The sequence below is a fragment of the Adiantum capillus-veneris genome, chromosome 8 (genome assembly GCF_014529385.1).
Source record: "Adiantum capillus-veneris isolate H3 chromosome 8, ASM1452938v2, whole genome shotgun sequence".
Taxonomy (NCBI): Eukaryota; Viridiplantae; Streptophyta; class Polypodiopsida; order Polypodiales; family Pteridaceae; genus Adiantum; species Adiantum capillus-veneris.
Window position 1 is genome coordinate 95084033 of NC_140938.1, and position 205569 is coordinate 95289601.

A 205569-nucleotide genomic window follows, 5' to 3' on the forward strand; every position below is an offset into this window, starting at 1 on the left:
ATGCATGAGTTTCTCTCTCTCTCTCTCTCTCATCCCTCAAAGTGAAAGGATATGTTCACATACTACATTGTTTTTTACAAAGGAAGACACATAGTTGCATAAAGTGCTGTCAAGAATTTTCTTACAATAATTTTAAGTAATTGGCCTTAAATAGTGAACCTAGCTCTTTGTTCACCTACGTGCTCGGTTAGGTAGTGGTCATATTTAATGCACCATGTGTGTGCATTGTAAGGGCTCTGTTAATGCCATAGATAGGCTCTCTAGTTTTATTATGTGTGTGTGTGTATATGTGTGTGTGTGTGTGTATATGTGTGTATATGTGTGTGTGTGTATATGTGTGTGTGTGTATATGTGTGTGTGTGTGTGTGTGTGTGTGTGTGTGTGTGTGTGAGAGAGAGAGAGAGAGAGAGAGAGAGAGAGAGAGGGGGAGGGAGGGAGGGAAGGAGGAAGAGAGAGGCAAGGTAGTGCAAACTTCTAGAAGTTGTGTAATGAGAGATAGAATTGTAAATTGGTGGGTGGTATTAAATTTACAAAATTTAAGGATAAAAGTGCTTGCAAGAAAATTGGAGCGGTCCCATCATCATCTTATCGCTCCAACACAATAATATAAAGTAGGAGATCCATGTCTTTGAGCATAAATTTTCATCCTAAGAGATCATTCTTTGAAAGTGATACCCCATCCTACATCATCATCTCCATATCCTTACTAATGCTATGATAATTAATGATGATCTGAGAATGACATTGAATCATGAAGGCATTAATCATAATATGGTGATGATTGAAGAGTTCAAACAATAAGATTGTAATGGAAATGGCCTAAGAGCTTTGGGAATGACGGAATCAATAGAATTAGAGTGAGCATTTTCATGAGACTACTTTGAGAACATAGATGGTGAACTTAGTTAGGGTAGCAACATAACCATAATGTTTAATTAACTTGGCATGAACAATACTTTTGCAAGAGCGAGAGAGAACTTGACAACAGTTGAGGACCAGATTTATGTGGAGCCGGTCCCCCCTCCAATAGGTTGTTGTATTATAGTGAAGGAGTACGAGCGGAAGTGCGACGCGAGAGAGAGTGCGAGAAGAAGAGCACGACGATATGGTGAACTCGCTCTACTGTAATGTGTTGAGCATAGTGAGTTCTTATTAGGTTTTTACAAAAGAATATGTGTACATACCTGGCGGCCCGCCCACTTACCTGGGCGACCACATTGGGCTTTATACCCCAACAACCTCCCACTTAAAGTCCAATGTGGTACTTTAAGTGTGAGAGAAGCTACTATACAAGCTAATATACAAGAGATGTAGAGAAGTGATGTACTACCCTACACCTAACTGCTTGCGAAAATGCGCAAAGCTCTCTGAGGGAAGTCCTTTTGTAAGTAGATCGCAGGATTTTCTGTGGTGTGAACTTTGACAAGCTGAAGTTGCTTATCCTCGAGCATTTCCCTGATGAAATGATACTTCACATCCACATGCTTTGTCTTTGAGTGATAAACTGGATTGCGAGCCAATTGTATAGCACTTTGACTATCACAATATAACACATGCATCTCTTCTTTGATTCCCAAATCTGTTACTAGTCGATTAAGCCAAATTGATTCTTTGCATGCCTCTGATGCTGCAACATATTCAGCCTCTGTAGTAGACTGAGTAACACAATCTTGTAATCTAGAACGCCATGATACTGCTCCACCAGCCAATGTAAAGACATACCCTGACGTAGACCTTCGGTTGTCTAAGTCACCTGCATAATCTGAGTCTGTAAAACCCTTTACACTTAGCTCCCGACTCCCATAGCATATACGCATACTCTTTGTAGCTTTCAGGTATCTCAATATTCCTTTCACTGCCTCCCAATGTTTCTTGCCTGGGTTTGACATGTATCGACTTACTACTCCCACTGCAAATGCAATGTCTGGGCGAGTAGCAATCATTGCATACATCAAACAACCCACTGCAGACGCATATGGAATCTTATCCATTTTAGCATGTTCTTCCTCAGACACAGGACAATCTTGTTTGCTAAGTTTCACATATGGTGGCAATGGAACACTCAATGCCTTTCCCTTCTCCATATTGAAACGTTGCAAAACCTTGTCAATATACTCTGTTTGAGATAACCAAATCAACTTCTTTGATCTGTCTCTCTCAATGCGCATACCAAGTATATGACTTGCCTCACCCATGTCTTTCATGTCAAACGATTTTGCCATCTTTGACTTCAAAGCTGAAATTTCTTCCAAGTGCTTGCCAGCGATCAACATGTCATCCACATACAAAATAAGGATCAGCCAACTGCCATCCTTAGCCTTCTTTGTATATAGACAGTGATCGAACTCACTACGTTTGTAGCCTTGAGAAAGCATAAACTTGTGGAATTTATGGTACCATGCCCTCGGTGATTGTTTTAAGCCATAAAGACTCTTTAACAACTGGCATACCCAATCTTCCTTGCCTTTCTCAACAAACCCTTCTGGCTGCTGCATGTAAATTTCCACATCTAAATCACCATGCAAGAACGCTGTCTTGACATCCATTTGGTGCAACACCAAATCTAATATGGCAACCAATGCAAGAAAGCATCTCAATGTAGTCATTTTGACCACCGGAGAGAAGACTTCATCAAAGTCAATGCCTTGTTCTTGCTTAAAGCCCTTGGCAACAAGCCTTGCTTTGTACTTTGGCTGACTATCATGAGCGGTGATCTTATACCTGTAAACCCATTTACAGGGTAGAGCCTTTTTGCCCCGTGGTAATTTAACTAGCTTCCATGTCTGGTTTTTATGCAGAGTTGTCATCTCTGACTGCATGGCCAATTGCCAATTCCCGGAGTACTTCATTTGCACTGCTTCCTTGTAACATGAAGGCTCATTGCAATCAGTCAACATGACATAGTTCATAGATGGAACAAACCTATCAGGAGGTCGCGTGACACGTCCAGATCTACGCACAATAGGTGGCTCAGGCTCAGCCACAACCTGTGGTTCCACTCTATCCTGTCCTTGCTCCTCTTGAGCCCTGACATTTTGTCTTGCACGTGCAGGTCCATCTTCTTGGAAGACAACTCTTCTAATCTCCTCAACCCTCTCTGGTTTAGAATGATATTTGGATTCATTAAAGTGAACATCATTGCTGCGGACAACCTTTCTGGATTCGGGATCCCAAAGTCTGTACCCCATCTCACCAGAATTACCATAGCCTAGAAAGATGCACTTTCTACTCTTTGGCTCAAGTTTGTTCCTAAATTCCTTTGGAACGTGAGTATATGCCTCATAGCCAAAGACTCTGAGATGCTTGTATGAGGGCATTTTGCCTGACCATACCATCTTTGGCACTGAATCCTTCTGCAAAACCTTGCTAGGAGATCTATTTACAAGATGAACAGCTGTTGATACAGCTTCAGCCCAAAACCCATTTGGCAGCTGTGCATTAGAAAACATACTTCTGACCTTTTCTTGTATGGTCCTATTCATCCTCTCAGCAACACCATTTTGAGGAGGATTGTAAGGAGCAGTAAGTTCACGTTTTATACCTTTTGACTCACAAAAGTCCCGAAAGGCCTTTGAAACATACTCTCCACCATTGTCAGTGCGTAAGCATTTAAGCTTCTTGCCACTCTGATTCTCCACAAGTGTCACAAACGTTTTGAAAACACTAAACGCTTCATCCTTGTGCTTGAGAAAGTAAACCCATACTTTCCTCGAGTAATCATCTATAAATTTCATAAAGTAAGAAGCTCCCCCTAGAGATAGGTTAGGCATAGGTCCACACAAATCACTATGAACAAGTGCCAACTGTGTATCTCTTCTAGTGCTTCTATGCTTATGTGGCTGCTGTGTTTGCTTACCATACAGACAATGTTCACAGAATTCAAAATCATTAAATGAAAAGCCAGGCAAATAACCAGAATGAGACAAGATTTCCATTCCCTTCTTGGACATATGTCCTAACCGGCTATGCCACAAAGAAACGTTCGGCTGCTCGATTACATTGATTACATTTTTTGAGACATTTGATACATAAATCATGTAAAGTCCTCCAGACTTTACTCCATGTGCTACTGTCATAGAACCCTTGGATATCTTTCACATGTTTTGTCCAAAAGTGGTGACGTAGCCAGCATCATCAAGTAAACCTGTGCTGATCAAGCTCTTTGTAATTGCGGGAACATGTCTCACATTCTTCAGCGTGAAAGAAGAGCCATTCTGAAACTTCAATTGAACATCTCCAACACCTAAGATCTCACATGTCTGCCCATTGCCTAGCCGAACATGATCTTTAGTGGTCACATAAGAGGTAAACCACTCCTTGTTTGGAGACACATGAAGTGATGCCCCTGAGTCTATAATCCAGTCACTCAGTGCATTTCCATCAGATGCTGTAAGAAGAGCTGAGTCCATTGTATTCTTCAAGAAGTAGATGTCTCCTGACACTAGACTGTCATCCTCTGCAACAGTGTTTGTCACATTTATTTCTTGAATCTTCACTGAGGACTTGTTCTTCTCACCATGGTCTTCAGCTTTCTCTTTGCCTTTTTCTGCTTTCCATTCTCTGCAGTCTCTTTTCATGTGACCCTTCTTGCCACAATGGTAGCATTCTATATCACTCTTGCCTTTAGCACTGCGGGACTTGCTATGAGACTGATTTCTCTTTCCACCTTTGTACTTTTCTTTGGTCCTTCCCCTGACAACTAAGGCTGTTCCTTTGCCTTTGTCCATTGTCTTTCTATTGGTTTCTTTAGTAAGCAGATTTCCTTCTACACCTGCTATGTTCAAACCATCTGGAGGTGCAGAATTACTCAAAGCTGTGCGAAAAGTGTCCCAACTTTCCGGCAATGTGATCAACAGGAACATAGATCTAACAGGTTCATCAAACTTGACACCTTGAGCTGACAACTGACTATAGATTGTGTTGAATTCATTCAGATGATTGGACATAGGTGTCCCTTCTTTCATCTTCAAGTCAACAAGCTTCTTAAGCCAGTATACATGTGAAGCTGCACTCTGCTTCTCATAAAGATCACTCAGCTTTAACCATGCTTGATAAGCCGACATCTCGTCTGCTACATTGAAGTAAACGCTTTCTGCCAAAGTCAGCATAATGGTAGAAAGTGCCAATTCATCCATTTCGTTCCATTCATCTTCGTCCATATCTTCTGGTTTTATCCCCTTGAGCTTTATAGGTTTTATCTGCTTCTTTTGTACCAACACGTGCCAAATCTTCTTCTTCCACAATGGGAAATTGGTTCCATCCAGCTTCTTGATATTGTAAAGAGCAGTGTCCTGTGATCCAGCCATAGCTACGCTTCACAGTGGTTTACTTTCCTGGGAAAAATTCGGCAGAGTTTCCCCTGTAAACTGACCTCTGAACCAATATCAACCTGTCAAATGAACCAAGAAAGCTTCAGATTCTGTAGAAATTTTGGCAGAGTCTCCTTTGTAAAATGGCTTTGGTGTACTAAAAACAGACCAAAAAACAGCTCAAAAAACACTGTCTCTCTGACACTGTAAGCTATGGGTAAACCTATCCTGCACCTGTACTGTCTCTGACTGTCCTGTCACTATCTTGTAAGCATAGACTGCGACAATGCCTCAACGGCAGTAAAGCAAAGATGCAATCCCAACTGTCTAACTCACAGTCAATACATCCTAGCTGCCTATCTAAGGGTGCTCGAGGGATCGCTCCAAGACCTGTATCACCGAAAGGATCTCAACATTCGAGAATCCCCCAGCTCAATAAAACCTCACTCGACCCTCAACAAAGGCTGCAGTAAATCTGACAGTACATAGACTTCCCACAAAGTCATACATCCACAAATTTCCCACTGTATGTTGTAATCGTTGCGGCAGTTGTTTGCTGCGTGACTCACAGCCAGCAAACCCTCAACAGACATACATCATCTCTGACAATACATCGCATGTGGAAGTACCTGCAATGTCAGGATGAAATCTGGAATATCAAGCAGCAAACACAAGCTACCTGATGAACTAGTGGATGTCGCCTACAGTCTGTGTGTAGATGCGTCCGTGTCATATGTGACACGCCTCCAAGAACTGTGAGCCGTCCTTCGATGTGTAGACAACCACAAATCAACACTCTGGGAGTGTCGATATCCTCAGCACCTGCAGTCGTAGGCCGAAAACCCCAAATTTGCAAAGTCGGATCTGCACCCGCCGAGACCACGTAGTCGAAAATGGCCTGCGCAGACCTTTGTCGAAGCTGAACGGTGGCCGAGATGACCTCAGAATGAAATTCTGAGAACACCGAGGCCTTCGGGCCCGCCCACAGGATTTGGGGCCGTGTCTTCGCCTGTCGAATTTCACTCCAATCTGAGTTGATGACTCTAGCCTCCTGCAGTGCTGCCCCGAGCCTCGATCTGAGCTCTGATACCAGTTGAAGGAGTACGAGCGGAAGTGCGACGCGAGAGAGAGTGCGAGAAGAGGAGCACGACGATATGGTGAACTCGCTCTATTGTAATGTGTTGAGCATAGTGAGTTCTTATTAGGTTTTTACAAAAGAATATGTGTACATACCTGGCGGCCCGCCCACTTACCTGGGCGACCACATTGGGCTTTATACCCCAACATATAGATTCTCCCATCAAGAGAGACTTGGTACAATACTCTGTTTGTGTTTCTTGTGACGTAGGTGATGCAATGAATATGGAAAGATTCATGCATCACCAACATAACATAAACTTTGTAAAAGCATTAACCATTCTCGGCCTCAGCCCCAAGGCCTCAAACACCTTCAAAGGTGGAGAGAGCTAGCGGGGAATGAGGGTAGGGAAGAGGAAGAAGAAGTAACATACGAGAGGGATAGTTCCTCACTTATCATCACTCTTCTTGCTTAGCATAGCATAATAGTCCCGAGGCGTCCAATAGGAAATATGTAAGCATGTGCGAACAAAATAAGGGATTTATAATTAGGAAAATTTATAGAAAAATGTACTTACATAAATGGTATTTTAATGAGAATGTGAAATTTTTCATACATGAGGGCTAGTTTTTAATAAAAAATGCATACATAAGGGTACATATAATACTTGAAAATATAAAGGTAAGGGATTATTTAAATAACTCTTGTTTGCACGTGCTATATGCAATTTTTACATAGTGGACTCCCCAGGATAATAGCATAGTAATGAGGATGGAGAAGATGGCAAGCTTTAGCATTGAAGCATGGCTCTCGGTTGGATTTTCATTCCATAGCCAAGAGTGTTGGTGTAGGCTCCCAACTTCTCAACAAGTTTGGAGGAGGAGATGGAGCTCTTGCACTTTGCACCTCACACAATGAGTGCATGTGTGTGTGTGTGTGCGTGCGTGCGTGTGTGTGTGTGTGTGTGAGAGAGAGAGAGAGAGAGAGAGAGAGAGAGAGAGAGAGAGAGAGAGAGAGAGAGTATATCTTGCAAGCAAGCCCCCTCCTTGCTTGGGTCGACCCCCTCTTCTAGCTCATGGTGAAAGCTCATTGGCCTTCCCAAGCCTAGCCAATCACAAGCTTGATCACTACTTAGCAATAGAGGTAGTCCTTGGACTAGTGTCCTCCTTTCCTCTTAGAGAGAGAGGGCTTGATAAATGCTTAAACAATTAATCCAATTAACTAATTTATCATTGGACCTCTCTAAGGGTCAATCAATAGGCTTTAGAACACCTTGAGGGCAACCTAGCTAGGGGCTTGACATGTGTCCATTATGTCTCAAGGGGTACCCCTTGGGTGAGGGAAAGATCATTCGTGCATATCCCCTCCTTGTAGGGCTTGCCCCCTTCTTTGTAGGCATAGGATTTGACTTTCTACCCCTAAGCACCTTGGTCCCCTAGTTGCTTAATCACCTTAGTCATCATGTATACAAATAGCAAGATCATGGCCTCTCTATCTACCATCCCCCTAGCCTCAAGGGCTCGCCCCCTCCTCATAGGGATTGATTTGAATTTTCAAGCTCATGCCTAGTTTAAGCATGCACCTTAGTTATCGATCATCTCATGCACTTTGATTGTCAAGCACCTCAAGCATAGGCCTAGCTTAACCTAAGGTCTAAGGACTTTTACACAAACCTTTGGAGGTCTTTTTAATGAAGCTATACCTAAGGTCTTTTAAGCCCCATTAACTGACATTGCTCTTTTATAGACCACCTTCCATTTGGACACATTACCTTTGGTCCCGTGTTGAGATAGATCCATAAGCACATGTCTATATTCTAACCCTTGTTCCCGTTTATTCACCCACATTAAATGATCATTTTAATATGAAAAAATCAATTGGGTTGGTTAGATATTAGATTTTATGACATTACCTCTCTCTTGAAATCATAGTCGTCCTCGACTATGAGGTAGAAAAGATAAAGCCTTAGTCATTAGTCAATGTTTCTCAGTGGGTAGAGGATCCCTTTTTACCCTATGAAACAATTCCTCAACAATTCCAAGATGATGATTAATCCATTTGGGCCTTGGGAGACTTAGTTGTCGCAAGCATGTCTGCTCTTGAGTTTATTTCATTCTCCCAAAGTAGAGTGAAAAATTCCACTTGGTGTTTGAGAGACGTCGTCATCACAAACATGATTCTAAGCATGCATACTACTTATATTTGTGCACAATAAAAAGAGAATTGGTCTTATAAGACAAAAATATTGATCATTTAAAAGAAACATTTACGTGTGCTTACTCTAATGTAGCATTGTAAGCATCGACAAGGTTCATAATATCCTTAAGTTGCATTCCTTGCATCCATCTAGCATCTTCAAAAGGATAATTTTTGAACTTAAAAAGATACCGTCGGATAATCTTACCATGTCGTAGTACCTTGTCCTCATGCCGAAGGATAGCTTCGGGTTGTAGCACCTCTTCTTGGTCTTTGATTTTTGGAGGGTCTTCAATAATTGGTTCTCTTGTTGGCTCTCCTTTATAGGGCTTAATTAGGCTTACATAAAAAGCATTCTGTATGAGCCAATGATTGGGAAACTTGAATTGATAAGCCATGTCATTGATTGGATTCAAGATTTGAAAAGGGCCATAGTAGTATCTTTTGCTAGTTTAGCATAATACTTTTGATGGCCCATAGGATTTTTACCCGTCATTTGCCTCAATCGAACCTTGAGAAACTTAAGTAAGATCCAATCATTTTCTTTGAACGTTAAGGCACTTTTGTGCTTATCAGCAAACAGCCTTTTGCCTTTGTTGAGAGATGATATAGCCTTCTTAATCTTTTGAAAAGATTCTTGTAGGTCATGGCTATAGTCATGAGCAGTGAAGATCTTCCCATGTACTTTGAGTAGCAAGGGACTTTTAGGTCTTCCCTCTATAATCTCAAAACGTGCTTTTCCCGTAGCAGTATGGACAGTACTATTGTATGCATACTCTACAAGGGGTAAGTACTTCTCCCATTGTGAGCGTTGATTCACTTTTGTAACATAAGTCTTTAGTAGACCGAGTATCGTAAGATTGGCTATCTCACTTTTGCCATCCGTTTGTGGGTGATAGGCTAGAGAGAAATTCAAACCTGTACCTAGATTTTCAAAGAGACCTTTCCAAAAATTAGTGGTCATTTTAGGAACCCTATCTGTGACACGATGGATGTTGGCAATCCATAATGTTTGAAAATCTGAGATATAAAGAGGGTGGCCATTTGGTGTGCCTTAATAGTCTTTTTGCCAGGAATAAAAGTGTGCTTGCTTGCTAAACCTGTCGACTATTGTCCAATTCCCATATTCCCATGGATAGACTTGGTTAATCCAAAGATAAAATCCATGGACATACTCTCCCATGGTGAATCAGGGATTGGCAATGGCTAGAGTAATCTAGGTTGCTTCCCTCTATCATACTTGGTCTTTTGGCATACCACACTTTTTGAAACATACTCTTGTATGTCTACTTTCATGGTAGGCCAATAGAAGTACGTCTCTACTCCTCGAAGAGTAGGTTGAATGCCTCTATGCCCCGCATAGGGAGGAGCATGGATTCATACATGACTTTCTTTCATGAAGGGAGTGTGTAGCACATAGCCTATTACCATGTAGAAGATAACCATCCTGCAAGGTGAACGGTTCTTCTTTCTTCCCCAATGCAAGGGCTGACATTATTTCTTTAAATTTAGGGTCAGTAGCACCTTAATGGAAATGGCGTATGAACTTTGAGAATAGTGAAATTAAGAGAATTATAGTGAGCATTTTTGTGAGATTACTTTGAGAACATAGAGGGTGAACTTAATTGATGGTAGCATCATAAACATAGTACACTTAATTAACTTGGCATGAACAATAATTTTGTAAGAGAAAGAGAGTATTAGAGAACATGACAATAGTTGAGGATTGGATTTACTTAGAGTCAGTTCCCCCCGTAAATCCGGTCCCCCCTCCAAAAGGCGTTTGTATTATAGATTCTCCCATCAAGAGAGACTTGATACAATAGAACCTTTGTGTTGCTTATGACCTAGGTGATGCAATGAATATGAAAAGTGTCATGCATCACAAACATACCATAAACTTTGCAAAAAGGATTAACTATCCCAAGCCTTAGGCCTAAGGCCTCAAACACCTTCGAAGGTGGAGAGAGCTAGCGGGGAATGCGGGTAGGGAAGAACAAGAAGAATCATCCATAGGAGAAAGAAATAGTTCCTCATTTATCATCACTCTTCTTGCTTAGCATAGCATAATAGAATAGTAAAGAAGATGAAGAAGATGGCAAGATTAAGCATTGAAGCATGGCTCTTGGTTGGATTTGCATTCCATAGCCAAGAGTGTGGTGTAGGATCTCCACTTCTCAGCAAGCTTGGAGAAGGAGATGGAGCTCTTGCACTTTGCACTCCATACAATGAGAGAATGTGTGTGTGTGTGTATGTGTGGGAGAGTATACCTCTCTCTCTCTCTCTCTCTCGTATTATCTAATTATTTCATTTGGACACGTGTCCTCTTTTTCCTCTTTGAGAGAAAGAACTTAATTATTTACTTTTATGCATCTAACTTTTCAATGGACCCCTTTAAAGCCTATCCAATAGGATTCAAGCACATCATGAGGGCCACATGTGCAGGATTTTGACATGTGTCTTGTATGCTTCTTAAGTCATTTGGTTTGAATTGAACACTTCAAGCACTTAGTCAATTAAGCATGGAAACCATTTATGCCTCTTGAGAGTTTATCTTTGAATTGAACACTTCAAGAACCTTAGTCATTTAAGCATGAGAACCACCTCAAGCTTGGGCAAGGTTCCCATAAACACTTTAAGCACTTTAGTTAGCAAGCCAACAAGCACCTCATGCCTGGGTAGGATTCCCACCTCAAGGTCAGCCCTAGCTTGCCTAAGGACTTTTTAACACTAGCTTTTGGAGGTCTTTAATGAAGCTAACTCTGAGGTCTTTAAGCACCATTAGGTAGCATTTGTCTTTAACATACCATCTCTCATTTAGACCCCTTTAACCTTGGCCCTGCGTTGAGACAGATCCATAAGCACATGTCTATATTCTAACCCTTGTTCCCGTTTATTCTCCCACATTAAATAATCATATTAATACAAGAGAATCATTTGGGCTGGTTAGATATCTTGAAATCATAGTCGTCCTCGACTATGAGGTAGAAGAGATAAAGTGTTAGTCATAAGTCTACGTTTCTTAGCGGGTAGAGGATCCGTTTTCACCCTACGATATCATTCCAGAATGGATGACTAGTCCATTTGGTGCTTGGGAGACGTAGCTACCGCAAGCATGTATGCTCTTTAGTCCATATCATACTCCCAAAGTAGAGTGATGTTAACCCTTATGGCTCACGGACACCATATCACCTACGACGGACGTTGTATTATTTACTTGGTAGAGTCAGGTACCGGGCTTGTCGGTCCAATAGGAAAAGGGTAAGAGTGATCGCCGATGAGAGACGCACTCTAACTGGAACATTCAAGGGATTAGTTGGCTAAGCATGGGTGCCCAAGTGTGAATGGGGCGAGCTCATATAAAAGTTAACTAAACCTAAAATTCACTTATTCTCTCATTTGTGCAATTGAAGAGTGCTTTTGCTCCATCTCCATCTTCTTCTTCTTCATCTCCTTGTTTGTGTGTGTGCGTGAGGGGGAGGGGGGGGGGGGGGGGGGGGGGGGGGGGGGGGGAGAGAGAGAGAGAGAGAGAGAGAGAGAGAGAGAGAGAGAGAGAGAGAGAGCGACGGCGGCGAGGCGGTTGAGCGTGGCGTAGCGGCGTCTCCCTCTTCTTCGCGGCGAGAAATCCTCCACGACAGCAAGCGTAGAGCGGTGAGTGACACACCATCGCCATCTTTGAGCTTACTACTTTAGGCTTGTTGTGTGCTTGGAGCCATTTGTGGCTCGCACACAGTGTATCGGCAAGTTCCTTGCATTGACATGTGCAACAGACGCGCACATTTTTGGCACCGCTGCCGGGGAATGCCATACACTAAGCTTGAATGGCACTTTGTGCTTCTTTTGTGGTGCAATTTCAACTGTAGGAAAGGTAGGAAAGGAAGGTGTGTGTGTTGAGAAGAAGGATTTTGTGTTGCTACTGTGTATTTCTTTGTTAATGAAGTTTTGAAAGGTTACTATGTTTTCTCTGTCATAAGGAATTAGTATTAAGATTTTTAGTTCTATGTAATGCAAAGTACAGTAAGTAGGAAGTAGATCTGTGAGAGCTAATGAAGTGTGTTAGTGTGTAACAGTAGGTTTCTTTGTTAATGAAGTTTTGAAAGGTTACTATGTTTTCTCTGTCATAAGGAATTAGTATTAAGATTTTTAGTTCTATGTAATGCAAAGTACAGTAAGTAGGAAGTAGATCTGTGAGAGCTAATGAAGTGTGTTAGTGTGTAACAGTAGGTGTAGTAGTTGTAAGTAGGTAGGTAGAGTGTGTGTGTGCTCTCGCGTAGGCCGCGGCGACCTTATTCTTTTTTTTTTAAAGGTAGGACTGGGATCGGGAATATCTCCCAGACCCAAGCCCAAAGCTCACACTCAGGCTTAGGCCTCAGTCGTCCTTTAAAATTATGTATTTTAGCTGCATATGTAGCTAAAAATCGGTTTTTTTGAGGACCAACGGAGCTTCAGGTAACCGAACGTTGTGCTGTAAAGCACACCGTGACCCTCTAAGTGATACACTCATTTTGAGCTATCACATACTTTAATAAAAAAACCGATCATTCAAAAATATTAAAAAAAAAGAGAGTGAAAACGGACACCTAAAAAAGTAAGCGGTTAACCTTCTAGGTTATTCGCCGATGCTTGTAGGGTGCCAAAGGCACATGCATCTGCGCTCTGGTCGTGTGCTAGAGACGGAGCAACTAGAGAGAATTTCGACTTACGCGAGTTATCAATATCCACCTACCTTAGGTTCCGGGCCCTCAGCGGGGACCCAAGTTAGTACAAACCAAGACCCGAACATAGCGGCTAGTGACTCTTCCTCTGACTACGACGTCATGGAGGGTTTCCCAATGCCTAATCCCAATAGCTTAAGCCAAGACATGCATGCCATGGGCCCACAGTCCGGGCCGAGCGTGCTTAGCCGCTTGAAGGAAACCTGTAGTAGAGCCACTCGCTCCGAACATGGAGCTAATGATGTAAATGAGGGGGGTGGGGAAGTAAATTCTCCATTCATGACCAACATAGACCCTATGCCCTTAGAGAATGTGCATGTGAATACTTCATTCACTGCACCTCCTCAATCTTCAGAGCTATTCCCCTCCGAGGTCATATTACCCGATGGTAGAAGCCTTGCCGAAGTGCAAGAGGTTGAGGGATATATCATTGCGGCTAGGAAAAAGAAAGTCGAGAGCTTATGCAAGGCAGAGCAACGAAGAGATTTAAAAGCGAAAGCCCCTATGTCAATATCCTTGCTAAGAGAGCAACTGAGTGCTCCTGACTTAGCAACCACTAAGGGCCAACCCCTAGAAAGCAACATTGCATCTAGCTCAAAGGACACCCCTAGCACCTCAATCCTAGATGGAGTGTTCTTAAATGAGAACTGGGAGTACGAACTACAAACGGAAACTCTAACCGACTTATACACAGGCCACACCTATCACGTGGGTTGGTTAGATTTCCTACAATCCATGATGGGTGCTACTAGTGTGGAGGATCAACAACAAAGAGTTTGTGAGGTCATCCATAGGGTCATTGAGTTAGAGAGACAGAACAAGGGAATCAACATGCCTTCAACGGGTCTCATGAGATTCTTGGATACAGGAAAGGCTAAACAACCGACCTTATCGCAAATGGAGACTCCCTCGGTAAGTCCGATGGATCCTCCATATGCTGTTTCGCCAGGGGTCTCAGTGCAATCCGAGCCCACAAGTGCTAGCTTTACCTTTCCAAGTGTAGCTCATCTTTCCCTTGATGACACCACGGCTACCATGCCTACCCCAATGATGGGCATGCCGAGAAACACGCCATGGACCTCATTTTTTAGTAAAGCACCACTACATGGTAGCTCAATGCCTGCAACAGTACCTACAAGTGTGTACCAATCGTATGCACCTATGGGTCATCGCACTCATGTAGTCCCTACCCCTCTCATTGTTTCAACAACCTATGCTCCACAACCACAACACCCAAGTTCTTATTTTCATGGGACTATACCGGCTAGCATTAGCATGTCACATCCGACGTCTGCTATGCCTAGGGCCACATATATGAACTATGGACCACCACAAGGCACAACATCGTACCCAATGTGGAATCCAAGGGCTTCCTATTCACCAAGTCCAATGCCAATACCTACTCCACATGTAGTCTCGGAAGCACCTTCACCCACGGTGCCTGCTCACTTAGGTGACTTGGCAACATTTGCTCAAGCTATTGGTCGATCTATTGATGAGAATATGCGTAACACGCCTGATAGAGAGCCTAGAAGTAAGGCAGTACAAATAGCCAAGCTCACACAAAAATTTAGTGGAGACGGGGATGTGAGAAAGCATATCAAATTTTTTGAACAAATATGCGATTCTCTAGGAGAACACAATGACCTGCATAAGAGTAATGCTTTAAGCCTAACCTTAAGTGGGAAGGCTGGGGATTGGTATAGAACCCTAAGGGTGGAAGAAAAAACGATTTACCCTACTCTTAGGAGACTGTTCTTGAAAGAATACATACGAGAGGGAGTGCTTTGGGGTGTAGCCTCTCAGCTCTAGAAAGCCCAACGAGAAGAAGGAGAGTCGGTGAGAGACTTTATTAGTCGCTTGAAGCATTTGAATTCTCGTTGCAATCCAAATGAACGCTTCAACAATAACCAACTGCTTGATAGATTCATTAGGGGATTACGACATGAGGATATCTACAATGGCCTAGTCATTAGAGGTATCACCACTTGGGAAGCAGTCACCACCAATGCGATCAATTGGAGGATAATTTAATGATTCAAGGAGAAGGAGTGTCTGTTGAGCCTAAATCTATTAGCTCGCAAGCATCAGGGCATCAGCCAATGACCTTAAAGCCTATTGCTAAGGAGCCAAAGATATCTGAGATGACTTTAGCAGATCTCACCAAGGCTATTCAAGAGATTCTTAGAGATAATCGTGCTCCACAAAACAATCATATGTATCCAAGAAGGGAGAGGTATGGACCGCATAGTACCAGTGAATGCCCTACTTTTAGAGTAAAATTCAATGGGAATTGCAATGCCTATGGAAGGTATGGTCATCAAGCTAAGGATTGCATAGTATTTAAGCGCACGATGGCCAATAGACCAACCTTAGCATGTACAGACACACCTCGAGTGCCTGCATTGATGCCGGCCCCACCTCTTGAACAAACAGCACAACACATGGTCCCTAGGGCCCAAAATGTTGTCCAAACAACACCCTTACCACCTCCAGTGCTAGGACCGCAACCACCACATCCGAGAATCCCTTCTGTGAATCAAGTGGGTTGTGAGTCATCTATTGCTTGTTTGGAAGGCTGTGAGGAAGATATAGACCCTAATATTGCCTATGGGATGGATGTGCTTGAAGAAAGTCCACAATACTACATGGAGGACTATTGGGGATAAGTCAAACCTGTTTATCAAGTAGCTGCTCTTGCGGCAAGAGGCCAAAATATCAATTACACTGCTGAGAGACCACCTCTTCAATGCTATGAGTGTGGAGGTCCACATCGTGTAGCCGAGTGTCCTATTAGGCTACAAAAGAACGCCACACTAATGCAAACCAATCAAGCGAGCACGTCTACTCATGTGTAATCGATGTGGCATAGATCATTTGATTGCCCAATGTCCAAATAATCCAAGTGCACCGAAGATCACGCCATTAAACTTGATTGAAGTTACCAAGGAGCCATCACAAAGTACACGTGTGGTATCAGTAAACGTACTCACACGATCGATGCTCCAAAAACAAAATTATATTCTTGAGGAAAGAGACACAACATCAATTGCCCAATCTCAGAAAAAGAAGAAAACACGAAGGAAGAGATCGCAAAAAGCAGCGAAGTCAGACCCCAGTTCAAAGACCAACATAGGGACTGGTGACGACCCTGTATATATGAACGATGCTGAAGAGGATTCGAATTCAGGTGAAACCATGGAGACCAAAACAACCACTAAGATAGAAACCAACAAGGAAGATCTTCATGAATCACAATGGCCAGGATCCAAGAAAAAGATAGGAACTTATCCAAACCCTACAGAGGAGATTGAGTGAGTCAAGCAATTAAGGAGTTTGGTAGAAGATACCCAAAGGGATCTAGAACCAGCACCTAGGCAGATCCAGATTACAGACACCGTGTTCCCTACGCAACAACAACCTCACCAAGTCCATAGACCCTTAGCCATACCTAGTGTCATCCAGGAAGAAAGTGACTTAAAGTCATGGGAAAGTGGGCGTACTCACTTCTTGATGGAAAGAATGTTTATAGAGGGACTACTTGATCCTATCGAAGAAATGGAGATCCCCTCTTCCCCACGTCAAGGGACTGAAGCCCAAAAGGTGCCGTTAAACATTGCCAAATTGATGGATTTCATGTCTTCAGAAGTTAGAACCACCATCATGTCCAAACTATATAAAGACCCTGAGCTAGTCTCAGCTCTTCGAGCCTTCCTCAATGGAGAAGTAAAGTTTGGGCTACCACAATTTGCACAGATGGATGGATCTGGGGAGATGCCAACAGAGGAGGAACACTTAGATCCACAACCCAACCTAGATGAGAACCTTGTTATAGAAATACTTGTTAACAAGTTGGGACAATACTTTGATTGTGATGAATCCAATGCGACCATACCAATCACTACTAAGGGATTAACTGTGAAGGGAATCCTTGATGGTGGCGCTGGGGTTAGCATTGTGACAAAAAATTGTTGAGAATCTATGGGAAGACCTCACCTTGCGACCACAACCATAGTAGTGAAGATGGCCAATGGGTCTATTGTTAAACCTATTGGGATGCTAGAAGATCTCAAGATCAAGGTCTTTGGACATAAAATAAGAGTTACCTTCATTGTTATGGATTTCTCCAAGCACACTATGTGTTGACCGTTGGGTCAACAACACAACATAACTCAAGTTTCGTACCAAAGTCTTATCTTTTGAGAGTTATGAAATGCTGCAGATTATGGCTATAAACGTCATTTGTAATGAGTAGTTATTCTAGTTTCAGAAGCCGGGGTGCAATGGCACTTCCAGATTGTAAATACAAAGCCATTTGACCCTTTCAACCCCATTTTTGGTTAAACCTAAGGTAGCCTTAGTATATAAGGTACCTAGGTCATTTTGTAAAAGAAGACTTTAATCATAATCAAAAACTTTAGCGCTGCCGTCTACTGTGTGTGAGAGAGAAAGAGAGTGAGCGTGAGCTTCATCCTCTCGCTACGCCCGACTCGCTCAACATATTGGAGATCCGACTGCACCATTGCTGTAGGCTCGAGGAGAGCTATGCGACAACGCCAAGCATTCCACGCGAGATGAAGCGCACATGCCGACGCATCTACGAGCTATTTGTGGCCATAAGTGTATCAAACGATGTCTGTTTTCTACTTGCTAGTAGTCTATAGAATCGTGGCGACATAAGCTACGCATAGGTACTCATAAATTTCAGTTTAGGGCACTTTCAAAATTCAGCTCTGTCATCCTACGCGTTTTCCGCAGATGGGTTTAGAGTGAGGGTTTTGAGTGTAGAAGCTTAGGGACATGTGTATCCTAGTAAGGGGATGGTGTTCCTTAAGTTTAGTACGAATCTGGCATGATTAGGTGAGTTACCTACCGTATGTGTGTATGTGGCTAGGTGGTGTAGTTGAGAGCAGTGAGGTTCTTGATTGTGGTATAGTTGGCCTTCCGGAGTGTTGTATGTGTAGGATGGTCTCAGCCTGACAAGCTAAAGAGATTTCCTCCGTGTGCCTATCGTGTCATCTGTGTCCTCGATTGACATTATGTTGATCTAGGTAGTGTTTTCATGCACTTCATGGGTGTGTGAGTCGCTCCTGCAACATTGGCGCCGTTGTCGGGGACACAAGGACCTAAGTAGGTTTCCTACTAACACTCGTGTGATGGTTGCTTGATTTAGTTTCGGCTAAAGAAAATGTGTTTCTTAAGTGGATCCGGAAGAGGATATTCCGCGATCAAGTGGATAGCTAGGAAGCGTGTGTCTTGCCGAGGGTCTGCGACTAGATAGGTTTAGTTAGGATCTGAGGATTAGAGTAGTTGTTGGTGGTCGAGTGATTTGTGAGGTGATAAAAGCGTTTACTAGTCCGTGTGTGGCAGTGAAGTGTTTTTCTACTCATAGCAAAACCCCATATGATTTGTAGGAGTAGCTTTAGGTAAGTGATCCGATTCTGATCTAGAGCTATTCAACACTGAATTGTTGCTAAAGTGCTTGATTGCATTTGAAATCACGAAAAAGTGTGCTTTTGAGGGTAAAAATGCATTAAACAAGCTTTTGTGGATATTTTTGTATGACTGATTGATGCTGTGCATATAAAAGAGCATTTACAAGGGTTCTGTGAAGAAAACCTGCAATTCTGTAAACATAGACATCCTACGCGTAGGATGTCTCAAGGGGGTTCTGGAGACCAAATTTGAAAATTATGACTGCACCAATGGGTTCAGAGGGTAGGTTTTACCCTAGTAACATATTGACTTGGGTGTTTTCCCCTATTTTTGTTGACCAAAAGCCAAAAAGCGGAGTCAGAAAACGTAAAATTTCAGAAAAGGCTTAAATTGAGTGATTATTGCATTTTTTTGCAAATGTGAAGTATACTTGCACTTGCTGAGAGCATAAGGAAGCATTAGGGACACTTCAGTCTCAAAAAATCAGGAGTAGACATCCTACACGTAGGATGTCTACAGGGTGATCTGGGCATTTTTTTGAAAATCTGAGGCTACCAATGTGTTTAGAAGGTAGGTTTTACCCTATTTTCACCTGGAAAGTGGAAATTTGACCAAATTTTGACAGATCAAAGCCAAAAGACGAGAAATTGCCAGACATCCAACCCAAATTGTGTCCAAGGCCTAATTTTGAGACCAAACCATAGGATGACTCCATAGGCATGTTCTAAAGGTTGTATAGAGTGCATGTGATAAATTTCATCTCATTTGGGTTAGTGAAAGGAAGATTGAACAGACTTTAGCATTTTTTACTGAAAAAGGCAAGGATAGCTAGTTTTGGGGTCTTTTGAGATCCAAATTAAAATCTAAGCATAGCATTGGGTTGCTGACATCAAGGGGAAGCTGTGGCTCAAGTTTGGGGCAATTCTAAGCACTTAGACATCCTACGCGTACGATGTCTTCACCATGATTTAGCACTCCAAATCAACCTCTGAGCATACCACAGTGATTAGCACCTTAAGGAGAGTCTGTGGTTCAAATTTGGGGCAATTGTGAGCAGTTAGACATCCTACGTGTAGGATGTCTAACGCATGATTTAGAGACCAAATTCAAACTGTGGACATAGCAGGGTGTTATATAGCCTTAGATAAGCCTCCTAGGAAAATTTGGTCCAATTTGGAGTTGATTTGACTTGGGAATTCATCAGAATAGACATCAGGCTTCTGGAGCAGATTCTGGATCATTTGACCAACCTATAGGTGTCAGAATCAAAAAGCAAAAATAGCTGTGAGTTAAGTACATCAAGGGGAAGCTACAGTGCAAGTTTGAGCTGAAACAGAGTAAAAAGACATCCTACGCGTAGGATGTCTCCAGGGTCATAAAGTGGTCAAAATTCTACTTTGGCCTTATAGGGAGCTTCCCAATGTCTCAAGGATTCCAGAACTTTTTTCAAAAGTGAATTTGGACCTTGTTTGGCCTATTTACCAAGCAAAGACAAGAATTGCCAGACATCCTACTCTTGAAGCTTATGCAGCCCAAATCTTGACCTATTGGCATCCAAATTCAATTTTGAGCATACCATTGGGTTGCTGAGCCCTAGGAGAATCTTGGGATCAAGTATGGACAAAATCTGAGTAGTTAGACATCCTACGCGTAGGATGTCTCCAGCTTGATTTAGGACTCCAAACCAACTTATGAGCACACCACTTTGATTAGCATATCAAGGAGAAGCTGGGGTGAAAATTTCAAGTCATTCTGAGCAAAAAGACATCCTACGCGTAGGATGTCTCAAGGACATTTTTAGGTCCAAATAAAATTCTGAGCATACCATTGTGTTGCTGGATTTAAGGGGAGTCTCTAGACCAAATTTTGTTAAATTCTGAGCATATAGACATCCTACGTGTAGGATGTCTCTAGGCCAGTTTTAGGGTCCAACTGTAATTTTGACCATACAGAAGTGTTCACAGTGTCACAGAGATCCCAAATCTTCTTTTAAAAATGAATTTGGACTCATTTTGACCAGTCTAAACTGCATTTCACTGTTTTGACCATAGCTTTCACAAACGGTATCGGATCGAAAAAGTTTTTATATCAAAACGTAGCCTGAGAGCGGCTCTACTGATCTAAGAGAAAAACTTGAACTAAATGTATGCCCATGGCGACCATTTAGTTCAACTTTGAAAAAAACGTCGTTTGAGGCCTCAAAATCCATCCGCAAGTTAGGGGTGTCTGAAAGCGACAATTTGCGAGAATTGTGACGAAACGGTTGCGGTTTTGGACATAGTTTCGACTTTTCCCTAACCAAAGCACTTGAACAGAGTGGACTAAGTATACTTGAACCAAGCAAAAGATCTTAAGACAAGAAATCATGTCTACCCTAGATTCAAACGCAGCTTACACAAGCTTGGAGAGCCCGACGATAAAGGAATATCCTCCCACAATGGATCTTCCAAACTTGCAATTGATAAAGATCCATCTTGTTGAGAGAGTTTGGATGATTGGTCATGAGAGTGAAGGACTATATAGATACATTGACGACAATGAGGTCAATCTTTATAGGTGCTCAGATCCATACCTAGAAGAGATAACGGATTACAAGAACTTATATGTCTACACATACGGAGTCGACTGTCAAGGAGATCTATAGTTGTCGACAAGTATGGACGAGAATACACAGTTGTAGAAAGCACAAATCCACAAACTGTACTAGAAAGAGGTGGATATTTGGTCAATGAAGGACCACAAATGCCTCCACCAAACACGAAAATTCCTATAGGAATTCCAAGAAGAGAGCCACCAGGATTCCCTTCAAGAGCGATAACGAGAGAAGGATTGGGAGAGTCTCTGGTTAGACTTGTAGACAATCGGCGAGTTAGACCATCCCAAGTCCAGAAATGGGTAAACAAAAAATACTCCGGAGATAAAGATCTTAGAGATCACGTAACGGCTTTTAGAAGAGTGATTAGAGCAGAGGAAGTTTCAGATTTTGCGACACAGTTTGCGGGATTTGGATTGACTCTAGAAGATGATGCAGCTACATGGTTCGACTCGGTGGAAAAATGGGATTTTGAGACCCTAGATGAGTTGTTTGAGGAGTTTATTGAAGAATTCTTGCCAATAGGCATTGCTCACAACACGGTCTCGCAAATCCATAGATTCAAACAGAAAGAGAATGAATCAGTACGCAAAGCATCATTACGGCTCAAGAGATATGTTAAGCTCTGCCCGAGAGCGGAATTACCTACGCAAGCACGACTGATGCTGATCTTTATTCAGAGAATGAGACATGCGGGCCTTCAGAAGAATCTGCATATGATAAGGAGGATGACGCTAAATGAGTTGATCAAAGAAGCTCTTTATCTAGTGGAGAACTGTGAGGCATACAAAGAAAAGGACTTAAAGAGTCAAGGAGATGACACATCCTCTCAGCACAGTGTTTCACAGATAAGTGAGTCCATTGCCAAGCCAACGGCACCTATTGATCAAGAAAAGCTTATCAACGACTTGGTCAAGAGGTTGATTCCTCTTGTAAGGTCTGATTCGGGAGAGCCGAAGTGGTGTGAAATTGAGAGAAAATGGACGAACCATACGGGGGAAGAGTGCTATTATAGCATGGAAAATGCTAGGCGAGTCAAAGTGAATTTCAGATCATGGAGCACCAATTTCAGATCATAGCATACTTCTCCTCAATGGCGAGTCGAAGAATGTCCTATAATGACAAAGCTGCAGACAACACTAAGAACATGATTGCACAGGAACAAAGAAGTCCACAATGAAGAAGAGCAGACATAAAAGTAATCAGAGGATCTCAAAAGATGAATGGTTATGATGATAGATGTCCGCTCTAATGGATCATAGTTCTTGTTGTGGTTCGACAAAGTTACAAGCAATGCAGCAGATGAAGCCAAAACGACAGCAAAGACCACATCGCCATCGACAATCAGGTCATGTCGGGGAAGACATGAACGCGGAAGGGGGGAGTGTTGACCGTTGGTTCAACAACACAACATAACTCAAGTTTCGTACCAAAGTCTTATCTTTTGAGAGTTATGAAATGCTGTAGATTATGGCTATAAACGTCATTTGTAATGAGTAGTTATTCTAGTTTCAGAAGCCGGAGTGCAATGGTACTTCCAAATTGTAAATACAAAGCCATTTGACCCTTTCAACCCCATTTTTGGTTAAACCTAAGGTAGCCTTAGTATATAAGGTACCTAGGTCATTTTGTAAAAAAAGACTTTAATCATAATAAAAAACTTTAGCGCTGCCGTCTACTGTGTGTGAGAGAGAAAGATAGTGAGCGTGAGCTTCATTCTCTCGCTACATCCGACTCGCTCAACATATTGGAGATCCGACTGCACATTGCTGTAGGCTCGAGGAGAGCTACGCGACAACGCCAAGCATTCCATGCAAGATGAAGCACACACGCCGACGCATCTATGAGCTGTTTGTGGTGGTAAGTGTATCAAACGATGTCTGTTTTCTGCGTGCTAGTAGTCTATAAAATCGTGGCGACATAAGCTACGCATAGGTACTCATAAATTTCAGTTTTGGGCACTTTCAAAATTCAGCTCTGTCATCCTACGCGTTTTCCGCAGATGGGTTTAGAGTGAGGGTTTTGAGTGTAGAAGCTTAGGGACAGGTGTATCCTAGTAAGGGGATGTTGTAGGAGCGACTCACATTAGCTTGTCAGGCTGAGACCATCCTACACATTCAAGACTCTAGAAGGCCAACTATACCACAATCAAGAACCTCACTGCTCTCAACTACACCACCTAGCCACATACACACATACGGTAGGTAACTCACCTAATCATGCCAGATTCGTACGAAACCTAAGGAACACCATCCCCTTACTAGGATACACCTGTCCCTAAGCTGAACTACACTCAAAACCCTCACTCTAAACCCATCTACGGAAAACGCGAAGGATGACAGAGCTGAATTTTGAAAGTGCCCAAAACTGAAATTTATGAGTACCTATACGTAGCTTATGTCTCCATGATTCTATAGACTACTAGCACGCAGAAAACAGACATTGTTTGATACACTTATGGCCACAAATAGCTCGTAGATGCGTCGACGTGTGCACTTCGTCTCGCGTGGAATGCTTGGCGTTGTCGCGTAGCTCTCCTCGAGCCTACAGCAATGTGCAGTCGGATCTCCAATATGTTGAGCGAGTCGGGCGTAGCGAGAGGATGAAGCTCACGCTCACTCTCTTTCTCTCTCACACACAGTAGACGGCAGTGCTAAAGTTTTTGATTATGATTAAAGTCTTCTTTTACAAAATGACCTAGGTACCTTATATACTAAGGCTACCTTAGGTTTAAACCAAAAATGGGGTTGAAAGGGTCAAATGGCTTTGTATTTACAATCTGGAAGTGCCATTGCACCCCGGCTTCTGAAACTAGAATAACTACTCATTACAAATGACGTTTATAGCCATAATCTGCAGCATTTCATAACTCCCAAAAGATAAGACTTTGGTACGAAACTTGAGTTATGTTGTGTTGTTGACCCAACGGTCAACACTATGGCATCGGAGATGATCTTAGGACATCCTTTCATGAGGGAAGCAAAAATGGTGCATGACTGGTCTAAAAACCATGTCTACTTGCAGTTCCAAGATTCTGTCATTCGAGTGGATCTGGTAAATGGTCGAGACCTATTAGGATGCTAGAAGATCTCAAGATCAAGGTCTTTGGACATAAAATAAGAGTTACCTTCATTGTTATGGATTTCTCCAAGCACACTATGGCATCAGAGATGATCTTAGGACGTCCTTTCATGAGGGAAGCAAAAATGGTGCATGACTGGTCTAAAAACCATGTCTACTTGCAGTTCCAAGGTTCTGTCATTCGAGTGGATCTGGTAACTCATCGAGCACATCCTCTAGGAAACAGATTTATAATCGATCATAGATTTGACACCACAATTCACTCGGCCCCATTGCAGTATTGTTACACGTGTAAAGCGGACACTGATGTCGGGGAAGATTCTCCTTATATGGATGTACTACCTGGGATGACTGAATCAGACAATGTGGATTGGATCCACCTAGTAGCAACCATAGACACTTGGGAAAATAGGGGGACGACCTGGGTAACACCTGAGGGGGATGAAATGCCCGTACCCTTAAATATGCTACAAGCAATGCATATAGCTTTTGACAAGACTCATCCTAATATAACAAAGAAAATATACAAGTGGGTCCCTAAAGCTTCTTTAGCAACCATAGCTAGTGCTAAAAAACAGAAGCCTTGTAAGAAACATCCCACTTGCTCCAAGAAAAGTAAGAAAACGTGGCGTTGGATTCCTAAACGACTATTGGAAGCCCAAGGCTACTATCGAGGAAATGATCAAATCTGGGTGCCAAAACGTAGATTGCGTTCTTACTTGTCACCTGACCCATGTGAGCCCAATCCCGTAGCTCCAAAACGATTCAACGATCACGGAAAGAAAAAAATCACAAAATGCTACACACCCGCTCTAGAGCTAGTTTGGGTACCGAAGAAAGAACAATTTGTTCCACCTAGCTCAGGAAGGGGGGAGTCCCATGAAGCTTCTAGCTCCTCATGTAATGCACCCATAGAGGTAACAACTTCTCCACAGCCTCCACCTACAATAGTGGACCTCCATAAAGCTACAAAGGAATCCACACCTCCTAGTGTTCAAGAATCACCTGATAAACCACTTCAAGTTCGATCCCGGGAGAGTACCTTACCACCCTTGCAACTCGACAAGGCACCTAAGGTAATAGAAAACTACTGGCAAAAATCCTCACCTATTACCAACTGGAACAATTGGTTTCAAAGGGTGACGAGCACATTTCAAACGGTATGATGTACCCAAGGAAGGGGGGAGTGTTTGCTGACATTCAACATTCACTCACTCCCCTCTTAACCTTCCTCCCTGGCCTCTCAATCTCCCAATCTTAGGGAATGTATATATATAGCCTTATATTCACAAAAAACAAAAATAATAAAGAGCAAGAGCAATTAGCAAACAAGTATGCACAACAAAAGTCAAAACATTGACCCAGACCTACACATTCACATCTGGTACATTGAAACAAAAACCTATGTCATAAAACACCTTTGATCCTCATCACTCAAGTGATGGAGGGTAGGTAGGATTAATACAATAGGAGTGTCTCTATTTTAGAATTTAGTGATTAGCAAAGCTCTTTCTTCCCACTGATGTGTCTCCTAGAGGTATTCTTTGTGTTTCCTAGTGTGTACAGGAACGTGTTGCTGTTATTAGGATTTGGTGGAATATTTCTCTAGTTCACACTTCAAATCAAGCGCGACCATCAACACAAACAGGTGTTTCTTGTCCATTAGCATTGCCCCTTACTTTTTTGCATCCATGTTTGTCTGCTTTAATTGTGATTGATAGCATAATATCCAACACAATTGCTTAGTATCAAACATTAAATTCAATGTAATTTTTTGTCATAATCACTTGCCTAAATTTAAAAATCAAGTAGTTTGACTAAGCTAGTTTGACCAAGCTAGGTGTTAGAAATCTTCCTCTTAATACCATGGGGAATGCCTTCCTAATTATCAACGGTTATGTAGGTTCTTAATTTGATTTAGGCAGCATTGTGTGAAATGTACTAGGGCTTTCTAGTGGGCTTAGTCCTTATTGACCTTTAGCTTAAGTATTATAAAGGGAGTTTACTAGTGTGATGAGCGTGGGGAGGGTAACAGTGTTATATGACCCCCCAAAGTTACAAAATTAAAATGCTGAAAACGAACAAACAAAAAATCAAAGTGCCACAATGTAAAATCTTAAGCTGGAAGAGAAATCTCAGCTTGATTTGGTGCTCCACTCACATGTATTGCCTATGGTACTAGAGCCCTAGAGGTTCCCAGTGTGGGCGTTTTTCCTTGAAAAGCAAAAAACCCAAGGCATACAAAATAAGCACACACATCAAAATTGAATCACTGTGAAAAGACTTGGGGGGTCAAAGAAAAGGTAATCAGTCAGGCGATGATTTCATGAGAAACTCCTTTTATGGTAGTTTAACTACAAGGTCTTCTAGGTATAGCCTCTAGTTAGCCCTCGGACATGAAATACTTGGCTCTCGCGATTAAACAACTTAATTGACCAGAGAAAATTGAGAATCTTTCCCATGGTATTAATAGTCGATCTTTAGTGCCTTCCAATCATTAAATTAGAGACCCCAGACTTGTTTAAATTTTTACCTTTACAACTGTTTATGCGTTTGATTATATTACAATTTAATGTTTAGTGCTGACAAATGGTTTAAAATTATGTTACCAATCACATTGTTTGCCTACAATTGCATATGCTTTTTAATTGTATATGAGAATGCAATTACTGTGCCAATGTTGTTTGATTTTGCAGTGACTGAAGAAGTCTAAGGACATTCATCTCAAATGCTCTTTCACCTCGACGAACGAGCTTCAACTCAATAGCTTCCGAGGACGGAATCTAGATCAGAAAGGGGGGCATGTTAACCCTCACGGCTCATGGACACCATATCACCTACGACGGACGTTGTATTATTTACTTGGTAGAGTCAGGTACCGGGCTTGTTGGTCCAATAGGAAAAGGGTAAGAGTGATCGCCGATGAGAGGCGCACTCTAACTGGAACATTCAAGGGATTAGTTGGCTAAGCATGGGTTCCCAAGTGTGAATGTGGCGAGCTCATATAAAAGCCAACTAAACTAAAATTCACTTATTCTCTCATTTGTGCAATTGAAGAGTGCTCTTGCTCCATCTCCATCTTCTTCTTCTTCATCTCCTTGTGTGTGTGTGTATGCATGAGAGAGAGAGAGAGAGAGAGAGAGAGAGAGAGAGAGAGAGAGAGAGAGAGAGAGAGAGAGAGAGAGAGAGCATTGCAACGGCACGACGGCGGCGAGGCGGCTGAACGTGGCGTAGCGGCGTCTCCCTCTTCTTCGTGGCAAGGAATCCTCCACGACAACAAGCGTAGAGCGGTGAGTGACACACCATCACCATCTTTGAGCTTACTAGTTTAGGCTTGTTGTGTGCTTGGAGCCATTTGTGGCTCACATACAGTGTATCGGCAAGTTCCTTGCATTGACACGTGCAACATATGCGCACAAGTGACAAATTCTACTTGGTGTCTGAGTGATGTCGTCATCACAAACATGATTCTAAGCATGTATACTATTCAAATTTGTGCACAAAAGAGGATTAGTCTTATAAGACAAAAACATTGTTTATTTAAGGAGCATTTACATTTCTTACTCTAGAGCAACATTGTAAGCATTGACAAGGTTCATACCATCCTTAAGCTGTATTGCTTGCATCCATCTAGTATCTTCAAAAGGATAGTTTTTGAACTTAATAAGATACCATCGGATAACCTTACCATGTCGTAGTACCTTGTCTTCATGCCGAAGGATAGCTTCGGGTTGTAGCACCTCTTCTTGGTCTTCGATTTCTAGAGAGTCTTCAATAATTGGTTCTCTTGATGGATCTCCTTTGTAGGGCTTAAGTAGGCTCACATGAAAAGAATTGTGTATGAGCCAATGGTTGGGCAACTTGAGTTGATAAGCCATGCCATTGATTGGCTTCAAGATTTGAAAAGGAACATAGTATCTTTTTGCTAATTTAGCACAATACTTTTGATGGCGTGTAGGATTTTTGCTCGTCATTTGCCTCAATCGAGCCTTGGGAAACTTAAGTAAGACCCAATCATTTTGTTTGAACGTTAAGGCCCTTCTGTGCTTGTCAGCAACAACTTTTTGCCTTTGTTGAGAGATGGATATAGCCTCCTTAACCTTTTGAAAAGATTCTTGTAGGTCATGACTATACTCATCAGTAGCGAATATCTTCCCATGTACTTTAAGTAGCAAGGTACTTTTAGGTCTTCCCTCTATTATCTCAAAAGATGCTTTTACTGTAGTAGTATGAACAGTATTATTGTATGCATACTCTACAACGGGTAAGTACTTCTCCCATTGTGATTGTTGATCTACTTCTGTAACATAAGTCTTTAGTAGATTGAGTATCGTAAGATTGGCTATCTCACTTTGGCCATCCGTTTGTGGGTGGTATTCCAAAGAGAAATTCAATCTTGTACCTAGATTTTCAAAGAGACCTTTCCAAAAATTACTGGTCATTCTAGGATCTCTATCTGTGACACGATGGATGTTGGTAATCCATGGTGTTTAAAAGTCTGAGATATGAAGATGGTTGCCATTTGGTGTGCCTTAATAGTTTTTTTGATAGGAATAAAGTATGCTTACTTGCTAAACCTGTCGACTATTGTCCCTATTCCCGTATTCCCATGGATAGACTTGGGTAATCCAAAGATAAAATCCATGGATATACTCTTCCATGGTGAATTAGGGATTGGCAATGGCTGGGGTAATCTAGGTTTCCTCCCTCTATCATACTTAGTCTTTTGGCATACCACACATTTTGAAACATAGTCTTGTATGTCTACTTTCATGGTAGGCCAATAGAAGTACGTCTCTACTCCTCGAAGAGTAGGTTGAATGCCTCTATGCTCCGCATAGGAAGGAGCATGGGATTCATACATGACTTTCTCACGGAGGGAGTGGGTAACACATAGCCTATTGCCATGGTGAAGATAACCATCCTACAAGGTGAATGGTTCCTCTTTCTTCCCCAAAGCAAGGGTTGAAATTACAAATTTAAAGTCAGGATCAATAGCATACTCATCTATCATAGAAGATAGATCATTGTGAGTTGCTATAGACACCACATTGACTTTTGGTTGTGGTGAAAGTGCATTGGCCACTTGATTGTGCTTACCAGCAATATGAGCAATATGAAAATAAAAGTGCAAAGGAAAATTGTCCAACCTCATTTGTTTGGTTTGCGTCATGAAGTACTTGAGACTTTGGTGGTGTGTTCGTAAAATGAATGGAGTCCCCAATAAATAGTGCTTCCATGTGTCTAGGGTATGTAGAACAGCTAAAAGATCTTTCTCATAAATGCCCAAGACCCGTTCATGTGTATTGAGCCTTTGGCTCTCATATGCTATGGCATGTCCTTCTTGAAGCAAGACTGCTCCAAGGCAATCACCACAAGCATCACATTGGACCTCAAATGGCTTTGAGAGATCTAGAAGTATGAGGACTGGTTGAGAGGTAAGCTTCTCTTTGAGCTTGTCAAAAGCATTTTCCTCCTTAGCAGTCCATGAATACTTAACATTCTTCTTTGTTAAGTCATTTAATGGTCCTGCTATTCGAGAAAATTTTGCTATGAAGCGTCTATAGTATGCACACATACCAATAAAGCTTCTTAGCTCATGTAGATTCCTTGGATTAGGCCATGTTTTTATTACCTCTAACTTTGATGGATCCATATGGATACCATCTTGAGAGATAATATGACCAAAGTATTGAATCTCTTGAAGGAAAAATTTTCTTTTCTTTTGGTTGAGAAAAAGCTTGTTCTCAATGCTTGAAAAATCACTTGGAGATGTTTCTTGTGTTCCTCCAAGGACTTGGAGTAGATGATGAAATCATCAAAGAACACTCCAGTGAACTTGCGGTAGGGTTTAAATATTTTCTCCATCAAACGATTGAATGTGGCTGGTGCATTGGTTAAGCCAAAAGGCATGACTAGATATTCATAAAGACCAAACGTTGTACGAAACACGGTCTTTAGGATATCTTCATCCACTATCCTTATTTGATGATAGCCACTTTTAAGGTCAATCCTACTAAAGTAAGTAGAGCCTTGTAGCTTATAAAAAAGATCTTCTATCCGAGGCACGGGAAATTGTTTTTGATAGTGATATAGTTTAGTGCTCGATAATCCACACACGTATGGTATGTACCATCTTTCTTTTGCACCAAAAGGACTAGAGAACAAAAGGGAGTGGATATAGACCTCACAATCACTTTGTCTACCAATTCTTGTACTTGCCCCATGATCTCCTCTTGTTGAGCTTGGGAAACTTGATAAGGAGGCTTGTTAGGTGGTGAGCTTCCTGGTAGGAGCTCAATTTGATGGTCATCATCCCATCGTTTTGGAGGTAAGTCCATAGGGATATCATTGATGAAAACATCTTGGAATCCATTTAAAAAAGTAGACAAATGTAACTCTTCTTGATTCCTACCATTTTCATTTGATAAATCATTAGCGCGTCATTAGTGGATTCTTTGCTATAATCAAAGCTCGACAAGCTGGGAAGGAGCGAGATGTTGAGGGCTTTTCTAGGTACAAGGTGGAATGGCATATCTATTGCATGGGTGTAGCAAAGGAGCTGAATCTTGCTAACTCAAACAAAGCCCTAGATAGACACTCTAAAGATCCAAACTTTCAAGTTGTTTTATATATTCCCCTTTCAAATGTCCACCTTTGCATAGTGCATGCACTTTGTGGAATCATTGAGAATATTGTGCATCTCTACATAGGGTTTTCATGAAAACTACAACCTTTATCAGCCAAAGAAACTGCAATAAAAAGTACTGAGAGTGTATTGTCTGATATTGGACTTCATGGGGGGAATGTTGTGATTAAGTCAAACCCCAAGAGGTCATCTAGTGGAAATAATCTCCTTATGAAATCTTCTATTGGTTGGATGAAGGCCAAAATATTCTTGGGATTTCATGGAAAGTTGGGTAGGGGTTTATCTAAAGTCCAAAACAACCAATCGAAGGCTCTTCACAATTCTATGAAGGACCATGGAGTTGATGTCAGAGCAAGAAATGAGAAGGGAGACGTGTGGGAAGCCTTGGATGCAGTATTTTGTACTGTGATAAAAGTCATTGGAGAAAGAATGGCCTCTCCAACTTTAAGAAAGACTTGAATAGATTCAAGAAAGCTATGACAAGTGCTTGGAGCTCAGAGCACTTCACACACTACGTGGTGTTGGGGTGGTAAAACCCAATGTGCTGTGCCTAAGTGTTCGGCGGCCGGAGACTAACCGAGAACTAACACTGACCATTCATTCTACATAAAAGAATAAGGACTCATAACCCTAACACTATTGTGTTTGGAGTGCACCCAAACCTGTGTCTCCTCTCTTCTTCTATCTTGTCCATTGCTGCACACACACACACACGCACACGCACACGCACACGCACACGCACACGCACACGCACACGCACACGCACACGCACACGCACACGCACACGCGCACGCACGCACGCACGCACGCACACACGCTTTCGCATGCGTACTTCAATTGGTATTAGAGCTCAGAGATTGGGTGCACCAGTGCAGTTCAGTGGAGAGGCAGGCGGAGAAGCAACAAAAACTGCATCACGTTTTTGCAGACCTATTTTGGCCTATCAAAACGTCTTCATTCAACTTTGCAGAAGAAAGTTTTCTCAAAATCTTCACCAATTTGAGATATGTCACTCAAAATGCATGTAGGTCGTGAAGTACAAGCTGCAGATTTTTACAGGTCTGTTTTGACTTGTAAAAACAACTTATTTCATGTCCATGCCCACAATTCCCAACCGTTTTTGTGTAGTCTACAACTTTGCATAATCAATTTTATGTAAACATTGCACGGTTTGAGAGACATTCAGTTCAAACAACAAGGTGGTCTACCTTCATCCGTTCTTCTGCGTACAGGTTTTTGTTGCAGACTCTTTCTGCAATCTCTGTCACATGCATATTTGATGTAAGATCTTGAGGGTCTATTAAATCTTACAAACCGTTGCAGCGGTTACAGAAAAGGGTTTCTGTGGTTGATGTAAGATCTTATGCGTTTTATGTATTGTGATGGAAATATGCAAAGCCTATTGTTGAGGGTTGTGGTGGTAAGGTTTTATTGAGCTGGGGGATTCTCAAATGTGGCGACCCCCAACATCCCCATAGTTTCGGCATCGACATAGGATGTATGTTTATGCCGTTAGTGAAGTATTGGTGTGCATCTGTTGACCCACCATTGTTCACATTGCTGTCATCTTTATGCGTATGCATTTGACAGTGTTCAGTTGGTCAGAGACACTATTTTAGAGTTGGAGACACTGACAGTGACAGTTCTTTGAGATTCTATCTTGCCAGTTTGGCCATTTTGATCAGTGTTTTCGTCATTATACATTTGTTTTGGGTTCAGAAGTCATTTTTGCAGGGGAGACTTTGTCGAAAATTTTCAGGTTTCTATCATCTTCTTTAGTGCAGCGGATCTATCACTTTTGTTCCTTGTTGAGTGATGGCTTCATCATCGGAGAACTCTTTGTTCAACATTGAGAAGTTAGATGGCACTAACTTCCCATTTTGGAAGGAACAAATTCACAATGTCTTAGTACAGAAGAAGCATATTCGGTCGATAAAGATGAAGGGGATAAAGCCTGAGGATATGGATGAGTATGATTGGCAGGAGTTGGATGAGCTTGCCAGGTCCACCATCATGCTGACTTTGTCAAAGAATGTGTACTTCAATGTGAACATGGAAAAGACTAGCTATGAGCTGTGGAAGAACTTATGTGACCTGTATGAGAAGCAAAGTGCAGCATCACAGGTTTATTGGCTGAAAAAGTTAGTTGATTTGAAGATGGATGAGGGCACACCCACGTGCAACCATCTCAATGAGTTCAACACAATTTTTAGTCAGCTTTTTGTGCAGGGAGTCAATTTCGACAATTCGGTCAAAGCAATGTTCTTGCTAGTTACGTTGCCAGAAAGTTGGAACACTTTTCGCAAAACCATAAGTACCTCAGCACCTCCTGATGGTTTAACATGTGTTGATGTTGAGGGCAGTTTGCTTATTGAAGAGATTAGCAGGAAGAATCTTGATGCTTCTCGTGGCACTAGCAATGCTCTCGTTGTTCGTGGTCGATCAAAAGAAAAGGGCAAGCAAAATTAGAGAGGAAAATCTCGTGGCCAAAAAGACATTGAGTGCTATCATTGTCACAAAAAGGGTCATATGAAGAAAGACTGTCAAAAGTGGAAACAAGAGAAAAGTAAAGACAAGAAGTAGGAAGAAGGCAAGACTAAGGAAGGCAGTATAAAGATTGAAGAGATCAACAATGTTCTTGTTGAAGATTCTGATGGAGACATTTATCTAACATCTGCCATGGATTCAACATTTTTGGTTTCCACTGATGGCTATGCTTTACAAGATTGGGTTATTGACTCAGGTGCATCGTTTCATGTTACTCCTCACAAAGAATGGTTAAGCACATATGATGCAGCCCGTAAAGGTCGTGTTCGTCTTGGCAATGATTTTGCTTGCAACATAGTTGGTGTTGGCGATGTGCAACTGAAATTTTAGAATGTTTCTTCATTCATGCTCAAGAATGTGAGACATGTGCCAAAGCTTACCAAAATCTTGATTAGTACAGGACAATTGGATGACGCGGGATATAACTGCACATTTGGTGATAGTTCGTGGAAGATCAACAAAGGTTCTTTAGTGGTAGCACATGGTTCAAAGTCTGGGACTTTGTACATGCTACATGTATCCAATGTTAAAAAGCATGTAATTTGTGTAACCGTGCAGCCAAGTGTTTCTTTGTGGCATCGTCGTTTAGGACATATGTCTCAAAAGGGAATGAAAATCTTGTCTCGTTTTGGTTATGTTCTTGGCTTCAAATTTTTAGACTTTTCAGTTTGTGAGCATTGTCTTTATGGTAAACAAACACAGTCACCAAACAAAAGGGGAAGCACTCAAAAAAGTGAGCCATTAAAGTTAGTGCATAGTGATGTGTGTGGACCTATGCCTAACGTATCCATGGGAGGTTCATTGTACTTTGTTACATTCATTGATGATTTCTCAAGGAAAGTGTGGGTATATCCTCTCAGGAAGAAGGATGAAGTTCTTTCAAAATTGTAGAATTTTATGGTATTAGTGGAGAATCAGTCTGGCAAGAAAGTCAAGTGCTTAAGGTCAGACAATGGTGGTGAGTATGTCACTAAAGCATTTTAGAATTTTTGTGATTCCAAAGGCATCAAAAGAGAGTTGACTGCTCCATATAATCCTCCACAAAATGGTGTTGCTGAGAGGATGAACCATACCATACAAGAGAAGTTACATAGCATGTTGTCTAATGCAGAGTTGCCTAATGGATTTTGGGTGGAAGCGTTAGCAACTGCTATCCATCTTATTAATAGATCTCCTAACAAGGCTTTAGATGAGAAGGTACCTGAAGAGCTTTGGTATGGGAAGCCACCTTCCTACAAGCATCTTAGAGTCTTTGGTTGTGAAGCGTATTGCCATGTTCCAAAGGAGTTTCAAAGCAAGTTGGCTCCTAAGTCAAAGAAATGCATATTTCCTGGCTATGGCAATCGTGGCGAGATGGGATTTCGGTTATGGGATCCTGAAGCTAAAAAGACAGTTCGCAGCAATGACGTATACTTCAATGAAGAAAAGATGCATAAGAAGCCTGTGCATACAGTGGAGGTCAGGAGAGTTATCTTCCAAGAAGATGGAGTTGTCCACAATAGGGATGAAGTGCCTAATGTTAGACAACAAGTACAGAATCCTCCTGTAGTACAAGATGTTGTTATGAGGGACAACTGGCTCAAGCAGTTATTAGAAGGTCTACAAGAGTTTTAAAGGCCTCCTGATAGATTCACTCCCTCATTGGACTACATTATGCTGGCAGATTGCGGAGAGCCTTCCTGCTATAAGGAAGCCATGTCAATGGATGACAAGGCAAAGTGGGAGAAAGCTATGCAATAAGAAATGGACTCGTTGCATAAGAATCAAACTTGGAAGTTGGTTTGGTTGCCTAAATGTAAAAGGGCATTACCATGCAAATGGGTGTATAAGCAGAAAATTACACCTCATGATAATAAACCCAAGTACAAGGCACGACTTGTTGCTAAAGGATTTAAGCAGCAACAGGGTATTGACTTTGATGAGATCTTTTATCCGGTTGTCAAGATGACTACTCTGTGGTGTGTACTTGCGTTGGTTGCTAAAGACGACATGGAACTTGACCAGATGGATGTCAAGACGGTGTTCTTGCATGGTGATCTTCAAGAAGAAGTTTATATGCAACAGCCAGAAGGTTTTGTTGACAAGGGCAATGAAGACCTGGTGTTTCAGTTGTTAGAAAAGAATCTTTACAGTCTAAAACAGTCATCAAGGGAGTGGTATCGTAAATTCTACTCGTTCATGCTCTCTCAAGGCTACAAACGTAGCAATATGGACCGTTGCCTCTACACTAAGCGAGCTAAAGATGGTAGTTTGCTGATTTTGGTCCTTTATATGGATGATATGTTAATTTCCAGGAAATGCAGGAATGAGATTTTGCCTTGAAGTCAGAGTTACATGCAAACTTTGAAATGAAAGGCATGGGTGAAGCAAGCCATATCCTTGACATGCGCATTAAGCGAGACAGATGCAAGAAATTGGTCTATTTGTCTCAATGTGAGTACATTGCTAAAGTGCTCAAGCGTTTCAATATGGAGAGGGGGAAGGTATTGAGTACTCCATTGCCTTCATATGTGAAACTTTCTAAAAATGATTGCCTCTGAAGAGGAAAAGGCTGAAATGGCACAAGTGCCTTATTCATATGCAGTTAGGAGTTTGATGTATGCCATGATTGCTACACCAACAACCATGTTTGGTGGGTGAGGGAAAAGTTGATTAGATATATGGTCAGTGACCAAATAGCACTACTCCACAGCACCCAAGCCCCCAAAGGGCCAAAGAAGCCAAAGGAAGAGGTCAGGCACCACAAAGGTCAAGGAGGATCCACTCAAAAGAGCAAAGGAAAAGGTTCTAAAGGAAGAGAAGCCAAAGAAGGAAGACAAGGCCAAAGAGGTTCCAAAGAAGGCAAAGAAGCATGGTGCCCCCAAAAAGAGACCCAAAAAAGCACAAACACATGCCAAAGAGGAGAAAAAGAAGCCCAAGGAGGAAGAGCCTAAGGAGCAGTAGAAGTAGCCCAAGGAGATAGAGCCTATGGGGGGCAAGCAGATAGAAGAAGAGCCCAAAAACCGAGGAAGAGCCCAAGGAAAACAGAGGAAGCTAGCACACAAGAAAGAGTCCTAGGACTCCAAGAACCCCCAAAAGTGTTTTGTGAAGAAGAATTTTGTAAATAGCGAAGCTAATACATATTCTATTGGACATATTCTATCGGACATATTCTACACATTATCTACTTGAAACATTACATACTCTCTACTTGAGAGCATTTTGTAAAGAGAAAACATTACGTACTCATATTTTTTGTAAAGAGAAGACATTAAAAATTCTCTCTTTGAGAGTATGATGTAAATTTTACAACTTTCATTGGCTCCATTTCTCATGTAGCTCCGCATAAAGTACTGCAGTTGTGGTAGCCCTTGCATTTGTCTTTGCATGTTTTTTATAGTCCAATTGTGCTGACAGCAACGTGTCAAGGCCCAATCCATAATCTATGCCATCCTTCAACCCTACCCGAGAAGGGCCTAGGAAATCTACCAACCATGGTGGGAGTTCTTTCAAGTAAGTTGGAGATAGTGAAAATTGGCTCAAGGTCTTCCTTTTCTTTGTAATGTTCCAATGATAACTTGAGATCATTCGAGCCTCAATTTGTATCTTCTAAGCGGTTTTTTATTGCTTTTGTCTACCCAAACAACTCGTTCATAGCTTTAGGGATAAATGTCACTTTGTAGAATTTGAAAGAGATTTTTGACCTAATCTCTAAGAAAGAGCTCTCTTCTTCTTGGAAGCAAGCTCAAGTTCCCATAGCTTGCAAGCTTGGTTTGTAGCCTATGTTGAGACAATACTCACGTGTGTGTGTGTGTGTGTGTGTGTGTGGGGGGGGGGGGGGGGGGGGTCATCACTCCAATAAAAAAAAGGCCTATCACATTGGTTTAGTAGTAGATATTATTTTATTCTATATTTTTTCACATTTCACATACAAAAGGGCCAAGGTGTTGAAAAAATGATCTTGAAAAAATAGTTATAGATTGAATTAAAAAAGGGTCCCTTTTATTGGTGAAAAACTCACAACTAAGGGGTTATATAAATAGTCCTTGAGAAACACGATATATAGGTTTTACATATAGTGACCCCCCTCCTCTTGAGAGGCAATAAAGGCATTTTCTTCTTCTCTACTCTCTTGTATTCTCTACTGATTGTGAATTCTCTGTCTTTCCACATTGCAAGTGTGCATGTGACACTATGTGCATGCTTGCATAGGCATAGAGAGAAGTTATCTCTCCAATACTTATGTGTGTGATACATTGAGTTGATGCTTGTGGTCCTTTGTGCATTCAATGCTTGATTAATTTGAGAACCAATGCTTGCCTTATTGATTATGATTCTATATTGAGTAGGGTTAATTGAGTGAGTAGGATTTAGAAGATCTATTTTCACCATAGATACACTCTTCATGAGTATGGTGGCTAGGGTAGAGTAGATTGAGCACTTGTTGCAATGTGTATGTAGTGAGACTCCCATATGCAAGTATGGTCTCCATCAACACCAATCAAGTAGGGTAGACTAAATTGAGCACTTGTTGCATTGTGTATGTAGTGAGACTCCCATAGCAAGTATGGTTGCCTTCAACACTAGGGTATTGTGGCAAGGGTAGAGTAGATTGAGAACTTGTTGCACTATTTATGTAGTGAGACTCCCATATACAAGTATGGTTTCCTTCAACACTAGGGCATTGTGGCGAGGGTAGAGTTGCACTATGTATGCTGAGTGAGACTCCCATATGCAAATATGGTTTCCATCAACACTAGTCAAGTAGCTAAATGGATTGATGATTTACAAGATTTGTGCATCAATAGCCACACACTTCAGCAATCTTTTGATAAGAATTTTCAAATCAAAGAAAATACCCTAACAAGGGAGAACATCAATGAGACAAGTTTAGATTTTTCACAAGAACCCCATATATTGTGGTTCAGATTGGCTATGGATGATGTCAACCCATTTGAAAAATTGTTCCCCATCTTACATCTTATAGTATATGACAAGTTGTCACTATCAACTACAATATTGCATCATGGCTAGAAACAAAGAAGGGACACTCTTTCATAATCATGATTGTACCAGGTTGGTATAAAGTGCTGAACATGGATGTATATATTTATCCTCTCATTAAAGAGAGACAACAATTATGGACATGCATAGAAGTGGTGGACATGAGCCGACACTATCAGCCATATGCTAAGCCTCACTATATTGATAGCGGTTTTTGCTTATACAAAATTGCCATAGTGAGCTACCTTACCCTATCAAAATCACTCAAACACTATGGCTATCCTCACACTTTCAGTGTACATAGGTGTATGTGAGTTAGGGGACTTTCCTCATATCTCCTTAAAACCCTCAGCTAGCTAGTCATCGGGCTAGTTGAGCCAGAAAAATAAATAAAAACAAAAAATAAAAATATATTATGACCCATTTGTGTGTAAATATTTCATTGAATATAGGGTCTAAATATAGAATTTTTATTATAATTATTTTGGTATTTATTTAAATATTTTTATCTAGGTGTGCATTTTTTGCCTAAGTATGTTATACTCACATTACCACATTTTTTCTTACCTGTGTGCATACTCTTTATTATAAATAAATATTTTCATGAAAGCCTCTCCAAATCTTGATGTGAACCCACTCTAAGAAAAAATCACAAAAATACATTTCACCTAGTCATTCCTTTTTACTATATTACCATTTTTCTACATGCATTTTTCCTTACTTTTTGTAAATAGTCCTTAATCAGTAAAACAAATGAGAGCCCCCTCATTTGATTTCCTATATTTATATATATATATATACTTTTTCATTTTATATTTATATAGTTGACACTATTCTAGATTCCACAAATTGTTTATACACTAACCTGTTTTTTCCCATAAGATCCATATATCATATTTGTAAATAATCCTACTCCATGCTTATTTTCAAACTATCAAGAATCTATCAGTTCATGGTCTCATGCAAGGAGGGGCTCACTCTTGGAGGATTATGCAAATTCAACAAAAGGGGGACCACCGAAGACTATTGTAGGAAAAACAACAGGTATTTTGGTGGGATTTTTGGCGTCCACCTCCACTCCAAACGTGAGGAAGTAATCAAAATAAAAAATTAAGATCACAAGCAGAATAATCACCTCAAAACGTTTTATAATTTTTGGAGCTACCACCGGTGAGATATGATTTTTTTGGTGGACCTTAGTCTGCCCACTTTTTCTCACAAGTCACTCTAGTCTTCTCTCACCTTCCTTCACACTTCCACACACACACACACACACACACACACACACACACACACACACTCAACCACTCACTCACCCACTCATTTCTCTATATCCCTCCCTTAAACGTCCACCTTCCATGGTTTCTCTCACCCTCTTCACCATTAACCTCCCCTCTCACCTCCATAGCTCTCATATGAACTCTACATATACATACACCATCTCTTTGCCTCTCTCTATTACCTCTAAATTACAATTCTTTTTAACCTCTTATCTATATACATAAAATTCAGCATGTGATACCATGCTTAATCTCTGCAAACTAAGAGATTCTCATCAACCAACATCATCACTTTCATCATGGCGTTCAACCTTTGCGGCGACGATGTAAGAAGAGAAGAAGAAGAAGAGGATCGGCAGTCATTTTTGAGAACCTACACAAGTAAGTTCAAAACTCCTTCAAAGATTCACCATCACAAGGATTACCTCACTTCATTCAACCATATTACTTAAACCATCCACCTCATTCTACCCAATGTAAATATATCATTAACTTTTTAGTGATTACTAACACTAACCACTAACATACTAACACAAAATAGCCATTGAGCTAACCATAAAAGACACTTCACCTCAAGACATGTGCATAGTAAAAACTCTCTCTCTCTCTCTCTCTTCAAGGTATCAAGCCGGAGATGATCAAATGGACGGGAGATTTTACCCATGAGTGGATGTGTGATATGTTCAACCTTGCACTTCAACATGGTATGCCTTATGATTGGAGTACTAGTTGGGTTAAGCCTTTGCATAAAGGAGGGGATGTAAAGAATGTAAACAACTACCGGACTATAATGATTGGGTCTCTTATGGCAAAGTTGTTTGGGTGTATTATGGAGATGAAATTGAGTGATTGGACTGAAGAGAATGACAAGCGTGAAAAAGGACAAGCGGGTTTTTGTCGATGCCATAGCGCCATTGATCATCTTGTCACTTTTCGTGTTCTCATGGAGGAAAGTCGGTTGAAAGGCAAGCGATTGCATTGTTGTTTTGTGGACTTTAAGAAAGCCTTTGATATGATTCCACGTAACAATTTGTGGAGAAGAATGGAAGAACTCCAAGTGCCAAGTGAGTTTATGCTTGTGATTTCTCGAATCTATGAGAAGGTGATTTGTCAATTGCGCATGGGAAGAGAAATTTTCAGAAATTTTTGTAAGCAATATTGGAGTTAAACAAGGATGCCCGTTGTCAGCAACTCTCTTTGGTCTATGCATCGATCAATTTGAACAAATGGTACATGACATTATGAAAGAAGAAGGCATTGAAGAGGTCACTATTTGCAATGCGTTAATCATGCTTTTGTTGTATGCGGATGCTGTAGTGCTTCTAGCACACACTTTAGAAGATGCACAAAAGCTTATGGTTGTCCTTGAGAACTTTTGCTTGCATAGTGGGCTGATTGTGAATGAGTCCAAAACAAAGGTTATGCTTGTGAAAACCAACCATAAGGAGAAGCCATGCATTGTGTACAACAATGAGACACTTGAAGTTGTTGAGAGCTTTAAGTACCTTGTCCTTGAGGTTCCATCCAATCACAAGTGGTATGAATGTGCTATGCGTCATTTGGAAGCGGGAAAGAGAGCATATTATGCATTTGAGAACATGTGTAATGCGGGAAACATCAAGTGTTGGGTTCTCAAGAAGTATCTTTTTGATGCATTGGTGACACTGGTTCTTCTTTATGGAGTTCAAGTGTGGGGCGGGAGCATCTCAAAGTCTACTTGGAAAGAGTTTGAGAATGTCCAAAAGCATTTTCTTACAAACTTTCTCCAAGTTAAGATACAAACACCATATACGCTCCTACTTCTTGAGTCGGGATCTCTTCCAATTGAGGTTATGGGCATGGAAAGGGTTGTGGAGTACATGATAAAGATGCGTCAAAACCCCTCACATTGACTTCCTACAATTGCATGGGAAGCAAGCAAAAAAGTTCAAAAGACGCATAAAAGCAAGATCTTGAGCAGTGGATGGATGCAAGACATAAAGAAGTGGTTTGGGGGATGGGATGCATTACACTTGCTACATGATGCTTCAATTGACTCCCAAGTGAATGAAGCTTTTATACAATGCCAATGTATTGTGGCTTGGGAGAAATCCGGTGGGTCACGATTCATACATTACACCACCCATATTGCCCCCAACTACAAAACCATGTTCTTTGCTAAAAGAGGAAACCGTACTCATACTTACATGCTTGAGCCTATCCCCTTGTCGACGATACACACTATCGCAACCATTTGGCTTAGCTCCCATTCCCTTCGATGCGAGACAGGGCGTTGGGGAAATGGAGAACAATCAAATTGAATGTGCACATTATGCTCACTGCAAGTTCAAGAGTCTGAGTATCACACACTACTAGAGTTCTCAGCTGTTGGTCACATCCGAACTTGCTTCTCTCACATTTTTAGCCATGACTTAGACCTACACACTTTCCTCTCCCAACCACGCTGTGGACTCTCCATTGCGACTCTCATCACCAAAATTTTGGAGCATCAAGTGTCACTCATCAGCCATACACATACTATATCACATGTAGCTTTGGTCCCATAGGTCATATTTGACCTCCGAGGAAGATAATAAAATCTATCATTCTCTCTCTCTCTCTCTCTCTCTCTCTCTCTCTCTCTCTCTCTCCCCCCCCTTCCTTAAAACTCTACTTTCACCTTATCTACCATCAATAATGCTCTCTTTTGAGCCCACATCTATTACTCAAGCAGACAAAAAAGGCCCGCAATGTTTTGATATTTAAAAGAAATCCTAATTTTGATTTGATTAGTGTGTAAATAAGGTTATCAATAACCTACAACCAAGTAACTCCAATTGATAAGCCACAATCTATGTCTCTTGGAAGTAAGAGTGCAAGCTTAGAATACCAAAAATCCTACAAAAACAATCCTATGTCAATTTGGAGGTAAGAATCAAAGCTCAAACACAGCCAAGCAATCCCTAAATTCACCAATGAACTTCTCTCCCCTAAGAGATAAGCTCAAACACAACTAGTGAATCCTAAAGTAAGCTAGCATCTATGCTCATATATAAGGAAGATTGTTGGCTCAAAAATAGCCAAGAAATCCCTACTATATGCATTAACTATTGATAGAGTCTACTTGGAGTTAAGAATATTATCTCATAACAAGCAACAAAAGGTTTTTTGTGATTCTCTTGTCCACTTAAAAGTAAGAATGAAGGTTTAGAATAGTGAACTCCTTACACAAAGCCAATCTTAGAAGTAAGAGAAAGTACTTATATAGCCAAGAGAGAAATTACTACATTGCTGTTATTGAAATACTCTTAAGAGGTTAAATCGTCTACCCTAATGCACAATGTTAAAACTTCTTTTCTATTTCATGACACCATAAACCTACACGATGTATTAACATCAAGCTCTAACACATGACCCTAGTGCTTTAATTATTATAAAAAACACAAGGGATTATCCATGTCACTCATTATATTACTATAGAAAAAGGCTTAAGACTCAAGACTTTCTCTGGTAATGCACATATACACTAAAGATAGCAAAGCTATTGGTTATCCAATAGCATCAACTATTTTTAGGCATTAAAATGTGATGAAGCTATACAAAATTTAGAGATCGTCTATTTTTGATGTAGTATAATCCCAAAAGACAAATTAATGTTTCCTTTATCCAACCCACATTTAAGCAACCTAATGTTAGGATTTTTTTAATTCAATTCAAAGATAAATATCTAAAAATCCTAAACCATTTTTATCTCTTGTATCTTGATTAAAAGAAATCCTAATGGAGGCTCCCTCTATCTATAAACAAGACCTTTCCTTAGAACCATCAGAGAGCAATAAGTAATCATTAGTCCACGGGGAAGGGGGGGGGGGCACCCTGTAGGTATGTAAATGTGTCATGTACACTTGACATGAGGGTATATTAAGTTCATATAAGCTATACATTTACACTCAAAAGAAGATTTTTTTTTTGAATTTTCAAAAAAAGTTATAGATTTGTGAAGAGAAAGGGGTAGTTTTATTCCAATCCACAAAATTTGGGTTTTCAATTAATCTCTTATCGCACATGATATAGAGGAATATGTAAGGTGCACCCCCAAGCCATTAGTGAAGAGAGACTCCCACTTGTACCATTGAGGCATAGAGATTCACTATGTCCCTTTTGTAGTCTATGTGGGCCCTTTAATTTTCCCCTACCTAATAAGGGTCATTAGAAGAGATGTAAATGGAAGGGTGGCATGTGTACACAATTGTTAGCTTGTGAGCCCCTTAATAAGATACTTTTGAGATACCTTGAAATAGTAAAAAAGAGGGGCAATAAAACATGAAACCACTAGTGTGTTTTTAGGTCACTTTAGTCCTATTTAAGTCCAAAGTGTAGGCATGATTACTTGGAAAGAGAATCATTCTAGAAATTCCAATAGAACATTGGATGCATTTCTAGAAGGCCACATCAAGGGCTCGGGAAAATAGATGCTCCCCTCTTTGTTCTTTCTTTTCAAAGTGGAGGTCCTTTTGTCTCTTTCCCATGGTCCCTCCCCCTTTACTTTTCTGATTTGCAAAGGATTTCCTTCTACTTGTCGCCACAAAGCCTTTACTTTCCCAATGTGGAGCCTTCACTTTCATTTATTGAATTAGGTACCACACAATCAAAGGATTCAGTTTTACTTAATTGAATGGGGGCTAGTGTATTACTTACGCCCTTGGGAAGTTCTAGAGTGTATCACATATCTAATCGCACTTGCAATCATCATTAGATATGTGTATTTTGCTCATATCAATAAAATCTTTAGATTGGTACTAATGGAGGCTTGATGGGGCAAGATGTATTGTCATTATATTTAAATTTTTTGTTTGATATTGATGTAGACTTGAGTCTTCATGCACCTTGTTTCCCATCTCAAAATGCCTCAATGTCATACTTAGATGAACATGAAGAAACTTCATTAGTTTGTAGAATAACCAAAGTGGTGAAAGCCAAAGAATCATTGATATTATAAATTTTCATTCTATAATGTCCACTAAAATCAAATGAACATTAACTTTGAGAGAATTGCTAAAGTTTGGACCTAATCTATGGAGTGAACTGCATAAAAGCCTTAAGAATTGCTAAAGCTTAAACCTACTATGTGGAGTGAGTTGCATAAAAGCCTCAAGAAGTGATAAAGCTTAGACCTATTCTATTGAATGAGTCTATCAGGAGCATATTGAGGAACTAGAACAAGAATACTCCTGAACAAATTGTAAGACCTATTCTAGTGAACAAAGTAGTAGGAGACAATCATAAAGGTAAAGAAGGAAACACCACTTTGCTTGTAGAGTATGTTGGGGTAAAACCCATGGCTATACTAGACAATGGGACTCAAATTCCTATTGCCACCAAGAAGTTTCAAGAATCTTGGGAGAAACCTGCTATTCAAAAGACACAATTAAATTTTCAACTTGCAATGGACAGGTGAAAAGATCATTGTGGTTGCTAGAAGGAGTTATAGTGAATTCCCGTGGTATTGACTATGAGTATCCTTTTGCAATTATGGATTTTGGAAAGAAATACAATTATGATGTCATATTGAGAAGACCATTTATGTGATAGTTGCAAATGATTCAAGAACATAACTATATATACCTCATACAAGTATGATCAATCACAAGGATCAAAGCTAGAAGATCATCCTTTCAGAGACGTGTCAAAAATCTTATTCAAGAATCTGCCTTGATTTCCACAATAGATACAAAGTTACTGATTAAATGTGAGATCATAATCATGGATGCATGGTGGAGCTTTAGAGCATGATAGCTTAATAAGATAAGATTGCATCTTGGATCTAAATATGGAGGATGAAGCACGTTTAAGAGCCATTCCGTGAGCGGTTATTTGAACCATTTAAATGGAATCAAATTTTGGCAATGATTGATACAGTAAATGTAAATGAATCCACACCAACTAGATTTTACAATGAAGAGATGTATGGCATTATCCCAATTTGGATGATGTCTAGAATAAGCGATAACAAGCTGGAGGACCTAAGAGAGAATCTCAAACACATAGGGATGAACACAAAAAGTAGATACTTGTACTTAAGATACAAGAACATAACTCGTCAATAAATGTTTGAGCAAGGCTAAGATGCTAAAATTTCCTTCGATTATGTTGTAGAAGAGGAGGATCCAATCACTTCTAGTGGCTCATATTTACAAAAAGAGTGATCAGTGTGCAATTATTGGCAAGAAATGAGGAAGAAAAAATTTTGAATTTTCAAACCAGGTACACATCAACAAAAACACTATAGAAAAAAACAAGAGGTTTAACAGAAAAGAATACATTCAATGCCTACCATGTACCAAGAGAGGTAAAACATTTGATGCTAGTAAAAACAGATGAATGTGTTAAAGACAAACTAATAGGATGTTATTTATCACAAGTAAGAGAACCTCAAAAGAAATCAAACAAAGCCTAAATGGACAATTGAGGTTGTAGTGAATCTAATTGTCGACGTTGAGCAAAGAGTGAAATACAAGGAGCTAAAGAAGACCTTGAGAGAGATCTAGCGTTTACACAGTTCTTTGAAAACTGCCATTGATACAAGATCTATTAGTAAATCCTAAAAAGTATATTTATGCAACATCAAGGATAAAATTTAGTGCACATAGTGTCCAAGAATGGGATTTCAACCAAAGTAGAAAAGATAAAAGCCAATAGAGAATTTGCAAGACCAAGAATTAAAAATATTCATAAGACAATATGGACACTATAGAAGATTATCTACATAATTGCTATGCTAACAAAGCCTCTTGTGGCTTTAATTACGAACTTCAAGTGGATGGGTTAAAGCTAATAGATAATTTGCAAGACCAAGAAGTAAAAATATTCGTAGGACATTATGGATACTATAGAAGATTATCTATATAATTACTATACTAACAAAGCCTCTTGAGGCTTTAATTACGAACTTCAAGTGGATGGATGAATGCGAGGAGTTGTTTAAAAGTTGAAGGGTGCATTGGTAACTACACCAATCTTAAACACGCCTGATTGGAATATGATTTTCACGTGAATAAAAAAATGCATGTATTGGTGGTACCAAAAAGTGGTGTTTTGTCTTAGAGAGTTTTGTATACTCGAGGATATCACTATGTATAAATTTTGTTTGTCTCATGCGTTCAAGGATTATTTCTAAAACTTCTTATCTGTGAGTTTTTGACAAATAAAATACATCCTTTCCCTATTCAATCTATAAATTATTTTTCCAATTCCATTTTATGGTACCCTTGTATATGTGAAAATGTGAGAGAAAAAAATTAATAACCTAATTTGTTACACTCACATGATAGTCACATAATTATGAAGTGACCCCCCCTCCCCCTCCCCCTCCCCCTCCCCCGAGTTTAGAGTTTGGATAGTCCTTTCATAACACTTTATAAACCCCATTTTCATGTTTTAACTAGTGCCTTATATATCAATGGATAGTGGATAGCTTTTCTAAAGTAGAATCTAAAATTATAAAGTCCGACAAGCTTTAAGAGTTTTTGTAAAATTTTACTAGTCTTTGCTAGAGTATGTTTGCCTCTTGTTAGACGAGTCTTGGACATTTTGTGACAATAGGAGGTAGTAAGCATCCATCCCTGAGGTAATGGATGGTTGGACTTGATTCGGGCCTCAAACAAGATCTCAACCATTTCTCTAAATTGAGGTTCAGACTTGCCTAACTAGCCAGTTCCTTCTCTGGAATTTTATAGGCCACAATTGTCAATTGTAACACCCGATTTTTGATGCGAATGAGCTGTTTGATCTAAATTTTCCACTGGCCCATTAACAAATAAAATCTATGGAGCTCATCTAGTAGCTCATTGGTCATAGTCTTCTGCACTGCATCTTGCACTACTCAATTCCATGCCATCCATTCTATGGTTGCCTCTTCATACCATGTCCGGAGCCCATCTACTACCTCCAAATATTTCTTTTGGTATGCTCGCTTAGTGTGAGGTGGGTAAAGAGCTCGAAAGAAGCGAGGCAACTTAGCTTTTTTGACCGGGATGGCATAGAGCAAAGTTGGAGAGTTAGGAACAAATTCCAAGAAGTTCAGCACCATCTGATTCTCTTGCTGCATCATTTTCCTTGTAAGTCTGACCAAGTGAAATAGACTCTTCAAATGTGCCTCCTGTTCTCTGAGATTCATTATGGTCTTGGGTCCTCTACTGCTGGCCTCATTGCGTTCTAACAAGTCCTTGACCCTAAGATCCAAAACTCCTCTAGCACTTTGCATTTGTATCAGCACCTGCTTCAATTTCCACTTGATCTCTGTTATACACTAGTATGTAGGCTTGTTGCCCATCAACATTTCCACTTGAAGCCCAAGTGTTCCAAGGTCTACTGTGGTTAAGTCTATTGCCTTTGGATGCATTGTTCCCTCATTACTAGTAAAGTCCCATTCTCAAATTATTTCTAGTAATTGAACACCAGTAGGATGTGCTGGTAGCTGACAAACTGTCTGGTCGTGGTAATTAGCTAACTTCTAGTTTGCAACCATTTGTCTTGCTCCGCTCCCACATAGAGCATCTGAAATCGTTCCAGATTTGAGTAGGCTGAATCATTATCCAAAATTTGCTCGATCTGAAGACTTTTGGCTCTTTGTAGACTCGTGTTCATGTTGGAATTAGGGTTGAAGAGAAATGCACACAGCTTGGAGAAGACGAAGGAAGCTCAAGGAACACAATAGAGAGTGTGTTACTTAGTGTGCAATGGAAAGATAGATAGCCCTAGAGTGATGGGCGTATATACAATGCTCGGGGGAGAAAACCTCCTAAAGAGGGAAAAAATGCCCCGGCGGTCCTAGTGTGTTCACACACATCACTACCACATGTATATGGTAACAAATCCCCCCTGGAGCGATGCGGTGAACGAGACCTGGCACATGAGTAAAGGGAAGTGCCATGCCCTGAGGACATGATCAGTCCACAAAGGGGAGTAAGCCCAAAGCTTTGTGAAAAGCTTCAATCTTCTCACGAGACAATGCATTTGTGAAAAGATCTGCAAGGTTGTCCTGTGTTGGCACATAAGCCAAGCTGATCTCTCCTGCTGAGAGCCTCTCCGTGACATAGTGGTAATGCACCTCAATGTGCTTTGTGTGAGCATGAAAAACTGGGTTCCTCGCAACTGCCAATGCGCTGTGACTGTCAGTGTAGATAGTGTTGACAGTGTCCTGTCCAACACTCAAATCAGCCATAAGGCGTCTGAGCCATACACACTCAACCGTAGCTGTGAAGACTGCCCTGTACTCAGCCTCACAACTGGAAGTGGCCACAGTAGGTTGCTTCTTGCTCAACCATGATATACATGAACTACCAAGCATGAAACAAAAACCACTTGTGGACACTCGTGTGTCAAAACAACCAGCCCAATTTGAGTCCAAAAAAGCATGTAAATGGCGGCAATGATCCCCCCTTGGAATAAAACAAGCCAAGATGTAAAGTGTCACAAAGGTAGCGGAAAATCCTCTTGACAGCCTGCCAATGCTTAGACACTGGGCTATGCATAAATCTACTGACCTGTGAGACTGCAAACTGAATATCTGGCCTCGTGTTGCATACATAAATGAGGCAGCCAATAGCAGTTTGGTAAAGAGTGACATCAACAGGATCGCCAACATCATGTAGACTCAACTACAAATCTGTTTCCATGGGAGTGGCAATAGGTTTTCAATCCTCAAGTCCAAACTTACATAGCAATGTCTCTATGTAACTTTTCTGACACAAGGCAATACCACCATCACACTGTTTAAAATATATACCCAAGTAATGATGCAACAGCCCCAAATCTTTCATCTTGAAAGTAGCATTCAAATCAGCCTTAAATTCAGCAATATGTCTCTCATTTGGTCCTGTGATCAGCAAATCATCGACATAAAGAACCACAATGAGAAGTACATCACCCTCACGCTTTACATACAATGTGCTTTCTGTTGGACTGTTACGAAAGCCTCGTTTAACCAAATGAGTGTCAGCTTTCTCATACCAAGCACGAGGAGATTGATTCAACCCATACAAAGCCTTCTTCCTCTGCACACTTTGTCCTCTTGTCCTTTTATGACAAAACTGCGAGGCTGCGTTACATAAACTTCCTCAAATATGTCACCATTCAAGAAAGCAGTAACAATGTCTGATTGATGTACATCCCAACCAAAATGAGCTGCCAATGCACATAGAAAACGCACAGTAGTCATACAACAAGTGGGAGAAAAAGTATTTTCATAATCGATGCCTTTTTGCTGTGCATAACCCTTTGCAACAAGTTGAGCCTTATGGCGATCGATTTCACCATCCGGCTTGTGTTTCAACTTGTAAACCCACTTCATACCAATGGCCTTTTTGCCAGAAGGCAAATCAGATAAAGTCCATGTGTCATTTCCTATAAGTGCATCATATTCTGATTGCATGGCAGCCATCCAATTTTCTGAATTCTGTGCTTCATCAAAAGACAGTGGCTCCTCAACATCATGTAAGCTAAACACAGCCAAAGCATAACAATCTGATGCATAAGATGCATGGCGAGAGCCTAAACGAGTACGACTAGACAAAGGTGCATCCAATTTACTGTCACGCAAAGTGTGCACCAGCCATTTTGGCATACCTATAGCCTACTCATTTTCAACCCTTTGCTCATCAAGTACATCATGTACATTTGCATCAATAATAGGCTGATCTGTAACATTTTCAGAAACCCCCATAGGCTGTACATTTGCCTCATTGGAAATTACATTCGTATTTCCACCACTGAAAAGAGGCAACAAAGTGTCATAATTGTCTTGTGAGCTTACATTACTGTCTCTAGTACATGACAGCAAGGGCTGAACAGAATCTTCCACAAACACTACATCCCGTGAAACCAGAATACTCTTTGTTGTGGATGATATAACCTATAACCTTTGCTTTCAGCACTATAACCAACAAAAATACATTTGACAGCCTTATCATCCAACTTTCTGCGTTGTGTTTGTGGCACCAAAGCATATGCCAAACAACCAAAAACACGCATGTGCTCAATAGAAGGCTTTCTATCATGCGATGCTTCATATGGAGTAATAGATTGCAAGGCTTTTGTAGCACACCTGTTAAGTACATAAGTGGCATACATGATGGCCTCAAGCCAAAAAGAATGCGGCAAAGCTTGACTTTTGACCATACATCGTGCCATTTCCGTCAGTGACCTGTTTTTCCTCTCAGCAACACCATTTTGCTGAGGTGTATAAGGCACTGTACATTGGTGTTTTATCCCACGACTAGCCAAAAATGCATTAAATTCATGAGACATATACTCCCTCCCTCGATCGGAACGGAGGGTGTCCATAGTACATTTTCAACCATAGCCAGAAATTGTTTGAAGCACATAAAAACTTCGGACTTCGCTTTAAGCAAAATACCCATGCATGCCTGGAGTAATCATCAATGAAAGTCACGAAGTAAAGGTATTTGCCTAAGGATGGAGTTTGCATGGGCCCACAAACATCACTATGCACAAGCTGCAACCTGCATGTGGCCCGAACTGAACCATGCTTTGGAAACTTAGAACGCTACATCTTACCCAAAATACAGCCTTCACAAACATGTTTGACAGGTGCTTCAAGAGGCGGCAAAGAAGAAACCATATCAGATTTCTACAAACGCAGCAAACTAGCAAAATTCAGATGACCAAAACGTGCATGCCAAAGTTTTGCATCTGAAATAGCCCTTGAATCTACAACAGCATTTGCAAAATTTTGTCCACACTTGTCATACAAAGTGAGCTTATACAGTCCACAACACAAAAGACCAGATGCAACAATTTCATCACCAAAACTGAGATCATGAACTGTACATCTGTCATCCACAAATTTGACTACAAGTCCAATTCTAGCAAGTGTGGATATAGACAAGAGATTCTTCTTGATCCCAGGTACATAAAGTGCATCAACAAGTGTGAAGGGACTGCCATTTGCAGCAGTAAGCACAATCTTTCCAACTCCCTGAACCGGATAAGAGGCATTGTTGGCACAAGTGACTGAATTCCCATGAGGGACAGACTCGAGAAAGGTAAACAATTCACGATGTGAGGTAATGTGCTTTGTAGCACCACTGTCGAAATACCACACATGTGAATCTGCAGCAATTGACAAGCATGCATCATGGACAGCAGGATAGTAAGTGCACTCTACGCTAAAAGCCCATTCTGCATCAACATCAGCAACACAGTCTCCTTTCACAGAAGAATCAACAATGGTTGCATTTGTAGTGGAACCAGCATTTGCAGTGGAATCACCCTCTTTCTTCTTAGCCTCTTTGGCCTTCAACTTAGGACACGACTTGATCAAAATATCATTAGCTTTACAATAATGGCAACACATCTTCTTTTTGCCATTATCACCGTAATTTCGAGACGAATTGCTGCCAGAAGAAGCATTAGGAACAGAAGTTTTTCCACTCGCAACAGAACCATAAGAAGTGGCCGCATTGCTGTTACCACCCTTTCTTTGAGAAGCAATAAAAGAATGTTCAACTGCATGTTGCCTAGTTCTATTTTTTCTGGAAAGTGACTCTTGCAACAGCAATGTGCATAATGCATCAAACTTGACAACTTCAGGATTTCCTTGGGTCATCAATCTCCAAGTACTAGCAAAAGTCTGGTAGGAATCTGGTAAGGCATCAAGAACAATCTGCACAAGGGAACTGTCTGAAATGACTTCACCTGAAGAAATAAGTTGCTCTTTGATATCCTTGACACCAGCAAGGAAAGTGTCCATATCATCTTCTTCATGCATAATCTTCGACTCCAGCTCTTTACACAACAAAGTAATTTTAGCCTCATTGCGGCTTGCATAAAGACCTGCTATAATATCCCAAGCCTGTTTTGCAGATTTTGTTGAGCGAATGTGAGGAACAATGGTGCACTTCACAGAGAATGCAATCATAATGCATGAGCATGTGCATCCTTTACATCCCAATGAGCTTGTTCTACCGTAGGCAAAACAACTCTAATAGCAGCAATCCTTGCAACAAGACCTGCAACATCCTCAACATTGCCTACATCCTCAGAACCAGGATGTACATCAATGCCCTTCACAATGTTCCAGACGCCCCTTGACACAAGAACATGTTGCATCATATAATTTCACATAGGGTAGTTGTCCCCATCCAACCTGTCCTCAGTAGCAAACATCTTGAACACATCTGTGTTGCTGTCAGCCATGGTAAATGTTGAACCTGATGTGAAACCTGCCTGAAAAGAGGAGAAACGGAGCGGGAACAACACGTGCTATATAGCATAAACCATAGAAGACTATGAGGCAACTGCTATGCAGAAAACGGCACTAATAGAAATTCTGCACAAAATAACATAATAGCTGTGCAGTACTGCTTGTAGTAGAAATGGAGGCTGAAATGATCATGAATAAAAAATATGAGCAAATTGAACTCTACGTTGACCTGCGAACGCTTGCCAAAGCTCACTGAAATCGGAGAAAGTGAGTAGGCGTGTGTTGGAGTAGCTGGCGACTAAGCTCGGAAGGATGCAGCCTGCTCTGAGACCAATTGTTGGAATTAGGGTTGCAGAGAAACGCACACAGCTTGGAGAAGATGAAGGAAGCTGAAGGCACACAATAGAGAGTGTGTTACTTAGTGTGCAATGGAAAGATAGATAGCCCTAGAGTGATGGGCGTATATACAATGCTCGGGGGAAAAAACCTCCTAAAGAGGAAAAAATGCCCCGACAGTCCTAGTGTGTTCACACACATCACTACCACATGTATATGGTAACAGTTCAGTGCTAACAACCCAATAGAATGAGTGTGGTCAAATTCAGAGTTAGTGATTAGTAGCACAGCTTTCCCTTTATTCTGACTTGAAACCGTCTTGTCCTCTTGTCCGCTAGTGTGCTAAGGCTGATCTGGGTTGTCTCCTACTGGTGGTCCATGATTATCTGCTGGATTACCTAAAGTCTGATCTGGAGGCATACTCCCAGTTGTTGTTCTCCTAGTTGCTGAACCAGTAGTATGACCATATCCTCCATTCTCATCATCATTGTTATTAGGTTTACTCTGGTACTACTGATCCTAGTCCTGATCTTTATCCTCTTCCTCGTTTTCTTCATAATAATCATCCTTAAACTTTTGGCTATCAATATATTCAATGATAGCTTCATTGATCAGCGTTGTGTTGTATTGTAGTGCTTTTTCTCTGAACTCTTCTTGGACTGTCTCAATGAAGGTCTCAAGATCAGATAAATTAAGGGTGAGGTCCCCATTCTTATCCACAATTTGTAATAAGTTGTGGTAGATGTGTTTTTGGGATATAGCATCCTTTGTTGCTTAATGTGCTTTGAATAAATCCCTAAAATCTTATCTCTTAGCCTCTAGTAGTGTTTGGTAGCGATCAATGTCCCTCATAGCATCTTCTTTTGACCTCTTGTATGATTAGATTTTCTTGGTGAAGTTTATGAATTTTCTTTTCTATTCCTTCCTTCTCCCTCTTGTGTTGTCGTTCTTTTATTTACATAGCCAAGTTTTGGCTTCCCAATCGGTCATTTCCTCCCTTAGCTTTTCAGCTCCTCCTGCGCCTGCTGAAGTTCTTGTTGAAGTGATGTACTAGCACTAGAGGTGGATGTTTGAGCCTCCATCATTTGACCAATGGCATTGACTATTGTGTTCCATCCAGACTAAATAGCTGATGCACATCTTTGAGTGATAATGTCTAGATCACTGTTATTTGTTTCATAGGCTGACAATGGGAATGGATATGGTAAAGCAGCTCTATCTGGTTGCTTTATCACCATCCCTGTCTTATGAGGTGTTGTATGCAACCTCTACAGTCCATCCAACTTAACCATTCCCATATTACTGGCTTGAGACTTGGGTGGCTTATGCAGTTCTAGTGGCTTCAATCGGTTGCTCAGTTGTGTTGTTAGGTTGATCAGTCGGTGTCTGTGTTTCTTGAGACTTAACGCTACTAGTTGAGATTTGGGTGGCTTATGCAATTCTAGTGGCTTCAATCCGTTGCTCAGTTGTGTTGTTAGGTTGATCAGTCGGTGTCTGTGTTTCTTGTGTACTTTGGTAAATAGTAGTCTATGTACTTACTAGTTTCTAAGTTTTGGTTTTAAATCCCTTGATTAAGTCCAATGTTCTAGGCTTCTTAGCGGGCAGAACTAGTGTCTGTGCTAATAGTAGGGAGTTTCTCCCCAACTAACTCTTTGCCCTTGCCCTTGTCCTCATAGGATTTTGTTGGGCTTTCCTTTCTCTGTGAATCATCCTCTATGAGTCGACTCTATCTGAACCGGCTTGGTCCTATGTTTCTTCATCAGATGAATCTAAATTGATTTGTTTTGCTCTGGAAGCAGATACTCTGTCCCAAATTGTCTGAATAGTGACAGGGACTGTAGGTAAGCTTTCCCAATAGAAAAACTGCCAGACATACCAAGATTTAAAGAGGCTCCTGGATTTTGTCTTGCTAGTCTATTGAGTGAATATTGTACAAAAACTATGTAATGTTTATATTGGCCTCTAGGTCTAACACTTTGGCTAGTAGCATTGCAAACAACTTTTCTGACAGATATGTGGGGTTATTTTTTAGGATGACTGTCCCAATAATGAACCTGTACACCGTCATGTGTTCCAATGTTGCTACTGGAATACCTTGAGCACCATCTTTTCTCTTCTTTCTCGCTTGATCATCTTCTTTCAGATATTGACTGACTTCTTCATCCCTTGTTGGTGTGGACTTTTAAACATTAGGGAGTTTGGAAATATGTGCCAGTTCCCTAGCAGTCAACTCCAACTTGTGGCCATGAATAACCACAGTACTCTTTCCTGCTTTGTATGTCGCGAGTCCCTGTTGTGTGATTTTCCCGTCAAAAGAAAGTGCTACGACTTCCACTATAACCTCTAAGCCGCATAGTTTGAGCAACTTTTGCTCACTTTCTTGGAAGACATATTTTACTATCTTACTACGTGGAATGAAACCTAAAGACTCCTTAAGGATTTCTATGTCTGCGTTCATCTTGTCCAAAGATTCTTTCATACACTGCGACTTTTTCTTTTTGCCCATACATGACTCAAACGAAGAAGTATTGGTTGTTTTTGCTGTCGTGAACAAGTCATCAAAGGAGTAGTGTGGTGTGTTGAGTATGGTTATTGTTGAAGGAGTTTGGCTTTGCAACGAAGAAGTAGGTATCGGTGGGCTTGAAGCAATCTCTATAGGTTGAGAGGCAAGTGGCACTAAAGGTTGCAAGTAAACTATGGATGGGCGAGCACATCGACTAGCTATATTTATCCTTGCCATGAATGCTCCACTAGCTGCCCTCCTTGATCTATGCGCTCTACTTGTGACATGTCAAACATGCATTGGCTTGTTCGGTTAATCATTACCTACTAGAGAGATTTGTTTTGGGATTTGGTTCATTTCCCACTTGCATGGTCGATGCTATGAATGATTCATTTGCCTCTAATTGTGTTGATCGGATGGCCAATATTGGTGTTGAATCTGATTGTAAGGCCAACATTGGTACTAGTGCTGACTCATCTACTGGTTCCATAACTGAACTGACATAGAACAAGTCCAGTGGTTCTCCTTCTGGTTGTGGTTCTGTCTCAACTGGAACCCCTTTTGTAATAATCTACTTAATCTTGGCCCTATTGTATACTCCAAGTCACAGTAGCCCAAAAAATCTCTGAGTCTCATTGGTCCATTCAAGAATACCCATTCAACCTCATAGGGCCGTGACCATGCTATTTTCAAGTTCGATTTCTTTGGTCCCAATTTGGACTGGTAGAGCAGAACTAGGTCACCTCTCTAGAACTCTCTAACCTTGATCCTATTGTCATGCCAATTCTTCCTCCTCTGTTGCACCACTTCTTGTTCCAATATAGCCCTCTATCGTATCTCATCTTGTTGTAGTAGATCATCCAATCATTGCTTCAGGTTATTATTAAAATTCATTCCATATTCAACTTCCAGTCTTAAACTTGGAATGACAAATTCCATGGGCCTACTGCTTCTGTTCCATAACCCAATTTAAATGGACTCATTCTTGTAGTGTCTTTATAAGCAATTTGGTAGGTCCATAATGTAGTATGAAGTCTGGTATCCCATTGGTTTGGCTCCTTCTAAACAATCTTCGTAAGAATGGTTTTCATGGTTTTATTACTGCTTTCAGCCTGACCATTGCATCTAGGATAGTGTGGCATTGACTTCCTATGTTTGACTGAAAACATTTCCATGAGAATTTCCATCGTATCATCAATGACATGAGTGCCATGATCTAACACTATTTCAATAGGACATCCATATCTACACATGATATTTTCATAGATAAATGAAGTAGTTGACCTAGCAGTATTATCTGGCAAGGCTTTAGCCTCCACTCATTTGCTGACATAGCATGTAGACATAATGATGTACTTGTTCTTCCTGGGAGTTACTTTCTTGAATGGTCCCATGAAGTCAACTCCCCATTTCATAAAAGCGCCTAGTGGTAGAGCTGGAGTTACGGTGGTGTCATGTCAGCTGCTATAGTTCTACCCATCCTTTGGCATATATCATAGGTCTTACCAAATGCTCTGAAATCAGCTATCATTGGCTGCCACCATAATCTATCTTGAAGGATTTTATTGTATTTGATATCAACTGAAAAATGATCCCTGCATCACCATTATGTGCTTCCATGATACCTGCATTTGTCCTTTTAATGACACACAACGCCGAAGTACACTATCAATTCCCAATCTATAAAGCACTGCAGCAACCATGGTGAACTTCAGACTTCTAATAATTAGTGCTTTTTCCTTGTTCTGAGACCAATCTTTTGGGGATTTTCCTAGCTGAAGGAAATCTTACACTTCTTGTCATTATGGGTATGGATCTTCCTCAGTTATGCTTTGAAAGAATTCAGTGTCAACAACTGGTTCATCCCTCAAAGATGTTTTGAAATAGCCTTCAATGCTTCTGGAAAGAAAATCAGCCCCCGCAATGTGACTTGCTTGGCTTGTGGAAGATTTTGAATTCAAACTCCATTAGGAACATCATCCACCTGATTAACCTTCCTTGTATGATCACTTTATCAATCAAAATTCTTTAAGCTTGGTGATCAACATGAAAGTGGAATAACTTCCCAGTAGATAATGTATGGACTTGGTCACACTAAACACCATTCCCAATGCCCCCCTTTCTATTATTGAATATCCTTGTTCTGTTGAACTAAATCTACGATTGGCAAAGTAGACTAGGTAGTATGTCTTCCCATCAGATTGAGCCAGTGTAGCCCCCATTGCCATTCTTGAAGCGTCAACATGTACATGAAATATAATATCCCAGTTGGGTTGGCAAAGGACTCGCTTCCTAATAATCACACCTTTCAAGCAATGAAAACTTCTCTCACATTCTTTAGTCCAGATGTATTTATTCCCTTTCTTTGTGAGCTCATATAGGGGTAAGGCTTTAGCTGCAAACATATGAACAAAACTTGGATAGGAATTAATACCCCAAGAATAAACTCATTTTTGAAATCGTAGTCAGTGCTCTGGCTTGTTGAATACTCTTAATCTTATCTTCAGCCATCTCAATGCCATTCCTTGAAAGAATGTGTCCTAGGAGCTGACCTTTCTAGACCATAAAAACCGACTTGAATGGATTCAAGAAGATCCTATTTTCCCTGCACCTCTTGAAGACCATTTCCAAAAACGATATGTGGATTTATTCAGTGGAAAACACAGTAAAGCCATCCACGAACATGGCTAAAAATCTGTGCAAGAACTCATTGAATATTTCCATCATACACAATTGAAAGGTTGTTGGAGAATTACAGAGTCCAAATGGCATTACCAAATACATAACCGCTCCCCACTCAGTGATGAATGTTTTTTTTGCTCTATCTTTTGGTGCAATCTTCAGCTGATTGTAGCCACTGTAGCCATCCATGAAGCTATACATCTCGTGGCCTGCAATCTCATTAACATCATATTTTTGAATGGAAATGGCAAGGGATCTTTAATGGTATGGGCGTTCAGTTTCCTATAATGGACACACACTTTGAGCTTGCAATTCTTCTTTGAGACAACCACTATAGGAAATAACGAGTCGCTGCTTGCCACCTCTGTAATGAATGCAGCCTTGAGTAAATTATATATTTCCTCCTTGACCTTCTTTGCATAATTAGGATTCATTCTGTATCTTTGCAGTCTTACTGGTCTGGCATCAGGTTTCAGTAGTATGCAGTGATGGCACACATCTAGATCTACTCCCTTCAGATCCATATGTTCCCAAGAAAACACGTCTTTGTATTTATGAAACAGTGCCTTGGCTTTTTCCTTAATCTCTAGCTTCAGATGTTTGTTGATTTTAATCATTCTAGGATTCTCCTCTAAGCCGATATTACATTCTTCTAATCCTTGGTCATCTGGAAGCAACCAATTTGGCCTCCTCCCTTTCTCTTAGCCAATGAATTTGCTTCCTTGTATGTCCTAATACCAGCAACATAATCATTAAATGGGTTACTGACTTCCAGCAAATCATTCTAAAGATCTAGTTGTAGTGCCACTATAATTTCTTCATTAGCATCTGAATCATTCATTGAATTGGGTTCTTCCCCGAAGTTAAGCTTTTCTGGTACAGTCTGGTCAGGTACCAGACTGGTGTGGTACCCGACCATCAATCTCGACTAATCTCTCCCCAGTTTTTAAAATGTAAACTAATCTGGGTATTGATGTTTCTGTTGTTCAGCTTGTTGTTTGTCCATGAGCACTGCGCTAAGGTCGATCTCTGTTAAGGGAAAGATATTCATGGAGGCTAGCATCCTCTCAATCTTCTTTGTGCCATTCTTCTTACACAGCTATTCTAGTCTTTGTGCCTTCCTCCATGATCTGGTGTTGTCTGTCTTTATCTCGATTCTTCTAATGGACCCTTGAATAGTGAATGTCTAGTTTACATAGTCATGTATAGCCCCAAAATTTTTGAGACGTGGTAATCCAAGCAACATTCCATAGGCCCCTTGAACATCTAACACCAAGAAACTGGTTTTGAATTTCTCTTTCCCCACCCTTATCTGCATGTTTTTTATGAGATCAGTGGCTTGGTCACCCTATGATTTGCCATCCTTATTCTGAACGGAGCTGGCTTCAGCTCAATTATTCCTAGTGTTTGTTGAATATGCTGGCCAAAAATATTCACCCCCGATCCTCCATCCAAAATAACACCTAATATTGGTTCCCATTGTTTTTTGAGCTTATAGTCTATTTGGATTACTGGAACCTCATCATCTCTGATGGCTGTCAAATCCACTATTATGGCCTATGCTTCAACTTTTCTCTTTTACTAATAAATTTAGCCGCCTCAAGAAATGTGCATCAAATGTCGTCTAATTGCACTATTAATTTCTAAATCCAATCAGAAACCTTAACATATATTGCATCTTGCTCATTTATCGAGCTCCCATTGTCCAAACCAAAAGACTTCTCCTCCTGAGAATCTTCACAGTTCTATTTCATTGGTTTGCCTGTAGGTGATGGTTGTCTCCGTGATGAATCCACCTGATTCTTTCCTAGGTCAGTATTTCTAGCCTCGGCCAAGTCTCCTCTAACTTGCCGTGTTTCTTCTACTAGGCTCTGCACTGCAGCAATCATAGACTCATCTAGTCCATCTGCTGTCTTCTCCAGCTTTGGTTTTGAAGAGTGAATTGGTATTTTGTGAATGGTCCGAGCTTCTAAACTTTACGGTTGTTCTGGCAGCTTACTTGATATATTTATAGTGATTTCTTAGCTTTGCTTTTGTCCTCTGGTTCATTTTTAGAAGAACTAGGACTAGAACTGGATTCATAACTTCCTTCAATAGAGGATTCATCATCACTAGAATGTCTTCTCATGTGCCCCTTCTCCTTTTTTGCCTGCTCCTCCAACTTCATTGCTCTCTGTACCAGATCATTGAATTTCTTTGTAGGTCCTCGTACCTCTTGTTCCCTCAACTTCTTACTCTTAAAGCCATTCAAGAACCAAGCTCCCATTCTTTTCTCTGAGGGAGGTTCTTGCAGTTGTCTGGTTAGTTCTTTGATCTTTTCCCCATAATTTTTGATAGACAACTTGCCTTGCTTGATCTTATCAAGCTCACAAAGAATATCTTCAACCCCCTATTATCTAAGTATTCCAACTTGAAGGCTTTAATGAGCTTGTGATACGATCGAGTCAGTAGGTTGGGTAATGGTAATACCATTCCTGGCTGCATCCTTCAATGTTTAAGGAAAATATTCCCCCATTCATCTTCATCAATATCTTTGAGCTCAGCATACTACTCAAAGGCTTGTATGTGCACATTGGGATCATCCTTCTTTCCTCCTTTGAGTATTGGAAAGGTAATTTTCATATCAGTGGAATGTTCCTTAGTCTTGTTGATTTTGGCTCTATGTACTGGCTTCTTATCACGTGACTTTTTCTTGTCATAGTGATCAGTGTCAGCCTCACAGTTCTTGGTCTGTGTTTCTGTAACTGTCTCTTCATTGTCTTCTTGGTTCCCTTGTGTGATGAGTGTCTTGTTGATTCGGGTTCTATATACTGGCTTCTAATCACGTGACTTTTTCTTGTCGTAGTGATCAGTGTCAGCCACACAGTTCTCGGTCCGTGTTTCTGTATTTGTCTCTTCTATTATCTTCTTGTTTCCCTTATGTGATGAGTGATGATTTTTTCGACTCCTATCACTCTCATCAGTTTTCTTTTGACTTTTAGATTTTTGAGACCTATTCCTTCTTGCAACCCTTTTAGCTCTCTGATGCCTGGAATGACTACAATGCTACGAATCCCTTGATTTGTCAGTAGTACCCCCTCCTAGAGTGACCTCAGCTTCATTCCCAGGGTGCGGATCAGTTTCAGAGCCTACTTGAGTCTTTTCTGGAATTGAATTGGTTGACAACCTCTAATGCTCGTTTTGGTGGCATTTTGGGCATACAATAGCTCTAATACCAGTTGGGACGTAGTTTGCCTATTTTAGAGCAACTTATCTCAAACCACCGTGATTGCCAAAATGGAATGAGCTGGATGTGTTCAAATAGCTATTCTAGGTTGGTAGTTAGAACTAAAGATGTCAAATACAAAACATTGAAAGATCGTGAAAGACAAGACACTGGAACTGAAAGACAAGACAGTGTAGTTGAGACTAGAACAGGAATTGTATTTCAGATTTCACATTACGATTAGTGAGCATCCAATATACCAATATCTGGCTTTGGAATTACAGAAGAAGGGAGAGCGCAGCAAATGATTACAAGAGCACAAGTAGCTCACGATATAGACAACTAAGAGATCTAGAGAGTCCAAAGTTATACAAAATGAATAATGGGTCCTATTTATAGGTTGTTAGATTGGTTTTTGACTGACTGTACACTCTCAGTTACTGTGGTAACTCACTGGTTACCGCTTCTGGACGCTTCCTCCACTCGCCAATCTTGCTAAGGGTAGTTCCCGCCTTCTACACTAAGGCTTGAAGAGAGGAAAAACATAGAAAGTGGAGTTTCCATGGATGGAATTAACGAGTGAAAGAAGAAAAAGTGGTGGAGGCCTATCTATTGTGGAAGAAAGGTGTGGAGCATGTCGTGAGGAGCTAAGGGCCTAAAAGGGGAATAAAAAATAGCGTTTTAGAGGAAAGAGCAGTCACTAAAAGGGAAAGAGGTAGCACTGCAAACGGAGAAGAAGGGTAGCATGCTAAGGGGAAGAGCCGCTCTCCATGTGGCAAAGAAGGAGAGGGAGTTTTTCAGCGTTGGTGAAGAAGTCAAGGTTAAAGGAATGAAGGAGGGCTGAGGATAATGTTTAGGAAGAGGAGCCAAGACGAGGAGAGAATGTGATTGGTCAATGAAGGCAGATTTCCCTCTCAAAATCTTGCTTGTTCTCAAATGTGTGCCAGGAGGATACACGAGGATGTGATATGCAAAGGATAGTGAATGGTCAAGGAAGGCGGATTTCCCTCTCAATCTCAAATGTGTGCAAAGAGGATCCATGAGGATGTGATATCTAGAGGAAAGGCAGCACTTGGAGGGCTTTGTGGAAGTGACCTACTTTTTTCAAAGAAAAATCCATTTATAATCTCTTTCGATACGTCTCAACCTTTATCTTTTTTTTCTTCTTGTCTCATGCTTGTCATCCATGATAGTAGTCTTTAGACTGTGTGTGTGTGTGTGTGTGTGTGTACACGTGTAGAGAGGAAAAGAGAGAGAGTTATTGTGTGGGTAGAGAATGTGTGAGGTTGTAGATATGACAATTGTGTGCATCATTGGGTATAGATATACATGAAGGTATGTTTGTGGGTTGGTGGTATCTAAATCTGAGTGCTTGAGTGATAATTTGTAGATTGTGAGCGTAGGCACGAGAGGATTGGGGTGCAGAGTATGCCTTGAGCTAGACGTATATTGGGTGTGTTCCGAGTATGGGTGGTGCCATTCCCCCTCTCCAACGTGTATTTTTGAAGTAGACTTATTTTGCTTGTAGCATAAGTGCTCCATCCCTTGGCTACTCCAAATGCCTAGCGATGCATACATGTCAAGGAGAAACGCACTATGTGCAAAAAGTATATGTTGGAGACAAATATAGATGACTTGAGTTCAAACCCAAAAGCAATTTGACTATAAGTGTTTTGACCACCTATGCGTGTTTCCCGTCGGGCATCAACCATTTGGCTACGAAAGTGTTGATTGCAAACTTTAAGGGGGCATCAACCATTTGAGCTACGAAAGTGTTGATTGCAAACTTTAAGGTGGAGAGCTCATCAGAGGTTAGTTTTTCCTTTTCAAGTAAACTGAATAGCTTGTCAATAAACTACCATATGCAAGCATGATTAAGTGTAAGGGTTGCTTCGTTAACAACCTTTGTAAATAATTATGTAACACACCTATTTCCATAAAATTGAAACTCAATGGGACTTTGAGAGTCAGAATAGTTGAAAAGCATACTACCACCCATATATATTTTATTGAGCCCATCTTGTGTCCTTTTTGATGCCTTCTTGTCCTTTGTTAGCTCAACCACACCGCCACGGAGATGAGAGAGAGAGAGAGAGAGAGAGAGAGAGAGAGAGAGAGAGAGAGAAGTAGAGGGATAGAGAGTGTGTATGTGTGTGTGTGTGTGTGTGTGTGTGTGTGTGTGTGTGTGTTATCATGTTTTAGAGAGAGAGTTAAGAGAGAATGTAAAAATTTGCTTTTTTGGTAGGTTCAGGGTTGAAAAGTGCTTCCTTTAATAACCTCCAAGTGAGAGAGAGAGAGAGAGTGATTTAAAAGCAAGAGAGAGAGGAGAGGGGTGAGAAAAAGAAAATTTAAAATTATCAAAACATATATTTTGAAATTAAGTTATCCATCTCCCTTTTTGGTAAAAATTGTTTGTTTTAAAAGCCAAAATATAGAAAAAAACTTTTTTTACTAAATGCCCAACATATGGCTTTTTTCCCACTCTTTTAGGCTTGCTCGAAGAAGTTTAAAGTTTAAGCATTTCCTTAAACTTCCAAATAAAGAGGCCCTCCTATACCCCATTTACTTTGTGATGAGTCTACTTTGAAAAAATGTATGTGGGATTTTGAACTTTCCACGTGGCATCCCCGAGGGTCCCCCCATTCAAGCAAAAAAAAAGTTTCTCCTTGCACTTCACAATTGTTTTTTTTTTAGCTCCTCTTTGACGACCTGCAGTTTTTTTCTGACAATCCAATGGCCAAGCCATAAAAAGTGGCCAACAATTTGCATATCAAACTTTGGGTTCAAGCCATCACCTCGCTTTTTGAGATTTGTGAGCACCTACACTTGGCCTCCAAAAGTTGAAAAGAATCACACTTTCCCTACTACTCCTATCCACTACCAATTTCAATCAATGATATCATTCTGATCAACGAGCCATAAAGCCCATCTTGAACTCCCTAGAAAGTACTACCACTCAAAACTCTGGCAAGCTGAATAGAATCTCTAATGCATGCATTCCAACATGGACCAACTTGATACAAATCTAGCCCCCATGAAAACTTTGATTACTCAATTTTTTCTTGTTTGAGCTCGAATTTGAGAGTTGTAAAGCCTAACTAAGAGAGAACGCTTGGCACTTCTAAACCATGACCTCAACTAGCCCTGGGGTTGCACATGCATTATCACCATTTCTGCACATATTTGCAAACTTCAACCTAACAAATCTTCTTGTTGGTAGCTCTTGTTGACAAGCTGTAAAGATGAGATTGTAGAGCCCATCAAGGGCTTCAAAATTCAACAATAAATGTGGTAGTTTCCAACTTTGAAACGATGAAAATGGTCCAAAACTCACATTTTACACACACACACACACACACACACACACACACACACACTCACACACACACACACACACACACACACACACACACACACACACACACACACACACACACACACACACACACACACACCCCTATGACTTTCGAATGCTATATCCCCATGTATCACAAGATAGCTATTCATGACTAAAATCTGATTCTCCAAAGTATAGTAAGTTTGGATTAAAAAAAAAAAAAGATTGGATGCCCAAATTTGAGGAGAGTCCATGAAAGATTACTTTAGAGGGTCCTTTAAAGGAGAAATGTTCCCTAACGACTTCCAAACATGGTAAAACCCATCTCCAAATACTCTCAAGAAATATTACTCAAAATGCTACAAGGTTTTCCTCAAAGGTGGTCAATGCATTCTTCAACTTAATGTACTTAATTTTGCACGTGCTTTCCACTTTGCAATGAAGATCATTCTGAGTCTCTTTTGGTAGCCATTTTCGTATGAGTAGGGTAGGGGCCCCCCAATTTCAATAAACTAAAAACTCTTTGAAAACATTTCAAATGCATAAGTGAAGGGTAAGTATAGGAAACGGAAAGCCCCATGAAAATGAAAAGTCATAGGAAATGAAAAGCCCATTAAAACGGAAAAGTCAAAAGACATTTCATCTCCATATAAAGGAAGTCATCCAGTGCATTTCTTCTTTATAACCTTTCTTTAACCAATTCCTTCTCTACAGAATTTCCTTGCACTATGTAAGTAGAGTTTCCTTGCGCTATGTAAGGTCGGTGAAATCATATCATTAGAACTTCTCTATGTAGGTTTATTGCAATACCACCATTTGAAGGTGGGAGTACACTAAACCTAGTTTTTTATTTGAATTTTTGAAATCTTTAGCTTTTGACCTTTTAATTTTTTTGAAACCATTAGGAATACCTTTTGATTAATTCCATCTAAACATAATGAATATCTCACACATGCGAAATCTTTATCAAATAATACATTAGAGTAAGGATTGGAAAGTGTGGAACTCCACCATACCCACATAAAACTACTTAGAAGTGATGCATTTATGGAGCTTCATGTTTCTCCAATAGGGGAAATCCATATTTCTTTAAACATCTAGCTAATCAAACCAACCCTAAGAAATCTCTTAGTTACTCTAGTTGACAACTAGGATTCATGTGATAGAGTTGATGGGCCAATTCAATATCATATTCAATAAAAATAATCCCCTCTTGATGAGCAAATATTGGTTCTAAAACATTTATATATGGACCAAATAGAAGTAGATTTCAAATAGTGTTAGATTGTAAATCCCCCTTCAAAAATAGGTATTGACATCATGACCCATTGATTAAGATCTCTTTGGATTGTTCCTATGATATTTTTAAAAAAATTCTTTTTTCTTATCTCTTCTCTTGAATTTAATAACCATCTTAACAACAATATTTTTTGACTTCGGGGCATTGTCGATATGTAAACTTCAAAAGCAATTGTTCTTGTTTGATGAATTTAGACTATTTGCACTCCTTGCACCATGAAACTTCCTCAAATCAGGATTTGTTTCCATTTTCAAGGTAGTCTCACATGTTGTATTTGCCTTAGTTACTTTCTTTTCAGCAAGCTAGATATCTTTTGTAAGCTAGTTGTTGGAAAGTGTGCTTCAATTTTAAGTATCCTCTTGGATGTCTCGAAAGGTTGTTCCTACAGCATTAACCTATTCACATTTTCTTCTTTCTCTACAGAGAATAATAAAAGTGGTTATTATAAGGTTAGTAGTGGGTGGTTCACTAGACTCGGGTGGTTGGAAAGCATTGGACTTTATAGTCAATAACCTTTCACAAAAAAGGCCAATGTATCTTTAAGAAAGCTACATACACATATACAAAGTATGTAGAATATGAACTCTAACCAACGCCCATAAGCTCTTGATAGCATGCACTATTCTTATAGGATAGACATAGATCAATAGGTGCCTTATCATCTATCTGAACCTTGACAAGATCAATATGCTTGTCGTCAAGCATCTTGAAAATGAAGTAACACCTCACATCAGTGTGTTTTGTCTTTTCATGAAATACTAGAGTTGGTGCTAGTTGAACTTAGAACGCCCACCTTCCAAAACTAACTCTAGCATGTGTGTTCAATAGCTATTTATAAAATCCCTTTGGTACACATAGCTCGCCATAAATAAAAGGACCCTTTCTTCTTCATAACCTAGAAAGTTTTTCAAGTTTCCATTTTTTAACCCCTCTTGTACATGTAGTTGTGTAACACTTCGAATTTTATTTATTTTTAACCCCTCTAGATGAACTCATGTCCTACACTTACATATTTCAAAAAGGGGACACCTTTTTAACGCCCTTTTTTTTTGGCCCATGGCTCATATAAGACCTTGTAGAAGATAATCTCTCTCTCTCTCTCTCTCTCTCTCTCTCTCTCTCTCTTTTATGATAGATTGAAGAAATAGAGTGTTTTTGCAAGAAATTGATTTTTTTCCTAAGTATTTGCCAAGAAGTTTATTTCTCTTCCTTCTTCTTCTTCTTCTCTCTCTCTCTCTCTCTCTCTCTCTCTCTCTCTCTCTCACTCAATTTTATGGTACATTGAAGAAATAGAGTGTTTTTGCAAGAAATTGATTTTTTTTCTAAGTAACTCTTATGTAGTCTAATTCTCTTCCTTCTTCTCTCTTTCTCTCTCTCTCTCTCTCTCTCTCTCTCTCTCTCTCTCTCTCTCAATATCATTCCATCTATACCATGTGCATTCAAATGGTATTAAGAAAACCCTTGTACTTACATGATGAGGCAATAAAATGGTCCCTTCTTCTTGAACTTATGGGATTTTCCTAATTATAAACTGAAAACCCCTTCTATAAGTAAAATAATTTAAAATATTTTCAACAAAAATAAAAAAAGGCCCCACTTGAAAGCACATGTTACAATGAAAATGCATTTCGAAGGCTTTTATCTCTCTAACAGCTTTGAATGACTCTATTGCAATCTTTAAACCTTTGTAATCACGAGCTACAATGTGTGAATCATGTGCATAGAGATCAATTACATCAAAATATGTCCTTGATGCAACCATCGCATCCATTTGAAACTAGGAGAGAGCATACACAGCATTGTCAAGGGCTGAAAAAGTGGTAATCACTCTGAAATGGTGACATCATTTTTCCACAATAAATTACTGCAATGCCTCCCTCTCTTTTCCTTGATTTTGTAGGTGTATCTATTTTTCTCTCTGAATCTTGTGGCAAGGCCACCTTTAACTCTCTCTCAATTCCAATTCTCGACACATGTATGTAAGCATTGAGAATCTCTCTCTCTCTCTCTCTCTCTTTGCTATTCTCCACACAACCACTTCCTCTTATAGGCAACTCCTTGTGGAAACTAGAGTTATTCTTATTAACACAGATGAGTAAAGTGATTGATGAGCATTTGGACTTGGCAATGACACAAAACAAAAGGTTGGCACCCTACATCCAAGTCCATGGGTACATTTACTTTCCACAGATCTTTGAAGTCTTCTTTCACATAAAGGGGTCAAAGATTGTAGAACTCTTCAACATCAAGGTCTACCCTTTCCTCACAGTCCTTTGCAAGAAATATGTCCATCAACAAATCTTTTGTCATTGGCGTCTCAATATCTTTACGTGGCACATATGAGGCACTTGTTGCTTGCAATTGATAATGGTGTCTATGTTTTGTTCCTTCAATTTGAAACCCCACTTTTGACTGGGTGATCATGTTCTCCCATATGAATAGCACATCTCGTAATGTGCTCCAATAGCAAATCACGGCTCCACATCGATTGCTCACCAATTCAAAGTCCCATTCTGATCAGTAAGTGGACCCACACATTTTCTTTGCTTTACCTTTCCACCACATTTCATTAATGTAGCCTCCTCGTTCAAGGAATAAGCAGTCCACATTATAGCATCTTAAATAACCTGCACATCGGCTATTTGAACCATTTTGGACCACTTCAGTAAGCAAGCACATTCCAAAATCAATTACAACATAGCCATTCCTTGGTGCTGCATTGAAGCATCAGCTATATTTATTTCATGCCAGCCTTGCCTAAAGTCATACAAAAGCACCAAGAAACACACAACACCGACCTCTTTTAAATCACACAGGTTTGAAACATGGCTACTCAAATGTATGAAACATCATTTACAAAAGAAGCCTCTTTTCACATCATTAACACCAAAGTTTGGATGCAAATGGAGCTTATACACTTCACTGGATCACCGCATGCGAGCGAGGCACATCATCATGCCAATAACCATGTAAGGCTTGCATTCAACTTGCCATGCTTTTGCACCAGCATTGATGCATCAGTTCCTCTCGTTTAAATACGTTCTTTCAATACAAGTGTGCGTCATTATGCTCAAGTTCTCATGCTCTCAAAGTTGCCTAACACTCCGATGATGCGTCAGCTCTTCCTGCAAGATCCAATATTTTGACAAAATGTCCAAGTCTTTAATACACGAAGATAGTGAACACCACAACACTGTCCACAAAACTGAATAGATTGCAAGGGCCTCCCACTCTGACAATAGAAGCATTCATCAACCTGCACATTCAGTAAAATGTGAGCAAACAAACCTGAAACACAGAAAGACAACTGGACTGGGCAGCACATAAATTACTTGTATTCTTGTACTCAAAGTACAGGCTTCCATTGAGAGAAGACGAAATGCTTGACCTGAGTTCCAACGAGGCCATTGGGTCTACTGCCAAGAGTTGCTTCAGTGTCTGACACAACATCAAGGATCTAAAACCAGCTTATGAAACACACTAAACGCAGAGATAACTTAGCATTGGCATATCATGCTCACCTTTTTCCTACTGGTTTTCAAACTCTCCTTCAATGTTCCTCTTCTTTAAGGCCCTGTATGTAAAAAAGGATACTTTGGAGAAGCCAAAGGCACTGAAACGAAGTATTTGTGAAAATTCCCAAAATTATCCTCAAATTTCAAAAATTCCCAAAAATACCCTTTGATGCCATGGAAGAGGTGGATCAAAAGGAGGATTCTCAAGGTATGCTCAACTCTGAAGATCTCAATGGCTCCACTCATGTTGACAAAAAGGAGAGGATTTGTCTATTAAAGAGGAGTATATCACTATGTGCGCCAAGTTTCACAAGCTTTTTGCCACTAGCTACAAGGATTTGAGAGGAGCTAAAGGGGTGAAGCACACCATAGAACTTAAGGAGGGAGCAATTCCAAAGGTACAAAGGCTTCGACATCTCTCTCCTATGCAATTAAAGGCTCTCCATGAAGAGGTAGCAAAATTTCTTTAAGCTGGTATCATCTTTCCTGTTAAAGAGCCAGAGCGGTCTCTCCTGCGCTTATTATACCTAGCAAATTTCGTGTGTATATTGATTATAAACCTGTTAACACCACTACTAAAAGGGACCATTATCCTCTACCATTTCGAGATGGAATATTGAAGCTATGAGAGGTACTCTTTCATGGATGCCATCTCGGGCTACTTCCAAATCACTATTGCAGAGGTAGATAGGCTAAAGACAATTTTTATCACTCCATGGGGATGTTTTGCTTATATTAGAATGCCTTTTGGATTAATGAATGGCTATGCTACCTTTCAAGGGTGGACCAACATCATTTCCGAGCCATACATAGGCAAGTTCATTCATGGTTTAGCTCGAGGGCTACTCATGAAGATAAGCCTGGAGCATGTCTGCAATGCCTTGATGAAGTGCGACAGTAATTTAACCCCAAGAAGTGTAAGTTGGCACAAGCAAGGGTTACCTTACTGGGCTATGTTGACTCACAAAAATGGAATTGAAGCCAACCTCAAGAAGGTGAAGTCTCTCCTCCTCATGGATCCTTGATCGAATGCTAGGGATTTGGCATCCTTTGTGCACAAAATCAGGTTATCTTTCAAGGTTCACTTGGATGCTTTGTCAAAATGTTTACCCACTCAGTAGAGGCCTATCGTTGGTCAAGTGAAGCACAAGATGCTTTTTTTACGCACTCTGCATAAGAAATCAGCTCCGCCTCTAGTACTGCTCCATAAAGCTTGGCCAGTGTGTGCCCAATCACCTACAGTTGCTCGAGTCAAGTGGATCCCCGTACTTCGAGTCAAGTGGATAGGCACAATGGAGTGCATAGTCCACTCTGAAGGCAATCCCTCCGCCAATGCTCTATTGAAGAGTGATGCAATGAAAGGGGCTACTGTATCTGCAACGTATATAAGGTGCTCACTCTGCATACCTGTGCGATCTGTGGAGAGTCTATGTTGTAGGCGGTGTATAGCTCTCTTTACCATACCTGCTGTGAAGAAAGTAGAGGTGTTCGGACATGGTCCCGCAGCTTCTGGTATAACTGGCTGTCCTGAAATCTAGTAGAGCCTTTGTGCATATTCATGTCAACTCTGTGGGTCCTCAATCGGGGCGGATGGGCAAGGTTCCCGTAATCACGGCTCATATAGCTCTCTACACTCGTCATCATCCCATCTATTCTGGGGCATGGTCGCAAAACGAGAACTGCCGCTAGTGTGTGTGTGTTACAAAAAAATGTGTGTGTGTGTGTGTGTGTGTGTGAGAGAGAAAGGTGTGAAGGTGGTCATGTAAACACTGTTGATCTTCTGCGCGAGACTTCTGTCGCCAACGAGCTCTTTTGCAGAGCCCTTCAGTCACCAGGGAGCAACCCCTTTCAGCCTGTGCGCGCGTTGCCCTTTATTGTTCGCCTGTGTGACCTGCAGATTCGCTGTCATCTGCCAGTCTGCATTTCACGCTCCTGCTTCTGCAGGTTTCGCACGCTAGCTAGGGTGTGTAGGTGTGTGTGTTGGTTGTCAGCTGCTCTGGCTGCAGTCTCTGATCATCAGTGTGCAAGGATTTAGATAGCGCAAAGTTCTACTTCGATGAAATTTTCTGCAGGGTTTTGGGTCTTTGAAGACTCTCTGAGCTTTGGTGGTACACACTTTTGTAGAGCAGAGTCTTTTTTATGTACAGTTCTAAGGTTTTGTACAGAGAATGATTGACAAAACAAAAAACTGAGTGACCATCTAGTGGATTTGATTTTTAATTGAAAAAGTAGACTTTTGTCTGTACAAAGGGCGGGCTTTGGTTGGTCATGGTAGAAGAGGCTGCATATAAGCGTAGGAAACAGGTTGACCTTTCCTCCATGGATGTTGCAAATATCATTAAAGAGTGTTTGTCGGAGGATTTTGTGTATGCTCGGGATGCCTAGGATGGTCAGCAACCCGCTACTGAAGTAGTTATGCTGGTTCATCAGTTGATGGACCCGGTTACACGGTATGCGTTGAATGCAGTTATTTTGTTTTTCCCCGGCAAGATGCCATCGGCACAAGATGTAGGTCAATGGGTTGACTTTCTGTGGAAAAGACGAGCAGTCCGAGGGGTGTATTTTGGTGCCCGCGGGTTTTATGAGGTGCTACTGGTAGACATGGATGCTCGTTCCCGTTTGTTGGAAATGTCGCCTTTGTTTTTCAACATGCAAATGACACATGTTCTACAATGGGCGCTTACTAAAGATTATCAGAGTTTGATACAACACAGGTGCCCAGTTTGGGTGGAAATAGTCGGATTTCTGTGGACTTGGAAGCATTTCTTGCCTCTTTCGGCTACGCAATTGGGCAAAGTGATTTGCCCCCCAAACTTGGATACTAATTCCAATAGATTTTGCGTGCTCTGGGATACAGACAAGCCGACGTCGTCAGGAATTACGGTTGACTCTGGTGATCCAATGGTAGGCAAAAGGCCATTTAAACTCAAATGGGGGAAGTTTGCAGGTGCATGTTTTAGTTGTGGCAAATTTGACCATATGCAATCTAAATGCCAGAGTCTTTGTTTAAATTGCCGCCATCTGTTGTTCCTATGACTGGAACTCGTGTTGCTCCTCCCTCCTATTGTACAGATGCATTCCCCCCTGAGATGTTTTACGTATAATGTGCACGGATTGTGCAACCATGACAAATGGAAGTTGATCTGGCACTATGTACATACAAATAAAGCAGATATAGTGGTATTACAGGAGCATAATCAACACGACTTTGTTGGTCAATCATCGTATTATGCAAGATTCTGGATTTCTTATGTTGGTACTCGCTCTTTTTCAGGAGTTTTAATGATGGTGCGCCATGAATTGCAACCGGTTTTGGCCCATAATGATCCGGCGGGACGTTGGATGGTTGTTCAATGTCTCATGCAAGGCAATATTCTAGGGCTTGCTGGTATTTACACTTATACTGCCTCGGCACAAAGATCTCGTCTTTGGCAAGATTTGGTCAAATATCCTTGGCGTTCACATGCTTTCTTGTGTTGGGATTTTAATAATGCGCCGGCAATATTGACAATACAACTGGCCATTTGCATATGTTAACCTTGAAACGTTCTTTCTGGGATGCTTTAGTCAGTGACACAGGTGTTTTGGATCTGTGGGCTAGTACTCACTCTTCAAAGCCAGGCTACACTTTTGCTCATAATGCTCGCTCGGAATATAGAGCAAGATTGGATCGGTGGTATGTACTGAGCTCTCCGCAATATGATATGTTTTGCATGTGATATGAGGATTGATCCCTCCTTAGGATGAGGGCTCTCTTTTTGGTGGTGTCCTTCCCTACTCTCCATGTGAGGTAACAACTAACTCAACCCCACCTCAGAATAAAGCACACACTGTCATTGAAAGATCCAAAGCTAAAGCGGAGAACTCCCACCAAGACACGAAGCCCGCCCTTCCCGCTCAATCTTGGGAAAAGAGAATAAATACCACCAAACAGAAATCTGAGACAACTTGGGAGTAAAGTTGCTTCTTTTGTAACTGAATAGCAAAACTTGAACCTCAAGGAACTCGAGACCCAAAGAGAATCACACCATTGGTAAATTCGGACTGCTAAGAATAGGAAGACCTAAAAGGTTGTCACCTGAGGATCATGTTTGCCAAAGAAGCCGTCGGGGTTTAGCAAGTACCTAGACACTCAAGAAAACTCCTTGAGATCAAACCAAATGTCTGCAACCACTCCGCATCTGTCAAGATCAGACTTGTAGGTACAATCCAATACAATGTGCCAAACTGCATACAGGCTCGGAAGAGCACATATACTCCCACTGTTGTAACTTGCTTCCTTAAAATCTTCATCATAATTGTCCTTCGTACTTGTGCTGAAGAAATATGCCCACAACTAAATTGTGCAATCAATGTCCAATACACAACATGACACCAATACTCAAAGAGAGAGTAAAGGAACTAGGTCAGGGAACAAGCCCATGAAGAACGTTGGGGCTGATTTGTAGCATGCCAAAAAGTTGGGCAAAAAATTGCAAGGGAGGAACCTGCTATACTTGCAGACCGTGGCGAGATCTGCACCCGAAAGACTACCCCCAAGGTTGGAGCTCTCCAAAGGGATGTATGGAAGAAGCATCCAAATGTTGCTCACTGCAGGAGTAGGAACTAGATGTCCCCACTAACCGTCAGCACTACGTGCAAACCTATCATCCAAAGGATCTCAACAATCTGCTATCGAACATCAAGAAAACTGCTTGTAGAAGGTTGCAACATGTCCCATAACTGGTGTTCACAAGCTCACAAGAGATTATAAACCTGTCCCACAACTGGTACTGACAAGCTCACAAAAGGGCAAGCTCACAAAAGGGCAAAGGAATGACCAAATCTGTAGGGCCACACAACCATTGGGGAAGGAGAGAACATGGCGATAGGAGAAGTCCACACTCCATCAGAACGTCCTCTCCTCCAACTGTTATCATTGTCGGCTAAGGGTTTGGCACCACATGCTCCACCTCCAAACCTCATCCAAGGAAGTCGGATGGTGAAACAAGAAGGTTTTCTACCAGTTCCCTTCCTTGACGTACCCCTCTACCTTACCCACCCCCCACGACATACTTCAGCCCACCCTGCAATGCCTCGACCTAACACCAAATTCGCTTCTGCCCACCCTGCCCATGGCGCCAACCCTCTTCTAGCATCCTTCACGCCTTACCGTCAGCAACCAGCCATGGCAGTGGACACTATGCGGTTCAATGAAGAAGCACGCAACGAAATATCCAGCCAATCAAAAATGCTCGCAACACAGGTGTTATCGGCGGATTGATTGAACCTGCACAAGCGCTAAAAGGTTCGATCAAAGATTAAGGTTCGATCAAAGATTGGGTGCAGGTGATCCTCGGCCCAGCAGAGCAACTCTTCAACATCATTCCATGGGCAAAGGCTTGTTTATCATGGTTTTTAGAACAGAAGAAGGAGCTCTCTCTCTCTCTCACGACGCATTGTCCTTTCAAAATCCAAAATCGGATTCTCTTTGGTGTTCCTTGGCATCCTGATTTTGAAATTGCCACTTTTGATGACAGACAGCAGGTGCCCATATTTCCAGTGAGACTATCTTTTCCAGAGCTACCTGCTCAATTTTGGGTTGCCTCCATGCTTCAGCAATTTGTTCTATCTTTGGCATACCCTTGTCGGGCTCCACTAATGTGGGGTCGTCTGTCCCTTCTATCAGAGTGGTGGCCACACCAACCCAGGACTTTCCAGTAGTCATATCTTATGAGTGGGACGGAGTGGTGCGGGAACAGAAAATGGAGGTTTCTGGTCACCAAACCAATGATATTCTTGTCAAGCCTTGGGGAATCTTGCGACAGATTGTCCAAAAGGCAACCCCAGGCGGGCCAGATACTGCCACCCCCCTCAGCAGAGATGGCACTTCACAAACAGAGACCAGCCTGCTCAGGATCTAGGTGGTTCTTGAGAGGGTCCCAGATAGAGATGACAGCAGTAGCAGCACTGGCAGCCGCAGTTGCAGCAGCCTCCTATGCTGGTCAATAGGAGGAGTGGTTCCTGCAGCACAGGACAAAGTGCAAGAGAGGCCTCCGGATGAGAGACAGTCACAGTTTCAACCAATTGATGTCCCACAGCAAGAGGACGTAGCAGGCTCAGCCTCGACTGATCAGTAGTCCAACGGACCAACACTTTTGTCAATAGTGGAGGAGACCCCAGCACAGCAGGATGAGGGCATCTTCTTGGTGCCTCAGATCACTCAGGAGGCACATCTACAAATTGTTGAGGCTCCACATGATATTTTGCCTCCTCCTACCCCAGATAACCTAGTTGAGTATTGCTTTGCATATGGTCCTTGGCGGTGAGGATTAGGCCGGGCCCCCGCAGCTTGATATTATGCTTCTTCAATTGTCTAGCAGACAGGGTCCCCTGTTTCTTGGCGTTGAGGTTCCCTTTTATAGATTAACTTTTCAGTCAGGAGACATTGATGTCAAGGAGGATGGGGTGCTTTCACTATATATGACGGTATCTTTTATCAGGTCCTCCACCAGTTAGAGCACTCGGTTGGAAGTGAGGCCATTGATTTTATGAGAGATTTGGATAGAGGTTTGGGGAGACTAATGTGGATTGATTCATAATCTACTTGGTATCTGCACATCACTTTTGTGATAGAGCAGAATTCGTATTCGAAGACCTCACTCATCCTGTTATCATAGAGATAGGCAGCACCTTCTTTTGGTATGGAGGTGCTCCCCCTCTATAGGTGGATGTTGGAGATGAAAGTACTCTCTCTCTCTCTCTCTGTGTCTAAAGTAAAGTAAAGAATTTCGGGTGAAAGCCAAAGCCTACCGCCCTACGAGCCGGTTTCAGAACCAGCCCACCCTTTTTGCGAGAGAGAGAGAGAGAGAGAGAGAGAGAGAGAGAGAGAGAGAGAGAGAGAGAGAAATGAAATGAAATGAAATGATATATTAACGTCTTCAAAAGGCCAAAATGACCTATGAGACCAAGCTGTTACAACATAGTGAATCTGATACCATGTCCGGAATCAAAAGAACTGAAACAAAATTACAACTACTACAAGCTGGGACAGTATGGATGTGCGAGCTAATACAAAAGGTGCCCAATACAATGTGTTATATAATGAGAGAAGGGGGGGGGGGGGGGGGGGGGGGGGGGGGGGGGGGATACATAGTAGAGATTCATCCTCATCTGCACTCTGGACGTCGAGAAAGTATGGCTCGAATCTTCTGCTGTAGTCTCCGTCGATACTGTGTAGCTCCTCTCCTGAATCGCGGTAGTCTAGATCTCCCTAGCTCCAATGCTCGGTCTATGAGAATGCCAGTAGTGGTACTATGAGTGCGGGCAGAGCTTTGCAATGGTGGCTGCTCCTTTGGGTGTCCAATATCTAGTGTAAAGAAATCTGTAATCTATCTCTGGGACTGTCTCTCTCCAACTCTCCTCAGTAAAGTGTCTCTATGTCTGTGTAACTCAAGTAGATACAGTCCAAGACACCTTTGATCCTCATAACTCATGACCCTAGATAGAGGCCCAAAACCCTCTCTGAATAGACAATGAAAACAGCCTCGTATCTCATAGTACCACACTGTGCAATGACATATGTAATGTAACTCTATTCTGGCTCTAGATGACATAAGCGGCATATCCTGCTATCTGTTGGTATCCCTTTGAATCTTCCTGTCTCAATCTCGAGCTGATGTGAGGATGTGCGTATCTGGCCAATGGCACAACGCAAACCATGAGAAAGATGTGTCCATATAGCTAGGTCGAATCACAAACCCATCCCATGTGAGGTGGAGAAGATGCTCTCTATAGAAAATCATCTTCGTGCCCAACTCCTGTACCGGCTCTACTCCATGTCCTCCTCGTGTCTAGCTGGATCAGATCCTGACGAATGAGTCTAGTAATCTCCACCCGTGTAAGAGACATCAAGGGTGCGTGTGGAGAGTACTGAAAAGAAGCCAGCCTGTCCATGGTGAAACCATGTGTCTAAAACCATGGTCATCTGTGCATACCAGCATTATGTATCCCCCTGTAGAGCTAACTGTTTGGAGGACTCTAGGGCCAACCTAGCATATCTATCTCTGGTAGTATCCCATAGGCTATGTATAAAGGAGACTGATCTGGTCAGCGCCTCAATCTCCATGGGGGGGCAGCTAACTCCGCTTGAATGATATCATGCGGTACGGAGGCATTGGCTCTAATCAGCTGAGAGATCATGGATACCAAGGGCCTCTCCATATGTCACCATCCTGGCCTACAGAAGGTCCCCAAACCTAACCCCATATAGCATAGTAGAGGCAACCAAAGTATCAAAGAGCCATAACTTTGTCCTAGGTTCTTGGAACTGAACATGCGAACACATCCTCTCCAATCCTCCCAAAGCCGCATAGGCTCTAGTCAGTCTAGTCTTTGCTGCTCTTCTCAAAGAAAATCTCGGCCCAGTAAAGACTACCCCCAAGTAAGTGTATGCATTTGTATACTCCACAATCTCCTGACCATATGTGAAAGCAGGTGCTGATCTCCTGATCCATTGTGGTGTGGTGTTAAACACCATAACCTTGGTTTTACCAAGGTTTACACACAATCCACTATCCTCTGCAAAATTGTGTAGTGCATCCAAATGTCGTTGCATACCCTCTGGTGAGTCAGATATCAACACAATATCATCAGCATATAACAACAATAGAATCCACGTCCCTGCCAACTGGGCACCTCTGTCACCCTCTCTGTCAATGTAATCAGACACCTCATCAACATACATAGCAAATAGAGTAGGAGACAATGGGCAGCCCTGTTTCACCCCAATAGTAGAGTGAACTAAATCAGATACCCCTTCGGAGTGCGTACATGTCCTATCACTGATATGTACAAAGCCATAATCCCCCAAATTAACTCTATGGGCACCCCCATCTCCTGCAACCTGCACATCAATTGAGCTCTTGGTACCATGTCAAATGCTTTGCGGAAATCCACAAAGCTACAATAAATCCGTCTCCCATGTGACCTGCCCTCCTCAATGATGGCTCTGAGTGTCAGAATATGATCAAGAGTGGAGAAACCCCTCCTGAAACCGGCCTGGCCCTTTGCTCGTACACCCTCACCTTCTGCCCAATTACTCAACTGCTGCTCAAGAATGGATGCATACAACCGTTCCAATGTGTGCCCAACCATAATAGTGCAGTAATTCCCAGGCTCTGTAGGATCACCTGCTTTCAAGATAGGCACAATAGTAAACAACCTCCAAGTCTCAGGTAACCCCTCACACATGGCACGATTGAACAACACTGCAAGAACCTCCATCAACATATCCCTAGCATGTATAAAGTGCTCCTCTACTAGACCGTCATGATTATATGCCCTCCCAGTCCTCATCCTGTCAATGGCCTCTGTACCATCCGGTGGTAAAGAAGGTGCTCATAGCTAGGCATGGCTCTGTAGGGTCTGGAAGGGGTTCCTGTCCAAGAACCGTATATAACGAGGTCGCATATTGGCCCCACACATCAGGTGAAGTAATCACTGGGGGACGGGAGTGCTCATGAAAGAGTCCCCATGCCTCTCCTGAGTCCCTGCTCAAGAACATCTGATATAAGTCTCGCTCCATCTGAGCGAGATAAGCTCGCTTCTTCCGTCGCACAAGGCGCCCGGAAGCAATCCGAGACTCTCTATAAGTGATGACTCCTAAAAGAAGATCCCTCTGAAGCTGGGGCTCTTGTCTCTTTGCACTCCTCATCATACCAACTATTCTGGGGCATGCTCCTAGAATGTCGTCTTCTGCCCGGCCAAGTGTGTGGGTATGCCACTAATACAGCACCATGCAGTGTCTCAGTCAGTAGAGTGGTGCACTCCTCCACTGAGAGGCATGTATCAGCTGTGCCAGTTGTGCCTTCCCATTGACCGTCCCAGATCTCCTCCGTATAAACGGAATCAGTCTCTAAAGTAAATGTATAGCAGGTGTGTGACTTGCCTCCTGATGTCTAGGCTGTATTATACTAAAATGAAACGGACATTGTTAAGAGAGTATGATCCACTGCTACGCCCATTGGCCTGACTCCCACTGTGAAATCCTGAATGTAAGGAACAAAGCTTGGCTGTGTCATAACATAGTCCACTGTACTGCCCCATGTCTGTGTGGAAAGCATGTGAAACCGGCTGCTCCAGGAATATAGCGATGCTATGTGCATCATCTTTGCTATAGTGCAATGGTAAGGCTTTCGACATCGGCACCACCTCTGGTGCTGCTTAGGCATGCCAACACTATCTACATAAGCCCTACATTTAGAGAGAGAGAGAGAGATAGAGAGAGAGAGAGGTGCTTGATGCCTTTCTCTCTTGTTCGCCTACTCTCTGCTAGTGTGTGTCAGAACCCATCTATCCTGACCAATTGGCAAAAGCATGGCTTCGATTCTGCTACATTAACCCAAACTGCGCCAGCAAAGCTTCACTGCTGCTTCTCTCCTCTGGTCAACCGCCTTCGGTGGCGCCAGGGCACACTTGCCAGATCGAGCTGCTTTCGCCACGTGTCCGGGGGAGGAGGTGGCGGGAGTCCCACTGTAATTATCCGCAACAGACTCCACCCATACCTTCCAATTTGAATGTAGACCTCTACCCACGTGTAGTCGTCATCTCCATGAGGTATCTCCCATACTCCGTCTGCTCTCTCTCATGTGAGCTTCTGTCAAGCCCCAACTCACCCACATCCAGCTCTCTAAGCATCTCATCTGAAGTGTTGTAGAAGACTATCTGAGAGTTGCCCGTTCAGGCATTGAAGTCCCCTAGGAGAATGATATCACCATCCCTAGAAAACTCCCATATGTCATCGTCTAGTATAGAGAAAGGCAACTGCCCTCTGGATGCAGCATATACTGACGTACTGGGAGGAAAGTAACATATGGCAATGTATAGAAATCGACCTGTGTCAGCTCTCGGTCTCACCCACATGTATCTAGCATGCTCATCTCTATGTACAATATGTAGTAGTGGTTGTAGCTCCTCTCTAAATAGCATTGCTACTCCTCTTGAACCTCTACTCCCATGCTCAGATCTCGTAGCAAACCTGTGGGTTGCCTCCCATCTATATCCCACCACATGTGGCATCACCTATCCAAGGGCCTGGTGAGTCTCAGAGAAGAATACAATGTCCCTGTCTCTGAAACTGTCCTCAAATGCACCAACGTCCAACCTCATTGACCCATTACAATTCCAAGTAGCAATCTTCAGTGTGGTCCCATAGGTCTCGCACCATCATGCAACGCGCCGCTCTACAATCACCACCCGACCATCTCTGTAGAAGGCTATCTTTTCCTTCTCCCTTTCCACTATAATCTCTGGCATTACCTCTCTCATATGTGCGAGTTGTGAAAGAGTAAGGTCATCGCCGAGGAAAATACCTGTCTTTTTGAGAGTAGGCCTCTTCCTCAAGAATTCCTTCTCTTCCAAGGAGGGGAAGCGTAGTATGAGAGCTCTCTCCTTTGAAGACTCTCCCGTGCCATCACTTTTCTTGCCTACTCTCCATGCCTTTGTGTGCAGAGGCTTCTCCACCCCCATCATGGATGTGAGGTCTGACATTGTTTATGTCCTTGAGGCCGGTCACTCTCACATATAGTGCCCGCATCCGCCTTCTTTGTTCCTCTTGGAGGGTCACGTTGATAAGCGTCGATAAGATGAGATGGAAGTGAAAAACTTAATTGACATATGCAAAAAAAGGCCAAGATACAGTCATTTGAGAAACCATAATAATGAAAAATCCTAGATCCAATAAAAACTCTACTTACCAACAAAGATAATGAGCTGACGGGTAATGGATAATTAGGACACAACCTCAGTGATACAAATAGCACTACTCGGGATAAAGGAATGGGGAGGAGATAATAATGGGAGAAAAGGAATGAGTTATCCCATGAGCACTCGCAGAGGTCGCTGCAACATAGCATCAATCTCCTCCATAGTAAATACCTTGGGAGGTTTTGCACGGTCAGAAGTGAGAATATCTTGAATCCTCCTCTACATGCTTCACCTATGCATAGATCTCACAAGAAAGGCCAAGTTAAAGTGTTTGATCAAGTAGTACACCCTGACAAGGAGGTATCTCATGGCGTCGCTCGAAAGTCTCCTCCGTGATGGTAGTGAAGAAACTTGTAAGCCGTTTTTGCACCGGCCCTTTTTGGGCTGATCTTCTCCTCAAGATTATCTCCTTGATGAGGTGTTTGGAATGGCCAAGCTAAAGTGCTTGATCAAGTAGTACACCCTCACGAGGAGGTATCTCATGGCGTCGCTCAAAATCTCATGTGTGATGCCGGTGAAGAAACCTATAAGCTGTTTTTGCACCGGCCCTTTCTGCATTGAACTGCTCCTCGAGATTCTTTCTTTGAGCCGGCGCACCTCTAGTAGAAATATGCTTGCAAGAAAATAAATTATATTTATATGCTAACTAATTTGGTACCAAAACAAGACACTATCACGTCCTTAAGACACTTTAAAGTCCTATTTGCTAGCTTTTTACCCAAGCCTACTTTAGACATTCAAAATGTCTTCTTTTGATTTGAGGCTTTCCATGGTAGAGTTCAAAGCCAGCTTTCTGGAATTGCACACCATAATATGCAAGAATAGGTCATATGAACTAATGTATTGACGATACCAACATCCAAAAGCTGAACATAGGATAGCAAGACATATTAATTGCCAAAAAGAAAAGAAAAATCCTACAAGTAATGCATGCCAATTAGAACAAGTTAGGTATATGATATAAAGAGATGTAGATTGCACATTTCATGAGACATCTAGATACTCAATGCAAGATATACATACATTCAATCTATTTAACGAAAAAGGTAAAAGATACGACAATTATCAACAAAAATTTTGTTATGTCACAAGATTGCACATGTGAGATGATCCATAATACCAAACAATGGCCTACAGAAAAGTTTGTTTTCTAAACACCCTTTACTATGGCAATCAATGGAATCTTGTATCGTTTCTTATCAATGCAAAATTATCCTTAAAATAAAACTACGTGCACATTTGAACCTCGGGGGGTACACCTTTAAGAAACTATTCATATAACGTGCGTTCAAAGGATAATAAAAAAACCACTTACTTACATGCTTAAGATAATAAAATGATCCCTTTTTCTTCAAAAACTTATGGGTTTTTCTCTAAAATCAATTAAAAACCCCTTTTGTTAATATTATCTTTTTAAAATTTTAAATTTGGACAATTAAAAAACCCATTCATTTGAACTCACGTGGTAACTTACATGTCTTAGAGGTGAACCCCCCACGATTTGAACAAGTTTGAAAGACAAAAAAATATGTATTTCCATAGAGAGATTTATTATAAATTTGAGCCAAAACATTTTTGAAACTTAGAAGCTTTTTATCATGCAAAACTACACATTAATACTCTTGAATTAACCTTTTTTGTTTTGACTTAGAGCGGTTAAGAAGTGGGGGTGAAAGCATCTATTTACATGCATCAAAATATAACATCAAGGCTATTTTGTCCTTATAAAAACAATTGCAAATAATTTTTGAAAAGAACAAATAAATTTTAAAACATAATTAAAATATCAATTTCTAGTTTAAAGTCCTCAACATTTTGAAGTGGTCAGTTAGGCCATTAACGATAAGGGTAATTGTTCTCATGCCTATTACTAAAAATATGGCTTATCAAGTGCAATTGCAAAATAGCTTGAACATGAGCTCAAACCATGTTAAAGAGTATTTGACGTAAAGACATGTATCAGTTAAGACTTGAAATTTGTGAATAAAAATGATGAAAAGGATGGAGGTGACATCAAAATGTGAAATTTGAATTAATACCAAAAAGAAACTATTCCTTTCAATATTCAAGTATATACAATGTATTTTTTACACGCTTTTAAGACTACAATCAAAACAATGTTCTCTTCTATCATGAATTAGTGTCTTCATGTTCTTTATGGTTTAGATTTCTCATAGCATTAGGTATACTTGACAAAGACATTTGAAACATCTTGTACAAAGGTGTAGGAAATGGTGTTGCGCATACAGTACAACTCGACGCAACTGCCATTCTCCAAAGCAAGCAAGCTAGATGATAATAATGCCCACATGCAAGCATGTAGGCACCACTCCAAGGATCAAAAGGTTGGCGACATGTTGGGCATGGGTTGGCTAAACTACTCAAAGCACCACTTGGTGCAATCACTGCCTCCGGATGTAAAACACGCGACTTGACATTGAGAAGAGCCGATCTTTCCGATAGTGTTTCTGTCATTTCTTCATGGGTTGGTCGATCCAGTTTAGACGTACCTTGGAAACACTTCATAATGTGTTTGTTCATTGTAGCGCTCTTTTGAGAAGAAATTGGAACTTCTATAATGTGTTGTGTTTCTTGCTCGCCTGCTAGCTTCTTCTTTAGAGCTACTCTTTGTTGAACGCTCTTTATAGTAGGACATTGAATTGCTAGTTGACTTGTTGATTTCAAAGAAATGTCTTGCGTCGTGTGGTTTACCTCCTTGGAGGAGAAATCCACAGGTTGTTTCAAAATGAAATGCATATATAACATTTTGGCGAAGTACAAGGGTACCGAGTCATTGTACCGACAATGACCAAAAACCTCCACATCTATTTTCTTTGCATAATTTTTTATCGCTTCATCCTTGCAATTCGAAATTCTCCATCGCCCTTTCTTTATTTCACTTTCCTGGCATGGCCATATTTCTTTGACCATGTTTGTGGAGACTTGGGTATTAATCACGTTCCATTGCATATGTGCTCGATTGGCCTAAATTGGTAGTATTGATGTTAATTTTGATGCCTCACTCGCTATCATTCTCGTTGAAAGAGATGTGAAATGGTCTTTTACCGGCTCTTCTTTGAATTTGAAAATTGATTGTTGATACTGCAAATAAAATGTGACTAGGCGTTAAAACATAATTTAATGCAGATGCCAAAGAACGCTTCTAATACTCAATGTCTAAGATAAGATTCTAGTCAAACAAACTTAAGATCAATATAAAATATTGAAGGAACATTTAATGCAAAGGGGTAGAAGAGGAAACGTGGAACAATCCCTAAAAGAAGCAAAGAAAGATTGATAGATAATTTAACGAATAAAAAGATATGGCAAAGGACAAGAGTAGTAGGAATCTAATATTTGCAAAAAAATTTACTAGAAGCTATGATGTGATAACTAACTTTTTGATTCTATACTCTGCACTCTCTTTTTTACCAATATCATCAAAGAGGTCATCATCAAAAGTCCATAGTTATAGCTTAACCCTAGTTTACTTATATCGGTTGTGAGGATACGAAACGTCGTGCAAAAGGAGAAACAAGGAGCAAGGGGACACTTGGACCGCCATAACAGAAAGAACTTCCCATGTTAATCCCATGGCTATTGCGGCTATGTCAATAATGTGACCAAGACTTCTTCCGCGAGTAGAGTCCACCCGAAGTGGAGTGGGCTTGTCAGGCTAGACCGTCACAATCCCATGAGATTTAGTAGATTTGTGCACGTCGCCATGCAAGAAGTAGTTGTTGGGTTAAAGGCCTAAATAACCCCTTTTTGTACATTTTTATACTTTGTCCAGGTTCATATTGAACTTGGACACATTTTTTAAAGGTCACTTATAATAAAAGTGGAAAAACCCAAATAAGTGATTTTTCCCCAAAAACGTGAGCTCTCTCTCTCTCCCTCTTCTTCTGATAGCGCTTCCTCTCCTGCTGCTCTTCGCCTCCCCTCTCTGCACACACACTGCACTTCTGCGCGTGCTCTTTCACTTGCACATACCACCGCACGCTCATCAACTGGTATCAGAGCCCGATTAGGGTTTGCCCCCAAACCTGCAAACGCTGAATTTCAGCCAAGAAGGTCAACTTTATCGCGAGATTTTGCAATTTCGTCGCCAAAGGACTTGTCCCTGGACACCAGAGAGCTCCCGACAACCCAAATTGACCTAAAATAGGCTGAAATTAGATCAAAAACAAGAAATTACAGGTTATGACATCAAAATACAGGTTTTGCAAATGATGTATTAAAGTGTGGGAATACTTTTTGCTAAGTCCCCGCTACCCGAAAACACTGAAATTGCCAAAAAAACAAGCCCTAAAACAGGTGTTTTAAGCAAATTTCAGATTTGCGCAGGTTTATGCAAGTGTTTTTTATGGTGCAATTACATTGGGGAAAGTGCAAATTGACGCAATCTACACACATTTGACAAATTTTGTCGATGTATGACCATTTGTGGCTCAATTTCATGCAATTTTGATGCTACAAATTGGGGCTTTTGTGCTTACATGCTTCTAAAGGCTGTGTATTAGCCTTATGTATGTCTTCTCAGGCTAAAAACAACTAAATTTGTTGTTTTCGAGCACAAATTCGCTCGCTGAAATTTCATACGCATAAATTTCAGAAATTGAATTTTGTGCCCAAATCGACCTATTTTGCCCCAAATTGCTCCTGTGACCATTTGGAGCTGTAGTGCACATCTCTGTGAGGCTATACTCCGATTTTTGCGCATTTTGCCCAAAAATTCAGTGTACTATCCCTCTTATTTCGCGCAACTATAGCCTGATCTTCTTCGGATGTGAAGAACCTCTTCGAGATTAGGAGGTTCGATGGTACAGGTTTTGATATTTGGAAAGATAGGATTCAGGGAATCCTATTCCTTAAGGATTGCGAAGGGGCACTTGAACAGGTGAAGCCACAAAATATGACGGATGAAGCATGGGTTAGCATGAACAGGAAGGCCGTTACATACATTAAAATGACCGATGAGACCGTCATTGATGTGAAAGGTCTCACGACTGCTTTTGATGTGTGGGAGAAGTTGAAGGGAATGTATGAAAATACAACGCCTGTCAACCAGGTGCACTTGATGCGAAAACTTGTTGGCATGCAACTAGTGAGTCCAAGAGCGCGGCAGAGCACTTGTCATTATTCGCAGGTACTTTATCGCAGTTACAGGATTCTGGCTTGCCCTCTTTTGATGATAAGCTGAAAGCTATCTTCTTGCTTACGACCTTACCTGAGTCATGGGAAACTTTGGTAGTCGTTGTCCAATAACCCCAATTTGACCTTTGATGGTGTTAGGGGTTCTATCTTGAATGAAGAAATCAGGAGGAAAGCAAGTGGAGAGGCAGGCAGCTCTGCCAACATGGTTAGAGGCAGGACAGAAAAGAAGAATGCTTATGCACAAAAGAGTAAGAGTAAGAGTAGAGAAAGGGGAAATGCAAGCGAAGGCAAGGGTGATGTGACTTGCTATCAATGTGGCAGGAAGGGTCAAAAGAAACCCGATTGTAGGTACTATAAAGCTGAGTTAGAAAGGAAAAAGAATGGTGGAGACAAAAAGAAAGAGAAGAAGGAAGTCAAGGCAGATGCAAAGGATAGCTCAAAGGACAAAGAGAAGGCCAATGTGGCTTCTAGTGTCGTGATTGAGGAGCTGTCAGATGTAGAGGACATCTTGTGTGCCACTTTGTCAGATGATGATGCTTATGACTTTGATACCTCTCTAAATGTTCATTCACAGGACATGCAGATCACCAAGAGTGATCTTATTGATGCTTTGTTGACTGTCAATGATGCATTGTCCCAGACTTGGATTGTTGATTCCGGTGCTTCATTTCATGTGACTCCTATCAAGGAGTGTTTCTCTACTTTTGATGCATACCTTGGAAACAATCATGCATGTTCCATTGAGGGTATTGGCACTGTGCATCTCTCCATAGATGGCACAAATGAGCTTGTCTTGCATGATGTTCAATATGTGCCGGGAATCAAGAAGAGTCTGCTTTCTGTTGGTCAGATGGATATGCATGGTTACAGTATCTTGTTTGAGAGAGGATCATGGAAAATGACCAAAGGCTCAAGGCTGATTGTAAAGGGCACAAAGAAAGGGACACTTTACTGCATGCATGGAAAGGCCGTGTTGGGCAAGTTTATTGCATTGGCTGAAATTAACTCTCACATGGAGTTGTGGCACAAGAGGCTTGGCCATATGAGCCAAAAGGGCTTTTCTAAGCTTTGTACTTTGAACAAGCTTGATGCTAAAGGCACAAAGCTTGACTTTTGTAATGAATGTCAATATGGCAAGCAGGTAAAGCGTTCTTATTACTATGGTGTCTCTCGTAAATCTTGTGTACTTGATCTTGTACATTCTGATGTATGTAGCATGCCTACTAAGTCTATGGGTGGTGCATGTTATTTTGTCTCCTTTGTTGCTGATCATTCTAGGAAAATTTGGGTTTATTTGCTTAAGTCTAAGGATGAAGCCTTTGCTGCGTTTAAGAGATTTCATACATTTGTGACCACCCAAACAGGTAGAAAGCTAAAATGCTTGCGTACAGACAATGGGGGGTACACAAGTGCTGAATTTAACAAGTTTTGTGAAAATTTGGACATTAAGAGGGAGCTTACTATGCCATACAGCCCCTCTTCTAATGGTGTGGCTGAAAGATTCAATAGGACACTTTGTGAGAGGGTGAGATGCATGCTGTCCACAGCTAGTCTCTCTCATGGATTTTGGGGAGAAGCTTTGAAAACTGCAGTGCATATATGCAATCGATCCCCTCACATGTCTATGAAAGGTGACATCCCTGAAGAGGTTTGGTCTGGCAAGCCTGCTTCATATGATCACTTACGCATTTTTGGTTGCGAAGCTTTTGTGTATGTTAGACCTGAGTTGAGGAGTAAACTAGATGCGAAGTCCATTAAAGGCCTCTTCATGGGATATGGTGAAGCAGGCGAAATGGGTATAGGATTTGGTTACCTCAGCTCAAAAGGGTTGTACGCAACCGGGATGTTGTTTTTAATGAGGCAAGGCTGCTTCAAAACAATTGTGCCTCAAAGCATGACCATAAAAGGGTGAAATTTCAGCATGACCAGCCGCTTGTTAGGCTTATTTTTGACCCTCACGATGCACCACAAATGGCTGAAAATGTAGATGATCCAGTGGTGTTTGAGCCAGATGATGTTGGACAGCAAATTGAGGCTCCTGAAGGGCATTTGCAGCCAAGAAACAATGCTGAAATGATGTACAGCAGCCCATTGTTGATGATTTTGTAGTGCCACCCGATGTAAACCCATTGCCGGATAATGTGGATCATTGGGTGAGGCGGTCTACTTGTCAAAGACGGCCTGTGAGTCGATATGACCCCTCTTTGCATTACATTATGTTGACAGATGAGGGAGAGCTTACGTATAAAGAGGCAAAGACATGTGAGCATAGCAACAAGTGGGAGCTTGCTATGCAGGAAGAGATTAAAGCTTTGCATGCTAATCATACTTGGGATTTGGTTGAATTGCCCAAAGCAAGGAAGGCTATTCCTAACAAATGGGTGTATAAAATCAAGACTGTTGATGCAAAACCCAAGTATAAGGCAAGGCTTGTGGCAAAGGGATATGTTCAAACCAAGGGCATAGACTTTCAGGAAGTGTTCTCTCTTGTTGTGAAGAGACCACTTTGCGTGTATTGTTTGCCATTGTGGCTGCTCTTGATTTGAAAATGGACCAAATGGATGTACATACCGCTTTCTTGCATGGTGATGTGGAAGAAGAGCTTTACATGAAGCAACCCGAGGGTTTTGCCATCCTTGGCAAGGAACATTTGGTATGTATGCTCAATATAAGCTTGTATGGGCTGAAACAATCATGTAGACAGTGGTACAAGAAGTTTGATCGCTTCATGCTTAAACATGGTTACAAAAGAAGCCATGCAGACCATTGTTTGTATACCAAATGTGATGAAGATGGCAGCCCTATCATTCTTGTGCTCTATGTAGACGATATGTTGATAGATGCAAAGGAAAGAAGCACTGTTGATGCTCTTAAAGGGCAGCTGAAATCTGCGTTTTCAATGAAAGACCTTGGGGCAGCTGAACATATACTTGGAGTGCGTGTTACACGGAAAAGAGACAAGCGCCTATTGTATTTGTCGCAAGAAAAGTACATTGAAAAGGTGCCGGACAGATTTAACATGGCTGAAGCAAAGCCTCTTGGTGTGCCATTACAGCCATATGTTAAAATCTCCAAGGATGATTGTCCCAAGTCAAAGGAAGAAGCCAATGACATGCAAAGTGTGCCTTATGCTTTAGCTTGTGGTTCACTTATGTATGCTATGGTTGCTACTAGGCCTGACATAGCCCATGCAGTGGGAGTTGTGAGCCGGTTTATGGCTAATCTAGGCAGGTTGCATTGGGATGCAGTGAAGTCCATTATGAGGTACTTGAAAGGGACTAAAAACAAATGCCTCTGCTATGGTAAAGGACCAATGGAGTTGAAGGGATTTTGTGACTCTGACATGGCTGGTGATGTGGATACACGGAAATCCACAAGTGGCTATGTATTTACTCTTGCGGGAGGTGCTGTTTCATGGTGTTCTAGATTGCAAAAGATTGTTGCATTGTCTACGATAGAGGCTGAATATATTTCAGCCACTAAGGCTTCCAAAGAAGCTATTTGGTCAGCACGCCTATGCAGTGAGTTTGGTTTGCCTGCCAAGGCACCTATGCTTGGTTGTGATAGCCAGAGTGCCATATGTCTGGCAAAGAACGCCATGTTTCATGCACGCACAAAGCATATTGATGTGCGGTATCACTTCATACGAGAAGTGCTTGAGGATGGCCTTATTACATTGGTTAAGGTCCATACATCACAAAATCCAGCCGATGCTCTCACTAAGTGCTTACCCAAAGCACAACATCATCTATGCATAGAGATGGTGGGAGTCACGTAGCTTAAAGGCGCCATTTATGCCTATGAGTGGGAGGTTGTTGGGTTAAAGGCCTAAATAACCCCTTTTTGTACATTTTTATACTTTGTCCAGGTTCATATTGAACCTGGACACATTTTTTAAAGGTCACTTATAATAAAAGTGGGAAACCCCAAAACTCACTTATTGAGTTTTCCCCAAAAACGTTTGAGCTCTCTCTCTCTCTCCCTCTTCTTCTGCTATCGCTTCCTCTCCTGCTGCTCTTCGCCTCCCCTCTCTGCACACACACTGCACTTCCTCGTGTGCTCTTTCACTTGCACATACCGCCGCGCGCTCATCAGTAGCTATGATGACAATGTTACTTCTTCCCAAGGATCCATCCTGCACACATGACATGACACAAGATAAACACACAAATGAAACAACATAAGGGATAGATATCGGACTCAAGTTCGAGCCGTAGCGCTGAACTTGCTCACCCCCAAGCCTCAAAGCCTATAGCTACTCTAGCCTAGCGCCTCCTCAAGGACTGGCATCCCATACCACCAGCCCACACAGTAGCTTGGGTGTCTAGGAAAGCACTACCAAGGGTCTATGGTCAAGTGTTGCGATCACACAAGATAGCAAACAAATAAGTCTAGGGTCCTATTTATAGGATTCCTTAACCTCCCTTCACCTAAGGATGTGTTCGCATGCAAATCCACTTCACATAAACACTGCTCACGTGCCCATCCGATGTCTACGAACGTAACATTGGACCTCATGTGGAGGGCTTGACACATTCCCCCCTAAGCCTCTGTGTAGATTGGAACGGGTCTTCAATTCATAGTTGACCTCAAAAGTGGCCGGCCACGGCAAACTAACTTTGTATAGTCCCTTGTGTTGCTTGCTTCCTCGGTGTGAGGCACCTTGCCTCGAGATTGAATCTCCCTCAAGACGCGCTAAGAGTATGAACAAAATGAGCAAAGTGTCTATCCATCCAACCATTGCTTTTAAAGGGAAAACCTTGCTATATTGGGACACAGGTCTAGGTTTTTCCCTTTAGTCTCTACTTGAGCGTCCTCCAATGGTCGTTAGCATCCACACACACCTCGTCCCAACCACGCCTAATTTCCCATCTTGTAAGCACCCCCAAGCATAAGCCAAATTCCTGGTTGCTTGCCACAATCCATGGCTAGACTTAGCACCTTTGTCATTGTGTGATGCAATCACACATGGCATGCCCTAGCCACTAAGCCTACTCTCACACTTGCCCTTTGTTTATTGTCCAGAACCACCAGCCTTGGATAAGGCACTGGGTGTACCCCTAGCTTAACCTCGTCTACATTGACCTTGTTATTGTTAATTTCCACCAAACAGATTGATGTTTAACACTCGGTTTGATGTATGGAGCCCTATTTGGCTTTGATTCTTCCCTTTGCTTGTGTTGAGTCATATCAACTCGCCTTATATTCAGTTTTGAGGCGAACCTCCGTTTTTTTGTTTTTTTTTTCGTGTTTCAATTTTTGTTCCCGATTCTGTTTCCGTTTCCACTCCCGTGACTCTCTACACTCAACAAAAACTCCCAAAAAACTTGAAATTTTCCGTTTCCGTTCACGATCCTGTTGCCATCTCCCCATTTCCCATTGTGCTTCTCACTCGCTAACCCTCCAACATAGTCTCCTCATCCTACCTCCCTTCAACTCAAGGGTGTGTCAAGAATCATACTCCGTGTTGATGAACTGCCACCCTCACATCATGCGATAAAAATCCCTCCATGTAGCGCAGAGATGACGTTAACATCTACAAAAATCCAGTACAACAATTTCCATGTTCATGTACATTATCGGTGGGAAAAAGGGATCAGATGATAGGACAAGTTTGTTAAAATTAGATGCTCCAGAGGAGGTCACAACTTTTTGATCGAGGAAGAGACTCACAACAAGTCGTGACTTGTGAGAGAAAGAAGCAAAGATTGACATTATACATTCAAAATGACCCTCACTAAATTGAAAGATTTTTTTACATTCTTTTATAGAGCTCAAGGCTCATATGAATGCTCTCATGCAATAGAGTTTCAGTCCAATGCATGCCTCCTATTATGCATGCTCTAAGGGATGTATCCATAAGGGTGGGATAGTACTTTATTTCCAACATCCCCCATATCAAGTATTATCCACTTTTGCTTTAGTAGCTTCATATCCACATTAGTGACTTACACAAGTTGTGTGTAGGTTTTCGTTTATTCAAGTTTTGGAATTTGAGATTTTCCCCCCCTTATAGTGATGTCTCTTGGATTTATCCCTCTTTTGTGAAGGCTTTACTAGATTTTGGCTGATTACACCATAAGATCAAATTTACAAACATTTATTATGTTGTCGAATGAAGGGGATCTTAGCTCATCATGGAGCCCGTCTATCCCTATTACAATAGGCCATGTCTATCCCTACTACAATAGGCTATGCATTCTAACCTGCAATAAAAAAATTAAAACCATTATTGATGTCGCATTCAGTGTCAAATACTTGCTTCATGCTTAATTGAAAATGCCATGAACTTGAGATTGTTGTGATTCCCCCAATTAACAAGTCTTCCATGGTTTAAGTCGGAACATGCATTTGTGATTGAAAGTAGTCCAAACCTCTTAGATTTGTGTTTGACCTTCAGAAGGTTCACTCAAGGTGATAGTAGCGGAAGCATTTTAAGCTTGACAAATTCTCCATGTTCAAGCACAGATATAAAAACTCCTCCATAGTTTTGTCGAGATAGTTTGAACCTTGTACGGTTTCAAACTTGTCCTCCAAACTCAAAAAGAAGTGAAAAGTCTGCAAGATCTTTGAGCTTACATTCTAAGTTTCACACTACTTCGGAAGCTCTAAATGTTTTTGAACTCAAAATATAAATTTCAAGCAATTTATATATGGTTATGGGAACATCACCTTACATATCCAAAAATTTCAGAAAACGTTTTTGAGTAGCTTTTTTTTAATGAACTCGAACTAAATGGCAAAAGCTTGTCGCAAACTTGTTATGAGCCATCCACTACATTCTCACTCAATTTGAAAGGTGTTTACGAACACGTGGTTGCAACCAAGTCGCCTTGGGGCTGATGGTTAAATTTGTAGCAGGTGTATGATGAGGTGAACAATAAAGGAGTGATACAAACCTGGCTGAAAATAACGCCACCTCTAGTGAAGGACGAGGGATGGCGACACCAACGTTTTATGCATTAATTAGCAGATGATGGTGAAAAGGGCTCTGATACCACTGTTGAAATTAGATGCCCCATAGGGGCTCGTGAGTTCAGGATCAAGAAACTCAAAGTAAGTGACAAGTGAGAGAAGCATAGATCGAGCTCATACTTTTAAGATTAACCTCTCTAAATTAAAAGATTTTTACATTCTTTTATAGAGCTCAAGGCTCATATGCTCCTATTACACATGCTCTAAGGGGCGTCTCCCATAAGGGTGGGATAGAACTTGATTGAATTAATAGATTTTTACATTGTTTAATCACGCTCAAGGCTCATATGCTCCTATTACGCATGCTCTAAGGGATGTCTCCCATAAGGGTGGCGTACCTGATTTCCCAGCAGACTTGAACTAATGCCCAAGGCCATTTCAGCAATAAAGCACCTCTTTGTTGGTCATGGATGGGATAGTACTTTTTTTTTTCCGAGAAAAAGATCCTTCTATTAGTTAATGAAACTGCCCATAGGGCTACAACCACCTCTTCGAGAGAGGGCTACAACAACCATGGTGGGGAGACTCTCCCAATGAAAAACCAGCATATGTACAATGGGGCTAAATCAAGAAATGGGGGGAGGGAAAAGCCACACAGGTGGTCGGTAGTGCCATCGGAGTACACCCTGGACCATGGTGTAGAAAGGCCCAGGACACCATAGTCGAAGGAAAGCCTCTCTGTGCTCCCGCATGCGGTCGGAGCTGTCCTGTAGTCTCTCGAGCTGTCCTCGGAGAGTGTGGATCAGCTCTAGCCAAAGATCGCGAACAGTCTCTGCTGGTGGCAGAGGGCGAGCCTCAAAGATGCAGAAGCAACGGGCCCGCCATATGAACCAGAGTGTCAGGCCACTGATGAGCTCCCAACACTCCTCTCTCTCACTGCACCACTCCTGTGGAGTAAGCTCTGTAGCAGGCTGGAGTGTAGGTCGCCCCTCCTGTATCACTATCATCCTGCTGGTGGAAGATAGCTCAAACTGAAGTGCAGGGCCCGTGAGAGTGGACCAAGCCGCTGCTCCCCAAGTGTACTGTCGAGTCGTGGAAAAAGCAGGCATCAGTCGAAGAACTTGAAGCCACATCTGCTGTGCCAAAGGACAGTCCCAAAGACAGTGACGCTGACTCTCCACAAGATGGTCACAAGCTGCACATGCGGCCGAGAGACCACTATGCACTAGCCAGCTCCCAACTGTTGTAGCTCTGTGTGCGACCAACCACTGAAACAAGCTGACTCGCCTCGGCTGTCTGGAGTCCCACAACCTCTCCCAGAAGGCTGCCAAGAACTCAGCTGTGAGACCCTCCTCCTGCCAATGAGGTGCTACAACGGGGCCGACCTCTCTCTGTGTTGCTAGTATGTGACGTCCCAGTCGAACAATGTACTAAAAGAACGGGACACCTGGGTGGTCTACGGAAGAGAAAGGGTCCCTCCAAAGTCACTCTCCAGGATCCCACTGTACTCGTGCCAATGGACAGCACTTCCAAGCCCACAATCTCCAGTGTCCACTCTCAAGAGCTGCTGGGTCAGGATCGATGACACAAGTCCTCCCACAGATGCCCACCACTCGGATCCTCTGAAAACAGCACTCTACCACTTGCGGGGCCTCTACTGCAACTCGCTGTAAGCGTCCCTCACCCTGTAGCTCGAAGAAAAGGGAAGGAACAGTCTCTGAGCAGGCCCGGATTGAGATAAGAACCTCCAGTCGTGTGAAGGCTCCCATCCACCTGGGTGCTACTGGCTCAAGAGGTGTGAGCCACTCAGCTGGAATTGCCTCTGAGATGTCTTGGCACATGCTCTGCACCCCTCTCATGCCCTGTAGAGCTGGAAACCCTACACCTCCTCAGACAAGCCTGAAAACTCTAACCAATCACCTAAAGAGCGCGCTGGACCTGCTGCCATGGGACCCCAGGAAACATGAGGCCGACTACCAACCAAGTGGCCTCTCTGAGTGCTAACCATGGGGTTCCAAACAAGGGGCTGTCGTAGGCACTCCTCCGTGCAAGTAGGCTCTCGCTGCTCCAGGCCTCACCGCAAAAGCTCCCAAGATCGAAGCAAACTCACAGCGAAGCGGTCCTCCAGTCTCCTGCTCAAACCAACTCTACGCATCTCTGTGAAGATCCATCTGGTCGCAGGTCGCCAGGGGCCCACAGCCTGAGGCACCCTAGCACGAAGCCGCTGTAGCAAGAACTCCTTCCAGGGCTCCTCACCTGGAAGAAGTTTGACTATGAACTTCCCAAGAAGGGCTCTGCTCTGCTGTGCTGGGTCAATGATCCCAAGCCCTCCCTGTGAACTGCCAAGCCACTTTGGCTCGGGCTATCTGAGTGTCACGTCCTGACCAAAGGAAGTTCCTGATCAACCTCTCTACCTGGTTGATACAAGAACTCGAGAAGATCCAGCAAGAAGTGATGTACCACATAGTCGCCAACAACACCTGGTTGGCCACTACTACTCTGTCAGCCAAAGAAAGTCGTGTTGAGCTCCAATGTAACAACTTCCTCCTGATAGACAAGAGGAGGGGAGCAATTTGCTGCTCAGGAGACAAGTCCAAACCAACCTGACAACCCAAGTACCGAACTGCAGTCCCTCGGGGAATCCACCTAAAACCCTCTCCTGGCATCCAATCGGGCACAAGAGCACTACCAACCGAGAAAGCCACTGTCTTTCTCCAGTTGATCAGTGCGCCAGATGCACAACAGAAGGTCTCCAGAGCCTGCTCACACCTGTGAAGGTTGGCCTCCTGGCCATCTAAGTACAAGGCTAAGTCGTCGGCAAACTCAGCGTCCAGAAGCTCATCTCCCCGAATAGGAAGTGCTAAGCCCTGTAGACCAACCTGCTGCGACACCAAAAACCTGATCATCGCCTCCGTATAGAACAGAAAGAGAAAGGAGGCAAGAGGACAGCCCTATCTGACCGAACGTGTGAGCATGAAGCGATCACCTCTACCTCCTGCCAAAAGTACCTGACTGTGAGCCTGTCTGTACAAAGCTGACACCACTCTGATCCAAGCATCTGAGAAGCCCATCTTGCGTAGAGTGCCCTCTAGAAAGTCCCAGTCAACTCTGTCGTATGCCTTCTCCAAAATCGAGAAGAAGAATCACCAGGTCCTCACCACGGAGCCGCGCTAGGGTAGAAGCCTCCCAAAAAGTAAAGATGTTGTCAAGGATACTGCGTTCCTTGACAAAACCTGTCTGAGTCCCATGTATAAGGCTCTCTAGTAGTGGCTGGATCCTCAAACTCTGAGAATTTTGTAGGCTGAGTTGAGGATGGTGATGGGGCGCCACTGTCGAATCTCATCCAAGGAGCCACCCTCCTTGGGAATGAGGTAGATCAAGCCCTCACTCATGCTGTCAGGCATCACTCTTGTGTGCAAGATGTACTGAAAAGCACTGCAGAGGTCTGGGCCAAGCAAGTCCCAGTACTCCAAGAAAAAACTGGGAGTCAACCCATCCTCACCTAGACAGCTACCACAGGGAAGGGCACTAAGAGCCGTGTGCAACTCCTCAAGCTGAAGTGGCAGCTCAAGCCTCTGACGCATCTCCTCGGTCACACGCCAAGGCATCTGTGCCCACACCTGCTCCATGCATGCATCACGACGCTCTGACTGAGGCTCTGCAGACAGTAACGCCCGGTAAAAGTCAGTAGCAATTGCACGCATATCCTCGGGCTCAGAAGCAACTGACCCATCGGGCCTCCTCAAGTGATTGACCTTGGCATGCGAATGCCGAGGTCCCACTGCCTCGAAGAAAGCAACAGTCACTCTGTCGCCCACCTCTGTCCACTGAGATGCCTGTCGATGGAAAGCAAACTCGTGTCGCCGCTCCTCTGTTCTAACAAGCTCCTGGCGAGCCTGCTGTAGCTGCTCCTCCAACCAAGTACATCTGGATGCTCCTCCTGCATCCTCTGCAACGAAGCAATGCCCCGTCTGAGACGTTGCTCCTCCTCTCTCCCTGCAGCTCGGCGAGCCAAAGACTCCTGGAGAAAGAAACGACTAATCTGAGCTAGTCCTGAGGCCACTCTGTCAGCAGGAGAATCCTGCCTGTCCAAGTTCTTTGTCCAGAGAGCCTCTACTCGCTCTTTGAGTGCAGAGTCCAGCAAGACCCTCTCTGGGATGCGAAGCATCGTGCTCCCTCTCCTTTGCCTGTTTGCCACTGTGAGGACCACTAGTGCATGGTCCGAGAAGGAAGTCCCTGCCAGAATGCCAACTGTCCCTCCCAAGTCACTGAAATGGTCACTAGTGTAGAAGCGATCTATCCGCGATTGATTCACTCCTCCCACTCTGCGGTCCGAGCGAGAGAAGGCAAGGCTGTCTGGGGGCCTCACAAAACTAGAGTGCTATCATATATCCGAGACCCTCAGAGTCATACAAAACCTCTCCCAAGCTACCAACTCAACTCCATGCACAATAGCATAGCTGCCAGCAATCCTGTCAGAAGGGTCCTCCAACATGTTGAAGTCCCCCCCTATGCACCAGTGTTCCGCCTGCGGCAGAGACTCAACTATCTGTGACCGAAACTCTGCTCGAGCACTCGCCACATTGGGCGCATAAATGTTCAGGAAACCCACAAGGCAACCCTGAACCTACATAGTAATCCACTGAGCCCTGCCCGACACAATAATCCCTCTGCCCACAATGGCCTGCTACAAAGAATCCGCAATAGTCATACATACCCCACCCTGGATGCCTCCAGGTCCAAAAGCAGCTGACCAAAAAGTATCATATCGTCCACGCAAGAGCTGACCACGTCGTCTAATGCGGCTCTCACACAGATGGTGCTCCTGAAGCATAAGGAGATCAATCTCTCCTCCCAGAAGGCAGCGCTGAAGCTCCTGACGCAATCGGACCCGCTGACGTTGAAACTGTCCCTGCACATTCCATGAGACGATCCTCATGGGGAGCGAGAGAGAACAGATGTTGCCGCAGCAGCTAGACGTGCTATCTTCGAGGCTGGCTTAGATGGGGAGTAATCCACATCCGAGCGTCCTCTAGATAGGCGTGAGTGCAACGAGTGCCTAGCCCAAGTCCAAGTAGATCGAGCTGTCCATAAAGCAACCTCCTCTGTCCAAGAGTCCTCATAAATGTGTACATAGCATGGCAAGCACTGCGTATTGGCAAAGAAGTAGACCACAATGTGTCTACATCCTCCTGTATCTGGAGGGGTCACCGCAAACTTGGCCAGTGGCCACAAAGTGTGAAGCATGTCTGTAACTCCTAGTTCTCCGATGTGGTGAGAGAACTCTAGGACCTGTGTGTGTAACCACCCCAACACGGAGTCAAGAGTCCACTCAGTCTGGTCCCTGCCGCAAAGGGGAAACGAGAAGCCAACCGTTGAGTCCAAGGCCTCTATCCCCCTAGCTGCAAGGAACAGAACATGGACCTTGAAGCAGGCTGCCTCATGGTCTGCTGATGGGTCGCCAAGAAAACGAGTGAAGTCGTAGTCGAAGAAGTCCCATCGGCGCCGCAAGTCAATGCTCGTCAGACCCCGAGAGATAGCTGCCAAAGGAGAGGTTTGTACGTGTAGAGGGGGTCGCAAGAAAGGTTTTCCCTCTCTCGCCAAGCGACTCGTTGCAAAGGCGCTGCCAAGAGATCTCCTAGCAGCCGAAGATGGCCCTGCCCCTTGGGTCGACTGTGGAACTGGAGCGGGAGGGGGGGGAGTAGTAGCAGAGGTAAAGAGGTGGAGAGGAGGGGCAGGGGGGAGCGGCAGAGGAAGAGGGGCAGGGACAGGAGGCGGGGGGGAGGATGATGAGGAGGGGGGGAACTCTAGGGGGGGAGGGGTTGTCGAGGGTGAAGCTGAGGTGGGGGCTGGAGCAAGGACCTCATCCTGCTCAAGAGGACCGAAACAGTTTCCCGTCGTGGGAACCCACTGCTGTTTGGCAGGTGCCTGAAGACCACTCTGAGTGTCAGGCTGTCTCTGTGGCCCCTGCCGTCGTCGACCAAGGACCTGCTGCCATCCCTCCTCCGCTGGAACCCTAGGCTCGGAGGGAGGCTCTCCATGTGTGCGCTGTGTCTCGGCATGTGGCTGCTGGCCAGCCCTTGCAAGCTGGGACTGAGTCTATGGTGTAGGCCGAGGCCTCCTCCGTGGACAGGCGTTCGCAAGATGGCCCAACTGTCGACAAATGAAGCACTGGTTCGGGAGACCCGAGTACTCCACGCTCTGTCTGAACCAACCCCCACTCACCCGAGGCAGAAGAATGACCTTTGGAAGCATGTGAGTGTCCCTAACCAAAACTGGAACTGAGGGAATGTCGGCCGCCTTGGCAGCTACTGAGGCTACCGTGCGAGGTGTCTCCAGGAAAGTCCCAATCGCTGAGCCTATCCTCAACAAAAGTGGTAAGTACTCCCTCCGCAAACCAGGAAAGCAGACGGAGATGGGGATGTCTGCCTCCTCTACCAGAACATCCGAAGCACGGTCAAAACCATGTCTCCACTGTCGAAAGTGGACTCGAGCTGCTCGGATGGTCAACAGACTCGAGCTGCTCGGATGGTCAACGGACTCATGGCGATGACCTTGGACGCCATCTCAAAGGTCTCAAACTCAATCTGATAGTAGCCTCGTTCGAGTATCTGTACGTCCAAGATCTTGCCCACCTCTGCAAGTAGGCGGGCCTCGAGAAGGTCACGCAGCTCTCCTCTGTTGGGTCGGGTATCAAGAATCTTGCAGATGACAGAAGTCGCCTGCAAGCGCTCTACCTCTGCGGCTAGGCTCGCTTGCTTTGTCGGTGAAAGAGCAAGTTGAATGGTGCGCTCAGCGGGGTCGGGTGAGGGGGCTTCGGTAGAGTCCCTCTGTGGCGAAGCTTGAGCCTCCATCTGTGTCTGCTGCTGAGCCGAAGAAGGCGAGAAGGACGCTAAGCTCCCAACAGGCCGTGGAGACAGCCTCCTGCGAACAAAAAAAGGGGGAGATGCGGGGGGGGAAGCAATGTAGACGGAAGAAAAGGGGGCGGGCGAGCGGCCGGGGGGGGGGGGGAGGGGCTAAGCTATGGGCGGGGCAACGGCAAGGGGGGGGGGGGGGGGGTCAGGCAGAGATAGGCAGCGGTAGGGAGACAACGGGGGGGGGGGGGGGGGGGGGGGTTGCGGGCAGGAGCAGCGGGGGAGGAGGGGGCTGCGCACACAGGGGACGGGCAGCAGCCCGCATGCGCAGGGAGCAGGAGGGGGGGGAAAAGCGAAGGCGGGGGGGCGGGCGCAGGCAGCAACGAGCTCGCAACATCAATCTGGATGAGATAGTACTTGATTTTCCAACAAACTTGAACTAATGCCCAAGGCCATTTCATCAATAAAGCACCTCTCCAAGGATCTCCATAAGTTATGTCACCTGCTATGGTGGTAACGAGACAACAAAAATTGGCTTCTACATCACTAGACCTCCATAAAAAATAAGCCCAAGCATCTATGATCTAGGTACTTGATCAAATCTCCCAGGGTCAAAGTTGAACCCCAATCACAAAATAGAAAGTTTCTCCTTCCAATCACAAGGTACCCACCTCTATATCACGTAATTCATATATGCTATCCTCTTTGTGTATGTCACTTCACCCACCTCAATTGCTTAACAATGTCGTGAGATCCTTAACACTCCAATAGTATGCCTCATGGAATGTGACAGAAATGTTCATATATGGCGCTCTTGCTCCACTAAGAGACAACAGTACATCTTATGGTACATGAGATTTAGTTGTTCATATACATTGGTTGCTCCACTAAGCAAGACTTTGTGAGGTACAAAAAGTCTTCATTGTACTAATACGACTTCATAGGCTATGGGTCACGTGGAGGGGTTGCAACTCTTTCCAAAAAGAACAGTGTATGTTGCTAGAACAAACCAAATCATTGTACTATACAGCAACATAATAATTAATCTATCACACGTGGTATGAGAAAGTGCACATGAAAAGGGTCAAAAGAAAGTTAGTGAATGACCAAACTTGCTTATATGAGAGAGGGAGGGAGGGCGACAAAGAGAGAAAGCAAGAAAGATCGTGTTCAAAATGTGAAAGGTGAAATTACCCTATAAGGAATGTCTAATGTGTCCATATCCGTGTGTGCATGGGAATAGGTAAACAAGTAAATAAAGAACCTTTGCCTAACAGCTAGGTGATGATGATCATTGATTACTCGTGCTAATCACTAACTCTCAAGAACAAGCATAGGTAACACCTCTCCTAATATCTACATAAGTAACACCTCTCCTAGCATTTGCATTCATAAAACCAATAGCGAACAAGGAAGAGTAAGTACCTCATTTGGTTGAAGATCTTGTGTTACTTGCATGCGTTGAAGAATCTCCTCTGTTGGCAACTCCTGAGTTATTCGTAAGACGAAGACTAAAAATTAGATTACTATGAGGAAAGTTGAATCATAGTTTCTTTGTAGAAGACATGTAAAAATAAAAATGAGAGCACGTGATATCAAAAGAACTAATATGATTTTAGTTAGGCCTTCCATGCAAAATTAAGTAATTTTCTCAACCACATAACCTTGTTATGAATAGTCTAATGAAAAAGCACTCGAGATGGTTAGAGTTAGGCACAAGGTTATAGTCAATTTCATGCTAAATCAAATAGTTTTGTCGACTACATAACTTGCTTACAAATAGTTTAACTAAAAAGTAACCAAGATGGTTAGATCTCCGCACAACCTTATAGTTAATTTGCACAAGCCTCAAAGCTAATAAGCATACTAGATAAATGGTGTGTTCTGTAAATACTACCACACCCTATTGCAAATCTTTAGAGGAGAGGAAAAAATGCATGGAGACTATTAAGGATGCTTTTGGTCATACACATTTCAATCTGCTCAAGGACACATTCGTAAAATAAATGGTTCAACGCAATGTGACAGGAGGCGCACCACGTGCCGACTGAAAGAATAGACTTTGGCAAGCGTCAAGTACTTCAAACAACAGAACTAAAAGATATATGTATGTGTGTGTGTGTGTGTGTGTATATATATATATATATATATATATATATATATATATATGTGGAGAGAGAGAGAGAGAGAAACCACACAACACGGAGTGGCGGAGTTCCACTCCTAGACTGCAATGGCCCCAAGCGTTGGCGTCCCTTTCTGTATTTCTTTACCTTCAAAAGCGATGCCATAAATGTCGAGAACAAGTCCCACCACACTTTTGGCTCTCTTAGTAGGAGGTTGCATTGGAGGCGTATCCCCTTTAGTAGGACAACTTTTTGTAAGAGTGTCTCGTCTGGAAACATTCAAAGCATCGCGCTTCTTGTAGCAGGGTGTTTTGTTGGCGTTGAGTCAAACAAGGTCGTGCCAATTGAGTCGAGTTGTCATGAGAATCCCGAGAATTTGTTCATTGTGGTGGAGGATTCTGAGTGTTGGTCGGTTGCTCTTCCAGTAACAAATTCCAAAATCCCTTTCATAAGTTTGTAACCAACCACAACATGGTCCATCAATTCTTGCATAGTAGACACTTGTTTAGCTGGACAATATTCTTGTAGAGGTGATGGCAACTCAATCGTATAGCGCTCGCAAAAGTCCTCCAAGATAATCACCTTGAACAAAGACACCAAAAGGTAAACGTCAAGGAACCTTTGGTTGTAGACTTCCATTGTTTCTGTGGCAAGCATTTTCACGTAACCCAATTCTGCCATAAGTTGTACTTCAATAAGGGACGTCATGTGGCTCTGGGAAAAGATATTCTTAAAGCTTGCCAAGTCCTTGGAGCTTGCCACTGGGTAGCTATGGAACTCCACCATTGCATAGCATTATCTTTAAGAAATCCCCGGCTTAAGAGATCTTTGATTCTTCAGTGTAGTTCCCAAGGCATAGATGTTGTCAAATTGGCTTTCTTCCTATGTTTCACGCCAGAAAACGTGAAAAATATTACTATAGATCCACCATCCTTGAAGTCCTTTGGTTGATTCGATGCAAATCTAGGATGTGGATAATAATAGGGGAAACCATAAGGACTCTTAACCATTGTATCCGAGGGGAGGTGGAGGTGTTGGTGGCAACAACATCAACAAGTGATTGAACAATGTTCCTTAAAATTTCCCGATCAAAATTGAGGAGTAAGTACGTTTTCGGTTAGAAGCCCTTGTTATTTCTTGTGTCGGAGGAGTAGGAGGAGCCTGAGGCAAGAGAGGAGGCAACATGTAATTCAAGTACTGTTGAAAGCTCTGCAGAATCGGGATGTTTTGTTGAGGATGCCTGTCGAGTGCACCGGAAGGGTTTTAAGGGTTTAGCTCAAATCCAGTACTCCGCACAAACACAAGGTTACTTTACTTCACTTGAAAGAGAAACTGAACTTAACACAATGAATGAGAGAGATGGGCACACACACACAGAGAGAGAGAGAGAGAGAGAGAGAGAGAGAGAGAGAGAGAGAGAGAGAGAGAGAGAGAGAGAGAAATGAAATGTTATATTAATGTCTTCAAAAGGCCAAAGTGACCTATGAGACCCGAAAGTTACAATGTGGTGGATCTGATACAAAGTCAGAGTAACAAAAAATGACAAAATAAAATACTATGGAATCCTAAACCACTAGGTTTTTTTTACTTTTTACTTTTTTGCGCTAGAGCCGGCAAGCCAGCAAGGAACTGCCTTTGCTTCGCGTGCACGCAAACGAGTCAAAGACAGATTACCTTGCGGACTTGCCGACAAAGGGAAAAGCGCCTCCATGCCGTATCGTGGCATGTCAACGGGGAATGGAAGCAAGTTTCCCCCTCAGGGGAGTAAAAAGTCTTTTCATGCCATGTTAGTCAGTCCATGTTCCCTTGTTAGTATTGAGCTTTTGGATCGATTCCTTAACAATCGGACGGGGAGCACCTGCTTTGATGTTTTCACTTCTAGTAAACAAGCAGCCCTAGATGTCCTCCAGGTCATCCAAGCGGAGAGTAGGCTTAGGTGGTTTGCTAAGATCTCGCTTCCTTTCGCTAGGAGAGATAGGAACCGTTTGAGGCCGGCGATGGAAGTGTTGAAATCGCCGATCTTTGCCACGCTTAACATTAATGGACTCCGGTCGATGCGGGGGGAGTTGGAGTACGTAATGTTACAAAAGACTTGGAATGTGGTGGGTCTCCAAGAGACTCGACTATTTCAGGGTGCATGGCCCCTTAGAATGGCGGGGTATTCGACATTCCAAGTGCCAGGGTCTAATAAGCCAGGGGCCAGGGGACTTGTGACCTTGGTCTCCCAGGAACTCAGAGCCTTTGAGTTGGGAATGTCGGACGTAAACTCCTTGTTTGTTCAACTCTTTCCTTTAAATATGAAGGATGGTTGGATTTATGGAAATGTTTATGTCCCGCAGAGGCAGTTAGTGGATGAACGAGCAGACGTTTTAAGCGCGTTAGCTTCGAAGCTTCGTAGGTTGGGCAGAAAGGGCCTTCCTCTCCTGATCGGAGGGGATTGGAATCTTAGACGGCACCCGATGAAGAGATGGCTGGGGAGTGAAGACCTTGATTTTAAGATTGTCCAAATGAGAGGCTCTGGACTCTCGTATCACTCTTCCCGTGGTAAAGGGCGATCAGACATTGACTTCTTTTTGGCCAATGATCTGACCCTTCAGTTCCTCGGCCATGCCAGTGTCCAGAGATCGGTGGATGTTTCGGACCATTGGCCTGTTAAGGTGAAGTTGGTGTGTGATGCGGTGTGTGCGGAGCCTCCCCCACCACCCCCCCCCTCCATTGATGCGACTAGAATTGAGCCAGCGGCTCAACTCTTTTTACACCACAACTTCTGGGATTCCCTACCAGAAGCAGCGGAGGAGGGGGAAATCACGAAGGCGGCGGTGAACCGTCAGTCGAAGAGCTTTGAGGAGGCAGCTGAAAGAGTCTCTCGAGATGTTGGTGCGTTCTCCGTAAGGCCCCCCAAGAGGCCTAATAGAGGCTTTAGGCTAGACCCGAGAGCCCGGAGATCCATCAACCGAAGACGGGAACCTTGGAAGTCTCTGCGGGATGCAGAGAGTGATTCCTCTAGTGAAGATAGGGCGTGGAGGAAGTTTGTTGAATGCCGAAAAGAGGCGCGAGCTGAAACGAAGAGAAGCGAGAGAGAGGCTCTCAAACGATTCATGCTCAAGAGCGTCGAATTGGCAAGACGCAAGGAATGGTATGCTTGGTGGAAGCATATGAAAGCCGTTCTAGGGGGGAGCAGAAAAGGAGGGCCCGCTCAACCCCTAAGAGACCAGAACGGCGAGCTGCAGGCGGACGAAGAGAAGATCCGAGACATTTGGAAGGATCATGCTTCTCGCGTCTTCGCCGATCCCTCCGGGCACAGCAAGGACCCGGAACACTGGCAAAACCATGCTGTGCGACTTTGGCCTAGAATAGAGGACATCAATGAATCTATTAAATGGACTGAAGTTCGAGAGGTGTGTCGCAAGATCAAGCGGCATAAAGCAGCTGGGATAGATGGCATTCCCCCTGAATTTTTCAAGATCCTTATGCAAGACAAGGGAACTAGATCGGATCGATTTGAACCAAATACAGACATGGGAAGAGCAGTCTTCAAACTGCTATGTACTTGGTTTGATTCAGGGAAGTTGCCGGAGGCATCATCTACCTCGGTAGTGGTGTATATCCCGAAGAAGGGTGATCTTTCTAATCTGGACAACTACAGAGGGATTTCTCTTATTCCAATCTCTCTGAAGCTCTTGACCTCACTCGTGATCAATAGGATCTCAGTGAAACTTGAGGAAAGAAACTTCTTCTTGCGTGGTCAAGCCGGATTTCAGACTCAGGAGGAGTGTGTGGCACAAGTGATTGCCTTGAAAGAGATTGTGCTCAGACGAAAGGTTGTTAAGAAACCGACGTTTGCGGCATATATTGACTTTGAAAAGGCGTACGATACAGTGCCACACGAGGCGCTCTTTTTAAAGATGGAAGCCATAGGGATTGGAGGTCGTTGCTTGAATTTCTTTCGAGCCTTGTACCAATCTTCCAAGGTCAGAGTGCGGGTGGGAGCGAAGTTGAGTGAGGAGGTCCAAATCGCCCGTGGCGTGCGTCAAGGGTGTCCCGCGTCGCCTACTCTCTTTAATATATTCATTAATGACATCTTGGATGAGAGTGCGACTGACCTTGGGGTGGCTATTCCAGGCTTACTCCTAGGTGTGAGCTAAGCAGCTGTGTGGGATGGCTAAATCACAAAGATCCAGCATCGGTCGCTAGCGGATCTCATCAATCTCCTCCATGGTCAATAGCCTGACTGGGCGTCGTGCATGTCGGGCCAAAGTGATCCGAATCCTCTGATGCAACCTCCGTCGATGCTGTGTAGTTCTCCGCAGTCATGGGCATCTGGATCTCCCTAGCTCGGTCGATCGGTGTGCCTTTGGTGTGAGGCGACAAGCTCTCCTGTGGTAGTAGCCCCTCCGGGTGCCCAGTGTCTGCTCTAAAGAAGTATGTGATCCTTCTCTGAGACTGGCTACAAGCTCCTTCTTTGGTGTGAGGCGACAAGCTCTCCTGTGGTAGTAGCCCCTCCGGGTGCCCAGTGTCTGCTCTAAAGAAGTCTGTGATCCTTCTCTGAGACTGGCTAACCTCTCCTCTCATAAAGCTCTCTCTGTGTCTGCGCAGCTCGAGCAAAAACAGACCCAAGCATCTATGATCCTCGTAGCGCATGACTCTGGAGAGTGGTCTGAAACCCTCTCTAAACAAGCAGTGGAAGCGGCCACGTATCTCGTAGTAGACGGGGCAGTGGCATGTGTAGTGCAACTGTCTCAGGCTCCATGTCACACAAGAGGCATGTCCTGGCCTCTGCCAATACTCCACTGTATCCCCCAATCTTGATCCACAGTTGGTGTGAAGATGTGCGTATCTGGCCAATAGCACATCGTATCCCATGAGACAAGTGGGTGTCCATGTATCTGGGCCTCGTCACAAAACCGTCCTCTATAAGCTGGAGAAAATGCTCTGTAGAAAGCCATCTTCGTGCCCAACTCCTGCGCTGGCTGTATCCATGTCCTCCTGGTGTCTAGCTGGGTCAGGTCCTGGCGGATGAGCCTGGTGATCTCAGACTGTGTAAGAGTCAAAGAGGGTGCATCCAGTGAGTATTGGAAGGGGGGCAATCTGTCTATGTTGAACCCATGCGCCTGGAACCATGGCGTCATCTCCCCAAACCAGCATGCTGTATCTCCCTGCATGGTTGACAGACAAACCACTTTCATGGGCGAACCTATGCAAAGATCCAAGTGACGTTGCATCCCCTCCGCAGAGTCGGAGATCAAAACAATATCATTAGCATATAACAATATTGGAATCCATGTCCTTGCCAGCTGTGCACCTCTATCACCATCTCTCTCAATGTAGTCAAAAACCTCATCCACATACATACCAAATAGAGTAGGAGAGAGCGGGCAGCCCTGCTTCACCCCAATAGTGGAGTGAACCGCTATAGATAGGCCCTCTGAGGTGCGTACATGCCCCACTACTGACCTGTATAATGCCATGACTCCCCAAATGAGCTCTGCATGTACTCCCATCTCCTGTAATCTGCGCATCAATCTAGCTCTGGGTACTGTGTCAAATGCTTTGCGGAAGTCCACAAAGCTACAATAGATCCGTCTCCGATGTGATATGTCCTCCTCAATGATGGCTCTGAGTGTCAAGATATGGTCAAGAGTAGGAAAACCTCTACTGAACCCTGCCTGCCCGGCTACGCGTATCCTCTCTCTCTCTGCCCATCTGCTCAGCTGCTGCTCAAGAATGGATGCGTACAACCGTGCCAATGTGTGTCCGATCATGATAGTGCGATAATTCCCAAGCTCCATAGGGTCTCCTGACTTGAAGATAGGTACATAGTAGATAGGCTCCAAGTATCAGGCAAGCCCTCACACATGGCACGGTTAAACATAACTGCTAGAAGCTCTACTAGTTGACCTCTGACATGCATGAAGTGCTCAGCCACTAAGTCATCATGATCATATGCTCTCCCAGTCCTCATCCTGTCAATGGCCTCCCTCACCATCTCAGCGGTGAAAAAAGCACATGTGTGGGGACATGGATCAGGGGGTCGAGAAGGGCCGATTGTCCAGGAATTGTGTATAGAGATGATGCGTACTCAGTACTAGTCCCAAGCCTCTGTAGAGGTAATGGCAGGGGGAGGGGAGTGCTCAGGAAAGAGCTCCCATGCCTCCCGTGAGTCCTGACTCAAGAATAGCTGGTATAGGTCCTGCTCTAGAAAATGCCCTCTTCTTCCGCCGCACTAGGCGCCGGAAGTCAATTTGTGACTGTCTGTGAATGATGTCCCCCAAAAGCACCTCCCTCTGAAGTCTAGCTCTAGTCTCGCGGCACTCCTCATCATACCAGCTATTTTGGGGCATGCTCCCAGAACGGCGTCTCTGCTCAAGCACTCGGGCTGGGTGTGTGGGTATGCCTCTGCTGCTGCATCATGTAATGTCTGTGACAGTATATTAGTCAGCTCCTCAAGAGGTCGCCCTGGCTCTTCTGTACACAGGCGTCTGTAGATCCCATCTATGTATACAGAGTCTGTCTCCCGCGTGAAAGTGTAGCGAGTAGGGGCTGCTTCCTGTGGCCTGTGTGCTACACTGAACTGGAAAGAGATGGTCAACGACACAAGAGCATGATCCACTGCCACACCAACAGGTCTGGGTCCAACCATGAGATCCTGAATACTAGAGATAAGAGTCGGCTGTGCCATGACATAATCCACGGTGCTGGCTCCATGTCTGTGTGGAAAGCATGTAAAACCCCCCGCATCAGGAAATCTCTGTAGGCCATTCAAGATGACCAATCCCTGTGATAGTCTGGATGGGCCCGTCTCTGCAACATCCAGCTCTCTCAGCATCTCCTCTGAAGTATCATAAAAAACTGTCTGATGATGGGCAGTCCTAGCATTGAAGTCCCCTAAAATGATGATGTCACCATCTCTAGAGAACTCCCAAATGTCATCATCCAAAATAGAATAGGGGGATTGTCCTCTGGGTGGTGCATACACTGATGTACTTGGGGGAAAGTAGCAAACAACAATGTAAAGATATATGTCCGTCTCTGCTCTCAATCTCACCCACATGTACCTAGCTTGCTCATCCCTGCGAGCTATATGTATCAATGGTTGCAATTCCTCCTTGAATAACATTGCCACTCCTCTTGAGCCCCGCCCTTTGTGCTCTGATCGTGTCTCCTGTCTACAGGCGGTCTCCCATCTGTATCCATCTCCCATCTGTATCCACTAATGTGAGGCATAGTCTGCCCAAGGGCCAGATGTGTCTCAGAGTAGAAGATGATGTCTCTCCCACTAAAATTTTAATCAAAAGCACCCACATCAAGACGCATAGATCCATTACAATTCCAGGTAGCAACTTTGAGTGTGGTCCCATAGGTCTCACACCGTCATGTGGAGCGTGGCTCCAATATCACCACTCTTCCATCTCGATAAAAAGCAATCTTATCTTTTTCCCTTGCCGCTCTAATCTCTGGCATTACCTCCTGCATATGAGTGATCTGTGAGAGGGTGAGATCATCCCCGAGAAAGATGCCCATTTTCTTCAAAGTTGGTATCTTCTTCAAAAAGTCCTTCGCTTCCATGGAGAAAAAACAAAGGATGACTGCCCTTTCTTTCGAGGTTTCCCCCTTGCTCCCATTTTTCTTGTTGCCCCCTCTCCATGCTCTTGAGTGCATCGGCTCATGAACCCCCATCAAAGCCATGAGTTCTTTTACCTCTTCGTCCACATTATCTTCGTCTCTAAGGCCGCAAATTCTCACATGTAGAGAGCGCACACGCCTTCTTTGCTCCTCTTCTAGTGTCAGGTTAATTATGTTGGGTGTGGACGTTGTTGTTTCCTTGCTTTTCCCCTTCTTGGCAACCTCAATCCATTTCTCGGCCTCATCGGCCTTCTGTTGAGTCTTTGTAATAACGTCCACCCAAGAGGTCGTCGTTTCTTTGTGCTGCTCTTCCCCCTCTTTGATGGCTCGCACTTGCTCTTTGATCGTCTTGAGCTCTTCTATTACTGAAGGTTACAGTTCTCCTCCTTCAACTGTATTTCGTGATCGTGCCTCAGCAAGCTCCCTCTTGAGTGACGCAATCTCTTCGTCTTGGGCCGTCAAACGATCTCCCAGTGCAATGATCTTGCTTTCTTGGGCCAGAACGCGATCTTCGAGCAGATTTATTGTACCTAAAAGGTGGTGGTTAATCTTGTTAATGGTCTCAACCATTTCTTCTTTGCACTTTTGCACTGCGTCTTCCACGGGGGTCGGGCTTGTCATTCTGCTTCCTCATGGTTGGTCGTTACTAACAGACGAGACGAGACGAAATGTTGTCACGCACCCGTGCTTCCACATTATGCATACATGTTCCCGCATTAAGCATACATGGCGTATCCAATTTCTGCAATTTTAAAAAAAACCTGCAATTTCTGAGTTTTGTTGTATCTGAAATCTGATATTTCCTGCTATTTTCTGAGAAATTGCACAATTTGGAAAATTGGAAATCTGCTCTGATATTTGAAAGAATCTGCCTGCTGTACTTGGAAAATTTTGACTGTTGTATTTGAACGACTACAGAATTGTAAAATTTGAAAAATCTGCGAGGGGGAGGGGGGGACTACGGGTTAGCTGGCTGGACCGGGGGGGGAGGGAGGGGATGGGCTGGCGGGACGGCGGTTCGCGACAGTGCTGCAGAGAACCTGCAGGGGGTGGGACCATCACTTTGAAAAGGGCGCGCTAGGGCTGGGGAGTGTCACATTGCATAAACCTGCAGGGGGCGGGACCAGCACGTTGAAAGGGGCGCGCTGGGACTGGGGAGTGATGCGCGCTGGGGCTGAGTGCAGCTCACGTAGCTTCAGCAGGTGCAGCAGGACACGCAGCAGAGGCTGCAGTAGGGAGAGAGAGAGAGAGAGAGAGAGAGAGAGAGAGAGAGAGAGAGAGACGACACTGCATGTCGAGTCCCAACCACCCTCAAGGGCCCCCTTGCTCTGTTGCCAGAGCAAGTACTTCAATACTTGCTTTATTTCTTGCACAAAAATGGTGATACAATGATGCAAAATGATGAGATGTTGAATGGGTACTTGATGCAGATGCTTGGTACTATTGGGAAATTGAAGGGTACTACGATAGATATTGAGGGGTACTGAGGATACTGAAGGTACTTGGGTGTTAAGGACACGGAGGTCTTGATGATCCCTACGCTGAGCTAGGCAGGAGCCAAGCCAAACGCAAGGGGTGCTAGATGTTGGGGTACTGCGTCGACGATGACGATGACGATGACAACCACGAGGGTTACTTGTATTGCGGTGTTGTTGAGGTGCTAATGGGTGCTGTTAGAGATGTCTGGCACTCTGCTGACGATGACAAGGCTGTGGGCTGATCTGCTATCGCTGAGGACGGCGATGGCTGAAAAACTGAAAACGCTGGTCCTTTCCCAGACTGCAATGGCCCCAAACGTTGGCACCCATTTCGGTATTTCTTTATATTGCTTTGACAAGGTATAACTCTGTGGCTCTGCTTTGGATCTCCCACGGGTAGACTGCTCGAGAGAGAGCCCACAACCTTTATTTATAGGCCCTTGGCCTGTACAAAAGCAATTACATAAAAAGCATGGCGTCCAAAAGCAGCAGGTCGAAAAGCATGCGCCCTATGGGCTGTCCGTACAATCTGCCTTTAATATACAGAGAATTCCATTGGGTTACTTGGCACTGACTTCTTTGGGTTGCATTTGGAGCCGCAGTGCTTTATGAGGTAAGATTACTATTGTTATGGATTCCAATGGTGTTGCCATTGGGCTGCATAACGATAGCTAGTCTTCGCTCCACTAACAGAGCAATGGTTTCATCAAAGGGGTGTTGCTTGGTGTCCAAGATGGTGGGTTATAGGATGTCTGCAAGATAGCTAAAGGACTACCTTCAGGACTTTTAATGAGAGTCTACCACTTTGAGTGAATGGAGTCTTATCACTTCACCTTGGCAAGATGCCTACGAAGGAGCATTTCATGGACTTATGAAGAGTATCTTTGATCTCTTCTTGGACAACGGTCTCCAAACTAGAGTGTGACTGCTTTGGATTCCTTTGGGGAATCTACCAACGAGATGGGGGAGATCAGGTGTGCTACAACCCTAATCCAAAGATGCCCAAAGATTGGCTTGGCTGGCAATGCAATTGCTCTTCTACCCTCCTAATTAGTTGGATTGTTATCTTCAAAGTTGTTTTCACTCACCCTGGATAACCACACAGCAGACTTATTCCCCAACCTAGGGAGAGTTTCTCTCCCAGCTCATGCAAATTGAGAGCCACACCAAGTTGCAGTTTGGTGGCATTGTTGGCGTGGATCGTGCTTTCGTTTACATTGGAGGATGGTAGGCAGGAGATGCAAGTAAGTTGGCTCAGATGGATTGATCTGACCACCCCTCTTCCCAGAGGCTTTTGACAGTGCAGACTTGTTAGCCTGACTTTCCCTCCTCTCAAAGGGTAATTACAACATAGATTTCTCCGTCCAACTTTTCCTTATCATGGACGATGTTTCCGACTACAAACTATATACTCTAGCTCTCCCTCATCTTGGAGGACTCAACTTACTAGCAAGACACCATTCGGTGGTGGTCCATGCAATCCATCTGTGACTCATACAAGATACGATACTTTCTACAGCACAGATTGGTGAGCCTAGCTTTCACTCTTGTGGAGGATAGAATACTATACTTAGTCTAGCCTTTCTCGATTTTTTTATTTTTTATTTTTGATCAACTACTTGGCCACGTTGGATTGCAGCTTCTTCCTCTTTTCTTCACATGAGTGACCACAAACACCACTCCCCTTTTGGCTTCTTTCAAGACAAAAATCCTATTGGCAATTCTTTTCAGACCGGTGCACTCATCTCAAGAGTAGTTATTACACCTTGCTCGACACATTCATCTCAGGAGTAGTTTTAACACCTTGTTTTATGGCTATCTCTTGGAGCAGTGCCTTTCCTCTGAAAAGCAGAGTACCTCAGTTTTCTACGCTACTTGTGACAGCATCTCAAGGTTGCATGAATTTTGCAAATTTATCGATCAAGATTTTCAATTCAATTCATACCACATTGATCATCCAATACTAACGTACATGTTGTTTTTACTTCAATTGCTTGACTTCTAAATGTTGCAAGAAAATTGTGACTTCTAAATTCAAAGTCTGCACTATAAAAGTGTGACAATTCTATTATGTTCCTCGGAATCTCTGATTAGCAATCGTGCATTAGACACACAAACAAAGTCACAAAGATACACACATACATATTAAACAAAAATCTTGTTCAGTACTAACATATTTTATGGTTCAAAGTTGTTAAGTAACATACAACGTTTTCTTTCGTACTTTATGTATTGCATTTAACATATCTATCTACCTTGCGGCATCTTACTACATGATTTCTTAACACTAGTGATTCCACAAAATACTGCTACACGCGTGGAGGATTTTCCTCGAATGGACATCGTAGCAAACATCTTCATTCACGGCCTTACATCTTCGGCTTCTAGCAATTTGTTCAATATCGGGTGTTGAGAAGGGGTGTGAACACTCCTGCTACTTCACCTTGGTCTAGACCATGCTTCTATGGCTAGTATGTCTCTGGAGCATTTAGGTTGTATCTTTGTCAGACCACCTACTTTTGGGCCAACCACCTATTGTATGTCCATTGCCGATATTTGCCACTTGGTTAAAGCTAGAAAGTACAAAATGCATTTCATGTGAGACTTGTAAGCCCTTTTGTGTGTAATATTCCAATTGATAAACCGAAAGGGAAACAGCCAAAGGTAGAGAAACTAGAGGAGATCTTAAATTCCTTACCAAACTTTCGCACAAAAGCAAAGATAAGTCAAAGGAAAAGTTAATAGACATTGTTTGGTTATATTTCATGTCCACCAACGGACGCAAAGTGAATGGAAGAGGTTTAGTTAGCGAAGTCACCTCATGTACCACAATTTTATCAAGAGGCTTTCAACTTGGAAGCTACATTGACTTTGGTCCAATTAGGATTTGTGGAGCAAGGATCTCGAGCATCGTTGGATGCTTAAGAGGGCGGTAGTGATGGTGCATCAAGTTCAGGCAATTTTAGTGCCAAGTCAATACAACTAGACATTGTTGAGAATAAAAGTGTCTTTTACTTGCTAATCACATGTGGTAGCACACATATGTATAGTGGGTGGTGTCATCTTGGAACGCATGTAGCTTTTTTGGCCTCAAGCAAAATGTAATTCACAAAGCATTGTTGTTACATTCTGGCTGAGAGATATACGATGTTAATATGAGTTTCTTTGTAATGATGCACTTAGATGTGACAATCCACACTAGTGTCCATTGTCATGTGTTGGCATGGATTGTTTCCACACGCATGCAATCGAGGTTGTGCGTATTCTTTCAACGAGGAGTATGCCACCAACAGGTGTGTGTTAGTTTCTAGTTCTTTTATTTGTTTTATTCTCTTTCTAATTCATTTATTTTATTTATTTTTGTTCTGTCATCTTCCTATACTAAATAGTGGCCCCTTTTTAAAAAAAATTCAATCCTCATAAGATTCCCCTCCCCCGCCATGCCCCGTCTGTCATCACTCTCCTCTCCCCGACATCTCATGCGAGTAGCTCCCGCATGCACACACACACACACACACACAAAGCCTCCTGCTTTGCCATCTGCACCGCCAAGCACCCATGCAATCTCGTAAATTCTCTCGCCAATGTCAGCTTGTGTCTCTCACCCATGTCAGCTTGCGTGCACGCGCGCACACGCACACAAACAGACTCCTCCCCAACCCTCAGCACCGCGAAGCACCCTGGCAATCTCCTCGTGAATTCTCTCACCTATGTCAGCTCGTAGAGAGAGAGAGAGAGAGAGAGAGAGAGAGAGAGAGAGAGAGAGAGAGAGAGAGAGACTCCCTCATTACCCTCAACACGGCCAAGCACCCATGCAATCTCTTGGTGAATTCTCTCACCCATGTCAGTGTCTTGCGTAAGGCCATAGGCCTTCAAGGTAAAGCATAGGCCATTGCATTCGAAAAAGGTCTTCCCTTCGCATCTGTGTGTGTGTGTGTATGTGTGTGTGTGTGTGTGTGTGTGTGTGTGAGAGAGAGAGAGAGAGAGAGAGAGAGAGAGAGAGAGAGAGAGAGTTGTTGGCACTCCATTGGGCCTCCGGAGGCACGTGCAATACCACCATGGTAGCCAATATTTGAGTCCATTCAAATGGCTCAAATAAGTGTTCAAGAAAAGGTTCAGGTACGTAATCAGCATCATCCACTTCCCAATCCAAGATAAAAGCCTCTCGCTTTAAACTACCATTTTTTGAAGCCCCACACATCCAAATACGAGTGTCTTTGTTCAACCATGATGGTAATTTAGTTTGAGCTGATTTTTCTTAATCGAATTCTTGGATAGGAGTTTTCGGGACATCCTTGTAAGAGTGATCTTTCAAGTTTACTCGTGTAATTGATCCTGTCGACATTTTCAAAAAGTGCATATATACTCTTTTTTCCCCCCGAAGCTCTTGAATCAAACAAGCAACAAGAACTTGGGTTCAAGAATACTGCATGACCAATATGAAACGGGCCCAGAAAAGTGATCCAAGGACGTGGCTTGTGCTTGAGCCAGTCGGCATTGCAATCCAGCATGTGTGAACCACTCAAAGGGCATGGACAATCTTTTCAAATGTGGACAAAATCAATTATACAGCTATGTGTAAAATGAGTTAAGGAGAGGACAACAATTGTCGTCGACATTTAAAAATAATCTGCCCAAGAGGCAGAGGCTTCATTTAAGCGGACACTAGGACACAAGGGAGTAGGAGACTTACTTGTCAATATCCAAGAAGCACGGGCAAAGCTTAAGGGGACACTTCCCGTTTTTCGCCAATTTAAGAGCTAATTTTTGTAGTTTTTGCAAGTTTGTGCACCTACAGAGTTTGCCTAAGTCATACTACACGTCTTGATAGTCATTGCAATACGCTCCCACACCCTGTTCTATGTAGCATGTTATCTTTACAGCTGCAAACTCCCTGAAACCTCATTTTCAGCTTGTATTACCCATCCGTCGAAATGGGTCTTTGCATTTGTGATGATAGTAATGCTTATGCAGTTGACTTGCTGTGAAAATCAGCAGAATATAAAACTGATACACTATTTTGCGCAGAACTCCGTTTTTATCACGTAAAACCTCACGAAATTCAAGGAGATGATGCAACACAAAATTTTGCATGTGTCCCTATAATTTTCTCTGGGATTGCCCGCCAAAAAGTGGTAAATTGCGAAGCTGATTTTCTTTTGTATTCTTAAGAGTTTGGTGGTATGAATCAAGATAAGTATCACGGTGGTAAACGAGCCACTAGTTCTCTTATGGGAGTGATGTGGAGTTGCCTGGTGACAGCTCACACGCCGATTCTATAAGGAGATTTCCAAGACTGTTCGAAGCATTTCCAAATCAAACTCTAGTTTGGCGGCTCTTCAATGTAGTAGTTTACTGTAGGTGAAACAATGAAACGATACCGAAAGGGGTGTCAATCTTTGGGGCCAATATGATGTTGTTCTCTCTCTCCCTCTCTTTTGCTCTATACATGAAGTGTTGGATTACTTTAACAAGTTACTAGGCACATGAACTTCGTGTCAATAAGCTATAGGAAAATCAAGCTGGTGCAATAGCAGCTTATGCCACACCAGCAATAAATTGCTATATGGCACAAAATGCACAAATTGAGACTCTCAACCCAACAATTAACTGGGGACCGGGATCTTGCCTGCATCTAGCCTATCAGACGGACACATTCCAAGGCTCAAGCCTAGAACAGGTGCGTCTAGCTCACATATGGCCAAGCACAGCCACAAAACATTCCTCACTCCCTAATATGCTCCTGTAAAACAGGCCATGCTCCTTAATCAGCTCCTAGGAGATACCGGAGGCATCAGCGGGCAGAAAATGAAACGCTACCATCCCTAATGTTAATTTTGTTCATCAATGGACAACAAAATTTTGTGGCAAGCTTGTGCGCAATTTAAACACACATACATCTTTCTCACATCAATTTTCTTTGGATTTTTTAAAATTTAAAATTCCTATGGAAACAAAGTCGAAGCCATAGGAGTCTTTGGCATTTGCAAAGGAGACGCTTTTTAGCAACTCCAATCACCCAATACCTCTAGTGGAGGACGACAGTCCCAACGTACAGACTTATTCCTGGCAACCAACTCCTCTACCAGCGACAGAGGAGTCACACAACAGGATGCAGAGACTGTTGGATCCCACAAGCTCTCCGAATTGTGAGTAGAAAGCGGTCCAGCTGTCTCTCGTCTCTCAACCCCCCACTCCCCCCTCCCCACACACACGCACACAGAGATGAAGTGAAATGCAATGTTTAGTTACGACCCAAAAGGCCTACAAGACCTATGAGACCAGAAAATTACATGATCGTCATATGATCCAAGTGTCCAATACAAGACTAAGATAATGCTCACAACGTCAACAAATAAGTAAAAACCAGTAGAGCCCGGCTGGTAGCATATCTCCCAAAGCCTGATCTCCTGAGTAGGCTGCCACAGTAGCAGCTAGCTACAATCACATAAACTCTCTCATGGGCCAGTGCATCATGGCATCAATCTCCTTTGTAAAGAACCTCTTTGGAGCTGCTCTACGCCTCTAATGGCCTGGATGTTGTGCTGGTAAATGTAAAGTTGGTGTGGTGTCGACTCTACGCCAGGGACAAGGGCTACAAATAGTAGCTCTATCAAGGAGAGTCCTCCGGCCCATGAACTGAAAAAAGATGTGTCATGGGGTTCCCTTGAGGGATGCTGCTCTGGAAGAAATCCATCACGTCCCTTTGAATGGGCCCTCTGCTTAAGTGTCGAAATCTTCAATAGAGCATGTCTGGTTGACAACAAAAACCCAATGCAGCTCTGATCAGCTACTCCATCACCCTCGACAGACACCCAAGGAGACAATGAAATCGTCCCCGCATCTCATAATTTACTTGGCCCAAAAAATTATAATACTCCTCTTCCTTTTGGCTCTAAGTCACGTAGATGGCATATCCGCTGCTCCGGAGGTGCCAACGAATGTCTTCCGATCTCTTATCTGCAGCTGATGGGAGGAGGTACAAAGCTGTGTAGCCCATGGTGTCAAAAATCCAATTGGGAGAGGAGGGGTTTCTTGATTTTGTGCTGCCCTACCTGACCCTATATAATACAAAATGGAATAGAGAAATGAGGCCACAGGGCATTATTTATATAATATAAAATGGAATAGACAAATGAGGCCACAAGGCATTGTCTCCATTCAATAGCCCAAAACTGATGGTAAAAAAAACCAAGAACAAACAGCAAAACTAGGCGGCCAGCTAACATGGCCCAAGACCCTCTTTACTTCCTTGCGAGCAAGGCAGAAGCATACAGAGTAAGTCTGAGTGTACCCATCCCCTTCTCAACCCTAGTCAAATGTTAACTGTGAGCACAATGCACACCTTATTTTTGCCTGGATTTAAAGCACAAAATACCAAACTAAAAGAATAGTCACAAAATCTTATCAGAAAAAAAAATGAACCAAGGATTGAAATCTTAAACCCATACTTGTGGTACAGCACAATCCGCATGACAAGGGTCCCATTCAATGGCACAAAAGCATTCCCAACGCTCAAATTGTTGAATGTTTAAAGGGGCCCTACATAAAGCATTCATTGCAAAATTACAATGAAACCCTCAGTTGAAATCTTTAAAGAAGATTGAATTATCAAATTCCTACTTTACCTTCTCCACTTGCCACATATAACATCATCATGCGTGTGGCCATCACAATCTCTGAAAGCTTTGACAAGCACACTATGGCACTTAAGCCAATTTTCAGGTGCTCCAGCACATGAGTTGTTTGCTGATTGCATTCTCCATTTTTCAGCTTTCTACATAAACAATCCAGAAGTGAGACCACCGCAAGAACCTGATGTGCATTGAGAAAATGACATCAACAAAGCAAAACAATAAGTGCCGAGTACTTACGAGATCAAATTCATTCAAAAGGCGTGCTTTTTCCTTTTCCTTTGCCTCTTCAGAAAATGGCTCTTCCATCCCAAAAAGACCTCTATTGCTGCTATTACCAAGGTTGCAAACATTACAACATGCTCAGACAGCAGTTAGCAACCATCTCAGTTCCTTTCTCATGGTCTCTTATGCACGTAAATCATAAAATATTTTCCTGAATATTTCCATACCCTTTTCAAATTACTAAGATGCAAACAGTACTAGGATAATTTATGGTAGCGAGCCTACAAATTTTTAGCCTCACAACAAAAATAGGACGAGCCACAGTTTCCTGGGACAGGTTTCCTAGAGTGAATGTCAGCAAATAAAGATGAGATAACCTAACCAAGAGTTCACCTTTCACTCGCCTCTAAATACAATGGATGGAAGCTTTAGCGTTGGGCTGGTAAGTATAAGCATGTCCAGTAATTTTGGGTGGTAGTAAGAGCGTCCCACCAATAGATAGCAAGAGCCCAATTGGACAAACTTGTGAAATCTGCTGACTTTGTCCAAATCATTGTTTTGCATGCGATACATAGAAACATGCAGTGAATGCAGAGGTTTGAAGGAAGAATTGTTTAAAATCTAACCTCCATCAGCAGAGGCATTGATACTTATATTATACTAAAGAGGTTATGAGATACGTGAGGTTGATTCAGAAGTGTAGACGGGCACTTAAAGTGGTCGCTGGCTAATACTAAAGAGACTGCATCTATGTGCTGGTTTGACAGGGTCTATCAGAGCTTCAGTCAGCCAATGATCTACATATAGCTCTGCTACGATCTTTTCCCACAATAACAACAAAATTGGCCAACATTCTTAACATTAGGATCCCAAACAATCTTTTCTCGTGATTTAAAAAAACTATTTCCTTGCTCTGGATCTCTCATCTCCCAACTGTATGTGCAGATACATTGCCAGAGTTCGGAGACGTAGAGAGAGAGAGAGAGAGAGAAAGAAAGAAAGAAAGAAAGATTTTTTAACGTCCATAGGAGGCCGAAATCGGCCTATGAGACAAATCAAAGTACATGGGGTGGGTGTCCTCTGGATATCCTGTGAAGGATGAAAAGGTACAAAGCAAAAATAGCTCTCTTGTGTAAGGACTGAGGGAAGAGGGAGGTGGTACAAGGGTGGGGTTCTAAAAAACAGGGGAGAGATGCAATCCTATATGCTGGGGTATATACAATCATGAAAGAAATGCTATCATATCTCTACCTCCATCCTGTCCCGTAATCAGGGTGTAAAGACATGATGCATGGGTGAGTGAGGTGTGAACAATCCCCGTAGGATGGCGGCTGGATCTGCAAAAGCTCGGATGCGTCTCTCCTCTAGAGATCTGTAGTAGCGCTCCTGGATCTCCTGGATCTCTCTCTGGTGAAGTCGGGATGCCCTACGCCCATGGGGACGTGGACGTCTGCGAGCTCGGACCTCCTCAGCCTGCTGTAGAGTCACTCCTCTCTGAGTAGTCTGGGATGGTGGTACTACTGTGTCCCTTTGGAAGAAATCTGTAAGCTGTGTCTGGCACTCGTCTCTCACGACTGATGATGTCTGAAGGAGAGAGTCCCTGTGCTGCTGTGCCTCTATGAGGAAGCGGCCGAAAAGTCGCTGGTCTCTGGACTGAAGAATCTCGTGTAAGGTGGGCTGATCTGCAAACAAAGTCGGATATCTGCCTCTGATCCCCTCATATGCTCTACATCTGCACACAAAATGCTCCTCACTCTCAATGTCTGCTGTGCAAAGTCTGCATATCCTCTCTGCCCTAGGGACATGTGCAGCTCTCCCTGCCTCAATCTCTAGCTGGTGTGATGATACTCTGAGCTGTCCAATGGCAACCCGTGCTCTATGTGGCATGTGGACATCCATGTATCTCGGTCTCTGGATGAAACCATCTGCTAGAATGGTCAGGAAGTGGTCTCTGTAGTATTGCCTCTTCGTAGGAAGAGGCTCTCTGGGTGTGATCCATGTCTCTCGGATGTATAGCTGCCAGAGATCCTGTCTGAGAACTCGATTCCTCTCATGGTGTGAGAGGCGTATGTATGGGGAGTCAAGATCATACTGAAAAGGGGGCAAGTCTGTGATGTCCAAGCCATGGGATGTGAACCACTCTGTGCCCTGTGAGTACCATGCTCTGGTCTCCCCCTCCTGATGTAGCTATATCGATGCCTCGAAAGCTCTGCGTGTGAGTCTGTCTGGTGGAAGCTCTCGCATGCGCTGGATGAAGCAAACTGTCTGGAAGAGGGCGTCTACTAGCATCGGGGGTGCCACTAGCTCTGCTCTGATGATGTCGTGTGGTACTGATGGTTTGCTATGGAGCAAACGAGAGATCATAATGATCTGTGGGCGCTCTATCTGTGTCCAGAGAGATGCTGAGAGTCCTGGTGCCCATACTGCGGCAGCGTACATCATGGCAGTAACTAAAGTGTCAAAAAGCCACCCTTTGGTGCGGGGCTCTTGGAAGTGGGCCTGGTGGCATCTGCGCTCTAAGGTGGCCAATGCTGCGTATCCTCCTGTAAGCCGGTCTCTGGCTGCCTGGGTCATGGAAAATCTGCCCGTGGTGCCAGTGAAAGTCACCCCCAAATATACATATGAATCAACTACCTCAACCTGTCCACCTGCTACCATGAGCACTGCTCGTACTGCTCTACTCCGGACTCTCCTGGAGGTGTGGAAGATCATGACCTTGGTCTTGCCAAGGTTCACTGTGAGCCCTCGATGTGTGCAGAAATCATCCAAGGCGTGTAGGTGGCTCTGTAGTCCCTCCTGTGTCTCAGAAACTAGAATAATATCATCTGCATAGAGCATAATATGGACTGGTGTACCTGCCAAGTCGGAGCCCGCCCCGCCTGCTCGTAGGATGTAATCTGCTATTTCGTCGATGTAGAGGCCAAATAGGGTCGGGGAGAGGGGGCATCCTTGCTTCACACCAATGGTGCTAGCAATGGGATCCGATACTCCACCTGGGCACCGCACTCTACCTATGACCTGTGCATACAAAGAATGAATGGCCCATATCATCTCAGATGGTATCTGTAGCTCCTGGAGACGCTGAAAGAGTCTCTCTCTAGGGATGGTGTCAAAAGCCTTGCGGAAATCCACAAAGCAGCAGTAGAGTCGTCTCTTCCGTGCTTTCGCTCCGTCGATCAGGCAGCGAAGCATGAAGATGTGATCGATGGTCGAGAAAGTGCGCCGAAACCCTGCCTGTCCTGGTGCACGTAGCCCTGATGCCTCTGCGTATGTGCTGAGCTCTGCCTCAAGAACTGCCCCATATAGTTTGGCCAATGTGTGGCCAATCATGATAGTCTTGTAGTTCCTTGGGTCCAAGGTGTCGCCAGATTTGTGGATCGGCACAATGGGGTGCATGGTCCACTCCTCTGGTAGTCCCTCAACCAAAGCGCGGTTGAAGAGACGTGCTATCAAGGGGGAGAGGGTGTCTGCTGCATAGATGAGGTGCTCGCTCTGTAGTCTAGTGTGGTCTGTTGAGCCGCCATGCTGGAGGCGTCGAATAGCCCTCTTCACCATACTAGATGTGAAGAAAGTCGAGGTGGTAGGACGAGGGTCGGGTGGCTCCGGGATCAGTGGCTGCCAAGGTATCTGGTATAGGCGCTTGGCGTAATCATGCCAGATCTGAGGATCCGCCAGGGGGGTGGTAGGACGTGGCTCTCTGAGAATCCTCCATGCGGTGGCGCAGTCTGTACTCATGAGAAGGTGGTATAGCTCAAGCTCATGTGCCTCTTCGAAGGCCCGCCGTTTACGGCATGTGATGGCCTTCATCTGTCGCCGGACCTCGCTCTCAGTGATCTCCTCCAAGGCTCGTCGAGCCCGTAGCTGCCTGTATAGATCTCTACACTCCTCGTTGTACCACCGGTTCTGGGGCATCATCCCAGAGGGTGGAGGGTCTACCAGTGTGGGTAGTATGTGGAAAGCAGCTGAGGGCTGAGGTGTGTAAAACTGCGGAAAGCTGGCTAGTGAGTGTAGAGAGTGGTGTATCTGGGTCGAGAGTGTAGATCCCCTCATAGACATGCGATGAGTAAACTTTGGCTAGCTCATGTGTGAAATGTATGGCGGTTTGTGGTGTGAGTGTGGGTGGTGTGTGTGAGATGGGTGAGCTAGTGAAAGAGAGGGCAAGATATGCATGGTCAGCCCCAATAGGTAGTGGTGGGATGGTGAAGGATGTGAGCACGTGAGCTGCCTCTCTGAAGCCGATGATGTAGTTCACTGTACTGCCGCCGTTGGGGACTGATGGTGGTATGCAAGTCAGGCCTCCAGATGATGGCCATTGCGCCATCCCGTTGTAGATAACGAGACGGTGCTGTGATCCCAAGCGAAGTAGATGTCGCCCGTACGGTGTCGGTGTGGTGGTGTCTCTGGAAAACCTCTCTGCCTCTGTGTTCTCCATGGTGGAGAGTAGCTCTGGGTCGTCAAAGTCGTAGATGTCACACTGTCTACTCTGTGTCCTGGCGTTGAAGTCTCCCGTGAGGAAAACTTCTCCAAGCCTGGAGTATTCCATGATCTCCTCCCTGAGACATGCATATGGTGAAAGTGTATCATCCTCCTCCTCTCCTCCCTGCGTATGAGCCTCATCTGTCTCTCCTCCGCCTGTCTGTGCAAATCTAGAACCATTGGGTGCGAAGTAGCAAATGGCAATGTAGAGAATGTGTTCATCAGAGAGCTCAATCCGCACCCACATATAGCGTGCTCCTGGGTCACGGGCTACTATCCGTATCCTGCTATGGAGTGAGCGACGGTAGAGGACTGCTACTCCGCCAGATCCTCTAGTGGTGTTGTGCCGTGTTCACTTCCTGTGTGTAGACTCCCACTGATAATCCTATACTCGGGGTAGACCTCTCTCTGAGCTCTCATGTGTCTCTGTGAGTAGAATGACGTCTCTGTCATGCATCACTTCCTCCAATCTCCCTGGGTGTGTCCACAGAGAGCCGTTGCAGTTCCAAACTGCCATGTGTATCTCCTCATATAGTGTCCCATAGGCCGCGAGTCCCTATGCTACGGTCTTGCCATCGATGATGACCCGGCCGTCGCGATAGGAGGCTCGTTTTCCTTCATTGCGTGCTTGTTGGATCCGGGGCATGCATGCTCTTCTATGCTCCACTTGCATTTTTGTGAGGTCCTCATCTAGGTAGATGGGGGGGGCCGTGAGACCTCGTAGGATTACCCTCTTTCGGATGAAAAGGGTGCGTGCTTCTTCCGATGGGAATTGGAGTATAAGAGGCCTCTTCTTGGTGAGGTCATTGCCGGCTCGCCAAGCTTTGGTGAAGGGGGTTGGGTCTTCTACTTTGTAACCAAGTGTGTTGCATAAGGTTTTACCATCTTTCTCGGGGGTGGATTCCTTCCTTTCTTCAATGCCGGTGACTCGTATGTTGAGGCGACGGGCGTTCCGCATCTTCTCCTCTTCAAGGGTGGTGTGTACAAGGAGAGCTTCTTCCTTGTGGGCGTCCTCTTTCGCTTCTTTCTTGAGGTTCTTCTTGACCACTTCTACCCATCCCTCCTTTGTGGCTTCGAGCATGTCTTCCAGGCTCTCGGTAAGGGCTTTAGTGAGTTCTTCTTTGATGGCCTCCTTTGTGTCCTTGTTGATTTCCCCTTCCTCGGGGGTAAGGGATGCAATTGAGGCCTTGAGGATGGCCATTTGCTCATGCATCTCTTCCTTCTCTTTCTTCCATCCTTCAAGCTCCTTCTTTTTGTCTTTCTTCTCCCTTGCCCATTCTTCTTTCTCTTTGTTCAAGACTTCTACTTCTTTCTCAAGCTTGGAGAGGCGGTTGATGATAGTGGTGATGGCGGAGTCGGTCAATTTCTTGTTTTCTTTGATCGTGGCGTGTAGCTTGTCCTCCATTTTGGCCATTTCATCCTTTGTGGCCCCTTTTGCCATAGCCGTTCAGGGGGTGACTCAATGGGTGAGGCCCCTTTGTATTGAAGGTTGAAAAAGGTGACGGGAGAAAACTTGACGGGCAGGGCAGTGGGAATAGACTCCAGCGCGCAGGCAGGCCCAAAACGAAACTCTAAAAAAAAAAAAGGCTGCGCGCAAGTAATTAGGCGCGCAAAACAAGCTGGGCGCGCGCAGGCAGTGCAGCAAGACATGGCGAGGGTGCAACAGGGCATGGCGTGCAGTCAACAGTCAACAGGGCATGGCGAGAGAGAGAGAGAGAGAGAGAGAGAGAGAGAGAGAGAGAGAGAGAGAGATGAAATGTTATCTAAATTAACGTCTTCTAAAGGCTTATCTATGGTCGAAACCAGGTATGCGCAGCACTTGATTCAAAGAAAGTGGCTTGTGAGAAGGAAGTGCAAGAAGGATTTGAGAAGACATGAAATTTTGACGAAATAGATTTTTTTTAATTTTTTTTTTAAATCAGTGGTTTGGGCTTGACCTTGGAGAGCTTAGGAGTTGGAAAGAAGCGATCTGGGTTAAAGTGAAGAAAAGCAAGGGATAAAGGTTGTGGTTGCAATCGGTTTAGGAGAGATATTGTGGATAATCCATGTAGCTACCAGTTCAATTTTTGAAGCTCTTAAATCCCTGTGGCTTAAGAGGAACTTGACAACAACCAATCCCTCAAAACAATATATATAAACGTAAGAGCACTCTGAAATTTCCGCACAAACTGTGTGACCACTCCCTTACACCCTCCAAGCTAAGTTCGTCGACTACCATCAAATTCTGCAGAAGCTGCATCAAACCGAGCGCCTTGGGATTTGGAGCATTTCTTCCTCCTCGCACCCTGGCCGAGACGGCCTGTCCCAGCTGTCATCTCTCCTTTCTCCTTCGCATTGTCACCATCTGAGAAGCTCGCTGCCTCATGTTTTATTTTTACCCCATGCATTCAGACCTTTTAACTTTAAAAGGTGTGGCCAACCTCACTTGACCACAAGTCCATGCAACTTTCTGTAGCGCGGATAGTGTGTCGTGCTCTCTACAGTGGGTGCTCCTCAGTGCAATGTACATGACATCTCACTCAAAACAGAATGAAAACAAAGGAAACAATAGATAACAGCTGATCAACACAGAGACACAGCAGCAGACCAGAACATATTGACTCGACTATCTCAAAGAACCGATACAAACTTTGGCGTGGCAGCACACTCAGTTCCAGCCCAGAACTAACGGGTACAATGGGGGTGTCAAGGCTCAGATATGCAAGGATGGTGCAGACGTGCTGTGTGTACAGACTCCCTACTCTGGAGGACGACGTTGGACCGTTTATAAAAGAAGATGATAATCATGATCCAACAGCTACTACTCATATGTACGACCATAAAGAGCCACCAACAGCTCATAAATGTCAGCCATCTAAGTCTATCCCCAAACTAAGTGGTGGTGGTGACCTGGCCACGATGTCCACTAGACCACCGTCCGTATCCCTGCCACGTGTCACTGCCCAGCCGAGAGAGTCCGTCCAGTGTGAACCAGACCAACAGTACTAACTGTGTGTCCTGTGAAAGTGACACTATAGCCTGCTACAGGTTGCCCGCCACAAGACCGCTCACCGTCTTGGTGAGAGAAATACTGAAAAACTGAGAAAGAAAACCAGTAGGAACTGCATATGTACAATGGTGAGCTCCTGAATCTGTCATCCAAGAGATAGAGTTGTGGCCACTGCTGCACCCGAAGTATCAGACTCTGGAGATGGAGCCATCAAATCGATGGGAAAACTCTGGACTCTATGAGTGCTCTCCACAAACTGACTCTTAGCGAGAGGAGCAGCCACCTGCTGCTCGGTGGATGGGAGCACCTGGCCTGAAGTGTACTGAGGCCGCCGACTCGCACACCCATGTCGATGTGTGCCTGCGAAGCCGTCACAAGGAGCCGTCTGTGAGGATGACATGTGTGGTAAGGAGCCAAAGGTGCTCGGCTGTTGAAGTCCCTGAGGTAGTAGTCAAACTGCTGCTGTGATGGAGCATCTCCCCCAACTGTCTATGGCTGTACTCTCCATATCCCATGGACGTATGTACTGATCTACCGAGACGAACCCACCCGTATCCCATGGTAGCCTGAGGCTACTACTGAAACCCCATGTTCCCTTCGACTAGCATGTCCCGAAATCCTTGCATTTGAGCTTTGAGGTCATCAATTATCTGGGACTTTACATGCAAAGCCTGACGCAAGGCGAAAATGGTAGTATCTCTATCAGCAATGGCACTCTCTGCAACTCGCAAGCAGCCTTCCATAGCCACATATGTAGCCGAGTGCTTCCGGTGGGTAGCTGCTAATTTCTCGGCACCAAGTTCAATCATTGCAATAGCATTTCTTGACTCCTGCAGGTTCTCTTCAGAGATTTTGAACAACGAGGTAGAGTCTGTTCCACTGGAAGAAGCAGTAATAGCACTTGGAGGTGTAGTGTGCCCAAGAGGCACTGCACTGGATGTCGGTGTGACCACGGTAACAGGTTCAGTGGATGAGCTGGAGATGGGAGAGAATGACAAGGGTACCATGACAAAATGATGGAATATAAATATTGTGAAATCCTAAGCCGGTAGTTGTGAACAAAGCAGCTAGTCGGGATAGCTAAACCACAAATCACAAGAGATCCAGCATTGGTCGCTAGCGGATCTCATCAATCTCCTCCATAGTCAGCAGTCTGACTAGGCATCGTGCATGTCGAGCCAAAGTGATCCGGATCCTCTGATGTAGCCTCCGTCGATGCTGTGTAGTCCTCCACAATCGTGGGCGTCTGGATCCCCAATTCAGTCGCTCGATCGATCAGTGTGCCTCTAGTGTGAGGCGACAAGATCTGTTGTGGTAGTAACTCCTCCGGGTGTCCAATGTTTGCTCTAAAGAAGTCTGTGATGTGTCTCTGAGATTGGATGGCCTCTCCTCTCAACAAGTTCTCTGTGTCTACGTAGCTCGAGCAGAAACAAACCCGGGCAATCTCTGATCCTCATACCCTATGACTTTGGAGAGCGGTCCAAATCCCTCTCTGAACAAGCAATGGAAGCGACCTCGTATCTCGTAGTAGACGGGGCAGTGGCATGTGTAGTGTAACTCTGTCTCACGCTCCATGTTACTGTGTTCGGAACTCATTTCTCTTATACCGAAAGGCAGAGATGCATCATCCCTCTAAAATGGAGACCAATCACTCCCATGTCTTCCGTGTATACAATACAATCTTAGTTGGCATGATTAATATGCGCTTGAAATTCTTTATGCCCGATCTCATCCATGCTTCACAAACAAGTTTTGTGCAGTATCAATGTATTTTTCCTTATGATAAGTAAGTAGATTGGGGTTTGTTGGAGAGAGTATACCGAGGATGGGTTTCCCCTTGCAGTGGATAAGAGGTTTTTCTACATTGTACTGCACTACCTCCAGTGTTGTCACGATTAGAGGCCACATTGGACGGCATTTTCCTCTCTCGTTCAATCCGACACAGACGTCCCCTAGTAGCCTACTTCTTTCTCTTTTTTGTTGAAGCCATGTCTCTCTTCTTGTGGCGCACCACCATAAGAGGTCTCACTATGCCTTTGGATGCATCACCAAATTTGTTGGATCAAGAGTATGCAGATAACATTATGCTCTTTGTACGCTATGATACACCCACTTTGGACAGTCTACGGGATGCTCTTGCTACCTTTTGCTTGGCCACTGGGGATCTCATCATTGGGAACAAGTCTTTTGGTTTTCTTGTAGGAGTGGATGAGGATTTTCAATGGGGTGCTGTAACAAACTACTGGCGTGTCAAATCCTTGAAGAAGGGGGCCAACTTGCTGATGTCGGCCGAGGGGCCTAAACCCTAAGAAGAACCAGTAACAGAAGAAGAAGTCCTACCAACTTATGGGGACCCCGTTCGATGGGGCCCCAAGTGACATAAAGGATTAAAATAAAGCAGGACCCGCACATACACAGAAACTGATGACGTGGCAGATTTCCGAAAAACACGCTGGCTGATGCCGTGGCATGCTGTACGGATTTCCGCGTTTTGTGTTGGCTGATGACGTGGCTGGCTGTGCGGATTTCCGTGATTTACGCTGGTAGCTTTTTGGCATTGCTTTTGGACCAAAAGCTTTCGAGTTTGAAGGCTTTTCATGTATGACTGCTTGTGGGGCCTAGGGCCTTTAAATATGAGGTTAGGGCTCATTCTCTGGCATGCTTCTTGGAGAAGGTGCAGAGTCTGGAGTACCGGCTTGTACAATGTTGATGCAATATAAAGAAATACCGAAAGGGGCGCCAAGGTTTGGGGCCAATACTCTCTGGGGTGGAATTCCGCCACTCCGTGTCGTGTGTCGTCTCTCTCTCTCAATTCGGTTGTAATTGAAGTGCTAAAAGTCTGTTCAATCTGTTCTTTTCTATTGGCACGTGGTGCCCGTCTTGTGACAGGTGCACAGGATGATTTCACTTGGCTACCTAGAGGACACACCTATAAATATTTGGGCTTCCATGTTGGCATTGATGTGTAGCTAGAGTAGTAGTTTGTGCCCGTATTACAGTCTATCAAGAAGGAACTTTGCCATTAGTCATCCTTGCATTTGTCTTTGGGTGGCAAGTTCTTGCGGTTCATAAGGTTCTTCTTGTGACCGCTTGGTTCACCACATCCTGCATGACGCTACACTCTGGCATCATGGCGCATTTGGAGCGCCTTGTATACAATTTTCTAAGGGGTGGCCTATATAACCGGCCTTGACACAGTAGAGGGCGGTACTAATTGAATTACCTGTTAACTTTACACAAAGCACTGAAAAGAAAAGAGAGTTCAAACGCGTCCAACGACTAGATCATCACTAGCACACGAAGACCGACACCTTATAGGCCCAAAAGAATAGACCCCTTTCGGTATTTCTTTATTCAATTGAAAAGAGACGATCCGATCACTCAGATCAAACTCTCACCAAGCTGTCCAATCCTGTCAAGGGCTGAAATCGTAGGTTTTCGACCTGATTTCGGCAACATAACGGTGCCAAAACCCCTGTACGTCAGAAGTACACCTCTAGGACAAATTCCCTTGCGTTTTAGAAGCTTCCCGGTGAATTGTAGTCAAAATTCAACATGCTGTAATTTACTGTTCGGCCATTGACACGTGCCCAAACTGCTGATGACCACCCCAAGGCCTCCCTGAGGCTCCCCTGGTGCTAATTTGCAGTTTAGGTGCGAAACCCTAAGTTCCTGTTGAAGGCTCTTGCCTTGGCAAACGTGCATAAACCCCACCTAATTGCACATGATCGTCTGAGTAGCCCAACTAGTAGGACATTACAATATGTGTAAGGGGGAGAGAGATGCACAAGAGCAAATCATCATGCTACATGAGACAAAGGAGAAGGCAAGCTTTCCATTAAAGCTGTGAACCTACACCCACTACTCACACACACACTGTAGTTCACTTATGAGCTTCAAAACAGCCCTCTCTCTCTCTCTCTTGGGCACCCGCTCTTGTTGAGGTGTCCTTCTGGAACTTCTAGATCAGCCATGTGTCCACTTTGCCCATTTTGGTTTAATTTCCTAGCCCCTACCAACTTATAAAGTTGTCAGTGACTTGATGAGTGGGCCAAATTCTATTTTGGTGCACACAAGCTTCCATACTCATCAAAATTCAATGCTAACTGACCCGACCAATTTCTGACTGAACGACCTGGATCTCCGATGTGAAAAATCCGTTCGGTCGCAACCATTTCACACTGGCCATGCAATGTCTACTTGAACCTTTTCAAGGGTTCCGGGGAAAACAAGTTTTTAAAAAAATAAAAAAAATATGTAGTGCATATTTAAAGAAGGCAACATGAAAAATACACCTCCTAGTGACATACCCCACTCTTAAAATACTGCAAGCGACCTCGCTTGCATGCCAATAATACATGCTGATATCTCCTGATATCACATTTATTCTATGATAGGGAATTAAAGATATATAAGTTTCTGGAAATGTAGTGTTGGACAATTAAACAATCCCACCAACCTAGCTACCACACATATATCAAGCATAGAAGTTTTCTGGTGTACTCTCAAGTACAAACTTCTCTAGCCAAATTCTGAATGGAAAGAAGATACAATTGCTTAACCACTCCTTTGAGCATCATGAACCATGCTCTCACCTTGCTCCATAGAGCTACATCAAGTCATTGTGGGTTCTATTTGAAGGCTTCAAGATACACTTGCGACAACTGAGGTGAATCAACCAATTCAGACTCTTCCATCCATTTGGCATCCAATGATGGATAGTTCTTGAACTTCACCAAGTAGCGTCTTGCAACCTTTCCTCTAACCTTTCTTTCCTTATGTGCCAATATTTGTTCACGATAAAGAATCTCATCCAATTCTTCCACTTCGGGCTGTTCCTCATCAAGCATATTCTCTGGCACATCACCAACAAAGGGCCTTTGAAGGCTGACATGAAATGCATTATGTATTTTCCAGCCTTCTGGCAACTTCAACCTTCGCTTATCTTTTCCAATCTAAAAAGGACCATAGTATTGCATACTGAGCTTTGGAAACAAGCGTTCCTTGCCTTTCCTTTTCCTTAACCTGGCCTTTTGAAAGCACAAAAGTAACCAATCACCAAGTGAAAATACAAGTTCGCAACGATGACGATCAGCAGCTTTCTTTTGCTTAGCTTGAGTCTTCTCAAGAGCAATCTTTATCTTCCTGTATGTTTCATCCATATCTTGCATATATTTGTCTGGCTCAAATATCTTGTCCTTAGTTTTCAAAATGGGTGGGACTTTCTTCCCTCCTTCCACTATCTCAAATGGTGCCTTGCCTATTGATGTGTGCAAAGTGTTACTGTAAGCATATTCAACCAATGGGAGGCGGTGTTCCCAAGTTGCCTTGTGCTTTGACACGTAACATTTGAGCAGATCCCTGTCATTGACAATTGACTGAGACATCCCGTGATACTCAATGATATTGCTCATGATATCTTGACCATGTGTTCCGGCTGTATCTTCTTCCTAATAGGAATGAAATGGGTATGCTTAACCTACAAATAATAGTCCAAATCCCATCATTGCCTATTTGGGTTCTTGGAAGATCAAAGATGAAGTCCATCGCTATGCTTTCCCATGGCCTATCAGGGATCGGCAATGGCTGCAACAATCTAGATTGCTTTTGCCTGTCAAATTTGACTTTTTGGCATACTAAGCATGATCTTATAAATGTGTCAACATCTTGACATAAAACTGGCCAATAGAAAAATATCTCAACCCCTTTCACTGTCGCATCAATTCCACGATGCCCAGCATATGGTGGAGCATAACTTTCCATCAAAACCTTTCGCCGTAACTATTTAGTAATGCACAACTTTCCATGCATCATAAGAAATTCATTCTTAAGAATATAGTGTTCATGATGTTGCCCATCAACAAGCTGATCATAAATCCTTGCAAAAATTGTGTTTTCATTTCGTCTAGTTCACAATGGTAAGGAATTGACACTACCCAAATTTAAGGCTTTCGTGACAGCACGTCAGCCACCACGTTCTTTTTCCCTTCAACATGCACAATTTGAAAATGGAACATTGACAAGATGTTTGCCCATCGCATGTGTTTCTCAGACAACTTGGTTTGTGTGAGAAAGAATCGCAAGGTTTGATGATCTGTTTGGACAACAAAATCAACCCCTAGCAGATAGTGTTTCCAACTAGTGAGAGAGTGAATTACTGCCAACAGTTCTTTCTCATAAACTTGCAAGTTCTTTTCAGCCTTCAAAAAGAATTCTGCTCTCATATGCGACTACTCGGCCATTCTGCATTAGAATTGCACAAAGATTGTGGCCACATGCATCACATTGAACCACAAAAGGTTTTGAAAGATCTCGCAAAATGATTACCGGATCTAAAGTTAGCTTTTCTTTCAAGTGTTTGAAGGCTAGAATTTCCTTGGCTGTCCACTTCAAAGTAACTCCTTTCCCTTGTAGTACATGGAGTGGAGAAGCAATCGTAGCAAAATTTCATATGGATCTCTTGTAGTAGGAACATAAGCCTAGAAAGCTTCGAATGTCATATACGGATTTCAAGTCTCGCCATGACCTAATTGCTTCCACTTTGACGGGATCCATACGTACCCCATCCTTTGAAACAATGCGCCCGAGGAAGTGAACCTCTTCCAAAAAGAATTCGCTCTTCTTCGCATTAATGAGTAGCTTGTTCTTGCGTAGCTCATTGAAAACTGCGATCAAGTGATCCCTATGCTCCTCTTCAGACTTTGAATAGAAAATCATGTCATCAAAGATTCTATTGAACATGGCAGGAGCATTCATGAGACCGAATGGCATGACAAGAAACTCATAGAGACCAAAAATTGTCCGTAACGCAGTCTTATGGACATCTTCTAGCCTAATGTGTATGTGGTGGTACCCACTCTTTAGATCTATCCCGGTAAACAATGACGCTCCCTCAAGCCGATCAAGGATGTCATCTATCCTCGGAATGGGGAACCTCTTTTTGATGGTATTCTTATTCAAAGCGCGGTAGTCAACGCACATGCGCCATGAACCTTTCCTTCTTCTGCACTAGGAGTACAGGCGAACAAAAAGGGGCTGAATTGGGCTGAATCATCTCCTTCTCTAAAAGCTCGTTGACCTGACTCATAATCTCTTTCTGTTGGGCTGCACTAACCCTATTCGGTGGTCTATTCGGTGCACCAGAACATGGCACAAGATCTATGGTGTGAATGTGTAAGGGGGAAAGAGAGATGCACAAGAGCAAATCATCGTGCTACATGAGACAAAGGAGAAGACAAGCTTTCCATTAAAGCTGTGAACCTGCACCCACTACTCACACACCAACTGTAGTTCGTTTATGAGCTTCAAATCAGCCCTCTCTCTCTCTCTCGAGCGCCCACGACGAGTCTGTTGAAACACAGTCATTTTGACTAGAGAGGAGGGAGGCTTCGAGATTATTGATCCCACATAATACGTGGATTGCTTTCTGGGTCTTAGCCTTGGAAACAATTTTGCACCATGCTTTGAGACTTGTCACATCCCTTTCCTCATTTTGGATCTATGGATACTACCGATGTTTGGCGCTCGACCATCATATTCATTTTCACAAACGCACCTTTGAATACATCTCATTTATCGCCATTTATCTACGGATTTGGAAGGAATTGTGTCTTGCTTTGATTCGATACCCGGCTTCTTGTGTTGAGGAGGTAGCGAGGCATCCACTTGTTTGAAATGCATATGTCATAGATTCAGAAGGGCCTTAGCTAGGTGAGTGTACTCACATTGATTGGGCTAGCTGGGATGACGGGCCAATAGGCTCTTTAGGCCGTTGGTCAGATACTTCCTTGGTTGGTGCATAGGTTATTGGTGCTACCTTTGGGATCCGCAAAGAGGTTGCTCCCTATATGAAGAGATTGATGAGGCTATTCGACTTTACTAGCACGGATACATCGAGGGATAGACTCTTTCAACTTCTCATCAAGCTTGGTGGGTGTATTTCAATCCTCGCTTGGGAGTCATGATTGTTGCACAGCAAGGAACTCTAGTATTTAGCATTGTCGAGATTGGCCATCATGGGCGTCACATTAGACTAGAGTTTCAAGGTGAGGTACCACCTAATCAATAGTTGACTACATATTGGCAACTTGTTGGAGTGGTAGGCTATTTTGGGAGGAGATCATGTGTTGGCCATGGTTTCACTACTAAGGAGGCACCACTTTGGATTTGGCAAGGAAAGCCCCTTGTTCAGTTGGACTAGGATCCTCGTGAGTGACAGTGGCCTTCGTTGCACTATGATGGAGCCCTTTTTGACTACACGGTATCCCTGGAACGAAGCTTCTATTGCATACATGACGCCCACCTCACCGTCCACACCAGCCAAAGGTATGGCTGGATCATCGCATCCTTCCGACTTTCCAACAACAGTTGCGGTCATGAGGATCAGCCGTAGGATATGTTTTGTCATGTGGATGATAACGCAATCAGGATTGCCAGTTGGCACTTGGAATGCAATCACGGGTCATGACCCGACTTGTCAGAGATACACTTTAGAGCCGGAATCATTGAGGTACTGTTTCTAGGTTGTCCATATGCACAGTAACTGTGCATGATAGTTTGTTGTTTGTTGATTAGAGTGGGCATCCATGATGGGTTCGTGACGTGGGGAATAGTTGCATGGCTTCTGCAATTCCCGGGGTCACACACCTGTTTTCAAGGCTTGCCAACAGATTCTACCTTCACACTTACTGCCTTAGGATATAGACAGGGCACTCTATAGATGATCCCAAATGGAGGTCATCAATTGAACGTCTAACAGCAGGACACAGTTTTCACTACAATATGCAACATCACGCTTTAGACCATGTGGAAGGCTAGATGTGCTCACATTTTGGGCACACAGTCCTCCCCCTACGTCCACCGTTTTGACAGCCATTTGGACTGAGCTGCTGCATACTCTTCGTAGTCGATGGAATACTTCAGCCAGCTCCTCCAAGGCAACGGAGGAGCATACACGTGCCTTTCTTCACAAATGGATGAGATCTCTTTTCAACCGGGATCGGGATCATGCCCACATCACATGGCACTATGGATCTCCCAGTGGTTCATTTCACACTTATCATACACACCACCTTGATGTTTACATAGCCTACACTTTATCTGCTTTTGTACTTCCTTTGGGGTGATAGGCCATTGAGCATCTCGGAAGATCTCTTTTCCACATAGAATAGAGCCCCTTTTCTCGCCCACACACACACACACACAGATGAAAAAAATATATATGAAATGTTATATTAACGTCTTTGAAAAGCCAAAATGACCTATGGAGACCAAAGTTACACCCGTAACAAATGTGATACAATCATCTGAGATAAAGCATAAAAGGAAACATCCTAGATCCTAAGACAGTCCTAGTAGAAAAGGTAAGGAAGCTAGTAGGCGAGTAGGATACAATCTCATGTTACAAATTGTAGAATGGGGAAGGGCAATGAGAGACACACTAATAGAGGGGGAAGCAAAAATGATGAGTCATCCCTTCAACTCTAAAATAGGCTGCTACAACATAGTATCAATCTCCTCCATGGTGAAAATCCGGGGAGGTCTCACCCGTTCTTGAGGATGATACCCTATATCTTCATGTGTGCACGCCGTCTATGCATAGATCTCCACTGGATCAAGCAATATACCATGTTGAGGGGTTATATGGTAAATTCTAAGCTCTCTCTGCGATGGCACTTTGTGTATCGATTCTTTGCTCGTCAAGTCTCTCTAAACCGGCGTATCTCTAGAAGAAAGAGCACCAAACATCTCTGGTCCGTGTAGTCCATGATCTAAAAAAGTGATCCAAATGCCTCTTTAAAGAGAGTAAAATTGTGGATCTTTTATAAGCAGTGCAAGCAATGTCATTTAGGTATCCAATTGAGTGAGATCCTGCCTGATGATCTTGGTAATCTCTGAATGGCGCACAGTAAGAGATGGTTCGAGGATACTAAAAGGGGGGTACCTTGTCCATGCTAGAGCCATGAAACTGAAACCAAGATGAATTTGCACATACCAGCTATAACAGGAGGGCACCACGTATTAAATGGAAAGTAGAGATTTTTAGCACTTCAAAACAACTAAACAGAAAGAGAGAGAGAGAGAGAGAGAGAGAGAGAGAGAGAGAGAGAGTGGCGGCGTTCCACTCCCAGATTGCACTAGCCCCAAACACTGGCGCCCTTTCGGTATTTCTTTGTATTACTTCCGTAGGTTACAACTTTAGAGTTCTACTTTGCTCCTCCGCAAGGTAGGATGTCAAAAGAGACCCCCCATGTACATATTTAAAGGACCTTGGCCTCCCCAAAAGCAACTGCTTGAAAAGCTACTTTTCCAAAAGCATAAAGTTTAAAAACAAGCGCCCATGTGGCTGTCCAAACAATGCTACCACGTCGTCATCAATTTCAGCAATTCACGGGCTGCTCTGTACAAGGCTTCCACGTCATCATCTCTATGCAATTTTTAGTCTTATCGCTTCTTTTAGGGTTTAGGCCCCTCGATCGTGTCCTATAAGTTGGGCAAGGTTAGGATTTTAATCCTAACCCTCTTTGTCTTCTCTTTGGGTTTTAGGTCCCTTGGCCGTTGTCAGTAAGTTGGCTAGAGTTAGGATTTTGAAGTCCTAACAATGGTTGATACGTCAGTAATTTGTGGAATACCCCCCTCTTGAGAGAAAGTAATCATCCGCGATTAGACCTACAAAACTCAATCAAGTTAGATCGGAGGGTCATTCAGTATTCTCATTCGGCATCGAAGCTCTTGATATTATGGCATAGCGAAGTTAGCCATCACACCCGATCTTTAATGGGGGGTCTCGATGCTCTAAGATTACGTACCCACGCAATCTCACCCAATATGAAACATATAGGGTTGGCACAACACGATGAAACACAAATGATTACAGATACAGTTACAAAACATATCGCCAATGAATACTCCCCCTGAGAGCTGAAATCCGGGCCATGAGAAATTTAAAGGCCATATACAACCAAACGCCCCTCCATACTGCAGCCTACGTCACGTGGAGGTTCCAATTACAATTAAATGCTCCCCAAACCACAGTCTACATCATTTAAACGTTTCCAAAGACAACATCCACATGAATACTCCCCCCATGATCAAGTTCCGAGTCATGAGTTACTCAGATATTAGATTTCTCTTCAATAGTCCTCTCATACCAATGTACGAGCCATGAGGTTTTCACAGGTCAAAATACAGTTGAATGATCCCCAGAAGCAGCCTGTGCCACCCTGAGGCTTTTCAAAACAGCAGTGAAACCAGCATCAAAACCAGAATCAAGCAATCTCAATCGTCACCAGGACAAGCTCAAAACAAACAAATTCTACTTCAAACGGTATCAATCAAAGTTCAACAGTATCTAAAGACAAAGCAAACTGAAAATGACGTGGCTTGCTCAGTCAAACTTGAAGGAAGACTAGCTTTCCATTCTACACCAAAGTTATGGTTTCATTTCTTCCATCAGTTTGTAGCACACCGCAGCATGGTCCCTAAGATCTTGAACATTAGAAACTTGCTTAGACAAACAGTATTTTTGTAGAGGTGATGGTAGTCCAATGTTATGGCATTCGCACTGGTCCTCCAAGGTTATCAGTTTGAAGAGAGACACCTGAAGATAGATGTATAGGAACTTCCGGTTGTAGTCTTCCATGGTTTTTGTGGCAAGCATTTTTAGGTTACCTCACCCAACTAGAAGTTGCACTTTAAAGAGGGATGTCATGTAACTCCAGGTAAAAATATTCTTGAAAGCTTGCCAAGCCCTTGGAGCGTGCGGCTTGGTAGCTATAGAACTCCACCACTGCATAGCATTGTCTTTGAGAAAAGTGGTGGCTCGAAAGATCTTTAATTCTTCAATGTAGTTCCCCAAACCATAAATAATGTCAAACTATTGCACAAACTGTAAAGCTTTCCTTCTATCTTTTTCTCTTGAGAAAGGGAGAAATTTTTTTTGTAGAATCTCGAATCGTTATCTTGCTCTTCATGCTCTTCCCGTATGCTTTCAAAAAAGCAGACACTTGAAGCTTTGATACCACTATAAGGGAGGGCATGACATGCCAACAAGAAAGAACAGACTTTTGGCACTTCAGAACAACTAAACAGAGAGAGAGAGAGAGAGAGAGAGAGAGAACATGTGAGACACGTACTCGCGGAGTTCCACTCCCAGACAACACTGGCCTGGCATCCCTTTCGGTGTTCCTTTGTATTGGGGTTCGAGTTAAAACCTCTAACACAAAAGAACCTGAAGATGTGGCCATGGGGCCTAAAGGGGCTAGGGCTTTAAAACCTAACCCGACCGACTTTTGGAGCATTGGTAGCGGGGCCTAGCCCTAAAAAAATAGAGCGCGATGGCTGGAGTATATTTCCGTGCTTTGTGCTTACATGCTGACCTGGCACGCTATACATTAACATGCTGACCTAGCAAGCTGTATGGATTTTCGCAATTTGCGCTAGCTTCTTTTGGCAAAAATTTTGACACGTGCTTTTGGAAGCAGATGCTTTTGGGGTTGAGTGCATTTGGATGAGTGCTTTTGGGGCTCTGCTTTTGGGCATCCCTTGTACTATTCATAAGTGCCCTAAAAGCCAAGCATCTAGACGTGATCTCGGAGAGAAATTGACCCTCGAGGAGTTGTACCTTTGTGAAGCAATAATAAAGAAATACCAGAAGGAGCCTCAGTCTTTGGGGCCAATGCATCTGAGAACACAATTCCGTCGTTCCGTGTCGACTCTTTTTTTCTCTCTCTATTCAAGTGTTGCTATTGAAGTTGGAGTGTTGCTATTGACTTCCCGCTTGGAGTGTCTAAGCTTGTAACAGGTTCTTTCTTTGGACATTTCACAAGGATGTTCCCTTGTTCCCTACAACCGTAACACTTGCACTCTTTGTAGTATTATACACATGCTGCTCTACTGTCAATTTCTTTTGTTTGTTACCATTCTTCTTTTTGTCATCCGAAGACTCGTTTCCTAATGAAGCAGACACTCGCTTGTTCGAAGGATAGGTGGAATGCATGTCACAACCTTCCTTGGCATGCGCCATAGGCTTCTAAATAGTATGAGACTTTTGCTTCAATCAGTACCGCCAAATCCCTTTCGGAGGACCACAACAAAACTGCTCCACTTGCTCTATACAGGGAATCCTCCAACAAGAAGCTACAGGCAAAACGGTATCCCAAAACCTTCTAGCAATAAGTAACCAAAGTGTCTTCCTTCGTCATTCGCAAATGGTTGCAAGCCATGATGACGTCCTCTTCATACTCCTCTGTCAACCATGTCGAAGTGAAGATTCTTTTGAACATTACCCACGACTTGGGTGCTGTCTTGTGTAAAAGCAGGGTCGACCACCGTGTTGGTGCATTACCTTTAAGAAAGGATACCACCTTTCATATCTTGGAGGCTTCTGAGAAACGACCTCCAAAAAAGAAATGTCAAACTACTATATGAATGCAAGAGCTCGATGGGTATCCTTGAAGTCTGAAAAAGTGTCAAACTTTACTGCTTGGACTCCTTGGTCTTCTTTCTCTTTTTCTCTAGTAGGTAATCAGATGGTTGGTAGCATAAGGTGGTTCTGCTTCTTTCCATAAATAGTCCCAAATGCATGGGAATCATTGTCCAAACTCTCAAAGGATAAAGTGTTCTCCTCAGATGTTACAATATTTGCTGTGCCTTCTAGACTTCTTGAATCTACTTTTTTTTGTCTTTCTCCGTTTCTTTTGCTCCTTTTCCTCCTCATTGGAATCCGAACTCTCTGCACAGTCTTAAGACGAGGACCAAAACGGAGAACTGGGCTCATGCTCGAAGCGAACATGCATCCACGTGGCTCAAGTGCAATGTTGTAAGGTGCAGCGGAATGAATGTTTGCGCTTTGCTCAAGATGAGTGCTCCGAACTGTGCTCAAGGTTCCTTTTGTTCTTATGGAAGGTAGAGCCTTCCGTTCTTAATGAGAGAGTGCTATGATCACAAACAAAGTGAATGGACACTGTGCGTGCAAGTGAATGAGACTGAGAGATAGAGAGAGAAGAGAGATACGACACCAGAGACGTTGTAAAACCCTCCTCCGAAGGCCCCACTCTCGTCGGCGAGAGTGGTCTACTTATGATTGCACAATATGGTACAAATGGAATGCATGAGACTGATGCAAGTCTAGGCTATGTCGACGATGACGACGGTGATGATGACGACGACTTTAGGGCTGAAATCTGTGGTCTTCTAACTGCTGAATTTCGGGGCTGTTTCGGTGGCTGAAAATGACTGTTTTGGCTGCGTTTTCGAGGCTAAAATTGGGGGTGTATCTGCAACCAATTAGGCTGAATCTGCTGCGTTTTTATGGGCTGCTGAATTTGCGTTTTTGTCTGCTGAAAATCTGCGTTTTCATTTGCTATGTTCTGGGCTGAAAAACGCCAATGAGACTGCAGCGTTTTGGCTGAAAAACGCTAGTGCTTGTTGCAGGTGTTGGGCTACCGGTCATGGGGAAAACGCCAGGCTGAGTATGGCGATGACACAAGGGCTGGAAACGCCAAGGGGAATCGGGTACTGCTGATGCGGGAAACTGCTAGGACAGAAAACGCTAGGTGCTTGAGGGTGTTGGCGATGACGGCAACGGAAAACGCCAAGGGTTCTTGCTGGGTTCTGCTGAGAAGGTGCCTGTTGAGCATGTGCTCCTGCTGCCTCTTCTGCCAGAAAGTGCTAACTTGGGTTTGCTTATATATTAACTTACCCAATTTGCCCTACTTAGTTCCCAACAAAAGTCACTTAATAAATAAGTGAAAAATGTCAAAAATAGGGAAAAATAGGATAAAGTCACTTGAAAAATCCCCAGATTGACTCTGATGGAATCTGATGGAAATGCTTATGCTTATGCGGTGTGCAACCAGAGGATATGCATCTACACTAAGTGATTGGGCATGCACGGTCTACGAATAGACTCACAAAAGTGCCAGATCACTTCTAATCTAGACTGACTGGACTGACGAGAACTCTGTTATGGTGTAGCTTGTCCACGGACACATAGGGTTGGGATGTGTCACGTGACAAATGCGCACATGACAACTACCCTCTTTGCAAAGGGATTTCCGACCTAGATAGCAGCGATATCCATCTAAATTGATCTTCTTCCGAGAATGCTTTGTCCTCTTTATCAGCCGATTGGCTTTTTGCTCACGAGCGTCACCAAACTCTTCTTGTGAGTACAGTTTTTCTTTTCTCCACTCAGCTTTGCTAGCCGGCTTGAGAGGTGAGTGGACAATGTCTTGCCATCGTGAATGAAATCTTTCAAGTGGGTGATTCTTTAGATACTTTACGTATTTTGAGTCCTTGGAGTACTTCATCATTCATTTGGCACACATGTCAACCTGTAGTTGCGTCGGTACTCCATCTTGTCGAGATCTCTCGTCGAAAATGGGCCATGGTCCTCTCGAGTAGGTTGTGTAACGGGAGGGCACTACGTGCCAACAAAAAAGAACAAACTGAACAAACTTTTAAGCACTTCAATAACAACTGAACAGAAAGAGATGCACAACACATGACATGCAGAGTGGCAGAGTTCCACCCCAAGAGAACACTGGCCCCAAACAATTGCGTCCCTTTTGGTATTTCTTATATTGCTTCAACTCAGTACAAAGTCAGTGGCTCTGCTCAGCATCCACTCCCGCGAGAATGCCAAAGAGAGAGAGAGAGCCCACCCTTCGCATTTAAAGGCCCTAGGCCCATCCAAAAGCAATTTACATAAAAAGCAGTTAACTCAAGAGCATCTGCTACTGCAAAATCAAGGCGTTCATACACTTGCCACATTAGCAATCAGTCAGTGTGGATCACAAGTGTCCATACAATACCATGTCAGCATGTCAGCGCGATTTACGTATCATACAGTGCCACGTTAGCATGACAACGCGATTTGTGGATCATCCCTACAGTCCTGCCACATCATGAGCTAGCTGCACAAATTTTTTTTTTTAGTGTGTGCGTCTGCTTATTTAGGCGCCATCAGATAGAGTCCTATGAACTTTAGTTATTTACTCCACTCGGCGCGGATCTGTAAATTTGTGAGAACTTCTGCTTTTTCTACTGCTGCTAGAGTTTAGGCCCTTCGACCGAGATCTACAAGTTGGCTAGGGCTAGGCTCAAGAAGCCCTAACCTGCCAGGTCTTCAGTGGCTTGACATGTCAACAGTTTGTGACATCTTCCCTTCTTGAAAGAAGAGTAATCATCCGCAATTACACTTTATCTACAAAACAACTCAATTTAGCTCAAAATATCCTAGGGTCATTCAATTTTCTCATTCCATATCGAAGCTCTTGGTATTTTGGCGTAGCAAAAATTAGCCATCACACCGAGGCCACGTTGATCTTTAGCAAGTGTCTTGATGCACTAAAGTTACATACCCAGGCAATCTCACCCAATTAGGAATATCCAGCGGTTGACAAATCACAATGCAACACAAATGCTCACATATGCATGTTACAAGACTCAACGAATAGCACCGTTGAGCACTCCTCCCAGGTAGACGTCTTAGGCATGAAGCTACTCAACGACTACCTCCTCACTCTCCCCGCAAATAACCTAAAAAGGTCCGAGCCATGAGCTTAGAGGACTGATACAACCAAACGCTCCCCTCGCTTGGAGGTTTCAAGCATACAACTAAACGCTCCCCAGACACCCGGTCTATGTTGTTCAAAGCTTCCCTGCATACTACTAAACACTCCCCAAACACCCAGTTTGCATCGTTCCGCGCTTTTCCAACATATGACAAAATGCTCCCTAGACACCCAGTTTGCATCATTCCGAGGTTTCAAACAATATCAACATCAATTCTCTTCAATACTCCTCCCGGGAGTAAATCACAAATCATTGAAACCAATATTAAAACCACAATCAAGCGATTCTCAATCGGCACCAAGACACAGATAGCGTCCATTTTAGACAAATTCCAAACAATATCGTCAAACAAATTCTCAAAAAAAAAGTCTAAATCAAACTTTAAAAAAACATTCTCAATGTATCTTAGTCAGTCGAGCTAAAAAAGATGATTGGCTTTCCATCCTAAGACCTCCACCAAAATTAGGGTTAGGTTCCTTCCATAAGGTTGTAGCCGACCGCTCCATGGTCCATAAGGTCTTGAATGGTCGACTGGCTTGGACAGACAGTGTTCCCATAGTGGTGGTGGCAATCCATGGAAATAGCAATCACACTAGGCCTCCAAGGTCATTCGCGCAAGGAGAGACACCTGATGATAGAGTTGTTGCTTGGTCCAACCTCACGGGCCAAGGACTCCGTTTTGAGTGGTCCTCAACTAGCACGATGATTGTGATACAGGAGGGCTGGCCTACACTCTAGCCTCCCACAGAGACTATGCCTCATGGCAATCCAGCTTGATACTTTCCTGGTGGTGTGCACCACTAGTTAGTTGGGGAAGATACAGAGCATGATGCCCAAGCACTATTGTAACTTGTATCACTCGGGGCTGTAGAAGGTTTTGGCTAGATTCAAGCATCCATGTCTTGGAATCAGCTTCCTATTCTCCCTATCTATTGGTTTTTTCCCTCAGCTTTGTCCTTCGTAGAGATCTTGAGGGGTGTTTTGACTATTGGTTGTATCTTGTAATGTGGCTTCATGATGTATTGTAATTGGCAAAGTCTTACCTTTTATAATATCAACACACACACACACATAGAGAGAGAGAGAGAGAGAGAGTACTTATGTCTCTAAAACATCATGTGGCCAGTGAGATAAAAACACTACATTCAATGAAATCTCTCTCTCATCTAGGGAGAGAAAAGGCTAAAGCTACAAGCTGATAACAGTCTATCTAATGAAATAGTCTCAAAATGACAGGATGTCCAACATCTCGTAGTGGCAAGAGAGTACTGGCCTATGAGTGTCTATATCATCCAAATGTCATAAAAATTTGAAATACAACAAAAAACGGGAGGGAAAGAAAGAAAGCAAGCTTTATTCACGTCTTCCGTAGAGTGAACCCAATCTATGAGACAAATTGGCATTCATGAGTCTCCTACAGCTATTCAAAAAAAGGACAAAAGTACAGCGTAAAAGTATTCTACGATAAAAAATCGGAAAGTGAAGGTAGAGAGAGAAATGAAATGAAATGAAATGAAATGTTATATTAACGTCTTCAAAAGGCCAAAGTGACCTATGAGACCAGAAAGTTGCAATGTGGTGGATCTGATACAAAGTCAGAGTATCAAGATGACAAAATGACAAAATCACAAAATAAAATACTATGGAATCCTAAACTGCTAGGTGTGAACTAAGCAGCTAGCTGGGATAGCAGCATCGGTGGCTGGATTTCATCAATCTCCTCCATGGTCAGTAGTCTGACCGGGCGTCGTGCATGTCGGGCCAAAGTGATCCGAATCCTCTGATGCAGCCTCCGTCGATGCTATGTAGTCCTCCGCAGTCGTGGGCATCTGGATCTCCCCAGCTCGGTCGCTCGGTCGATCAGTGTGCCTCTGGTGTGAGGCGACGAGCTCTGCTATGGTAGTAGCTCCTCCCAGTGTCCAGTGGCAGCTCTAGAGAAGTCTGTGATCTGTCTCTGAGACAGGCTAGCCTCTCCACTCATCAAGCTCTCTCTGTGTCTGCGCAGCTCATGCAAAAACAAACCCAGGCATCTTTGATCCTCATACCGCATGACTCTGGGGAGTGGTCCAAAGCCCTCTCTAAACAAGCAATGGAAGCGGCCTCGTATCTCGTAGTAGACGGGGCAGTGGCATGTGTAGTGCAACTCTGTCTCAGGCTCGATGTCACACAAGGGACATGTCCTGGCCTCCGTTGGTACTTCGCTGTATCTCCCAATCTCGATCCGCAACTGGTGTGAAGATGTGCGTATCTGGCCAATAGCACATCGTATCCCATGAGACAAGTATGTGTCCATGTATTTGGGCCTCGTCACAAAACCATCCTCCGTAAGCTCGAGAAATGCTCTTTGTAGAAAGCCATCTTCGTGCCAAACTCCTGTGCTGGCTGTATCCATGTCCTCCTGGTGTCTAACTAAGTCAGGCCTTGGCGGATGAGCCAGGTGATCTCGGACTGTGTAAGAGTCAGAGAGGGTGCATCCAGTGAGTATTGGAAGGGAGGTAATCTGTCTATGCTGAACCCATGCGCCTGAAACTATGATGTCATCTCCCCATACCAGCATGTAACAAACCGTTGACGTGTCAAAGCCTAAAGAATGGAGCCAACTTACAGATGTGGCCGAGGGGCGGGGCCCAAAGCCTAATTTCTACTAGAAACCCTAATTCTGGAAACCCTAACCCTAAGGGCAGCAGGGAGATTTCCGAAAATTGCGCTAGCTGATGACGTGGCAGGCTGTACGGATTTCCGTGATTTACGTTGGCAGCTTTTTGGCTTTGCTTTTGGACCAGATGCTTTTGAGTTTGAAGGCTTTTCACTGTAATTGCTTTTTAGGCGAAGGGCCTTTAAATATGAGGCTAGGGCTCATTCTCTGGCATGCTTCCTGGAGAAGGTGCAGAGTTTGGAGTACCGGCTTGTACTGTGTTGATGCAATAAAAAGAAATATCGAAAGGGGCGCCAAGGTTTGGGGCCAATACTCTCTGGGGTGGAATTCCGCCACTCCGTGTCGCGTGTCGCCTCTCTCTTTCAGTTCAGTTATTATTGAAGTGCTAAAAGTCTAATCAGTCTGTTCTTTTCTATTGGCACGTGGTGCCCGCCTTGTGACAACCAGCATGTTGTATCTCCCTGCATGGACTCAAGTGCAAGCCGGGCATATATGTCTCTGGGAAGTTCCCACATGCGGTGTATGAAGGAGACATATCTGGTGAGTGCCTCAACCACTAGTGGAGGAGCAACTAGCTCTGCTCGGACAATAGCACGTGGTACTAAAGCCTTAGCTCTAATGAGCCGCAAGATCATAGAGACCAAGGGCTTCTCCATGTCCCCCCATATATCAATGCGGCCTATCCTCCCGTGATGATCCAATGAAGGTCCCCAAATCAGCTCCATAAAGCAATGCAGAGGCCACCAAAGTGTCAAAGAGCCAGAGCTTCGTCCGAGGCACCTGAAACTGAACATGTGAACACATCCTTTCCAATCTACCCAATGCTGCATGGGCTCTGGTCAATCTAGTCTTAGCTGCCCTCCTCAATGAAAATGCTGGCCCACTAAAAACCACTTCAAGGTAAGTGTAAGCATTTGTATACTCCACTGTCTCCTGGCCGTATGTGAATGCAGGCGCTGACCTCCTAATCCACTGTGTGGTGGTATTAAATACAATGACCTTGGTTTTACCAAGGTTGACAGACAAACCACTTTCTCGGGCAAACCCAGCGAAGCATCCAAGGTATGTTGCATCGCCTCCGGAGAGTCGGAGATCAACAGAATATCATCAACATATAACTATAGTGGAATCCATGTCCCTGCCAGTTGTGTACCTCTATCACCATCTCTCTCAATGTAGTCAAAAACCTCATCCACATACATACAAATAGAGTAGGAGAGAGCGGGCAACGCTGCTTCACTCCAGTGTGGATAGACCCTCTGAGGTGCGTACATGCCCCACTATTGACCTGTATAATGCCATGACCCCCCAAATGAGCTTTGTGGGTACTCCCATCTGTTGTAATATGCGCATCAATCTAGCTCTACGTACTGTGTCAAATGCTTTGCGGAAATCCACAAAGCTACAATAGATCCATCTCCCATTTGATATGTCCTCCTCAATGATGGCTCTGAGTGTCAAGATATGGTCAAGAGTAGAAAAACCCCTCCTGAACCTTGCCTGCCCGGCTGCGCGTATCCCCTCCTTCTCTGCCCATCTACTCAGCTCCTACTCAAGAATAGATGCGTACAACCGTGCCAATGTGTGTCCAATCATGATAGTGCAATAATTCCTAGGCTCCATAGGGTGTCCCGAGTTGAAGATAGGTACAATAGTAGATAGGCTCCAAGTATCAGGAAAGCCCTCACACATGGCACGGTTAAACATAACTGCTAGAAGCTCTGCTAGTAGATCTCTGGCATGCGTGAAATGCTCAGCCACTAAGCCATCATGATCATATGCTCTCCCAGTCCTCATCCTGTCAATGGCCTTCCTCACCATCTCAGCGGTGAAAAAAGCACATGTCTGTGGGCATGGATCAGGGGGGTCGGGAAGGGGGGGCTGCTCAGGAACTATGTACAGAGATGATGCGTACCGGCCCCACGCCTCTATAGAAGTGATGGCAGTGTGTGTGTGTGTGTGTGGGGGGGGGGGGGGGGGGGCTCATGAAAGAGCCGCCATGCCTCACGTGAGTCTTGACTCAAGAATAGCTGGTATAGATCCTGCTCTAGGCGAGCCAAAAATGCCCTCTTCTTCCGCCACACTAGGTGTCGGAAGTCAATGTGACTGTCTGTAAGTGATATCCCCCAAAAGCACCTCCCTCTGAAGTCTAGCTCTAGTGTCCCGACATTCCTCATCATACCAACTGTTTTGGGGCATGCTCCCTGAACGGCGTCTCTGCTCAGGCTGGGTATGTGGGTATGCCTCTACTGCTGTATCATGTAGTGTCTGTGTAAGTATAGTAGTAAGCTCATCCAGAGGTCGCCCTGGCTCCTCTGTGCACAGGCGTATGTAGATCTCATCTCCCGTGTGAAGGTGTAGCGAGTAGGGGCTGCTGCCCATGGCCTGTGTGCTACACTAAACTGGAAAGAGATGGTCAACGACACAAGAGCATGATCCACTGCCACACCAACACGTATGGGTCCAACCGTGAGATCCTGGATACTAGAGATGAGGCTCAGCTGTGCCATGACATAATCCACTGTGCTGGCTCCATGTCTGTGTGGAAAGCATGTAAAACCCCCCGCAGCAGGAAATCTCTGTAGGCCATTCAAGATGGCCAATCCATGTGCAATCCCCATGTCTATCAAGTGTCATCCATACTTAGTGTGTTCCCCATCCTGTGATAGCTCTCTCAGCATCTCCTGTGAAGTATCATAAAATATTGTCTGATGATGGGCAGTCCTAGCATTGAAATCCCCTAGAATGATGATGTCACCTCTAGAGAACAGTGCATAAACTGACGTACTCGAGGGAAAGTAGCAAATAGCAATGTAAAAGATATCTGCCTATCACGGCGCATAGATCCATTACAATTCAAGGTGGCAACTTTGAGTGTGGTTCCATAGGTCTCGCACCGTCATGTGGAGCGCCACTCTACAATCACCACCCGACCATCTCTCTAGAAGGCCGTCTTTCCCTTCTCCCTTGCCGCTTGAATCTCTAGCATTACCTCTCTCATATGCGCAAGCTGTGTGAGAGTGAGGTCATCTCCAAGGAATATGCCCGTTTTCTTTAGTGTAGGACGCCTCTTCAAGAAGTCTTTCTTTGCCTCCATGGATAGGAAACGGATGATTAAAGCTCTCTTTTGAAGTCTCCCCATTTCCTTGTGTCTTCTTCCCTACCCTCCATGCCTTTGTATGAGTAGCCTCACTACCCATCATGCGGAGAAGTTCTTCGACTTCCCCTTCCACATCACCTCGGTCTTTTAGACCAATTATTCTTAGATGCAAAGCTCTAGTTTTCCTTCGCTGCTCTTCTTATAGAGTCATGTTGATGATTGTAGGAGTGGGGACAGATGTGGTTTCTTTCCCTTTTCCTTACTTAGCGACTTCTATCCATTTCTCGGTCTCATCCGCCTTCTTCTGTGTCTTTGTGATCACATCCATCCACGAGGACGTCTTTACCACATTCTGTTTCTCCTCCTCTTTGATCATCCGTACTTGCTCCTTGATGACCTTGATTTCCTCTATCACCAAAGGCTGGAATTCCCCTTCCTCTAGTCCACTGCTTGCTCTATCAGCAAGCTCTCGCTTGAGGGCTGAGACCTCTTCTTTAAGTGCTTTGGAGTTCGCCTTAAGTGCTTGTAGCTCTGCGTTCAAGTCCTCTTTCTCTTTCTTCCATTGCGCGCCTTCGTTGAGAAACATTTGAAGAAGGTTGGCCTTCTCTTTCCACCATCCCTCCGTATATGCTTTCCATTCTTTCATCTCCCTTTCCATTTGTGTTATCCGCTTGTTTGTAAGCACAAAGGTTGCCTTCGGATGGGGCTTACACACTGGCGAAGTGCTCATGACCTCCATCAAAAACACAATCTACACTTCTGCAAGAGAGGCCAACCCACTATGTCCACATCATGCATCCATCCATGTCCCACATAATGCATACATATGTTTTCCTCATATCAATCATACATTTTTTACTTTTTATTTTCTGATTTTCTGCTAATCCTTGCAATTTCTGCCTTTTGTAAATCTGCAGGTCCTTGCAATTTCTGCCAAAAAAATCTCTAATCTGAATTTTTTTTGAATTTCCTGTATTTCTGAATTTCTGCCTGTGGGGGGGGGGGGGGGCGCTGGCTGGTCGAGGGGGGTTGGGAGTGGCGCAGCAGGCGAACAGCAGCCAGCAGCATCAGCGTGGTTGGCGCGAGCAGCAGCAACGTGGGTGGCATGTAACAGCAGCAGCAGCATGGGAGCAGCGCGTGAGCAAGGGGGCAAGAGGGGTATCGCACGTGAGACTTTCATGGCAGCAGGTATCGCGCGTTCAACCTTCACGGCAGAAATGAAATGAAATGTTATATTAACGTCTTCAAAAGGCCAAAATGACCTATGAGACCAAAACGTTACAATTGGTGAATCTGATGGTGAATCTGATACCATGTCTGAGTATGGAAATTACAAAGTTACAAAGAACCAACACTAAGACACTAAGGAGAAAGGAAATGGTCAGTACTCTGGTTGGGCGTCTTGCATGTCGAGCTAGAGTGATCTGTATCTTCTGTTGCAGCCTTCGTCGGTAATTAGAGACCCCCGGAGGTCGTGGACGTCTGGATCTGCCAAGCTCCATGGCTCGATCAAGCAGTGTACCTCTAGTATGAGTAGGCTCTGAGATCTGCTGTAATGACTGCTCCGTTGGCTCTCCTCTGGCTGGTGTAAAGAAATCTGTGATTCGTCTCTGAGACTGTCTTTCCTCTGATGTCGAAAGCAAGCTCTCCCTAAGTCTGCGCAGCTCTAGCAGGAACAATCCGAGAAACCTTTGATCCTTGTATCTCATGACTAGAAAAAGGTCCGAACCCTTCTCTGAACAGGTAGTGGAAGCGGCCGCGTATCTCATAGTATGCCGGGCAGTGACATGTGTAGTGCAGCTCTGTCTCTGGCTCTAAGTTACATAGGTGACATATCCTAGCTCCTGCAGGCACCCCTCGAAATCAGCCAATCTCGATTTGGAGCTGATGTGACAGGGAGGGTGCATCTAGGGAGTATTGAAGCGGAGGTAATCTATCCATGTTGAGACCATGCGACTGAAACCATGCTGTCATCTGTCCATACCAACATGCTGTGTCGCCTTGTAGAGGTAGTTGTCGAGATGACTCCAAGGCAAGCCGAGCGTATCTGTCCCTGGGGAGATCCCATAGACCGTGCATAAAGGAAACTGATGTCGTCAATGCCTCCACCACGAGGGGGGGGGGGCGGCTAGCTCAGCTCGGATAATCTCATGTGGTACTGAGACCTTAGCCCGAATCATCCGAGCGATCATAGAGACTAGAGGCCTCTCCATACATCTCCATCCATCTGTGCTCGCAGATCTCCCATGGTGGTCTACCGAGGGTCCCCATACCTGAACTCCATAGAGCATAGCTGGAGTCACTAGAGTGTCAAAAAGCCAAAGCTTTGTTCGCGGTTCCTAAAACTGAACCTGCGAACACATCCTCTCCAGTCCTCCCATAGCTGCATATGCTCTCGTCAGTCTAGTCTCTGATGCTCTCCTTAGTGAAAACACTGGTCCACCGAAGACTACCCCAAGATAAGTATATGCATCTGTGTACTCCACAGTCTCCTGGCCATACATAAATGTGGGTGCCGACCTCCCGACCCACTGTGGTGTGGCGTTGAACACCATAAGCTTGGTTTTCCCCAGATTGACAGACAATCCAGTGTCACGAGCAAATGTATGCAGAGCATCCAAGTGACGCTGCATCCCCTCTGGAGAGTCTGAAATCAGCACAATATCATTAGCATATAGTAACAACGGAATCCATGTCCCTGCTAGTTGAGCCCCCCTGTCCTCCTGACGCTCTATATAGTCCGAAAACTCATCCACATACATCCCAAAAAGAGTCGGCGATAGGGGGCATCCCTGCTTTACTCCAATAGTGGAGAGAGGGCCATGTCATACATTCCCTCAGTGGTGCGTACCCGCCCCATCACTGTCCTGTATAGAGCCAGAATCCCCCAAATCAGCTATGTAGGCACACCCATGTCCTGTAATCTGCATATAAGTCTGGCTCTCGACACTGTGTCGAAAGCTTTGCGGAAATCCACAAAGCTACAATAGATCCTCTTGCCATGGTGTCTACCCTCCTCAATAATAGCTCTGAGTGCCAGAATCTGGTCAAGAGTGGAGAAACCTCTCCTGAAACCTGCTTGCACTGGTGCTCTTATGCCCTCTCGCTCTGCCCATCTACTCAGCTCCTGTTTAAGAATGGATGCATACAACCTAGCTAATGTGTGACCAACCATGATGGTGCGATAATTCCCGGGAATCATGGGATCTCCTGACTTGAAAATAGGGACAATCATGGACATACTCCAAGTATGAGGGAAGCCTTCATACATGGCTCGATTAAACATCATAGCCAGGAGCTCTGCGAGCATATCTCTGGCATGGATGAAGTGCTCTGCTACCAGACCATCATGATCATGTGCTCTCCTTGTCTTCATCCTGTCAATAGCTTTCCTTACCCCCTCGGCAATAAAGAAAGAACATGTGTAAGGGCATGTCTCTAGTGGGTCCAGTAGAGGTGGTTGTCCCGATGCTGTGTAGAGAGATGTGGCATATTCCCCCCATTTCTCAATGGAGGTGACCGCTGGTGGTGGTAAATGTTCGTGGAATAGCCTCCATGCTTCGCCTGAGTCCTGACTTATAAATAACTGATACAGATCTTGCTCTAGCTGGGATAAATAAGCCCTTTTCTTTCGTCGCACTAGGCGGTGAAAGATAATCCGTGATTGTCTATGTGTGGTAATACCCATGAGCACTTCCCTTTGTAACTTGATTCTCATCTCTCTACACTCCTCATCATACCGACTGTTTTGGGGCATTTTTCCAGATCGTCTCCGTGTAGGCTAGCTGTGGGGGTATGCTTCTGATGCTGCATCATGGAGCGTCTCTGTCAGTATCTGAGTGAGTTCATATAGTAGTCGTCCTGGCTCCTGGGTGCATAGCTTCCTGTATATCTCATCCATATACACAGAGTCCGTCTCCCTCATGAAGGTATACCGGATGTGTGTAGGGACCTCTCCTAATGGAGCTGCGCTGAACTGAAACGTCAGGGTGAAGGACAAGATAGCATGATCAATTGCTACTCCAACTGCCCACCATGAAATCTTGAAAGAATGGAATGAGACCTGGCTGGGCCATAACATAATCCACTGTGCTTGCACTATGTCGGTGTGGAAAGCAAGTAAAACCTCCAGCTGTCGAAAATCTTTGTAGGCCATTCAAAATGGCCAATCTATGTGCGGTTCCCATATCTATCAAGTATCTGCCATATTCTGTGTATTCCTCATCTTGTGATAATCTGGATAGACCCATCTCTATAACATATAGCTCCCTAAGAATTTCCTCGGAAGTATCATAAAATATTGTCTAGTGGTGGCCAATCCTAGCATTGAAATCCCTTAGTATGATAATGTCACCATCCTTAGAAAACTCCCATATGTCATTATCCAAAATAGCAAAGAAGGATTGTCCCCTAGGTGATGCATATACTGACGTCAGTACTAGGAGGAAAGTAGCAGATAGCAATGTAGAGGTATCTGCCCGTCTCTGCCCTGAGCCTCACCCACATGTACCTAGCATGCTCATCCTTGCGCGCTATATATATCAATGGCTGCAACTCCTCCCTGAATAGAATTGCCACTCCCCCTGAGCCTCGTCCTCGATGCTCCGATCTGGTCTCTTGTCTGCAGGCTGTCTCTGTAACAGACTTGGACACTCCAAGTCAAGAATCAACCGCGACAGCACCAAATAACCACTTCAAAACAATTCACAGATCACAATAGATTTGCATTGGCCCGGCGGAGTTCCGTGCCTAGAGATATTGGCCCCAAAGACTGGCGCCCCTTTCGGTATTTCTTTTTATATTAATCAATCATCAAAGTACAAGAGAGCGGTTAGGGTTTCACTCTCAGACTCTGCGTCCAGATGCTCTGAGAAGTGAGGCCCTCACCACTAATTTAAAGGTTACAAGGGATGCCCATAAGCAGAGCCCCAAAAGCTTTTAAAATCAAAAGCATCAGTTCTTTCTCTCTCTTAGAGTCTTTTCTCTTTTTTTTTTTTAAAAAGCAAAAGCAAAATTCGCGTCGCTCATCATTTTCCAAATTTTTTTTTTTATTAATCCGCCTCCGCGCTTTCCGGAATTTAGGGTTTTTGGCAAAAATTAGGGTTTGCAAGAATTTTAGGGTTTCTCGCAGAAATTAGGGTTTCTGTTGTCCGCCACGTTATCACTTTGTGACATACCCCCCTCTTGAAAGCATTGTAATCGACCGCGATTACGCCTGCAAAACCGACAAAAGCCATAAACCGTCTTAGCAGACACTGACTGTTAGTACCTACGTACTAGGAACGCACATCTAGCACATGTACAAAATCGACAGTCACATCACAGGACATCACCAGACATCACAGGACATCACATGACATTCAACATTCATTCGGATCTTAGACCATGATTTATCGGCAATGTAGCTAGCAATCACATCTAGGTCCAATCGGGACCTCAACGATGTCCAATTGACTAACCCCTATTGCAACCATGTCTATTCAAGATCAATCAGACCAAAATGCTGCAGTCATTTCGGCCAATGCTCGGTGTAATGGCAACATCCCATCCGGGTGCCAATTGAACTACCTCCGCCTGTGGCGTCAGTCTGTCGGGCGTAGTTCCAAATCGAGCCGCCAATTCCAAGTGAAAAGAAGTTGGCCTTGGCTCCTTCAAAAGAGCTTCCTGATCCTTCACTTTGCCCCGAAAGCGGCAAAGTTTGTACTTTCATTCATTAGATTCGGTGCAGGTCCCACGCCATGTGGTACCAGTTCTGCTTTTCTATGTGCCTTTTCTGCCACATTCCTCAGCTGCTCTCGAACTCTCAGACCTGTCGTCGTTTTTATCATTCTGTTCTTTCTGTGCCTTATCAAGGCACTTTGCGGAAATATGTCCATGTTCCCCGCATCCAAAGCACTTTCCCTCTCTCATGAATCGAGCTCTCTCCTCAGGAGTAAGCCGGGGTCGTGCATCCTTTTTTTTCTTTGGGTTGCTCTTTTTCATTCTATTTTCATTCCCAGAAGTCTGTTCGGCTCGTTGTGTCATGGCCTCATCTGTGGGGTAGGTCAGACTGCCAGAGTGAATGGCAAAGCCCCGCTTCGCATGACTCATCAACTCCTGAATAGAAGCTGACTTCTGTTCCAAGCAGTGATCTCGGATCTCTGTAGGTAGACCCAAGGTAAACCGCTCAATCTGTTCTCTGAACGAGATCTTCTTGAATGAAGAGGCGGGTAGAAAAGAGTTCCAGAATCTTTCACAATAAGCATTGATTGTATCTTTCTTGGTCATTCGAAGATGGTTCCAAGCAGCTCGTATATCTCGCTCAAACTCTTGAGTCAACCAATAAAAAGCCTCTTGAATTTCAGCCATGTAACTGGCACAGTCTTGCTTAATAGAAGCGCGGACCAGCAAGTACGAGCATTCCCCTTAAAGTAAGAGCCAGCTCTCCGAATCTTGGAGTGCTCTGAATAGCATCCTCCCGCGAAAGCGATGTCAAACTGCTGTATAAAAGACAAAGCCTTCGAAGCATCTGAGTATCCTGAAAAGTATCAAACTTGATCGAGTGGCCACCTTCCTTAAACTCTCGGACTTTCTTGCTTTTATCTTCGAGAAAGTCATACTGGTTGGCTTTGTAAAAATTCTTCTTGTTCGCATAAAACTTTCCGTCATCGGAATCTGAGCTGTCTGTAGACGAGTCCTCAGTAGAACTGTCAGTCTCTGGGCGAGATGTAGCCTTCTTTGCCTTTTTCTTGCCCGTTCCGAAGCTTTGCTTCTTGCTCCGCTTTTTACCTTTTCTGTCTTGTTCGCTCGAATCCGAGGAGCTAGAAGAACTGTCAGAAGAAGAAGAAGAAGAACTGGGTAGGTCTTCAAACTTGACGCGCTTCTTCAATTTCTTTGCCTTGTCAAATGTCGACCGACGACCCAAATATCCCGGGAAGTCAGTGCCTTTCTTTTGCTTTTTGCTGTGCTTTTTGGCTTTCTTTTGCGTGTCAAAAAGCTGAGCAATCCATACATCAACCACGTTCTCCAGTTCCTTCTCCGTATATTTCTTGGAGGCAGAAGGTTTCTTAAGAGCGGGTTTCGGGAGTGGTGTTGTGGTTCTCTGCCACTCCATCTGTACCTCTTCCAAAGAGGTCTGGTTCATATATTTTGCCATCTTCGGGTCCTTGGCAAAATTGAGCATCATCTTTGTTGCATCGCCAATCAACTGGCGACGCTCTATCTCTCGCCGCTCCGCCTAAGTAGGCCAAGGCGGGCCATACTCTCTGCCTGAATCTTCGTTGTGATCCCAGCCCGCATCTCCACATGCAGAGGGAGTCGACTGATCATTGCCTGAAGCCATAGGTGCCGCGGAAAAAAAATTCGGGGATCGAATTTCCCGTAGAAGAGAAATCGGCCGTGCTCTGATACCACTGTAACAGACTTGGACACTCCAAGTCAAGAATCAACCGCGACAGCACCAAATACCCACTTCAAAACAATTCACAGATCACAATAGATTTGCACTGGCCCGGCGGAGTTCCGTGCCTAGAGATATTGGCCCCAAAGACTGGCGCCCCTTTCGGTATTTCTTTTTATATTAATCAATCATCAAAGTACAAGAGAGCGGTTAGGGTTTCACTATAACCGGCCCGTAGGGCGGTAGGCGTTGGCTTTCACCCGAAATTCTTTACTTTAAGCACACACACAGAGCACTTTGTAAAGGAGGCCTGTAACGGGAATTAACACTTAATCACACACACGGCTCGGAAGCTAGAAAGCTCCGAGCAGACGCCGACAACCTGTAGGCCCCAAAATTGGCGCCCCTTTCGGTATTTCTTTATTCTTTAGAAGGGTAAATTACAAGGTAAGGTCCTGGGAATCCTTCACGTGTATCCACCTAGATACCATTTGATTTGGCCAAATTTCGGCAGCATAACAGCCCCAAAACTTGCACGAAACCAATTCCCTTGCTGGAACTCGCTTGCACTGTCGTATACCCTCTGATTCCTATCCAAAAACAGTAAATTCAACACGCTGTATTTACTGGTTTTTGCCCTGTTTTCAGCCCCAAACAGTCCCCTAACTGTCCTCTGCCAGTGGGGCACGATTCCCAATGATCCTGGCGTCCGTATGGCTGGAAAACAGTGAATTTACAGCGCATACACAGAGCTGATTTTGCACCTGTACGGTGAGGTTATGACCCTCACCAGTGCCTGTTTTGGAGCAGCAGCTAGCTACCCCTGTTCCTGCTCAAGGAGGCTCTTGCCTCAGCACAAAAGCATGAACCCACACAACTGTACATCAGTCAAATGAGTAGCCCTCTTGTGGGGCATCACATAACTGCACGTAGGGAAGACAGAGCAGTGTGTAGTGTGCAGGGCATCACTCCTAGCACCACACTGTACATGAGAGGGAAAGGAAGCACTCCATAGCTCTTAACCTGTGACAAAAGCTGAAATGAGGCCTCTCCCAGCATAAAAATCAGCGCCCATTTTTCTGCAAGAGGAAAGTTCACGAAAATGTGACATTTGGCGCATTTTCAAGCATTTGCCCGTTTCGGGTTCGCCGCTTAAAAATATCCTGACCGGTTGCCCAGTTGACTTCACGGCAGAGTTATAAAATGTTCCCCTAGTCATACCGGAGGTAATGACGCGAACACATTTCACGGCCCAAAATAGCAGTTCCCTAAATTTTAGGAGATGCTTCCGTTGGGTTCCCACTGGTCTTCTGACCATCTATCCTCATTGGAGCCGCATCCACAAATGCAATGTGGCCCAACTGTCGGATACTTTTTGTTGGTAGTCCCACCTTGACTTTACGCCTTAATTGAGTTCACTTCCTAGTATCCACCAACTTGCTAAGTGCGACGGGGGGACCTATATGATCTTGCTCTGAGCCTAGACATCCTCTTACCATACGAATTCCAGTGCCGACCACTTCCCGTCTGCGGGTGAATCTACCGTTCACATTGGCCATACAATGTCCGACCGTTTGCTACTTCAAAAAGAGGGTCTTAAACAAATAAAATAAACCCCATTGGAAGAAACCACCAACCAAGGTTAGCAGTTGCCACATCTCTGTGACATGGTTAATAACTGCCACGTCCTCGTGACATTCACTCTCAGACTCTGCGTCCAGATGCTCTGAGAAGTGAGGCCCTCACTACTAATTTAAAGGTTACAAGGGATGCCCAAAAGCAGAGCCCCAAAAGCTTTTAAAATCAAAAGCATCAGTTCTCTCTCTCTCTTAGAGAGTCTTTTCTTTTTTTTTTTTTTTTAAAGCAAAAGCAAAATTCGCGTACTCATCATTTTCCAAAACAAAAAAAAAAAAAATTAATAATCCGTCTCCGCGATTTCCGGAATTTAGGGTTTTTGGCAAAACTTAGGGTTTGCAAGAATTTTAGGGTTTCTGGCAGAAATTAGGGTTTCTGGCAGAAATTAGGGTTTCTGCTGTCCGCCACGTCATCACTTTGTGACAGTCTCCCATCTATATCCGTTCAACTGTGGCATGGATTGCCCAGGGGCTTGATGCGTCTCAGAGTAGAAGATAATGTGAGCAATCTGCGAGAGGGTGAGGTCATCTCCAAGAAAGATGCCAGTCTTCTTTAGAGTTGGTCTCTTCTTCAGGAAGTCCTTCTTCGCTTCCATGGAGGGGAAGCGGAGAATGAGTGCCCTTTCCTTCGAGGTTTCTCCGTTGCTCCCGCTTTTCTTTGTGCCCACTCTCCAGGCCCTCATATACGTCTGCTCTGCTCGTTCACCCCCACCAGAGTCATGAGTTCTTTCGCCTCTTCCTCCACATTATCTTGGTCTTTGAGGCCACATATCCTTGCGTGTAAGGCCCGCACACGTCTCCTTTGCTCCTCTTCTAGTGTCAAGTTGATGATGGTTGGTGTGGGGGTGGGGGTTATTTCCTTGCCTTTCCCTTTCTTGACAATCTCGATCCATTTTTCAGCCTTTTCTGCTTTTTGTTGGGTCTTTGTGATGACATCTACCCACGAGGTCATCATTTCTTTATGTTGCTCCCCACCTTCTTTGATGGCCGGCACTTGTTCCTTAATCGTGTTAAGCTCTTCAATTACTGAGGGTTGAAGCTCTCCCTCTTCGAGGACAATCTGCGATCGCACCTCTGCAAGCTCTTTCTTGAGTAGTGCAATTTCCTCATCTTGGGCCTTCACACGATCCTCGAGTGTATGTATCGTGCTTTCCTGTGCTGCCACGCGCGCGTCGAGTATGTTGATAGTACCTATGAGGTGTCGGTTGATCATGCTGATGGACTCGCTCAGCTCTTCTTTGGGATGGCATCCTCCACCGGGTCATGTTTGCCATCCTGCTTCCTCATGGTCGGAAGGCCGCCATAGGAGAGTGAGAGGGATATAGGAGTAAAAAGGAGAGGCACAAGGGTTGGTTTTTTTTGTTCTTTCTTTTCTCTCTCTCTACGCGGCTAGGCTTTCTCTATCTACGCTTGCAGGTTTTTTTTTAAACCCCTCTTTCTCTCTCTACGCTCGCAAACTCTCTACCTCTCTCTCTCTCTCTCTCTACGCTCTACCCTCTTTCTCTCTCTACGCAACATTTTCCTCTTTCTCTCTCTACGCCCTGTTTTTCCCCCTCTTTCTCTCTCTATGCTACTTTTCCCCTCCCCTCTTTCGCTCTCTATGCTCTAGGTTAGGCTGGGTTGGCGCGCGAGCAGGGGGCAGGGTGAGCAAGGGGCAGGGCGGGAGAGTAGGGGATCAGGGCGCAGCATGCAAGCAGAGGGCGGGGATGCAGGGGGCAGCGCGCGAGAAGGGGGCGGTCGTAGGGGCAGCGGGGGAGCAGAGGGCGGGGGTGCAGGGGTGCAGCGCGCGAGCAGGGGGCAGGTGCAGGGGCAGCGGGGGTGTAGGGGGGCAGCACACGAGCAGGGGGTGGGTGCAGGGGCAGCGGGGCTAATAACAGGGGCAGCAGGGGAGAGGGCGGGGGTGCAGGGGGGGTGGGTGCAGAGAGAGAGAGAGAGAGAGAGAGAGAGAGAGAGAGAGAAGGGGAAAGGGGGCTAATAACAGGGGCAGCGGGGGAGCAGAGGGCGGGGGTTGTAGGGGGCAGCACGCGAGCAGGCGGCAGGTGCAGGGGCAGAAGGGGTGCAGGGGGGCAGCGCACGAGCAGGGGGTGGGTGCTGGGGCAGCGGGGCTAATAACAGGGGCAGCGGGGGAGCAGAGGGCAGGGGTGCAGGGGCAGAGAGAGAGAGGGGAAGGTGGGGGGGGGGGGGGGGGGGGGGGGGGGGGGGGGTACAATATTCCTTACCTACTCTGATCAGCCTTGCCAGTCCACAAAGGAACATTTGCTTGGTATGCTGTGCCCAGCTTCACTTTTGAGATAAAACTTATGCCAGCAGGCTCGCTAGAGCAATCTGCACGGCCAATATCATAAAATCTTCCCATCCTTCGTTTCTGCTTTCTGCATGCGCTACAATACCAGTCATCTTCTCTATCAAAATGCTTAGGATTTAGGCGAGGAAGACAGCAAGACAAGTGGAAGGACTCCTGGCACTCATCACAGATGACGGTGCTATTAGTATTTTCAAGAACTCGGCATATCTTGCATCGTTTGGACAAACACTTGTCACCCACAAACCCTGGGTGTGGAGCACAACTAGGAAAACTTTGAGAGAGGTAATATTCTCGGGTATTCAAGACCCCATATTTACGTAATAATGAAACGCACTGCTGAAACTCGAAAGCCGCCTCCTCCTTGGTAATATCTCGGGATCGAGGCTTTGGCTGTGCCTTCAAAAGCACAGCTGGTTCGGCTGAATTTACAACTGATACCACATCATCTCCCTGCTTTGCCAAGGCCTCCACTTCATTCTCATCTGATAACTTAATTTTCCTCCTACCACATGCATCAGGCACAATGACAGCAGGTGTTTTGAATCCGTCCTCATTCTTGTCCGGTATAACCTTGCTAGTAGTCAGTCTCGATTTTTTCTGCTGAGCCGTCTCTCTTTCCAGCGGAGTGCCCACCCTTTTTCCGAGCTGCTTTTGATCAAATTTCTGATGACACCGCCTAGCAGCCTGTTTCATTGACAGGCTTCCTTGTCCTTTTGTTTCGACAATGCTCTGCTTTGTAATCATTTTCATACCTGCGTCTACTGAGCTCGAGTCCTTAAGCGAGTTATCTTCATCACCATGCGTAGCTTTAAATGCTTTGCCGCCCTTAAATCCACCACTCAGGCTCTGTGTGTGAGAAGTCAATCCATTGCTTTGGAGACCCTCTTGAGAACTGCCCCCCTTACAAACTGCCTGAAGCCCATTTTGTGGTTCCGTTGCATTGAGCTCCATCCTTGCTGGCTTCAGTTCATTGGCAACATCAGCTGTGAGATCAGCACCAATACTGGCCTCAGAGGAGACAGAGAGATCGACGTAGATAGACAGGCCCTTTCTTTCACACGTAACTGTATCTCTTTCAGCATTACAGTTTAGGCCATCAAAATAGCTGGCAGCCGTTCCTGAGGGTGTATCCCTCAAAGAATTTAAGCTAAACTGGTCCCAACTCATCCACTGTAACTGCGCTGACATCTCCTATAAATAAGTACAAATGAGAAGCTACAAAAACGTTTTCTTGATAGTCCATTCAACCAGATGAAGATACAACCTGAAAGATGAACAAACTGATGAGCTCAACAAATAAAGCATGCCTTGTCTTAAGTCTTCCTTAGATATAAGTTAAGAGTTACAGGAATCCTGCCATCTAGAACAGCCTCACCCCAAGTAAAACCTTGCAATATTGGCAAAAACACGACTGTATCTATTCTCCGAAGCTTACACAAGAAAAGAGGCACACTTTTTCTACACAACTGTGAGTATAAAAAAACTTCCAATAATGGGAACTTAAAAAGCAGTTGCCACAACTTGAGACTAGAACACTGTGTAACTTGCCTTAACCAAAGCAGAAACAATGATACAGTTAAAAAGGAGAATCGTTGGTTGTCTTGAAAGGTTAAAAATGCCTACCTGCATTTTGTAATATGCAAAGCCTTTGCTAATTAGTGTACATACTAGCCTCATAAGAAAACCTTCAGTGCACAAATCTCAACGGGCAAATTACACAGCAAAAGCCAGGTAAAAAGTGGGGTAACTTTCAAAATTAGAACAAATCAATCCATGATTGGATGTCAATCTCTCGGATCTCTTTAATTTTAACTTTTAATCATAATGCTATTATTCCAGCTTTCAATAATACTGCTATTGAAGGAAATTGCTCCTTGTAACACAAACACTTTCCTTATTACTATTAAGAGTAAATTGATCTACTATAGGGTCCAAAATAGATTGAATCGTAGGGGTGAGCCTAGCATATTCCCCATAATGTCTGCTTTCTCTAGCCACATCGTCGTCGTTCTTGGTTTGACCCATGTAATAGAGACTACCTAGTTAGTGATGTGAGACATGATTATTCCCTAGCCATGATGCAGCAACAATGCCTACTGAAAGTCATGTTCTCCGAGTAATGTGATTACCATTCTCACTCTGCATCATGAAGTGTCGTCTTGTTCATCCATCCTAACACTTCGAAGCTAGGCGAACGACATAAGCTTAATCTCATTGTGTAATTACTTTTTTAATGAGACACTCTCTCTAATTAGTCCCCCATCATCACCTAATCATTTCTTGATAGTACTTGAGATGTGGGACATGTTATTGGTCAAATCCTCCTATAGTGCTCAACCTTGACCTAATTAATCAGCATTCATTGGAGTGCACTCATATTATCCCTCATTTTGTATTATTAATTAAGTCAATATTTCCCCTTTGTTAATCCAATAATTACTTGTTTATCTCCAGCTCTCTTCGTCCCAGCTACATGGACACACATATGTCTCATGGTTTGCGGTGTCCCATTGGTCAGATACGCACATCCTCACATCAGCTGGAGATTGAGACTGGTAGATTTAGAGGGATACCAACAGAGAGTAGGATATGCCGCTTATGCCAGTTAGAGCCAAAGACAGAGCTACATTACATATGTCATTGCACAGTGTACTATGAGATACGGGGTCGTTTCCACTACTTATTCAGAGAGGGTTTCTCTAGGGTCATGAGTTATGAGGATTAGAGATGTCTTGGGCTATATCTACTTGAGTTACACAGATATAGAGACACTTTACTGGGGACAGATAGAGAGAGACAGTCCCAGAGACAGATTGCAGATTTCTTTTCACTAGATATGGGACAGCCAGAGGAGCGATCATCATTGCAGAGCTCAGCCCGCACTCAATCGACCACTACCGGCAATCTCATCGACTGAGCACTGGAGCTACGGAGATCTAGACGGCCACGATTGAGGAGAGGGGCTACACAGCATCGACGGAGACTACAGCAAAGGATTCGAGCCATACTCTCTCAATATCTAGAGTGCAAATGAGGATGGATTCTAGTAGTAGTATCTAGTTCTTTTGTACCCAGACATGGTATTAGATTCACCATTTTGTAACAGATTGGTCTCATAGGTCATTTTGGCCTTTTGAAGACGATAGAACATTTCATTTCATCTCTCTCTCTCTCTCTCTCTCTCTCTCTCTCTCTCTCTCTCTCTCTTCACACACACACACACACACACACACACACACATACACACAAAAGCAGGGCATCAAGTGAGAGGAGAGAGCTAGTTTGGGAGTTGTAACAGACTTGGACACTCCAAGTCAAGAATCAACCGCGACAGCACCAAATAACCACTTCAAAACAATTCACAGATCACAATAGATTTGCACTGGCCCGGCGGAGTTCCGTGCCTAGAGATATTGGCCCCAAAGACTGGCGCCCCTTTCGGTATTTCTTTTTATATTAATCAATCATCAAAGTACAAGAGAGCGGTTAGGGTTTCACTCTCAGACTCTGCGTCCAAATGCTCTGAGAAGTGAGGCCCTCACCACTAATTTAAAGGTTACAAGGGATGCCCAAAAGCAGAGCCCCAAAAGCTTCAAATCAAAAGCAATTGCTCTCTCTCTCTCTCTCACAGAGAGTCAAAACTTGAAAGCAAAAGCATTCTCTCTCTCTTTCTCATATTAAAGAGAAAAAGCAAAATTTGCGTCGCTCATCATTTTCCAAAAAAAAAAAAAAGTTAGCCTCCGCGATTTCCGGAATTTAGGGTTTTTGGCAAAAATTAGGGTTTGCGGGAATTTTAGGGTTTCTGGCAAAAATTAGGGTTTCTGCTGTCCGCCACGTCATCACTTTGTGACATACCCCCCTCTTGAAAGCATTGTAATCGACCGCGATTACGCCTGCAAAACCGACAAAAGCCATAAACCGTCTTAGCAGACACTGACTGTTAGTACCTACGTACTAGGAACACACATCTAGCACATGTACAAAATCGACAGTCACATCACACGACATCACAGGACATCACAAGACATCACAGGACATCACATGACATTCAACATTCATTCAGATCTTAGACCATGATTTATTGGCAATGTAGCTAGCAATCACATTCTGGTCCAATCGGGACCTCATCGATGTCCGATTGACTAACCCCTATTGCAACCATGTCTATTCGAGATCAATCAGACCAAAATGCTGCAGTCATTTCATCTATCAGTTCCTGCACTCACAAGAAGTCAAGAACAAATCAGTATCATAATCAGGAATTCCATTTCATAAAGTAATCCAGCGGAATACTGTCAGCTCTCAGTATCCCTGAAGCTCAAAGAGACATCAGTGACTTTAGTATCAAAATCGAGGCATCTGTTGACAAAGGAGCGGAGTAACTCCCCTCTTGTGCATCCCACTGCACCAGATCTTCGGCCAAGCTGAGTTTCTGGGTTCCGTTTGAAGTAGACTATGCTAAACCAAAACATCGAGATAAAGTTTTACAATCTGAGGAGTATCTACTAGGTCCTCCTCCTCCATCCACTTCGCATCAAATGCAGGAAAGTTCTTGAATTTAACTAAGAACCGCCTTCGGACTTTACCTTTCTTCGTATCGTTATGTGCCAAAATCTGTTCAGGAACAAAGATCTCCTCGTTCTCTTCCACTTCGGGTTGCTCATCAGGCTCCCCATCATCAGGCACATCACCCTTAACAGGTTTCAAGAGACTCACATGCAATGAATTGTGAATCCTCCAGGTATCTAGCAGGTTCAATCGGAAGGAGACATCATTTATCTTTTCAATAATCTGGAAAGGTCCGTAGTATCACATACTTAGTTTTGGAAAAAGCCTCTCCTTTCCCTTTTTCTTTCTTAGGCGTGCCTTCTCAAAAGTAAGAGCACCCAATCATCCTCCTTCAGTTTCAAGTCGCGACGATGGCGATCCGCTGCCTTTTTCTGTCGTTCTTGAGACTCCTGCAAAGTCCCGCGAACCTTGGCAAAAGCCGTATCCAAATCTCGCGAATATTCATCCGCTTCCAATATCTAATCTTTCGTGCTCAAGAAGGATGGAACCTTCGCAGCACTTTCAACAATCTCACATGGCGTCTTCCCCGTTGAAGAGTGTATCATGTTATTGTAGGCCAATTCCACCAAAGGTAAGTTCTTTTCCCATTGAGTCTTCTGATCCGAGATACAAGACTTCAATAAATCTAAAATCACTGAATTGGCAATCTCAAATTGCCCGTCAGTCTTCAAGTGGAACGATGACGAGAACTGCAACCGCATGCCAATGTTCTCCCAAATTTCCTTCCAAAACAAACTCATAAATGTGGGGTCTCTGTCGGAGACACTCGTCTCAGACGTGCCATGTAATCAGAAAATCATCGTGATCATTCTGTTTTCTTGGGAGATCAGAAATGAAATCCATTGCAATACTTTCCCATGGGTGGGTGGGTATGGGTAAAGGCTGTAACAATCCCTGTCCCTTATGCCTGTCAAACTTGACCTTCTAGCATACCAAGCAACTGCGCACAAACTCTTCCACAGCCTTCTTGAGTCACGGCCAAAAGAAGTATCTCTCTACCCCTTTCATGGTGGTAGCAATGCCCCGGTGACCCGTAGAAGGTGGACAGTGGCATTCAGTCATAACCTCGTCCCTCAACGGCTGTGTAATGCACAACATAGTCTTTTTCATCAAGTAGCCTTCCCGAAGGGAGTATCCAGCTACTGTCTCCCCATTCCGTATCCGTGTGAAAATATCTGCAAAATCTGTATCTGTGGCATACTGATCGACCATATCCTCAAAGCTCCTATGATGTATCGCGGAAACAACCAGAACCAACGGTTTCCGAGACAAAGCATATGCCACCACATTCTTCTGTCCCTGCACATGGACAATCTGGAAGTGGAACTGTGACAAGATGTTCGTCCACCGCATCTGCTTTTCCGAAAGCTGCTTCTGTGACAAGAAGTAGCGCAAACTTTGATGGTCTGTAAAGGCAGTAAAATCCGCTCCGAGTAGATATTGCCGCCACTGAGTAAGAGCATGGATAACCGCCAAAAGCTCTTTCTCATAGATCTGTGCTGTCATCTCCGGCCTAGAGAACAAACGACTCTCGTAAGCTATGACATGGCCTTCTTGCATCAAGACCACACCCAGACTACAACCACAAGCATCACAATATACTTCAAATGACTTCTGCAAGTCCGGCAAAATCAAAATTGGTCCCGTAGTCAAATTCTCTTTCAATGTCGGAAAGGCAGTCACCTCTGTGGGTCCCCACGAAAAAGGTACTTCTTTCTGTGTCAAGGCATGCAAAGGGGAAGCAACCTCCGCAAACTTTCGTATGAAGCGCCTGTAGTACGAACACAGTCCCAAGAAGCTTCTAACTTCATGGACATTCCTCAAATCGGGCCAATCACGAATAGTCTCTATCTTGGCCGGGTCCATTTGCACTCCTGCTGCTAACACAATGTGTCCCAAAAAGTGTATCTCTGGTAGGAGAAATTCACTTTTCTTTGCATTAATCGCTAACGTGTGATCTCGTAATGCGTGAAAGACTTGAAGCAGATGATCTCTGTGTTCTGCCTCATTCTTGGAGAAAACAATGATGTCGTCAAAGAAAGTGCCAACAAATAGCCTGTACTCTCGAAAAATTATGTCCATCATCCGGTTAAATGTCGCAGGAGCATTGGTTAAGCCAAAAGGCTTACCAAAAACTCAAACAATCCAAAAGTCGTCCAAAAAGCTGTCTTGTAGACGTCTCCTGGCGCTATCCTGATCTAATGATATCCACTCTTCAAGTCAATCCTGCTAAAGCACGAGGATCCCTGTAACCTGTCGAGTATATCATCGATCCTAGGAATCGGAAATCTGTTCTTGATGGTGATTTTGTTGAGAGTGCTATAATCGATGCACATTCTCCAAGATCCGTCTTTCTTCAAAACCAACAACACTGGAGAGCAATATGGTGAAGTACTAGGCTGGACAAGATCCTTTTCCAAGAGGTCTTTCACTGGGTTCATAATCTTTTCATTCTGTACTCGGCTCACACGGTAAGGTGGCCGATTCGGTGGCGTGCTTCCAGATATCAGATCAATGGTATGATCTTCAGGCCTGAATAGAAGCTGACTTCTGTTCCAAGCAGTGATCTCGGATCTGTGTAGGTAGACCCAAGGTAAACCGCTCAATCTGTTCTTTGAACGAGATCTTCTTGAATAGAAGAGGCGGGTAGAAAAGAGTTCCAGAATCTTTCACAGTAAGAATTCACTGTATCGCTCTTGGTCATCCGGAGATGGTTCCAAGCAACTCGTATATCTCACTCAAACTCTTGAGTCAACCAAGAAGAAATAAAAAGCCTCTTGAATTTCATCCATGTAACTGGCACAGTCTTGCTTAATAGAAGCGTGGACCACCAAGTGCGAGCATTCCCCTTAAAATAAGAGGCAGCTCTCCGAATCTTGGAGTGCTCTGAATAGCATCCTCCCGCGAAAGCGATGTCAAACTGCTGTATAAAAGACAAAGCCTTCGAAGCATCTGAGTATCTTGAAAAGTATCAAACTTGATCAAGTGGCCACCTTCCTTAAACTCTCGGACTTTCTTGCTTTTATCTTCGAGAAAGTCATACTGGTTGGCTTTGTAAAAATTCTTCTTGTTCGCATAAAACTTTCCGTCATCGGAATCTGAGCTGCCTGTAGACGAGTCCTTAGTAGAACTGTCAGTCTCTGGGCGAGATGTAGCCTTCTTCGCCTTTTTCTTGCCCTTTCCGAAGCTTTGTTTCTTGCTTCGCTTTTTGCTTTTTCTGTCTTCTTCGCTCGAATCCGAGGAGCTAGAAGAATTGTCAGAAGAAGAAGAAGAAGAACTGGGTAGGTCTTCAAGCTTGACGCGCTTCTTCAATTTCTTTGCCTTGTCAAATGTCGATCGACGACCCAAATATCCCGGGAAGTCAGTGCCTTTCTTCTGCTTTTTTTGCCGTGCTTTTTGCCTTTCTTTTGCACGTCGAAAAGCGGAGCAATCCATGCATCAACCAGGTTCTCCAGTTCCTTCTCCGTTTATTTTCTTGGAGGCAGAAGGTTTCTTGAGAGCGGGTTTCGGGAGTGGTGTTGTGGTTCTCTGCCACTCCATCTGTACCTCTTCCAAAGAGGTCTGGTTCATATATTTTGCCATCTTCGGGTCCTTGGCAAAATTGAGCATCATCTTTGTTGCATCGCCTATCAATTGACGATGCTCCATTTCTTGCTGCTCCGCCTGAGTAGGCCTAGGCGGGCCATACTCTCTGTCTGAATCTTTGTTGTGATCCCAGCCCGCATCTCCAGATGCAGAGGGAGTCGACTGATCATTGCCTGAAGCCATAGGTGCCGCGGAAAAAAATTCGGGGATCGGATTTCCCGTAGAAGAGAAATCGGCCGTGCTCTGATACCACTGTAACAGACTTGGACACTCCAAGTCAAGAATCAACCGCGACAGCACCAAATAACCACTTCAAAACAATTCACAGATCACAATAGATTTGCACTGGCCCGGCGGAGTTCCGTGCCTAGAGATATTGGCCCCAAAGACTGGCGCCCCTTTTGGTATTTCTTTTTATATTAATCAATCATCAAAGTACAAGAGAGCGGTTAGGGTTTCACTCTCAGACTCTGCATCCAGATGCTCTGAGAAGTGAGGCCCTCACCACTAATTTAAAGGTTACAAGGGATGCCCAAAAGCAGAGCCCCAAAAGCTTCAAATCAAAAGCAATTGCTCTCTCTCTCTCACAGAGAGTCAAAACTTGAAAGCAAAAGCATTCCCTCTCTCTTTCTCATATTGAAGAGAAAAAGCAAAATTTGCGTCGCTCATCATTTTCCAAAAAAAAAAAAATTCTTTTTTTTTTTAGCCTCCGCGATTTCCGGAAATTAGGGTTTTTGGCAAAAATTAGGGTTTGCAGGAATTTTAGGGTTTTTGGCAGAAATTAGGGTTTCTGCTGTCCGCCACGTCATCACTTTGTGACAGGAGTTCAAAATTCTTGGATGATGGCTTTACCGCCTCGATAGATTGCCCATTTACCTTGCTTGTGTGCTTCTTGCATCTTCTTGAGCTCGCTTGATTTGATCTTGAGTTGTCGTGGTCAATTCCTCGGCAATCCAAAGCTTTGTTCCCTTCAAAAGTCGAGATTGGGGGTAGTAACTTCATCTAGTCTCCTTTATCCTTGAGAGTGAGAATACATTGCTTAGGTGGCACTTGCCTATGTGTGTCGTTGATCCAAATATAGTTTCGAGAATGATGTTAACTAGTTGAAGAATTTCATTTGCACCATGGTGAGTGGAGCCACCCAATCCTGACCTAGAGGCTAAATGATTCTTCTAGTCGGCATTCTTGTATGACGGATTGTATCTCGGTGTCAATCTTCTTATGTGCTGTCTCGTGGGCTTCTTTTGTGACCACCATAAGAGTCTCGGTGAGAGAGGCTTCAACTTCCTGTGTTTTTGCAAGCATAGCTTGGCTCTCTACTTCCTTCATATCCTCAAGTTTACGCAAGCATGCCTTTAGTTTTCATTTTCCTCGATGAGTTCTTGAATCTTAGCCTCAAGATCTATAATCCTAGCTTCTTGTCAAGCGATGGGGTCATTCCTTGGTGCAGCTACCACCGCAAGAAAACTCTTGCAAGTGAGGTGGACGCTGGAGTACCAAAAGAGGACATTGAAGCTCGAGAGATGCTTGGCCTAAATAGAGCTAAAGATAAATTACAAAGCTAGAAGCTTTGAGCTTGCTGTGGAGAGGCATTGTTTGCACACAGAGCTCTAAAATAAGGCTAAAATGCAAGTTGCCTCTTGATTCAAAAGAGAAGCTCTTAAAGAAGAATTCGAATCAATTAACCCTTCAAACTAAGGCTCACATTAGCCTGTTGAAACGCGGGCTTGCTGCAAGTAGACCAAGATACGAGCAGCTTGTTGAAACGTTGATGTCGCACACAGATTGTGTGTGTGTGTGTGTGTGTGTGTGTGTGTGTGTGTGTGTGTGTGTGTGTAACAGAGTCCAAGTGCCCAATGTGTGCACTTTCTTCTTTTGTATGAGCCTCTAATGGGCTGTTTTGGACAAGTGGCCAGTTCCTCATTTGTGTGTTGGTGGCTTGGCTGAAAATGGCAGCCTTTATGAGGTCATCCACTTGCCATGCTCCAATTGCTCTTTTCTAGGGGTCGCTGGGTACTTGCCATGCTTGAACTGCCCTTAACTAGGGTCGCCTAGCACTTGCCATGCTTAAATTGCAACCTCCCTTGCATGCACTCCAATTTCCTTGCATGGACTACCACTTGCCATGCATGGATCAATTGACTTGCATGGATTGCTACCTACCATAAATGGACTTCAATTAACTTGCATGGACTCCAATTGACTTGCATGCACTGCTACCTGCAATGCATGGACCCCAGTTAACTTGTATGAGCCATCTAACTATCCACCTGTCCTGCATGCTCCACTATCAGATGCTAGGTTGAAGTAGTCTTGCTCCTTTCTCTACATCTTTTGCTAGGCCTAGGCTATGGGTCGCCTTGCATGCTCTGTAAGCTTCCCTTCTCTTGGGCGCCATGCATAGATCACGCACCCTGAAGCAACAAAATCTCCTGCAACTTCTCAAGTGGTTCCTGCAAAATCCACAAGCCTATCAGTGCATTCAACACTTGCAGATATTCATACCTGTCAAAGGTTGCTTCCGTGGAGTGTCCAAGTCTGTTACAGTGGTATCAAAGCACAGAAAGATTCTTTTTCTACGGAGGATCCGATCCTTTTTGCAACGCACACAGCTCTTGGGAAAGAATCTTCGTGTCCAGACCCGGACTTATTAGCAACTCCCACCCTTCATACATCGTGCATCGGGCGCGCTCCTGTCTTTATCGCTCTATCTTACAGAGCGTAAAGCCATAAAGAATCCCATATTACACATGGGCTCTCGTGAAGAATCTGAGAGAGATGACACCTCTCAGTGGGAAGGCAAAGAAAAGTTGAAAATCCGACACGGGAATTGAAGAAAAGAATGAAGATTTGGGCAATTTTTTTTCGGACAAGTTTACCAGAACGGAGTACAACATCAACTACAGATTGGCATATGTGTGAACAGATTGATTAAGTACTCCAGGGACCGAGATTGGCGATACATCTGAAGAATTACCCGATTGATAAGATTTACTCGAGATGGCGTGTGGCCATCGCTTCTCCTCTCAGGTAGGGAGGAAAGCCGAAAAGACAGCCAAGTGCAAAAAAGCGGAAACTGTACTCGCAGAAAGACATGGACAAGCACCCTTGAAAAGAAGCACTCCTACAGAGCCAACCAATATGACTTCCTCGAAGACAAGAGCAAGAAAACAAAAGAACGTGGACAGTCGATTAAATTTGAATCCTTTTCTGGGTTCCGAGATGCTCGAACATGGTGGTCCACTCTTCTTCTAAGGAAGGAAGCTCCAGTTAAATGGTTGAAATTCAAAAGGCTCTTTATTTTCTTCTTGGCTGACTCAAGAGTACGAATGAGATATACAAACCGCTTGGAATCATCTTCGGATGACCAAGGGAGATTCTTTGGACGCTTATTGCAAGAGATTTTGGAGCTCTTTTCTACCAGCCTCTTCATTTAAGAAGGTCTCATTTAAAGAACAGATTGAGCGGTTTCGCTGCGGACTTCCTACAGAGATCCGCGACTACTGCTTGGAACAAAAGTTAAATTCTATTCAAGAATTGATGGATCATGCGAAACGGGGTTTTGCGATACATTCGGGAAATTTGACTTACCCCACTGATGAGATCTTGACTCAAAGAACCCAACAGACCTCTCACAATGAAAGTAGAAAGAGAAAGAGTTCCCAGGACAGAAAGATACACATCCCCGACTGACTCTTAGAGAAAGGGCTATCTATCTCAAAGAGGGGAAGTGTTTTGGTTGCGGAGAATTTGGACACATCTCACAGCAAGAACAGACTGAAGACACGCCAAAGAGTTCTAGAGCAGCAGAGGAACGTGGCAGAAAAGGCGGATGAAAGCAGAACTCGTACCACATTGCGTGGGGCCCAAACCGAATCAGATGAACGAAAGTATAGAACTTTGCCGCACTTAGGGCAAAGGAAAGATCAGGAAGCCCTCATTTTTCTTTGATGGAGGAGCCAAGGCAAGCTTCTTAAATTGGCGAATCGACTTGGAATTACGCCAACAGGCTGAGGCCACAAGCGGAGGCAGTTCTAGTGGCACCCGGACGGGATGTTGCCATTACACCGATCATTGGCAAACTTAAAGTTTGCAATGTCAGGGGTATTTAGGGCACGAGGACTACTACGTAATGCCCTTAGGAAGGTTGTGACGTCCTCCTCGAAATCCCTTGGTACCACAAGAACAACGTCGTGGTTGACTATCGGGCTGAGAAAGCGACTTTGACAAATGAAGGGCAAAGAGATAGTACTTGATGAAATTCAGTTTCGTTATTCGATTTTCTCGAGAGAACTGAATGATGATTGGAGGTCGAATATGTTTTGACCTTGATAAAGAACGCCAAGATTTTCTCCACACTCATGCCGATTGCTTTTCTGAGGGCCTGCCAGGCGAGTTGCCACCAGCTCGTCCTGAGGATCATACCATTGATCTGATACCTAAAAGCACACCACCGAACCAGCCACCTTACCGTGTGAGTCGAGCCCAGAATGAAGAAATTATGAACCAAGTGAAAGACCTCTTGGAAAAGGGTCTTATCCAACCGAGTACTTCACCTTACTGCTCTCCGGTGTTGTCGGTTTTGAAGAAAGACCGATCTTGGAGAATGTGCATTGATTATAGAGCTCTCAATAAAATCACCATCAAGAACAGATTTCCGATTCCGAGGATCGATGATATTCTTGACCGATTACAGGGATCCTCTTGTTTCAACAGGATCGATTTGAAGAGGATATCATCAGATCCGAATCGCGCCGAGAGATGTCTACAAGACAGCTTTTCGGACGAGCTTCGGTTTATATGAATTTTTGAAGATGCCTTTTGGCCTTACCAATGCTCCATCGACCTTTAACCGAATGATGGACAGGATTTTCAGAGAGTACAGATATTTTGTTGACACTTTCTTTGATGACATTATAGTCTTCTTCAAGGATGAGGTAGAACATAGACAACATCTGCTATAGCAACAGAAGTACAGATGAACCCGGCCAAGATTGAGACTATACGTGATTGGCCCAATTTGAAGTATGTTCATGAAGTAAGAAGCTTTTTGGGCTTATGAAAATTTGCAAAGGTTGCTTCCCCTTTGCATATCTTGACACAGAAAGGAGTCCCTTTCTCGTGGGGACCCACAGAGGTGACTACCTTTCACACTTTGAAAGAGAAATTGACTACGGGACCAGTTTTGACATTGCCGGATTTGCAAAAGTCTTTCGAAGTATTTTGTGATGCTTGTGGTCGTAGTCTGGGTACGGTCTTAATGCAAGAAGGCCATGTCATTGCCTATGAGAGCCGATTGTTTTCAAGGCCGAAACTGACAGCACAAATTTATGAGAAAGAGCTTTTGGCGGTTATCCATGCTGTTACTCAGTGGCGACATTGCCTACTCGGAGCTGATTTTACGATCTTCACTGATCATCAAAGTTTACGCTACTACTTGTCACAGAAGCAACTTTCGGAAAAGCAGATGCGGTGGGCTAACATCTTGACACAGTTTCACTTCCAAATTGTCCATGTGCAGGAACAGAAGAACTTGGTGGCAGATGCTTTGTCCCAAAAGCCGTTGGTCTTGGCTATTTCCGCGATTCATCATAGAAGCTTGGAGGACATAGTCGATCAGTACGCCACAGATCCAGATTTTTCAGATGTATTCGTTCGAATATAGAATGGGGAGGTAGTAGCGGGATATTCCATTCGGGGTGGCTACTTGATGAAGAAAATGATGTTGTGCACTACACAGTCGTTGAGGGAAAAGGTTCTAACCGAATGCCACTATCCACCATTTACGGGTCACCGCGGCATTGATAGCACCTTGAAAGGTGTGGAGCAATACTTCTTTTGGCCGAGACTCAAGAAGGATGTAAACGATTTTGTACGCAGTTGCTTGGTATGCCAAAAGGTGCATAAAGCACAAGGATTGTTACAGCCTTTACCCATCCCCACCTCCCCACCCCCCGAGAAAATATTGCTATGGATTTCATTTGATCTCCCGAAGACAGAGTGGGCAAGATGGTATCTAGACTATTATTGACAGATTTAGCAAGCAGGCTCATTTCGTTCCAGTGAAGAAAACACTCAAGCAGGATCATTTAGCGAGACTGTTCATTGCCCAAATATTCAAATTACATGGCATGCCAATAGTCTCTGACAGAGATCCCCGATTCACGAGTGTTTTGGAAGGCTATTTGGGAGAGCATTGGCACACGGTTGCAGTTCTCCTCATCTTTCCACCCACAGACAGATGGGCAATCTAAGATTGCAAATTCAGTCGTACTAGATTTATTGAAGTCTTATATTTTAGACCAAAAGACTCAATGGGAAAAGTTTTTGCCTTTGGTAGAATTTGCCTACAATAACACAATCCACTCTTCAATGGGAAAGACTCCATTTGACATTCTTGAAGGTGCTACGAAGGCTCCACCCTTCCTAAGCACAAACGATAAGATTGTTAAAGCCGACCAATACACGAGGGACTTGGACACTGTTTTTGCCAAGGTCCGGGAGGCTTTAGCGAAATCTCAGGAAAGACACAATGTAACAGACTTGGACACTCCAAGTCAAGAATCTACCGCGACTACACAAAATAACCTCTTCAAAACAGTTCACAGTTCACAATTGATTCACACTGGCCAGCGGCAGAGTTCCGTGCCTAGAGATATTGGCCCCAAAGACTGGCACCCCTTTCAGTATTTCTTTTTGTATTAATCTGAGTTCAAAGTACAAGAGTGCGGGTAGGCGCTCACACTCAGACTCTGCGTCCAGATGCTCTGAATTGTGAGTGGCCTACCCACAAATTTAAAGGTACAAGGGATGCCAAAAGCAAAGCCCCAAAAGCTGAAAATCAAAAGCTCAAAAGCTTTGTAAAATAAAGCAGTTCCAATCTTTCTCTCTCAAGCTCTCTCTAGAGCCTTTTTAATAAAAGCAAAGGAGTTTCTCTCTCTATTGCGTAGAAAAATAAAGCACAAAGCTTTTTTCTCCCTTTCAATTGCGTAGAACAAAAAGCATCGCCCTGGCTGCCACGTCATCACCCCTGAAAGAGCGCCACAAAACGCGAGGATTCCGTACAGCAGGCCACGTGTCAATATCCGTACGGCCAACCACGTCAACATCTGCCACGTCAACGTTCTGTCCACAGCAGCCAGCCTGAGTGCACCAGGGGTGTGTGTGTGCATTGGGCAGCCACGTCATCACATTTGTGACATACCCCCCTCTTGAAAGCATTGTAATCGCCCTCGATTACGCCTACAAAAACGGACAGAGGCCATAAACCGTCTTAGCAGACACTGACTGTTAGTACCTACGCACTAGGAACACACATCTAGCACATGTACCAATCGACAATCACATCACCCGACATCACAAGACATCACTCGACATGACAGGACATCACATGACGTTCAACATTTATTCGGATCTTAGGCCACGATTTATCGGCAATGTAGCTAGCAATCGCATCTAGATCTAGTCGGGACCTCATCGATGTCCGATTGACTAACCCCTATTGCAACCATGTCTATTCGAGATCAATTAGACCAAAATGATGCAGTCATTTCGTCTATCAGTTCCTGCACTTAAAAACAAGTCAAGAACAAATCAGTTTCATATTCAGGAATTCCATTTCATAAAGTCATACAGCAGAATACTGTCAGCTCTCAGTATCCCTGAAGCTCAAAGAGACATCAGTGACTCTAGTATTCTAAAATCAACGCCTCTGTTGACAAAGGAGCGGAGTAACTCCCCTCTTGTGCATCCCACTGCACCAGATCTCCAGCCAAGCTGAATTCTCGGTTCCATTTGGAATAGACTATGCTAAACCAAAAGCTTCGAGGTAAAGTTTCACAATCTGAGGAGTATCTGCTAGGTCCTCCTCCTCCATCCACTTCACATCCAATGCAGGATAGTTCTTGAATTTAACCAAGAACCGCCTTCGGACTTTACCTTTAGTCTTTGTGTCCTTATGTGCCAAAATCTATTCAGGAACAAGAATCTCCTCGTTTTCTTCCACTTCGAGTTGCTCATCGGGCTCCCCATCGTCAGGCACATCCCTTTAAAAGGTTTCAAGAGACTCACATGAAATGCATTGTGAATCCTCCAAGTGTCAGGCAGTTTCAATCGGAAGGAGACATCATTGATCTTTTCGGAGATCTGGAAAGGTCCGTAGTATCTCATACTAAGCTTTCGAAAAAGCCTCTCCTTTCCCTTTTTCTTTCTCAGGCGTGCCTTCTCAAAACATAAGAGCACCCAATCATCCTCCTTCAATTTCAAATCGCGACGATGGGGATCCGCTGCCTTTTTCTCTCGTTCTTGAGATTTTTGCAAAGCCTCGCGGACCTTGGCAAAAGCCGTGTATAAGTCGCACGTATACTCATCCACTTCAAAAATCTTATCTTTCGTGCTTAGGAAGGGTGGAACCTTCGCAGCACCTCCAACAATCTCAAATGGCGCCTTCCCCGTCGAAGAGTGTATCGTGTTATTGTAGGCAAATTCCACCAAAGGTAGATACTTTTCCCATTGAGTCTTCTGATCCGAGATATAAGACTTCAATAAATCTAAAACCACTGAATTGGCAATCTCAGATTGCCCGTCAGTCTGCGGGTGGAACGATGACGAGAACTGCAACCATGTGCCAATGTTCTCCCAAATTGCCTTCCAAAACAAACTCGTAAATCTGGGGTCCCTGTCGGAGACAATCGTCTCAAGAATGCCATGTAATCTGAAAATCTGGGCCACAAACAGTCTCGCTAAGTGATCCGGCTTGACTGTTTTCTTCACTGGAATGAAATGAGCCTGTTTGCTAAATCTGTCAGTAACAGTCCAGATACCATCGTGACCACTTTGTGTTCTCGGAGATCAAAAATGAAATCCATTGCAATACTTTCCCAGGGGCGGGTGGGTATAGGCAAAGGCTGTAACAATCCCTGTGCTTTATGCCTGTCAAACTTGACCTTTTGGCATACCAAGCAACTGCGCACAAACTCTTCCACATCCTTCTTGAGTCTCGGCCAGAAGAAGTATCTCTCTACCCCTTTCATGGTGGTAGCAATGCCGCGGTGACCCGTAAAAGGTGGACAGTGGCATTCGGTCATAACCTTTTCCCTCAACGACTGTGTAACGCACAACATGGTTTTTCTCATCAAGTAGCCATCCCGAATGGAATATCCCGCTACTGTCTCACCATCCCGTATCCATGTGAAAACGTCTGAAAAATCTATATCTGTGGCATACTGGTCGACCATATCCTCGAAGCTCCTATGATGTATCGTGGAAATAGCCAGAACCAACAGCTTCCGAGACAAAGCATCTGCCACCACATTCTTCTGTCCCTAAACATGGACAATCTGGAAGTGAAACTGTGACAAGATGTTCGCCCACCGCATCTGCTTTCCCAATAGCTGCTTCTGTGACAAGAAATAGCGTAAACTCTGATGGTTTGTAAAGACAGTAAAATCCGCTCCGAGTAGGTAGTGCCGCCACTGAGTAAGAGCATGGATAACCGCCAAAAGCTCTTTCTCATAAATCTGTGCTGTCATTTCCGGCCTTGAGAACAATCGGCTCTCGTAAGCAACTACATGGTCTTCTTGCATTAAGACCGCACTCAGACTACGACCACAAGCATCACAATAAACTTCAAAAGACTTCTCCAAGTCCGGCAGAGTCAAAACTGGTACCGTAGTCAATTTCTCTTTCAATGTCTGAAAGGCAGTCACCTCTGTGGTGGGTCACCACGAGAAAGGGACTCCTTTCTGTGTCAAGATATGCAAAGGGGAAGCAACCTCTGCAAACTTTCGAATGAACCGCCTGTAGTACGAACACAATCCCAAGAAGCTTCTAACTTCATGGACATTCTTCAAATCGGGCCAATCATGGATAGTCTCTATCTTGGCCGGATCCATTTGCACTGCTGCTGCTGACACAATGTGTCCCAAAAAGTGTATCTCTGGTAGGAAAAATTCACTTTTCTTTGCATTAATCACTAACCTGTGATCTCGTAATGCTTGAAAGACCTGCAGCAGATGATCTCTATGTTTTGCCTCATTCTTGGAGAAAACAATGATATCGTCAAAGAAAGTGCCAACAAATAGCCTGTACTCTCGAAAAATCATGTCCATCATCCGGTTAAATGTCGCAGAAGCATTGGTTAAGCCAAAAGGCATCACCAAAAACTCAAATAACCCAAAAGTCGTCCGAAAGGCTGTCTTGTAGACGTCTCCCAGCACGATTCTGATCTGATGATATCCACTCTTCAAATCAATCCTGCTAAAGCACGAGGCTCCGTGTAATCTGTCGAGTATATCATCGATCCTAGGAATGGGAAATCTGTTCTTGATGGTGATTTTGTTGAGAGCTCTATAATCGATGCACATTCTCCAAGATCCGTCTTTCTTCAAAACCAACAACACTGGAGAGCAATACGATGAAGTACTAGGCTGGACAAGACCCTTTTCCAAGAGGTCTTTCACTTGGTTCATATTCTCTTCATTCTGTGCTCGGCTCACACGGTAATGTGGCCGGTTCGGTGGTGTGCTTCCAGGTATCAGATCAATGGTATGATCTTCAGGACGAGCAGGTGGTAACTCGCCTGGTAGGCCCTCTGAGAAGCAATCGGCGTGAGAGTGGAGAAAATCTTGGCGTTCTTTATCAAGTTTAGACATATTTGTCCTATCCTCATCACTCCAACTCTTTCATAAAGATCGAGTAAACAAACAGACCGGATTTCATTAATTTAGAAATGGCCGAAGCCGACACAATAGGGACAGACTCGCCCTTCAGTTTAATGTCAAGTACAATGGTTCTGCCCTTCTCTGTCGTCAAAGTCGCTTTCCTCGCCCGATAGTCGACCACGGCGTTGTTCTTGTGGTACCAGGGAATTTCTAAGAGAACATCACAACCTTCCAAAGGCATTATGTAAAAGTTCTCATGCCCCAAATACCCCTGACAATGCAACCGAAGTTTGCCAATGACAGGTGTAATGGCTACGTCCCTGCCGGGTGCCGCTAGAACACCCTCCGCAAGTGGTCCCATCCGATCAGGAGTGATCTCGAGCCGCGCCGCCAATTCCGATGAAATGAAGTTGGCCTTGGCTCCTCCATCAAAGAAGATCAGGGCCTCTTGGTCTTTCACTTTGCCCCAAGCTCGGCAAAGTTCTGCACTCTCGTCCATTGTGTTGGGATCGGTACCCACACAATCTGGAGCCGGTCCTGTTTTCATCTTGCCTTTTCTTCCACGTTCCTCAGTTGCTCTGGAACTCTCAGGCATTTCGTCGTCCTGTTCTTTCTGTTCTTTCTGTGCCTTTTTAGGGCACTTCGCGGAGATATGTCCAGGTTCCCCACATCCGAAGCACTTCCCCTCCTTGATGAAGCGAGCTCTCTCCTGAGGAGTAAGCTTGGGTCGTGCATCCTTCTTTTCTGGGTTGCTCTTTCTCTTTCTACTTTCATTTGTTGAAGTCTGTTCGGCTCGTTGTGTCATGACCTCATCAGTGGGGTAGGTCAGACTGCCAGAGTGAATGGCAAAACCCCGTTTCGCATGACTCATCAACTTCTGAATAGAAGCTGACTTCTGTTCCAAGCAGTGATCTCGGATCTCTGTAGGTAGACCCAAGGTAAACCGCTCAATCTGTTCTCTGAACGAGATCTTCTTGAATGAAGTGGCGGGTAGAAAAGAGCTTCAGAATCTCTCGCAATAAGCGTCCACTGTATCCTTCTTGGTCATCCGAAGATGATTCCAAGAAACTCGTATATCGCGTTCATACTCTTGAGTCAGCCAAGAAGAAATAAAAAGCTTCTTAGATTTCAGCCATTTAACTAGCGCAGTCTTGTTTAAAAGAAGCGTGGACCACCAAGTTCGAGCATTCCCCTTAGAGTAAGAAGCAGCTCTCCGAATCTTAGAGTGCTTTGAGTAGCGTCCTCTCGCGAAAGCGATGTCAAACTCCTGTACAAAAGACAAAGCCTTCGAAGCATCTCTTTATCATGAAAACGTGTCAAATTTAATTGACTCTCCACCTTCCTTAAACTCTCGGACCTTCTTGCTTTTATCTTCCAGAAAGTCATATTGGTTGGCTTTATAAAAATTCTTCTTCTTTGCATAAAAGTTGTTGTCGTCAGAGTCTGAATTGTCTATAGACGAGTCCTTTGAAGAACTGTCACTCACTGGGGGAGATTTAGACTTCTTTGCCTTTTTCTTGCCCTTTCCAAAGCATTGTTTCTTGCTTCGCTTTTTGCCTTTGCGGTCTTCTTCGCTCGAGTCAGATGAGCTAGAAGAACTGTCAGAAGAAGAAGAAGAAGAAGAACTGGGTACTTCTTCAAATCGAACACGCTTCTTTTGTTTCTTTGCCTTTTCAAAAGTCGACTAACGACCCAAATAGCCCGGGAAGTCGGTGCCTTTCTTCTGCTTTTTGCCGTGCTTTTAAGCTTTGTTTTGCGTGTCAAAAAGCTGAGCAATCCGTGCATCAACCACCTCTTCTAATTCCTTCTCTGAATATTTCTTGTGAGCAGAAGGTTTCTTGAGAGCGGGTTTTGGGAGTGGTGGTGTGGTTTTCTACCACAACGCATGCACTTCCTGAAAAGAAGTCTCGCTCATATATTTTGCGTCCCTCGCAAAATTGAGCATCATCTTTGTTACATCGCCGATCAATTGACGACGCTCCACCTGAGTAGGCCGAGGAGGGCCATACTCCTTGCCGAAATCTTCGTTGTGATCCCTTACCGCATCTCCGGATGCAGATGGAGTCGCCTGATCCTTGCGTGAAGCCATAGGTGCCGCGGAAAAAAAAATTGGGATCGGATTTCCCATAGCAGAGAAATCCGCCATGCTCTGATATCACTGTAACAGACTTGGACACTCCAAGTCAAGAATCTACCGCGACAGCACCAAATAACCTCTTCAAAACAATTCACAGTTCACAATTGATTCACACTGGCTCGGCGGAGTTCCGTGCCTAGAGATATTGGCCCCATAGACTGGCGCCCCTTTCGGTATTTCTTTTTGTATTAATCTGAGTTCAAAGTACAAGAGTGCGGGCAAGCACTCACACTCAGACTCTGCGTCCAGATGCTCCGAGTTGTGAATGGCCTACCCACAAATTTAAAGATACAAGGGATGCCAAAAGCAGAGCCCCAAAAGCTGAAAATCAAAAGCTCAAAAGCTTTGTAAAATAAAGCAGTTCTAATCTTTCTCTCTCAAGCTCTCTCTAGAGCCTTTTTAATAAAAGCAAAGGAGTTTCTCTCTCTATTGCGTAGAAAAATAAAGCACAAAGCTTTTTTCTCCCTTTCAATTGCGTAGAACAAAAAGCATCGCCCTGGCTGCCACGTCATCGCCCCTGAAAAAGCGCCGCAAAACACGGGAATTTTGTACATCAGGCCACGTGTCAGTTTCTGTACGGCCAGCCACGTCAGCGTTCTGTCTGCAACAGCCAGCCTAAGTGCACCAAGGGTGTGTGTGCACTGGGCAGCCACGTCATCACATTTGTGACACACAAGAAGACAATAGATCGACACCGTCGCGCTTTGAAATTAAAGGAAGACGATTGGGTGCTCTTACGTTTTGAGAAGGCATGCCTGAGACAGAAAAACTGGAAAGGAGCAGCTTTTTCAAAAGCTTAGCATGAGATACTATGGACCTTTCCAGATAAAAGAAAAAATAAATGATGTCTCCTTTAGACTGAAGCTGCCCGATACTTGGAGAATTCACAATGCTTTTCATGTGAGTCTCTTGAAGCCTTTTAAAGGCGATGTGCCCGATGATGGGGAGCCAGATGAGCAACTCGAAGTGGAGGAAAGCGAGGAGATACTCATTCCAGAACACATACTGGCACATAAAGATAGAAAGATTAAAGGTAAAGTGATTAGGCGGTTCTTGGTTAAATTCAAGAACTATCCTACATTGGATGCGAAGTGGATGGAGGAGGAGGACCTAGCAGATACACCTCAGGTTGTGGAACTTTACTTTGAAACAATTGGTTTAGCATAGCCTACTCCAATAGAACCCCGATTTCAGCATGGGCGAATCTAGTGCAGCGGGTTTGCACAAGAGGGGAGTCACTCCGCTCCTTTATCAACAGATTGCCCCAATTTTTGATATAGAGTCACTGATGTCTCTTTGGGTTTCAGGGATACTATTGAGCTGACAATATTTTGCTGTATGACTTTATGAACTCGAATTCCCGAAAATGATACTGATTGATTTGTACTTGACTTGTTTGAGTGCAAGAACTGATAGAAGAAATGACTGCAACATTTCTGTCTCATAAATCTTTATAGACATGATTGCAATATGGATTAGTTAATCGGGCATCAGTGAGGTCCCGACTGGATCTAGATGCGATTGCTCAATACGTTGCCGATTAATCATGGTCTGAGATTTGGAATGATTTTGAATGTGATTTGTCATGTGATGTGACTGTCGATCGGTACATGTGCTAGATGTGTTGTTCCTAGTGCGTCGGTACTAACAGTCAGTGTCTGTTAAGACAGTTTATGGCCTCTCTGTTTTGCAGGCGTAATCGAGGGCGATTACAATGCTTTCAAGAGGGGGGTATGTCACAAATGGGTGACGTGGCATGGCCCGGGACACACTCACAGAGTCGGGTAGCAAAGTACGGACCCGACAAATGCGATGTACGGCAGACATGTGGCGGCCCGGAATTTCCGACACAAAACACGTTGACAAGCTGACATGACACAATGTACGGAAATCCGCTTTTTGCGTAGCTGCTGATGACACGGCATAGCGTACGGAATCCCTGATTTTACACTGGCTGATTTTAGCAAGGCTGTTGGGATAAATTGCTTTATTTAGAGAAGCTTTTAAACAATTGCTTTTGGGGCTCTGCTTTTGAACATCCCTTGTACCAATAAATAAGTGGGCAGCGCCTCACTTCTCAAAGCATGTGGACGCAGAGTTTGAGAGTGAGCACCTACCCACTCTCTTGTACTTTGAACACAGATTAATAAAAAAAGGAAAAAAGAAAGGGGCGCCAGTCTCTGGGGCCAATATCTCTAGGCACAGAACTTCGCCAGGCCGTGTCGACTTAATTGTGAAGTGTGAACTGTTTTGAAGTGAATCTCTGTTGTGTTGCGGTAGAATCTTGACTTGGAGTGTCCAAGTTTGTTACACCTTGCCTTCTTCTTTGGTCGCCGCATCCTTTTCCTGTCACTGCTCTGCCCTCCCGCCCTCCTGCAGGCTGTTGCTCGTCCTCCTGTCATTGCTTAGCATCTTCCTCCTCTTCTGCTCGGGCTAGTCCCCGTTTCTACTGCGCTGCTCGTCCTTCAGTCTGCCTCTTTCTTCAGCCAGAGCCTTCATCATAATTTTAGCTGCTCGTTACTCTCTTATTTTAGTGCTCATTCACTCCTCTGAAATAGCTTAAGCCTGGTTTTCATTCATTCCCCTGAGCATAGGCCCTTCTCCGTGATGGAGTACTTGCAAAAAGCACAAACACAAAAGCAACAACTCGTAGAGTAGATTCACAAGTTTCCCCTTTCGCTCCTAATACAGAAAAGCAACGCAATCACTTGTGTCTTCCCTGTGGCAAAGTCTCGTTCAAGTAGTGCTGGCAAATCTGGGAAGAGAGAGGGGCGTTGGGTTGCTTTTATAGGCTTATGGAGTCGGCAGGAATAGCAAGCGAACATCCAGTAACAATAGCACAACAGGTGACGTTGGAATAGGGAGGAGAGAGAAAGAGAGACCAGCGGCAGCTTTAGAGAGAGAGAGAGAGAGAGAGAGAGAGAGAGAGAGAGAGAGATCGTTGCTCTTGCAATTTTAGGGAGCGCTACCTTGTTTTTACCCTTTTTTTCAAAGTGCGCAACCGGTCACTTTGAAAAACTAATGTGAACTAGTTCAAAAACTCAATAAAAACTCTGTGAACTGAAACCTGATACTACACAGCATTTTCCAGGCGTCCCTGGATGCAACATCATGCACAGATGCAATGCAAACATAGATTTCCTCACAGGAAAGCATTTGCATTCCTAGAAAGCGCTTTCTTGAAAAGCACTTAAAAATATCCTACTTTTTAAAAAAAGTTGCTCCGAAAAAGCTGCTCCAAACCAATCTTTGCGTCTTTACGCGTAATCCTTTATCGAGCTCGGATTTCCTCCCAAACCAATGCAATATTCCCTATCCGATGCTCCTGTCACCCATCATGTGACGATCGAGAATACTCATTCCCCGGTCTCTCCCACCGAACTTATGGAACAACTCCTTCACGATGCTTCAATCTTTCACTCCCGAAAAAATTTAAAAAAAATCACTAACCATCCTTTTTTTTTTTTTTCCAAGAAAAAGATCCTTCTATTAGTTAATGAAAACTGCCCATAGGGCTACATCCACCTCTGCAAGAGAGGGCTACAACACGCATGATGGGGAGACTCTCCCAATGAAAAAACAGCATATATACAATGGGGCTAAATCAAGAAATGGGAGGAGGGAAGAGCCACACAGGTGGACAGTACTGCCATCTGAGCACCCCCTGGACCATGGTGTAGAAAGGCCCAGGGCGCCAGAGTCGAAGGAAAGCCTCGCGGCGCTCCCGCATGCGGTCGGAGCTGCCCTGTAGTCCCTCAAGCTGTCCTCTGAGAGCATGGATCATCTCTAGCCAAAAGTCACGAACAGTCTCTGCTGGTGGCAAAGGGCGAGCCTCAAAGAAGCGGAAACAACGGGCCCGCCAGATGAACCAAAGAGCTAGGCCGCTGATGAGCTCCCAGCACTCCTCTCTCTCACTGCACCACTCCTGTGGAGTAAGGTCTGTAGCAGGCTGGAGTGCAGGTCGTCCCCCCTGTATCACTATCATCCTGCTGGTGGAAGATAGCTCAAACTGTAGTGCCGGGCCCGTGAGGGTGGACCAAGCCGCTGCCCCCCAAGTGTACTGTCGAGCCGCGGAGAGGGCAGGCATCAACCGAAGAACTCGTAGCCACACCTGCTGGGCCGAAGGACAGTCCCAAAGACAGTGTCGCTGACTCTCCACCAACTGGTCACAGGCTGTACATGCGGCCGAGAGACCACTATGCACAAGCCAGCTCCCTATTGCTGTGGCTCTGTGTGCAACCAACCACTGGAACAAAGTGACGCGCCTCGGCTGTCTGGAGTCCCACAGCCTCTGCCAAAAAGCTGCCAAGAACTCAACTGTGAGACCATCCTCCTGCCAATGACGTGCTGCAACGGGGCGGGCCTCTCTCTGCGCTGCAAGTATATGACGTCCAAGCCGAACAGTGTACTGGAAGAAAGGGACTCCTGGGCGGTCTGCAGAAGAGAAGGGGTCCCTCCATAGCCACTCACCAGGATCCCACTGTACTCGTGCCAGTGGACAACACTCCCAAGCCCATAGCCTCCAGTGTCCTGTCTCGAGAGCTGCTGGGTCAGGGTCTATGACGCAAGTCCTCCCACAGATGCCCACAACTCGGATCCTCTGGAAACAGCACTCTGCTACCTACGGGGCCTCTACTGTAACTCGCTGTAAACGTCCCCCACCCTGAAGCTCAAAGAAAAGGGCTGGGACAGTCTCTGAACAAGCCCTGACTGAGATGAGAACCTCCAGTCGTGTGAAGGCTCCCATCCATCGGGGTGCAACTGGCTCGAGAGGCGTGAGCCACTCAACTGGAACTGACTCTGAGATGTCCTGACACATGCTCTGAACCCCTCTCATGCCCTGTAGCTGGACACCCTGCACCTCCTCTGACAAACCTGTGAACTCTAGCCAGTCACCTAGAGAGCGCGCTGGACCTGCTGCCATGAGACCCCATGAAACATGAGGCCTACTCCCAACCAAGTGGCCTCTCTGAGTGCTAACCATGGGGTTCCAGACGAGGGGCTGTCGTAGGCGCTCCTCCGTGCATGTCGGTTGTCTCTGCTCTAGGCCACGCCGAAAGAGCTCCCAAGAGCGAAGCAAACTCACAGCAAATCGGTCCTCCAGTCTCCTGCTCAAACCAACTCGGCGTAACTCTGTAAAGATCCATCTGGTCGAAGGTTGCCAAGGGCCTCCTGACTGAGGCACCCTGGCACGAAGCCTCTGCAGCAAGAACTCTTTCCAGGGCTCCTCGCCTGGAAGAAGTCCTATGACGACGACCTTCCCAAGAAGGGCTCTGCTCTGCTATGCTGGATCAATGATCCCAAGCCCTCCCTGAGAACAAGGAAGTGTGATGACCAACCAAGCCACCTTGGCTCGGGCAACCTGAGTGTCGCGACCTGACCAAAGGAAGTTCTTGATCAGCCTCTCTACATGGCTGATACAAGAACTCGAGAAGATCCAGCAAGAAGTGATGTACCACATAGTTGCCAACAACACCTGGTTGGCAACTACTACTCTACCAACCAGCGAAAGTCGTGTTGAACTCCAGTGTAACAGCTTTCTCCTGATGGACAGGAGAAGAGGAGCAATCTGCTGCTCGGGGGACAAATCCAAACCAACCTGACAACCCAAGTATCAAACTGCAGTCCCTGGGGAAATCCACCTGAAACCCTCTCCTGGCATCCACTCTTGCACAGGAGCACTGCCAACCGAGAAAGCCACTGTCTTTCTCCAGTTGATCAATGCGCCCGATGCACAGCAGAAGGTCTCAAGAGCCTGCCCACACCTGTGTAAATTGGCCTCCTGTCCCTCTAAGTACAAGGCTGAGTCGTCGGCAAACTCAGCGTCCAGAAGCTCATCTCCCCGTATCGGGAGTGCTAAGCCCCTCAAACCAATCTGCTGTGACACCAAAAATCTGCTCATCGCCTCCGCATAGAACAGAAAGAGAAAGGGGGCAAGAGAACAACCCTGTCTGACCGATCGTGTGAGCATGAAGCGCTCACCTCTACCTCCTGCCAAAAGCACCTGACTGTGAGCCTGTCTGTACAAAGCTGACACCCCTCTGATCCAAGCATCTGAAAAGCCCATCCTGCGAAGCGTGCCCTCTAGAAAGTCCCAGTCAACTCTATCGTATGCCTTCTCAAAATCGAGAAGAAGAATCACAAGGTCCTCCCCACGGAGACGTGCCAGGGTAGAAGCCTCCCAGAAAGTGAAGATGTTGTCAAGGATACTGCGTTCCTTGACAAAACCTGTCTGAGTCCCATGTATAAGGCTCTCCAAAAGTGGCTGAATCCTCAAACTCAGAGCCTTGGCAAGAATTTTGTAGGCTGAGTTGAGGATGGTGATGGGGCGCCATTGTCGAATCTCATCCAAGGAGCCACCCTCCTTTGGAATGAGGTAAATCAAGCCCTCACTCATGCTATCCGGCATCACTCCTATGTGCAGAATGTACTGAAAGGCACTACAAAGATCTGGGCCAAGCAAGTCCCAGTACTCCAAGAAGAAGCTGGGAGTCAGCCCATCCTCACCTGGACAGCTACCACAAGGAAGGGCCCTTAGAGCCGTGTGCAGCTCCTCAAGCTGAAGAGGTATCTCCAGCCTCTGGCGCATCTCCTCAGTCACAAGACAAGGCATCTGCGCCGAAACCTGCTCCCTGCATGCATCCTGTCTCTCTGACTGGGGCTCAGCCGTCAGTAGCTCACGGTAAAAGTCAGTAGCAACTGCACGCATATCCTCAGGCTCACAAGCAATTGACCCATCGGGTCTCCTCAGCTGAGTGACCTTGGCATGCGAGTGCCGAGGTCCTACTGTCTCAAAAAAGGCACCTGTCACTCTGTCACCTACCTGAGTCCACTGAGATGCCTGTCGGTGAAAGGCAAACTCATGGCGCCTCTCCTCTATGCAAGCAAGCTCCTGTCGAGCCTTCTGTAACTGCTCCTCCAACCATGGACTGTCTGGATGCTGCTCCTGCATCCTCTGTAGTGAAGCAATGCCTCGTCTGAGACGCTGCTCCTCCTCTCTCGCTGCGGCCCGTCGAGCCAAAGACTCCTGGAGAAAAAAGTGGCTAAGCTGAGCTAGGCCTAAGGCCACTCTGTCTGCCGGTAGAGCCTGGCTGTCCATGCCCTCTGTCCAAAGAGCCTCTACCCTCTCTCTGAGTGCTGTGTCCAACAAGACCCGCTCTGGGATGCGAAGCATCGTGCCCCCACTCCTCTGCCTGTCTGCCACTGTGAGGATCACTGGTGCATGGTCCGAGAAGGATGTCCCTGCCAGGATGCCCACTGATCCCCCCAAGTCACTGAAGTGGTCACTAGTGTAGAAGCGATCTATCCGCGATAGATTCACTCCTCCCACTCTGCGGTCTGATCTAGAGAAGGCAAGACTCTCTGGAGGCCTCACAAAGCCAGAATGCTGCCATGTATCCGAGACCCTCAAGGTCATACACAACCTCTCCCAAGCTGCTAACTTGACTCCATGCACAGTAGCATGGCTGCCTCCGATCCTGTCAGAAGGGTCCTCCAACATGTTGAAGTCCCCTCCTACACACCAATGGTCAACCTGTGGCAAAGACTCAACAATCTGTGACCAAAACTCTGCACGAGCACTCGCCACATTGGGCGCATAGATGTTCAGGAAGCCCACAAGGCCACCTTGAACCTGCAAAGTAATCCACTGAGCCCTGCCTGGCACAATAATCCCTCTACCCACAATGGCCTGCTGCAATGAGTCCGCAATAGTCATACATACACCACCCTGGATGCCTCCAGGGCCAAAAGCAACTGACCAAAAGGTATCATAACGTCCACGCAAAATCTGACCACAGCGCCGGATACGGCTCTCAGACAAATGGTGCTCCTGAAGCATAAGGAGATCAATCTCTCCTCCCACAAGGCAACGCTGAAGCTCCTGCCGCAATCGGCCCCGCTGTCGTTGAAACTGGGTCCCACCTAATCCCTGCACGTTCCATGAGACGATCCTCATGGGGAGCGAGAGAGAATAGATGCTGCCGCAGAAGCAAGACCAGCTATCTTCGAGGCAGGCTTGGATGGGGAGTAATCCGCATCCGAGCGTCCTCTAGATAGGCGAGCCTATTGTGAGTGCCTGGCCCAAGCCCAAGCAGAGCGAGCCGAGCGTAAAGCAACCTCCTCTGTCCAGGTGAAACCGGCCCGTAGGGCGGTAGGCGTTGGCTTTCACCCGAAATTCTTTACTTTATACACACACACAGAGCACTTTGCAAAGGAGACCTGTAACGGGAGTTAACACTTAAACACACACGGCTCGGAAGCTAGAATGCTCCGAGCAGACGCCGACAACCTGTAGGCCCCAAAATTGGCGCCCCTTTCGGTATTTCTTTATTCTTTAGGAGGGTAAATTACAAGGTAAGGTCCTGAGAATCCTTCACGTGTATCCACCTAGATACCATTTGATTTGGCCAAATTTCGGCAGCATAAAAGCCCCAAAACTTGCGCGAAACCAATTCCCCTGCTGGAACTCACTTGCACTGGCGTATACCCTCTGATTCCTGCCCAAAAACAGTAAATTCAGCACGCTGTATTTACTGGTTTTTGCCCTGTTTTCAGCCCCAAACAGTCCCCTAACTGTCCTCTGCCAGTGGGGCACGATTCCCAATGATCCTGGCGTCCGTATGGCTGAAAAACAGTGAATTTACAGCGCATACACAGCGCTGATTTTGCACCTGTACGGTGAGGTTATGACCCTCACTAGTGCCTGCTTTGGAGCAGCAATTAGCTACCCCTGTTCCTGCTCAAGGAGGCTCTTGCCTCAGCACAAAAGCATGAACCCACACAACTGTACATCAGTCAAATGAGTAGCCCTCTTGTGGGGCATCACATAACTGCACGTAGGGAAGACAGAGAGCAGTGTGTAGTGTGCAGGGCATCACTCCTAGCACCACACTGTACATGAGAGGGAAAGGAAGCACTCCATAGCTCTTAACCTGTGACAAAAGCTGAAATGAGGCCTCTCCCAGCATAAAAATCAGCGCCCATTTTTCTGCGAGAGGAAAGTTCACGAAAATGTGACATTTGGCGCATTTTCAAGCATTTGCCCGTTTCGGGTTCGCCGCTTAAAAATATCCTGACCGGTTGCCCAGTTGACTTCACGGCAGAGTTATAAAATGTTCCCCTAGTCATACCGGAGGTAATGACGCGAACACATTTCACGGCCCAAAATAGCAGTTCCCTAAATTTTAGGAGATGCTTCCGTTGGGCTCCCACTGGTCTTCTGACCATCTATCCTCATTGGGACCGCATCCAAAAGTGCAATGTGGCCCAACTGTCGGATACTTTTTGTTGGTAGTCCCACCTTGACTTTACGCCTTAATTGAGTTCACTTCCTAGTATCCACCAACTTGCTAAGTGCGACGGGGGGACCTATATGATCTTGCTCTGAGCCTAGACATCCTCTTACCATACGAATTCCAGTGCCGACCACTTCCCGTCTGCGGGTGAATCTACCGTTCACATTGGCCATACAATGTCCGACCGTTTGCTACTTCAAAAAGAGGGTCTTAAATAAATAAAATAAACCCCATTGGAAAGAAACCAACAACCAAGGTTAGCAGTTGCCACATCTCTGTGACATGGTTAATAACTGCCACGTCCTCAGGACATACCCCCCTCTTGAAATCGCAAACGTCCTCGATTGCATACCATAAATACACGCCACTGATGATCTTGTGCTATTAACACTCTTTTATCATCGCATGTATCCGCAAGAAAGGTCGTAACATACATAGATACAAATGACTTAATGAGGCCTTCATACTTTTGCCATTTCTATCTATGGCACTGAATTCATATGTACATTTGATGTACTAGCTCTATCATTACCCCTCCTTTGCACACGTTGGGTTGGGGCATAAGTAGGCTGTAACCCAAAGGCTTCAAGGTAGAGCTGCAATACATTTGGTGACTCTGACAGTTCATGCTCTTCCATCCACTTTGCATCCATAGGTGGATAGTTCTTGAACTTCACCAAATAACGTCGTGCAACTTGTCCTTTAACTTTTCTGTCCTTATGTGCCAAAACTTGCTCAGGTACCAGGATCTCATCAAGTTCCTCAACTTTTGGCTGATCCTCAACTGGCATATCTTCTGGCACATCACCCACGAAGGGTCTTAGAAGACTCACGTGAAACGCATTATGAATCTTCCACGCATCAGGCAATTTAAGCCTGTAAGCCACATCGTTGATCTTGTCAAGCACTTGAAAAGGCCCATAGTAACGCATGCTGAGCTTAGGAAACAGCCGTTCCTTGCCCTTCATCTTCTTTAACCTTGCCTTTTCGAACCTTAAGAGAACCCAATCACCAGGTGATAGTAACAATTCACGACGGTGACGATCAGCAGTCTTTTTCTGCTTTGCCTGAGTCTTCTCCAAGGCAATTTTAATCTTCTTATACATCTCATCCATGTTCTCAACATATCGATCTGCCTCAAAGATCTTGTCCTTTGTGTGCAAAATGGGAGGAACCTTTTTGCCGCCTTCAACAATTTCAAAAGGTGCTTTGCCAGTAGACGACTGCACCGTATTATTGTACGCATACTCAAGCATAGGCAAATACTGTTCCCACTTGCCCTTATTATCTGACACATAGCATTTCACCAGATCTAAGACAATAGAATTGGCCTCTTCTGACTGTCCATCAGTTTGTGGATGAAACGAAGACGAAAACTTGAGCGTAGTGCCCATGTTCTCAAACAATCCTCTCCAGAACAAACTGGTCATGCAAGGATCACGATCACTGATAATCGATTGTGGCATACCATGGTACTTAAACACATTGTACATGAACAAGCGCGCCATCTGATCAGATTTTATCTTCTTCCTGACAGGGATAAAATGGGCTTGCTTGCTGAACCTGCAGATAATGGTCCATATACCATCATTCCCTGTTGGTGTCCTTGGAAGATCAAAGATAAAAGTCCATAGCAATGCTTTCCCATGGCTTATCCGGAATCGGGAGTGGATGTAACAACCCTGGTGCCTTTTGCTTGTCAAACTTGACCTTTTGGCAAACTATGCATGCTCGCACAAAGGCATCCACATCTCTCCTCAAGGTAGGCCAATAGAAGAACGTCTCTACCGCTTTAACTGTTGCATAATGAAAAGATGCCCTGCATACGGTGGGACATGACTCTCTTCCATGACCTTATGTCGCAGTGGCCTAGTGAAACAAAGTCTACCATGCATCATCATAAAACCATCTCTGAGGAGGTAGTGCTCGTGATGTTGCCCCTCTTGTAACTGTTCAAAGATCCTTGCAAAATCTTCATCAGCAGTATACTGTTCCTTCATGTCATCCAACTCATGATGATAAGGAATTGAGACAGCTGAAATTTGTGGCTTTCTTGATAACGCATCAGCCACAACATTCTTCTTACCTTCCACATGCATAATCTGGAAGTGGAACATGGAAAGAATGTTTGCCCATCGCATATGCTTTTCGGATAACTTTGACTGTGTCAAGAAGTATCGCAAGGTCTGATGATCTGTTTGGACAACAAAATCAGCACCTAAGAGGTAGTGCTTCCAGCTAGAAAGCGCATGAATAACGGCCAAGAGCTCTTTCTCATAGACTTGCATAGTCCTCTCTGGCCCTTGCAAAATTCGGCTTTCATAAGCTACTACCCGTCCATCTTGCATTAGCACTGCTCCGATGCTACTGCCACACGCGTCACACTGGACCACAAATGACTTCCTGAGATCTGGCAAAACAATAACTGGATCTGAAGTCAACTTTTCCTTTAAGAGACTAAAAGCTGAAATCTCTTTTTGGGTCCATCTGAAAGTGACCTCTTTCTTTTGCAAAGCGTGAAGAGGCGATGCTATCTCTGCAAAATTTCTGATAAACCTTCTATAGTAGGAACACAATCCCAAGAAGCTTCTGACATCGTGCACAGTCTTCAAGTCTGGCCATGTCTTGATAGCTTCGACCTTTGCGGGATCCATTCTAACACCATCCTTTGAGACTATGTGGCCCAGAAAGTGGATCTCTTCGAGGAAGAATTCACTTTTCTTAGGATTGACAAGTAACCTGTGACTGCGCAGCTCTTCGAACACAATGGTCAAGTGACGCCTATGCTCCTCTTCATTCTTCGAAGAAAATACAATCATGTCATCGAAGAATGTTCCAACAAACTGTTGATGCGAGCGGAAAATCCGGTCCATCATTCTGTTGAACGTGGCAGGAGCATTTGTTAGCCCAAACGGCATCACTAGAAACTCACAAAGACCAAATGTCGTTCTAAACGCAGTCTTGTGCACATCCTCTGGCCTTATACGAATCTGATGGTACCAACTCTTAAGGTTTATCCTGCTGAAAATTGCAGCACCCTCTAAACGATCGAGAATATCATCAATGCGAGGAATAGGAAACCTATTCTTGATGGTATTCTTATTCAACGCACGGTAATCAATACACATGCGCCATGAGCCATCCTTCTTTTGCACTAGGAGCACTGGGGAGCAAAAGGGTGAAGAACTAGGCTGAATCAGCCCCTTCTCTAATAACTCCTCAACCTGGCCCATAATCTCTTTCTGGTGCGCCGCACTAACCCTGTAGGGAGGTCTATTTGGTGGGCTACACCCTGGCACCAAATCTATCCGATGGTCCTCAGGTCTCTCTGGCGGCAATTGCGACGGTAATGAATCAGAAAAACAGTCACTAAACTTTTGCAAAAATGCTGACCTTTCTTTATCTAACACAGATAAATTTGACTGATCCCTATCTGAGACATCACGTGCAAAAATCAAGTACACAGAAAGATGATTCTTTATTACAGAAGTGATAGCAGAAGCAGATACAATAGGGACTGACTCTCCTTTAAGCTTTACATCCAGGATGTGAGTTTTGCCCCTATGCTGTACAGTGATCTTTTTGTTGTAGGCATCCAAGACTCCATGCACTCGGAACATCCACGGGATCCCCAACAAGGCGTCACAACCTTCCAGCGGCATGATGTAAAACTCTTCAGTGTCCACATACGACTGAATATGCAGACGCAGTTTTCCAATGATGGGAGTAACACACTCTGAGTGGCCAGGACATGCCAACCCTGCCTCTGCTGTGTACCCCATCTCTTCAGCTTTGATGCCGAGCTTCATAGCTAACTCTGGTGAGATAAAGTTGGCTTTGGCACCTGGATCAAAGAAGATGAGTGCCGTCTGATCCCTAACTTTACCCCATGCCCTGCATAACTCACTGGCATCTGTGCTGGGCCTGTCACCCACCATGTTTGGCACTAAACCTGCCGTGGGTTTTGGCTTCTTGCCTTTCTGGTCTTCTTTATCCTCTGAGTCAGCTGGCCTTTTCCTTTGTGGACAATTGATAGAGAAGTGACCAAGCTGCTCGCATATAAAGCATTTGTTCTCAGCCATTAGGACCTTCTTTTCCTCGAGCGACTTGCGCACAAAAGGCTTCCTTTTTTGTTTCTTTGCCTGCGCTCCAGAAGTCCCGGCTGAATCCTTGTCTTTGGTGGCCTTTTCTGACCCCTGTGACGCATCAGGAGCCGTCTTCGCAAAGGGCTTCTACGTTGAATTTTTCTTTTGCTGCCCTCTTTTGTCACTGCTCGGAAATCCACTGTCCTCTCCTTTCAACAAGGCAAGACCAGTGTTCGCAACTTCCATAAGCTGAGTAAGGGTAGCCACTCTGTTCTTTGTACAGTAATCGCGAAGGCCTTTAGGCAGCCCACAACAGTACTTCTAGATCTGCTCTGTCAATGGCACAAATCTGTAGGAGGTCACTGAGAGTAAACCTCCTATTGTACTCCAGCAAGCTCTTGCACGAAGCTGAAGTAAGCTGGTGCCAATCTGTCAGGACATCGGCTTCAAATTCATTTGATAGCCAAGCAGATGCAAACATTTGCTTGAAGTAAACCCCAGTGGCAGGTGCATGTCCTTGCATTAACAATGTCGTCCACCATGTAAGCGCATTGTCCTTTAAGAAAGTGGCAGCTTTCCTAACCTTTGAGGCCTCTGTAAAATTCCCTCCCGCATAAGGTGTATCAAACTGCTGGAGGAAAGTGAGTGCCTTTGTCTTATCCTCGAAACCACTGAAGGTACTGAACTTTACCGCTGCACCACCTTCTTTGTAAGCCTTCGGCTTCTCTAGTGCCCCCAAGTTGTCATACGGAATGGTCTGCAACATGGGCACTGTACTAGGCATGATCGGCACGTGTTCGCCATTCACATTTTGCGTCAGAGGTGCGATATCTGGCTGCTGTCCAGAAAAACCAGCCATGCCAAAATGACCCTGTGGCACCCCAAACTGGCCCTGGTTGCCGTGGAAACCTTGCTGCATGCCGATAGTACCATACATGGGGTTTGGCATGATGCCTTGCATACCCCCGAACACTGTTCCTGGCATGTACGGCTGACTTCCAGACGCATAACCAGCCATACTTTGGAACACTGATCCACCCCCGAAATACCCAGGATGTACCGTGGGTGGTGGAAAAACTGAGTGCATAGCCTGGTATCCAGCTCCCTGTCCATTCAAGACAGCATGCTGGCTCTGAAAGGTGGCGGGCTGAACTAGCATAACCTGTGGAATAGGCGTTCTAGCCACCTGTTCAAGCACGGGAGGAACCTGCTTTGGAGCCCCCGACTCCACAACATGCGAGTGTTCCCTTTCCTCCTGCGCCTCATGAAGTACCTGGGCTTGAGCTTCAACAGGCTCCGTACGCGGCGTAGGTTGCCTATTTTGCTGTTGCACTGGTGGCGCTTGCAAGAATTCCATAAACCTCGGATTCTGCACCAGCTGCGAAAAGACATTCACCGCGGCAACTAACTCAGTCTTAAACGCATCATCCTCAAGTTGCCCAGTCATAAAGCCCTGTACTACTGGAGGGACATTCACGTTGACAGGAGGTACAGACTGACGTGGCCGTGAGCTCTAGCCAATCTCAAAAACCATAGGAATCTCCTGCCTGTCCTTTGGAGAGGAACCCTCTTCCATAATTCCCTTCCCCTTGTCGGCCATAGTGTAATCCCCGTGTTCTTGCACTGTGTGTCTTTACCCTGAACAATCCAGGCTCACTCTTTGAGGAAAAAGTGATTGAGATCCCGGCAATGGAACCATGAAACCGGCCCGTAGGGCGGTAGGCGTTGGCTTTCACCCGAAATTCTTCACTTTATACACACACACAGAGCACTTTGCAAAGGAGACCTGTAACGGGAGTTAACACTTAAACACACACACGGCTCAGAAGCTAGAATGCTCCGATCAGACGCCGACAACCTGTAGGCCCCCCGGAGGTAATGACGCGAACACATTTCACGGCCCAAAATAGCAGTTCCCTAAATTTTAGGAGATGCTTCCGTTGGGCTCCCACTGGTCTTCTGACCATCTATCCTCATTGGGACCGCATCCAAAAGTGCAATGTGGCCCAACTGTCGGATACTTTTTGTTGGTAGTCCCACCTTGACTTTACGCCTTAATTGAGTTCACTTCCTAGTATCCACCAACTTGCTAAGTGCGACGGGGGGACCTATATGATCTTGCTCTGAGCCTAGACATCCTCTTACCATACGAATTCCAGTGCCGACCACTTCCCGTCTGCGGGTGAATCTACCGTTCACATTGGCCATACAATGTCCGACCGTTTGCTACTTCAAAAAGAGGGTCTTAAACAAATAAAATAAACCCCATTGGAAAGAAACCAACAACCAAGGTTAGCAGTTGCCACATCTCTGTGACATGGTTAATAACTGCCACGTCCTCGTGACACCAGGAGTCCTCATGTATGTATACATAGCAAGGCAAACACTATGTATCAGCAAAAAAGTACATTACAATGTGCCTACATCCTGCTGAGTCTGGGGGTGTCACCGCAAACTTGGCCAGTGGCCACAAAGTCTGCAGCAAATCTGTAACTCCAAGTTCTCCCATGTGGTGAGAGAACTCGAGAACCTGTGTATGCAACCATCCCACCACTGAGTCGAGGGACCACTCTTTCTCGGTCCTACCGCAGAGAGGAAAGAAGAAACCAACTGCTGAGTCCAAGGCCTCTGTCCCCCTAGCGGCGAGGAACAGAGCGTGGACCCTGAAGCAGGCTACCTCGTGGTCTGCTGCGGAATCGCCGAGAAAGCGAGTGAATCCGTAATCGAAGAAGTCCCAGCGGCGTCGGAGGTCAATGCTCGTCAGACCACAAGGGATAGCTGCAAGGGAAGATGTCTGAATCTGCAAAGGGGGCCGCAAGAAGGGCTGACCCTCTCTCGCTAGGCGACTCGTGGCAAAAGCGCTGCCAAGAGATCTCCTACCCGCCGGCGAGGGGCCAGTCTCCTGAGTCGACTGTGGTACTGAAGCAGGAGGAGGGGGAGAAGGAGCTTGGGGGGGCGGAGGAGAAGAGAAGCGGGGCGGGACGACAGAGACAGGGGGGCGAGGTGGGGAGTGGGCGGGAGCAAAGGGCGGGGGAGGGGATGAGGAGGAAGAGGGGAAATCTGAAGGTGGAGGGGCTGGCGAGGGTGAAACGGAAGAGCTGGCTGGCGTAGGATGCTCCTCCTGCTCAAGAGGACCAAAGCGGTTCCCCGTGGGAACCCATTGCTGCTGAGTAGGCACCTGAGGGCCACTCTGAGTGCCAGGCTGTCGCTGTGGCCCCTGGCGTCGACGGCCACAGGCCTGCTGCCACCCCTCCTCCGCTGGAGCCCTAGGCTCGGAGGGTGGCTCAGAATCTGTGCGCTGTCGCTGGCTGAGGCTGCGGCCCAGCCTTGGCAGGCTGGGGCTGAGACTGAGGTGCAGGTCGTGGTCTCCTTCGTGGACAGGCCTTCGCTAGGTGGCCCATCTGTCTGCAAATGAAGCACTGGTTCGGGAGACCCGAGTACTCCACACTCTGCCTAAACCAACCCCCACTCACCCGAGGCAAAAGGAAGACCTTCGGGAGCGTGTGGGTATCTCTGACCAAAACTCGAACTGAAGGGATGCCGGCCGCCTTGGCAGCTACTGATGTTGTCGTACGAGGTGTCTCCAGAACAGTCCCGATGGCGGAGCCAATCCTGGAGAGCAGTGGAAGGTACTCCCTCCGTAAACCCGGAAAGCAGACTAAGATGGGGATGTCTGCCTCCTCTACGAGTACATCCGAAGTCTGGTCAAAACCGTGTCGCCACTATCGAAAGTGGGCGCGTGATGCTCGGATAGCCAGTGGACTTATAGCTATGACCTTGGAGGCCATCTCGGAAGTCTCGAACTCGATCTGGTAGTACCCCCGTCCGAGGATCTGGACATCCAAAATCTTGCCCACATCTGAGAGAAGGCGGGCCTGGAGAAGGTCTCGCAGCTCTCCTCTGCTAGGACGGGTGCCGAGAACCTTGCAGATGACAGAAGTCGCTTGCAAGCGCTCTACCTCTGCGGCAAGGCTCGCTTGCTCTGTCGGCGAAAGAGCAAGTCGAATGGTGGGCTCAGCGGGGTCGGGCGAGGGGGCTTCAGGCGAGTCCCTCTGTGGCGGAGCTGGAGCCTCCATCTGTGTCTACTGCTGAGTCGAAGAAGCGGACGGAGAAGAACAATCTGCAGTCGAGAACGCCGAACACCTGTTCCGAAGAAAAGGTGTTGCAGAGCCGGGCGCAGAAAACCCTTCGGAGATAAGGCGGAAAAAAAAGGGGGAGGGGGGGGAGGGAAGGAAAAGGAAGAAGGAGGCGAGCACGGGTACAACGGGAGGGCTAGGGGGGGAGGGCGGCGGGCAGCAGGGGGCAGAAGGTGGCGGGCTGGGCAGGGTGGGGGGCTGGGCAGAGTGGCGCGAGGGCAGGAGGTGGCGGGATGGGCAGGTGGCGGGCTTGGCAGGGTGGCGCGAGGGCGAAGGGGGGGGGGGGGGGCAGCGCGGGGGTGGCTGAGGGCAGCGCGAGGGTTAGGAGGAGAAAGGGGGGGGAGAGGGAGCGATGGCGCAAGGGGGGGGGGAGCGTGCAGCAGCAGCGGGCCTTTTAACTTTTGACTAACCATCCTTGAAGTCCTTAGGTTTAGAAATTGCAGGTACTAGCGGTGGATAATAGGGATATGCATATGGATTTCAACTATGAAACACAAGGTGTTTGGGGAGGTAGTGGCAAAGGCGGCGACAAAGGTGGTGCAAAATCACGTATAGCATCCATGTCCTGAAAAACTCCCAAAATTGAAATAAAAGCTTCTACAGATTGTTGAGAAGAAGCTCTTACACTGCCTGGTGCTGAAGGATACAATCTAAGACATCAATGGTGGTAACATGTAATTCAAGAACCATTGAAAGTTCTCCAAAATAGGCAAATTTTGTAAGGGTGTCTCCAGAGGACGTCAGGACATTCATCGATAAGAAACTACGAGTACTCGCTAGAATCCAAAAATGCAATCTTGTCTATTCCAAGTGGACCAGTTTGCTTATCAACACAGCAAATGACTGAAGCTATGATAACACTGTAACCGCAGAGGGCAACTTCGACACAACAAAAAGAGGATCCACACGTTAGACACGGAGTGGCAAAGTTCCACTCCCAGATACATTGGGCCCAAAACCCTCGCCCTCCCTTCGGTATTTTTTTTATATTAATCTTCAAAGAGTACAACCATTTGAAAGAGCACTCTCTCTAATCTGCAAGAGAAGTGCCGCCCCCAATGCTCTTATTTAAATGCCACTCGCCGAAAAGTATCGGATACAAAAAGCTGACACTGTTCCAAAAGCAACTGGTAATTCTAGCACCCACTCTTTTTGCATCAAGATTGCCATGTCAGCTCCCAAAAATCCCATAGCATTCTACAAGATGACAACTCAGCACTCCATACTCTTTTGCCACGTCATCACTTACAATCGATTCTCCTCTTTTGTGGAGATGTCATGTCATCACTTTGTGACATAGTCAAGCAGCATTCATGTGGTGCAGTGGTGTGCATCGCCTCTACAATGGAGTAGATAGACATAAATACAAAATATATAGTAATATTTATATTTATATTTGTATATAGGTATAAACATAAATGTTAATAGTTTGTGTAGATATAGAAAATATTATATACGTATGTGTAAATGTATATAAAACATCCAATAAAAAGTTAAGCTCATAAAAAGAAACATATTTCTCAAGCTTATTAAGAGAATTAATGCAACCTAAGGAGCATCAACACAACCATCTTCAAAGAAAATTTTCAAGCAAGCCATACACCCCCGATATTTGTCATCATAATAAAAAATCCTCATGATCTATGTCATCATAAGAATATGTCATAACATGTTAATGACAATCCATTTAAGATGAAAGAAAAACAATCGTAAACTTGAAAATAGAAGCTATAGCACTTTTTTATTTTCATGGAGACGTCTAGGTCTCTTCTTTTTTAAATGTTCACATGTATGGATCTATAGATTTGGGAAAATGTCATTCCTCTTAAAAAGAGCTTTTGCACACGATATCTTACGTGATTAACTAGTATGATTCTGATGTCGTGACAATGAGCCTTTTGAGATTCATCTTTTGTTACTTTGCTAGAAAACTTGGCACACCTATTGCCAATGATGAGAACTTGACCTTTGTTCAATGATTCTAATCACTATAATGGCCAATAACATGAATATCATCCAGCAAATGGGCATTGATCATTTTGTTACTTTGCTAGCAAACTTGGCACACCCATTGCCAATGATGAGAACTTAACCTTTGTTCAATGATTCTAATCACTATAATGGCCAATAACATGAATATTATCCAGAAAATGGGCATGATCATCGCAAACAATTGATGGATCATCGAGCAAATGGGCACGATCATCGCAAACAATCGATGGATCATCGAGCAAATGGGCACGATCGACACGAATGAGCTGTACAATATGCATGTTTATTTTATTCATCGTGAATAGAAAACTGAAAAATGATCATATATGTATTCTCAGATCATAGGAAAGAGTACCCGGCAATGGGGAAATGCAGTATGCGCTTCAGCCTGCTTATTGGGTTGGTCCAAGTAGGTCCCTAGGAAAATCTCTCTCTCTCTCTCTCAAAGAGAACGGTGAAAACAAGGTTAAAGAGAGAAGCTAGCCTTCCTCAACGTTAAAGACGCCAGATGTGAAGAAGACGAAGAGGGCGAGGGATATCTAGGGGCCCCCGTTTTTATACAGCGCTTCCATCCACACCCTCTTCTTATTTATAGATGGCCACATTCCATACATAGGAGGCACCCCTACAGTCATAAATAGAAAACCTCTCTCGACTCCTACTAAGACCAATGTCACACTGAAACCCCTACCTAGCTCGCCTTTGCTAGGTGGCCACCCAAAAAGGTCTCACTTGGTTATAATTTATACGACAACCTTCATCCAGGGTAAAGTCTTTCGGTTTCCTACTGAGGTCGAGTCTTATCAATCGCTTTCTCTAATACCTTTGCAGGGTGGCCACACCTTCCAAAAGTTGGGCATGGAGGTAAGGCCCAGCATCTAACAAATGGTTCAAGCTCAGAACACCATTTTTTGCAAACAATTAGGTTTTCCCACATCAACTTGCCAACCTTTTGCCTACCTCAAAGTGACACCGACCTAAGAGCCCTTTCCCCAACACTCTAAAGCCATGTTGACCTACCCGAACAAAGCCATGTTTTCATTTGGTTTGGAGGAAAATCTATAGTTAACTTGTACTCTCAAGACAAGAATCCCTACATACTCAACATCAAAAAAGAGATTTTGCAAAAAGAAAACTACACAATAGAGTTGACTCAACCTCAAAAAATGCAAATCCCGTGCTAGGTCGACTACAACACTGCTACACATGGCGACCTTTAGCGTTGAAAGTAGTGATTTCTCCATACGTGTGGGAGGTTTATGATTGAAGTTCCAGGTTTGCTCCATCATTATTGAGAAATTGCAAATCCTCTAATATTCTTTAAATTGTTTGTAGTGGTTTTGTCGATGGCAACTTTGTGGAACAATAGTAAAATGACTTTCGAAGAGAATATTTTTGAAATATGGAAACAGAAAGCAAAAACAAACTTCAATAGGTGATTTAGTAATCACACGACAAATGTCTAAAGCAATTATCTTGTCTTTAAAGCTTGCAATAATCTGCAAATGGAATGGTGAATTATGTAGTATATCTAAAAATATATATAGTATCATGTTAGAGATATATTATGAGCACACTTCATCACTACTTTTGGTATCTCAAGCTGGAGTGATTCATGCAAGTTTTGGTAGCTCAAGTTGTAGTTATTCATTACAAGGGACAATACCACTCTAGACATAGGCTTCTTGTTTTATGTTGTGCAAAAGTAGGTTTGGCTTAGAAGTTACATACACATTACACAACATGGTGTATGTACCATCCCATCTCCCTCTATTGCAAAATATAATCCATCTTTCTGTAATTTTTTCCCTTTCATAAGGTTCCTTACTCTTTTGTTGCAATTATAAAAGGTTTTTCCTCTTGGTCTTTATAGTTTAGTGTTGATCTCTCAAAAATTAAACTAAACATTCCACTTAGCGACAATCTTGTATCACATTTCTAGCATATTAGGGCCCCCCAATCTCGGAAATATAAATATCCTTTCAAAACATCCGGAGTGCACAAGTGAAGGATGAGTTCAGGAAATGAAAAGGCGCATGAAGGTTAAAAGTCAAAATACTTTTTATGTCCATATAAAAAGAGGTGTTCGAGTGCACATTAGTATATTTGTGTTTTTCTTCTCCTTTATTTTTCCTTCAACATTTTCTTCTCTTTAGAGTGTCTTTGCACTTTGTCAGTGGTGAATATACATTTTTTTGAAGCCATAAGGAATCTATTTGAAATCACTCTATTTTTGTTTTCAAAAAGGTTGTCTAAGGTTATGGGTGGGCTATTTTCTTTTATTGTTTTCAATTCCTTCCTTACAAAATTTACTATTTGATTGGTTGACTGCAATTGAACCATTTATCACCTTTGCTTTAGTGCTTTCAGCATGTGCTTGCCTCTCAAGAGTCTCTCTCTACGTTTGTTGCCCTATACAAATGTACCCCACATTTTCTAATTGATATTAAGAAGAGGTCGCTAGGACTTTCTCAATTTGGGGAGAGATCATCAAACTTTGTTATAGGAAAGACCTTTGTGATAGTTGCAGATGGCCGTATACATTGATAAGACTCTCTCTCTCTCTCTCTCTCTCTCTCTCTCTCTCTCTCTCTCTCTCTCTCTCTCTCTCTCTCTCTCTCTCTCTCTCACACACACACACACACACACACACACACATCCCAAATGGTATCAATCATGAGGGCAAGTACAGAGTTTTATATAAAGCAAGACCAAAGGCAAAGAACTAACTACAAATTCTATTGCTAATGAGAGTATGACACTTGGAAAAGATCCAAGGACAAGACCCCTCCAAACAAGAGGAAAAAAGTGCCTTGGCCACCTAAGGAAGGAGAGTGGATGACTATTGCCTTTGACAACCGTTTTAAGGTAGCGATCATGTTTTTGCCCTGTAAGAAATGGTAGAGAAAGAAAATGCTTTTCATTGTTGAAAATGTTGGCAAGAAATTTCAAATCCCAAAATTTGGGAATAACCTCCGTCTTTTTGCCATTTGCATGAGATGTCACTTTTTGAGGCCCCACAAGAAGCATCACTTTCAAATCTATTGGGAATGTGCCGCTTTCCAAAAAATCTTCCTCCCAAAGCACCAGTTTTCTCTTTTGGCCCAAATTTCAAATTTCCTCCTATTGAATTCTATCAGGTATCTTTTTTTCACCATATCCAACCCCATCATCTTATTCCCCATATCCAAGCTTTGGCCTTTGTATTTACAACCATGAATCCTGCTAGGAGGGGTCTCTATTATCTCCATATTGAGATGGCAAATGAATATTTTCCCCTTGGAAAAATAAATAGGGTGTCTAAAACTCCTACTTTTGTCATTGAAGCAATGAGATCAAAGGGGAAGAATCACATTGATTTATGGAAAGATGGTATATTGTATCCCATAGACCCCATCACCAAAAGCACCCTTCCATTCTTCAACTACTCTTCATTGATGAGGTTTGTACAAGATGGTATAAAAGGGCTTTTAGGTTATACACAAAGCATTATAGCAGAGAGGAACATTCTTAAGTTTGAAAACCATTTCCTGCAACAAGTCATGGATTCTCTTAACCATCCGCTTTAAGAAAGCAAGGAGAAGATAAAGAACCTGCAATCATTATTAAATACAGCCAAGAGAAATAAGGCAAAGCTTGGGATTAGACAATGCCAGCTGGCTTCCGATATGGTAGCAAAGTAAAAACCAGAGACACTAATTTGTCAATTCATGGGACGTAACTGACCGACTAGTGCATGGAGGCTACAAAGAAGTTGCTATCCTCTTAGAAAAACACAGTCTACCTCGCTAATCTGAAGTGACAATCTCAATTGAGTGCTAGACATTAAAAGTGAGTCTGCTTTACCGCAAGCTTCAAATGATAATTTGGGGTAGCTACAGAACTCTAAATGCACTCAAAATTATTGCGTGAATAGGCCATGCCATCTTAGATGTCTCTAAGATGACAAATCTCCATTTTAATGCTCAAAACACACACCTAATAGTAACAATCTATTTTTTGCAGGTCGGTTTGGATGCCAAAAGTGCTTGACAGCTTCCTCTAAGCATGCTCTATCCACTACTAAGCTCAAAAATTGATTTGTGCATATGTTTTATGCAATATGAGCATAAACATCTTGTAGATAGGGACACTTAAAACCAAAACATTATCGTGATAAACTTACATTAAAGAGATGATCTTTCACTTGTGAACACGTATCAAGTCTCATAAACAAAAGTGCCACATTGTATGAGGAAGATACAAACAAGAGAAGCAAGAGGCAAGACTCTATGGATAAAATAATC

At 44.2% G+C, this 205569-nt stretch overlaps 2 protein-coding genes and 1 pseudogene across 11 annotated transcripts; all 3 read right to left on the bottom strand.

Annotated features, from left to right (window-relative positions):
- Positions 1 to 69216: 69216 nt before the first annotated feature.
- LOC147452585 (uncharacterized) lies at positions 69217 to 201877 on the bottom strand. 10 transcript variants are annotated; one of them, XR_015188907.1, is made up of 9 exons: positions 201639 to 201876; positions 160737 to 162086; positions 119722 to 119812; positions 119476 to 119624; positions 119299 to 119389; positions 102046 to 102108; positions 69956 to 70008; positions 69823 to 69872; positions 69581 to 69690 (listed from the first exon to the last, which is right to left on the bottom strand). XR_015188907.1 is itself a non-coding variant. In XM_086518216.1 (8 exons), the coding sequence occupies exons 2-8, from the start codon at positions 162008 to 162010 to the stop codon at positions 69550 to 69552; spliced, it is 1890 nt and encodes a 629-aa protein (XP_086374342.1). In that variant the 5' UTR covers positions 162011 to 162086; positions 201639 to 201876; the 3' UTR covers positions 69217 to 69549. The 10 variants fall into 10 exon arrangements, 6 of the variants coding, with proteins under 6 accessions (XP_086374342.1, XP_086374343.1, XP_086374344.1 ...); XR_015188909.1 differs by having other exon boundaries at positions 69823 to 69891; XR_015188908.1 differs by having other exon boundaries at positions 69637 to 69690; positions 69767 to 69847.
- Positions 120700 to 122914, bottom strand: LOC147452586 (uncharacterized; annotated as a pseudogene).
- LOC147452587 (uncharacterized) lies at positions 123193 to 126566 on the bottom strand. Its single transcript, XM_086518976.1, has one exon. The coding sequence runs from the start codon at positions 125621 to 125623 to the stop codon at positions 124739 to 124741; it is 885 nt and encodes a 294-aa protein (XP_086375102.1). The 5' UTR covers positions 125624 to 126566; the 3' UTR covers positions 123193 to 124738.
- Positions 201878 to 205569: the final 3692 nt, after the last annotated feature.

What these genes read in the sequence shown, in the direction of transcription:
- LOC147452587 (XM_086518976.1), bottom strand. Translation starts at nt 125,623, where the DNA reads ATGGCAAAAGGGGCCACAAAGGATGAAATGGCCAAAATGGAGGACAAG.
- LOC147452585 (XM_086518216.1), bottom strand. Translation starts at nt 162,010, where the DNA reads ATGTCAGCGCAGTTACAGTGGATGAGTTGGGACCAGTTTAGCTTAAAT. An exon ending in TTTTGAATGAATTTGATCTC is followed by an intron (nt 119,625 to 119,721) that starts GTAAGTACTCGG and finishes TTGTTTATGTAG; the next exon opens with AAAGCTGAAAAATGGAGAAT. An exon ending in CGGATTGTGCTGTACCACAA is followed by an intron (nt 102,109 to 119,298) that starts GTATGGGTTTAA and finishes CGAATAACTCAG; the next exon opens with GAGTTGCCAACAGAGGAGAT.